Source organism: Phocoena sinus, chromosome 18 (genome assembly GCF_008692025.1).
Source record: "Phocoena sinus isolate mPhoSin1 chromosome 18, mPhoSin1.pri, whole genome shotgun sequence".
Classification (NCBI taxonomy): Eukaryota; Metazoa; Chordata; class Mammalia; order Artiodactyla; family Phocoenidae; genus Phocoena; species Phocoena sinus.
In genome coordinates, this window is record NC_045780.1 from 13161309 (window position 1) to 13449666 (window position 288358).

Here is a 288358-nt window from a genome sequence, read left to right on the forward strand (position 1 = left end):
TAAATCATAAGGCTCCAAAGGATAGTAATGGGATTCAAGACCAGATTCAGGGAAAACTGAGAAAAGAGATTCAGTCTATCATATCATTAAGAGCTCAGACTATAAAGCCATACTGTATAGATTCAAATTTGATTTCTGCTCCTTGCTAATCTGGGCAAATTATTTAAACTCTCTGTGATCCAATTTCCTCTTCTCTAAAATAGAGATAAAAATTATGCCTACCTTATAGAATTGTCAGGAGGATTCATACAAAGTTCTTAACAGGTTCTGTCATATAATAGGTGCCAAATAGGTGTTATTTATTTTTAAAATAATTCTTATTATTGTGTAACTTCTCGGTTCCACTAGAAATGTCAGATTGTCTGGGTGGTGGTTGCTTATAAGTGTGAAATGGAAAGTCATAGAAAAGCTGTTTCCCAGAGTGAGTTCATTAAGAAAAAATATATACTAAGTATAACCAAGTGACGAACAAGAAAAATGGAAACATTTATTAGAACAAAGGCACAGGATGATGACATAGAAGTGGAAGAGGCAGTAAGTATATGACCAGAGAGGCTAGAAGAATGAAACAAAGGATTTGTGCAGTGCAGATGATGTAGGGCATTTTGGGAAACCAAGTCCAAGAATTAGAGATAGGTGTTGAATTTCCCCATTTTGACGTTCATCTCTTGTGCAAGGGCATGTCTACCTTCTTTAAGGTGTGCACAGGCTCCTCGTAGAAAATACATGTCCAATTAAGGAGATGACACTTTGTTATTACTCCTAATTTTTGCTTTTTTGTAATTGTATCGTCTATGCCAGCCCTTGTGTAAGACAATGGGAGTATACGTGTGACCCAAACATAGATCACTTTCATGATAAGGAGATGTGAGTGTTTTATGTAATGCAAGCTCTGGGATGTGTAAGAGAAGTAAGAGCATGAAAATATGATGTATGGTATGTGTAGTGTAGGCAGAAGAGGTGAAGAGAAGCAAAAGAAAAGCCTTGTGTTAAAATGAAGAAATTAGTAGAGAGATATGCAAAGAGAAGACATTTTAGATCTAACAGATGGAAAAAAAGGTGGAGAGGAAAAGCAAGAATAACTGAAATCATTGCAGACTGGAATCAATGATGAATAAATGAGGCAGGGAGGAGGTCCATAGAAGTCTGAAAAAAATGTTGAGCCTCTGGTATGTGTAAGGATTTACATGTTCCTTACCATTTACATACAAATCCCATTAGCCATGTCTTTTCAATAGTACATGTGCAAATATCCATTTTAAAAAGTTTTCTGATTATAAATATCAGTGATAGAAAGTGTATACCATACAGAAAATGATGAAAGGATTATAAAATACCTGTAAAACTACCTTGTTGATATTTTGAGTATTATTCTTCCAAAATTTTTGCAGTTATTATAAATAGACTTATTCACAAATTCAGTATTGAAGCTTAGTATGTGAAAAGCCCAGTTGTAGACATTAGGGATATAGCTGTGAGCAAAACAGATAAAGATCCCTACCCTCACGGAGTTTATGTGAGGGGAGGGGAATACATAATAAACATCAAATATTATCAATAAATCAATAAAGTTTTTAGCATGCTTGAGGGTGATAAATACTATGGGATAAAAAAAATACATAGGGTAAAAGAGATTTTAAGTGCCAGGATCGGATCAGTCTGCAACTTTAGATAGGGTAGTTAGGGTAGATCTCATTGAGAAGGAGACATTTGAGCAAATTCTTGAAGATGAGCAATATTTTATATATTGTAAATTATTATACTGTATATATATTATACTGTATAAATAGGTTTATATGATACAATTTCCTTTTAAATTTTGGTATAATGTAAAGTTTCTGTCTTTAAACACATTTAAAAAGCTGTCATAATCTAATCTGAACAGGTTATTTAAAAAATGTTTTTTGTGGTTATATACGATGTTAATGTTGGGGGAAATGGGTGAAGGGTAAACAGAAACTCTCTGAATTATCTTTGCAACTTTTCCCTAAATCTAATATTATTTAAATAATAAGTTCATTAGAAATATTTTTGTTATTGTAAGAAATACGAAGACATTCACACCCAGAAATCTTCATACTTGAATACCAGTATAGTCTTAGGAATTATTAGATCAGTGTTGATATAATTTCAAGCTGTTGATATAATTTTCAAAAAGAATATGCCAGCAATTCTCCCATGTACTTCCATTTTCATCAAAATTTAGTATTATTTTTAGATTTGCCCAAATTTAGTATTACATTTTGAATATTGACTCTTTGGAGATGGTTGTATTGTGGTTTTTATTTTTGGCAGAATAGGACTGAGAAAACGCTGAGTTAGTTTCCTGCTGCCACAGAGACTTGTGAGCATGGATATAGAACCTTGTTCCCAAGGAAGGCGCATGGGCCAAATGGCCAGGATGAGGTAGGAATGTGTACACCTTGGGTATACTGATGAACAGCAGACAGATCCAACTACATCTAAATAGGAGTTGTCTCCAATTTCCATGTGTATACAGGCAGTCCAGTACCTTTCTTTATACCTTGAGATTACTGTACTGCAAATGCCAACTGGAACTAGAGACTATGCTGGATATCTAAGAAGTAAGTGGAAGAAAAGCATATGCATTCAAATCTGTATGTCTTGAGAATATTTACAGTTGACCAAAGATTAAGTTTTCTGCCAATCATAATGAATGTGACTAGAAATAGAGACTAAGTCATCAATAAGACAAATAAATTCTATTTCTTAGACACCTGAATTGAAGGCTTTAAAACCTCTTATAAACAGTAGCACCTTTAGAAATGATGTTTCAAATTGGGCTACAGTTCTACAGATGCAGGTACCTGAGGAAGACTGTTCTCTCAGCCCCCATCACTGGCATATCCAGTGTTTGATAATAGTTTCCGAAAAGAAATGAATGATCATTTCTTATGTCTTACTGATTATATGCAAATTGTGTAGAATTAATGTTACTTTAATTAATACACTGGCATTCCTTTCCTAGTGCTGAAAGCATGTGAGAATTCTAAATTACTAGAAATGGATACAAAGTTATCAACTAATAAACAAATCTCTTCAAAGCAGGGATTACATTTGTGTTAAAGGGACTAATTTCTACAAATTATTTAGTTCCAACCAGGTGGAAAATTATGAATTAAGTATGTGATTTGTGTTTAGTGTAAAATTACAGAAATATTTCCTAACTTGGAGTCTATTCCAAAGGTTGGCATTTTTCTTTCTGTAAAAGACCAGGTAGTAAGTACTTTAGGTTTGTGGTCTATCTGTCCCTGTTGCAATTCTTCAACTCAGTCCTAATAGTATGAAGGAAGCCACAGACAGTATATAAATGAATATACATGTCTGTGTTCCAATAAAACTTCATTTACAAAAACAGGTAGTGGGCTGGTTGTGTCCATAGTTCACTTATCCTTTGGCTTACACTCAAACTAGATTAAGCTATTTTGGGTTTGGTAGAACTCATAATTACTGCCAAGATTATATGACTTTTGTATTTAAGGGAATGCAGTGGGTTAAGTGTCCTATTTCTCTGACCTATGCAAAGGCATGGCTGTAAACAGGACGATAATAAAGGACTGAGGAAATTACCTAAATAATTCATGCATAAAAGTATTTCTCATCAAAGACTACTGTAACATAAACTGTGTTAATTTTTACTTCAGTCTTTTCCTACTCTTTGCATTAATTTTTCCAATACAGTTCCTATGTTTGGCAATAAAACTGCTTAGGCAAAACTGTCATAGTAAAACAAAACCTAGGGATTTTATTTTCTTTTTATGCTCATTTTCCTGAAGATGTAATTACATTGGGGCTAAGAAGATTGTGAATACCAGAGAGTAGCTTTGGGTCTGCAGAGATAACAATGTAGTAGTTAGGTATGGTTGCAGCAGGTTCTTTGCTGTCTTTGATGGTTGCGTTTGTGGACCCAGTCCATCTAAAGTGTGTGAGAGCTGATCATTTTATTGTAGTAAAAGAGAAGCAAACAGAAATTGTGGCACAAATATTTGAAACTCAGGTATTGGTGATATATAATGAACTTAAGAAAAAATTTAATTGAGCTCTTCTAGAACAGGAAAATTAATGATTTCAATTTTTTTTTAACTAAATGGTATACTGTTCTGCCATATTAAGAAAAAAATCCAGGTTGATTTTTATAATAGAGCCTTAACCTAATAAATAGTTTCTAAAGTTTAACAAAATTAAGTTGGGATTAATTTTCAGGAATAATTCATTCAGGAGGGACTTATTAAAATTCCTTCAACTGAGCTGGATCCTTAATCTACACATTGTTTACTGACCCTGTTTCTGTCCAGTTTTTTTTTTAATTCTCATGGATTATTTCTTATATTTTCAAGCTAACTGTTCTTACCAACCCCTTGAAGATTGTAATTATGGAATTTTTTGATTTATCTTTCATGAAGTTCCATAATTACCTTTTATGTTTCAGATTTTTTTCTGTATTTCCACAACTTTTTGTGAGACCTCATTAAAGTTTAAGAAATTCATTAGTTAATGACTTTATTGCTAAAAATGAAAGTCATCCAACAGCCTTATTGACATATGGTCTAAGTTTTCCAATTGTTGTTTTTAGAACCTAGGTTGGCTAGAAAATTACTAGTCTTTTCTCATCATATTGCGTAGAAGTCTCATCAATGAATATTTAATGTTTGTAAGACATTAATGTTTGTAAGATGTTTTGTAAGACGTTTCAGAGACTCTCAGAAGTGAAGACAATGAGGCTATTTTCAATTAACATAAATAAGTGCTTAAAACTTTAAGAAATGTTATTTTCAGAGTTTATAGATAAAAATAAATAACTGTTCAGATGAATATAAAAAGAAATCTCAATAAATAAAATTCAATTACCATTTTCCTTTAGACAATTTCTTTTTTTTTTTATTGTCTCTCTAGCATTTTTTTTAACATCTTTATTGGAGTATAATTGCTTTACAATGTTGTGTTAGTTGCTGCTGTATAACAAAGTGAATCAGCTGTATATATATACATATATCCCCATATCTCCTCCGTCTTGCATCTCCCTCCCACCCTCCCTATCTCACCCCTCTAGGTAGACATAGACAATTTCTTATTGGTGTATATGTGAGTGCATGTGCACGTTGAATAGCAATGTTAGTAGCTGTAAGATATTTCATCTTGAATTCTTTTTCTGTTACTTATGATAGATCTGTGTGCATCCCATCAACATGTTTCCATCTGGCTCTTCTTATGATTAACATTTTCCAGTTGGCTGCTCCTATTTAGAGTTGCAGTTTATGATTATGAAATGGAATTAATATAACTAAATTAAATTAGAGAAGATCTTGCACTTGCAGGAAAAATGGAATAACAGGAACCAGATTTACTCTCCTAACTAAAACAATTAAAAAAAAAAAAACAACAGAGAAAAATTTCCAAAGAATGTTCTAGAATGGTGCCTGGGCATCAGGCAACGAATGACAGTGATGCCTAAGAGTCAGGAAACAGGTGAAGTGAGCTCTATGATTGTCCCAGTCTTCTGTTCTGAAAGACTTGTCAGGTTGAAGTACAGGAAGGGAGAATCCAGGTGGAGCCTGGCTGACTCATGGAAGTGATGAGATAGAGCTGAGTGTAAAGGGAGACTAAGAAGGCTAGAGTTCACAGGACAGAGGACCAGAGTAAAGAGAGCTGCACAGAGAGAGAGCTTTAAAGATATGCAGAGGGTTTCCATGAGTATTCAGCAGGGTAATCATCAGCACATGATTAGAAATATTAGAAAATTATTAGAAATAATTTATTAATTATTAATCACATTAATATTAGAAAACTAATAGAGAACAGAGGGAAAAAACCTCCGAAAAGATTAGAGGAAGCAGTACCTCACATTCACACAAGGCCTAGAATAACACCTGTTCCCACCAGTCAGATTGGAAAGCCTCATAATTCATTGGGCATTGGGAAAAGTACTCAGAAGGACCATGCCTAAATAGCAGGGAATAATTAGCCTCAGACTATACACAGATTGGGCACTGCCTAACAAATCTTAGGGGCAAGACCCAAATGGACTAAACTGTCTCCAAGGAACTTAACTACATCCTAGAACAATATTCAAGAATATTTGTAGGAATGCAAAATATCTAGCATCCAACAAGAAAAAATTACAGTGTCTGGGAACCAATCAAAGTTTACTAGCATGCAAAGTTATATATGGGGAATAATGAGGACAAAATTCAATCAGTTAACTGACTCAGAGTTGGCACATTGTTAGAATAGCAGAGAACTTTGAAATAGTTACCATAATTGTATTCCATATGTTCAAAAAGTTATGGAGAGACATGCAAGATATTTAAAAAAGCCAAATTGAATTTCTAGAGATGAAAACTATAATGTCTGAAATGAAAAATTCAGGAAATGGATTCAGGGTCAAGTTACACATTGCAGAAGAAAGGACTAGTGAACATGAAGACATAAAATTAGAAACTCTCTAAAATAAAAGCGCACAGAGGAAAAAAAAATTAAAAAAAGAAAAAAGGGTAACGGTGAGCTATACGACAACTTAAAAGTAGTCTAATATATGTAGTTAGAATCCCAGAAAGGAGGGGACAGAACAAATCATTGATAACTGAAGAAAATAAAATTTGATAAAAATCCTAAAATCACAGATCTAAGAAACTGAATACATCCTAGGAACAAAAACATAAGATAAACCACCCCAATCCACATAATAATCAAAAAGCAAAAAGCACATATTAAATACAGAGCAAATAAGAATGAGACAAGCAAGAAAACAGTGAAGTAACATCTTTAAAGCATTATAAATTTAAAAAAGGCAATCTGGAATTGCATATCCTGCAAAAATATTTTTCAAAAACAGAGACAAAATAATGATTTTTTTAGACAGAAAAATTCAATTTATCGCCAGCAGATCTGCACTAAAAGAAATGTTAGGAAGGGGAAAATGATACCAGATGGAAATATAGATCTATACAAAGGAACAAAGAACATGAGAAATCATCACTACACATGTAAATAGATACTTTTCTTATTATTTCACTATCTTAAAAAGATAATGGAACTTTTAAACATATTTAGAAAGAAAATTAGAAAGTACTTTGAATTTAATTTAATTTTTAAAACATGTGAAATGTTGTGAGAGACCACTAAGCAATACTTAGTGGGGGAATTTATAATACTAAAGTATGGTATTAGAAAAGTGAAAGTTTTTAAGTCAATGACTTCAGCTTCTACCTTAAGAAATTAGAAAATCAAGATCAAATTAAAACCAGATAAAGCAGAAGAAAGAATAATAAAGATAAGAGTGGAAAATAGTTATTTGAGTAAATCAATAAAATTGATTGATGGCTAGCTAGACTGGTTAGGAGAAAAAGAGAGAAGACGCAAATTTCCAGAACTGGGCATAAATGAGGTGACATCACTAAAGATATTTAAAGGATAATAATGGAATATTTTGACCAACATTGTGCCAATAAATTTCAAAATGGTGTAAAATGGACAAGTTCCTTGAAAGACACAAACTACCAAATCTCATTCAAGAAAAAATAGATAATCTGAATAGCCTTATACTTATTAAAGAAATTGGATATTTAGTTGTTTCTTTAAAGAAAACTGCAAGCCTTGATTCTATCAATTCTATCAAACATTTAAGGAGGAAAATATTATCATTTCTATACAAAACACTTTCTAAAAACTGAACAAAATTCTTCCCAACTCATCTTGTGAGGTCTACATTACCATGATACCAAACTCAGGCAAAGAGATTACAATAAAAGAAAATTATAGACCAATATCTCTCATGAACATACATGTGAAAACTGTTAAAGCTTTCATAAATTGAATATATCATGACCAAGTAGAATTCATCCCAGAATGAAAGAGATGAATGGAATGAAGGATTTACATCCAAAACATTCAAAATTAATTCCATTCAATTCACCATATTGTCAAACTGAAAAAAGTCAAAACCAAAAACCCACATGATCATCCCAATAGATGCAGGAAAATCATTTGGTAAAATTCAACATTCATTCCTGATAAAAATTCTCAGCAAACTTGAAATAGAAGTCACTTTCTTCAACCTGATAATGGAGAACTATGAAAAAGTAGTGATGCTAACATGAAACTAAACATCATACTTAAGGCTAAAAGAATGAATGAATGTTTTCCCTCTAAGATCATGAAGCCAAAAAATGCCCACTCCTGCCATTTCTATTCTAAATTATACTACTATTCAATTTCAACCAATGAAGTAAGGCAAGAAAATATTAAAGGTATTAAGATGGCAGAGGAAAAAGTAAAATTGTCTTTATTTGAACACAACATGTTTGTCAATGTAGAAAACGTGATGGAATCTACAAAAAGTCACTAGAACTAATAAGTGAGTTTAACAAGTTTGCAAAATACAAGATCAATACACAGAAAATAAAGCCAGCAATTGAAATAAAAACAATGCCATTTATAATACCATCAAAAATATCAAGTACTTAAGGAAAATCTACAAAAAGATGTGCAAGACTTGTACACTTAAAATAATGAAACATTGGTAAGGTAATTAAGGAATACCTATACAAACAGAGAGATATATTTTGTTCATGGTTTGTGAAGAGTTTGATTATCCCCAAATTGATCCATAGATTCAATACAATTTCAAAGTCCAGCAGATATCTCTTTTTTTTGGTTGAAATTGCCAAACTGATTAAAAAATTCATCTGGAAATGTAAAAACTTAAAATAGCCAAAACAACTTTGAGAAATATGAGCAAAGTTGGAGTACGAATTCTAACAGATTGATTTGATTTATTTCAAACCAGTCATTGTGACATTTCAATTAAGATAGACAAATAGATTAATGGGAGAGAATAGAAAGAAACAGAAATATATACACAAATATATGGATTTTTGACACAGGTATAAAAGGAAATCAGTAGACAAAGGATAGTCTTTTCAGAAAATGGTGCTGGAATAATTGGCTATTTATAGAAAAAAAGAAGAACCTCGGTTCATACCTTGTACTATAAACAAAATAATTCAGAATGGATCATATACATCAATGTAAAACCTAATTCTAATAAAAACTTCTAAAAGAAAACATAGAAAATTTTTGTGATCTTTGGTTAATAAAAGATTTCTTAGATATGACACCAAAAGTACAATCCATAAAAGGGAAAAAAAGAAAATAGGCTTTGGTATCTTCAAAAACAATGCTAAGAGAATGAAAAGTTAAGTCCCATGCTATAAGAAAATATTTTCACCTTATATAGCTGATAAAGGACTTGTATCCATGACATATAAGGAACTCTCAACTCACTAATTTTTTAAAAAACAACTCAAAATTGGCAAATGATTTGAACAGACACTTCACCAAAGAAGATATACAAATGTCAAATCAGCAGATGAAAAACATACATTAGGAAAGTGCAAATTAAAAGCACAATGAGATACCACTACACACCTATTAGAAAACCTAACATTAAAAAGACTGACCATGTCAAGTGTTGGCAAGAGAAACAGGAACTCTTATGTACTTCTGGTGGGAATGCAAAACAATAGAACGCCTTTGGAGTATGATTTGGCAGTTTCCTAAAACTTTAATCCTATACCTTTCGTCTGGTCCTGCCATTCCACTCCTACATATTAATCCAAGAGAAAGGAAAGCCAGACAAAGAAGAAGCCATGCATACTATGTGATTCAGTTTATAAAAGGTCTAGAAAATGCTGTGTCTATAGTGACAGAAAGTAGATCACTGGTTGCTTGGATACTACGGTCTCAGCAGAAATCTCTGTAAAGCGATATTTCTCAAAGTTAGGATGGTGGACCTTGTGCATCAGGATTGACTAGAAGGGCTTATTTTAAAATTCAGCCTTAAATTTAATGCCACTTATGCAGAGGATGGTTAGAAGAGGAGCTGAAATAAAGTAGTGCAGAGTAAGCACAATTTCAAAAACAGATGTGTTTGCTCTGTTCAAGTTTATCCTTGCTGGGTAATGGGCATGTTGTAAGCTGATTGATAGCCTGAGTTAAGAGTACAGTGCAAAAGAAGTAAGAAAAGTTACATGAAGTCATTGAGCCTCATGTCTTTCTTATGAAACTGGAGATAATAAGACTCTTGAGAATTTTTAAAGGAATAAATATTGTGTGTAAAACACGTACTACTCTGCAGCTTTGGTTTGTAGAAAGTGTCCCAGGAAGATTGATATCTATCTACCTATCTATCTATTGATCTATCTATCTACCTACCTATTTTAAATTCTTATTTTGCAGTTTTAAATTATTGTTTATTTTCATATGTTTTAACCTTCTTTCTTTTTATTTGTGTTTGTTTATTTCTATTTTATAAATAATTTCTCTTTAAATTTTATCTTTATATTTGCATATGTCACTTGGCTGTCTTTTCCCAGAGATACATGCTAGATTTTTGTATGTATACTCTCAAATACTGATTTTTTTTTCTCCTATGGTACAAAAAAAACCCATCAGGGCCTTAAAATTAAAGGTAACAGTCTTTAAAAATATCCCTCAGTTTCATCCCTGCTGTCTCCGATGACCATGTTCAAAGTCAAACTTTGCAACACCTGGTTCATTATCAAATGCAAACCCTGAAGGGAGCTAACTGAATGAATCCATATACTCTGTTCTATTCAATCAACCTGTGATCTTCCAGAGGATTATTAACAACATGCTGTCTGTCTGGAATAGCCATCTGTGTTAATGATGATGTAGTATATTCTACCAGCACCACCTTACGTAACCACTTCCTTTGAATCATTTTGGTTAAAACACAGCCACACTCTGTCCAGTTTAGATTGCAGTCCAAAGATTCTCTACATGAGTACTGAGTTGGTAGGACATTTTGTTTCTTGGCAAGGGCTCTAAATGCTAGGCATAAATCTCACCACTGTCCAGACTAGGAAACATTCTGGAAAACCCAGGCTACCCAGACTTCCGCAGTTAGTGGCACCATTAGAACTTTATATCTCACCTCCTTACCTCAATTGCTCCTCAAAGAACCAATGCTTTTCAGCTACCTCAAATCTTTTCAGATCCTTTAGTATTACTCTAGGGCTGAGCCTCTGATCCAAGAGGTATCTTTAGTTTGGTTTTCCTCAGTTTTATAGTCTCTCAGTGACCAACTTTCAATGCATGATATAATTTATCACACTATCACAAGTCAGTTTCTGAGCAGTATGGGTTCTATTCCCTGTCTGCTCTTATCTCTAGTCCAAGATAAGGATGACATTTATTGAGATCTGAGTAGATCAAACTGATCTCTTTATCATTCTCAGCAAACCAATATTTTTCTGCCCCTCCTTTTTCATGCAGTAGACTCTTATGTTACTTCAAGTCTCTGTTAAGGGCATCTCTTTGGCTCCTTCTATGTTAGCCTAAGCCTAGGAATAATTAATTGAGGTATTTGTGCTCCTGTAGTGCTGTTTATTCTTCTATTATAGCCCATGGTACATTGTGGATTATTGATTTGTCTTTTTACCCTTTGAGGACAGTAGTTGTCTAATTCTTCTTTTGAATCCTCATAACTTAGCACAGTTCCAGGGTTATATTATGTACTCAGTTGATGTTTAATTATTGCTTCATTGTATAATGATTATTTATCATAATAGTTTTAAAAATTTGAAAAACACTAAATTCATTCAATTTCCTTTAATGAGTATTTGTTATAAAAAAAAAAAGAGGTATAAAGTCCTGTTCCCAAGTCCAAACCTCTTATTAACTTAAACCTTGAGTTTTTTGAATTACCCACTTTGAAGTAATTCTTTTTATACCTGAAAAATGGATTTATTGAAATGTTTGAGATAAAAATATGTGTTGCAAGAAGCATAAGACAAACATTTCAAGAGTACAAAATTAGTTGTAGAAATAACATAATTTTCTGGTAAACCCACATTGTATTACAAATGTGCAAACCTTTTTGATACAAAAGTTTTGGTTTTCTTATTATATTTTTTTATACTGAGCACCCATTTTTATTTATCCATTTCCCATTGAGAGGTAACTCCTTGCATGCATTTTATCTATCCATTATTCAAGGTTCAATCTTCTCAAGGGGATAACAGCTCACCACTCTGAGATTTGAACTGTAATTAATCCAGTGGCAAGGATTTTCTCTCATGGATTCCAGAGTTAGCCAGAAAGTTTAATGTCAAGATGTAAAAGCCTGTAAGGTTGTTATGTTTCCCTCAGATTCTATCCCACAGGAGGCTAAGCCCACAATTACCCTCCTGTTTCTCATTCAGAAAAAAAAAATACTATATTTGCATTCAGAATTGTTCAGTGATTGCTTTTTTGTGCTGGTGGTTCAGTTCTTCACATCAGCGTGGCTCTCATATTTTTCCTTTAAGATCAGGTTGTTGATTTAGGGCTTTGTAAACTTTGTTGTCTGGTGTCTGGATTTTCACTGAGGACGATCTTCCCTTGATCGTCTTCTAGATCCTGATTAGGAAGAAGGGAGAGCATATAGATTGTAAATGTGATGAAACTATAGTGTTTAAGAATATGATATTTTATGCATAACTATGTCTATAAAAGACCATCATTTCTTATTATGATAAATGTTAGATTATGTTTTCTTAATAATATATTCTGGTTATGATGATAAAACCAAGTCCTCTTTTGATCAAAGGTATATGAAAATAATAATTTAAAGTGATGATTTTAGTTCCTTAGAAAATTTGGATGAATTTTCACGTTTAGAAGAAATCTGTGACAAAGCCTTCAGTTAAGAATTATGTGTACAACCTAAATGTCCTGCGTTAGATGAATGGATAAACAAGATATGGTACATATGTACAATGGAATATTACTCAGCCATAAAAAGGAACAAAACTGGGTCATTTGTAGAGATGTGGATGGACCTAGAATCTGTCATACAGAGTGAACTAAGCCCGAAAGAGAAGAACAAATATCGTATATTAATGCATAGATGTGGAATCTAGAAAAATCTTACAGATGAACCTATTTCTAGGGCAGGAATAGAGATGTAGACATAGGGAATGGACATGTGGACATGGGGTGGGGGAGGGGAATGAGGGGCTAATTGGGAGATTGTTTGACATAAATACACTACCATTTGTAAAATAGCTAGTGGGAACCTGCTTTATAGCACAGGGAGCTCACCTTGGTGCTCTATGATTACCTAGTTGGGTGGATGGGGGGTGGGGGGGAGGGAGGTCCAAGAGGAAGGGGATATAGGTATACATTTAGCTGATTCACTTCATTGTACAGCAGAAACTAACACAACATTGTAAAGCAATTTTACTACAATAAAAAAAAATTATGTGTACAATTGAGTCTTTAGTTTCAAATGTCTAGATTGGACTGGGTTAAAATCAGATATGCCTATACTGCATTCATAAGCCTTCAGCTTCTTTTGACTATTAGTATATAATTATCTTAGAAATTCCAAATATGTAATTATTTTAAGTTCCACAAGGGAAATCTTTGAGTTTTGAATGCATCAGAATGTAAGGTAACCTATGTGGAAGATTAGAAAATGCACATAAATAAAGTTATAAAGAAAATTATAGTGCATGGGTGATATATACATGTATATAACCTATACATTATATCAAAATTTTGTACATACCTATATTAATCATTTTCTATATGTGTACAGTAGATACAGTTTTGAATTTATTTTCGTCTCAAACTGTAGCCTCATTTTAAATAATAGTTTCACAGAGTTCAGGTCTACCTGCTACCCATTTTTGCTCAACTCTGGTATTCAAAGGTTTCTTTTCAAATTAATTCTACTTGAGTCTACCTCAGTGGTTGAGTATGTCTAGCACTTTACATGAGTATAATTGCCTTTCTTTTAACATTTGTTTTTCTTATATTCTATTAATAGTGAAAGATTTATTTTCTGACTCATACCATCAAAATACTTTGCTCAAAATAAAATATATTAGAATACTCTCCTTTTCTTTGGTTTGTCTTAATATAACAAAAGGTTTGTCATATATGTAAATTACCATAGTCAATATATTTACCTTGAATTCTTTTGTTGGCTTGTATCTTCCTCACAGGTGTGTCTGAAATTAAATAGCTTTAGTTAAAAATACTTTGAAATTATGACTAATATGAGACAGGAAACCATAGTTGATCAGAAGAGTATAAAGTTTTAAATAAACATCATGTAAACATGTAGATTTCTTTTGGAGTAGTGAGACTTTTGCACTGGCAACAAACAGACATTTGTTTTCCATATATCATAATGAATGTTTACTATTTGCAAAACATATTGTTTTATTATGGCATGTAGCACCCCAGATGATGTTCCATTGTTGCATGGAGTGACTTACATGACTTTTTCACCCATTTTATGAAAAGCATCACTTTATGATGAAAGGATGTCTAACATTCTATAAAGTTTAGCAGAAGTATCTTCCCAGAGATATCCACTCATTTTTTCCAGTCATTCCCATTTGTGATGTATCAGACTTCTGTCTCTGTAAAATTCTCATTGTAAATTAATCTATGATCAACTTATAATACATGAGGACAACAAAATATCATAACTCTAGAAATATACCAGTAAGCAATTCAGGAAGTGTGTGCCAACATACTCCCCAATTTAATTCCAATCCTACAAGACCATTTAAAAGTTAAGTAGCTAAAAATAATAAAATCTTTCTTATTTTAGAATTTTAAGTGTCTCATAACAATGCAGTTTTTTGTTGTTATAGTTGCAAAATACTTCCCAATTCCTCATTTTTCTTTTAAATCATTGACAAGACCACTTGGTCAACCTAAATTCACATTTTCACTCTGTCGTTGGACATTTGAGATCAATGAATAAGTGTGGTCCCTATGGCGACTTTCTTTCTCTGCTTACCTTTTTTATTCCAAGTTTTGAATTCTTGATTTTTATATATCATCTATACTCAACAATGAAGTCAAAATTTTTGTTTTATATATGTATTCAATTCTCTGAAATCCCATAAAAAAATAAGACATGAGACTATCACCAACAGTATTGTGGGCTGTATAATATCAAGTTTAAAAAAAAGGGAAAGAAACATTAAGCATTTTTTGAAGAATTCTGTTTCTGTTTACATACCATATTTCCAACATGTCTTTTTCCCCCCAGAATATAAGATACATAACCATTTATCACACTATATTAATACTATAATAAAATACAGAACTAGAGAAAACCTCATTAGATTGGATTAGTGAGGGAAAGTTTATGTGAGATAGAAAAGTCTGAATTATGGAATATGCTCCAGTTGATATATTTTTCTTAACTTCAGGTTTACTTGATCACAAAAAATGGCTTATAAAATGTTGCCATGAAAAGATGGATCCAGTCTTTAAGCAGTGAACAAAAAGCATTGTTTATAATGGACTTACTAAATTCCAAAGAACACTTATTATGCAATTTAAAACAATATTTCGACATTACTTTTCAAAACAAGCACTTACACTCAGATTTTCTTTTATAAATTTGGCAGCATCCAATTAATATATATCCAATTAACTAACTTGTTAATTTATTATTATTTGGCTATGATAAAATCAAAATAAGAAGTGTTCATTGTGGCAAACAAACATCTCTGGAAGAAAAGCTTGATTAAAGTGCAGAAAACCAGATTTGCTCTCTGTGGCCCTCTGCCATCTCAAACTGAATGACACTTGTATTAGGTCGTGTTTAGAGAAGCTAAATATGGCAAGATAAATTAATCATTGAACAATCCCACAAAAATGCTCCTCTCCACCACATGTTTCCTGAAACATACAAAATGCTTCAGCTCACTTATTTGCAAGATTTTTGCATTTTTACATGGCTATGACTTTGGAAATTTAGAGTGTAAAATATTACTTTGTTGACCATGTTAACGTTAATTGACCGTAATCCTGATAGTAGCTAACATCACTGAGAGTTTATATGCGCTGAACATTATTCCAAGTGCTTTTCACATATTGATTCATTTATATGTAGGTAACATTACTATCCCCACTTTTCAGATTAAGAAAGCAGGGCAGGAAAGCATCAATTTATAATACAGGTTAGTTCAAGTTGGAACCCAGATTGGAAGCCAGACCTACAACCTGATCCTATGTTCTCTAGAGAAGCCATAAATCTTTACATGTTATACAGGCAGATTTGTCAAAACCTTCCCAGATAACTTCTTGTTGTTGTTCCTTTCTCCATAGCCTACTACTTTGCTGTTCTCCCTTAATTACTTTAGTAGTTTCAGTAAATGTAGTTCCATCTAAGACAAGAGTGAAAAACTCAACACATTTTATGAGAAGAAGTTTTAGTTAAGGGGTCTGAAGTGTTTCAATGACAGATCATATTGGTACCAAACTGACCACTTAGCCATGTTAATAAGAATGACCTAAATGATTGAGGAATACACTCAGTTCATCAAAATGTACCATATGTACCACAATATGAGTAGTTCAGATAGAAAACTCCAAGCTTTGAGATGAAGACCACATTTACCTATAGATCAATTATCAATACTCTGAAAGAAAAAAAAAGCCAATCTTGCATGACATAATCTTTATTTACACCAGCTTCTTTGTAAATTGGTGTCTCTTGGGATCTAGACAAGAGACACTTGTTATTCAGTGTTGATCCAATGGTTCTACAGGGCTGGAAGAAAGAAAACTAGCATGTCCACTTAGTGTCCAGATATTAGTAACTATACTGCTTATATTGTCTTTCTTATGAGAAAAAAAAAAAAACCCTTGGAAATGTTTTGATAAAAACTTATGTTGTGACATTGACAAAACCAGCGCATTATGAATATGTGGAGAAACCAAATACTGGGAACTAAAGGAATCAACCTTTGGGATGAACATAAACTAGAGTTAAAGAAGGATTCCATTAACAAAAATTAGAGTATCTTATTCTTGTAACAGGTATTATCTTCTCTTGGCTGAAGTTAGTCTTCAGCACTTAGTTCGTTGTTTATAATGGACTTGTTAATGGGGGCTTATTGAAGGGGAGGAAAACATACTTACCGAAGTTTAAGCCTAAATAAATTAAAGCAATATATACAAGTGCAGTTACTAATTGGTTCATTCTCTACAAAGCACTGCCATTCTACAAAGCCGCTTACTATGGCAAGGACTGAAAAAAAAAAGAATTCAACTTAATTTTCATGTCTTCACCTCTTCCCTCAAATCCCTACCTTTTTCTAGTACAGTGTTAAGCATTTAGGGGTAGATGAGTAAATTCTGTATTAGATCTCACAGGAAACTGGTTCTGTTGTGGCTTTGGGAGTGTCACATATTCCCTGGAGTCTGAAAGGAAATCTTGTATTTTTCAGACACAAATTTTTCTATTGAGGGGAAATTCAATCATTGGTTCAATAAAAATTATTTATTTTTACTATCACTGAACAGTATCAATACTATGTAAGAGATTCTACCTATATAAAAGTAAAGAATAAAACAATAATTGCCAAAAATATACATGGTCCCAAGAGAATTTACAACTTCTTGGACATGGTACTACAATTTTTTTAAATTTTAAGGATAAAACCCATTGGGACCATACTTTGGATAAACATTAAACTTCAGTTTAGTGTTTCTCAATTCACAATATATTTCAAAGAGCATATTTGACTTTTCTAAATAATTGAAATACTTGTTTCTCTAAAACAATTTCTTACCTTAAATTCTTTTATTGTTAAGAAAATGAACTGGAAATTAATTTATTCAAATACCAATTACCCAAATTATACTTTATTAACATTTACTATTTCTTTGAGTAATTACCATTGAGAGTTTGTGTAAGATTTTGAATTCTTTTTTTTCTTCTTTCCTTTTAAAAGTAGGTCCTTTTAACACCATAGGCAGAGAACATTCCATATTTTAAATATTAAAATTAATTTCATATGCAAAATAATTTACAACTCCAGGTATAGATTATGACTCAAACTGTTAGAAGAAACAGATAACCCATTCCCAAGTATGTAGTTTTGGAAAATAAAAATACTAAATGCAATTTTTTTGCTAGATCTATGCACTTAAAAAATTCATAAACATGCCTCTTATTATTGTTGTGGGCACAGTGAATACATTTTTTAAAATATAAAAAGTATTTCAATTTGGGCTTCTTTAAATAACTACCAATTTTTAAAGTATCCCCCTTTCACATACAAAAATATCTTTACAGTTGTCTGTATCAAAGCAAAAAAATATTCACTGCTCCCCAATGAACTTTTTAAAGACTGTTTAAACTAGTAATTCTTTCTTTATAAGGCTTACTATAACCACCATTAACCCAATCAGTCTGTTAAGACAGACATGATGTTGTCTTTTTTAACCTAACTAAAAAAAAAACAAAACCAAACCTGAATGCTCAGTCTTTAAAAAGTTGAAAATCTCAATTATCAGAACCTGTTAAGTGGGTTAGTTGTTTCCCTTTTACTAACCTCCCTGAAGCAGTCTTTTAATTTCTTCATCTTCAAATAAATGACCATCACCACCTTCAATGAATTTGGTGACCTTGGTGACCTCTGAGAGGATACATGTTTATAGCAGAAGTTGGTTTATGTAATAAAAAGGCAGGAGACGTGATGTGATATATAATGGCATCTGCCCAACAATGAATTCCAGACCAACACTTGGTTCTTTCTTGGTTTTTAGTGTTACTTTTTGATAAACCAATTTTCTTACAAAGTTGTTGAACACTATATAGCAAATATAGAACAAAACAATCAATATGACTGTCATTTGAGTTTCATTCCCTATCTTTGGACTTTTTTCTTGTGTTGGTATGGAACTAGAACAAAGGAATGAGATAGAGTAGAAAGTGTAAGAGGCTTCAAAGATTATTTTAGACTTTGACATAGATAGCTTAAAGAAATCCACATTCTTATTCTTCTAGACATACTGACCTTCTTGCAACAATTTCTTCAGAGTTTCATCTGCTTCTCCACCACTAGTTGAAATTCTAGTGTATTTTATTTCAGGACCTAAAGGAAAGACAAAAAAAAATAATAATAATAAGGATCTGAAACAAGGCTGGGCAAAATTCCTCTGTAAGGGTCACATAGAAAGTAATTTAGACTTTATGGGTCTTGTGGTCTGTGTTGCAGCTATTTAACTTTGTCCTTTAGAGTGCAAATAGCCATACACACTGTATAAATGAATGGTCACACTGTGTTCCAATAAAACTTTATTTACATAAGTAGGTGGGATGGGCCATATTTGCTGACTGCTTGTTTAAACATGGACTGCCAGGGAATTCCCAAAGACTTAAAAAATAGCTGAATTCAGAATTTTAGACTAATTCACTGATGGGAGACTGATACCGAGGTTTACTGAAATTATTGATCAGTTGTTCTATACAAGCTTGCATATTATTTTGGTGTGTAGATGTGTATGTGTAAACCTTAAGATTAAAGGAAAATCGAAGGAGGGAATGGTTTTTTTTTCTAGGATTTAGTAACTCATTAATAAATAGCAAAGTGAAGATAGTGTATTATATGATACACATGCATATTCATAATAAAAACACAGGCTTATAGATTTGTCCCAAAATTTCCAATTCAGAGGAAAACATAGATTACATATTTAGGATTAGTATTATTTCTACCAAAAAAGAAATAAAATAACTTCAGTAACCACTAAGAAAATGACTTAGCTTCTTTAATGATTCTTATAGAGATATTTTAGGATTAAATGGTTTGTTCTTTATAATCCAGGCATAGTTCATATACAGAGTTAAAAATTACCTGTCAGATCTGCTTAGTAGAGAACTATAATCCCAACCTAAACTTTTCTAAGAAGATTTTACAATAACTGCATTTTTCAGGTGAGTTGGATTATCTCTTCTGTCGCTCACAGGTGATCTTTATCATCAAGGGTGATGTATTGATATTTTATCAGGATAGTTTCCTTTACAGTGTTTCATGTGCACAATGCCAGTTATTTTTTTGTTATTCATTTTCATTATTTTTGATCAATATGAGATTCAGGATCACATTTGTTTAAAAAAAAAATTACCTGTAATGATTCGTTCTTCTCTTGTCTCTTTTTCAGTTATTTCCACAGGCACTCCATCAATGATTTTGGTGTATTTTTTAATAATTGGCTCTGAAATAGGGGAAGAAAATGCATTTGATTTATCCCCTTATGGCATCTAAATGGCCATAAGCTAGACATTTTAATGATTAAATGTATTTCTCACAGCAATGCCATTTAGAATTCAATCATAATAATTTGGGGGACGTATCTCAAATAAATTCATATAACAGAGGTCTAAAAGGTAGTGGTTATGTCCTGAATCTTGGGTAAGGGTGAGAGCCAACTAGCAAGCTAACACTCCATGTCATATTTGTCTCTTGACTGTGGAATGAGTGTTCAGGGAGGATCCAGGGAATTATACATCTTTAGAATGGGAATCTTATAAGTCCTAGCAATGACTTATTAGTCAGTCTTATAGAATGGCCACTCTTTCTTCTAAGTACAATATGTTCTTTTGTATTGACGTGATTGTTTTCATTATATTTCATAATCATCCTTGCATATGCAGAGTAATGACAGTTTTGTTGGAACTGGTGAGTTAATGGTTAAATCAATTCCAACTATATCCATTAAAAGGTAAACTATGTTTTAATTGATCGGCTAATAAGAATCTGTAACTGAGAAAAGTTTTCCCACAATTTATATAAAACAAAAGTCCGAGAGAAAACCTCAGATATTCAATATATTTAAACCAACACTGTTTGAAAATGTTCACAGTAGGCTACAGGAAACACAGAGAACGCACCTCCATGGATCACTTCAGTTACTATTTCACCTTCTTTAATCAGCCTGAATTCAGGTTCACCTTCAATTTTGACCTTTGTTATTGTGGGTCCTAAGGCATTGTTTTAGGAGACAAATTATCATGTTAATGTAGTCCTTTAAATTTACCAGAACAGGAAATTTTTTTCAACATTTGGTGTTGCTCAAATTTCAAAGTGGTTTCAGGCTTTATGAAATCGGTTTTAAACAGTTCCCATTGTCCTCAAATTAAACAGTATCTATGAGAACAAATAACTCAATCTATTGGTGTGCTACTAAAATAACTTCCATCTGCTTTAGCATTTAAATTGATGTTTAATCGATCCATTTATTCATAGTTGTAAAGTATGATCATGCAAAATATTATATGTGACTATACATTGTGAATCATACAGTATGTACAAATTTGAGTGGCTCTAATGATAACTAGTGTAGATCTTACTTTACCATACTGATATTGTCTATTACTTTCTTGTTAGATTTTTAATTTAATTTTTAATCAGTCAATATCTTACATTTTTTATCTAATGGGCATAAGACTGAACATCAAAAAAGCCCAACTTTATGCCTACCTTTAAAATACGAAATTCAGGTTTTATGAGAAAATAGATTTGAGTACTTACCTTCTATATGTGAATGATGCATATATTTACTAATAAATAGTTAAACAGTCCTTCAAATGCAAAAGTTAAGTGTTGCATTTGACTTGCAAAATGATTTTGCTCCCTGAGAAAATCATTTTGAATGTTAGAAAGCAGATTACTACATTAGTTAATCAAGACTGTTTCTTAGAGGAGAAGTTCAGTACATTTAACTCATACTGTGACACCCTTCAACAGTTGAATATAACTATATTTGCTTATCTTTGAGAGGGTTTGTTTGTTTGTTCAGAAATTGTCAATGTACACCATTACCCAGAATTATATAGTCTAGGACAATCTAAAATAATGAAAACAAGAGTACAGTTCATTCAAACAGTAAGTATTTCGCACCATAATATTTGATCTATGTGGTCAAGGGACACTGAGTATCAAAACGTAAGCCCAAGTTTTTAAGGTGTGGAAACTTCAAAAGGAAAGAACAGCTAAGGAGTTTAAGAACAGGAAATGAGTTAATAAAATATCCCAATAGACATTTCTTTAGAAGAGCCTCAACTGGAATTTCAGAAACATCGTCTATCCTTAAATTCTATGAAGGCAGGGATTTACTACCAAAAAAAATTTTTTTTCATATTTATTCCTGGCGGGCACCTACGAGAGTACATGGCACAGTACGTGCTCAATATGTATTCAGTTGATTTATTCTTACTTCTAAAATTTGGTTAGGTACCGTTTATAAGAAACATCTTAAAATTGTGTCTTGGGGTCTAATTTATTTAGTAAGAATTCAAGAGTTATCGATGAATCAGCAAAAGTTCAAACAGTGAGAAGGAAATGCCAATAGTAATTCTAGAACTGGACAATTGTAAATGGCTGCCAAAATAAGTATTTGTCTCCCTCATTATATTGCACAAAGTAAAACTTCCAAATTTTTTAACGGGAGAGTTGTTAATGCATAGGTGACTTGACCCCATTTTTCATCTTAGTTCCCTTCATAGGAAAAACTCAAGTAGAGCTGATGCTTCATTGTGTTCCTAGTTGAAGAAAAGTAATACAATAGAATCCTGCTCACAAAGATTGGGAAGATAAATGGGTTGAATGAAGAAGCTTGAAAGAAAAGAGAAGAATCTTTGAAAATAAAAATAGTACATGTGAATGATTTTTACTATAGAAGCTGTGTACAAGTGATTATACAAAATTTTAGGGAATCTAATTTTTAAAAAAGAGTACAAGAATCTAAACATCAAGAATCATTTTATCATTTTTCATTAAAATGATCAAGAAACATTTTCTCAACAAAAATTTCTGAGATTTAACTTCTTAAATCATCAAATTCTCTTCATCACTATATAAGAGCAATCAAATACTCAAATGACAATAGGTATAGTATGTTTTTAAAAAAAAGCACCGATTCCAAATACCTCAATTTTAAGTCTCAAGAATGTATAAAAATATAGATAACTAACTAGCTAGGAAATACACTTTTACATACATACTTCCAATGTCTAAGTTTTAAGTAATGACACACTTTTCGAGGAATCAAAAGTGTTCAAGAAGTTGCCATCTCAATTCGTAAAATGAGAATACCCAAATCAAAGATAATTACAATAATAGTTTTCTTGAGATTCAATTGAGGATATCATCTATTCCTTTTTTGGAAGACTGTTTCTATTCTTCTTACAGAATGATGACGAAAACCTGGTCTTTCTTCTGTGGCCAGTCACCACATTAAGATTCTTAGACATGGAAATAATTCTTAAGTTCCGATCCTTTGGGAGTAATTAAAATATGTGAAATGAAGGGGGCATCAGAGATGTTGGAGTTGGCTAACACACACAGTAGGGGGAGAGAGAAAAGTAACTTTATTTAATGCTCTAGTCTGAAACATCAGGAGATAAGTATATATGTAAGTATATGTGTCTATTTAATGTGTTATATATGTATACATATAAGAATATGTAATGTATATTATATATAGACACACATTCAGGGCTGGAATTAAGGATTCTAAGGTTTGACTCAACTGCACCAACTACTTATTTCCTCTGTTTCTGGTGGTTTAATTAAAAAATATATCATGTGTGGATATACATTTTAAAAGCTTTCTTCAGTATACAGCTTCTGTGCTCTCTTAGGTTGTTGAATCAAAAATGCCTGCACTTTTTGGAACACCTCGCAACAGTATAAAAGAGATTTATGTGGGGAGACTGGAAACAAAACTATAAAGAGTATACTCTCTAAAAGAGTCTAGGTGCAGGAAAAATAGCTTAGGATTTATTTGTATGGTGAGTATCTGGGTACTAGTGCTAATGCAATGGTAAATTAAGTTCAAATGAAATCAAATACAAGCAAATGTACTGAAAGTACATTTCATGCACCATCTACTCTGCTAAATAACTTACATTCCGCATTCTGCTGTTAAATGAGCATGCCATTGATATAGAAATATTTAGCATGTTAGTTTCAAAAAGAATGTAGATACATTCATAGAAATCAGTCTATTATATGGATTTTTAAGGAACCATGTATAACATTGATTTTTACCTTCTGTTTTGATAATAGGCTGAAGACTGCCTTCAATCACTTTAATTTTTGGTTCCACAACTTTGGTTATAATTTTAGTTGCTGAAAGTATAGAAAGTGGAACATAAATGATGTTTACATAAAAACAACCTGAACGAAATTCTCTCTCTTTTTTTGGTCTTTGTTGGGTACTGAGGTATCAGATGTGGTAATATGTTCAGGCAGTCAGATACAGGAAATATTCCTGGTAATTATCTAGTATCTTCTCATGTCCAGATGATGAACTCTGAAGTCCAGTGACTTGGATTTGTTCCAGTGAAATATATACTTGCTAAGTGAGGAATTCTATCTAGAAATCTATCATTTTGAACTGCACCACTAAAGCTCTTTACCTTCTTTTGTACTTCTTGAAAATATTGGCTGCATAGCAACAAAGACAAATAAACATGATTAATTTCATGCAATTCATAATATCTTAAATTGCATTGTTGGATTCTTTCTCAATTAGAAGAAGACATTGAAAGAAAAAGACTCAAAATATTTTTCATGCATTTGATAACAGTGATACAGAAAGGAAAATACAAAAATAGTTCAGAATACTTAAATGTAAAAATGGATTCCAGCCAGCCAGACATGAGCTCTATGCAACAAATATGATATGATCATGTATTTAATTATTTAAGTTACAGGCTAAATTGGCTTTAATTTTCAGCTTTATCATCATCATTTTTATACTGAAAGCTATGTATTTTGAATGTATGTCATCCATCCAACTGAAATAATAATAAAGTGCAAAATATATTTCAGATAACAGCCAACTATTTGGTTGGCTTTTGGTTGTATAGATTAACTGGGAGTGTGCCTCTGGAGCCAGATACCAGAGCTACTACTGGCTCTTTATCATTTCTAATTAGAGCCTTAAAAGATGGATTCATTAGATAAAGCACTAAAGCTATCTGTGCAATCATAACAGACTGTGTTGAAGCATTAGAGATGAGATATTAGCGCAGTCTGGATTTCTGTCACATTCTCACTTCAGGTTTCTGAGATGTTTACCTGTGTCAACTCTTTGAATTCATATGGATTCTAGAGCTTAATTGTGACTGTGTCTCGGTTATTTCAGATTTTACATATTGAGATCTCAAATTATGAAACTAAAATATGTCAGATCTTTGTGTCCAATTACTGATTCCACAGGTGGCCTGGCCACAGAGGAGCCTTTCCATGAAGGTCAAATTCACAGAGGTCTCTGCTGCTACTATCAGAATTGGTTAATTACTTTTAGCTTAAATTTTCACTTCATGTTAAGGAACTTGAAGTTTAGAATGTTTATTGGGGTCCTAGTTTTGTTTCAGTCTTGCTTTTCTGAAGACTTAAATAGTTTTGACAGATCACAGGTTGAGGATTAAATACTGATTTTCTTCCTCTCCACCTCAAATGTCATATATTTGACAACACATACTAAAGAGCATTTTCCCCCCTTACAATTTAAAATGTATGGTATTTGGGGGACAAGAATAATACATAGTAAGAAAATTAAAATTTTAGAGACAAGTCAATAAAGGAACATGAAAATGGAATCTTTGGTTTAATTAGTCTCAACCTCTGTTTGAACTATGCTTTCAAGTAACAGCATACACGGAGAAGAGCTAAAGAAATATTCCACATCAGCATGTAAATCTCAGAGCTCTTTCAAGAGCTGAGTAGGTAGGTAAGATTCATTAGACTTGCATAATTTCATAAACTGTAGCTTGTTCTCTGTGAGAACAATTTAAGTAGAGGAAAATAAAGGAATTATAATATTTTGGCTCAATGTAAGCAAAATATTGCATTGACATATAAAAGGTAGTGGACCTCTCATCGATAAAGTAGAAAAGGTAAAGAAATGTAGTGCAGATATACGTTTTTAGTGGAGGAAGATGACATAGCATTTCTGATGAATAGAGCCCATAAGCATTCTTTCATTTTTAATAAAATATATCTTTAATAAGATTGTATACTTCCATACTGGAATTTAAACCATGTTGAATTATAAGTATTCCAACTAAGTCATTGAAACAGCGCTGAGCTGGCCTGATACTAGGACTGTTTATGTTATTATTACATAATTAAGATCAGTAAGAACAGCAGACCTTTTGTTTTGCTCCTTACATCATCTTTACTCCTTTTCCATATCTAGTGTAAATATTAAGGAAAATTTTCTTAATTAAATAACAGGATGCTCATGGTATAAAATAGAATAATTCTTGCCAAGATAAATGTGGGAATTGAAGCAATGCTTTAGCTACTGATGCATTTTGAGTGTTGAATTGTAGAGTCAAAACAAAATGGAAAGAATTTCTGCTTTGAAAGCTGCAACGAAGAGAGGAAAAAAGACAAAGGAAGAAAAAGCCACATTGAATAAGAAATACTATGAGTTACATTTATGAAAATGAAATACCTTTGCTATTGTTAAGAAGTAGAGGTTTAATTTTGATAATCTGGTAGAGTCAGGGATAAAAGAACCTTGGAATCTAGAAACTCTCGGTTTATCACCTGACAATTTTTTTGTTCCTTCATTCAATTTTGAATGGGGAAGAGTTTTTGAACCACCAGCCCATAAATATTAGACTTCTCTGACAGCCTGCCCTTAGATGGCTGAGGTCTTGAGAGTGGAATGAGCTACAAATCTTTCAGCAATGTTATTTCTGTGTCCACATATTTGAATTTTCAGATAGCTCTCAAGTGCCTTTTAGCTAGCTCTCTTTGTATGTTTGTGTGTCTTTTTCCCCTGCGTCTTTGCAATGCTAGCAATTATATCTATATCAAGCTAGCAGATGAATGAGGAAGTGGTTCATTGGAGTTGAAGGGTATAGTCAAGGCTGAGAGGTCTCATCCAGACCTCAAGCCCTGTTTCAAGTGACATGAGATTTGCCATTGTTTGGAATTCTAAATACCAGATTATCAATCATCTCAGTAAACACAAAGAAAATTCTTGGGTTTTCTTTTTTTTTTTACATCTTGCCACTTATATGTGACAAATATTCATTATGTACTTACTGTAGACAGTTATGGGGATTTCTTTGAAGGTGCTACCACGAACAAACTGAAAATAAACATTATATTTAGTAACATGAAATGTAGTAGATGTATTAACAAAATCTTGGCACCATGATTTTTAATTTTCACTGAAGTAAAGACAGTGAAGCTATCATTATATTTAGTAAAAATGAAGGCTTCATATAAATCATCTTCCAGTTTCCTGCTGTTGGGCAACATGGCATAAAATGGTTGGATTTGTTACTCAGAGTTTTAAAAATTATAGAATAGCGAATCCCAAATTAAAAGTTCATTAAATAATACTCCCTATGTTGTCTGGTGCTTTAACCCTACCAATAGTCAACACAATATTTATCCTAGAATATTCCTTTACCTTTAACTATTGTGATTGGTGACAACTTCTTATAAGCAAATATTTTATCTTTCCCTTATATTCTGTAGCAAAAATATTTGATAATAGAAAAATTATAGTTTCTTATCTACATGTCTTATCTTCCCTGCTGGACTGTAAACTTTTTGAATAAAGGGCCATATCTGATTCAACTTAATATTTCTCATAATACTTAACATTCTGCTTGGCCCCAAGTAGCTTTTATTAAATCCTCCTTAAATAAAACCATGAAGAAATGATGCCAGTGTACCATTATAATCAACAAAGAGCAATGCAATCCCAGTGTACATCTACTTATTAATGTATACATTTCTAGTTTCTTATGTTAAACCTGCAATGTCTGTTCAACACATTAGAAACACATGCAATAACATCTGTACCTTAATTTGGATGTATTTGATCAGTTTATTAAGTATTTCTAGCAGCTGATCATTTCCAACAGGTGTGTCTGTGAAGAGGAATATTAAATGAATATTGTAAGAATGGATGAAATAAAAATCTAGGTTTCTATTGAAAAAGAGTTATGTTTTCATTAATCAGTTCAATAATTACCAACCTGCTGGATAGAGGAGTTTATCTACAACATGAATGACACCATTTGTTGTCATGATGTCAGATTCTTTTGATTTCAATTCATTTACCAGAAGTGTATCATTAACCTATTAAAACAGGGGATAATGTCAATGGGAAATTTAATGAAATATGAACATTAGGATAATTGAATAATAGATTAACACTCTCATAGATTCATACTAGAGAACTTACTCCTTTCAGAAAGATTTTGCTTCCTTGTGTGGTCTTTAAAATGTTAGTAACACCAGGTTCAAATCCCTTTCCAATGAAAACTCCTGGTGTCAGATGATAAAGGATGATGTTTTGAAGAGCATTTTTGTTCCCTAGGGGGAAAAATATATATTTATTTAATAACATGTTATATATTTTGACATTTTGATATTATGAGGATGAAGGAGAAAAATATTTCTTTGTCTTTATTTTTTCCACACTGTAATTTCTCATAATATCATTGTTCTCTCAATGTGATATCAATGCTATGTCAAAACATGCAGTCCCTTCAATAAGTTCAATCAAAATATTATCCAACTTACTGGGAGAAAAAAGTCAAATTATTTTTGAAATTGTGACTATTTCTTTCTTTGTCACCTAGTTGTGTGCCCTTTAATAGAGACAACATAAGTGAACATCTAGTCCAACAACATTACGGTAAGCAGTTAATTGAGAACATTTATGAGTGACCCTCTAATTATTCCAAATGGAATTAAAGGAGACGAAGGCTAGCCATGAATAGGAAAGAGGGGACACTTTGGGGGCTGATATCTGGGCAGGAACGCTTGAGGAAGAAATGAGATCCTGAAATCAAGGGGCAAATATATCTGGTGTTCACTTCTACTCACGAATAAGAATTTCCTTTTCTTCGTTAGTCATTCCCTTAAAGGCATCGTTGGTTGGCACAAACAAGGTCCAATCTCCAGGCTGTGTCAGGAGCTCTTTCAAGTCTGCAGCTTCAAGTAGGCTGAGGAAGATGCTAAGCAGGAAGGACATATGGACATATGTTTATTTTATTAGATTTAATCTAGGTAAGCCTACCCACCGTGCATGAAATAGAGTAGAATCCCTATACGTGGAAGCATGAGAAAATGGTTCATATGTTTTCATATGTTTCAAATGCAATTTACTGTTAAAGTTTTATCATGGGGAAATTATTTAAATATACATATGATTCTTAAATTTCCTAAACTCTGTTTTCCCCCTATAAATCTTGGTGAGGTCACAGTTTATTTAATATTCTGCAAAATAGTCTTTGCTAGAATATACTATCAGTTTTTAAAGACTTAATTATAAAAAAATTTGCAAGAAGTAGTTCAGTCTATTAGGTTGATTTTTGTTTGTTTGTTTTTTACTCACCAAGTCATATTATGCTGCACCAGGAAGAAAAATATTGTTAAGAACATATCTTAATTTTAAAAACATTTGTATAGACTTTCTATTCTAAATTCTGTTCTCAGCAGTACTGAGTACCAAATGGATTTTGGAATACTTACTGTGAAACAAAACTATGCCAAAAGCTCTTATTCTCTTGTGGAGGTGAAACTAGTAAGCTTACCTGAAGCGCTTATCTTGTTTCAGTTTTTCATGGAGGGATTTCTCTGCTGGTTTGATGATCTCTCGGAATATGTGAATGGCACCATTTCTTCCTTGCTTGCTTCCTCTCACCATGCATGAATTTTCAATGCAGACAGCCTAGCAAAGAAATAAAGATACAGTTGTCCATTTCCTTACTTGAAATTCCCTATGTAAAAGAAGCTACATAATTGAATTTCTGGATGGGCTCTTCTAAGAGGTCACCTGACTTCTAATGCGAGAAAAAACAGTTTCTCTCCTCTGTTTTTAAGGTCTTGTACACTCTGACCTCACTTTTCCTATTCAACTAGGTCTTCCACTACTAAGCAAGCTACCCTATGTGTGGGGCAGGTAGTTTTGTCAGTGAATTTAAAAATTCCATATAATTCCACTTCTACATTTCCTATCATTCCTCTCTAGGTTCTAATCATTCTTACAGACCCTCTTTTGTGAACTTTCACCCTTTAACTTTTTAAGACCCTCTTTAACCATAAAGTTTCGTGACTTTACTGCCTCTTCACAAATATTTAGTATATTATCTTGACTGTAAGACACTATCGATTTTAAGTCAAATTACTGATTAAGTTATAGCATTTCTGAACAATAATATTTATATATGTATCATTTAGAATGCGGCGCATTTTCTGCATCATTTAAAATGTGTGTCTTGGCCTTGTGGAACTATGGTGCACAGCACTGTGTGTCATGTTTAGTTCAAGGTAATGCTTGACCTCCTATGAGTTCTTTTTTTTTTTTTTTTCCTATGAGTTCTTTTTAACTGTAGCTGCAAGGTTGCCTGGACAGAAACTGAACAGCACCACTAAGTAGCACTGTAATTCTGATAATAAATATTTTCTAGAAATTTTCCCTCAGATAAAGCACATTAGAACCACTTACTAGAAATCCTTATGTGCCTATAAAAGGTTATCCTGAAAGCCATTCAAAAGAGATTCGGGGGTTGGATGATGGCCGTACATTAAAAGATCATCCTAAACATTGGACTCAATATAAAAATTACCTTGTAAACAGTAAAGTACGGTACTCTGTAAAGCAAAAGCTTATTTTAAATGAGTTTTGGTGATTTGTGGAATTGAAATAATGCTTTAGAAAATGTTATTTATAATGAAACAAGTGCAAGTTCTCAGAATTATTAATACACAGCACTTTTTGTATACTTTCCTCAAAGTCTTTTCAAACAAGCTATTCAGTTCCCTGATCTTCCTATAAATATTTACTATTAAGACCGCATTAATAAAATTCTAAGGAACTTTTGTTACAAGAACAGTCTTTCGCAGATGTAGAGAATGGACTTGAGGACACGGGGAGGGCGAAGGGTAAGCTGGGACAAAGTGAGAGGGTAGCATGGACATATATACACTACCAAATGTAAAATAGATAGCTAGTGGGAAGCAGCTGCAGAGCACAGGGAGATCAGCTCGGTGTTTTGTGACCACCTAGAGGGGTGGGATAGGGAGGGTGGGAGGGAGACACAAGAGGCAGGAAATATGGCGATATATGTATACGTATAGCTGATTCACTTTGTTATACAGCAGAAACTAATACAACATTGTAAAGGAATTATACTCTAATAAAGATGTTAAAGAAAAGAAAAAAGCACAGTCTTTGACAAGGGCACGTCATTTGACATTTAGGCCAGTGTGGATATTTTATCTCATTCGGATTCACTTACTGTGCGATACACGAAGACTCTGAGCTGTTTGCCGCCAATGGTCTCGAGCTTTTGTCCATTGTAAAGCTCATTAAGGCCAACTTTTACTTTCAATATGTGATTCTGCAGAATTAATTTAAGAAGACGCTGATCCATGCTCAGGGTATCATCTATAAGTAAATTCATTACAAAAGAGTGTTATTTTGTTTAGAAAGCAAAGTTTCTCCTGTAAGAGAAAATCATGAAAATGGGTAATCCCTACCACTATAGATCTTATGGATCCTACACATATATAGTATATGAAATGACTATATGCCAAAAGCTAAGAATTCTGTGCACAAATTAGAAATTCCATGAGCTATTTCATCAAATGACTACAATATGATTCCAAGCAGTCCAAACAATGGGCTTCATCTGTGTGAGGGCCACATGGTTTTATGTGGTCACTGACAAAAGTTAAACTCTAAACCTGGCCAAGATTTTCTCTGAGAATCTGATGTCCATTAGTCACATGAGAAACTACTGATGAATCATTTCCACATTTATTTTTATTTATGGAGAGAGAGTTGAAGCATGTAACCTCTTAAAGATGGGTTGATGTCAACATGTATGGATATTATTATTACGAAGAGAAAAAACAGCATTTCTAGGAATTTGAATTTTCTCATTAATAATTTTCTATGTCACAACCTAGTATTTGGAAAAACATTAAAAAGGTGATACTTATTTAGTTTTTAATTGCTAAATTTTGCCTAAGAATTTAAATATGTCTTTGTGAAGTCATTTTTTTCTAGAAAAAGTGTCAGGTTGTATTAATCTAAACACAGTCCTTGAATAGCAGCCACTAGGTCAAATACTTGTAATAACAGTTCACATCATAATATGGAAGTGTATCATTTTCTCTTGTTTGTATTTATTTATAATTTGATATCTTACATTCAAATTCTGAGTTGCAAAATGCACCTACATATTCCTAAATATTATTATGTTGGTGTTTAAATAAACAAATCAGATTTATTTTTCTTAAGATCTGTTAATACATCCATTATGTGTGCTGGAAATATGATCAGGTTCACAGAACAACTGAAGACTACTTACCACAAACTTTCACTTCCTGTAGGCTATTATCTATTATAATGAAATGTTTTCAAATGAAGAACATTTCAATAGACACTACATAGTGCTAATGCATTGTATGTGTAGCTGGTAAAGAAACTAATTAACACCTCACAAAATATCTATTATTTCTTAATGCAAACAATCATGGTGAAGAAACAATGTGTGTAGAGGAGGAAAGAGTAGGAATGACAGTGTCCAGTACATACCAGAAAATGCATTATTCACGGGTGCCAGCAAAGTGTATTCTCCATCTGGCCTCAGAGCAGATGCCAAGCCTAATTGGGCCACAAGGTCTGTGAAAGTGGTTTGCTGATTTCCAGCTAGCTCAATAACTTGTTTGGCTGTAACATAAACCATTACCATTCAAACAATGTCATCGTTGTTATTACCATAATCATGAAATTAGTAAATCAGTTCTTGGCTATTTTCCATAAGCTATTTGCTGTACTGGCAATGTGACATCCTGCCTTTCCTTAGTAAGAGAGTTCCAGCTTCCCTTTTTTGGAGTTGATGTCAGAAGGACAATATCTTTCTGACTTCTTGCTTTGCAGTTTTCTTGGATTCTTTATTACTTGCCTCTTATCTCTCTGCTCTTGTGAGTGCCATAGGTCTTTCATTTATCCAAAAGTAACCATTTGGTTATATCTTCCCTTCTGTTTTCAAGAAAAGCTCTGGCACTGTGATAATCTTTATCAATATTAGGTATTAGAAGTAAGTCAGGCAGAGAAAGACAAATATCATATGATATCGCTTACATGTGAAATCTAAAAAAATGGTACAAATGAACCTATTTACAAAACAGAAATAGAGTCATAGATGTAGAAACCAAACTTACAGTTACCAAGGGGGAGGGGAGGAAGGGATAAATTGGGAGATTGGGATTGACATATACATACTACTATATATAAAATAGATAACTAATAAGAACCTACTGTATAGCACAGGGAACTCTATTCAATACTCTGTAATGACCTATATGGGATTAGAATCTAAAAATGAGTGGATATATGTACATGTATAACTGGTTCACTTTGCTATACAGCAGAAACTAGCACAACATTTTAAATCAACTATATCCCAATAAAAATTCATTAAAAAAAAAAGAAAGAAACTCTGGAAAGCCAGAGGTCAATGCATGGAACACCCATGACTACACAAGCTGCCTATTTAGTACTCAGCTCATTGTTAATTTTGTGTTTGTGCTTCATATGGCATTCCTTATACTGCACATTTATTTTCCATCTGCCTACTCTTAAGGCATCTAATTGGTAAACGATAGTAGGTAGAACAATATGAAACTGTTGCTCACCAGAATCAGGAATCAGGACCTGATCAATCAAATGGATAACACCATTATTTGTCACAATATCTTTTTTGTTCACCATTTTGATTCCATTTACTGTTATGCTGTCACCATCACATCCTATCTCAATTGTGTTTCCTTCCAGAGTCTCAAATACTGCTCCTCCCATGATAGCCTCGGAACACTGGAGGGTGTTTAAAATGTGGTACTTCAAGAGAGCTGGAGGACAAAGTACAAAGAGTAAGCTTTCAGATCAAGGAGAATAGCATTTGACCCTTAAAAGATGTGTTTCACTGTGGAACTAAGTATTCCTAAGAAATATAATATATGTAAGACCTAAGTATTGACCTAAGGTTTTAAAATTCTGTTTATGTTCTCAAAATGTTTTTTCCATCAACTCTACAATAAAATTAGCTCAGCTCAGTAGGAAGTAAGAAGAAAAGAAGATCAGCTGCATGGAATTATTTGTGTAGTTCTAGAAAATGTGTTAGATCAAGTTCCCTCTATCATAAGAAAGGAATTTCCGATGGGAGCAAAGAATAATTTCTCCTTTCAGAAGGCCTATAAAGTTATTTGCTAGTGATACCTTTTCCAAACACCCAAGCAGTATCTTACATCAGCTACGCATGACAGAACAGCTCTACAGGCATACTTCATTTCATTGAGCTTCACTATTTTGCACTTTGCAGATACTATGTTTTTTGTTTTTTTGTTTTTTTTACAAATTGAAGGTTTGTGACAACCCTAAAGGCAACATCTAGAAAATAACCAAAATAAAGATGCTTTCTTGAAGGACTTCTGAAGGGATCTGTGCCTAAACTGTCTATATTTGCACCAAAATATCTCATCGTAAATTGGTTAAGCCAATTTGGGGTAGGCTGAGTAAGCGAAATGTGCTAGTCACAATGTAAAATCTAGTTGAAACTAAAAAGGAGACTGGAAAGAAGCCAAGTTCTGTGTATCAATAGGTAATGGCCAAAGAGAACCATGCAATTTTCTCAACTCAACTTTAGTGTAAATTTAGAATTAAAAGCATTGAACAATATGTATACAGTATTAAAGTTTGATGATCTAATATTTCTTTTCAACACTTTCTAATTCTTTTTAATGTCTGCTACTTAGTTACTTGAAAGCAGTGCAGAAGAATGTGATCTTTAGGATACCCTGATTAATTATTTTAATTATTAAATTAATTATTGAATTACTTTGCCTACTCTTTCAAGGATTTTGTTTTTTAAGATTTTTATAGTCCACCTCAGAATAAAAGTTTTTCTTTGCCTTTGCTTATCAAAGGTGATAATGCTGGCAGGACTTGATCTCTTTTTCATTTCCTTTCTTGGAATTCTGGGAGGCTTCTCCTAGAAAGAGACAGTTAAGTACCTTCTGAAGCCACTTTGTCTCCCATGATCCTTTCTAGAAACCCTCGTGGAAGTTTCTCAAAAGCTTCATTGGTGGGAGCAAAGAGTGTGAAGTGACCATCTCTTCCAAGGGACTCCAATATATCAGATGTGATGGCAGCTGCCTGAAACACAAATGTGCTTTTTAGAGGCTGGCACATTGCAAATCCAGAAGAAAATTACAATACACTCAGTCTGGGTGGACATGAGGGAGTTGATTACATAGAAAACTATAGAAGTTAGATATAACTCTTGTTAGATCTTTAAAATATTATCTTTTGACGCAAACAACCATGTCTTTTCAAACTTTCCTCAAACTGTATGTAAGATGGGGAATTCTGCCAATGCTTGTGTGACGGAACAATATACAGCAGTAAACGTAATACTTGATGAATTCATTCTAAATGCACTAAGTACACTACAGTCATGAAACGAATCATTCTTCATCTATCATGTCCACGTAAATATTATTATTTCATATAAGGAGATGATTTCTTCTGCGTAAAATGAAAACCTTTTCATTTCAAGAAATACATTGGTTACGTGTCTGCCAGATTTAATAGCTTTTTATAATTATTTTAGATTCTGACAGGGAAAGAGGAGGAATTTCAATGGTCCCAGACAATCTGCTATTACTTCTTGTACTTACTCTAAAAGATGAGAGGTCATCTTCTGCTTCAATAAAGTCCTGAATTGAGGTACCAATTTGTGTAAGGACACGGTCAATGACGTGCACAACACCATTTGTTGCAATCTGGTTCCCATGGATGATTCGAGCACAGTTAACAGTGACAACCTAATTATTTGAGAAAATCAAATTTTAGAAATCACAGCTATCTATTGACCACTGAGACTGCAAGCCCCCATTTCCTATTTTTCATGATTACTGGTAAATGTAACATGAAAGAACTGACATTCTGAATGTAAATTCTGAGGGTGAAGACTTACATATTACTATGTCCAAAAAAAAAAACAAAACCTGGGAAAAAATGCAACCAGTTGAGAACCCAAGTCCAGTTACACTTAACATACCTAGAAATGCAAGGCAAAAACATTTTTTTTTGTTTAAATTATTGCTTTTATTCCTCTATTTCTTTCATAGAGATAGTCATACACTATTTCTAATGTAGGTCAATGAGTTACATAAAGAAGTCTAATTAGTCCTAAAAAAAAGTTCTGAGACAGAAACAAACAAACAATTATTGCATAAATATAATCAGTTCTATTTCAGTGATTTCCTAAATATTGACTCCTCACTGACCCTTTATTTATTTCCTGGAACTCTGACTGTTGAAAGAGCTCTATGACCCTGGTTGGTCGTCTCCCACAAAGACTTTATTAAAACACACAAGAACCTAAATCAGTATAGTAGCCAGAGGGTGAATAAAAGAATACTCATTCTCTGAGTTTTCTCTGATAAATTCTCTGACAAATACTTATTATTTTTTCTGATTATTAGTTTTCAAACACATCAAATACTAAAATTTCCTTTTGTAGCACACCTTAGTCTACTATCAATGAACTATCGATTTAATTTCTTCCTTGCAATCACTCTTTAATAGAAATCACTCACTGAATTAGAAATTTACATGCTCTAGATGTAGGGAAAAGTCTTGATATGGCACTTACATTATATTCACTAACTTTTTATTATTTCTGTGAACCTTATATAAAAGGTATAGAAAAAAATTAAGGGCAATGTTATTGAGAAAGGTACTTTTTGTTAATGAAACTTACCCCATTAGGATAATGGTTAATGAAGAGCCCCAAATTGTTATACATCGAAGGAACAATTATGCCGTTTTTCAAGTCCTTGGTCAACATTCTCTTATTAATCATGTGGCTATGTAGAGCATTCAGTAATTCAACATTTACGTTGCTCTCCAAACCTCTACGGATATCCTAGGAAAAATTGAAATGACAGAAGTTTATTTTATTATAGTTGATTATTTAAAATCTTATAATCACTCTGTTTCTACTCTCTTGTTATTTTCTCATTGAATTACCCAGATGGTCAAACCAAATTGACATAAATAATTTAAAATTATACTATTTCAATTGATTAAGAAATTTTGTAAGTAGAGGTACTCAGTAAAGGGTTCCAGCTCTTACAGAGCACTTGGACATTTTTAGAGACAAAACAAAATTTTTAATAAATGTATTGATGAAGAGATGATCTTGCTGTAAAGGCTTAGGGAATATGAAATTATCAGATATTTAAAGTACTTTGAGTGGAAAACAAAATAAAAGTGGCATTATATTTGTGTACAACATCAGAGTTTTAATAACCGTTTTATGTTTATTCTATGACAAATTCAAGAATTCAACCATCCTGTACCTTTTAATTTATCCAATACCACACTATATCATACTGTACTTGGTGTTATGGAAAGACAATGATAAGTAAGGTGAAGTCTCGACCTTTGAGGTACTTATTCTATAGCAGCAGGCAAAAATAAACATAGTAAGATAAAGGACGGAAGGAGAAAAAAATGCTTTCCAGGTCAAATGAAGATGGCTGGCAATTCAGGTTTGGTGACAGGTCTTGCAGGGTAGGTAGACAGGGTAGGGACGGTGTGATGATCATTCTAAGTCCAGCTGCTGGCACAGGGTGAACGTTGGGAAAGCAGAAGTTGTCCAGTGTGGTTATTATATGCCTTTACGTTTCCCAGATAATATTAAGAAAGAAATTTTAGAAAGTATATGGGACCATAACATAGAAGACTTTAATGCCCAAATAAAGAGTAAATTAAACTGGCAATGGGGAGCCATTGAGGCTGTTGTGGGCTTGGAATATAATGATTAGCCTGGGCTTTAGGAAGGTTAATCTGTTGGTAATGCATAGCAGGAAAAAGACTATTATGAGGATGAAAAATGAGATATGGGTGACTAACAGTAGTTTCTAAGAACTGAAGAGAGGCAAAGTAAGGATAACTCATAATTTTCAAGTTTGAACTCTGAGATTGGTACTGCCAATTATGGAAAAAAGACAGCAGAAAAGCAGTTGTTGATGGGGAGAAAGAAAGTGGCATCTATTTTAGGTAACGTTTTGTTTAAAGATACAGATGGTGTATCCAAGGAGAAATATTAAGATAGATGTTAGAAATATTCTCCTGGGATTCAAGAAACATAGATTCCATGGCTCTATGCATTAAAGTGAAAGCTGAAGCCATCAGAAGTGCATCTAAACTTCAGAGTATAGTTCCTGGAAGAGACCTTAATAAGACCCATTCTAAAGGCATGGAAGAAGAGGAGTCTGCAAAAAGGACCAGAAAGGTGGTTAGAGATGTGGTCAAAGACAACCAGAAGAGAGAAAGTTCTATAATGCAAGCAATTAACCTCACAGTTAATGAAGCAAGATAAAATCTAGAAGAATCTGCCTAAGTTTTACTAAGTATTGTATGACTCTAGTAGTAATTATCAGTTCATCTTCATATCAAGTAGAAAGTAGGAATATATTTCTATACCAGTTTTACAGATTTGTATATTGTCATAATTTAGTGTGTTGTAAATCAGATTATGCACAAAAAAAGCCTGAAAATTAAATGTATTGCTTACAACCCTTCAATTTAAATATCCACACACGTTTATAAATCTGTCAGTCTCTGAACAGCCATATATATTTACATATAATTAAAATAATAAGTATATGTATAATATAGCTTATTAAAAATTTTAAATTCCACTAGGCTTCTTAACTTGCCTTTCTATGAGATATGTCATTTAAAATTACCTATATTTCTTCACAACCAAAAGGGAAAGAGGAAAGGAGTAAAATAGAATAATGATAAAGTGCTTGTTCAATCCACTATTAGTTTGCCTTTATTAGTCCATGAGCCTACCGGGGTGTTATTCCATTTATGGATGTATTAAAATTATTTTCTTCTTACCCTCAATTAACTCATCCTTTTATGTATCCTCATATATGTACGACAGAAAGATATACAATTTCTATTCATTTCCAAGTCAGTAAACCAATTAAAATATACCAATAGCAGTAAAAAAATTTATATTCATAAAAATAATGAATTACAGAATCCAGGTTGTCCCAAGCCTCGTTACTTGGTGCGAAGTAAGTGAATGACCCCTTTCCTTCGATCTCTTCCCTCAGTTTTGAGACATCAGAATAACGCTGCGTGGTGGTGGCTCCCACAATGCCCAGGGTACCATAAACATGGTCAATAGGCATAACTGAAATAATCAAGAGATGAATAAGTACTTAGGAAAAAATTTCAAGAATGTTATTTTATAATAATTTAACCTTTACACAAAGCCCCCCAATATATTAAATGATAATTTTAGCAATACATTTCTATAAATCATCAATTTTATGTGAAAGTTGCCTTTTGAATGTCAAATAATAAAGTACTATTGAAAAATATCATTCCATATATCCTTGGTGTTGAGGGAAAATGAATTTTCAATTATTATCCTTGTTTGATGTTTAGTCTATTTACATGTCAAATCTGCTATGTCAATATGGTTCAATTATAATTATTAGTAAGTATCTTTGATTATTTCACTGAAAACAACAAAAGTTCCTCACTTCTCACTGACAATGGCAAAGGTAATTTATTTTTTCGTGTTGGCTTAAAGCTCCTAAATAGTATAATACTGTTAGGTATAGGGGTGTAATTATACAGATTTGGGTCCCTGAAAGAAATATGTAGACCTGCTTCTTTTCATCATAATTTCAGGAAGGAGGTATAGGGGTGTAATTATACAGATTTGGGTCCCTGAAAGAAATATGTAGACCTGCTTCTTTTCATCATAATTTCAGGAGGGAAATATATAAAAATATCTAATACTTCTAGAATACATCTTCTGAACTTCAGAAGAAAGATTAATATATGAATGTCAGCCTGAAGTTTGGGTGCAGCCAACTTATTTTTTATGACTGTCTTATTTAAAATTTAGTATGATTTGGATCATATCATAGGAGAAATGGTTATTACCTTTGTGAATATAGCAAGACTAGGTACACAATTAGTAAATTAAGTCACAAAATCAGGATTTAAAAACACCCCAACAGGATGGGGAAAATGAGTCAAATGTGACAGTTAAATGTCACAGGGTTCCATTTAAGTCCCACGCCTAAGTTAAAAAAAAAAAACAAATCCCAAAGGAAGACTTGATTTGACAGGATTCATTTAAAAAAGATCTGTAATCAATTTTAATTACTTAAAAATTCAGCATGAGTTAACGATATGACATGGTTACCAATAACATTAACCAAAGTTCAGGAGCCCACCTGCCCCAAACTGAGGTATTTGTCTTAATATTTTCTCAGCTTCCTGGACACACATAGATAGTAGACACCAGTCTTGGATCACAATCAGAAGGAAAAAAATTGACTGGATTAGAGGCTTTTCATGGGTTGCTGTCAATTACAGTAAGGACTCCAAAGTCTATATCACATTCAAACTGGGGGCCATGAGCCAAGGGAAGAGAAGATTCTGTTGGGGAAGAGAGGGTAGCTGGAGGAAGGGTGTGATGATTTGTGTTAACTATCTGAATGGCTGTCATTTCAAAGAGGAAATAGGTGAACTAATTTTCCTCTAGTTGGCAAGTTACAGGAAACTAACTTTCAATCTGAGAAACGTTATAAAATCAGAGCTGTTGAAGCAGAGAAGATGATGCCTTGCCAAGTAGTCAGCCCACGTTCCTAGACAAATTCAAAGAAAGGGATTTTGTAGTGGGGATTTTTGTTCTTGAAGGAAAGTTGAACTAATTTAAATTTAGAATAAGCTTCTGTTGTCCAGCATTTAGTGTATATGATGTATATTTGAATACTTTATCAACATGATAAAGTCATGATTAACACCAAGATATGGGGGATATATCTTGGATTTATCATGGTGCTAAATACACACACACACACAATTGGCTTCGCTATAAGCTACTTCAACTCTTTTTCCTCAAACAAGACAAATTCCTCATTTAATTCAGTAATTGAAACTTTACCTGCTGGGCAGCCTTTCATTCCTTCCATCCTCATATAACCAGGGCAGCATTCATATAACACAGTCCTATACATTGGAAGAAAATTAATATTAAAATGGGAGAACTACAAAGGATATATTTTGACATAAACTTAGCAAAACATATTACTTATTGCCTTGATTTATTGAGAATTTAGAAATCCAGTTTTTCTGTTTGTTTGTTTATGACATCAAGGTATTTATATTAGCTTGATTTCTCTCTATAGCCTCATGGCATGGTGGAAAAATTCCAGGATCTTGAGCCAGAAGAATGGAGTGTGGTTCCCAGTTCCACTACTTAGTTGATGTGTGACCTTGAGCAAATCATTTAATAAATTTGAGTCTCAGTTTCCCCAACTAGTTAACATGAAGGTAGTAGCTAAAATACTTATTCATGGGTAGTTGTGAATCTCAAATAAAACAATGCTTTGGAAATAATTTTGCAAACTATAAATAGCTATAAATGTTTATTAGTATAAGGTTATTAGGAACTAAGAATGTCAGAAAAATTTATTAACTCACTTATAGGTAGTAAAACATGAAACTATAGATGAGAATAAAATTTCTGGCATGGAATATTGGCTTAAGGATAGTTAAAAGGTAAGAATATAGAGATAAGTGGGAAACTAAATTTTCAAACTGTTCTCTAATTTTAATATAATTTCAAGAATAGCTGGTATCGGAAACATATACAGACTGTAAGAGAGCCTTATGCAAATATGGTCCCTGAAATAATTTTATTTACATGGCTACCCATAAAAATAAATGTGAATATTTGGATGCCAAGGGATTGATTAAGAATTGCTTATACTTTAGCTTTAGCATATATCATAAACAATAAGAATGAGATACATAATTTTTAGTTTGGGACTAATAATACTTTATGTAAAATAGTAAATAGAAGAAGAAATTGCTAAAGTAGCAAAAATTTCTATAACATATGCTCATATTAATGCACTATATGGTATAGAATTCCAAAACAGGCAATTGCAATTTCAGATGATACTTGAACAATACGGTTGTCTGAGTTAATGCTTTGAAAGCAATGACAACAAAGAAGTATTTTTTCCAGGAAATTTATGCTACACAAAACTCAAAGTTCCCATATTGTCAGTAGGACAAATAAGAGTAAAAAAATATCATGAATGTGCATATCTCTGAAAGTGGGAAATTTATCTTCATTTTCTGAATAGTATCTAAAATCTCATGGAAATGCCAACTGAAAATGTCACTGACATTTTTTTGAAGGAGGTCTACAAAATACTATATTATTGAGCCAATATATATTGTGGGGAATACCTTAAACCTAGGAAGCTTCCTGTTTTTCATTAGACCCACCCAGTTACTTCCCCCAAATCCCCAAAGCAGCTATTCAAACAGAAGATAAACATTTCTGTCAACTGATACATAAAGTCCTAAAGATGACTTTGGAAATTTTAGCAGCTGCAAGCAGATGGCAAATCAGGCATTCTTCCTGTCAATGTTACTGATTCCTTTGGTTGTTTGAAACTAGCAACTAGCATTTACATTTATTCCAGAGCACAGATGTTAATGTGTTTGTGAAAATGAAGTTAAGGGAAATAAGCTAATATAATTAAACAAAGGACACACTGTTATATTTCTGGTAAAAAGCCAGGCTTCAAAGCAGGAATTTTTTTTTCTTTTTTAATGGAAAGCAAGAAAGAATCTTGGCATAAGCTTTGTACAAGCGTCGGCATCTCTAACATATTTAGATGGTTAAAGTAAGATTGTATCGGACTTCCTTAACTTCTGGGAAGTGTGTAATAAAAATTTTCCCTAAATATTTCAGAGAGCAGGTAGGTCCTTTCTTATGCAGTTAGTGTGCCTTCCAAATAGGCCGCATAGTAACCAAGAATACAAAGAACAAAGCGAGAAAAATCCAGAGCTTTGGAGTTCCCAACTGGGGCCTGACCTAAATCATGGCCAGGATCCTTGTAACTACTGACTTACGCTGTAGTTGTGTGAATGATCCACAAGTCTAGCAGATTTATGCAAACTAATAAGAATAATGTCCAGGTCAAAAAGTAACATCGGTTAAAACTCTGTTAAGCCAACATGTGGGAACGGGCAGCAGTGTCCTGTGGGGTCCTAGCCTTGGTTACCATGGGGAGGCACAGTCCAGATATGGTTATATGCCTTGAATACATGATTCTTAGTAAAATAAAGAGAACCCTGTGCATTTTAAATAGGCATCTGAACACGCCTCCTTTTCACACCAGCATATACCCAATTTGCTTAAAGTAGTTTAAATGTAAGTACGATTAATGTTATGAGTTAGAGTTACTTAGGAATTTCACATTAGTTCATTCATTAGTTCATTAGTTCATTCATTTTACCTTCAGAAACTCTCCAAGTATTAAATCTGCATTTCACAGGCAAAGAAACAAGACTCCAAATATTATTAAGGTAAGAATATGTTTTTTAACAATCCCCCAATCCTTCCACCTATTTAGAGTAACTGAAGTTTAATGATGATGTGCTTCAGATATTCTGGTTCTCAAGTCGTCCTTCACTGAGGTTGCTGTCCAAAGTAATAAGAAGCAGGCAGGAGCCATTTCTACTGTTTCACTGACTGAGGATGACATCTTTAATTTTTTTTTTTATCTATAATTCAGCTCCTTCATCTTAAAATGAAGAATTTGCATGACATGAGTACTTATCAACCTTTATATGTCTAGGATTATATTTCTTCTACCAATATTTATTAATTGATTAAACCAATAAGCTATCAAGTAATAAAAATGTTTTCCAACTCTAGGTTAATCAGTGAAGTATATAACTAAGTTGAAAAGTAATCATCTTTTTGGCTGTTGAAATAGTAATATAGTGGTGGGTTTCCATTATCACCTTTGGGGACCCCTGGAGATCTGGCAGTTTGGAATGGAATGACTGGATTAAATGAAGATGTGAAACCTAAGTCCCTTCCAACTTTAAGCTTTGATGAAAACTCTGGGGTAAACTGGTGTACTTTATATAATTTCTAAATGACTGTAGGCAAACAATTTTTACCTGAAAACCCTGGTATTTCAGATCAATTTGTTCTTCTGGCATTTTTAAAAATAAAATGAGGAAACTGAGGCAAAGAGGTTAATTGACTTGCCTAAGATAAAAGAGGCCAAACCAGGAGTAGAAATGACATAGTCAAACTGTCAGTGATTCTATACCAGATCACATGGCCATTGCCATAGATTCAGGAATAACATGAGTTCCACTAGTAGAGGGATAAATTCAGGGAAAATGTCTTTATTCATATGTGATCCATTTTTTTTAAGCTCACAATTTTGCAGAATATTTTCAAGAAGATCATGTGTATGTCCAAGGAAAGACATGGGCATTGTGGTGTTGTCTTTGGAACTGGCACATTAAGGAAAAAATGACACTTACGTTTTCTTTCCACAGATGGCACCTTGATACCAGTTCCTACAAGTGCTAAAGTATTTCTTTTTGGTGCCCAAAATCTGTTGAAGGGCGCAGACATTTGGGCTGGAAGATGGAAGGAAAGAAAGTTAATGTCCTAATGACAACTAGTTTTTCATATCTACATGTCAGATAGTACAAAAAGAAAACTAATATGTGGATTCGATTATCAAAGATGCAATTCTAAAAAAAGATGTGATTCTAGTCAGCACAAATCTCATTCTGATCCAATCCTCCTGAATCATTGGAAAAACTAAAGTCTATGAGAGACAGAGAGAGAGAGGAAATTATACATCTCTGAGAGTAAAATGCCATTGTTTCAAAAGTTAACCTAATAGAATTAAACAACATGTCTTATTACTTTTAATAGTAGGTATTTCACTGACACTTTTAAACCAAACATGTGCTCATTTAGGGTTTGGAGGTGGCTTAAGGCTCTGGAACAATAACAGATCAGACAGCAAAATAGACAGGTTTTACTAAGTCCAAGGACACTGTACTCTGTAATTTTCTAGGTAAGCAATCACAGAAGTAAATGAATGCTAAGATTAAATTAAATAATATGGCTGCACAAAGGAAAATTTATTGCTTTGCCTGGAAGTAATTAGATTAAGACATCCTCTGCCAGAATTTTAAGTGTTTTTCTCCCTTAAAAAGAAGGAAGTCTTATTTGCTCTGTAAGGCAAGGGAACTTTGGAGCATTATGAACATCTCTCTGAGACATTGTGGATGTAGTGCCAAGATCCATTTCAAAAATTAATAATAAATGGTTGGTTAAGTTACTAAATTATGTCTGATAACTTTAAAAATGCTAAGTTATAGTTGAGTTTATTCTAAGAAATAAAGTTTTTGCAAATTGTACAGAATGCAAAATTTAAAAGCATTCTTAAATGCCTCAAAAAATTCAGAAAACTGGTTACATTACCTATTAATTTTCATAATAAATGAAATTTTCCCTAACATAATGTGAGATATTTTAAAGCTGTTTACATAATGAGAGTCTCCAACAATAGATTCTTTCATCTTGGAAACCTCATTCTAGAAATTTGGAATCAAATAAAAGCACAAATAAACTGAATCGTGAAGAAATGCCCTGTTACATGTTGTTAATTACATTAAAATCTTACAATGTTTCATAAAAAGCAATTATACACAAGTTTTTTGGACAGTAATACTTAAAGTTTAAGACACATACATCAACCACAGAATACTCATTTTTTCCTTTTTCTTGTTACATTGTAATAAGTAGGGGGAAAAAAAAAACCCTGAGGTATAAATAAGGAGCTGTATGTAGAATTGTACATACAACAAGCTAAGGGAAAAGAAGGTTTATAAAATCAAACCACTGACTTACCCCTGATCCCGGCCCCTGATACGGCTGTGAGCCAAGATCTTGTCATAATGACCATTGGCATTTGCAGGGTTAACCACAACAAGCAAGAGCAGAGAAAATATGGATAAGAGAGGAATCATCTCTAGTCTCTCCGTTGCAGTTAGTCCACGAAGAGAACTGGCAGTGGGCTTTGGAGAGCTCAGAGCTTATATACATGGCAGAGTTCTGGGAGGGAGCTCTGTATCAACCTGGGAATCTGAACTCTCTCCAGAAGGCATCAGCAACTTCAAGTTGCCAGCTAGAATCTGCTTTTTCAGCTATGTCTACTGAGCACACTGAGCCTCTTTTTCTTCTCATTATCAAAAGGATATTTATTTTATTTTTATATTATTTATCTTTCTCTTTATTTTTACTACCTGGCTCATTTCATGTTCATATTTCTGTTTTATTCTTTTGTAATTTAGAGGGTTTTTATGGGAAATGATTTTATTTAGATTTTAAGGATCATTCTGTAATATATCCCTTTCGGGGTGCGTGTCCCTGTGCTCAGTGAGAGTATGATTTGATCTTATCACATCTTGTCATATTCAGAACTGAAAGATTATTTTTCACCAGATAACCAAGGTAGATGTAGGTTGGATAATCACAAGGCAGTAATGGCTGTTGATTAAAAACAAATGTTGAATGGACATAAACTTTCACAGAATATGGGACAAGAATTTTAACTTGCTGATGAAACATGTAGGAGGGATCACATTTTCCTTGCAATGTGTAAACTGGGGGGATGCCTCCCATTTCACTTCTCTTTTCAGCTATCAAGGAATAGATAGAGGTAACATAAATCTGGTTCTGTTAAGTTTCCCTAACTTTTGAAGCAAAGCAGGAAAGAAAAACATGTGTCAGGTTAACAGGGCATGATGTTAACCATTTGACAGTGCATCTCTTGGTAACCACAGGACAAAAGCATCCCCTGTTGGAAACAAGTATTACCAGTCTAACTGCAATAGAATAATGCAAATTCTTCTTCTTCTGTTTTATCAAGAGTAACCAAAGTCTCTTAATGTTACACAATGCAATTCCTAGCCAAGGGAATATCCACTCTCACCACTCCACACGTGATACGTCAACAATTAGCTAAATGACTACAATGAGTTTCCCTGGATAAATAAGTTACACACTATCCTAAAGTGAAAGTGTAATTCAAATATGTCTTGTTGCAAAGTGCTCCCGCTGTAGTGGCCCATCAGAGTTGTTTCCTCACTGGCAATATAGAGAAATTTTAGACTGAAACTCCATGTTGCCCAATTGGAAGGTCTTTTAGGGAAGGCTGGATTAGGCCAGAGAGGATTCCAAGTATCAGGAGAGTTATATTACGCTTGCTATAGGATTTTGTCTTGGGGCACCAAAATAATTCTGCAACTTGCTGCTAGTTTAGTAACAAAGCATACAATGTAATAATAAATTCCAAAATATGTTTAGGGCTTCTTTTCAATTTGAAAATCTTGACATTAAGGTATAGAAAATGAAAGAGCAGTTCAAAAGGAGAGCTGGAGAAAAGATGGTAAGAGGTAGATTATATTCTTTCCCTGGTCCCTTGCGGGAAGCAGAGAATTAAGCTATCACTTATATTTCTCTGAATGGAATTACTCTAACTTTGCTCGTATGTCACTGTTTTGCTTTATACAATAGGTTTCTATTACTCTTATGTTGTGCAAATAGAAGGTGGTCAGTAATTTCTTATTGAGTAGAATGAAAAGGTTTTTTGAAAATAAGTTCTATCTGATATCAGTATATTAGCTGTTAGAACATTATTGATAACAGTTATATAAAAGTCTTCAATTCTAGGCTGGTGAGACATTATAATGTAGATTGCTTATCTTCTAAGATAAAACAGTAGAATTTTGGAATTACAGGAAACAAATCAGACTCAAAATACAGAAATCCCTCCAACATCATCACTGTAAATAGTCATCCACTCTACTGAGATGCTCTCTAAGATTAATGCAACCCTTTTCATTTTAGACAGCTGTAACCGTTAGTAAGCGTTTCTGTAATGAAGCTCAAATCTGCTCAGATCCAATGGGGTTTGATTGGAGAGGAAGGAATGAGGTATAGAGAGAGATATAGACTTGGAAAATATGTATCAAGAGTGAAAAAGTTATTTAAATATGGTCCAGAATGATAACAGATGGACTTGACTTTGAAGATAGGGTTGAAGGCAGGATTAATATGTCATGTTACCTACTTTCTTAACAGCGCCTATAAATTGAAAATATATCGATTATTTTAAAGAACGATTTTGACCTGTGACCTGTGTTCCTGTGACCACAGTTTTATCCACTGGAATGAATGGCTTCCATTCACCCTGACTCCTCCTTTGGTACAAATAGACAAATAATTGCATGAGGAAAGTCGTGAAAATGGAAGTGCATTCATATTTCAAAAGATGACTTCTCCTTCCTGACAGTAGGTAGAGGTTTACTTTTTGTAAAAAGCATTGTATATGCTTATACTATAAAAAGAGTATTCTTAAATCTTTCTTTTCAGAGTTTCAAATAATTGAGTCTTAAATGTATCCATCTCGAGCATCATATTTGGAAGTCAGCAAATGCTAGCCCTCAACAAATATTTATATTCAGGGTGAGTAATGCCATCAAAGAGGATCTTGAAAATGAAGGCCAGATTGTACATATAAATTTCATGTAAATTTAGAGGTTGGAGAACATTCCAAGAGAAGGAAAATTTTAGAGTAAATATATTAAAAAAAAAAAAGGCACTGCAACTTAAAATGCTGAGCCCAGCCCAGAAGTGTGCTATTATAAGATATTACATAGTGGGGGAAGTCCAAGCAACTACTTTAGCCAGGATCCTGACTTCAGGGAAGCTAATATGGAACCCTGGTCGATAGCCAACAACTTGGGGCAGGGTGAGGGAAGGAAATAGTTCCAGAGATTGGGCATACTTTCTAAGCTGTAGAGAAAAGTTTAAACATCTTGAGAGGGACACAATTCTCTCATTTCTGAGCACTCATCAAGGGTTAATCTCTCACTCCACATAGGACGCTTATTCTTCTGCTTCATGAAAGGATCCTGACCCTGGGTTGGCTATGTAATTTTCTTAACAGTTTGGAGGAAGTTTGAAACCTTGGTAATTAAATCTGACTTTCAGGGTTGCAAAGTCTGACCCAGAACTGTAAGTCATTAATGAAAAAGAAATGGTTTATTACACAACCAAGGAAAAATAATGTGTTCGAAAGACAGTGACATTTGTTTCTAGCTATCAGGATGCTAACTTAACTGGCAGTTTGCAAATTATCCAGTGGATCTTTGTAGCAGCCTCGTAGCCTCTGGAGACTCTGGAGACTGTGATGTGATTAAAGTATCATGCTTACTATCACCAGCACGTAACCAACATTAAACTTACCTAACAATCTCTGGGATTAGACATGGCCTATGGATTCAACAAACCTGGATACTCAAGCCAATAGTGGATTTTTTTTTCTAGGAACCAGACTTTTTTTCCCCCAGCTTTATTGAGGCATACTTGACAAATCAAAAATGTATATCTTTAAGGTGTACAACGTGATGATTGGATACACGAATCATTGTGGAATGATTACATACCAAACTATTGGATTTTTAAAACAGAATTTCCTTGGTTTTGAATGATCCAGAGTGGTTATTTCCCCCAGATAATTTAAAATCCCCTGTTTTTTAAATGTGTGGTCTGTGGGATCTTGGCGTTTCTTAAGTACTACTTTTCTTTCTTATTGGCCCATTTGGAAACTACAGGTAATAGAATTTACTTCTAAAAGCCGATAAGGCTTTGAAGTTACTGCCACAGTTTCTTGGGGGCACACTTCTCAGTGTCCAAGCACCTTGGCCTGTGAAGTGCGTAGCCTTCTTTGGTACCTGGGTTTGCAGCCTTGTAAACTGAAGTCCTGGCAAAGACCCAGAGATCTTCGCTTCCTTCGAGGAAGAGAAAACCTTTTGTTAAAATGATTAGATTATGCTGAACTCAGCCAACAGTAAAAGGAATTCAGATTAAGCTAAAAATTAAATTTTGTGATTATTTTTCCCTCATTAAAACAATCATAACAGCCAAAATACAAAGTAAACATTAAATGATGTCTCTTTAACGTTAATTCATTTAGAAGCGAGAGGGCTTTCTGTGATAAACGTGGATAGTGTGCCATCTTTCCTTTATGCATTTAGACTCTCATTTTCCTTAAAAGCCTATCAGGTGACAGATTTCACTCTCATACTAAGTAACCAATGTAACTATTTGTCCTTAGTTGAGCTGGGTGTGTATTACCAGCATTTTTAATTAGCAGTATTTACTTGTATTTCTCTGGAGACATCTAGTGGAGAAAGTACAGTATATGTTTCAAGAAGCACAGATACAGTCTATTATGTTTTGATTAAAATAATAATATGAAATTGATATGAAAAAATTTAAATAATCTACATGCATTTCAAAATGCCAGACAACTGAAGATTAATGATGGTCTCTTTTTTTTTGAGTGAAGCCATCTTTATTTTATTTTTTTAACCTCTTTATTAGAGTATAATTGCTTTACAATGGTGTGTTAGTTTCTGCTTTATAACAAAGTGAATCAGTTATACATATACATATGTCCCCATATCTCTTCCCTCTTGCGTCACCCTCCCTCCCACACTCCCCATCCCGCCCCTCTAGGTGGTCACAAAGTACTGAGCTGATCTCTATGTGCTATGCGGCTGCTTCCCACTAGCTATTTATTTTACGTTTGGTAGTGTATATATGTCCATGCCACTCTCTCACTTTGTCCCAGCTTACCCTTCCCCCATCCTGTATCCTCAAGTCCATTCTCTAGTAGGTCTGTGTCTTTATTCCCGTCTTGCCCTTAGGTTCTTCTGACCTTTTTTTTTTTTTTTAGATTCCATATATATGTGTTAGCATACGGTATTTGTTTTTCTCTTTCTGACTTACTTCACTCTGTATGACAGTCACTAGGTCCATCCACCTCACTACAAATAACTCAGTTTCATTCCTTTTTATGGCTGAGTAACATTCCATTGTATATATGTGCCACATCTTCTTTATCCATTCATCTGTTGATGGACACTTAGGTTGCTTCCATGTCCTGGCTATTGTAAATAGAGCTGCAATGAAAATGGTGGTATATGACTCTTTTTGAATTATGGTTTTGCAGGGTATATGCCCAGTAGTGGGGTTGCTGGGTCGTATGGTAGTTCTATTTTTAGTTTTTTAAGGAACTTCCATACTGTTCTCCATAGTGGCTGTATCAATTTATATTCCCACCAACAGTGCAAGAGGGTTCCCTTTTATCCACACTCCCTCCAGCATTTATTGTTTGTAGATTTTTTGATGATGGCCATTCTGACTGATGTGAGGTGATACCTCATTGTAGTTTGGATTTGCATTTGTCTAATGATTAGTGATGTTGAGCATCCTTTCATGTGTTTGTTGGCGATCTGTATATCTTGTTTGGAGAAATGTCTACTTAGACCTTCTGCCTATTTCTGGATTGGGTTGTTTGTTGTTTTCATATTGAGCTGCATGAGCTGCTTGTAGATTTGGAGATTAATCCTTTGTCAGTTGCTTCATTGGCAAATATTTTCTCCCATTCTGAGGGTTGTCTTTTCATCTTGTATATGGTTTCCTTTGCTGTGCAAAAGCTTCTCAATTTCATTACGTGCCATTTGTTTTTTTTGTTTTTATTTCCATTTCTCTAGGAGGTGGGTCAAAGAGGATCTTCCTGTGATTTATGTCATAGTGTTCTTACACTTAGGTCTTTAATCCATTTTGAGTTTATTTTCGTGTATGGTGTTAGGGAGTGTTCTAATTTCATTCTTTTACATGTAGCTGTTCAGTTTTCCCAGCACCACTTATTGAAGAGGCTGTCTTGTCTCCATGGTATATTCTTGCCTCCTTTATCAAAGATAAGGTGACCATATGTGTGTGGGTTTATCTCTGGGCTTTCTATCCTGTTCCATTGATCTATATTTCTGTTTTTGTGCCAGTACCATGCTGTTTTGATTACTGGAGCTTTGTAGTATAGTCTGAAGTCTGGGAGCCTGATTCCTCCAGCTCCGTTTCTCTTTCTCAAGATTGCTTTGGCTATTCGGGGTCTTTTGTGTTTCCATACAAATTGTGAAATTTTTTGTTCTAGTTCTGTGAAAAATGTCAGTGGTAGTTTGATAGGGATTGCATTGAATCTGTAGATTGCTTTGGGTAGTAGAGTCATTTTCACAGTGTTGATTCTTCCAATCCAAGAACATGGTATTTCTCTCCATGTATTTGTATCATCTTTAATTTCTTTCAGCAGTGTCATATAATTTTCTTCATACAGTTCTTTTGTCTCCTTAGGTAGGTTTATTCCTAGATATTTTATTGTTTTTGTTGCAAGGGTAAATGGGAGTGTTTTCTTAATTTCACTTTCAGGTTTTTCATTGTTAATTTATAGGAATGCAAGAGATTTCTGTGCATTAATTTTGTATCCTGCTACTTTACCAAATTCATTAATTAGCTCTAGTAGTTTTCTAGTAGCATGTTTAGGATTCTCAATGTATAGTATCATGTCATCTGCAAACAGTGACAGCTTTACTTCTTTTCAATCTGGATTCCTTTTATTTCTTTTTCTTCTCTGATTGCTGTGGCTAAAACTTCAAAAACTATGTTGAATAATAGTGACAGTGGACAACCTTGTCTTGTTCCTGATCGTGGTGCAAATGGTTTCAGTTTTTCACCATTGAGGACAATGTTGGCTGTGGGTTTGTCATATATGGCCTTTATTATGTTGAGGAAAGTTCCCTCTATGCCTACTTTCTGAAGGGTTTTTATCATAAATGGGTGTTGAATTCTGTCAAAAGCTTTCTCTGCATCTATTGAGACAATCTTATGGTTTTTCTCCTTCAATTTGTTAATATGGTGTATCATATTAACAAATGATATACTGAAGAAATTTGCATATACTGAAGAAAGCTTGCCTTCCTGGAATAAACCCCACTTGATCATGGTGTATGACCCTTTTAATGTGCTGTTGGATTCTGTTTCCTAGTATTTTGTTGAGGATTTTTGCATCTATGTTCATCAGTGATATTGGCCTTTAGTTTTCTTTGTGACATCTTTGTCTGGTTTTGGTGTCAGCGTGACGGTGGCCTCATAGAATAAGTTTGGGAGTGTTCCTCCCTCTACTATATTTTGGAAGAGTTTGAGAAGGATAGGTGTTAGCTCTTCTCTAAATGTTTGATAGAATTTGCCTGTGAAGCCATCTGGTCCTGGGCTTTTGTTTTTTGGAATATTTTTAATCACAGTTTCAATTTTAGTGCTTGTGATTGGTCTGTTCATATTTTCTACTCCTTCCTGATTCAGTCTCGGAAGGTTGTGCATTGCTAAGAATTTGTCCATTTCTTCCAGGTTGTCCATTTTATTGGCATATAGCTGCTTGTAGTAATCTCTCATGATCCTTTGTATTTCTGCAGTGTCAGTTGTTAATTCCCCTTTTTCATTTCTAATTCTGTTGATTTGACTTTCTCCCTGTTTTCTTGATAAGTCTGGCTAATGGTTTATCAATTTTGTTTATCTTCTCAAAGAACCAGCTTTTTGTTTTATTGATCTTTGCTATCATTTCCTTCATTTCTTTTTCACTTATTTCTGAACTGATCTTTATGATTTCTTTCCTTCTGTTAACTTTCGGGGTTTTTTGTTCTTCTTTCTGTAATTGCTTTAGATGTAAGGTTAGGTTGTTTATTTGAGATGTTTCTTAAGGTAGGATTGTATTGCTATAAACTTCCCTCTTAGAACTGCTTTTGCTGCATCCCATAGGTTTTGGGTGGTCGTGTTTTCATTGTCATTTGTTTCTAGGTATTTTATGATTTCCTCTTTGATTTCATCAGTGATCTCTTGGTTATTAAGTAGTGTATTGTTTAGCCTCCATATGTTTGTATTTCTTACAGATTTTTTTCCTATAATTGATATCTGGTCTCATAATGTTGTGGTTGGAAAAGATACTTGATATGATTTCAATTTTCTTAAATTTACCAAGGCTTGATTTTTGCCCCAAGATATGATCTATCCTGGAGAATGTTCCATGAGCACTTGAGAAGAAAGTGCATTCTGTTGTTTTGGATGGAATGTCCTATAAATATCAATTCAGTCCATTTTGTTTAATGTGTCATTTAAAGCTTGTGTTTCCTAATTTATTTTCATTTTGGATGATCTGTCCATTGGTGAAAGTGGGGTGTTAAAGTCCCCTACTATTATTGTGTTCCTGTTAATTTCCCCTTTTATGGCTGTTAGTATTTGCCTTATGTATTGAGGTGCTCCTATGGTGGGTGCATAAATATTTACAATTGTTATATCTTCTTCTTGGATTGATCCCTTGATCAGTATGTAGTGTCCTTCTTTGTCTCTTGTAACAGTCATTGTTTTAAAGTACATTCTGTCTGATATGAGAATTGCTACTCCAGCTTTCTTTTGATTTCCATTTGCATGGAACATCTTTTTCCATCCCCTCACTTTCGGTCTGTATGTGTCCCTAGGTCTGAAGTGGGTCTCTTGTAGACAGCATATATATGGGTCTTGTTTTTGTATCCATTCAGCCAGTCTATGTCTTTTGGTTGGAGCATTTAATCCATTTACAGTTAAGGTAATTATCAATATGTATGTTCCTATTACCATTTTCTTAATTGTTTTGTGTTTATTATTGTAGGTCTTTTCCTTCTCTTGTGTTTCCTGCATAGAGAAGTTCCTTTAGCATTTGTTGTAACGCTGGTTTGGTGGTGCTGAATTCTCTTAGCTTTTGCTTGTCTCTAAAGCTTTTAATTTCTCTGTCAAATCTGAATGAGATCCTTGCTGGGTACAGTAATCATGGTTGTAGGTTTTTCTCCTTCATCCCTTTAAATATGTCCTTCTACTCTCTTCTGGCTTGCAGAGTTTCTGCTGAAAGATCAGCTGTTAACCTTATGGGGATTTCCTTATGTGTTTGTTGTTTTTCCCTTGCTGCTTTTAATATTTGTCTTTGTATTTAATTTTTGATAGTTTGATTAATATGTGTCTTGGCGTGTTTCTTCTTGGATTTATCCTGTATGGGACTCTCTGTTCTTCCTGGACTTGATTAACTATATTCTTTCCCATATAAGCGAAGTTTTCACCTATAGTCTCTTCAAATATTTTCTCAGTCCCTTTCTTTTTCTCTTCTTCTTCTGGGACCCGTATAATTCCAATGTTGGTGTATTTAATGTTGTCCCAGAGGTGTCTGAGACTGTCCTCAATTCTTTTCATTCTTTTTTCTTTAACCTGCTCTGCAGTAGTTATTTCCACTATTTTATCTTCCAGGTCACTTATCTGTCCTTCTGCCTCAGTTATTCTGCTATTGATCCCTTCTGGAGAATTTTTAATTTCATTTATTGTGTTGTTCATCACTGTTGGTTTGCTCTTTAGTTCTTCTAGGTCCTTGTTAAACATTTCTTGTCTTTTCTCCATTCTATTTCCAAGATTTTGGATCATCTTTACTATCATTATTCTGAATTATTTTTCAGGTAGACTGCCTATTTCCTCCTCATTTGTTAGGTCTGGTGGGATTTTATCTTGCTCCTTCATCTTCTGTGTGTTTCTCTATCTTCTTATTTTGCTTAACTTACTGTGTTTGGGGTCTCCTTTTCGCAGGCTGCAGGTTCATCATTTCTGTTGTTTTTGGTGTCTGTCCCCTGTGACTAAGGTTGGTTCAGTGGGTCGTGTAGGCTTCCTGGAGGAGGGGACTAGTGCCTGTGTTCTGGTGGATGAGGCTGAATCTTGTCTTTCTGGTGGGCAGGTCCACGTCTGGTGGTGTGTTTTGGGGTGTCTGTGGCCTTATTATGATTTTAGGCAGCCTCTGTGCTAATGGATGGGGTTGTGTTCCTGTCTTGATAGTTGTTTGGCATAGGATGTCCTGCACTGTAGCTTGCTGGTCGTTAAGTGGAGCTGGGTCTTGGCATTGAGATGGAGATCTCTGGGAGATTTTCACCGTGTGGTATTACGTGGAGCTGGGAGCTCTCTTGTGGAACAGTGTCCTGAACTTGGCTCTCCCACCTCAGTGGCACAGCCTTGACTCCTGGCTGGAGCACCAAGAGCCTGTGCTCCACATGGCTCAGAATAAAAGGGAGAAAAAAAGAAAGAAAGAAAGAAAGAAGATAACATAAAATAAGGTAAAATAGAATAAAATGAAGTTATTAAAATAAAAAATAATTATTAAGAAAAAAAATTTTTAAGTAATAAAAAAAAACAAAGCAAAACGGACAGACAGAACCCTAGGACAAATGGTAAAAGCAAAACTATACAGACAAAATCACACACAGAAGCATACACATACACACTCACAAAAAGAGAGAAAGGGGAAAAATATAAATATATCTTGCTCCCAAAGTCCACCTCCTCAATTTGGGATGATTTGTTGTTTGTTCAGGTATTCCACAGATGCAGTGTACATCAAGTTGATTGTGGAGATTTAATCCGCTGCTCCTGAGGCTGCTGGGAGAGATTTCCCTTTCTCTTCTTTGTTCTCACAGCTCCCAGGGGCTCAGCTTTGGATTTGGCCCCGTCTCTGCGTGTAGGTTGCCAGAGGGCGTCTGTTCTTTGCTCAGACAGGACGGGGTTAAAGGAGCAGCTGATTCGGGGGCTCTGGCTCACTCAGGGCGTGGGGGAGGGAGGGGTACGGATTTGGGGTGAGCCTGCAGTGGCAGAGGCCGGTGTGACGTTGCACCAGCCTGAGGCGTGCCATGCGTTCTCCCAGGGAAGTTGTCCCTGGATCCCGGGACCCTGGCAGTGGCGGGCTGCACAGGCTCCCGGGAGGGGAGGTGTGGACAGTGACCTGTGCTCGCACACAGGCTTCTTGGTCGCGGCAGCAGCAGCCTTAGCGTTTCATGCCCGTCTCTGGGGTCCACACTGTTAGCCGCGGCCTGCGCCAGTCTCTGGAGCTCCTTTAAGCAGCGCTCTTACCCCTCTCCTTGCGCACCAGGAAACAAAGAGGGAAGAAAAAGTCTTGCCTCTTCGGCAGGTCCAGACCTTTTCCCGGACTCCCTCCCGGTTAGCCGTGGCGCACTAGCCCCTTCAGACTGTGATCAGGCCCCAACCCCAGTCCCCTCCCTGGGATCTAAGCTCCGAAGCCCGAGCCTCAGCTCCCAGCCCCCGCCCGTCCCGGCGGGTGAGCAGAGAAGCCTCTCGGGCTGGTGCATGCCGGTCGGCACCGATCCTCTGTGCGGGAATCTCTCCGCTTTGCCCTCTGCACCCCTGTTGCTAAGCTCTCCTCCGTGGCTCCGAAGCTTCCCCCCTCCGCCACCTGCAGTCTCCACAGGTGAAGGGGCTCCTAGTGTGTGGAAACCTTTCCTCCTTCACAGCTCCCTCCGGAGGTGCAGGTCCCGTCCCTATTCTTTTGTCTCTGTTTTTTTTCTTTTCTTTTTTTTTTTTTTTTTGGCCTACCCAGGTACATTGGGACTTTCTTGCCTTTTCGGAAGTCTGAGGTCTTCTGCCAGCTTTCAGTAGGTGTTCTGTAGGAGTTGTTCCACATGTAGATGTATTTCTGATGTTTTTGTGGGGAGGAAGGTGATGTCCGTGGCTTACTCTTCTGCCATCTTGAAGCTCCTCCAATAATGGTCTCATATAAAATATTTTAAAGCTGATTAGATTCAAATCATTTGATTGAATTCAAATTAGATTTATTGTGGTCACCACAATAAATGTTGTCAAATCCAGACAAAAAGTGAAAAATCTGGACTCGTTTTTGTATGTATGTAGCTGAAGAATGAATTGCTTCATTTTTTTTTCTGAGTTTTTGTTGTTGTTCTATGCTGACATAGGCTAATGACAAGAATAAGGACTCGTGACTGACTTTTCTAATTCAAGTAAATGATTGGAAGTAATCACTTCCACAGTCTATTTTCACTTATTGGTTCACCCTCACATTTATACCTCCCATATTTCTCATCTCTGGCCTGCCTGATGATATTGACATGTGCTTTTCGTCTTTTCCCTCATTTAGATGTGGATGACTTTGTTTCAGAGGCAATTAAGACCCTAGTCATTGTCTGTCTCCCACTTACAGATAACTTCCAATATTCCTTCAGATCAGATTGTAAGATGAAGGGATGGTTAAATTGCTGCTATTAAAAACACTCTGTAGACATCTATCCCTTAAAATACTAGACTTTCAACATCCCACCTGGCACATTTGGTCTGCTGAAAGAATGGTCTGAATTACGGTAACACCATCATTCATAATCATCCATATATCACCTCCTTCTGTCCCTGAGAAACAGGAATATTCTCAGGTCTCATACTGAGCTCTCTATCTGCTGATATCTTCTCTGTTTATTTGTCCATGTCGACAATGTCCTCAAATCCTCATCTTCTGTTTCCAGTGTTTGTACTACATGCTCTATATTCTCTCTCTCCACACCTGAGGAGTTTCTTGTACTTCTTCCCAGGAAAATGCTAGCCAATGTTGAGTTACTTCTCATTTTTCAGCTATAATCTCTCTGCTATCCACAAAGACATTGAATATATTCTGCTCTAAAATTAACTGTTTCTCCACTTCTCCAGATATTGATCTTATATGATGAATTTCACTATTGGAGATTCTTTCTTCTTGCTCTCTCCATATATCATGAGAGCTCCCACTTTCCTTGCTCAACTTTACCCAAAGATGTCACTTCTCTAAATACATGCATCTGATGAAGGTTTTTATTCACTACAATTTTCTTATATACAAACTAATCTTGGGGGACTGTGTTAGCACTGTAGGGGAACAAAAATGGAAAGATACCTGTACTTGTGGAAAAAATGGAATTAGACAAGTCATAGGACCTAAAGTTATGTCTACATGTACAACCTACACAGGGGTTTGGGCGTAATAGCCTCCCAGGATATAATGAACAACAAAAAAAGAAGATGACCTTATTAGAAAGATTTCTAGGGAGAAAAATCATTCAAGTGGACATATAGACTAATTCTATGGCTCTTATTCAGGAAAAAAAAAAGGCTTATAGTAGTTAATGGAAGCTTTTACCTTAAATGAGAAAAGAATTTTTGATTCTTTAAGTCTGCTTTTAATTTTCATAGAAACACACAAGTTGTACATTTTTGCCTTTAGCAAATCATTTGCAGTTTAAGTAAAATAAACTCTTAAGCATGTGGACATTGGTTAAAAAGTAACAGTAACAGATATTCATTATAATGGATATATTCATGTACATCAGCAGTGTTTGGAATTCATACACAAAGTGAAATGCGGGAGGAAAACGTTATTTGGGGTGGGCATTGGTAGTGCTGGTCCAATAAGAAAATGTAATAGCCAAGCAGTGAAAAACCATAGAGGCTGTAAATTAATAATTCTTCAGTCTGAGAGACAATTTTGGGAACTTCAATTTTAAAATAGATTATGTTAATTCTTCAATTGTATTTAAGCATCTATCAGCACATGTCTTTGCCATGCAGCAGTGGCTTTTTCTCCAGCTTTTTCTCCTCCCGCACCCGACGCCCCACCAGTCTTACCAAGTTAATAGCCAAAGAGTAATTGTGAAGAACAAACAAATCATTTGCCCAGAATGACCTACATTTTGGCCATTTCTGCTTTAACAAAATCCCAGTTGAGGGTAGGAAGCTCAGTTAATTTCTCTGGGAGTTCCAGTTATCTCGCGCTGCCTAACACACCAGTCTAAATTTAGGGGCGTAAAATAGCAACCGATTTATTACATTCATGGTTTCTATGGGTCAGGGATTCTGACAGTGCACAATGGGTTTGCCCGTAATCCATGCTGCTCTGTGATGTCTGCAGCTTCATGTGGAGACATGGGGAGGGGGTAACCCCAAAGACCACCGGCTGCCACCTGGAACCCTTTGTACTGGAGAAGGCTCCACTTCCAGGTTGGTGGCTTCACGCATGTGTCCAGCACGTTAGCAAGGAGGACTGGAAAGCTGAGCTCAGCTGGCACTGTCGGCTGGAGCATCTCCCCGTGGCCTTTTCAGCATGGTGGCCTCAGAGTAGTTGGACTTCGTACATGACAGCTCAGTGATCCACCTAACAAACAGAATATACATGTTTTTTAATGAGCTGACTCAGAGCACACATAGTGATCTTCTGCCACATATGCTAATGATTGAAAATGTCACAAATTAACCCAAACATAAGAGAAGAGCTCATAGACTCCACCTGTCATTGACAGGAGGATAAAAATACTTGTGGCAATGGGAGAATGGCATGTAGGCCCTGGGACTTCTGGTAGACCCTGAAATGCCTAACTATAACTATCTAATGTGGAAGTACTATATATCTAATACTTCCATTTTCTATTTTATTTTTTAAAAAGCATCAGAAGATGATCATGCTGATAGTGCTTTAACTTTCTGTACTCCTGGATTACATTTCTCTTTAGAATTTTGAAGCTTGGATGAAATAGAGTGTAAAACACCTATCCACACAGGCAGGAAATGCTTTGAACTTTTCGAAAGGACATGGTTTTTAATAATGGAAGAAAATTTAGAAAATATTTTTGAAATCAGGGTACAGAATTCTAAACTGGATAACTTTAGTATTTGAGCATCACACTGCAGATTTAAATGTCTGACCTCTAGTGGTTGCAACTACTTTTTGCAACTGTAAGGAAGTTGCATTTCCTTCAGAGACGTGACTAACCTAATTCCTTTGAGATTTTATTGACAAAATAACAGATCCAGGATGTAGCAGATGAAAATATTTTTGGTATAGTAACTGAAGTCCTAAAACATGACTTTTAACTATATATTCGGTGCTAAACCTTTAAAAATATGAAGGTTTTATAATTACATAGGGAAAAAAATATTTTGACCATTTTGCAGCTGACTTGGGCTCTAAAGTACTATTATATGAAATGTCTAGATTAGTGCTTGTTGACCCTAACTGCACATTAGAATGCCCTGAAGAGCTTTTAAAAATACTGATAGCCAGACCACCAGCCCAGAAAATAAACAAATCGATACTTTCCCGAGAAACAATAATAAACAGCCAGGATTGAGAACCACTGGTTCAGATGTTGTGACACAAAGTAAATTAATTTTGTTTTTCCTTTTAAGTTATTTAAAGAAATGCTTTCAGCTTCTAATTAATTTAGCATGTAAAATCGCTTGAAGAGATAAACTATTTAGAACTCAATACAAAGATGGTATTTTTTGACATTAGTTCAACATAAAGCAATCAAATGAATTTCAGGATTGCTTTTGTTTGAGACAGTGTTATATCACTGCACACACAGTAGAAAGGGATGAAGGTGAGATAGATCATGTTTGGGGTTTGGCTATGGACTGGAAGTCACCCAAACCATAAAATCTAAAGCAGAGAAGAGAATAAAGGGCTGAATAGGAAGATTCACCCTGCGTATGTTCTCAGAGACCAGCAGATACACTCTTTCCTCCCCTTCTAAATTCTTCACCCTTCTAATGTCCTCCACTGTCTGATGTAGTCTGAAATTCTACTGTATGAAAGTCTTCTTTTTTTTTTTTTTTAACAGTTTTATCTGTTGAAGAACAACTTCTCTGAGAAGCAGGAGTAAAACTTCAATCGATCAGCTGCTTATTTCTTAAGGAAAAATGAGTTTATGATAGTTCTGCTTGATTTCTAAGAAAAATCAGGAAAAACTGTAAGTATACTATGACTGACACCTTATCAATCCCTTAGCAAAGATTATTTTCTTTTTATTTCTTTTCTTTTATTCCTCTCTATATTTACATTGGATCTTTCTTCTTTCACAGAAACTTATACGTTACTGTTAAAATTTAAAGGGAGTTTGGATATTAATAAAAGTAAAAAGACAGAGTAAAGAAATTAAAAACTTAAAGATGAGACAAAGAGAGACACAGTGCCATATATATATATATATATATATATATTTTTTTTTTTTTTTTTTTAAAGAGGCTGCTATTGGGAGGTTAGATGGCCTCAGTTGAACCCTTGATTATCTAGTCTTCAGTAGTGAGATCATTGGGAAAATTGCTTAACATCTCTGTGCCTCAATTCCCTTAGCTGACTAATCAACTAATAATATCTGCCATTTCAACTCCTCAGAGATGTTTCAGGAGTTATTTTTAATGTAGGAGAGAGTTTTAAAGTAAATATCCAAATAGAGTAATTCCTGTGCCTTTTCGAGGTTGACGGAAGTGAATAATACTCAAAATTGCCAATTCTGTTTTTATGTCGAGCGAGACCTTCAAAAGGCAGTGAGAGATACCTATTTTTCAGTCTTGACAGGCATGGTGATTGACCTCAAGGAACTATCCTGCAGTAGCACCAAAAATATCAGTGAAAATGTCCAGAGTTATTTTTCTTGAAGTGGAGGGTGTGTATTGTACAATTTTTATACTGTACAGCAGGTGAAGGAACATTTAGAGTTAGAGGATTAAGACACTTCTGGGGGGGAAGAAAATACACAGAAGCACCTACTCAGCCTACACAGATAATCAACTCTGGGGAGATACAGGGAGAGAGCGAGAGCCCAGCTGTGGAGGAGAAAGGGCAGGTCAAATGGACAAAAGACAAAGTACTTGCTGAATAAGTTCACTGTTGAGGTTGTATAGTTAGGTCATGATGACAGTGAAATGCTAAACTGACAAGTTTTCAAAATGCAATGTATCCAAATTAAAAAGAAAAAAATATGTATACACACACAGGAATATTATTCAATAATGTATCAGGATGATATACAATAACTTTACATATTTGTTTGTAAATAAATGTAAATTGGGTTTTAAAAATCCCTTTTTAGTGTTTTGTCTAAAAGGTTACAAGATATTTTGTTGTTGATGCATGATTTGGTTTTTGATGTTTTATTTTTGGCTGCCAGGAGACATACATAGTTGACATTAACTTAAAAGTAAAGAGTACCTGACAGAGTTTCTATTCTGCTGATGTGCCCTGAAAAAGCAACGATCCTTTGTATCCCTTTTAAACATGTAAAATGCACAGTTGAAAAAGGAGTTTCTGAATATTTTGCATGATGACTTTGAGGGTCAAGCTTTATATAACATTAGGACATTGCCTTCCATTGTAGCTGATGTGTTCCGTTTAAGGTCTTTGCAGGACTTATCTATATTCCACAGTGTCACATCAAGAGAAAGCGAATCCTAGGAGTGTGTCAAGATCACTGTTGCTATTTCTGTTGGGGATCATGTTACCATAGTAATATATTCCCTGTGGCTTATAAAAGACTTATTTTCCTTAAGTGCTATTTTTATTTTATTCAAAATGAAATAGAGATAAAATTATAAAAAATGTTTTTCGTTAGCCTTCAGCCTTAATGGTGATTTCAGATAAAAAGGATAAATGTAATCAATGCATATCTCTTTTTAGCAACTTGCTTTTACTGTGTGTTTGCTCCTCAGGCCAGCAGCATCATTAGAAGGATCGTGTGAATGGAAATTAGGGCCCGTGGATATTTTGTTTTCCTCTTTAATTTGTGGTTTCTTGAGAGGGGGCACTACTCTCGATTCCACTACTCAGATTTTGTCTAGAGGTCCAGATTGATGATTCCACACATGTACAAATAGGGTATAAAGACATTTATTACTTACATAATAGAGCTTTCTCTGGAAAGCAGGGCAGGCTCCCAAGAAGGTTCAAAAGGGATTTGAGAGAGTAGGAAGGGGAAAATGACTTTGACTTTTGTTGGAGTTAGGGTATGGGGCCAGGGTAAATGGTCTCACATTCGGCCCTGGGTTTGCTCTTGAGAGAGAGCAAACCTGTGGTCTTTCTCATTGGCTTGTCTAGATGCCAGTTAAGAGGGAAAAGGGAGGGGCAGGCTTGAAAGCTCTGTGCAATCAAACATCAAAAATAGAGTCAGACTATTTGTAGTCTTTTTATTGTATCTTTATATCTAAGAAGATAGTAAAGACATGAGATAAAATGATGCAGTGTCTGCAAATGCATATATACACAGGAACACAAATATCAGTAAAAGGCAATGACAATTTGCACTCGTTGAAGATTACGTGTATGATTGGGAATGCTTACTGTGAAAACATCACAGGATACTTTTCTGTACCAACAGCGAAGACAGGTGAAGCGTAGCCTGATTTTAAGCAGTACTCTCCACTTTCCTACTCCTATTTTCCTGCTCCTTTCTTTTTCTTCCTGGAATTGGTGGACTGAAGATAATGATATTCATGAAACATTCTCCGCATGGGGAAGGTTGAGACTCCTCCCTTGTTCTGTTTCATTATTGTTTTCTTTTTTTAAAAAACTCACCACATATGACATTCCTCTTTTTCTTATAGAAACTCAGTTAACTGCTAATATGTGTGTGTAGTAGGAAACATGTACAATGTTTTGTTTGTTTTGTTTTGTGTGTGCACATTATGAATTTACACAAGTAGTATTTTGCTATAGATATATATTTTTTTAACTCAATACCATGCTTTAAAATCGATCCATGTAGCTATATGTAGATTGAGTTTGTTACTTCTGACAGACACGTAACATTCAATCTTATGCTTATAGGACATCATAGGTATCTATTCTCTTTGTGACAGACATCTAGACATCTCTCCTCTAACCTACACACTTTTTATAATGTCCTAGGCTACCATTCTGCCCCCAAACCCACACTTGAAAGTAACCGTGTTTTCTTCTCCAGGGATCTATCAGTGTGTGTGTGTGTGTGTGTGTGTGTGTGTGCGTGTGTGTGAGACAGAGAGAGATTCTGGCATCTTTCAACCTCTCTCTTGCTTCGGTGGCCTCTGTAAGTTGAGTTCAGGCAAAAGATCCACCAGGCTATGATTGTTTACCACATTTTTCACCTCAAAGAACTTTCAAACACTTGACTTCATTTGATTCTCATAATTCAGTAAGTCAAGTGCTATGATTAACTCCACTTTATTGCTAAGGCAACTAGCTCTTGGTGAAGATAAGTTAGAATAAGACCTAAACGATGGATTCTGGAGTAATACTTAAAGTCTTCTGACTTTTCACACTGCTTTAGATTAGCCAGAATAAGCCACTACCGACCAAATTGTGATAAATGGGCCCCAGGTTGCAGTAAACTTTTTATTAGATCTCTGGTGCTTAGTAATACCCAGAACAAATTCTACAAGGAGATGAAATACTATAAATTATTACAGGATATAAATTCATCTTAAATTTCCTGAATTTGACTTGATATGAGTGTCATACAACATAGTATGATCTAAGCTTGATTTAATTATACCTATGCGGTATTAGCTTACCACAGGATCACATCAGGTTCTGAGCAACCCCAGTCAGATCTCATATGTTTATACAGGAAGCTCTAAAATATAGCTTTTAATCAGCATTAGGTGTCACTCAGTATAATTCCTGAAGGCTAGTCATGTGGATAGGACTTAAGATGCTGGCTTAGGAATCTGGAAACTTGGATTCCAGAGTTGCTTCCATCTCTAACTTGCCGTGTAACCTTGTGAATATAATTTAACTTCACAAAACCTCAGCTGAAATTAGACTGTTGGAGATGATTTGATAGATTCTCTCCACCTTGAAATTCTACAGCTACAGTACATTGTTAATTTAAGTGAGATAACAATTCTTAAATATTCTTCTGAATAAGGAACTCAAAACAATAATTTATATCTTCATACGTGTTGCTACAAGTCAGAAGTGCCAATGCTTCTCTATGTTTTTGACAAATAATTTTTATAAATGTCAGTGTCTTCATAAAAGCTGCAGGTGGAGAAGTATCATCTGCTCCTTTGTACATGTCTGAGATTCCTTTCACTTGTAGCATCCCCAGATTTAAGCCCTGGGTTCCCATCAGCTACCATGGACAAAAGACAGCAGGAATGAGAAGCTCAAAGTGTGTAGGATGTAAAAGAAAGACGGCTGAGAGTTTGTTTCTAACAGTAGAGAATGGGTGATGCCCTTCTGTAACACTCAAGCAACTATTACATGGATTCTCCTGGCTGTGTGACACTGGCAACTTTTTAACCTTTTAACCCTCAGTTTCATCATCTTTACATATTTACATATATTATTTGGATATATTTAAAGTGAGCATTTTTAAAAGATCTGCAGCATCTGAATCATATTTTGTTGCTTTTGTTATTATATTTAGTATTAATGTCTCTCATAGGGAATTTCATGGTACTGATAAACAGAGAGAGTGGAAAACTCTTTAAAGACCACTACAGTAGACTTTTGCATCACCTCAGTTTGTTGCCATTGCCAAACTTTTCCCCACTGGGAAGAATTACCTTTGATCATTTCCCCTGAGCTGGGAGCCAGGTTGTGGTTACTCCCTGCCTATGACACAGACACGCACGCGCCAGTGTACAAACTCACACTCAAATACACATTCCAAGGTCAAAATCACTTTGCCTGGACCACTCTCTTTTTGATTGGAGTTCCCAGTTTTCCCTCCCCTACTCACAAGCAAAGCATTTAGGACCTGGACACATCACATTGTGTCTCTTCTGCAAAAATTCCCTCAGAGATGTCCCCTGCTTCTTGACAGTGAGTGAACGTTTGGAAATAGATAGGTCGCTATTGTAATAACCTGTTGTAATAACCAGTATTAGAAGAGTTACAATTGTGACAATTGCCATTATTTCCTACATGAGTCAGGTTAAGAGAGACTTCTTATACAAGGAAAAAGCCATCATTTATCCTGAAAACTAGCAGCCCAAGAAAGTGAGAGGTTGCAGGATGAGAGCAGAGAGGAATAGACAAAGGGCATCTGTGCCTCTATTTGTTCTCTTCCAACCAGCCAATAACCAATTCTCTTCAATAGCTGAAATCACCCTGCACAGAGTATGACAAGAATACAACAATCATTTGATTTTAGAGTCAGGCAAAGGTTGTGTATCAAAAATTTCATAATAGAAATCTTAAAAATATGGCACTTCAAAAAATGCAAACAAAAGCAGCGTTTGTTAACTTTGCTCTCAGATCAAATTTATACAATAACACTTTGTAAGACATCATGTTATGACAATAGACTCTCCTTTGACTCTATGTTGAGACACTTATTTCTCTCTCTCTCTCTTTTATTTCTTGCACACAAAGCTAATCTTGGCTTCTGTAGGTTTTGATTTTTCATCTGCTGCTATTATATGAATCACTTACCCAATAATCAGTCTCTACAATTATTATTGTTGGTGATGACATGAATCCATGAAACAGCATGAAAGCTCAGGAAAGACAGAACAAATGTGAAAAGTTAGAGTAGGCATAGCTCATTAAAATTCCTCTGCCTTCATTAATGGAAAATGCAGTAATTCGTATGCATCCTTAATGAAATATGCACTTAACGTCACACCACATTCCATTATTTTATCACATAGATCACTCCTGGGGCTAATTTCTGGGGGCATTTCTCTGGACTCAAATGGTGACTCTACAAGTCTATGTTCTGTGGAGGCAGAAAGCGAAGGAAAAAAATCTTTCCTTTTGTTTGTGTTTATAGAGTGGTGCTCTGACAGGTTCTCCAGTGTGAGAGAAAACAACTACCATGATGGTAGATGCGTAAGGGACACTAGACATAATTTTCTCAGAGTTTTATTTCTAGTAGAGTATTAATATGTAATGCAAACAACGTCACTGCAGCTAATGGAAGCATGGGGACTTGTGAATAAGAAGGAGCACCTTGTCCTTCATTTACCGTGACTATAAGAACCAGCTCAAATCCAGTTTTCTGAAAATCAGTCTGGGTTCTTGACGAAACTAAATCTCTTCTGCCTTTCTTTTCTCTTACTGTCGAAGATGTTGATTGAATTGGAAGAGCATGGGCTTTGGGATTAAAAATAGCCCAGTTCAATCTCAGCTCCACTACCTTTTAGCTAAGAATCACATGGAAAGATCATAAAAACTGTATGATCATCAATTTTGAATAACATGGGAATGGAATTTATCACATCTAATTCTTGTGAAAATTACGAGATAAAGTGTTTATGCCAGGAAGCATTAATTTTTCTTCTATCTTCTTTCTCCTCCCCTCTCTCCCTCCTCCTCTCCCTCCTTCTCCTGCTTCTCTTCCTTCTTCCTTCTCTTGGAAGTGAGTTGCATATGTTAAAATCCACCTTATTCTCCAAACATGGCATTTGACAGAAGGCAGTGCTAATTTTTTTCAGTTTCTTCTTCCTTCACCTACCAAACTTATTTATTAACAACCTTTATGAGTTACATTAAATGAAATATGTGTGAAAGTCTCCTGGTATAAGTAAGTATTCAAAAATAGATTTCTTTTCTTTCCTTCATTTCTTTGTTAAAATTTCTGTAAAAACTGTGATTTTAGAAAAACATTGAATTTATATGTATTTTACGATTCCTACTTCTTTGACTTATTGACAGAGGAAATTGGGGTGGTTAGTAAACTTGGAAGTGTGAAGGAACATTTCAAACTTTATTATAAAATATTCGTTAGGCATATCCTAGTATCTCAAACACTGTTCCAGGCACTAGAATTAGGAGCGAACCAGCTGGATAAAGCCCCTGCCTTATGGAGTGATATTTTAGAGAGGAAGAGGCAGACAATAAACAGAGAAGGAACAAATAAACAATTTAATGGCTAGGAAAAAGTTTAGATAGTCTAGTGATTTTTGAAGACTATAATAAAAATTGGGAGCTAGAAAATAACCTCATAAAAATTGCACTGGATCGATTAACATCTTTTGAATAAGCTTGTGTCACTGTCTTAACCAATCTCTTTTTTTTTATTTCCTGGTTTTCAGCAACAATTTTTAAGGTACCAAAAAATGCTGATTTCAGTTAATGCTTTCACTCAGCAAATGAATACATCTACTATTATCTAGGACTCCTGGTTAGACTCTTTAAAAAATTTTTTAATTAAAAGAAGTTTTCAATTAAAGTATAATCTAGTTAATACAGTGTTGTGCTAGTTTCAAGTGTACAGCAAAGTAATTCAATTTTACATATAGACTCTTAATCTCTAATAAAACCTATTACATGCCTGTGCACCTGGGCTAAGCGTCTCTCAGAAACACAATTAATCAAAGATAAGGCTGATTTTTCCCAGAAGGTATAGTAATGTGAGTAATGTTTCCACTCTCTTCCCAAATCCACCAGGAACTTGGAAAATCAATTATTTGAGGAAATCGTGCAACACACCGGAGCTGCCCTATTTTCTTTTATTTTTTTAACATGTTTATTGGAGTATAATTGCTTTACATTGTTGTGTTAGTTTCTGCTGTATAACAAAGGAATCAGCTATACATGTACCTATACCCCCATATCCCCTCTCTCGTGCATCTCCCTCCCACCCTCCCTATCCTACCCCTCTAGGTGGACACAAAGCACCAAGGTGATCTCCCTGTGCTATGTGACTGCTTCCCACTAGCTATCTATTTTACATTTGGTAATGTATATATGTCTATGCCACTCTCTCACTTCGTCCCAGGTTACCCTTCCCCCTCCCTGTGTCCTCAACTCCATTCTCTACGTCTGCGACTTTATTCCTGTCCTGCCCCTAAGTTTCTCAGAAACTATTTTTTTTTATTCCATATATTTGTGTTAGCATACAGCATTTGTTTTTCTCTTTCTGACTTACTTCACTCTGTATGACAGATTCTAGGTCCATCCACCTCACTACAAATAACTCAATTTTGTTTCCTTTTATGGCTGAGTAATTTTCCATTGTATATATGTGCCACATCTTCTTTATCCATTCATCTGTCGATGAACACTTAGGTTGCTTCCATAACCTGTGTATTGTAAATAGGGCTGCAATGAACATTGTGGTACATGACTCTTTGAAATATGGTTTTCTCAGGGTATATGCCCAGTAGAGGGAATGCTGGGTCATATGGTAGTTCTATTTTTAGTTTTTTAAGGAACACCCACACTGTTCTCCACAGTAGCTGTATCAATTTACATTCCCCCCAACAGTGCAAGAGGGTTCCCTTTTCTCCACACCCTCTCCAGCATTTATTGTTTGTAGATTTTTTTGATGATGGCCATTCTGACTGGTGTGAGGTGACACCTCATTGTAGTTTGATTTGCATTTCCCTAATGATTAGTGATGTTGAGCATCCTTTCATGTGTTTGTTGGTAATCTGTATTTCTTCTTTGGAGAAATGTCTATTTAGGTCTTCTGCCCATTTTTGGATTAGGTTGTTTGTTTTTCTGATATTGAGCTGCATGAGCTGCTTGTATATTTTGTAGATTAATCCTTTGTCAGTTGCTTCACTGGCAAATATTTTCTCCCATTCTGAGGGTTGTCTGTTCATCTTGTTTATGGTTTCCTTTGCTGTGCAGAAGCTTTTAAGTTTCATTAGGTCCCATTTGTTTATTTTTGATTTTATTTCCCTTTCTCTGGAGGTGGGTCAAAAAGGATCTTGGTGTGATTTATGTCATAGAGTGTTCTGCCTACGTTTTCCTCCTAGCGTTTTATAGTGTCTGGCCTTACACTTAGGTCTTTAATCCATTTTGAGTTTATTTTTGTATATGGTGTTAGGAAGTGTACTAATTTATTGTTTTACATATAGCTGTGCAGTTTTCCCAGCACCACTTATTGAAGAGGCTGTCTTTTCTCTATTGTATACTCTTGCCTCCTTTATCAAAGATAAGGTGACCATATGTGTGTGGGTTTACCTCTGGGTTTTCTATCCTGTTCCATTGATCTATATTTCTGTTTTTGTGCCAGTACCATGCTGTCTTGATTACTGTAGCTTTGTAGTATAGTCTGAAGTCCAGGAGCCTGATTCCTCCAGCTCTGTTTCTCTTTCTCAAGATTGCTTTGGCTATTCGGGGTCTTTTGTGTTTCCATACAAATTGTGAGTTTTTTTGTTCTAGTTCAGTGAAAAATGACATTGGTAGTTTGATAGGGATTGCATTGAATCTGTAGATTGCTTTGGGTAGTATAATCATTTTCACAATGTTGATTCTTCCAATCCAAGAACATGGTATATCTCTCCATCTCTTGGTGTCATCTTTAATTTCTTTCATCAGTGTCTTATAGTTTTCTGCGTACAGGTCTTTTGTCTGCTTAGGCAGGTTTATTCCTAGGTAGTTTATTCTTTTTGTTGCAGTGGTAAATAGGGTGTTTCCTTAATTCCTCTTTCAGATTTTTCATTGTTAGTGTATAGGAATGCAAGAGATTTCTGTGCATTAATTTTGTATCCTGCTACTTTACCAAATTCATTGATTAGCTCTAGTAGTTTTCTGGGAGCATCTTTAGGATTCTCAATCTATACTATCATGTCATCTGCAAACAGTCACAGTTTCACTTCTTTTCTGATTTGGATTCCTTTTATTTCTTTTTCATCTCTGATTGCTGTGGCTAAAACTTCCAGAACTATGTTGAATAATAGTGGTGAGAGTGGGCAGCCTTGTCTTGTTCTGACCTTAATGGAAATGGTTTCAATTATTCACCATTTAGAATGATGTTGGCTGTGGGTTTGTCATACATGGCCTTTATTATGTTGAGGGAAGTTCCCTCTATGCCTACTTTCTGGAGAGTTTTTATCATAAATAGGTGTTGAATTTTGTCAAAAGCTTTTTCTGCATCTATTGAGATGACCATATGGTTTTTCTCCTACAATTTGTTAATATGGTGTATCACATTGATTGATTTGAGAATCCTTGCACTCCTGGGATAAACCCCACTTGATCATGGTGTATGATCCTTTAATGTGCTGCTGGATTCTGTTTGCTACTATTTTGTTGAGGATTTTTGCATCTATGTTCATCAGTGATATTGGCCTGTAGTTTCCTTTTTTTTTTTTTGACATCTTTTTCTGGTTTTGGTAACAGGGTGATCATGGCCTTGTAGAATGAGTTTGGGAGTGTTCCTCCCTATGCTATATTTTGGAAGAGTTTGAGAAGGATAGGTGTTAGCTCTTCTCTAAATGTTTGATAGAATTCGCCTGTGAAGCCATCTGGCCCTGGTCTTTTGTTTGTTGGAAGATTTTTAATCACAGTTTCAATTTCAGTGCTTGTGATTGGTCTGATTACATTTTCTATTTCTTCCTGGTTCAGTCTTGGAAGGTTGTGTTTTTCTAGAATTTGTCCATTTCTTCCAGGTTTTCCATTTTATTGGCATACAGTTGCTTTTAGTAATCTCTTATGATCCTTTGTATTTCTGCAGTGTCAGTTGTTACTTCTCCTTTTTCATTTCTTATTCTGTTGATTTGAGTCTTCTCTCTTCTTTTCTTGGTGAGTCTGGCTAATGGTTTATCAATTTTGTTTATCTTCTTAAAGAAACATCTTTTAGATTTATTGATCTTTGCTATCGTTGCCTTCATTTCTTTTTCATTTATTTCTGATCTGGTCTTTATGATTTCTTTCCTTCTGTTAACTTTGGGCTTTTTTTGTTCTTCTTTCTCTAATTGCTTTAGTTGCAAGGTTAGGTTGTTTATTTGAGATGTTTCTTGTTTCCTGAGTTAAGATTGTATTGCTATAAACTTCCCTCTTAGAACTTCTTTTGCTGCATCCCACAGGTTTTGGGTGGTCGTGTGTTCATTGTCATTTGTTTCTAGGTAATTTTTGATTTCCTCTTTGATTTCTTCAGTGATCTCTTGGTTATTTGGTAGTGTATTGTTTAGCCTCCATGTGTTTGTATTATTTACACTTTTTTTCCTGTAATTGATATCTAGTCTCGTAACATTGTCATGGAAGCAACCTAAGTGTCCACTGACAGATGAATGGATGAAGAAGATGTGGCACATACAGACAATGGAATATTACTCAGCCATAAAAGGAAACAAAATTGAGTTATTTGTAGTGAGGTGGATGAGCCTAGAGTCTGTCATACAAAGTGAAGTAAATCAGAAAGAGAAAAACAAATACCGTATGCTAACATGTGTATGGAATCTAAAAAAGAAAGAAAAAAAAAAGGTCATGAAGAACCTAGGGGCAAGACAGGAATAAAGATGCAGACCTACTAGAGAATGGACTTGAGGATACAGGACGGGGGAAGGGTAAGCTGGGACAAAGTGAGAGAGTGCATGGACATATATACATTACCAAATGTAAAATAGATAGCTAGTGGGAAGCAGCCACATAGCACAGGGAGATCACCTCAGTGCTTTGTGATCACCTAGAGGGGTGGGATAGGGAGGGTGGGAGGGAGGGAGATGCAACAGGGAAGAGATATGGGGACATATGTATATGTATAACTGATTCACTTTGTTATAAAGCAGAAACTAACATACACATTGTAAAGCAATTATACTCCAAAAATTGTTAATAAAGAGGGTAGATATCATGTTAAGTGTTCTTACATGAATAAATAAATTAATAAATCAATTTAAAAAAAGAAGAATCAAGTAAGAGATTTCAAAACTACTATAACATAACAATAATCAAAATGGTGTGGTAACAGTACAAGGATAAACATATATCTCAATGAAATAGAGTTGAGAGTCAAGAAATAAGTCCACACATACATGTGTGGTCAACTGATTTTTGACAAGAGTACCATGACATTTTGATGAGGAAAGAATAGTATTTTCAACAAACTATTCAGAGGTACAGAGGTAACTGGTTAACATCTTACTAACCAGAATAAAGTTGGACCCTTATCTCACCGCATATTTAAAAATTAACCCTAGATGGATCAGTGACCTAAACATGAGAGCTAAAACTATAAAAATTTTACAAGAAAACATTTGGCTAAGTATTCATGGCATTTTCACTAGATTCTTAGATATGACACCAAAAGCATAAGCCACAAAAGAAAAATAGATAAATTGGACTTCATCATAATTAAAATTTTTTGTGCTTCACAAGATACCATCAGTAAAGTGAAAATATAACCCATAGAGAGGTTGAAAATATTTGCAAGTCTTACATATGGTAAGGGATTTGTAGGTACAATATATTAAGAACTCTTAATATTCAATAATAAAAGACAAATAACCCAATTAAGAATGGGCAAAGAATCTGAATTGATATTTCTCCAAGAAGTTATATAAATGGCCAAGAAGCACATGAAGAGATGCTCAACACCATAAGTTATCAGGGAAATGCAAATCAAAACCACATAAGATACCACTTCACACCCACCAGGATGGCTAGAATAAAAAACTTTAGAGAAAGACTGTTGATGAGGAAGTGAAGAAATCAGAATTCTCATACACTGTTGGTGGGAATATGAATGGTGCAGCCATTGTTGAAAACCATCTTGGCAGTTCATCAAACAATTACATGTAAAGTTACCATATGGCCTAGGAATCCCACTCCTAGATACCTACTTAAAAGAAATGAAAACATATGTCTACACAAACCTGAAATTCAAAAGTTTATAGCAGCATTATTTATAATAGCCAAAAGGTGGAAACAACTCAATGCTCATCAGCAAACAAATGGATAAAAACAAAATGTATATATATAGAATGGAATGTTAGCCATACAAAGAAATGAAGTACTGATGCATTTTACAACATGGATGAGCCTTGGAAACATTATACCAACTGAAAGAAGTCAGTCACTAAACATAGAATATGTAATCAAATTCATATGAAATTCCAGACTAGGAAATCTATAGTGACAGAAAGGAAATTAGTGGTAGTTTAGGGTTGGAGAGGAGTGGGGTGGGAAGATAGGTCGGTGATAGATAAAGGGTACAGAGTTTCTTTTTGAGGTGATGAAAATTTTCTAAAATTGACTGTGGTGAAGATTGCACATATCTGTGAATATACTAAAAAACCATTGAATTTTACACTTTAAATGAATGAATTATATGGTACATGGATTATATCTCAATAAAACTATTAAAAGAGATAATTACTCTTCAGATGATTGAGTAACCTGAAAATTTATTATGATTGAATATAAAGCTTTTTGAAAGATAAAATGTAAAACTAATTAGAATTTCATTGACTTGTTTGGCTTCAGAAAACTTGAGGAAAAATGACCCATTTATCTCCTGCAGATTGGAGGTTAGGCTATTAAAACCATTAAGCGAAATTCTAAAAAAAAAAAAAAAAATCCTCTTTTTCAGAATTGAAAGGACTCACTTCTCTTTAATTCTGTAGTGCAAATGTGATGATTTCCGCATCTCTTTCCATCTCTACTTCAAGAGAATTTTGTCATGACAAACTCCTACATGAAATTCTTTAATGACTTTCAATTGCACCCAGGATAAAAACCAACTTCTTCATAGCTATTACTCATCTTTAGGAACTGACGTAGACAACTCTTGTTCTCTTTTCCCATGCTGGGTTGGGTGCTCCCCCAGGTGCTCCCCAGGGGCATCATCATGCTCATCAGACTGAATTGTTATTTCCAGAAGATTAACGTGTTTTTAGTTCAGTGACTCTTTGGTTTATTTTTTTATTCTCAGCATGTATTGCAATGCCTGTCACAAAACGTGTGCTTAATCAATGTTTGTGAGTGAAGGAATAATTTTTGCAAAAGGCAGTTTACTCGGTGACTGGGTAAAAATACGAAGATGCTATTTGATCAGCTTATCACCAATTAAATAATTTTTCCTAGGCATGAAATTAAAAACTGCATCTTTTCTGTATTTCTTATTACATTTCTACCACAAAGAAAACTAAAATACATACCTCATTTAACAAAATAGTGTCTTTTCACATGGCTTGCTGGATGATGAAGAGAAAGAAATCCAGTCTATAAACCCTGACTGCTAAGCACCAGCTGTCTGGAGAACAATACTGTTTCTAATGTCTTACACTGTGAAACATAAGTGAGATTTTCCAGACTTGACTTTGTGAGCTCCTCTAGAAGGTATACTTCATCTTTTTATCTCGGTTGTCTGCCACCAGGCTGAATCTCTAACTGTGTGGGGGCAATAGGAAATGATAGAAAGTAAAAGCAAAATTAAAGATCTACATCACCTTATGAATTGAGTTACAATTTCCAAATTTGTGCTTTGTAAAGTGGCAACTTTGAATTTTATGGGAAAAGAATTCCAACTGTTTCCATTGCTTAAGCAATTCAGTTACTTGCCATATTTCCCTTAGAGAATCAAAATATTGGGGTATTATATAAATCATAATCATTCAGCTAAAATTCTAGCCCCTATTTTTTATTTTAGTTATTATTTTTCTTTCTAATGCAAGCCTGAGAAATGATTTTACATTAACATGGGAATTTTATGCCACACTGTTTATCAGCTAATCATTATTTTTTTGTGTGCACTAAATTTCTTTGTTTAATGTGTCATATGTATTCTCATATAGTTTTAATTTCATTATTCTAGTTTTACTAAGTTTACATTAATGAATTACATTACATTTTTTATATCCAAATTATTCATTTGTTGTTGGTGTTCACTGTTAAAGCCAAAAAGAAGCCTTTTAAGCAAATGATTGGTTATTTTAATGGTGCATACATACTAGCTTCAAATTTAGTGATTTAATAGAGGGTTAGATCATATTTCAGTAATCCCAGGCTTTTTCAAACAGCAGTTGGATTTCATGAATGGGTGCATTTGAAAATTTTTTGTGTTTCTGGTTTTCAGTCTCATCACAGCCGTTTTTCTCATTCTATATTGCTTTTCCATCTGATTCAGGAAGTTGGGAGAAATGCAATGGAATTGAAATAGTTTGAGGTTTTTTTTCAAACTTCAGAAAAGTCTGGCTATAATTTCTGAGTAACTAAGTCAGTTGTTATGTCATAAAAATGATTTACTAAACTTTCTTTTTGTCACCCCAGTTTCACTACTACCTGCATGTTTACCTGTCCACAATCCTTTTCTTCATTACCTCTCTATGTATGTGATCTCACTCCTCAAGATGACTTTTTTCCATAAATCTGCATAAAGTACTTGGAAAAAATAGAAAAAATAATATTGTTAGATATAAAACATAATATAAAATGTAACATTATAAAGATTTTAGAAAAAAAGAACTGGAGAAGATCTTCATGATCTAGGCCTGGACAAGGGCTTCTTAGAATTGCTATAAAACATAAGGCTGAACATTTGGACTTAATCAACATTTTAAAATTTTGCTCTGCAAAAAACCCCATTAAGAAGATAAAAAGATGAGTTACAGATTGGGAGAAAATATTTGCAGAACACATATGTGACAAAAGAATGGCATCTAGAATATAAAAAGAACTCTCAAAAAACTCAGCATTAAAAAAGCACATAAATAATGTAATTAGAAAATCTACAAAAGACATATACATATATTTCACTATGATGACATACAGATGACAAATAAGCACAAGAAAAGTTGTTCAACACATTGCCATCAGGGGAATGAAAATTAAAACCACAATGAGATATCATTGCACAACTATCAGAACACATAAAATAAAAATTGGTGACAGCACCAAATGCTAGCAAAAATGCAGAGAAGCTGACTCACTCATACATTGCTGGTGAGTGCGTAAAATGGTACAGCCATGCTAGGATACTATGGCTGTTTCTTATAAAACTAAGTATGCAACTACCAAACTACCCAGCAATTACAGTTCTGGTCATGCCAAAGCCTGTTCATGAGTGTTCATTGCAGCTTTATTTGTAATAGACAAAAACTGGAAACAGCCCAGATGTCCTTCAATGGGTGAAATGCTAAACAAATTATGGTACATCCACACCATGGAATAAGACTTAGCAGTGAAAAAGGAACAAACTACTAATAGTGTAACACCTTGGATGAATATTCAGAGAATTATGTTGAGTGAAAACCACTAATCCCCAAATTGCATACCATATGATTCCACATGTATAACAATCTTGAAATGACACAATTATAAAAATGGAGAAAAAGTTAGATTGTCAGGGGTTTGGAATTGAGGCGGGGGGGCGTGGTTAAGAAATGGGTGTGGTTAAACAAAAAGCAATACCAGGTATCCTTGTAGCCATGGAAATGTTCTGTATCTTGCTTATGGCTGTGGATACACAAACCCATACATGTGATAAAATTGTACAGAACTAAATACACACACAAGCCCAGCTACATAAGTACAAGTAAAACTGCAGAAATATGAATAAGATTGGTAGATTATACCTACATCAATATTAAGCAATATTGTACTATAGATTTGAAAGATGTTTCTGTTGAGGGGAAAATGGGTAAATTGTACGTGAAATTTCTCTGTATTATTTCTTACAACTTCATATGAATCTATACAGATCTGAAAAAAATTTAAGTTTAATTAAAAATAAAACAGAAGAAATAAGCATTCACTGAATATTTTATGGTGTCTATTTTTCCCTACATTTCCACCTCCCTATTTATTTGGTACTTAGAACTTTAGAAAGATGACTTAGCATTGTTCAGTATTTTAGAGATTGATGGGACATTTTCATCCAGAAATTTCAAATATCAGCAGATGAAATCTGAATGAGTGAACTACCCAATTTGTGGTGCTCCACAGCAGCTACAAAAGCATGCCAGCTTCCTGTCTTCTTCCAGGCCACAGGGCATTTTGCATTGTGAATGCTGAAGCAAGGCGGTGAGTTATTTCCTGAGAGTAAATTAAACCTCTCTTAAGTAGTTGATGGTCTGAAAGGAAGTCAATGCAGATAAACTCTTACTCCCAGAGTGGGGAAGCCTAGATCATTATCTTCAGGCTCAGGAAAAGATAATCTTTAAGGAAAAAGACATTTGGTAAAACAATTAGACCTAAAGGCAACCATAAAAACAATAAATTAGAATTAATTAAAATCCTATATTAAGGAAAATTCTTTAAAGTTATAAATTTTTAGTCCAATTATGATCCAAGCCTGGAAGAACAGTATTTGCAAATGTTGGGGAAAGAGAAATATTGTCTTAAATAGCAAAAAGAAGTCCAGCATGGCTGAAGTTCAGCGTGAATGATGCTGAAAAATGATGCTGGTACCATCAAGTGGGGCCACTTTATGCAGTCCTGCTGTGGAATCTGCACTTAAACACAAGGGCAATAGAGAGCTCTGCAACAGAGAGAGCTGAACAGAGAGAAAAGTGAGCATATTTGCCTTTCAAAATACCTCATCGTCGTCATTTCTCAAGTACTCCTCAGAATCTCGCATTTGACCCAATAAGTAGCTCTTCCAAAGAGCTTTTAGAATAGCCTATGAATGTGTTTCGAAAGGTAAAATAGCTAGTGAAGGACTTTCTTTGAATGAATTAAAATGTCTCTGCTATATTAAATGGCTCTACAAAAGGCTTCCATGATACTCTGCTTGATGAAAAACAAGTCGCTAAGTTATACATATAGTATAATCCCATTCTTGATAAAAACAACAAAAAAACATAACCTATATGTATTCATATATTAATATATTTGCAAAGACAAGGAAAAACACATGAAAAACAGAAACGTATTAGTGGTGATTACATAAGGAAATTGGGAATCAATGAGAGACGACAAATTTTAGTTCAGCCACATCAACGTTTTCTGAGCAGTTGAATATATAAGCTTTACCCATGAAATCCAAATGAAGGAAATACATGAATTGAGTGAAACAAATAGCACCACTGTCCAAGAGAAATGTACTGCAAATTACAAATGCAAGCCACAAAGGTATTTTTAAATCTTGTGGTAGCTCCATTAAAAAGTTAAAAGAAATGTGGAACTAATTTCATTAGTATATTTTAACCCAACGCATCCAAAATGTTCTCATTTCAACATGTAACCAATATAAATATTAATATTTTACATTGTTTTCATACTAAGTCTTTGAAATCTGGTGTGTGCTTTACACTTACAACCACATTTCAAGTGCTTAGTAACCATATGCAGATAGTAGCTATGATGTTGGACAGGGCAGCTCTAATGGAAACTGATGGTTTTGCTACTGGTGAATTTCTCTGGCAATGAAGTGACAGCCACACTGTTTGTCAGCTCAGTGACGGCATGGCCATATCTAGCCCTGGTCCCATGGTCTCAATCTTGGTTCTGCTTCAGATTTTCCAGCTCTATCATGTTTCAGTTAAGAAGGTTTAATATTAGTCAGTACATTTTATTATTACCAGTGTGCACATAGAATTGTCACAAAATCAACAGCTTGAAGTGAAAGTACTGAACAGTGTATTTTTAGAAAACAGTAAGAAACCAGCTTAAAAAAAAAATCTGTGAACACAATTTTGTAGGGGAAAAATGGTAATATGATATTAACTCAAAATTTTAGCCATTGAAAATTTGAACAACTATAAATATTTTCTACTGAAGGAGAGGGCAAAGAAGAAATCATTCCACAAAAATAAGAATTCATTAGCCAAGACTTTTATGACCTGGTATCTTATCAGAATATCTAGATGAAGAGTTTTTTCTTTAAGCTCCCACTCAACCACCGAGTAGCTGGGTAAATTTGAAAATTGCCATAAATGCCCTGAGCCTTAGTTTCTCCAGTTATATATGGAGAACTAATATTTAATACGGTTTTCAAACTTTAAAAAAGTCACGTGATAACACTATATAAACAAAATGCCTTGTAATATATTGTGAAATAATTAGAATAAAATTTTTGAAGTTGAATTTATGGAGACTACCACCTATTTTAAATTTCTAAATTCTACAGTTACTGGACAGTCTGAATTTTGGAGACTATAGGACAAGAAAAAAATACAATAAGGCTAAACTAAAGAAATAATTTTCAAAATGGGGAAATATAGTCATAAACTTGGCTTTTAAAAAATTTGAGTCATTGTAAAACCATCCATGTGTCATACTTACAGAGACACATGGATGGTTTTCGCTAGGCTGATTTTTTGGGTTACTACCTAAACTGTTGAAACTGACAGATGTCTAAACTGTAGAAATTCTGCTGCAAACACAATGTGCAAAATAAATGAGAACGAACAGATTTCAGTGCTTGATGTCTGGTCTTCAACAGATAGTCATGGGACTGGACAATCATTCACTCAATCAAATCACAGAATTATGAAGGGTTATTGAACAGTAGAAGACTGAATTTTTATGCCACTGGTTATCTATATTCCTTCCACGTTGGCTGAAAAATTGACTGCTTCTTTGAGAATAATATAAGTTTACTATCCTTAACTCTTCATCAAATTTTTCTTTATACTCCAACAGTTACCCAAGAAATTTCATTGTTTGGGTTTGTGTGCTGATGACTGAAGTATGTCAAGTTGCTATCCAGGTCAAGGCAAGAAAGTGAGTATGCTTTCACAGTATTTTAATTGCCAGCCCGTAAATAAAAGATCTAATTTAAGAAATTTTGATATACGAACATCCAACTTATGAAACAGTTGCATTTTGAGGAGGATTATCACTTTGAAAAAGAATTCATCGTTTTACAAAATAATTCACCACCATTATTTCTTTTTTTTACAGAGCTAGTTCCCTGCTGAAGTTAATATAGACTTATTTACACAGATATTTTCAGGAATACATTCATCACAAACAGTGGAGTGCATCTTTGTAGCATTCTTTCTTGTAAATGGGTTTTCCAAAACATATCTATGGTTAAGTGAAGTGCTATGAACTGAACCTAATTCTACTAAAGTTATACTGAAATTTCTAGATCCTTTTCCACCCAACCCTGGCAATAAATAAGTAAATAAAGGTGAGCAACAAGAAGGTCAAAAGGGCATGAACACAAGATACATTATTTACACAAACCGAAGCATGATGTCAAATCTCTCTCTGGTGTTTAGGAATTTCTGTTGATAGAAATATGAATAGAAATCAGAAGCAGCCTCAAATTATTCACTTAAAAAACTTAAAGACACATCATCCCTTTACTTTGCAATCCTGCTGTGGTTTTATGTTTTCTTATTCTTTCCCTGCTGTTCCCCTTCATTAACGCTACCTAATATCACTACATATTTAGAATAATATCCAATTCTAGGATATCCAGTACAAGCGATATCCAATATTTTGTTTAAACTCATAAATACCTGTCAGTGACATCCGAGGATTGTTAGAAACCATCATTTCTGGAACACTGAAAAGCAGGGTGTTAACCTGCTCCGAAGAAATCCTTCTACTATCACCGTGTTTACCTGTAGAATATCGTCACCCTAACCTGATATAAATAAGCTACTGGGAAAAAAATTTTTGGTTGCTTTTATTGTTGGTGGTGTTATTAGAAGGAACAGAGGAAATTTGGAATTAAATTTCTTGTAAAGTATGTATCATGGTGATATATATGATGTTTACCGTTGGGGGAAAAACATACACACACAACAGAGGCAGCAAAAAAGGAATCACTGGAAAATACCGCACGTACTGAGAGTATGACTGCAATTCCCCTACTACTATATGTCTGACTTAGAACAACTCGAGTATTTAAATCACTGTCTCCCAGGGCTTATTCTGAGTCCTAACATATTTGAGATAAAGGTGTTCCTGAAGCAGTCAGAACATTCATTAAGCTTACTGTGTTTCTCTAAACCTCCCTGGCCCATTCCTAAATCCCTAGGACAAAATCCAGATTTAGGAATGAGCAGCATGTCAGTGCCTCTGGCTTTCCTGAAAACTAAAATCTAATATTTCAAGTTGAATTCTGATATCCCATATCAAATCCATTTAAAAAAATCTACTAACTTCTATAATGTAATTGTCTAAAGAGTCAAATACATTGCCTCTTTAATTTTGCATATTCCTTTTGCTTTACAAGAAGGGACACAAATTTATGGAGTTTACCAAACTCATTCTCTCACACTGTAGCATTTCAGAAGTGGCAACAGTAACGTCTGTTGTACACACTGTTTTGCTTGGGCTGCATTCTGAGAGGCAGTACAATAAAGCAGTCAAGGGCACGGCCTTGAAGGACTCATCATAGCTTCATCACTAGCTGGGCACCTCAGCTTAGTCAGTGCTTGCCTCGATTTCCTCATCCAAAGAAGTGGGGATAAGAATAGTAGCTACTTCAGAGGGTTGTCATGAGCAGTACACGTGTGTTAGTACACGCATAGCACATAAGACAGTGGCTGGCATTGCTATTGCTGTTAGTCCTTGTTCTTGATGTACGGCAATCAGAAACTGGGTTTTGTAATACTACGCAGTTTTTGGTCAGTGCTAAATCATATATGATTTGTCTAGTCCATGGAGGTGATTTTTGACGAAACAAACTCAGCATGTTTCTGTTGATTTGAAATAAATGCTATTGCATGTGGTGAGGAAACTTCTATTTCCATGGTGGCTTAAGTAGATACAAGTTACAGAATTTAAATTTTAAGAAGTTGCCAGCACCTTTTTTGATATTAGGTGAAAACACTTCCTTTTCCGTGAATGAGTATAATATAAGGTAAATTACCTTATAAACAATAGAAGAAACAAGCAATGAAGATTTGTCCCCATGGGGAAAACTGTATATCTATACCTACTGTTAAAATTAATAATGATTTTTGGGTGATTTTAATTCTAAAGAAATACCAGTCACTGGGGTAAAGAAGAAGAAACTACTAGGTTTTTGTACTTCTTTTGAATTACAAAAATGCACTGATTGAAAATAGGATTTAACTTTGCTTAGATTTAGATTATTAGAATGAATTCATTTTCATCTGGATGTTATGAACATGCAGTCATCTCGCTTTGTTTAAGGTGCTTAAATTGTTCCAATTTATTGTTATTCTTTTCTAGAAATTTTGCCACATTTTTGAAATTCACTTATTCACAAAGCCTCATATTTATACTGATTGGCAGGTGAATCTGAAAAAGGTCATTAAAAAAAACAACATTAAAATAAAAATTATTTTCTGACAAAATGCCATTAAAAATCATCAGTGGGCTTCTCTGGTGGCGCAGTGGTTGAGAATCTGCCTGCCAGTGCAGGGGACACGGGTTCGAGCCCTGGTCCAGGAAGATCCCACATGCCGCAGAGCAACTGGGCCCGCGAGCCGCAACTACTGAGCCTGCGCGTCTGGAGCCTGTGCTCCGCAACAAGAGAGGCCGCAATAGTGAGAGGCCCGCGCACCGCGATGAAGAGTGGCCCCCACTTGCCGCAACTAGAGAAAGCCCTTACACAGAAACGAAGACCCAACACAGCCAAAAAAAAAAAAAATGAATAAATTAATTAAAAAAAATCATCAGTCATCAACATTTATTAAGACGAACATTTCCTTTACTTACTGAAAGGAAAAACTGGATAACATAAAACTCTAGAAATTATACCGGACTTTCATTTTAAAAGTCTGAGCTTGACTCTGAGAAGGAGGCTTGTTTGCTTAAACTGTGTATGATAATGTTTTACATGTCCTTAAAAAAAAAATTGGATAATATTTGTGTTTTAAAGCCAAATTGTAGGGCTGAGTGAAAAGTCCTTGCTGAGTAACGATCTCTAGAGACCCTAAAAAACTGTGAAAAGCTCTAATATTTCAGCTACATTGTTTTTTGCATATAAAAATATCTATTATAGGAGTCAACTAGCAGATATATTGAGTCACATTTGTTTTAATTGAAAAAGAGAGCTAAAAATTTCCTGTAAGTTATTGCAACAGTACAAGAATACAAGGTGCATTTATTTATTAACAAGAATACAAGGTGCATTTATTTATTAACAGCAACAACAACAAATTGTAAAACAAATTGTGAAAGCAAAAGCGGGCTACAAAACCAGGGTGTTTGATAGCCTTTGCCTTATTTAAACATGGCATGTCAATAGGCCCCAGTTGATAAATGCTATAAAGTGTATGTTAGCATTGGCTCATTCACCTTTAAACATCCCCCACCCAGGGCACTATGGAAAATGTGTGTTACGGATGAGAAATGCTTCCTCTGTCAAGTATCACAATCTTGTGGTCACGTAATCTTCGTGGGTGACCATGTCTGTGAGGTTTGCATCATAGTCTACACTGCAGTCCTCTTCCTTTGCGTGTTTCTCCTTTGGTATGATTGGAACCGTGTCCTCCACCACCACCTTCTCCGACTTGAATGAACACACTCTCTTGCCAACCTGTAAACCCAGGGAATCCGTATTTCTTTCTCTATGATCTACTAATATACACTGTTCGCTGAGACCTGGGATGTTCAAGTCACCCCGGGAAGCTAACCCTCGAGATTCCAGTTGGATGTTTGTCTCTGGTGGTGCTTCAGCTTGTTGACGAGCCACCTCTTCCGAAACGGAGAAGATTTGGTTTGCATTTTGCTCGGCAGCGTGTTGTTTTGATCGTCTATGAAATAACCCGAAGTTTTTGATATCGGTCACAAAATTCACTTTTCTCTGCTTCTCCCTCGGTGGCTCCTGCACCACCAGGGCGGAGCCGTTGCTGATGGTGTGTCTTTCGGAGGCGATCGCTGCTGATCGTGGGTGAATCAGGGTGGTTAAGTCGAAGAGGCTAAAGTTCTTTTTCTTGTCCTTGCTACTACCTTCGTTATCACTCTTTTCATCCGAGTCTGCGGAGTTAGAAGAATCCTTCGTGCCCTGAGCAGATTGGACCGTAGAGAGTTTGCTTCCTCTTAGTAACCCCAGGACTTCAAAGCGGAAGCTAGAAATGTCTTGCTTCAGTTCCTAAGTGAAATGGAAAACGACGGAATTAGTCTGTGACCTAAACAAATAAACGTTAAGAATTATTATCTGCTCGTTTCATATATGGATCTGACATGTCTTCATTCATTTTTGAGAGCTAGGCGTCCACTCTGCCATGGTTCTGTTTAGAATTGTCAGTTCTCTCAGGGGCACTTGTATCTATTTGTTATCTCCTAATTTCCCTATCGGAGTTCTGTAGTAATAGACTTCCTACGGTTGATGTAAAAAGAAACAGGAAGAGTTTTCTTTCCCACCACTCTGGTGGAGTATGTTGGGTTTCTTTGGAACTACAGTTTCAAATTCTTTCTCTGCAAAATATTAATCTGCTTTCAAGTCATCTTACATTCTCTCAGGGACATTTTGCTGTCCAAAGGGATATCTAAAACAAAATAATTAAAGTGGAGTCTACCCTTCCAAGAGTTGGCAGTTAGTTTCAATTGTTTATTACCTTGGAGTTGATTTTATCCCAACCTCTGGGGATAAAAAGATCAGCCACTAAATCCTGGGAATTGATTCAGAGCACACAGCACTTCCTAGATTCATCCCTTTATCTTTGGGGGCAGCTGAATTCTCAGTCCTAACCTGCTGGTTGCCTTGTGGTGGCCTACTGCCACCAGTCCATCTCCCAAAGCATCAGGAATTGTTTAACTCCAAAATTCAGAGGTGTGGCAGCAAAGAACGTTTTGGATCCTAGCCAACTTTCAATCTGTGCTTTAAGTTTTGCAATTTATCTCTCTTCTTACCTAACTGGCTGCTTATATTTATTCTCTGTTAAGCCTGCTGTTTTTCTTTGTCAAAGGTCTCCTGTAGGGTTTTTATTTGATTGTTTTTGCCTATGAGATCTTATTGACTTTAGTCAGTCTTCCAAAATCTCTAGCAACTCATGCAGGCTAACAAAGACATTTTATACACATGATTTGAGCAAATATACTTCGTGTATTCTACCTTTCTTCTGTGATAGAATTGAAAAAAAACAAAAACAGCTCAGGGAGAAAAAACTACTTTTATAAGCTACAGTTAAGCTCAGACCTTAAATTTTCTTTTACCAAAGCCGTGCCGAACACAAAGAAGGTTTTTGCTGTCGTTGTTTTCAGAACGTTGGTTACTAAGTGTTTTCAGGTTTAAAAAATCAGACCGACATTTCTAAAAGTAAAGCTCACTCAGTAGAGTGTGGCTGGGATCAGCAATCAGAATGCCACAAGGCACTAGGATTTTCTCTGGCTTCAAATAAGTCCCCTCGATCTTTCAGATTGTTTGTTTGAAAGCAATGTATTTTGAAAAGAAATTTTACCACTTTTTTTTTAATATATAAATCAATAGGGCTTGAATTTAAAAATCAGAAGACAGACAGGCTTGCTCAGAACACGTGGTCCAGTTTCCAGCTCTGGTGTTAAACGTGCTGCACCTGGTTCCACGCTCTGCGGAATCTGCCTTTTGGCGACAAAGATGAAAGTGGTTACCTTAAAGTTTTCCTCAGTCAGACCTTCTTCAGTTTTGGCGTCTCTAATCATTGCAGCCACGTATCGCTTTACCAGGTTCCTCATAACTTCCTGAGGCATTTGAACACAAGAGAATTGATATTCAGTGCATAAATGTGATTTTTCTCTTGAGTCAGTTCCAAAGAGGAGATTGTGCTTTATTTTAATGTAAGTGTCAAGATATAAGAATAACTTACTTGATATTGGTGATGTCTTCTTAAATTATCAGCAGCTCGCCTCTGAAAAGGGAAGGGACATTTACTTTTTGGTTATAGTGATATTGTACCATTCTGTAAAATAATGCCTGGTTCTTTTAATCAAGAATATTATTTCCCTCATTTCTGCAAAGTGGGAATTTTACTGGACAACAGACAATAAATAGCTAAAGAGAGTGCTTCATATGAATCAAAAGAATGAAAGAACCAAAACAACAAAGGGCAAGGTTATAATTCCTATGGCATTTAACATAGAATAAGTTAATGGTGATGGCAAGATTGTTCATTTAATATAAGTGATGAAGAATTAAGTAATCATACTTAGTATGTATCCCAAATCATTTTAAATGATCCTAAGAGACGCAGATGGGACATATCAAATACAAAATAAATGTCAAATAAAAATAATGATTTGATGGGTAAAAATCTAGCATTATAACCATGTGAACATCTTCATCAATAGCAACATTAAGAATCTAACCATGATATAAAACATGTAATCAGAAACACTGTTGGACAGTGAACTCCCCAACACTTAATTTCAAGCAGATGTACATTAAGAGGAGATTGCTGTTTTAATTAGATGGTTGAATTTAACAAAATAAAATAAAAGGCTCTGATCAAAGATAGGGCTCATTAGATTAAAAAAAAATAAATGTGACTCTGAGCTATCATTTTGAAGAGATCAGAACGGTTTGGGAGCAAGCTGGTGTTAGCAGAGAGCAATGATTATGGAGTGTAAAATGGAGAAAGATGTTTAAGGACTAGAAAATGTCCATTATAAATTGAGTTAAATAATAAATGACGAATGATATATTTGCAGATTTCACTAGTATTCTAAAGATACTAGAAAAAAAGCTATCATAATCCTAATTTTATGCATGTCGAATAAATATCAGTATTGATTCTTAAGGAAGAAAACTAGCCAGAGTAATGTAAAATAAAAATACTTCTGTTACAAGGGAATGAATTCGGTAAATTGTGAGAAAGCAGAAGAGATAACATATCGGGCTTCCCTGGTGGCGCAGTGGTTGAGAGTCCGCCTGCCGATGCAGGGGACACGGGTTCGTGCCCCGGGTCCGGGAGGATCCCACATGCCGCGGAGCGGCTGGGCCCGTGAGCCATGGGCGCTGAGCCTGCGCGTCCAGAGCCTGTGCTCCACAACGGGAGAGGCCACAACAGTGAGAGGCCCGTGTACAGCAAAAAAAAAAAAAAAAAAAAAAAGAGAGATAACATATCTTGGGTTTAATTAAGTCTTTTGATCTTGTTCTTTACTAAATAATCATAGGCTGGTAAAATGGAATTTTGAAAAGGGCTGTGCATACATCACTGTGAAATGATATTAGACAAAAAATCAAACAATTCAAAAGAAACTCTTTTTTTCTCTTTAGGGCAATAGGGGAAATTGGCCTTTTCACTGGCCATGAGAATGGATTTGTGTTTCATGACTATTAGTGACTTTTAGAAACAGATGAGACCATGCTTAACTTTCTAAAGGCCACTAATGATTGGAATACCATTCAATATTACATGAATGTTAAACAAATTTTCAAATGATTATGGTATTAATTAAAAGACTGGGAAATTTGAAACTTCATACAAAACTAGAACATCTTGAAAGAAATAGAGCATGGGAATTTTATGACTGGGCCACAAGATGGAGGTATGTGACTCCTGTTTAGACACAGATCAGCTGAAACCCGAGACAAAAGCACTTCTGGAAGGAAACAAGCCTTCCAGGTCTCCTTCACTTTTTTTTAAGTGAACACAAATACAAAAGCAATCTGTACACTAACTTCTTTAGCACTCTCAGTGTAAGTATTGTACAGGAGATCGTATTCCATGGTTTAAGTAAATAGAAACTCTGAATTTAATATAGAATTTAGTCGACTCAATTTTTATTATCTTGGGGTTCTATAGCATTTTGCTAGTTTAATCTGTAAAAAGCCAATAAAAACTAGTCAGCAGAGAGCAGTTTGAAATCATGAGTTAACTTTAAATTTCCTTAATGCAAAACTAAAACTAGGGATGACAAAATCAGAAAATTATGAGTAATAAGTGAAAATTATCATGATGCATTTTAGTATTAAAATGAGCACAAACTGTTTTCCCTTCAGTAGAACCTTACTCATACATGAACTTTAAAATTGTAATGCAAATATAAAAAGATCAAAGATCACACTTTAAAAACTAATTCCAAGTTTATTTTTCTAGGAAAAAAAATTTTTTAAGCAAAATAGTCTGGCAGAAAGAAAGAACATAGAAAAAGTTTACTATGATAACAGTAAAAATTTATTCAATATCCATAGCCCAGGTTTAAGGCTAAGTTAATATAGTTAATTGTTTTTGACAACCAATTTGTTTCCACAACTAGATGGTCATACTACAAAACAGTTTTCAGTATTGCGAGATTATATCAGCCAACCGAACTTCACTATCCTAGGAAGAAAATAAGAATGGATGCAGTTAACCATCTTCTGCGTACTGAAAGCAAAAATGAATGCAATGAATTCACCAATGCTTATTGACCATTACTATCAGGGCTAACTGTGGCTATTTTCTTACTTTCAGGGAGGTAATGTGGTGTGATGTTAAGAACACCTGGGATTGAAGGTGACTAAGCCTGAATGAGGAATTTATCTCTGAGACCCTCTCCCTTCCACATTTTTTATTTTGCAAGGTAAAGATAAACTCACTGAATGATTTTGAAGATTAAATGAGATAAGAGATTTAAGGCTTCTATTACTAACTAATGTTAGTTCCTGTCCTTTCTCCATTATTTTCCCTTTGTGATTAATATTATGATTTAACATACCTAAAAAATATGTTTTAAGAAAATATTCTTGAATCACAAAACCTGTGGATAGTTTAACACATATTGGGATTGCCTCTGGAAAAGTAAAAGAATGTACTTAGGGGTAATTATCTTTGAGTGATTTGCATGGCATTTCATGCTTGAGAAGAACATTTTCTTTAGCTAGAGAGTTGGACGCTTTAGCCTAGGCAATAGAGATTTGTAAATAAGAAATTCTTATTTAAGTGATAGGGTGAAGGGATGGTCCTGGTAAATATGGATAGATATAACACAAATTCTGTAGGCAGTTATTTTTGTTTTATTAAGACTTTATTATTTTTTAGAGCAATGCAAGATTCACAGCGAATTGTAGGGGATGGTACAGAAATTTCCCTTAAACCCTGTCGCCACACACTCTTAGCTTCCCCCACTATCCACATCCCCAACCAGAGTGGTGCATTTGTTACAACTGATGAACCTACAATGACACATCACTATCACCCAAAGTCCATAGTTACATTATGTTCACTCTTTGTGTTGTACATTCTATGGGTTCTGAATGGAAAGGAGGGGACAGTAAGAGTCCCAGGGGGACAGGGAATGTTGAGGGGAAACAGAGCTGGAGGCCTGCTGCTGGGGTGGGAGCATGACTAAGATTTCTAGCCTGGCTGCTGAGATGTTGGTACTATTAGAAAAATAATAAAGAATTCAATTTGGGACATGCTGACAAAGGACATTAAGGTGGAGATGCCACTGTCTATTTTATATTTTGGGGGAAGGTTAGGACTAAAGAAAAAGATTTGAGGATTATATGCATAGGTACAAGAGTGGATACAATCACAAATCCACATTTCTTGGCATTGCTAAAGGGAAACCATCATGAACAATAAAATCTTCGATAAATTGTGAATATATCTATTAGGAATGCATAAAATATTCCTTTTATTTTAAATTAGCTTTCTTAGGCTAATACTAAAATTAATTTAATTATCTAAATTCTCAGAATCTACCAAAGGTCAAGGAACACAAGATCGGGTTTCAGATTTCAATACATGACGACTGACGTGTAGGCATTAAGAACAGACATGTTACTTATTAGAACCAAAGAGCTGGTCCAGTCTCATTGTCTCATTTATAAGCAAGGAAACCAAGGTCCACACAGTTGAGTGAGTAATGAAAATACTACAGTGTTCTAAAGGCAGTGCCAGTCCTAGAATCCCAGGCTAGAATTTACTCTTAACTCCTTGCTTTTTTGATCAAGTAGACACTAAGAGACATATAAGAACATCTGTTCTGCATCCCATGACTTTGCCTCTTTCTCCCAACACATCTTAGTTTGTGGGTCAGCATCCTTTCCAGACTGGATCCTCATTTATTTGAATAAAAATTAACCACAAAATGCATGGCATATGTTGTACTAGTTTCCTAGGGCTACCATGCAAAGTACCACAAAGTGGGTGGCTTAAAACAACAGAAATTTATTATCTCACACTTCTGGAGGCAGAAGTCTCGAATCAAGATGTTGGCAATTCCATGTTTCCTCCGAGACTCACAGTAGAATCCTGCCTTTCCTCTTCCTAGCTTCTAGTGGTATCTGTTAATCTCTGGTGCTCCTTGGCTTATGCCTGCACAATTCCAATATCTACTCCATCACCACATGACGTGCTTCCTGTGTTGCCAGGTCTTCAAATGTTCATGTCCTTATGAGGTCTCTCCTCCAATAGGAGCTCATCTTAACACATCACATCTGCAAAGACCCTGTTTCCAAATAAGGTCATATTCTGAGGTGCTGGGGATTTTGAGTTCAAATTATCTTTATGGGGGAGAAACAATTCAATCCATAATATATGCACTCTTTGCCATAAACATAATGATCATTTTTGGCAACCGGTGACATCGTTAAATATTTATAATAGAGCTGCCACTAACAATACCTCGTACGTTTGCAACCTCTTTGTTGGGTAAAGATCAGCTGCACTTCGAAAGGATTTACTCTCATAAGGGAAAGCATTACATCTTATAACTCTCACTGGAAGTGACTAAGAACAGAATGGACCAATGTGTGTTTATAAAAGTAATATAATGAAGGACAGACAGTTCATTAAAAAATACCTAAGTGGGTAAGAGGTATTTAATTTTTTCAAGCCATTCACATGTTAAACTTCAAATGATAAGTGATCTGCAATGACTAGGGGTTCTCTGTTTTTACTAAAAAGTAATGAACGAGGTAGAATTATAGCATGATAGACCTGGGTTAGGAATAAAGAATTTTCTGTGGATGAGTTCATGTTTACAGCGTTACTGAGAAATTTGTAGAATTGCATTTGGCAGCTTTTTCTAAAATAACTTGGGTTGATTTTCTGTTATGTTTAAGAAAAATGAGCCACGTAACTGATCAGGGACCTTCCTTCCCTAACTTGATGTCTAGGAAAAATATTTTGGAGGAAGATGTGCACTTTAAGATGGCAGTTTTCTCCACGAATTATATCGGAAGTCTGGCTCGGTTCTTTGGCAGGGTGGCTTTGAACGCAGGTGCCCTGGGCACACCTGCCCACCACATTAGCAGATCTCTCTCTTTGCAGGTTCCTCCTGCTTTGTTAGGACAAGACAATGGCAGTATTTGGATCACAGAACTAATGATAAAGGAAACGACCAACTAGTGAGAAGCCTTGCTGCCCAGAGGTAACCTCTCATTTCAATAGAAGTGTCAGGTTGCTTTAGAGCAGGAAGGGTTTTGCAGCTATGAAAGAAAGGGCTCTGGGGAATCCATGGTGGCATTTTGTCACTCTTTATTTCTCATTTTCCCGGGTCCAATATGTGGAATGTCAGGCTTACTCCATGTAGCTCGTTCCCTGCAGTCAATTGTCAGTGCCGTTTTCTCTCATTTCCACTCTGGTTTTGGTCTATCACTGATTTTAAGCCCATGAATTATGTCTTTTATTCTCTGCTTTGCTCAGTGAATCCCTGAAAGGGGGCAGCTTGCTGTGCTCTTCTTTTAAAAAAAACAAGTAAAAAGGCAAGGGGCCATTTCAGGATGTGATCCCTCTGTAAAGATTGTAGTTTGGCTCATTTATAGATGAATCTATACATATTGTTCTCTATAAACATACTTTCTAAGCATATAAAAATAAATGATATAAGAAGCTGAAGGTTGCCTTGTCAAAGCAAGTATTCAGGATCTCACTCTGGAAATAGCAAGAAGAAATTTGTTCCTCTAGATTCCCACTTAGGAAAGAAAATTTAATTGAAAGTTCCCATCAGCAAATCTTACAGCAATAAATTAGGGATTGAGAGGTACCCATGGATGGACACAGTCATATCTGTAAGATTTGTTGGTAGGCCTATGAAAAATCATGAAGATTAAGGGATGACACATTTTGATAATTATAAAACATGAAGTCTGAAAGGCAAGTACTATTAGCATTTTTTCTTTAGTAATGATAGGTGATGTTAATCCATTCACTGCTCCTAATTCTCTTGCAGTGACTTAACTGAATGTATTTCTGTGGCAATGGTCAGGCATGAGTATCCCATCTGTGACCCCAGGGTTGAGTGATGCTCAGGGGCCCTAATAGAGATGGTGTTTCGTGTTCCCCTCGCTGTGTGCTCCAGAGAAAACGAGAAAGCGGAAAACATAAAACTAGAGGTTAAAACCATTCTTTTATGATTTTGTTAAAAGACCTGGTAGTTTTTTGGTTCAGTATATTACCCATTAACTTTAGCATTCTATTTGGAAACCTGGTCTATGGCATTAAAAATGACTGATATTAATTAAACACTGGCAGGATCTTATTGCTTTAAATTATCTAGACCTCTTGGACGACAAGTACAAACATTGGCTCTTACTTTAAAAAGCTGAGCTAGATACCAATGCTTTTTTTTAACAGGAATTTCTAATTAAAGTTACAGGCTGGAAGTGCTTGTTAAAATGGAAATTCCTGATGATTGTAAGACACACTAAAGTTTGAGAACCACTGTTTTAATACTGAGAAGAGTATTTGCTGATAAAATGTGTTTAAATTCTACAAGTAATATAAAAAACCAGAAGGCTATAAAATGTTGCTTATTTTATGATTGTACTTTCAATATGCTGCCTCTTTGGTGGGATTTTCATGATTTCGCAGAAACAAGGCATCTCTCCATCATGGGCTTGCTCCCGCAATAAAAGTGTTGTTTCAATAAAGCATTTCTGCTTCATTTCTGCCTTCTCCCATAAAGCGTTCCAAAGGAAAACTTAATTTACCTGGAATTCCCAGTCACCCATAAAAGGAAGTCCAAAGTTTAAAAAAAAAAAAAAGTTAATGAGTTTTCAGAGCTAGTCGTATCAGTTATTATCCATAAATCACAAGATAAGATCACCAATGTTGGGCTCCCAGACTGTGGCCAATCAGTAACCCTGAGAGCACTGGCTTCAGCTTTGCAGGGAGGGATCAACAGGGTAACATTCAGGCAGGTGCTGGTGACAAGAGTATGTGAAGCACAAGTGGGAAGGTTTAGAGAAAATGCCTCCAAGAAGGTATAAACTCTACCTCCAGGTCAGCTTTAATTTTCTTCTTCACAAATGTGAAGCAAGTTGGAATGAGAGCAGAAGGTAGGCCAGCCTGTTAAACAAGGGCTTTGGGATACAGGAATCTAAGAGGCAGCGGAAAACAGTGGTGGAATCTGCAAAAGCTGTTGAGAAAAATCAACAGGTGGACACACTACATGGAGGGTATCTTTGCAAGGTCATCAGAGTTTTCAGGGAAACAAGAGAGGGCAATGAAACGCACATGGGATGGGGAAACAAAAGACCCAAGTTTTTCCCCAGCTCTGTCACCTAAAACACTGCACAAGGTAAACAAGCTCTTTTTTAAAGGAAATAGTTGAGCTAAATGATTTCTAAGGTCCCTTTGAAGTGTCATGGCGTCTTCTAAGCCGTGCCTTCGTTATACAAAGTGACTGCCAGTGGTACTTCAAAGTCACCTTTCAGTTAATGGATGTGTGTCTGTCTCCTTGTCTTCATCTGTCTACACGATGAACTATCAGGTCGATTCACCAAATTGAAATGAATTCACAGCACTCACTTTTGGAATTATTTTCTCATTTAACTCCTCCATTAATATTACAAACTTCTTCTTAATTTACTTTTTATTTATCTTACATTTTTCTTTGCAAATAATACATATTATTTATTTCCATCTAAAACCTAAATGTATAAAACTCAAGTAAGGGTATGCATACCACAATATGTCCTTCTCATTCTGGAAATGCAGTCTAGGTAAAAGGTAAATGTACAGCACTGAGTTTGATTAGGTTGGTGCTTTACCCAAGCCTCCACTTGGCAGAGAAGAGGCAGGATTGAGAGTAGGATGAGAATGGAGAAGAGAGAGGTGACTCACGATATTGATTTAGTTTGTCATAAATTCCCAAAGCATAAAAATATCCATTACCAAAAGTTAGTAAAATTTATATGGCTAGGGAAGAAGGAGTGATTTGAGGTCACAATTAATTGTGAATTACCTTTCTGTGCACCAGCTTGTATCAAAATATTCAAATTTAGAGACAGAGACATTAAAAAGAAACTTGTTTTTCTGACCAGGAATGTATAGAAAAGAAAGCTCTTTAAGTTATACCATTTACCCTTTGAATTACTGTTTTCATAGGAAAGCCCAAGTCAATGTTAAGCTCCTCTTTGCATGTAAGAAATGATGGTAATATACTCCTAAAAATATGTCAACAGTGGGAGGATTCTGGGGGACGGGAGAGAGAGTTGGAAGTCAAATTCTTAGAGTGGTCCTCCATTATTTTAGTGGCAGCACAGATGGCGCTCTTAAAATATTAGAGCAGGGCCCTATATTTTTTTTACAAGTTCCATGGCATCTTAAAACCCAAGATTCCTTCTGCTATTGCCTAAAATTAAAATATTAAAGACAAATTTCTTTTGCGTGTGGCTTTTATCTGGGTGCCCAGAAACTCTTTTTCAATTGAAATACTCCTATGAGAGAAAGCATAATAAGATAGTACTAATAATTAATATCTCTTCAAGGATTGATAAAATAAATTTCTTATGAATTTAAGAATAAGATGAGAGAAAGGACGAGTATATTGTGATATGGAAGGGAGTAAGCCAGAGTTCGGCATCTCTGCAATCTTTTCCCGTTTATCTCAAGGAAAACATGAATTAATTCTCACACCGTTCTCATGGCCTCTTGCCTATAACTATACGGTAATGTTAAATATGTCATGTAACATGTATTATAGTAAGATGTTGTCATATCTGTGTCCCCCACGTTAAAAACAATACCCTCAAGGATGGAAACCATGCCTTCGTATATCTCCTCCCACCTCTAATTCCTAGCTCAGCTCCTGGCATGTGGAAAATGTACAGTAATTGCTTATTAAACCCAAATCATTATATTTATTTTATGAACATATTTTTTTAATAAATTGAACTTATTTTTTAAGAGGAAAATAAGACACTTGGAGTACAATAATTTTGCTGTAAGGTCAGTGATAAACTCTGTAAATTAATAGGAGGATTGCAAGGTAAGGCTTCACCATAATCTGACTTCCATTTCTAAGATCAGATAGACACCCAGTTTCCAAGTTCATGGAGTGACGGTTTCTAGGAAAGAATATAACTGCCTCTCCTAACTACACTCTGTTTGCTATACTCCCTTGCCAGTCAATTTCTCTTTAGAATTCGAATTGTTACAGAGATGACGGAACAATCAATGCCACTTTCAGGAGAGAAAGCCCCATCTGATAACAGTGCCTGGTGGGCAATGAAATTAATGAAAAAGAAGAATCACTAAGGGCATAACTAACAGTCATAAACTAAGTTAAATAAAATGAAAAATGAATTAATTTTTAATTAAATAACTGATATTACTTGATTCTAATATAAAGGCATATTAGAATACTTCCAAAGCAATTTCTCTGAGAAGGTCCAAGTGACTAATGAATGTTAGGGTATTAATTTCTAAAACATGAGAACTTTGAAAATTAGGAAATTGAGTGAGAAAGAAATGAAGAATGACAGGTCAGTGGTTTGGCTGGAACAAAGCCTTAAATCCATGCCTTTTCTGTTGGAGTTGCTTGAACTCTTACTTTGCAATATGAAAGAAATGTCCCAGGGAAGTATAATCTTCCAGTATAACAGGGGCATGGCTCTGAACAGTCCTAATAGTTTTTACAAACACAACTTCTTGGCATTTAGTATAACTGGGAGTTAGAAGCAAAATGTTGAACAATTGAACATATTCTGAAATCACTGCACTTGGATATGGCACAGCATTTTCAAGTTATAATATTTGTTCAATCACTGAATTGAGAGATTTTTATCAAGCATTCTCCGCTCTGTGCAGGGGCCTAGGTTAGGCGCTAAGAATGTGAGGTATCTGAAACAGATCCTTTCCCTTACAATCCAGAGACAGAAACAGACAATGAGTCAGTCATGCCACAGGTTATAATTCTGAATAGAGCTAGAAATTAAGGTTCTAAGAGAGAATGTACTAGTTCTCCAAGCCTTGACTAGTGGGTTTGGAGAGGCCTATGTACAGTGTGGTTCCTATTAAAATAACAGTGACCGCCCTCACTGGAGGAAATGGGTTTGTGAAACCATAGTTAACCATGGTTAAGCAGGCGGTTTCTTAGACGCAGTAGCTATGCAATAAGTGTGCACCGAATGCACCCAGTGAGAACAAAAAGAATAAAATGCCAATGTATTCAATAAGGAATACAAACATACTCAAGCACACATTTTAAAAAAACCCAAACAAACAGTAATACCAACATGCTCTGTCCTTACCCCTATTGTTCCAAAACTTTCTGGCTTTCTTCTCATCTTTTTCTTGCACAGGTGTGTCCATATCCATTTGATCAGGTACCAGAGAGACTTGGGGCTTGGGATGACATTGAAGGGAGTAGGCAGGGTACCTCCTTCTTCAAAATAACTCATCCAAAGCTTTGTCCGAGCAAATTTCCATTCTATATCTGCATGGTCCTGAACAGGAAAACACGACAAGTGCTGACAGGTTTCTTAATTAATAAGGTGAGATAAACCTCACAGAGAGCCTGTAACCTGACTCTGAGTGGCTCTTGGAACGTTAATTAAATTGCCTGTAAAAACAACACTGACTCCCAGAGATGGTCATCTAAATTCAGACAGTGGCTTAGTCTGGAAAGGAGTCACAACTCTCTTGTCAGTTTTCATCCTTCCCACTTGCAGGAAACAGACATTTACAATAAATCCATGTTAAAGAGACTGCAGAGATTAGTTATGACTTGAAGATGACTCTTCATTTACTGCACTGTAGGCTTACATTAGCTCAGTTTCATTAGATTCTGGCCACAAGCAGGGCTTTAGGTCTTACCAAAGGCCTTGAAACCCTGCCTAGGTAGGTGCCCATGGCTCATACTTCTGGCGTTTCCAGTAAAAGTCTTACTTGGTATGTTTCCATTCGAATAAACCTTGTCCACCTTTAGGCAACAGGCATAAACTCAGAGAGGAGTTCCTCTAAGAAATGTACAGTAGGGTATCTGACACAGCACTGAACCCTCACATAACCTTGGCCAAATGGTACCAGGTGAGAGTATGGCTAGGGGTTGCCCACAAGCCTGAGGCATTCCCCCTAATTATTTATTAATAATTCTGTGTTGTTTGAATCTCCTGGAAAAACTAAGGAACATTTGTGGCAATTAGATATGGGGCAGCCAGTCTCTTCTTAAATTAGCCACAAATCTTATTTAAGCAGAAAATCTGGGAAGTAGGAGGTGGTAGAAACTAGGCGTACATACAAATTCAAAATACTTCATTTTAACCCATTAATATTATAAAAAAACTCGAGTTTTAGAGTAGGAGAAATCAGAGTATACTTCATTCTAATCTTCCTAAATTGCTGTGTGCTGATGAATGCATATGTTGTTTATACATTCTCCTCTGAATAATATGGATTTTAGTCTAGACGCTGGACAGCTCGTGCTTTCAACACAAGTCACTGTATCTAGAAAATGCATGGTCTTCATTTTTGCTTAGCAAACGATCGATAGATGGACGTACAGAAGCTACAGCTTCCCCTTGTCTCTCCTCTCCCATTTCTACTTCCTTCCCTATCTTTCTTCCTAAACAGGCTTATAGATTCTGCATTAATGAAGGAAAGCAGATGTTGTTTGCTGCCGCCACGGAGAATGGGACTGAGTAGAATTAGCTTCAAGTAATAAAAAGGCAGCCCCGCAGGTGAAGTGTTGGCCTGTGCGTAGCTTCTGCTCTTTCTCATTCTCAGGGAGTCACAAGTTGAGGATTATCCTGACCTCAGTATGTTCTCTTACTGCTGTCACAAAGCAGACTCTTCCTTTGGGATTCTGAAAGGGTCTGTAACATCTACAGTGGTTAGAAAAAATGAAGGTGAAAAGTTCCCGGCTGGGGCTTCCCTGGTGGCGCAGTGGTTGAGAGTCCGCCTGCCGATGCAGGGGACACGGGTTCGTGCCCCGGTCCGGGAAGATCCCACATGCCGCGGAGCGGCTGGGCCCGTGAGCCATGGCCGCTGAGCCTGCGCGTCCGGAGCCTGTGCTCCGCAACGGGAGAGGCCACAGCAGTGAGAGGCCCGCGTACTGCAAAAAAAAAAAAAGTTCCAGGCTGGTGATAACTATAATCACCTCTGCTACCCATCTTCTAACTCTTAGTTAATGTTTAAAGCTTAGCTTAGGTATTTCCTCTCTTAGGAGCCAGCCCTGACTCTCATCTATCTCAGCTGTCTCCTCTCCCCAGCCCATGTTACAGTCCTCTTTTCTGTGCTTTTATCACATTCTCCGATTCCTTTTCTCAATATTGAAATTATTTATTGAATTTTTGTCCATCCTATATTATTTTTTCTCGAGGGCAGGGACTTCGTTATTCTGGGTATCCCTAAAATCAAGCGTATGTCTGGCATATACTAGGTGCACAATAAACATTTGATCTATGAACAAAAGAGTGAGTGAGAAGGCTTTGAACATGGTCTGCATGATCGCTTTTGCCTTTCAACTGTTACATTTTCTTCTTCTTTCATGCTTTATCCTAGAGCTCTGAATGAAGGGTAGCAGGACAAAAAGAGAGAGACCTCAGGGTAAATTTTGCTATTGTGGCACAGGTGAAAATCAAATACTTGGCATGTTCATGCTCCAAGGAGGCATCACATGCAGGATGTTGGGGGTACACCTGTCTCAGGTGCTCAGTGCCTGCTCTCCTCTCAAGTAGCTTTAGAGTTTAGGCTAAACAAGAATAGAAATTTGAAGATCGTTCTCATTTCTACAAGTCACCTAGAAAGACACACCCCACACAGGAGCAAAAAGAAAATATTACACGGTTCCTGAATAACGTTCTCTTCTTGATGAAATTGATACATTTAATGTTTTATAGGATCCAAATTGTATATACAATTTCTCTGTATATAGCTTGATAATTAGAGGCTTTCTAATATTTTTGGAAGGGTGGTCTGGAAAACAGAATCCACATTTAGCAAATGTGTTGACTACAGGAACACAGGACTTCTGAAACAAATATACATATATATTTATGGACTATCTAAAAAGTTGAAGATTTGTGAGATGCTTAAGTGAAGTTCCACAAACTCAGATATTCACCCGCAACTCCTAGGACCTAAGTATATTTAGTGGGAATACTCTAGTCTTGGAATCAGTAAATAAAAATCATTTCTTCTTATGTTTCATGCAGCTTTTCATCTGTGACAGGTGTCTTGCTTCCATAAAGACAGTATAATTAAAATTAGGAGTGCCGCTTCTCAAAATAACAATAATAATACCCCAGAGGATTAGCAATAGATCCAAAGATGCAATATAATTGCAGTTATTTATGGAGTAAATGGGCAGCCTGTAATGATTCTTATAAAAAGCTACTTGGGGGCTTCCCTGGTGGCGCAGTGGTTGAGAGTCTGCCTGCCGATGCGGGGTACACGGGTTCGTGCCCCGGTCTGGGAAGATCCCACATGCCGCGGAGCGGCTGGGCCCGTGAGCCATGGCCGCTGAGCCTGCGCGTCCGGAGCCTGTGCTCAGCAACGGGAGAGGCCACAACAGTGAGAGGCCCGCGTACCCCAAAAAAAAAAAAAAAAAAAAAAAGCTACTTGTCTAAAGTATACATAAGAAAGACTTAAGAAATATATTTCATTCCAGTATGGGTTTGCTTTGTCATTATTGCTAATGGCCATAGACACAGATCACTAGTAAGCAAGTTGTAGGGGATAAAGGACTTCGCCGTTCTTGTTCATTGCCATATTTCTAGTTCTTAGGACAGTACCTGGCAACAGAGTAAGCATTTAATAAGAATTTATTGAATGAATGAATGAATAAATAAGCTAAGTTGTTTGGATTCTAGAGTCTCAAATAAACACATATGGTACTGTATATTCTGCTACAGCATTCAGGGTTACTCCTCTCTGACTTTTGTCTGGGCTTTAAGAAACTGAAAATCCTGTGCTTTTTCACTGTGACTCCTCTCTGGGCTAGCTCTTGTATCTTGCCAAGCTAGCATGAGTTTGCTTATATCAAGATTGTAGATTAGATGGTCAGAGACAATGTAAAACCCAAAGGGCACTTCATAGAGATGAGTTGCCTGTTCATAATCCATACCTCACCTACTGTTTGACACAGCCAGTGACTGCCTGGTAGGATAGATTTAGAATAATCATCTGTAATATGAAAAAACTAAAATAGTATGTAGCCAAGTAGGGTAATATGCTTAGAAATACCAAATTAACCATTTACATTATAATTCTGATTCGTCTCATCAATAGCAATCATAGATTGTATTTCCTATGGTAATAGGATGGAGTATAGCTAGGAACGACACATTCTAGGGGGGAAGTTACTCAACTTACAGCAATAAGTTGGTAAGAATTATTCATCATAGCTATTAACATGTTAAGTAGGACAACCAGAGAGATGATGTTGTACGTCCCAAACATGGTGGCACCAACAAACTCGGTGAATTCATGCTGTGCTTTGACATTGGTCACATATAAGTTGATGAGCCCAAATATTGACCAAAACAGGGACTGGAGTGTCTCAAATAACCTAGAATAAAGATAAAATGACATTAATGGCTACATTAATAGAACCATTATACAATAAGATAGAATGATAGAACATGATTACTATGAGGTTATAGTTGATTAATTTAAAAATAAACTTAATAAAAAAATTAAAGAAAATTGTTTCCTTATACTAGCACAAATGTGTACTTAATTTTCTCAAGAGCTTTGAAAACTATTTAGTTTCCTGGCCAGTGACGACAAATCGGACCCACAGCATGTTTTTGTATAGTCATTGAGTTAAGAATGGTTTTTACTTTTTCAAAGGGTCGGAAAAAATAAAAGAAGAGTGATATTTTGTGACATGTGAAAATTATATAAATTCATATTTCAACGCACATAAAGTTTTATTGAAATACAACCATGCCAGTTCACTTATACACTGTCTATGGTTTCTTTTGTGTTACAATGGCAGCAGTGAGTAGTTGCAACACAGAACATACGGCCCACAAAGCCTAAAATATTTACTACCTGTCCTTTTCATAACAAGTTTGCAAACCTGTGTCCCAGGGCACCGAGTGACAGTTAATAAATAATAAATCTGCAGGCTTAGTCTTTAAAAAATGTAAGTTCTTTTACCTGATTTTCCTTTTTGATTATAGAAGGATTAAAAATAATGTTATCATTATGGATTTCCACATTTACAATTAAAATTGCAGAGTGAATCCTGTATGATGACAAAATGTCTCAGAATGCTCAGATAATAAGATTTGCTATTTTTTATATATCAGGGAACATTTTCTTCATTACTTAACTTACTCCAAAAATGGAATAAGATGAAGAGTGTCTGAACCCAAATGAAGAATTGTTTCAGTAGGACCATTATAACACCTTAATGTAATAAAAAGACAATGGAACTCTTATATTCTTTGAGAAATGGTTTAAAAAATACTATATTTAAATTATGTTGTGAAAACAAAAGCACAAAGTATCTTATACGTGGCATGATGACTAAGGAGGTGGGATTTCAGTGGTCAAGTGCCCCAAGGAGAGCAAATTCATATGAGGCCAGTGGACAGTGGTATGACCTGATGTGAAAAGATGAGCTTAGACTATCAGATTTCCTCTCTGTGAAAGTTTACCTTAGAAATATCAAGAGAACGAGGTAGTTGTTAAAAAGTACTGAAATGACAGGAGTTATGATGTAGAATTAGGATCACTGGAATTATGAGAAGCCAAAGGTTTGAGACAGCACAAGCTAAGAAACGGAGAATTGAGAATAAATAAGCCAGATAATAAGTAAACCTTGAAGAGAATACACATGGAGTAGCTAAGTCATATTGATATCGGTTCTCAGAGGAAAAAAGTCCCATGGTCCAGCTCTACATCAACTGCTGCTCTTCTCGAAGCCAGGTCTTGCTCTAGGCTCTGTCCTTGCTAAGATCAACCCTTGCTCAGAGAATCAAAGGGCTGGATTCTTGTACCAAACTCCTGTTACTTAAAACAATCCATGAATTTCTGATCAGTATGACAAGGAGACTCTAACTAAGGATGCCTTAATTGGTGTTCAGGATTTCTTTTCTTAAATTAATTGTTTTTTTTTAAGTAAGCCATTTCATATTTTTAATTGTATAATAAAATTTTAATTATAGAATATGAAATGTAATGGTTTCTTTACTGAATTATTTTGCTAGGGCTGTTCAACTCTCAATGGGGCAAATTATCATAAAGGTTTCAATGTGATCAACCTCAATCAGACCTTGACTTGCCGGCAGGGATGTACTTTGTGAAGAGTTCACCATATATTCTTAAAGGACAACCAGATGTCAGATTCTAACAATATCAGGGAAAGTTTAATATAATTCATTGGCCTCAGACAAAGGTCACTAGAAGGTATTCTTTGAAAACTTTCTCAGAAAAAAAGTAAATTTGACCCAAGGCCATGAGTTCTTTATTTTCAGTAGCTTTAGGGAGAATTTCTAAGATTAATGACAGTGTCATCGGATTCAATGTGAAATGATTTTGTTCTTCCTTTCTAAATAGTGTATATTCTCACTGTGAATATACAAATATAATTCAACTGGTTTTTCCCTGACCTCAATAGCAGTTCAGAGAGAGAGGAGAAGTTACATGAGTGATATAATAAATTATATAAAATGTTGCCACATAAATCCCATAACAGTTACTTTTCTAAATGTTCAAATAAAAAAGTGATGTAGAGTAAATGGATTGTTATGGTTGAATAATTCTGATTTTCTTCTACCTAAATAAGAAATACCTATCATTAGGATATTAGCAGACCCTTTGGCAAAACATTTATTTGCATATTTAATTAAAATTTGAAAATAAGAAAATTCAAAACAAGATGACATTTTATGATTAACTCTGAATTTCATTCTTATTTTTATTTTCTTTTCATTTTTTCAGCTGAATGAATCAGAAGTAAGATTTTCAGAATAGTTCCACTTAACCAAAATATATTTACTTTTAGATGAATCAAGACCCTGTTATCAAGACACTGGTGTTTCTTTTCTTAGCTAATTATTCTTTTATTACATGGCTTAAAAAATCAATATGTTAATATTTCAAAGCCATTGTTTCTAAAACTGTTTTCATAATTATTGATAACAACATTGCCCACAGATTGAAGGGCTGTTAGCATTAGCTGTATCACATTTTAGATTAACGTTATGTGGCAACTATTTCCCTAATTCTATGGAAAGATAAGGACAGAGAGCTTTCCAGGATAATGGCACCCTTAATTAAATCACACTTTGCATAGAATCTTGGTTAGAGACTAAGACCTGCAACTTCTACAGCGTTGCCATCCTAAAGATGTCTCTTGTTTCTTGAGGCTATTTTTCAATTTCTACTTTTAAAAATGAGCTTATTCCCCAGTTAAATACTTACAACTACAGAAAGAGAACAGGTAAAAAGGTCATGTATTTCACAGTTGTGTTTTCCTCTATCCTTTGAGATGAAATCGATGAGGAAACATAAGTTAATACAAGAGATCTGACTGTTTTATTCTGAGTTTATAAGGAATTAAGAATAGTAAAACAAAGTACGATTTCAGCTGGCCAGTTTCAATTATCAGAAATACAGCTCCAATCAACATAAAAGGCATTTTCTTAATGAGAAAATATCTATCACAAGGTCCATGCCTCTGTATTCATAAGACAGCCCCTTACCCAGAGACTATTGGTTTAAAATTCTATGCAGAATAATTTCAGTGATTAAATATTTGGTTTCTTTTAGTAACATGTAGTTCTTCCCATGTCAAAGAGAAAACAACCTGGAAGCATTAAAGGGGCAGGAAGAAGTGTCCACTTGCTGGTGGGAAAATGCACAGAGAGCCATAGAAGACAGATCACAGTCTGTTCCCACTGGGAGCTCACAGTCAGGAAGGGATCAGGAAGGCATCTTGGAAAAGGTACATCTGAGATAAGTTTTGGGACACAAAATCGAACTTTTCCAAGTGAGAGGGCAGAACAAGAGCATTCTGGGATGAGAGAAGAATAAGACATATTTAGGGATTGATAACCTATTAGAAAATGCTGAAGAATAAAGTGTTATTGGGGAATGGAGAAAGATGAAGCTAAAAAAGCAAGCAAGGGGCAGATCATTGAAGGACCTGGTATGTCAAGCTAAGAAATTTGACTGTATCCAATAAGGAACGAGAAACCATTTAGGTATTTTAAATAGAGGAGTGTCAAGATTTTGGCTTAGAAAGATCATTCAGGCAACAGGATGGAAGACGTATCAAGGAAGGCAGGGACCAGGGGTAGAGGGCCTTAGATTTAGGCAGGGTCAGCGAGCAAGGGAGGATGGCCCCGAGACAATAAAGAGCCGTAGTAGACATTTATTGACTGACTGCACGTGGAGGGGGTGCGGGGAAAGAGGGATCTCGTATAAAACACAAGTTTTTGATTTAAGTATCTGAATGGGTTGTGGCAGCATTGACTAAGAAAGGGATTGGAGGAGGAGGAATTTAAAAAGTTGTGAAAGAGACTCTGATGAGTTTTCTCTGATTGGGTTTAAATGTTTAGGAGATTTGCATGGAGAGGCATTCAAAAGACAGTTGGACTTACAGATCTTGGGGAGAGAGGCCGATGCTAGTGATATAAATTGAATATAGGAGTCATCTCTTAGACATCTTGGATAGGGCCAAATCCATCAGATGAGTTTTCACAGAGATATTGGAACAGGGCCAGAGGATAGTTACTAAGGCAGATCTCTATTTAAAAGCAATCACTGAAATATAATTATTAGAGAACCATGAGAAAGATTAGAAAAGTAAGAGATAAAGTATTAAAACATAGTAATATTAAAAGTAAAGGAGGGCAAGATTTTAAAAATGAAGGTGTTAAACAGGGTCAAATTATACAGTTTAAATAGGATACAAAGAGATAAACGTCCATTGATAGTAGTGATATGGAGCCTCCAGCTATTTTCTAGAGCAACAACAAGGTATCTTGTTTAGGCTTCTTTTCAGGGTTGCTTGGATGAGAGGAAGGAGAGAGACAGGAGTAGCAGCCAATAAGAAACAGAGTTCAGAGTTTCAGCATACATTTGTGCCCAGACTGGAAGGAGTTATAGGGAGGAGCCATGTGAAGACAGGTAAGGAAACACTAGATACTACTACTAATAAAAAGAAGTGCAGTGGATAACATCTTTTATCACATTATATGACAAGCACTGTATTAGGTACTTTACATTAATTTTTTTTTAATTTTCATAGGGAAGACATGAGATGGGGTAATAAAAAGAAAAGGTTGAAATTTGTGGAAGTTACAGAGTTATAAAAAGAAGAAGATATAGTTATAACTGCAAGCAACAAGTCGTACTAGCAGTTACTCTTTGTGAGTAACTTTGAACAAAAACAATTTGTTGCTTGCAGGTTTACATTCCATTATCTGGAAGAGAATTCAAGTAGAACACCTGGTTTATTTGCACTGAATGATTTGGACCCATAATATTGGAGTGATATGCAGTTATCTGTTGCTTTTCATGGTAATAGAGAAAACCATTGGTAAGGATACACTAAAAGAATACATAATCCAAGCAATTCAACGTGTTTGCTTTTAGAATAAAATTTATATTAAATATTTTGCATCAGATTCTCTAGCCATATTCTTTTGAGACAGATGTTAAAATTAGCTCACAATATGTCAGCATTTACCACAAAACCAGTAACAGGACAAGGGGATTCCTGAGAATCTCACGCATCATAAATTAGGATGGGGTTAGATAGAACCTTGTTAACGACAGATGAATCATATGTCTGAGAAGGGGTTGGGGCTTGGAACCTGAGCTGTTCCCTGAATTAAAGAAGACCTGAGGAGGGAACTCACTTCTAGGGGCCCTGTGGAAGTTCTCTGGAAGACAAAGCATGATCAGAAGGGTGTGACCACAAATGTCAACAGGGCGGTCTTGGCAAGTAGTTGCACCAGGGCACATAGTACAAAGTAACGAGGGGGTTGTGAAAGATGGAGCATGCCACATGGCTGTCCATCAGAAATCCAGGAGGCCAGTCAGCAGACAGGCACCATCCAGGAACTTTGTTAGAGGCAGAATTTGAGTCTAAGAAGGGGGAGGTTGGTGGGATCTACTACTGTGCATCCCTAGTCCCCGTTGCCAGGAGCAAATTGCCAAGTCAAGGATCACGAGCGAGTGGAGAAAGGCAAGTTCTGATATCAAAACTGAGACACAATCCAAGGCTATTCCTCACCAGGCTATTGCTGCAAGGGATTTCACTGAATCCCTCCTGAACTGGGTGAGAAAAGAGCATGAGGAAGATGACAAGGCTGGGTGAACTGGTCGGGCTGGAGAACTGCTCAAGTCCAGGAGAATAAAGGGGCTGGAGCAAGGGATAAAGTGACAAGGAGAAGCTGGGATGACTTTTTGTTTTCTTTATGATTCACGGTTTGTATCAAATCGATTTCTGAATGGATTTGAGGCAGCTAAGGTTCTGATGAAAACTTACGTGCAAATAATCAGATGTTAATGAAGTTAAATGGGTTTTAAATACTGGGATCAAAGGGAAAACAGATACAGAATTGAGTTAACAAGATTATTTTAACCAAAAGTGATTTAGTTTACAGGACGTTATTGATTTCCTCCCTCTGGAGGAACTACTGTACTCTCTCAGATTTCATAAAGTTCTAGAAGGGCTGATGAACGGCCAGCCGACTTTCAGAGTCATCTACACAATCACTATGTGTTCACATGTGGTTACTGTGGAGAGGAAAATCACCTCGCTTCTTAATTCAGCTGCCAATTCACTGTTTATCATAGTGGGAAGGAAATGGACACAGGCAAGTAGAGGGGTTTTCTATCAGAACTGTGTGAGCACGAAACACCGTGGCCATGAACCTGGGCTGTCGGCATGCCCGACTGTGAGAATTACCAGAGCTTGACACCGAACAAGACCTGATACTCCTCAGCTGTAAGGGCACAGAGGGTTATATGTACATCATAATCATGGCTTAGGTTAGCCTGAGGTCTCTATTTTGGACTATTTCTCCATGCTCAGATTTTTGTGTAGGGAACCCGAGAATAAAAGAGACATGTGAGGGAACTTTAGTATCTGGAAAACACCTAAGGAAAGATTGAAAAGCATTTGGATTTTCTTCCATGATTGGTTTTCCATATATTCTATCTCTTACTGTGCTTGTAAGCTATCACTAGGCACAAGTTTCTTTCTATTCCACATTTTGAAACAGTATACATAAACTGTCTTTTATAGGAGGTCATTTAAAAAGAAAAGACCATTTTACTAAAACTTAAAATAAATGTACTGGATATTTCTGTTTTCCACACTAAGCACAACTTTTCTTTGCAACCACTTGTCACGGTTCAAATTCGAAATGTAATACCCTCTATATTCTGCCCAACGTTCCCAATAGAAAAAAAAGTCTGCGAGACTTACGTTGAAAATGCATTATTCTGCTTTTCACATCGTATGCCTTTGCAGCTTAACCCTTTCGTTTCTTCGTAATAGAAGTACAATTGATTTAGGCCATTGGCAAATGCTAGCAACACAAGGCAGTAGATGAATAGAAACTTCAAAATGTCCAGGAGCATTCTTCCCAGAGATATTTGCAGAGGCCCCAGGTGAGAATTTGCAGTAAACAGTGAGATCAGTCGCAGGGAACTGAATATATTTGCAATAGCAAATAAAGCTTCAGCCACTAGCGTGGGATGCCACATGTCCCAAGACTCTCGTGGATTGAGAGCACTGTACTGGAGAGAAGAGAGACAAAGGGGAATAAAATGTGAAGCAAACACATACATAGAAATATGTCAGTCTCGGGACAGGATGATTTTTCAGACAGCTTCGGCACCACGGCAGCCTACTGGCAGGAAGCTGATGTTCTCCATGATGGTGGCAGCAATTCTAATCTACAGAAAAATAAGAATTTCCTAAAGGAATTTATAATTGTTGAGCTTCAGTCAAAGTGACCTCCCGGATCTGTCCTTGTCATTTGTAGTATTTGCTAATCTGTGAATTACATCTGTCCTTGATCTTTCCAATGGGACTTTTAAAAAAGAAAAGGAAAATGTTACATAGGAAAAGATAGACTGTTTTATCTTGGGAAGAAATGGCAATTTCATAATTATAACAAAGAAAACTACATGTTAAAGGAAAACTGCTACATTTTGAACAAAATCAATGGCTTTGCTTACTATGTTTGACACACTTGCCTATTCTAGAGGAATGCATGCTGGATACAAATTACATATAAATGAATGGAAGTAGTGGTCTGTTGCCTTGGATATAGTAATGACTAACGTGGGTATGACGATTAATATTTTGTATCTGTTATATCTTAAATGTACATAAAACCTAAACTGGAAATCATCCTAGCAGTCAATGAATTGCTAATTTTTAATATTTCATGTGTAGAAAGTGTGATATTTGTCTGAACATTCCCTAATTAGATAAAATATGTGATTTGAGAAAAATATTTGCTACATTAAACTTTGACCAGCAATTATTTTAAAAGTATGATTTAATTAAAATGTCAGCTTTGAACTATCTTGATACTGGGCTATATAAAGAGCACAGTGAAATTTATCCCTTGTAGTCTTGAGGTAAATCTGTACCCCTACAAGAAAAAAGGTCAAATACACTCTTTGAAATATTACATTGTGAACATCTATTATTACACCTGTATAAGAACTGAACAGGTTAAATTCTCTTCTTCATATACATCACTAAAAATACATCTAGACAATTGCACTTTTTTCCTAATGATCATGTAGGGAAAAGAAATTTACTTCTGTATGAGTCTCTCAGAATATTTCCATTCTTTTTATATTGCATTTTATACCAAAGACCTTTACAAATGTTAATTAATTCTCTTGAAGCTAATAGATGGTATTTTTAAAATCTCCTTGGGGAGAAAATACATCACAAGCTCTTGATTTTGTTCAACACTCAGACTCCTGCTTGAGTGACAATTTAAAACAATCAAGTTTGAACTAGAAGGAAATTATTTTCTATTTTTGAATCCTCATAACCGTTCTTGAACATTCCCATGCATAGCTTCAGCATAAAATAGCTAATGATTGAAGATACAGAAAAAAATTTTAATTTAAGATTTTTATTCATTATAATGAGTATCGGAGTGACAGGTTGTGGTATCAAACACCACCTAAATCTCTCCACTCCCCTCCCCCGGTATATTATGCCACCTTTTCCTTCAAAGATTACGATAACATTCACCTTCCTTTTTTCACTTCTCTTGAAAGACACACATATTTTAGTAGAGAGTATTTACCCTTCTGTTGATGGCTAATTACATATTTCTCCTCTCTGTCTGTCTCTTTCTCTCTTTCTTACTTAATATGGCTTAGGACCATATCTCAAAATGTACAAAACACTAAACAGTAAGCATTCTTAAGGATGTAATCGTTTTCTTGGAATTTCTCCCCACATTTAACACAATGTCCTGCGTGTAACAGGTGCTCAAGAGACATTTTATCCCATCAAGTATTCATGCATAGGCCAGTGAGGATGACAGGGACAGCTAATTATAATAAAAATACTCTAAGAGATTAACACAAACTGCTGTGGGAATAGAGAAGAGAAAGTGATACAGTCTGTCTGGGGCTGCTGGGGCCGGCAATGCATAGAGATTACATGTTGCTCAAGCTCTAAGGGTCCCTCTATGTTATTGAATCTGGTGGAGATGCTGTTCCTTGTTCTACTTCTCACAGCCAGTTTGCGGCAGTTGGATGTAGAATCCATCGTCACGTGGTCACTGACCCCAGCTCTACTTTTGACTTACTAAACTTTAGAACCCTTCTTAGCAACTGCTTTCAGCTGGAACTTGCAAAATCATAAGAGGAACATTTCCCATTTTACAAATCAGAGATGCTAGTTTCTGCCCCAGTATAATTACCCAAGGCCGTTTCAGAGTCCAGCACTTCTGGTAATTGTTGGGAAACAATGCTATGTAAATATGTTCACATCTATGCGTGGCCGGGGCTTGCTGAGAAATATATTGTATTGGGGTTAAAGGATGTTTGAATGCCAAATGAGTCTTGGAAATTAAAGATAGAGACCTCCTGAGAGATTTAGAAATATCTCCCCTGGAGCCATCTGCTTACAGTCTAAGGATAATAATAATTCTAAGGGACCTTTGCCTCCCCAGAGAGAATTTGTTTTCTTTAGAAAGTTAAGGTCTTTCTCTTTTCTTCTCCAGGGGGAAAATGGGCAGCGGGCACAGCTGCACTATATAAGCTCTGAGATGCATCATTTCCCAGTTCCTCTCCTGTGGTACAAACTCATGGATGTGAAGGGCACATCTGGCTCTCATCGGTCGCCCTCTGGAGGCTTAGAGCACAGGGATCCAATGCCAAGATTCTCATGTAAGTAAATAATTTGTCTGTTCTCTGACCCAGAAACCTTGTTTCCTGTTAATCAATAGAGATATGAACCTTTAGAAATTATCTCTTGATTATACTCTTTTAACCTTACTTTTTAATTTTTCTTCTACCATTCACATCTATGTATATTTAGCTTAGGTTTTTAAATATAGGCATTATTTTACAAAAGGAATTCTAAAAATTCTTACATACCATACTGTTCTGTGAATTTGTAGAGAAAAATGGTAATTCTTCAGTGATTAAATGTATTTCCCACAGCTATCGTTAGAACTGAAAAGATTAACTCTAATTTTAAAGTTTTCTTTGGCTCTATTTTCTAAAAACTATTCGCAAAATCTATATTCATGTTTCATCTTTGCATGTTTGCCTCAAGCCATAGTGGTGGTTCTTCTCAGTATCCTTTGCAGGCCCTTCTGTCTCACTTTCCCCTTAAACGTTGACTTTGCTTTTCAAACTCCTCTTCTCATTCTGTCTATTCTCCCTGGATGTTGCCTGTGATTTCAACTGTCATTTACATGCTGGTGACTCCCGATTCCACATCTCCTGCCCAGAAATTGCACCTTTACAATCATAGTTTATATTCTCCTGCCTCTTGACTTCTCCTCTTAGAAATCTCACAGGTGTCTCCAACTCACAGGCCAGAATCGAAACGCATCACGTTTTCATCCTCAAGCTCCTTCTCGGTTTATGCTTTCTCGTCTCAGTGAACGGCAGCCAATCACCCAAGGCAGCATTTGATTTGATCTGATAGTCTTCCAAACTTGCAGCCTCTAAAACTGAAATCTTAGATGTGCTGCTCACTGCTCTACATTGGTATTCTCATTGTTAAAAAAGTTCCTCTATTTCCCACAGAAATTATTATAATAGCCTCCCAACTCTTCTCCCTGCCTTGAACCTTGTCCCTACTTTCCTCTAGAATCATCTTTTAAAAGGGTCAATCAGATCATCTCACATCTTGCTTAATGTTCTCCAATGACTGCAATGTCCTTGGGATGAAATTCCGATTTCCCGACCTGTCACATGAAGCCTCGGGAATCTAGGTCTTGACTTTCTCTTGAGACTGACCTGCCACTTATACCCAATTAGGTACTTACTACTCTGGCTCAAACCTTTAGTGTTGGCAATTCCCCAAATTACCCTCACATTCTCATCAAAATGCCTTTCTATGAATACTGGACCCTTTGTTTAGAATGGATTTAAATTTGAATCATTTTGATTCTTTGGCTATTATTCAGTTATGAAATATGTGTTGAGTGCCTACTCTGTGTCAGGAGCTAACTTCAGGGTTCACAGTGGTAGTCAAACAAGACATCATTCATGCCATGCAGGCTTACAATATAGTGAAGAAGACAGACATTAAATAAGTAATGCCACTCTTTCCCTTGAGAAGTACTCTCAGACCACAGATGTGTAGACACCAGGATCCTGCTGACCAAAGCTGGTAGTTCCATGTTAGACAGAGGTCAAGAGCTATGTACACACCTATAGCCCTTCGAGGACCAGCAGTTCCTGCCCTCTTATTTCTCTCAAAGATCTGCTTTCTAGTATAAACCTACCATAGTTTGGCTTTGTCCTAAGCCTTCATTTCTATTTAGATTCTTTTTAAGAGACTTGGTCCTGTGCAGACCTATGAAATAGAATATTTACCATTGAATCACTTGTCAGATTTCCATGCAGGGAGCTTTGTCTAAAGCATTTTTGGTACTGGACATCTAGTATAGTGTTTTATATATGATAGAAGCTCAAAAAGCATTCTAGGGTGAAGAATCATAGCCACATTCCAAAGCATGGTTGTTAGAAAAGATGGATGATTTGCGGAAATGTGAGTATCTTAATATAGTTGGAATACGGAGGGTTTGGGAATAGTGATAACTCTTAAAGAAAGATGAAACCAGGTCACGAACCCCTTAGCAGGAGTGTTAGGAGAGGAAAATGGATTGCAGCATAATATTGGATCATAAGCTCCTTGAACATAGGAAAAGTTCATCTTTATATTCTCTGTAGTCCAGTGCACACTTATAAAATCAAGTAATCAATCAAAATGGTAATAATTAATTTAATGCGAAATGAAAACATTTGTCATGCAGAATTAAATAGAAAATGTATGCTGGTTTTAATGTCTGATTTATAAGGTGAAAACCTTTCCCTTTCTATAAGTTGGTTAGATAATTAAGTAGTGAAAGACAATAGGAAGGCATATGATTTTCTCCTGTGGTGGATGACACTAGATTAAATAACTTGGATTTAAATATCTACAGCTGTCTGTCATAAAACTAAAGAATGTTTAGAAAAGTTAAAAAAAAAAAGAAAAGTTCATAATTTGGAGAGTTCACTACAGTTATAGCATCTGTGAAACGGAAACATTTGCCTTCTTTCTAACTGATAAGAAGAGGGGTCAGTGAGATAAATACTCAGCACTATTTAGACGAATGGTGCTATGAAAAACTCCAGCAAGACTTGAAATAAACGACCTTATTCCTAATCATTGTGATTTTTGAAAATATTATTTATATTACACAGTGGTCGAGGCATAGGAATTTAATCATTTCTGCCAAATGGCTGAAGATAAGTATGAAACAAGTTGTACGTAGGGACAGGGACTGGGTAAATTTAGGAGAAAGCCAGTCCTAATGAAGCCAGAGTAACATTTTCTAAGTGTGCCCAGGCATCAAAAAGCTCTGAATTAACTAACATTTTATACATGGTGAGAAGAGGAAATGATTGACAAACTTTCTCCTTCAAAAAAGTCAGAGCAAATTAAAAAAAAAAAAAAAAGCTACAATCTCTGAGCTGTGAAATGCTAACAAATTGAGGCATTTAAGGCAGCGCCACAAAGCCTTGCACAGAAGGAGGGCAGTACTGAAATCTCATGAACTTCTGTGCTGTCCTTGTACAATATAATGCTGTTGCATTTTAATAAAAATTAAAAACTGAGTGCTTATATTAAACTGTATTCTATGTGTTTATTAATGTAATCTTCACAAACATTCTCTGGGACTTGATTATTCCTGTCATTTTACAGGTAAGGAAGTTGAGGCATCGATTAAGTAACTTACCCCACATCACACTGGTAGGAAGTGGTATAGGCAGCAGTCATATGGATCATAGCCCAGACCATGGTTTTGGCTAGAACGACCCTTTGTATGTTAAAAAAAAAAAAAAATCTCCTCCAGGTGGATGAATTGCAAAAGGATAAACCAAATAAGGAAGAATTGCCCTTCTGCAGACCTACTCTAAGAGGTTTTCCCCCTGAAGACCAATTATACGAAGGGTTTCCCTCTTTGTGGGCTGACAGTTCTTTTGGTCTGGATCCATGGCTTGGCCAAATCACCGAGGGTTAGATTTTTGCTACCATTTATGCACCTGCAGGCAGAAGATAGAACCTGGGCAATTTCAGTCGAGATCCCAGTTATAACTCCTTGGTCATCTTGCCTGATCCATGAGAAGTGAGCTGTTTGCCAGGGAGAAGCATCGAGATGATTCCATCTACCTCATCCTTCATAATAACAAATCAACTACCTTGTGGATCTTACCTCCTAATTAAAATCTAAAGCTTCTCCTATGTCCACTGCTCTGCTTCAGACATTCATCATCATTTGACTCATCCTCTGCTTTTTAAACCTAATTAATGGTTCCTCTTTATTTCTAGGGTCCAAATTCTGTAGCACGATTTGAAAAGTCCTTCCCATGCTCTTCCCGCCCCCATTTCCCTGGATCATCCCTCTGAGATCTGACCTTCTTTACCCTCTCAGACTTTTGCACGTTTTGTCTCTTCTCCCTAGAATGCTCATGGACACGATAGGTGCCTACTCACTCTGTCCTCTGAATAGTTTCAGGACACTGCCAGCAAAATTTAGTTCCTTCCTTGATGCCAGTGTGGCCCCTGTTGTAGACTTTATCACACTGTAAGGTCTTCATGTGCATTTCTCTTTCCTTACTGAACTGCTTGGAGGCAGGGGCTATATCTCAGGCATCTCTGCATTCTCAGCAAACAGATGGAAAGCTGATTTCTTAGTGTGACCCCATAAATTCTTATTGCTTGATTCACATAATGACTGTTTGCCTTGTTTATAGCAGTCTATTTTTGTACACAAGTAAAGCACCTTTTCCTGAAATAGCAAGTTGTAAGTTATTAAAAATTAGCATAAAAATTGAATGATAAAACAAAAGAAGATGAAGACGGGTGAATCGGCAAATCAGCATATCACAGACTCCCAAAGTAGGTGCTCTTTTGACTATTATCATCATTTAACAGATGATACAGTTGAGGCCCACATTAAATAACTTGCCCCAAATCAGACAGATTGCAAGTGGTAAAGGCAGTCCTAATCCAGAGCTCAGACTCCTTTTCAACTAAAAAAAAAAGCAAATGAAAAGACACAATAAAGACATTACAAAAGGCAAGTCCAGTGGACCAATAATATATGAAGAAGGAGGAAACAGCAGTAGAAGGGAAAGGAGAAAAACTAATCATGCACGCTTACTCTGTAACCAGCACTTTAAATGTATGCACTCATTTACTTCTCATATTAACCACATAAGGCGGAAATTGTTATTCTCCTTATTTTATAGGTGAGGCCACAGAGAGTTGAAGAAACAGACCCAAGTTCACATAACTAGTAAGTAATAAAGAAAACTGAGCCCAGGAAACCCAAGTCTAAAGTGCAGCCATTCAGGACTTCCTTGGTGACTCAGTGGTTACGAATCCGCCTGCCAATGCAGGGGGACACGGGTTCAAGCCCTGGTCCGGGAAGATCCCACATGCCCAGAGCAGCTAAGCCCGTGTGCCACAACTACTGAGCCTGTGCTCTAGAGCCTGCGAGCCACAACTACTGAAGTCCATGTGCCTAGAGCCTGTGCTCTGCAACAAGAGAGGCCACCACAACTAGAGAAAGCCCACACACTGCAAGAAGACCCAACACAGCCAAAATAATAAATAAATACATAAATAAATAACTTTATGTAAAAAAAAAGTACAGCCATTCAGACACTACCCACGCAACTCAAGTTTTGGTCACACAAACTAATCGTTCAGAAAGAACATTTCATCATCTATATTTACAATCCTAACTGAACTCCTATGGCCAAAGCACATAAACAAACTATGTATTTCCCGAAGAGTCCATGGTATTTACATACTGTCATCAGAGGTAATTTCTGTCTACTTTTCTATCTCCCTTTTTCCCCCCCTCTTTCTTTCCTTCTTCATCACTTGGGGTGGGTGAGTTGAATTTTAACATAAATTTTCCCTTTGTGTAGTATAAAGAAAAATACAGGTGAAAAACTTACAACATTTTAAGAAAATTCAGTATCTAAAACCATTAGGCCAAAAATCCACAAGTATCCATTAATTCATGTAACTGTACCGAGTATATACCAGAGGTTTTTATATATATATATATATATATATATACACATATATATATAAAATATATGTTTTATAAGTAAACACCATATAAATAAGACCTGTAAAAATATTATGTTTCTTAGTATAAATATTGTATGAGAGAGGATCCTTTTGGCATCAATCCCATGCTTCTCTGAGCTGCTGAATAGAATTTTACAGTCCAGGCTATTCAAAGTCTCTTCCTTAGACAGTTACATCAATATCACCTGATGAATTTGCAAGAAATGCAAATTTAGGCCCCTCCTAATACTCCTGATTCCTGGGAATGGAGAAAAGGAATCTGTTTTAGCAAGCTTTCCAAGTGATTCTTAGCACCTGAAAGTTTGAGAAGAACTGCTATAGTCATGTAGTATTAGAATTTTTATAAGTGCACAGGACCATAAAAAACAGATGTATTACTTTTTAGTAGAGAGATGTCCAAACCAACTTTATAGATATACTTAAAGATCATTACAGAAGAAAGAAGAATTGGAAGGAATATGCATTTCAAAACATGCCCATTCTCCTACACAGATGCAAAACCTCCTTGGTTAACACAAAACCTTCTGTCATCTTCAGAAGGTCTCAAGGACATTCACCTTAATGCAGATAGGAAAAATTATCAAATCATGTTTCCATTCTTAAAACACAGCTCGCTTTCCATGAAAGTGATAGAAAATGCTTTTTCTTAATGTTTATATGAGCGCTGGAGACATTTTAGTTGAACAATTCAGGAAACAACTTTGGGCAACTTTGACCCTGTTATAGCTGAAAATTGCAGGAGTCGACTTAGGACAAGACTACATGAATAAGAATTCACTTACATGTTAGCATTTCCTAGCTCAGCTCATTAGATGGCATGAATTATTCATGTACAATTCAATTAAACACTGTTTATTTTTTACTAATTCACTCATCATTTTGACACAAATTTTTTTAAAAAGGAAGAGAAAAGGAAAGAGGGGAAAAGAAAGGCAGGAAGGAGGAGGCAATAATATAATACTTTGGTTTGAAAAACATCCCCCAAAGTACAAAATAATCCCAATTGTCATTGCAGAACAAAAACATTTTATGTAAATTATGTGGTTTGGGATAAGATTGATGTTGTAAGAAATGCGGGGGAGTATGGGTGTGTGAGATTTCAGCACTGTCATATTGAATGGGGTGAGAAGAAAAAAATTATATTCTGCTCAATTATATCAAACTATATTAGTTTAAACTGAAATAATAATTTCAATGCTTCGAAAGAGTAATATTTTGATCTGTCTATGTAATTTTATCGGTTAGTTGTAACTGATAAAAATAGATTTTGGTTGCCGAAATTTGAACAGTGTTTGAGGTGGAATTTCATTAGAAATGGAAAGGATTAGAAACGAGAGCAGCTATTGTGAATCATTTTGAGGCATCAATTCAATTTAGATGCAAGAAAATTGGGTGACAACTTCTATTTGGAAATCTATTAAAATTTCTTTTATGACTATAAACTGTGTATTATCTATGTCTTTTATTCCTATCTCTCAATAAAGTCATGAGATGATGAATTTCACATACAGATAATGCTCTAGGTAACATTATTAATAAAAATAATAGCAGTGAAAGGTATATCGATACTTATCAGAACTTATGCTTTACCAATAACATAAACAATAGTTACCTTTACAAATGCAACGATTTTCAAGGAGATTGTTGCTAGATATAACGAGTTCATCACAAAATCCATTAGATTCCACCAATCGTGGATGTAATCTTGAAGTCCACCATCCCACATTTGTTTAATTTCTCCCCATATAAAACCTGCAATTATAGAAAGATTCACATAAGTGTGATTTTTCAGTCAAATCACTAAAAACAGAGATCTATAATTAGGAATTAGAGAATCTTGGAGCTTCCAGAGACTACATAGTTACTCTAAATGCAACACCTATTTTTATAGGTAGTAATAATTGAGTCCCAGTCAGATTTTAAAACTTTCAGGACATTTAGCTAGTTTGTAGAGAATTCTCTTGGGGCAGCTTCACTTTCTTTTATCCATTTGATAAATTAATAAGGTTGTGCAGTTTTGAATCAAACTATAATTCCTCTATACCTATATATCTTTCTCTGGAAAATATCATAATGTTTATTTGTAAACAGATACTTGAAGATATTTTTCCTCCCAAATCAAAATGACTCAAAGATTTATGAAAGAACAGTGTATCTAGTGAACATAACTGGCTTAATGCCTTTAAGCAGGGTACTTTGTGGTGTTTTTGTAAGCACTTAACACCTTCAGAGATCTGATTTCAGTTCTGGACAGAAGACGATTATAACATTCATACTTCAATAAAAGACCTTATATCTAGCAGTAGCTTTAAAGCAATATCCAGAGAAAATAAAAATCACTTTCCTTTATTATGGTCATGTTTTTAATAGGAAAGATTTTATTTTCAAATATTAGAAAGCACTTAAAAATATCACTGTATATCATTATTCTATTTCCATACTCGTATTAAATTTTTATAAATCTTATTTTTACAGCCTAATGACGAGAAAGAAAGATATCAAAATATCTAGAATCAGGAAATATTAAAAGGATAAATATGATTTTAAAGCTATATTAAAGCAAGAAAACAACAAGACTTTTAAGGTAATGATAGTTTGAAACATCGAATGTGGGTAGCACAGAGTTTCATATCTGTCCTGCACTAAAAGCAAGAAAAAGTCATATAACTATAGAATTATGACTTTTCATGAATCCATCAGAGAGGTGAGAAACCAAGGAGCCTATACTTCAAAGAAAAACAGGTTCCTGTAAAGAGAGTGACGAGGTGAGCATTAGCTCCCCTGTGGCAGAGTGCAGGGTAAGAAACACTGGCATCAGGCTTCCCTGGTGGCGCAGTGGTTGAGAGTCCACCTGCCGATGCAGGGGACACTGGTTCATGCCCCAGTCTGGGAAGATCCCACATGCCGCAGAGCGGCTGGGCCCATGAGCCATGGCCGCTGAGCCTGCACGTCCAGAGCCTGTGCTCCGCAACGGGAGAGGCCACAACAGTGAGAGGCCCGCGTACTGCAAAAAAAAGAAAAAGAAACACTGGCATCATACAAGAGAGAAGGACAATTTCAGAAAACCTTCTTAAACAAACTTCTAAAGGCTAAGTGTGAGCTAGTGTGAGAGGACAGAACCCCTGGGACACAGACACAGGGGGGCGTCCACTCACTAGTAAGCTCATCTCCATAGACCTCAGCACTGCTTAAGAGGCTGGTTCTGGGGGGAAGGCACAAAGCCCTACCCAAGCTCCTCTCCCCTATGAAGCAGAACATGTTAGCCCTGTGGGAGAAGCAGAAAACAGTCCAGGGCCTAGAGTTTATACTAATATCCTTAGAGGCTTCCTACCACAGGAGGAAGGGCAGGAAACTCTCTTCGGCACATGACCTGCACAGTTTTACTGCCTTGAGAAGGAAGATTTGGATCACTGAGAAGCTCCACCCCTGATGCCCAGGTGTAGTTTTACCTAAGTCTGACCCTAGACCTGGACGACAGACAAGCTTCCTGCCTCACATCACCAGGCTGACAAACACCGAGTAAGAAGCAGAAGCTGACAACCACTGGAGGAGTGGCAAACATATGGATAGAAAGTCCCTCAGAGGCAGAGGTGCTCAAGGAAGGCCAAAAGCTGTGTGTGGAGCAGGAATTCTGATAATAATCCTCTTCCCCACTTGTTAGTCTGTTTAGGCTGCTATAACAAAGCATCATAGATGAGTTGTTTTATAAACAACAGAAATTTACTTTTCATAGATCCGGAGGCTGCAAGTCTAAGATCAGGGTATCAGGGTCAGGCTCTGGTGAGGACCCTCTTTCATGTTGCAGACTGCGGACCTCTCTGTGGATCCTCACTTGGCAGAAAGAAAGCGAGCTAGCTCTCTGGTCTGTTCTTATAAGGGCGCTAATCCCATTCTTGAGGGCTCCACACTCATGACCCAATTGCCTCCCAAAGGCTCCACCTCCAAAAACCATCACATTGTGAGTCAGGATTTCAGTGTGTGACTTTTGGTGTGGGGGAGAAAGACTTGTAGCCCATAACACCACTCTAAGCAGAAGTATATAGTAGGCTGAAACTGATTGTAGCAACAATGAAAACCCAAACCCAGCTCAGCTCCTGATTATATTGTGTCAAATTCCTGCACTAATGTTCTAGCAGAAGAGGTATGTCCATTTTCAAGCATAAATGCTATACACTTCTGTCTAGCCTTCTGCATAGGCAGAATAAATACCCTCACAAAATACACACATATGAGCACATGAACACCATGTTACATCATACTCAGACTGTTCAAAAAAAGATAAAGAAAAATTATTGAAGACATCACAGGGAGGGGGTGGGTGGAAATAAAAGACGTGTTGCATACAAAGGAAGAAATATAGGACTGATATCAAACTGATTATCTGAAACCACGCAGGACAGACTGACATCATTAAAGTGCTGAAAAGAAAAAGAAGTCAATCCAGAATTCTATACACAGCACAAATATCTCTAATAAATGAAGGGTAGTGAAAAACTTTTTTCAGACAATCAAAAATTCAGACAGAGACCCATGCTACAAGAAATGCTAAAGGGATATTTTTTAGGCAGAACATATATGATATTAAACAGAAATTTAGGTTTATAAAAAGAAATAAAAATCTCTATTCAGGAGCTGTTAAAATGAATATAAAATAGTTTTTCTTATTTCAAATTGCTCTGAAAGATCATTGACTGCATAAAGCAAAAACAGCATATAGCAAAAATGTATTGTGGTTTGTAACATGTATAACATATGTAAAGGTAAAACATATGACAACATTAGCACAGAAGATGAGGAAGAGGAATTAGAAACATACTATCATAAGGTTCTTATACTACATGTAAAGCAAAATATTATTTGAAGTTTGACTGTGATAAATTAAATTTTACGTTGTAAATCCTAGGGCTTTCTCTCAAAATATTTTTAAATGCATAAATATCCACAAATATAAATAAACATGGAGTTATAATAAATGATCCAAGAACAGGCAGAAAAAAAAGGGAAAAATACAGCAATAGATGGGGCAAATAGGAAAAACAATAGGGTAGATTTTAATTCTGTCAATATCGAAAACTACGTTGAATGAAAGGTAGGGTCTAAACACACTACTTAAAAGACAGAGATGTTCACATAGAATAAAGATGCAAAACATAACTATATGACAATTCGATAGGTTAAACATAAATGAATAACAACGTTACCATGAAATACTAATTCAAAAAAACTTAGATGGTTATATTAATGTAAGACTAGATATATTTCAGAAGAAGTGTTACTGGGTATGTACAGGGATATAACATAGGATAAAAAGGTCAAATCACTCTGAAGACAGAACAGTCCTAAATATGAATGCAGCTAACAAAATAACCTGATAATGCAAGATGCCATAGAATTTAAATACAAATAGAGAAAGGTACAATTATAGTCTTTACTTTTCCTCTCTATAAGTAAATGAATCAGTAGGCAGAAGTTTAGTAAGAATATAGAAGTTCTGAACAACACTATCAACAGTCTGAAAATAGCAGGAGATAACACATATATATGGAATCTAAGAACAAAAAAAAAGGTCATGAAGAACCTAGGGGTAAGATGGAATAAAGGTACAGACCTACTAGAGAATGGACTTGAGGATGTGGGGAGGGGGTAGGGTAAGCTGGGACGAAGTGAGAGAGTGGCATGGGCATATATACACTACCAAACGTAAAATAGATAGCTAGTGGGAAGCAGCCGCATAGCACAGGGAGATCAGCTCGGTGCTTTGTGACCACATAGAGGGGTGGGATAGGGAGGGTGGGAGGGAGGGAGACGTAAGAGGGAAGAGATATGGGAATATATGTGTGACTGATTCACTTTGTTATAAAGCAGAAACTAACACACCATTGTAAAGCAATTATACTCCAATAAAGGTGTTAAAAAAAAAAAAAAGAAAAATAGCAGAAGACATTTTTTTCAAGTGCACATGGAACATTCACTAAGATAGACTATATAACTTCAACATATTTATACATGTTGAAATGTTTACCATGACACATAGCAAACAAAAATCAATTATAAAATGTACCTCAAAATCCCCAAATATTTTGCAATTAAATAATATGCTTCTGATAACTTTTGGTTAAAGAGAAATTAACAGAATAATTAGATAATATTTTGAAATGATTACAAATGAAATACAACTGAAAGTTCTGTGATGCAGTTAACACAGTAGAGTAGAATGCTTAATTAGAAAACAATAAAGGTCTCAAATCAGTGATCTCAGCTTCAACGGTGACACTGGAAAGAAGAGCAAATTAAACCCAACACAAACAGAAGAAAGAAAATTTTAAAGCAGAAATCAATAAATTTTAAAATATAAAACTTGAGAAAAGTCAATGAAAACAGAATCTAATTCTCTGAAATGGTCACTAAAATTGATAAAACTCTAGCTAGAATGGTCAAGAAAAAAAAAAGAAGATATAAATGATCCATATCAGAAATGAAAGAAGGGACATAAATACAGATCTTACAGACTTCATAAGGATAAGTGATAAAATGAACTTGATACTCATAACTTTCACAACTTAAATGAATTGGACATTTTCCCTGAAAGACATAACCTTCCTAACTCACATAAGAGGACATAGAATAACCTGAACTGTCCTATATTCATTAAAGAAAATGAATTCATAGTTAAAAACTTTCCAGCAAAGAAAAATTCAGGTCCAGTTCCTTCATGGTGATTCTACCAAACATTTAAGGAAAATATAATGCCAGTGCTAATCAAGCACTTACAAAATTACAAGAAAAAATGTTTAAAAAGTATATTATTCTGATAAAAAGTCATACAAAATAATACAAAGAAAACTACACGCTAATAACCCTTTGAATATGCATAAAATCCTCAACAAATATTAGTAAATTAAATACAGTAATATATAAACTTAATAATAAGTCATGACCAAATGCTGTTTTTCCCAGAAATGCAAGATTGTTTGAAAGTTTAAGAATCAATCAATGTAATTTGTCACATCAACAGATATTTTGGGAAAAAAATCTTTTCATTAAATGCAATAAATCTTTTCAATAGATACAATAAATTCATTTGACCAAATTCAACATCCATTCATGACAACAACTTTCAGCAAAGTAAGACTAGAAGGAAAATGTCTTGATTTTATAAAGGACATCTATAAAAATCTAAACTACCATCATACTTATTTTGTAAAGGGCCAGAAAATAAATAATTTAGGCTTTGCTATTAATGAATGAGTGTGGCTTTGTTATAATGAAACTATTTATAAAAACTGTCAAAGGTCCAGATTTGGCCTACTGGGCCACAGTTTGTCCTATATCTTGATTGTGGTGGTGCTATATGATTGTATGTGTTTGTCAACATTTTATATACCTGTGCCCTAGAAAAAAAAATTTTAAAGTAGTGGCAGCAGAAATTTAAAATAGTAAAAAAATTAAAAATATGTAAAAGTAGTGGCAGCAAAAATTATGAGAGATTGATGCTGGACAATGGAAATACGGTTAGATTAAAAATAAAGAAATATAATAAAGTATCAATTGTGATATATTGCTGATAGATGTGTTTGAAAATTTGCACAATAAAACTTTGGAAGAAATAAAAATATATTAGTCCATAATTATTTAGTGAAAACTAGCAATAGTTATTTAATATTATTAATGAAGTTTTATTTTAAAATTTTGTCACATTTAAATTAAGAACCCAGATGAGGACTGATTTCAGTTGAATTAAATATAGAGTGCATTTTAAAGTCTGCTGTAGACCACAGCTTTATTCTAGATTTGTTGTTTATATCCAGCTTCCCCTTTGAAGTTTCTTTCATAAATAAATCTCTCTTGAGAACTCAGATAAAATTGGGCATATTTGAGGAGGTGATAATGATCACTGACTCCTTATTCAAGAAAGGAATATATAAGATCTGAATAAGATTTGATACATGCACTGATTTTATAGCTTGTGGGAAACTTACAATTTATATTATCCAATGAGGAAAAATGCTCAGTACTCATGGAAATACTCTCCTCTCGCACAGTCGTGGTGCTTTTTCCTACTGAGCCTGGGTACAGTCTCAGAATCCAGCACGCAGCTACGACCTACATAAGAAATCTAAGGCCCCAAAAGGCCGTGTGACTAAAGCCAGTTAGTGGAGAAACCAGAACAGGGTACCAGTCTCCTTAGGCAGTGCTCTTAGACAATATTTTCTTACTCCTGAGATTTCACAATGGAGCTTATTTGTTTTGTTTTGCTTGAAACTTTGCCAATTCCCAGAGATGAGGCGATGTGAGCATTGCAATCGTTGATTGAACAAATGCATTCAAGTTCACTTTCATCAGAAGGCATAGTGATAATGTCAGGTGAGTGAAGTGCCAGGCTCAGCTCAACTAGTAATCAGCTTTGTAATCTTAGCCAGTAGTCTCGTCCTTCTAGGTTTCAGTTATCTCACTTCAAAAAAAGAAAGGTTTGGATTATCACAGAATTCTATAGATAGAATCATACAAGAAGTATAATGCTACCTTAATGGTATAAATAAGCCAGACACTGATTCTTCCTGTTTGAATTATCAATATTCTATGAAAATCAGTCATCACAATAGCTGACATGAGAGATTAAAAACTTTTCTGTACCAGAGGGCACACACCAGCTTTGGTCTGCCCCAGAAAGCAGAAATTGGATCTATGATATGAAAGTTACAGAATGGAACCTTCTTGCCCAATGTAAGGGGGATTCTCTGGCAGAGTTGTCCCCAAACTAGAATGGATCACCGTTTGGGGTTACGATTCCAATGCAGAGCCTGGAATGTCTTTGATCAGTCATACTCCAGAGAAATTCTAGCAATGAGTGGAGACTTGTTCCACTGGACCTCTAAAGGTCATTCCAACTTTATGAATTTGTGATTCTGGTGTTTTCAAATTTTGTATGTATTTTTAAATGAAATATATTTTAAAATACCTACTAACCAACAAGAGGGTTTATATTTTATTTCCCTTTATAGATAAATTGTATCTCTTTTTTTGCTTCTACCCAACTGGAAAGTCAAATGGGATTATTAACAGTCACCAAAATACGGAGCTTCAAATATTTTGTGGGTAATTATGTAAAAGAGTAAAGACACCAAAACTAACTGCTTTAGAGGGGAAGGAGGTATGAAGAAGCAGTTAGGAGCTCAGTAGAAAGCAGCATTTTAACCTGGAGCCCCTTAATATCTGAGCAGACTCTGTTCCTATTAGACAGGTTCAAGGACATGACACTTCAATAGATGACCTCTAAGGTTTCTGAAGAAGAGTCAAAACAAAAACTCACAATTCGGATATATTACAGTTCCTTTGGAGTTCAAAGAATAGACATAAAATCTAACTTTCTGAATTATACAAAAATTATATTACTTCTGACTTTGGAAAGGCACAACTGTATGGAAAAAACAGAGATCCTGATGAAATTGGGGACTTAGCCCACTGTTTTTTCAACCTGAACTGTAAATGAGACTGTCAGTCAGTGCTGGTTGGCTAATGGGGTTTGGGATCTTTTGTTTTCGAAGCACCAGATTGTAGGATCACTTCCTACAGCTGTTTGGATCACTTCCTGTATCACCACATCCTTGTTTGATGACATTGATTTCTATTTGTTATGAGCACGTTAGTGAAATGCCAAGTTTCCTCTCTTCTGGCAATATTCACCGAAATTTTAGAAGAAACAAGCCTTTAGAAAAACTAGAAGGTGCTATTAACTGGCTGAAAAATGCATCCAGATAGTAAACTATTCATGGTAACTAAAAAACGACTAAAGCAAACAAAGCTTGAGGGAGCTTCTGTCAGAAAATGTTTGTGCTGGTCCCACAATGGGAACATTTCAAAGTTATTCTCTGCTGTTTATAAACAGGTGACATGATATCTCAGCGTGGTGGTGGAAGTCTAATTACAAGCATTGATGTAAGACTGCAGGGACCAGCCACGGAAAGATCGCAGTGCCAGTGAGTCAGAGAACTTCCTTTAAAAAATATTTGTGGATGCCTGGAAGTTTGGGCTGTTTTTTTCTACCTTTCCCATAACAGTTTTCACCAGGGCTATCTGAGTATTCTGTTATATCCCATCACGTGAAGCTGGCTGTGGGGAGCGGATGGAGCAGGCAGACCTCCGATGCTGCATTTAGCAGCCTCGATTTCACGTGAGAAATGTGTAGTTCTGCACACAGACCTCTTGCCTCTCCTTTCTTGCTGTCAGTGTTTACACGAAGAGTAAATAACCCCAAGCAAAGAGCAAGTCAGCTTTTCACCTGCGACACCTCTGAGGGCTTTTTACAGCAGCCCCAGAGCTAGTCGAGGGATCTGGCCTTGGAAGTCCCTGACAGAACACTGAAATCCATGCTGTGGCACCAAATCAATGAAGATAAAGGCAACAAAAAAGAATTCTTCTTCGCTGGAGGGTTTTATTCCCTCCCCAAGTCAGGAAACAAAAAGGTAGTTTCTTGTCAAAATTCTGCTTTTGTTCAAAAAGAAATCTAAATGCAGTTATTTTACTCAGTAGAGACTCACATTATGCCAGACCCATAAGAGGCACTACGTTAAGGGGCGGCTGCTGCGATCTCAGCGTTATTCTTAAAACCCAAACAAAGATAAAGAGCCTCAAGTATCCAGTTTCTGAAGAGAGCGTCCAGAAGACTGTAGCCCTTCCCGCTGGGGATTCCTAAGAGGGGTGAGGACCATATCTGCTACCAGCCTCCTGCCACACTCTAACCCATGGGTTATACAGAGAGAACGCTGGGAAGAGGGGCCCAGAGAGCTGTGAGCTCAGGGCACTACGGTTCAGGTGCTAGCAGCCTCACCAGCACCGCCACCTCCCTAGGTCAAGTGTAGGAGACTCCACGAAAATGCCTCATAATGGTGGGGGGTTTCTGCAAGGAGAAGCTGGTTCTTATCGCCTGCTGGGGCATCTTCCCAAGCACTTGGGCTGCTCTTCTCTCACTTGGCTTGCACTTCAGGGAAAACAGACAAACAGTGGGTCTTGGCAGCTGGGGAGCTGGCAGCAGCCTGGCCCCTTGCCATCTGAGGTAGTAAGGTTTTGTGATCTCTTGGGGGAGCTAGTGCGTATCACAGGAAGAAGCCGGGCTTTAGCCATCTTGTTCTCCTGCCCTTGCTAGGGTCACAGGACCCATAAAGGGGCCAACTGCTGGTTATGAGTTCCCAGACTGGAAGATGTCAGGCAGAGCTGAAACTCGGATTCAGAGAACTATGTACTGTGCAGGTACACAGGACCCTCTAAAGAACACTCATGGACCCATCAGGAGAGTCAGAGGGTCAAGACCTGTCACATAGGCCACTCAGTATAAGCCAGAGCTGCAGACAACCAACAAGGGAAGAGCTGTGACCAGGGTACCAAGGAGGTAAAGAAGACTTCTAACTTTTCCTGACATCCTTCTTGCCTGCAGAAACCAAGCAATGGGGAGAACAGAAAAAGTCTATGTCCCTCCTTCCGTTCCAGTGTTGGGGTTGAAGGATGAGGAAAAAATGAATGTTTCCGGGTCCTCTGATACATGTGTCAGGCCTTTGTGGGGAAGAGGAGAGCTTTAAACTGATGGTAAGCTTCCTGTTTTAAACTGAACTGGGACTACTTTTTAATAACTCAAAATTTCAGGAAATTGATGATATCTACTAGACAGGTAGTGAAGGGAAGGGATATTTGGTGCAGGGTGGTTGGGAAGAGTGATTGGAAAAGGTTAAACCATTTCATGTTTAGATTCTAATGAGTCTCAATTCCTCAATAAAGCTGAAATCGGAACTAAATACGAAACCTGCATAAAATTTGGTTTCTAGAGTTGTTTCTTAATCTTTAGTGTTTAAAGACCTCTGAAATTTCTGAATCAGTCAACCAAGGGGAGAATTCAAAATCTAAATTTTTCATAAAAAATTCACAGTGATTATGATTATAGTCAGCACACCACGTTTCAAGAAACACTGACTTAAAGGGACAGTGAATAGTCAAATATGCTTAGTTTGAAGACATCTAAAAACCCTTAAATTACTACAGTTTTGATAGCATCAATTTAACATTTAGAGGAAAAAAAATAGGAATATACAATTAAGGAAGTACACGTTCTGAAACTGTGCCAAGGAACGATACGATGCTAGTTTTCGATTAAGATGTAAAAAATGTAGAACTTTAGAATTCTAGCTCATCTGATTGCTTACGACATAAATGTAGTAACTTAAAAATCAAGTAAGATGTTTCTGTCAATGAAGTATTAGACTTTTTATAGGATTTCTGTTTAATTTTAAATTTTCCATGAGAACTAAGGCATTATATATTTATGTAGGTGGAAAAACAATGAATAAATATTCCTCAAGTCTTTTCTCAAGTCACCTTTTCAATGAGTGGCAGTAGTTGCTTAATAAATATTTTTGAATGAGTGATTATTAATTTTTCACTATGAAGATTACCACTTTCCACCTACTATAAGCTTCTATTTTTGAAACAATTATGCGCAAAAGAAATATAATTATCTCTTTACATCTCCTGAAGACCCGCCACACACACACATACATATACACACCAATGAAAGATTAAAAAATTAATGATATCCCTGGAAGCAAGGAAATTTAGCTTTAGGTCTTAGCAAGTGAACATGGAAACTAAAAGGGAAGCATCTCAAGGTCACGGCAAAGGACTTTATTCTTTCTTAGAATAGAAGTTGCTTCTGTCAGTATTAGGGAACCACTTATAATGCATGTGTTTTAGAACAGAGACCGGTGGTGGAGATGAAGCTGGAGGGTCCTGCTGATGTGATGCTGATGGCAACGGTAAGTTCGCTATATTAACAAGCATCACCTTCAATAGGAAATTATATCAAGTGTGTATCTCAAAGAGCGTTGCATCTTTAATAAATTAGAAATGTGGTCCACTCAAATTTGACCTTTGTAAAGACTTAAGTTGGTAAACAGAGGCAGAGAAAACAGGAAAGAAGTCTGTGGATGGAAACTTGAGTTCTTGGGCTGTTTTTGCCCCTTTAAATTCCATTTCTCACACTCCAAGGGCAGTATTTATGGAGGATAAAGGCTCTAGCTCTGGAGTTAGACTAACTGGAGTTTGAATCTAGTATCTACCATTTGTTAGCTCCTTGAACCTAGGAAAGTGATCTCACTTTTCTAAGCCTATTTCCTCTCTATTAAATGAGATACTAACATCATTTATTATAAGTAAAGTGGAGTTGACTATGAAGTTCAAATAAAAACACACGTTTGAATCACTTAGCACAGTGCCAAATTTCTTAGTTTCTATTGTTATTACCACCATCACTACTATTACCATTATTGTTATTCTGAACTAACAGAAACCACTTCCAGCTTACCTCCAATCTTTCACTCCGACCCTCCCTCATTTCCTATGTACTCCTCTTTTCCTATCTTTTCTCCTCTTCCCTTGAACCATCAGAACGACGGTCGTCAAACATTGTCCCAAGGCCTGTAGATTTCACTTGTTGGTGCACCAAATTTGTATTGCATGTATGACCTAAAAGACTTAATTTTCTCTCCACTAAAGATGTCAATACTCTGTAATGGCTTATATGGGAAAAGAATCTAAAAAAGAGTGGGTATATATGTATACGTATAACTGATTCACTTTTCTGTACACCTGAAACTAACACAACATTGTACATCAACTGTACACCAATAAAAAGTATTAAAAAATAGAAAAGGAAGTCATTTGGTCAGCAATAGTATGTGCACACTGAACAATCTACAACTATATGAATATTTTGTTGTTTGAGATTTTACTGTGTTAGTCTTGATAAATCTTGGTAAAGATGACTTTAAAATTTCTTCCTCACAAATAAACAGGAAAATGAGAATTCTATGTCATGCTGCAATGATTATCTGGTTTTCTGGAAAATTAAAATATCCCTTTAAATTAATAAACGGATGTTCTGCAGCTGTGTTTGAGTTGTCTATATGTGTCTGCAGCTAGTTTGCTGAGGTGGTTAGAATACCTAGCCAAGGGAGAGAGTGGGGAAATCTATAGACTTGTTTCTTATAATTCTTAATTTGGGGGAAGATGGATATAATTGAAGGGTGAGGCTGAAAGTACAAGTACCTGAAGCCATGTGATCTTAATGCCTTTTAGACAAAAGATGAAGAAATGGTCATAGGAAAGAAAGAATATGTATAGGATTGTTTGTCCCTGAGTCTTTATCGAGATGTGAACGTGATCACCATTTTTCATTTTCCATTTGGCAGGCCTTGTTGAAATTTTCAGATTTGCTAATATCAACCCTTTAAAAGATAAAAATATAAAATAAATTATGAAAATGAGAGGCCAATTTTGTTGCAGAAAAATTGTTAAATAAGTATGTATTATAGGCAAGACATAGAATCTGGATCTTATGAGCAATTCTTAATTTATGCCTAGAAATTCACTAGAAGCTTTTTTTTTTTTTTCTTGCGGTACGCGGGCCTCTCACTGTTGTGGCCTCTCCCATCGAGGAGCACAGGCTCCGGACGCGCAGGCTCAGCGGCCACGGCTCACGGGCCCAGCCGCTCCGGGGCACGAACCCGCGTCCCCTGCATTGGCAGGTGGATTCCCAACCACTGCGCCACCAGGGAAGCCCTAGAAGCTATTTTTAACAGATCTCATATCTCTTCCTCTGATATATCTTTTCCTCAGTTCACCATTCTCAGCATGCACAGGTTTATATGCTATATAATGATGGCATATTCTTAAGCACACATAATATCAAGTCACTTCAGCAGCCATTCGGCAGGATGCTCATTGGGAACAAGGTATTTCCTGCTTTATTAATATGATAGCTTTCATTAACATTCTACTTCTTTTGTGGAAAATGTTATCAATTTCATATTCTTTTTGCTAAGTGATAATGTAAGTCTGCATCTGGATGTTTCATATATATGCACACTTTTTTTTTTGCAGGAGAATAAGCTATGACACAAATTTAATTGTTACAGTTGAGTTATAATAGATTCTGTGGAAAAATCCAATCTAGTTTTGGGAAGGCTTTAAAAATTAGCATTCAAAAAAGTTTTTTTTTTTTCACATTTTACTCCACATTATCTCCAGAAACAAATGACATCTACTGGAGTTAAAACTTCTGCTATAATTTAGATGAATTCTCATAATACGCATTCTACATATAACATGCTATATTTAGTTTGCATTTAAATTCTATATAAAAATGAGTTTCGCATATGAATATTATATTCATTTCATATCCTTAGTATTATATTGTTAAAATCAAACCTTTAATAAATTAAGAGCATTGGGGTCATGACACAACAGAATACAGAAGTAGCCATGTCTCTGATCTGACCCCAGGCTTCTTTTAATCCATCACAGTCTTCCCGGTGATACTGTCTCTCTAAACAGCTGAAAAGCATAGCTCTGTTATCAGGCCATATGCATGCAGGATGAAACTGTTGTTTTACTTTTTACTCTAGTTCAAATGGGTAGTTTGACAATCTGAGAAATATACTGGTGTCTATCTGTCTAGAATCTACCTTTCTACTGACAGAGTTCTAACGGAATTATCTGTGATTAGTTTTCTCTGTTGCTTAAAACTGTATCTCTCAAGATGACCAGAATCATAATTTTTATCCCTTTACAGGCTTTTAAATTTCTTTGCTTATATGCTAAATTCATCCTGACAGCAAACTTAGGTAAGACGATCTCTAGAGGTTATTTGATGGGAGAAAAGAAGGGTTGATAACCTTCAATCTGAAGGAAAAATAATTCGAAAAGCTTTGCAAGAGATGAGCTACAATTTATCAATGACACCACAGCGAAAGGATATAAGGACCACTGTAGATTCTCTTCTAAAGATATCAAACTCAACAGACTTCAATTTATATAGTCAAAAAGATGTTGAACTTCAACAGGAAAGACAGTGAAAATAACACAGAAACATTATTCTCCACTGTACTAAATCACAAGGTATCTGGATCTGTAATGTTGTATAATCTTATTGCTGAAACACAGCAAAGTATATAACATGGAAATTCCCAAGCAAAAACCATACTTCTTCAGATAAAGGGATTGATTTGAGAGGATAAGCTTTAAAGTTAGAAAACTTTTCTATTCAAAAAAGTTGAAAATTTATGATATAAATATATAAAACAAGTAAAGCAAAAGTCTTTTTGCCAGGATAAACAAAATGAGAGGTATCAAAGTAATCATTTCCCTTAAACTACAGTATCATAGGTCTGGGAAAAATCTGAAAATGGAAGGAAAGGAAGTTTAGTAAAATGAAAAAATATTTCTTTACAGAACAAGCAGCTCACAGAGGTGACATGAGTTGAAAACCTAAGTCGGTTCAAGGAGACTTGAGAAAAACCCACGCGCAGAACTTCATTCAGTCACTGGGAACATTAACATGATGAGGGAAACACAAGCCACACACTTCTCCGTAAGTCGTGAAGTCTTGTTATTATAAACCTAGAGCCTTACAATGCAGGGACCATGAAATGTACAGTCACTCACTTTACCAAACAGCAGGGCTGAGTGAGGCAATATAGAAGGTTCATTGATATAGTCATCAAATGAGACCATGCTTTTTTTGCGTCTATCACACTTCTGGTAAAAGGTTAAAGGATTCCTACCCTGTTGTCTTTAGCCCTCTTCCCTCCACCCACCCCCTCTCCCCACCAACGAAAAGATCAATTTTCTCTGCGCCGATAATGATAGGTCCCCAGGACAGGATAACAGGACACAGTGGGACTGAAGAAGTTATCACTCTGAATCTTTCATCTTATTGATGAAAACACAGAAAATCCTGAGAGATTGTGTCCACCCATAATTTAATAGTCTCTCAGTGATAGAACTGGACATGTATTCACATCCATTTTTCTTCTACAGCCAAATAACATGGAGAATACCCGTTATAATCCTGACTCTAGCAAAGCACTTAGAACTTAGCCTTAGATACGAGGCACTCAGAATTCACCAGCCTTGATGAATAATCTGTTTTGACAGATCTATTTGATATAGAAACATTCTTTTTCTCATGCTCTGTTATTTAAGCAAGATGATCATTCATGGGTATTTTTTAAGTTCTAGAACATCTCTTTTCATCCTAAAAATTCCCATATAAATGAACTCCCTCTGCAGGATATCTTCAGAAAAGGTTGCCTTTAGCAGCTACTTCTTTTGGCTGGAACTATAGTTCTCATAATTAACTTTATACCTTATTTAACCATTCAGCTGAAATTTGGACATGGTTTCTTCTAGCCAATTTTCATGGAAAATTATGTTACAAGTTTTGCATGTAGGAGGCAGCCAATGACTGTTTTACTTCTATGAATTATTCAAAGTTTGGAGCTTCTAATTTTCATATTATTTACCACTTCTGATATTATATCACATATCTCATTGTTTGTTTATTATCCATTTCTTGCAGTAAAATTTAACCTTCATAAGGAGATCTTTTCTTTTCTTTTTCTTTCTTTCCTTCCTTTCTTCCTTCCTTCCTTCCTTTCTTTTCCTTTCTTTCTTTCTCTTTCTTTCTTTTTCTTTCATTTTCTTTCTTCATTCTTTCTTTCTTCTTTTCTTAATTTTTGTTTCACTATTGCCCTGTACTGCCCTTAATCCATAGAAAGTACCCTACATATTTTCACTGACTGTATAAAGAAAAGACTAGAAGTATTATATCTACTTATGCTGCATTATATCTATACCATTTTTCAAAGTGAAATGTTCTGTGTTTCACTTGGGCCACCAGGATTTTTAGACGTTCAATATAAGTTACACACAATGGGAAATTTGACTTCCAAAAGCTTCCTTATGAATTGTTCCCAAGAAATTTTCTATGAAGAAAACTCAATAAAGAACAGGTTCCTACGGGGAGATATTTAATTTAAATGGATACAGGTAGGATAATTTTATATTTAATATCAATTGCTATGTCATAATTGTTTTATTCAAAAAGACATTTACAGACTATATAAACCATCCCAAGATCACACTTTACTTCAGACTGAGAACGTATTTTATTTTAACGTTCACTTGAGAAGGGTTTTTTTTTATTATTAGAAATATTTGTAAGACATCAAATCTTGTTCCTAAGCACTTTTCGTACTGTCAGTACTTACAGTATTTGTAATCTTTAAGAAGTGTATCTATCTCAGATTCAGATACTGTTTTTTGTTTTTCCTGCCTTTTCCTCATTTTACAGTCTCTCCAGCTGTTTTGACAGTTAATCCAAACTGATCTTCTTAGATTGTGAATCATTAAATTTGTCACATATTTTTTAATTAGTAAGTGCTGAGATGGATATAATATCAGAGAGGTTTAAAATGATGAGCTAAATTGAGAAAATGTGATTTCTCAGCAAACCACAGTAGGATAGAAGGAAGAATACTTAAAATCTAAATTTTAACTATGACTTCAATAACAAGAGGAAAGGAAAACAAGGTTTTTACCAGCTACTTTGAGGTTTTCTACCTTACCATGATTTGCTGAAGATCTAAAACAAAATTTTTTTCTATGAAAAGAACAGAGAGAGATGGAGGATGTCCTACTGTTTAATTTCCTATTATTTTGCTTTACTATATAGTTTCAAAGATAAACTTAAATGAATTGATTTTTTAAAATGGTTATTTTATGTACAGAATCACTAATTCTGCAGCGTAATTTGTACTTTTAGAAGGTGTATCTGTTAAGAAAATTTAAAAGATTATTTACATATGGCTAATGAGACATGTTGAAAGGCTTCAGAAGACAAACATACTAAAAAAAAAACCCCAAAACCAGAGAATCATTCACGGGACCTGAAGTCATGAAAGTCTGGAATTCTAAAACCTAAAGTTACATTTTGTAGGCTGCATTTGGGGGCAGGTCCACCGCAGTCTGTGAAGTATTTATTTAGCTTTGAGGATTAAGACTTGGAGCTACAATGGTCAGAACCTGTTTTAAACATTCCTATGTCCCCAACTTTAATGAATATTCTTTTCTGAGCAACAAAATTCCATGGCAGCAACACGTTTGGATTATATTTTCTATAGTATCACATTTACCCAGGACCCATGGTAATATCATCCACTCGACGATGGTTGGTGGTGGACCTTGCCTGTTCAAGTCTGACCTGTCGATGTGCTGAGAGGCAAGCAGCAGCAGGAACAAAAAAGTCAAATAGGATGCTGTGTGGCAGATGAACTTGATAAATGGCTTTCGGATGAACAGTCCAAGGGGGCTTTTGGGAGCTATAAGGTAGCACACAGAGAAGACGGGAAAAAGAAGTCCTATTATGAAACACGTCACCATCTTCACGGCCCAGTGTCTTCTCCTCCAGCCGGGAAACTCATCGTACCAGCGAGATGCCAGCAGCTGTTGACAGTTGGGCTGAGCAACAAACTACAGGGAAAGGAAAGGAAAAGTGAGAGTCAGGGTTACACGCAGGGGCTCCAGCTCATCAACAGGAACACAGTGTTATCGTTCAAGTCACAAGTTCTGTTCAAACATAAAATAATTTTATGTTTACACCATCATAAAGTGCTTTAAGCCATTCTGTGAACAAAGCTCATTTGTTGAACATTTTATACCCACGGCAAAGTGCTGAGTGCTTAGCCAGACACAACAGGGGTCAAAATACTATGGCTGTACCTTAGGAAGCAAAGATAGAGCTGAGGACTAAGAATATCCATAGGATGTATTGATAACTGAACAGAGCTGTGTACAAAGATATACACATATATGTGCATATATAAGAATTGTGATATATATATAGGTATATGACATGAAGTAAAAAATGGTACTAGTGGTTATTTCTTGGTTTAGTGGTTATTTTCTGGTTAGGACATTATACTTTTTTCCCATTTTTATACTTGATGTATTTTTAATATTTTCTATAATAATCACATCAGAAAAAGTAAATATATTTTAATAGGGTTGAGGCAATAAGAAAATCATAACTGAAAGCATATTACATTACCAGGATGTAAACCATCATAGCTGAATTTGGTGGAAATAAAGCAAATACCTTACCTAAGTATAATCAATTACCACATACAAAACATTTCACAAACATGACAACATTTTTATCCTGCCAACATGTTTGAGATGTAGCATAGATCTTACTCTATTTTAAGGACGATGATGGGGGGCCTATATGAGGGCTATAAATTTATTCAAGAAGATTACATATCTAGTAAATGATGAAATGTATGGCTATCTGGTCCAAGATTCTTTTTTTTCTGTACATGATCGTTCTCATTGACACTGACAGCTCAGCATTATATAAATTCAGAGGGAGTTTTCTCTTCCAGATGGAATGGTCCAAAAATGCTTCCCAGTGGGTCTGCACTCTGAAAGTGGAGATTTGTATAAGCAGAGAAGAGAGGGGAAGGCACGGCATGCAGGTGAGAAAGTGTAGAGTGTGTTTAAGGGATGCCCTATGGACACTTTGGACTGTAGTAGAAGCTTTAGTCCCTTGTTAAGGGACTCAAGAAAGTTCTGTTGGCATCAAAAGTAGACCCACCCTAGAAGCAAACTGAACACCTGGACCTTTCATGGGACTCTCCCTGCCCCAATATTTCCTATTTTTCTTCTTCAGTCTTAGACTCTATGGATCTCCTTTAGGAGACCCTTACTTGACCCTTACTCTTTTCTGATGGGCACACAGAAAGTGGCTTGATGATCATAAACAAAAAGCTGTTTGAAAGTGAAAGGAGAGACAGGTGATTGATTAAAAGAGCAGTTCAATAGTTGAGGTGTGCAATCATATGGGCTGGATGTCAAATGAGTTCTCATGCAACTGTTTCTCTTCATTTTGTCTTAGATATTGTGTTCATCAAAAGATATAGTGGGCAAAGCCACATGTATAAATGGAATTAAATGTATAATAATAGGTTCAGCAAGTACAGCTAAAACAAGATAAAACTGCATTTCTTCAAGACTGGGATGATGGGGCTCTCCTATTTTGTAAGTAATTTATGAAAGTAAGCTTCAAGCTCCATAGTTAGTAAAGTTAAATTTTATAATCCAAAGAAGAGCTTTTCTTGACACGTTCCTTGCCTATTATTTTGGTCAGAGTCAAGTGTTTGAAAGTCACAATAGAGCTTTTGCTGATATATCTGTAGAGAACTGGGAAAGAGTGATACAGGTCATTAACAAGTTCTGTTCTCTTAGTTAGTTTCCCTCACGCCCGCCCAACACACACACATAATCCTTCACGTCAGCATTTTATACACAAAGCATAGTCTACCATCTTTTTGCTATTTTCTCATATAAAATATGTTCTACAGTTTTCTTCATTAGAATTTAGCACAAAGACCATAATAGAAGGGAATTAATGAAACCTATGAAAAATGCAAGATATAATGAACTGTTACTATAATCTCAGTAATTCTCACAGATTGAAGACACACTATAAGGAACTAAGCGTGAACAATACATCTGACACATGCAGAAAAAAGTAAAAGAAAGGTGTGTACTTTGTTCAACACGGTCTGGGTGAATTCTAGGACTAACGTACTCTGCCCTTCTTAGCCCAAATCTCATTAGAGCATGAGACGCCCCAGGGCAATTGAGCAAATAACTTTATTGGGAGCACTTAAGGTTTGCTTGGAAAAATATTTCCGTTGCCTAATACACAAATATAGACCGTGTTAAATTACCTAGAAGAAGCAAATCATTTAATCCTCATAGAACACCTGCCATTGCCAAGCACTTGGTTAGCCTTAATTTTTACTAATTTTACTTTTTCTTAAAAGATCTTTTTCTTTAATTATTGGAACGTGTATATCTGTGCTTAGTAAACGAACAGTGTGCACAATTTTTTACCAAACACAGACACAGTGAGGTTTACGTAGAGGTAAAGAATAGAGGCAGAATACTATAAGAGCAGGAGTGGGGGAGTGGGTGTGTTTAATACACAAGTTTCCCCAAATGTAGATATTATTTGGCTACAAATTTGTCCTAATCTTAGGATTGAAACAACCGCAAACGTATTCCTAAGAATCACTATAGATCTAAATATTCTCACAATGGTTTTACATCCTTCTTCTTCTACACCTGTTTGCTGCATGTCTACATCAGCATTCTCCAAATTGTAGCCCATTCATTAATAAATATTTCCATGAAAAAAACAGTTACCAAGTTAAAGATTAAAAAAATTAAAATTTTATATTACAAAAATTTTCACGGTGTTTAACTGTCAAAGTAGATTAAAACACTTCATTTCTCTCATGTGTCCCTTCCTTCCTTCCTCCTGTTCTTTGCTTCCTTCCTAGATGCTTCCTTCTTTGTACTTTGTTTTTTCTTTGTCCCTCCTCTTCCTGTCTTTCTTTCCTTCTCCCTGCCTCCTCGTCTCTTGGTTTCCTTGGATTATTTATAGAGACTACTCAGCTGTATGCCAACCTCCTTTGAAGGACCCCCTCAGAGGGGGCCACCCTATCTCTGTGACACTTGCCATTGGTCCATTCCAGCAAAGTCCTCTTCAGGTGGGCCCTCACATTGCCTGCTGGGAGCCTAGAGGTCGCGCCTCCTCTGACCCATCTTTCTACTGCACAGGGAGTCACGGGACCCACCATCTTCTATACCATCCCAGGACTGCGGGAGGTGGGGTTTCTTTGAAACACACCATGTTACAGCCCCTTCTCTCTCTGCAGTTGTTGGCCGATTCCTAAACAATTCCTGACATCACATTAAAATTCATATTAAAACATTATAAACATTCAACTTCACATTTGTGCCATGAAACTAGAAAGGACACTCTAAAAAAAGAAAGATTTCCTCTTTCAATAACCTTTAAAACATTTTTAAAAACCTAATCTCATGATTATTTATGAAACTGTTAGTCATGGAATTTTAAATACTGAAGAAACTGTGAAGATTACTGAATCTAATCTCATTTTTACAAATAAAGTGAATTCCAGTACCAATGATTTAAAAACAACTACTCAAAGTACTAAAATACCCCAAACCTAAAGAAAACAAAAAATGATGAAGAGAAAGGAGATAAAGCTGAAAAGTGAAAACAAACAAACAAAAAACAAACCCAAACAACCAAGAAACCTCACTGCTACGTGGTGAGGAATTAAAATATTAATTGGATATGGACAAAATAAGATGAAGAGAATTCAAAAATTAATGGAGCTCTGATAATTAACATAACTATGGATTAGATTTCCTATTTGATTTTTCTTCATCTTTTTAGTTTTTCAATATATTTTTCTAGCTTAAAATTTTGTATCCAAGGTTCAGACTGTGGCCATATTCTCTAAGCAAGCACAGTCTAGATTCTGGAAACAACCAACCTGGCACCTTAGTGCATCTTGACTAAGTCAGATAGTTACATGGGAGTTTCTATTGGCTGTTGGACGATGATAAAGAGAGTTGAAACTTTTGGGTTGAACGAATTAAACTGATCTAGGTAAGGGCTTAAAAAGGACTGCAGGTTCATATACATGCCAGCTTCCCCTGGCTCTTACTATTTACTCCTTAGAATTTCAAAAATAATCTATTTCCTTTGGGGTTTTATTTCCTCTGCCCAAAAATGTTTTTTGACAACTCATTTTGTAATGTGGATAACGAGGCTTAAGAATGATTTGTAGGCAGAAGAGCTTCAGGGAATTACTTTGTCCATAACTGAAAACCCTTTTTTCTTCTACTTCTACCCTTAAATCCCTCCATAGCTGCCAATGGCCTTTAACTGCCTGGGCCTTTCTCTGTTTCCTAGAGATAGCTCTAGTTGTGTTCCTAATTAAAACAATTCTCCAGTCTCCTTGAGCATGGCCATACTGCATAACTAATCACTCGCCTACTTCATTATTCAAAGCATCATTTTCATCCGGGGCTCCTTAGTTTGATTAAGACAATAGAATTGTGCACCATCTGTGAGTGGGGCATTGGCTAGATAAGCGGGGAGAGGACCGAGATCTGTAAGAACCAGATATATCCGTCTTCTAGGATCTCAAAATCTGTGGCAGACTGATAATGTGACTGGGTAAATTAAATACAGAGCATTACGTGACTTGTTAGAAAAGAGATAGAATGTGTAGGAGAAATTATGCCCAATATGAAATAATTAGGGAAGATTGAAGAAAGGAAGCAGAATTTTCTAGTTAAGCCTAAGATAACAAGTAGAATTTTGACAGGCACAGTTTGGTAGGTGGATGTGTTTTAATTCAGATTTAGAGAATATCATGTTAAAAACTTGAGGATGGAGATAAGCAAGTTCAGACGAGCAATCCCTTGTTCTAGAACGTTACATTCAATGGTGAAAATGCTAGAGATGCAGTATAAAGGGATACTGCGGCCACATATCAGGATACAGATCAAAATGTTTATTGAGGCAATTTCTCAAGTCTAAGTCCTTGCTGCTCAGTGGAGGCCGAGGCTGGCAATACCGAGAGACAACTGTACAACCACTTATCGTCTTATACACAAATATATAATATTGATTCACTTTCATTGAATTACAGAGTATTGCACTTATGCCAACTTTAATATATTTACATATTTTATAACCTAATTTTAATGAATATAATGTCACAAGATGGGAGATTAGTTTAAAAATATTTCTATAAGAAACTTACACTGAGAAGATAATAATAATTTAGGCATAGGGAATCCAATAAAATAGCTAGTTGACTAATTGAGTTTTTATCAGTGTCATTAAAAAGTTAATGAAGATTTAATCATATCTGAGATGACGTTGGCTGAGAAGCCTGAGATCAGTCAAGAAGACTGACTGATAAACTTTAGGTTCTTTCCTCCACAAGATATTGGCCTACAATTCCCCTGGCTCTGTCAAGTCAAAGAATCTCCTATCCAGTCATCAGATCACATGATTATTTTCCTTGGACAGGCATGTGCAATTCCGATTTGCAGATTGGAATTCAAGGAATAACTCAAAGCATATTACTAGGGCACCACTTCTGATGTCTACATATCCAGGAGGGAAGATGACAGCTAAACTCCATTTGACGTGCTGGTGAGGCGGGGGCAGGATTAAACTTCTTAAATCATTTCTGGGCCTAAATTCAAAATTGGTTTGGCAACTGAGCTGGGATGATGAGTGGGCAATAACGGGAAGCAGAAAATGCAGAGACAAAGGAAATATGGTGGGAGGTGAAAAACCCAACATTGAATACATTAAACTATTGAACTTGGCAAACAAACAAAATGAGATTTTGGTAGTGGGAAGGCAGAGTCAATAGATACTGTTAGTTCCTTGAAAATCACAAAGGCCAGCAGTTGGTAGAAATTCCACGTCTCTTCACCAATAACCCTCTTCAGGGTGCGCATGAAGAATTGTTTTAAACTATCATGGAAAAGAGATGAAAAACTGCCAGTCATTCTGCCAGTCATTTCTAAGTGGCTACCTAGATGCTTTCTTAAAAATGAAGAGAGATGTGGAGGCAGACAATTATACAGTGGTTTTTTTTAACATCTTTATTGGAGTATAATTGCTTTACATTGTTGTGTTAGTTTCTGCTTTATAACAAAGGGAATCAGCCATACATATACATACATCCCCATATCCCCTCCCTCTTGCATCCACCCTCCCTATCCCACCCCTCTAGGTGGTCACAAAGCACCGAGCTGATCTCCCTGTGCTATGTGGCTGCTTCCCACCAGCTATCTGTTTTACATTTGGTAGTGTATATATGTCCATGCCACTCTCTCACTTCGTCCCTGCTTACCCTTCCCCTCCCTGTGTCCTCAAGTCCATTCTCTTTTGAAGGAACCACCATTTGACTGTGGAATCATGTAGGTGAGTAATAGGTGAGAATGGGAGATGGAAAACAGAGGACAGCCTGTTCCTTGTCCTGGCCAGCCCTCAATGGGCTGGTTTTCCAGTCTCTGACGACAGTTACTGCAAGAAGAGTGGCAGTTCAGAAAGCGTGATCCCCTCTTAGTCTCCTGGAGGGAAGCCTACTGAGGACCAAACTCTGCTCTATTATCTGCCATTAGGACAAGTACCCAAGAGAAACAAGAGGCACTACAGGAATGAATACCAGCTGCTCTTTTGAGATGAAAGGATATAGTCACTCTTCTTTCCCCTTTTCTATCCCTTTTCACATAATTTTAAGACCAACTATTTCTGAGAAAATTTTAAAAATAGACTAACCATGATATGTGTGGATAAGAATTTGGAGAAAATGGAACTGTCATACATCAGCCATCAAAATGTAAATGGTTGGACTTCCCTGGTGGCGCAGTGGTTAAGAATCCGCCTGCCAATGCAGGGGACATGGGTTCGAGCCCTGGTCAGGGAAGATCCCACCTGCTGTGGAGCCACGAAGCCCGTGAGCCACAACTACTGAGCTGGCGTGCCACAACTCCTGAAGCCCGCGAGCCTAGAGCCTGCGCTCTGCAACAAGAGAAGCCACCGCAATGAGAAGCCCACGCGCCGCAAAGAAGAGTAGCTCCCGCTCACCACAACTAGAGGAAAGCCTGCGCGCAGCAACGAAGACCCAACGCAGCCAAAAATAAATAAACAACCAAGCAAATAAATAAATAATTTAAAAAATGTAAATTGTCAACAACTTTGGAAAACAGTTTGCAGGATTAAAAAAAAAAACTTACACTTACCATATGATGGGCTTATTCCAATTCCAGGCATTTCTCCAAAAGAAAAGAAGGCATATTGCCATACAAATAGTCGCATGCAAGTGTCAGAGTAGCTTTGTTTTTAATAGCTAAAAACAAGAATAATTCAAATTTCCATCCACCAGTGAATGGATAAACAGAATGTGGTATATCCAGGAGGTAACGTACAGCATGATAAATATAATTCACATGGCTGCACGTTATATGTGAACATTGTTAAGAGAGTAAATCCTAAGTTCTCATCACAAAAATCTTTCTTCTGTCTCTTTGATTTGGTATTAATAGGAGATGATGGATGCTTGCTAAACGTATTGTGATCATCGCTTCATGATGTACGTAAGTCAAATTATTATGCTGTGCACCTTAAGTGTATACAGTGCTGCATGCCAATTATATCTCAATAAAACCGGAAGATACAAACATGGTATATCCATGCTATGGAGGATTATTCAGCAATAGAAGAAAGGAGCTATTGATGTTCACACATGGTTGAATCTCAGAACAATTATGCTGAATGAAAGAAGCTGGAGGCCCAAAGAGAATATGCTGTATGATTCCAGTGACAGAGGCAGATCAGCAATTTCCTGAGAAGGGGTGAGCGGGTGGGCAGAGAAAGATCACAGCAGGGCAAAAGGAAACTTACGGGGGTGACGGACACGTTTACTATTTTAATTGCGGTGTTTTCACAGCTGTACACATAAGAAACTTGACACAGTATTCACTTTAAATACGTGCAACTTATTGTGTGTCAATGTTACCTCAATAAAGTGGTTCAAACATGGCTGCCCCTATTTTGCTGGTGCCAGAAAGCACATTCAGAATGATCTACCTCCAGTCTGTTACCAATCTTCCCAAGTTGGCTTCTTTCTCTTGGATTCGTCTCATTTTAATTTCAATTCCGCTACCGTGAGATATCATCATAACATCAGATATCATTATTTCAGGCTTAAACTAGGAAGAAAAAAAAGGTCTACTTTCTGCCAAAGCCTATTAGCCTCTGAGTTCTTTCTCTAACTAACCTATGTACCATACCGCTGAGATGAAGGGCCTTGCAAAATGCAAATTTAACTGTGTCTCTTTCTCAACTAAAAGTCTGTACTGTCATCTCGTAGTCTCCAGGAAAAAGTCCCCAGTTTATGTAAGGCATACCAGGCCCTGAGCTCCTTTACCATAAGACTCCTTTCCTCCACCCTTGCACATTTATACTACAGGCACACAAACCCTTCAGAGTGCTCTGACTGTGTCTGGACCTTTCTTACTGTTGTAGGGCTGCATGTGTGGATGCTTTTGCCTGGAATCATCTGTCTCCTATTTGCTCAGAGTAAATTCCTGAGTCTTCCAACTCAGCTTCTATTCATCTGATCACTCTTATAGTCAACTGTTCTTTTTCTCGGTACTGATATTGTCCCTTGAACGTACACCTACAATTGCACTTCTTCCTCCTATCTCCTGCATTTTAATCATGGGTTGGAGTGAGCTATTTGAGAAGGGTCTGCCATTTTTCATCACTTGATCCTTCGCACCAGTGCCTGGCCCTGAGATGTCAATGGATGTTTACTCAATTGGATTAATTGCTGAACATAGCTCAGGGCTTATGAATCTATTTAATTAGGCACTAACCACTCCTGTAAGTTCCACGGAAAAGCCTGGTTGACATTATTACCCTCAACAATAAGAAGGGCACTTTATATTCTTGTGCTTATTTCCAGAAAATACATTAGCTGCCTCTCTTTCTTCTGAATATAATGTTAATTAGTCCAGGCAGCTTCCTAGGAAATCCATGGTGTTACTTGAGTATAGGATGAGAAGGCTGCCTCAGTCTAGGTTAGAGGTCAGTTCTTAGAAAATCTATTGAAAATCAAGTTGTTCTTGGAAAGTACATCTTTACAAGGAGTCCAGAGGCAGAGTATTTCAAGAAGTTTCCAAGGAAATATATTTCAGAGAAATGTAGTTCAATTCCACGAGAATCAGTGAAAGAGGGACGAGAACTTGAAGTGGCGAACATGGTCTTCAGGACTCTGTGATCCTCTTAACAGTGTCTTAAAAAAGATAATAATGGGATTCTTTTCTCTACCCTGCTGTTTTGTGCAATCAGAGGCATGCACGTCTGATGTGTCTGATGAAAAATGTAAGAAAAAAAAGATAAACCAACCTCAAGGAACTCATTTCCTTGACTACAAAACCATTGGTGATGTCCAAACATTGGGAAGAAGTAGCAATGCTGGACTTCTATGCAAAAAAAAACACTGATGTTAAAAATGCATACAGGGGCTTCCCTGGTGGCGCAGTGGTTGAGAGTCCGCCTGCCGATGCAGGGGACACGGGTTCGTGCCCCGGTCCTGGAAGATCCCACATGCCGTGGAGCGGCTGGGCCCGTGAGCCGTGGCCGCTGAGCCTGCGCGTCTGGAGCCTGTGCTCCGCAACAGGAGAGGCCACAGCAGTGAGAGGCCCGCGTACCGAAAAAAAAAAAAATGCATAGTACAAACTACAAATTTTTAAAAATCATTTTTAGTCTCTATATGGAGGATATTAACTGTTCACTACTCACAGAGAATTGAAACACTTTAAAAGTAGATTTAAAGTTTTATTCTCCTATGTTCTGAACATATATCAGACAACATCTATGGATAGGTTAAAGCAAATTGTGTATTTTGACTTGGAATTCTCCATACCCACTATCATTCTGTTCCACAAGGTAATTATATCCCCAAACTTCGTTTCATCAAGTTGTTAAGCTTCTGTAATACAATCTGTTTGTAAATTAGGGATTGCCTCTAAAAGATTTTCAGTAGTTATCTTTAAATATGACAAGATGTGAACATTTCCTATGCCTGCACCAGTATCCATTCCAACCTTCCCCCACTGCCCCATCCCACCACCCATGCTACCACAATGCGATTCAAGTGGGCCTACGATGGTCATCCAATAACTCTTGTCCCCCTGCTAACCTGGGATGCCCAAAATTGCATACCTCCTTTCCTAGCAGCAGAACCAAGACTGTCCCTCTAGTTCTATTTTTATTTATATATTCATAGCTATACTTAACTAGAAAAGGCCTGATTATGAGATGAAAAGAATTCATACAAATTGACAGCGAATTGCATTCACCTTAATCTTTCATTTGCATTTAAGAAATAATAAAATATAGTGAATGACAGAAATTTAGGTCCCAGAACTGAAGGAACCTTGCCTTTCTGGCCTGGGCTTTTCCCACCACGTGTCTTTAGTCTGAGTCTTCTGATCTAACTGACCCTGGAGAGGAAGGGCAAGCAGTCAGCATGTCTTCAACCTTCAATGCTGGCGCCCTCTCTATCCTACAGTAGGGATTAGATTTCTTGGTTCAAACAAAGGAGAAGCTTCCAAACTTGTTAGTAAATAGAGTTACAATCTCAGCAAAAATAAAGATAATGATAATTACACAGAATGCCTCTCGTTGGTTTTTTTTTTTTTTTTTTTTTGGTACCTAGACTTTCAGTCAAAAGAAATGGAAGCTATGAGGAGGTTTACAAATGCTCAAGAATTTCTTGCTAAATTCTTCCCTAGAGGTGGAAAGTCCATTTGATGGCAAGCAGAACCTATCTGCTTCATGTCATCTAGACATATTATTGCCAACTCTGAGTAACTATTTAACCACCTCCAAACATTTATGATGCAATTTCTGGTGCATCATGCATATGAAGAAGGTAGTCAAAATGTTTACTTACATTTCTGTCAGAATAATTTTACTTTACCTAAAACATTGTTAAAAGCTGAAGACGGTTTGAATTCTTTTTCCTTTTACTAAAGACCACGATACATATTCTGGACATTTCTGTAGGCACCTCATTCCCTAATCCCAAAAGAATTCAAAATCACAACAGGAATTCAAGAAGGGAATATTTTCATACCTATTCCCAGAATTTAAGAACAGTGAGTAAGGGTCTACAAAACATAATATTTAAATAAGAAGACCTAATTTTCAGTACATCATTTGTTTAGTTAGTTGAAAGTTAAAGTCCCCAAAAGTAACAAAGAAACTTCATTTTTCTCTCTCCATATAAATAAATGGCATCCAAGTAATCTCGGCCTTCTCAGTACACTGAAGATAGGTTTCTTATTTAGCAAAGCGCTAGAAAAACTTTTACGACCTACTTTCTTGGGATCGACATAGTCTCACTCTTTCATCTTCAGCATGATAATCTTCTGTTGTGTCTGTACAATTTACGAGTCTGCCCAGAGAAGGAAATGTCCTCCTCCAACTGGAGCAAAGTCCAAGGCAAAATTTTCCACCCCAGGACACTGTGGAGGCAGAAAACGCCGGGCAGGGAATGATGGGGAGTCTCTTTTGAGACCGTTTTCCACAGTGTCACTGCAGTCTTGGCCTCAAAAGGTGGCTAGATGTTTGAAGATCGAGAATATTTTTGAGTTGGAGATCTGGAACATTCACTCATTATCTAAGAGGTGATAACATCTTCTGGTACTAAATGTCACTGTCCAGACACTGCCCAATAACCAGATTTGAAAGGAATTCAGAACATCACAAGGATCTGCCAATTATATTAGAGAGATGTCAAATACAAAAAGTAAATAAAGAAATAACCCCCCCAAAAAAACAGATAGGCTTATCCTTGTGAAGAGTATGGAATTAATATTTAACAATAATATTATTGATAATAATCACTGTAGAATTACTATATAAGTGACAAAGGCAAAACTTTGTATGTGAAGCAACTGAAGAGTGAAAAATTACATCCTCTTTCATCATTCACTTTTCCTCCTTTCACATAGATACTCAAGCTCCGGAAATCCTCTGTCCCAAACGCAACCACTTCAACCACTGCAGTCACCACCCTGTCGTCTTCTTCTCTGGCCAAGATTCATTCTGAGAAAGCGGTCCAGGATCACCCTTCACAGTGGTGGGCTTTCTATATATATTTTTATAACAGTGTCAACTATAATACGTAATATTATAGTTAACTCCTTACATCCAATAGAAATTGGTATATTTATCTCTGTATACCTCCATACCAACTTGATACTATGTATTTCTGTATCTATAATGCTTTGCAGACTTTCTGGTACCAAGATGATTCTTGGGACATAGTTTTAGAATGAATGAGTAAATATGTGAATGGCAACAGCAGAAAGATTGACTTTATCCACTGCTTTCAAAATTGTGTCTAGGTTATTTTATGGCTTTCATGCTGCTATGTAGCATGGAAGGAGAGGCTGAGTCTAAACATATGGCTGAAGGCTAAAGAAAAAAAGGCAAACAATACAACCTTCCTTCTAAAGGAAGTCAAAGGTCTATAGCACAGTATGTAACTGGCTTTTCTACTCTGTCCTAAGAATTAGGAAGAAAATTATTTTCTCAGTAAATAAACATGATCATGATATATGGAAAAGGAACTACTTACTTTAATTCTGTTACAACCTAATTACCGATTTCTAACTCTTGCTGGATTATGAGATTTCTACTCTCCTGGTTTATGTAAACATTGAGATAAGACACTGATCCCTGGCTCATGCATAAGACTTGTGCCTAAGTGTTGATTGTGACTGTATTTTAATAGGCAGTGCTTGAAGAATAAAGTTAATCAAAAAATGCACAAAACTTTTCTTTTTTGGCTACTGGTTTGAGTTTTAGAAGGAGCTTCTTATATATGTTTTTCAGATTTTGAGGAGATAAGTACTACCCCTACCACCAAGAAAAAAGTAGTTTATAAAATTTTCTCCTCTGGGCTTCCCTGGTGGCGCAGTGGTTGAGAGTCCGCCTGCCGATGCAGGGGACACGGGTTCGTGCCTCAGTCCGGGAAGATCCCACATGCCGTGGAGCGGCTGGGCCCGTGAGCCATGGCCGTTGAGCCTGCACGTCCGGAGCCTGTGCTCCTCAACAGGAGAGGCCACAACAGTGAGAGGCCCACATACTGCAAAAAAAAAAAAATTTTTTTCTCCTTATTTTTCAACTATAGTAGAATTAATTTGATAGCTTTGGTGTGAAAATTATTTGTTTTCGCATCAAAGAGAAGGATACGCTTAGAAATAGAAATACCAGATGAGTATTTCCTAGCAAAATATACCATTCGATGTATACGTGCTGCTTATCAGTCATGTTATTTGTCCCTTCTCCTGTTAGAAAAATCTTCAGCTGATGGGTAGCCTTCTTTATAGGGCTCGAAATCTGGGATGTATTTGACACTTGGATCCTACTTCAGTTTGGACAAACTACATTTCAAGTGCTTAACTGCCTCATGTAGCTAGTGGCTACGTACTGACAACAGAGGTCTAGTTTTTTCAAATTATAGACTAACAGATAGCTTTTGAAATTAAAAAAAAAAAAAACTCTAAGAGGCTCACTGAGTACTGAATGCAGAGAGCAGTAATTTTGTTGTTTCAGCAGCTCTTACTAAAAAGTCTATTCTAGAAGAGAGTGACTGTACCTATTTCCCTGGCAGACCTTCTCTCCAAAGGGCGACAAGCAGGTAGTCAACTGTATTTAATGATTTCTGCACATCTTCTCCCCCATCCCCCAGTGCTATGTGGTGCAGGGGATTTGCACTCCTCTCTCCTCTGCATAGTGTCTGCTCCTTGCAGTGCTAAAAAGAGATTGAATAATGCGGCTCAGTAAGGTTTCAGAGTAGAGCACCCAGTCACAGACCTCTGTTCTGAGGATCTACTTTGGAGGCAGACAACCCTGCCTAGGCAACGAGATGGCCTGACGGCTCCCACTCATTTCTCATGGGCACCCGATCAATAAGCAATCCACTGGTGTTAGTTGTTCCTATCTGAACACGTAAATAACACTGGGGTAGTCCAGCCTATCAGTCCGTGCCATCTTTGAAATGTCACATTTTTTATCAGGAAATCAGATTACTTTCCTCCTTGCTAAGATTATCTTTACGAGCATGGGTGGGCTGCTCAGTTTTGATTTGGGAGCACTTCCTCACTGGGTCGGCCTGGGAGAGGTCCTGCCAAAGGGACATTTGGAGACCCTAAGGGCCCTGGAGGAGGTAAGTCTAGAGATGGGTGACAGGCCAAAATGGATGAGATGGGGACAAATTAACAGACATCTCAAATGTCCGGGATCTTATAACTGTAAACGCCTGGCTTATTATTTATCTGCTTTTATTTCTCAAAGGAGAAAGAAATATGTGAGGTTTGTTTTGTAACATTTATGAGGCACAAGATTGAAAAGTTGGATAAAAAGCAAATACACCGGTTCACATGCACACACTCTGTGTCAGACATACCAAGATTTGTCTTTCTTAGAAAGTTAAGTGGAAGGTACTTCAGAAATCATCAAGCCTCACCTCTTGGCTTTACAACCAGGAAACTGAGGTCCAGGGAGGTCAGATGAATTTTCCAGAGCCACGAAACTAGTTAATGGCAGAGGCAAAGGTAGTTCCTTATCAGGTGTGGTGCTGACTGGAATGCAGGGTGAGGGGCAGTAGCTCAGGATTCAAGTCAACCCCCGAATGAAGTCAAAGTTGCAGATCTATAATCCCAGCTCAGTAGTTATAGACTTTGGATAGCGGCAGTGAGATGGTAGCGATCTACCATCACCTTCTTCCATTTTGCATTCTTTTATGTAGACAATGAAAGATATCAAGTCAATAATACTGGTTTAAGCAAGTTCTAAAAATTGAATGAAATAAAACTAAGCGTTCGGTTCCAAAGTACCGGCTTTGCAGTCAAGAGGGCTTTTCATTTCTTTTTCTTAATCTTCTGAGTCCCTGGGATTGTTGCAGATGCCGTTTCTCATGCTCTAGATAACGAATAACCTTGAAAGAAAAAGAATAATCCCTCCAAAGAGAAATGAGTATTTCCACTGCCTAGCCTCTTAAATCTTACTTGATGTTTTCTAAATGGAACTAAAAGAATTTCTCAAAGTTAAAGGATTGAGGGAGAAGAGTCATTTTATGTGGGATGAGATGTAGTAGTTTGGATGTATATAATCTGGGGGAATAAAAGAAGAGAAGCCAGACAGAAGAAAAAAAAATCCTTGGGTGCTTTGTTTTGTAGTTTAGCTTTTCTCAGACTTTCCAGACAGGGCAGAAATTCTAGAAGGTCAAGGAGAGGAATCACTTATTGATCCTGAGGGTAAAAGGGGTAATTTTCTCTGCTAAATGAGAGATGTGCTCAGGAAGATGAGAAGATGAATGCAGTAACCAAGAAGTGACCACATTTAATAAGAATCTGTGCATCCCTCACTTCAATTTCAACACTTGTATAGGAAGCGTCTGGGTTCATCCCTATGCATCCTTTTCCCTAGCTCCAAGGATTCAAGCAATCACTGAGAAGTACGATTGTTTTCCCTACGTGTCTATTTCTCACTCTCTCCTCTTACCACTTAGCCCAAGCTACCATCATGTCTTATCTGAAACACTTCAGTTATTTTCCCCACTCTATTCTAAACACGGCACCTAAAGAGATCTTTTCAAATCACACATTTAATCATGCCACTTCCCTGCTTAAAGCCTTTTAAAAACTTCTTGCCGCTTTTAAGATGAAAACATGTCCTTAACGAGGATATGGCTGTTCAGGTTGCTGCCCCACCACTCCACAGGGCTTTGCAAACCGCTCGCCCTATGGTTGTCTGTGCTCCGGTCCCTCTGGTGTCTCCATCCCCACAGAATTGTCCCAGATGATGCTTGCTTGGTCTGCAATGCTATCCATACCCCCAACCCCTGGCCACCCCACACCTGTACCTCTTTATCTCCCATTTCTCATTCAGTCTGTCTGGAACATCTAGACTAGTTCAGACTGCCTGCTGATGTGGTTATATACCCGCCAATATGCTCCTTCATTATACTTTTCAAAGACTGCCCTCATACACTTATTTGGGTAATTCTTTTTCATATTATTCTCTTCCACTAGACTACTGGGTATATAAGGGCCAGAACTATACTTGTCATACTCACCTCTGCATTTCCGATGCCTAACAATGCCTGGTCTGTGTAGGTGCACCAATAATGTTTGTTTAGTGGATGATAAATAACTACATGTATACATGCATAAATACATGAATGAAAGGAATGTGGTTCTTATCTCTCCTCCCCTAAAATAGTTCTCAGTGTCCTAATGAATTTACAGGAGTCTCACAGCCTGAACGTGGAAGCTCTTGTCTATGCTTAACTTTCAGATTTGTCCACCATCTTCCTGGGACCTACACCTGAATATGGCTGGATGGTATAGTGTGAGCCACCTGACATCAAAGCTGAGAGAGACATGCCATTTGCAGGCTAGACATGCATATCACCGGTGCCAATATACAGACCTATAAGGAAACCAACAAGGTAAATCCTTTTAGCTAGGGTTGAATAAGGAGCAAATGAATACAGAAATCTTTCGTTTCATAGATAATAATAATGTGGTACTATATTAAGTGTGTAGGCTCCAGAACCAGAAAGACCTGTCTTTAAAATGAAGATTATACAAATAGCGGCCATGTTTTTTGAAGAATAAAATGAAACAGAGTCTAAGAAGTGCTTATCATAGTACCAGGTGCAAAAATATGATTACTTCTTTCCTTTCTCTTGTCTTCCCTTACCTATGCACATGTGTGCATTGAGGTTACACAGCTCAAAGCAATTTGCAAGTATTTCTGTATTCACTTGCAACTCTGCAAAGAGAGAAGTGGGTTTACTAAATTGGATCATGTGTTACTTACTCCAGGCATTGCATTTGACCTTATAATAAATTATTATTCACTGGATCATAACATCATAGGCAGTTTTGACACAAAAAACTCCTGAGAAATCTGCTGATTGAAATGTGATCTTGGTAATTATTCAGAATTGGCAAATATGAGAAACTGTCTATCTTTCTTCTCCTATAACTGTATATGGAGGTTTGACAGTGGCCGGAATTGAATTGTTGACTAGGAACTATCCTTGCCAACCTATGAACGACACAGCAAATGACTCAGAGGAACTGTGGGAATGTGCCTCGGCGTCCCGATCCTTCTCAGGGGCCAAGGTCAAGCCCTAGGCTTCCTATTAATTTTTTACATATAGGCTTATGGCGTGTTCTTAAGAACTTCTAGACTTGATAAACCTTTGCTGGAATTAAACATATTGTTTTTATATGTTTGTGTGTATTTTTAAGATTAAGAAGAACATGAAAACATTTTTTCTCTTTTAGCTGCAAATCAAAAGCAGAGAACAAATACTATGAAAAACAAATTTTAATTTTTTTTTCCAAGAGAAAGTACCTTCTGTGTTTGCTGTGACTTCTTGTATAGTCTCCTAGATGAAGCAATTGCTTGGGCTATCACTTTACCCTAAAGGTCTACGGAGATTTTACATATTAAAAAAATATAAGAATTACAAATAGGAAGATGAACAAGTTCATTAAAGAGTGGGTACTTCCTGATATGGGAGAAAAAGAACTGGAAAGAAGTTAAATTGGTGAATGTATCTGATTATGTTAGTAGTTTTCCTAAGGAGTGTAGACATACATTTCTATGTTACTACTAAAAATTCCTAGCAAAGCCTCTAAGTCACTCAATTTAAACTAAATTTTCAATTAAACTTTGAATCCTAAAATTACAAATCCATTCTCTTCAAGCTATTCATTTAAATGTATACTTCTACTTCATACCAGCATTCTTCAAGCAAGGATCTCTTTACCATACACTTGCCAACAAGGAATGGTTCGTGAACCATGCTTACAGTTCACTGGCTTTGAGTTTCTAGCCAAGTTTTATATAAGAAAACTTCAAAACTGATTTATTCTTTTTCAAAATAAAGTTGAACCCTGAACCTATATAGCGTATTTAAAAAGTGATTGATATGAACTCTGAATCTATCCAGCATATCCAGGAAGTAGTTAATACTCTGTGTATGTGGTGGGACGTGTGTGTGGGGTTTACCCTGAGGACTTTAAAGACATTACTGGTGAAATATAAACTTTGATTCTTAAATATTTTTGACATGAAAAGTCAGATAAACAGATCTTACAAAAACACAGTCTCTCTACTTAAGAGCTATTTTTAATTGTTACACATCTCAACAAGCATGCTATTTTTAAACTAGGAAGCTGGAAAAAAATTATTTTTAAATTGTCCTCTGTGAGTTTATTTTCCTCATAGCTGTTTCTCTAGGGTACATCTAAGTTTTGTGGGGTTTTTTAAAAATTATTTTTAGGTTCATATAGAAGACTACAGTAAGAGAGAATGGTAAAATATAGACTCAATAGACAGAATATATGTTTATACACAGATGTACACTTTAACTCTGACATGGTGATGTATGGTAATGGTAAAATAATACATATAGGTGGGAAAAAATCAGAACTAGGCTGCTCAGTAGATAAAAGCTTATTTCTATGACAGTATTTCATATTCACCATGTTTTTCAGGGAGCTATAAGAGAGAGACATAGGTTCCGGAACAATTTTCAAAATTGTTAATAGAATTTCGTCCTCATCAGTGAATCACCATAATTTAAAGATTTAAGACAGTTTATACTGGAGTCTTTCACAAAAAATGAACAGCTAATAGATGAAAGTGTCAGAAAATAGTTTTAGAACAGAGTACTACTTCTGTTTTACAAAGTATTTAAATATTTATTTTAAATACTATTGGTTCATTGCTATTATGTTAAAAGATGGTAAAATAGTTCAGATTTAAGATGTTTCCCATCATAATGAAATATAAAGCAGTGTCACTAATATAAAGACTCACAAAGGCTTAAAGAAAGGGTTTCTACACATATGATCAGTTGTCTTAAAAAATATGGTTAACACCTTGTATTTTGTTGGTATTCTTTTTTTCTGAGTTATTGTTTTCCAATAACATCATTGCAATAAGAGAAAGAATAATGGGAAAGCAAATAATACATTCATTCAGATTAATTCAACAAATATGTTTAGCCATCTATCAGAATCTAGGTTGTATTCTAAAGTCTAAGATTTTGCAATGAACACAAATGAAAAACTGTCTTGGTGTAGTTTCCTTTCTGTCAGAGGAAATAGGCAACAAAACAAACAAACAAAAATGACACATAATACAGAAGTATGTGATACAGTTAATAAAATAGTAAGAACTTGGTTTTCAAACTCAGAGAGCACTGTAAAGATTTTGGCTATATTCAGAGTGCAATTTGAGAGCCACTGGAAAGTTTTAGATAGAGAACAGTGAGCAATGAAATTCCATGTCTGATGCTTCGGTTCAGAGGCAGGGACAGATCCGAGAGATATTATGAAGAAAAATTCAACAAAAGTTGGTTACTGGACATGAGGCATAATGGAGAGAAAACACTCATGTTTGTTATACTGATATTTATGAGTTAGTGTAGGTTGCATTTAGGTAGCAATAAAGACTTAATTTTAGAAATTAACATTATAGTTGACATTGTCGATGTTGTGAGTATGTTGGAACAGGGGTGGAAAATATATTTTATCTCGCATGCCAACTCAAGGTTATTAGTAATGGGGGCCTGAGCAGGAGTCTGAGACTAAATTAGAATTCAGAGGAAACACGTATCTTGCCCAGTATCCCTAATAGCCATGGGTGAGTTTAAGTTCGGTATGGCTGAAGATTTTCCTTATATACTGTCGTGAGCTAACCTGTGTTCAAGATGCTTCAGATTCGTATGTTAAAATCCTAAACTGCAGTAACTCAAAATATGACTGTTTGGAGATAGTGTTTTCAAAGAAGTAATAAAGTTAAATGAGGTAAGAGGGGAGACCATGTGAAGACAGAGAGAGAAGACAGTCATCTACAAGCCAAGGAGAGAGGTCTCAAAAACACCCCAGCTTTGTTGACAGTTTGATCTCAGACTTCTAGCCTCCAGAGTTTGTGAGAAAATTAAGTTGTTTTTACCATCTGTAGTACATTGTTATGGCAGCCCTAGCAGACTAATACATAGACCAACCCTCTTGAAAATGAACTATAACTTTTATAAAATACCATGAAAAACTAGCCTACAGTTCTGAAAAATGAAAAAAAAATACAGACAGATTCTGGAAGAGTCAAAACTTGGAAGAAAGGACCAGGAAAGTGAAGTGGGTCTATCTGTCTATCATCTATCTATCTATCATATATTTATCACCACTGTGGTATAATATGGAGTGGCAAAGACTTTGAACAAATCTGAATTATTCTAGCCTGAAGAAATAGATGACAGTGTCTAGGGCAACCAGAGCTGATGGAAATTGAAGAGCAAATTTCAGAAAGGAGAGAACCAGGGATTAGGATTCCTAAATTCTGTGTAGAACCCTGAACTATGCATGTGTAGGGCAGACTGCAGACTGCCTCACTAAAGTGGCTGGATGTAGAACTGACATAAGATTTAAGGAAATTGGTTTCTAAATTAAAAAAAAAAAACAGTTAAATGATCATAACAGAATCTAGAGTCTTCACAATACAGCTTTCACAATATCCAGGATACAGTGCAAGATTTCTCCATATAAAAAGAACCAAGGAAATGTGACCCATTCTCAAGAGAAAAGACAATCAGTGAAGGCTGACCCCTGGATAATTCACATGGCAAACTAGCAGACAAGGACTTTAGAGCACCTATTGTTAATCTGCTCCAGAAGGCAAAGAAATATATGGTCAAAATGAATAAAAACATAAATCTCAGCAGAGAAAGAGAAACCATATAAAAGCCGAGTGGAAAGCCTAGAGCTGAAAAATAAAATATCTAAAATTTAAAAGTATTACTGAATGGACATTACAGTAAAATGGAGATGACAGAGGAAAGAGTAAGTCAGTGTGATGAAAGATCAAGAGAAATTATCCCATCTGAAGAAAAAAGAAGAAAAATGAAAGGAATGAATACAACCTCAAGAATCTGTGGAGCAATATCAAAAGGTATCATTGAAGCCTCAGAAGAATAAGAGAAAGGATGAGTCAGCAAAAGGATATTTGAAGATAACAGCCTACATTTTCCCCACGTTGGTAAAGGAAATCAATTTACAGATTTAAGAAGCTCAGAAAACCTCAAACAGGATAAAAATGGAGAAAACCATGCTAGGGTACATAATATTCAAATTTCTAAAAAGTAAAAAATAATAAGGCAATCTTAAAAGTTGCCTGAAAAAAAAGGCACATTACATAGAGGGAAACAGCAATTAAAATTATTGCTGCCTTTTCATCAGAAATTATGGAGGCCAATAAAAAGCCTGAAAGAGAAAGGCAAAAACTGTCAATGCAGAAGTCTATAATCGGCAAAAACCTTCTTCAAGGATGAAGGAGAAACAAAGACATTTTCACATAAAAGAAAACCAGGAATATCAGTTGGTAAATATGCTAAAGAGAATTCTTCTGGTTGAAAGGAAATGATTCCACAGGAAAACTCAGATCATCAGGAAGGAATGAAAAACATAAAAGGCAAATAGATAAAAAAACAATTTTTTTCTGATGATTTAAACAATGTACATGCCAATATTTAAGGCAAAAATTAAAACACTGTCTTGTGAGGTTTGTAATGTATGGAATGTTTATGTAACTAGAGCATAAAGGTCAGTTGTATGGGGTAAATGAGCCTGTTCTGGGGCAAAGCTTCTACATTTTACATGAAATTATACAATATGAACTCTAAATAGATGGTGAAAAATTAAAGGCATTGTAGTAGACGTAAGAATGGCCCCCCAAAGATGCCCACATCCTAAGTCCCAGAACTTGTAAATATGTTATGTTCCACGGCAAGGACGATGGTTATTAAGATCGCTAATCAGCTAACCTTAAAACTGGGAAATTATCCGGGATTATCCAGGGGGGGCCAGTGTAGTCAGAGGGTCTTTAACAGATGAAAAATGGAGGTAGAAGAGGAGGCCAGAGTCTTGCTCATGGGGAGGACTACACCTTTTGCTATTGCTGACCTTAGAGATAGAAAAAGACGGTCATGAGCCACGGAATGTGGAAAGCCTCTGGAAGCTGGAAACGGCAAGGAAACTTGAGTCTCAACTGGAGCTTCCAGAATGAATGAGGCTTGCCAATACTCAGTATTAGCCCATGAGACCTGTGTCAGATTTGACATATAGAACTGTACGTAAGACATCTGTGGTGTTTTGAGCTACTATACAAGCAGCAAGAGAACACTAATAAAGGTATATATTGCAATTCTTAAAGCAGCCACTAAAACACAATGCAAGTATCTACCACGGATCTTAGGAGGAAAGAGGATTCCAGATACGAGCCATTTCCGATAGAAAGCTGATTCTGTTCTTGGCTTTGGGCTTGACAAGCTGAGCAATAAGGCTGTTATTTTCTTCTTCTCAAAGAAGTTGAATAATGTCACAGTATTAAGGCATTCAATCTGATGCATCATATTTATGGAGGCGTCCTCAAGCCCTGAGACGGTTATGACTATGTTTTCCAACACTTCTTTCTACCTGTAGTGGTTATTGGGTTGCTTAGTATGAAATTGATTAAAATAAATAAATATAAAAAGGCAGCTGAATCAGCACTCTCCAGAACTGATAGCTGGAAGTCTGATCCTGAGGAGAGAGACTGCAAAACTATGTAAAGGGCAGATTTCTGCTATACTTTTATATAGGCCTAAATAGCTATTCATATCAGCATTTTAAAAAATCCTAAACTTACAACTAGATCATAAGAGTACAGTAACTGAGCTTCATTCCAAAGCTCTGAATTATAAAGAAAAGTTTATGTTCTGTGAATTTTGTTTAAAAAAGAGATAATACATAACACTGTACATTTTCAGCCAATGATTCTCATATGAACTGATGATATTTTAAACAAAAAAAATGTTGCCACTTAAAATTCAACTATATGGAATGTTATTAGCATTATTTTTATATCTCTCCATTCTCCAGGATGCTTGGATAACAGACTTTCTTGCGTATTCACTCATTGCCCTTTCCGAAATGGGTTGCCAAGATTTTCAGACACCCAAGACACACAGTCACCACACAGAAGCTAGATTACTGGCCTTATCTCAAAGCCAAGGCTGCTTATGTGTCCTGGGATATTGATTATTTTTCCTTAACAGAAAAAACCTGCAAAACTCAAAACTCTGCCTCTGGAGCCAAAGACCCAGACAGAGTTGTTTTAGCAACTGGTGGTCCATGAAGAAATGATAAAACAGTAAACAAAAACAGAATGGAAAAACATGAGAAGGTACACATAAAAGACAAAAAATAAAAAGGTTCAATACAACAATATCTCAGTTATATGTTAATAGCTGTTACAGCTTCCTGGCACCTAAACTGCAATCACACGGTCAATGCTGTGTGTGTAATATTTTCAACAATGCTTGTTTGAACAGATAAAAGTCAATCTGTATAAGGAATAAAGATGGCAATTTATCGATATTATTAAAAGCATTTTATTTTATTAAAAATTCATTCTTTACTTAAAATAATTCAAAGCAAACTCATACAAAACAATTGTATTTTTGGTATGTTTGCCTAAATATTATTTAAGTAGTATCTCCCCTTCCCCACTCCCAAGGGAGGGTTTTGTCTCTCCTTGTAGAATTTACCAGTGTCATTAACATAGGGAGGCAATCAACAGAAATTACACACAAAGCTTTGTTACTTTTTTCTCACCAATGACCAAGTTATTGTGCCACACAAAATCCTTTAGAAGGACTACTAACAAGGTATTATAAAAATGCATCGACTGGCAGAAAAACACATTTGTTGAGCTCATATACCACATGCCAGTGCCATCACAGATGCTGACTATAGCAAAAAAAAAAAGCACAGTTCTTGGCTTCAGGAGCTCACAGTCTTATGAAGGGGAAAGAAATGTAAAAAGGAAATTATAAAGTGGTAAATGTGCATGCTCCAGACATAGAAGAGGGAGTGCAAACCCAGCCTGAGAGAGCAAATGTGGGACCTTTCTGAAGCCGAGGCTTAACATCTTGAACAGGGGGTAGGATCTAGCCAGAGGTAATGGTTGTATTTCAAGGTAATAAAATAACAAGAAAGTTTACAGAGGTAACGTTCACAGATCACAGCACTGGAGAGGAAATAATAGCAATCTGGAATGGCTGAGCATACAGCAAAAGTCAGGAAGGGGTGAGAGATGAGTCTGGGCAGGAAGTCAGCGCCGAGATATCATCTATCCTGTTGGGGAGACTGGGTTTTACTTTATGGGATCTACAAAGTAAAGATAGGAAACCAGGTTATAGTTTTAAAATAACATAATAGAGCAGCATTATTCACAGTAGCCAAGAGGTGGAAACTGCCCAAATGTCCATCAATAGATTAATAGATAAACAGAATGTGGTATATACATACAGTGAAATATTATTCATACAATGTATATACAGCGTATACATACAGTGAAATACATGCAGGGATGAAACTTTGATACATGCACAACATGGGTAAACTTGAAGATACCATGCAAGTGAAATAAGCCAGACACAAAAGGACAGAGAGTATATGATTCCACTTATATAAGGAATCTAGATGAGTCAAACTCATAGAGACAGAAAGCAGGATGGTTGTTGCCGGGTGCAGGGGAGAGGGGTGAATGTGGACTTACTGTTTAATGGGTAAAGTGTTTCAGTTTGGGAAGGTGAAAAAGTTTTGGAGATGGATGATGGTGATGGTTATACCACAATATGAATATACTTAAAAAATTAAAAATTTTACTGTGGGGAATGTTTACATATTAAACATTCTGAAGTGTGGTGTGATTTTGGATGGAATGAGATTGGAGCCACGGATGCAGGGAAACTGGGTGAGACACACTAGTCTAAGACTTCATTAAAGAGGGCAGGAGGAGTAAGTCTGGAAGGGAGGAAATAATTTGGGAAATAGTAGGGAATATAATGGGCAATAAGATGGGCAGGCTCTGGTGGTTTACAAGAACCTCAATGATCTATGCTCTAAAACTTACTGGTTCAAAACAACAATGTATATTCAATATTTCACAATTTTGTGCATGCCTTAGTCAGTTCAGGCTGTTCTAACAAAGTACTATAGACTGATGGCTTAAACAAGAAACATTTACTTCTCACAGTTCTGGAGGCCAGAAAGTCTAAGATCAAGATGCTACAGATTTGGTGTCTGGTGAGGGCCTGTCTTCTTGCTGTGTCCTCACATGGTAGTAAGAGGATTAGAGATGTCTCTGGGGTCTCTTGTATAAGGGCACTGATCCTTTTCATGAGGGCTCCATCCTCTTGACCTAATCACCTGCCAAACGCCCCACTTCCAAATATCATCATATTGGGGGTTAGGTGTCAACAGATGAATTTTAGGGGGACACAACATTCAGTCCATAACAGTGGAACAGGAATCTGGGCAGGACTCAGCTGGTTGATTTTTCTGTTTCACATGGCATCAATAGAAGTTACTCAGCAGTATCCAGCTAGAGGATGGCCTGGTGTGGGAGTGTAAAGAAGGTCCAAGTTCACTTCTCTTGTAAGTCTTGTCACTGGAGTGAAGGGTTGGAAGGCTGGGCTCAGGTGCGACGATCAGCAAGAGTGTGTACCCACGGCCTCTCCGGTGTGATGGCCTTTTTAGGACAGTCAGACTTCTCACACGGCACCTCAGCACTGCCAGACAGCATAAGTGGAAGCTGCAAGACTTCTTACAACCAAGCCTTGGATGTTACAGAAAGTCACTTCTCTTGCATTCTATTGGTTCAGGCAGGTAGCCAAGGCAGGCTCTGATCGAGGAGAAGGGTAATTAGATGGCATCTCTCAATTGAAGCCATCTTTAATCTACCACATCAAACTTTGGGAGGTGATGCATATAAAATAATCAAGGATGAGTCTCAGATTTCTAGCATAAGTAACTGGGAAGGCCTTATACTCGAACAGAGACGACAGAAGAAAGCCAGGCTTAAAGGGGAAGATAATGAGTTCATCTCTGGGAAACAGCAGTTTGAGAAAATAATAAAGATTATATGGATTTATGTATTTAAACCATGATTAAATTTCGCAGATTTTAGGAAAGCCATGAGCCTTAGGATTGCTGATCCCTTTACAACCTATTCTTTGTCATTTTCTCTAGTCTCAGCTCCTGCCACTCCTCTAATTTATGATCAGTTATTTAGCACTCCTATGTCCTAAGCACTATTCCAAGCACTAGACTTTCACTGATAATGAAGTCAGACAAGATAACAGATATAGGTGAAGAAAGACAGATAAAAACAATTAAACACACAAATAAACAGAATCTTTTCGGGCTGTGATAAAGGCCATTGTAACAACATTGTGATGTAAAGGGAATGCCTGGGAATAAAGGGTGAAGGAAGAGGACAGTGATTAGGTGGGTAATCTGGATGTTTGCTGGGAAGGTGATAATATGAACTGAGACCTGATACAGAAGCCACCCATGAGTGCCAGGCAGAGTGAAAGGCCAAAGCAGGGGCCACAGGGTGGGAATGAGGGCAGAAAGAATGAAGGGATTCTTTACAACTCCTAGAGGAAAACATAGGCAGAACACTCTTTGCCATAAATCACAGCAATATTTTTTTGGATGCATCTCCTAGAGTAATGGAAATAAAAGCAAAAATAAACAAATGGGATCTCATTAAACTTAAAAGCTTTTGTACAGCAAAGGAAACCATAAAAAAAACAAAAAGACAATCTACAGAATGGGAGAAAATATTTCCAAACAATGTGACCGACAAGGGCTTATTTCCAAAATATACAAACAGCTCATAACAGGTCAATATCAAAAAAAACAAACAAAAAAACAACCCAATCAAAAACGGGCAGAAGACCTAAACAGATATTTCTCCAAAGAAGACATACAGATGACCAAGAGGCACATGAAAAGAGGCTCAACATCACTAATTATTGGAGAAACGCAAATCAAAACTATAGTGAGGTATCACCTCACACCAGTCAGAATGGCCATCATTAAAAAGTTTACAAACAATAAATGCTGGAGAGGGTGTGGAAATAAGGGAACCCTCTTGCACTGTTGGTGGGAATGCAAACTGGTGCAGCCACTATGGGGAACAGTACGGAGATTCCTCAAAAAACTAAAAATAGAGCTACCATATGATTCAGCAGTCACACTCCTGGGCATATATCAGACAAAACTATAGCTTGAAAAGACACATGCACCCCAATGTGCACAGCAGCACTATTTACAATAGCCAGGACATGGAAGCAACCTAAATGTCCATCGACAGAGGAATGGATAAGAAGATGTGGTACATATATACAATGGAATACTACTCAGCCATAAAAAAGGATGAACTCATGCCATTTGCAGCAACATGGATGGACCTAGCGATGATCATACTGACTGAAGTGGGTCAGACTGAGAAAGACAAATATCACGTGATATCACTTAGTGTGGAACCAAAAAACGTGACACAAATGAACTTATTTACAAAATAGAAACAGACCCACAGACATAAAAATCAAATTTATGGTTACTAAAGGGGAAGGGGGAAGGTATAAATCAGGACTCTGGGATTAGCAGAGTCACACTACTATATATAAAATAAACAATGAGAACCTACCGTATAGCACAGGAAACTATATTTAATAACCTGTAATAACCTATAATGGAAAAGAATCTGAAAAAGCATATATAAAGAATACATATAGGGCTTCCCTGGTGGCGCAGTGGTTGGGAGTCCTCCTGCCAATGCGGGGGATGCGGGTTCGGGCCCTGGTCCGGGAGGATCCCGCATGCTGCGGAGCGACTGGGCCCGTGAGCCACAACTGCTGAGGGTGCGCTCCGGAGCCCACGAGCCACAACTACTGAGCCCGTATGCCGCAGCTACTGAGACCCATGCGCCTGGAGCCCGTGCTCCGCAGCAAGAGGGGCCACTGCAGTGGGGGGCCCGTGCACCGCAATGAAGAGTAGCCCCTGCTTACAGCAGCTAGAGAGAGCCTGCGTGCGGCGATGAAGACCCAATGCAGCCAAAAATAATAAAATAAAATTAAAAAAAAAAAGAATACATATATAAAAGAATATATATGTATAACAGAATCACTTTGCTGTACCCCTGAAACTAACACAACATTATAAATCAACTATACTCCAACTTTTAAAAATGAATCCGATGGACCTTAATTTAAAAAAATAATAATGAAGGGATTCTCCATCCTCCATCCTCTTTTTTGCCTCCCTGCGTCTGCACATGGTGTTTCTTCCCGTAATGACTTTTTGTAACTTCTCTGCCTGGATGACTCCTGGTTTTCCATGGAAACTCAATTAAGCCACTTTTTCTTCAGGAAGTCTCCCCTAAAACCTTCAGACCAAATTAGGAGGCATTTTCCTGGGCTCCAGGAAGGCAGCTCTGCCACAGCCTCTGTAACCCGCACTATGACATTTGTGTTGACTTTTCTTCCATCCCTAATAATCTGGTAGTTGTTTGAGGGTAAGGCATTTGTCTTTGATTTCAGCATCACCAGCAAGTAGCAAATAGTAAAGCCTCTTTTTTTTTTTTTTTTTTTTTTTTTTTTTTTTTGCGGTACGCGGGCCTCTCACTGCTGTGGCCTCTTCCGTTGCGGAGCACAGGCTCCGGACGCGCAGGCTCAGCGGCCATGGCTCACGGGCCCAGCCACTCCGCGGCATGTGGGATCTTCCCGGACCAGGGCACGAACCCGTGTCCCCTGCATCGGCAGGCAGACTCTCAACCACTGCGCCACCAGGGAAGCCCTAAAGGCTCTCTTAAATAAGTGAGTGAAGGGGCTAATAAGGAAGGAGGACAGGGAGGGAAGGAGGAAAGAAAATGAGGAAAATATCGTAAATGAGGAAGGTAGCATGTAAAACGTTAGTGCAATCTAGCTACAAAGGAATTTTTAGCTTATAGTCAGCATTTTCTGCTTGATTAAGTACTGCAGTACGCACACACACGAACTTCATTGTATTACCTAAGCAAGAATAAAATTCTAGACTCTAGGACACTTCTGGAAGAAATCCAAACCTGGCCTAGGGCTTGCTGATTTCTCATTTTTCTGTCCTCTGTCTCTGGCGTAGAATGGACACCCTGCAAGCACATGTGGACTTGCACTTGGAGAGACAAAGAGCAGCTCTTGCCCAGAGCTCCCTAAGCCAATCCGCTAGGTTCCTTATATGTTTACTTCATAGCAGCTGCCAACAAGATTTCCAGCCCCACCCCCATGCCCTGATATTAGAGGAGAATGTGTTAAAGGATGAAAAGTTGTTCTGGGCTGCATGTTTCAGAGCCACCTGGGGAAAATCACTGAGCCCAGAGAATGCCATGGAGAGAAACAGCAATGGTGCCCCACATTTAAAACTGAAGTCGTGTTTTGGAATGAGGAAAAGCAGGCCTTCTTACAACATGCAGGGAGCTTGCAACGGGGCAGATGAAGGTAAAAACCATAAAGGAAACAGGTCTTAGTATTTTCGTATTTTTCTGTGGCAGCAGAGGGCATGCCACTGAGTACTCCCTAAAGCTGAAGGGGAAAAGGGAACGGAGTGTGACCCAAAGAATAAAAATATGACCTTATGGGATAGCTTTCCCAGTTCTATATTACCTAGAAGCAATCTGTAAACACGCAGCTTTTGAATTCAGCTTCAGAATCACGAATCACCAAATTACAGCACAGGCATCATACATCCTAGAGGGTTTTACTGTATGTTTCTGTTTCCAAGAATTGAGACAAAAAACAACTAACCTTTATTGAGAAAAAATGTGAATATGCCTCATATGGTCGAAAAACAATGAGGGTAAGAGAAGTTTAAAAGCTCCCTCTTCTTCCCATGATTTATAAGGGATCTTGAGCAATACTTTATATTGTACCTCAAACCATTAGGTTTTGTTGAGAACAATTATGTTTCTGTTCCATAAAGTCCTAAAAGACAACCTATTGGGTTTTTGTATTTTCCAGGAAATATGTGGGTTGGGATAAGCTGTTAAATCCATAATTTCAAAAAGTGGTGACGCTTAATTTTGTTTCATGATGAGTGACAGAGAAGATATGAAACATTAAATAATGACCTAAATGAAAATAACCCTCAAATTTAAATGTTAATTTGGGGAAATCCCCTGGAGGTCCAGTGGTTAGGACTCCGCAGGGGGCACGGGTTCGATCCCTGGTCTTGGAACTAAGATCCTGCAAGATGCATGGCCCCCCAAAATGTGAATTTTTTGCAAAAGGAGCAAAAGAAATTGTTCTTCATCACTGACAAATGAAATGATCAGATCTGAATAATGAAAAAGAGCTGATATTGCTACCCTTGTTTGTCAATCATCATGGAGTCAGAAGCACCAGTTTTATACAAAAAAGTAATTCACTGGAGGACCAAGAGAAGGTTTCTAATTCACCATGAAATTTTTCAAAGATACTATCATTAACCTAATGTTTTTTAAAATTTTTATATTACATTGGACTATAGTTGGTTTACAATGTTGTGCTAGTTTCAGGTGTATAGCAAAGTGGTTCAGTTATACATATACATACATCTATTCTTTTCAAATTCTTTTCCCATTTAGGTTATTACAGAGTATTGAGCGGAGTTCCCTTTGCTATACAGTAGGTCCTTGTTGGCTATCTATTTTAAATATAGTAGTGTATACATGTCAATCCCAAACTAACCTAATGTTTTTAGTTTATGTCTGCGGCAAATGAAGGCTACATTGGAAAGAGTTGTTTATCCTGCTGATGCAACGCATTTTTATTAGGTGAACAGAAGAATATACCTCTTTAAAAATAAATTCCTGAATTGTTTCCTTTTTGTATTTATTAAAGCAGTATCAAATACAAGCTATGTTTTATATCTAACTTAAAGTTAAAAATTGCTATTTTATGTTTTGGAAGATATACATTTATCACACTCTAATCAGTGCAGTTTAAAAGGCTGAAGTTATACCATGTTGTGGACATATACAATTTCATATTTAATTGTGGAAGAAACAGAAACAATCATTTTCAGATATGAATTAGGAAAAGTGGTTGCATGTCATTAATTAGCTGTAAAGAAACTCATGGGGATTGAATTCCAAGCTCTAAAATCCTAGTGTTAAATTAAATGCCTAATGACCTGTCATAGTTCCGTCAGCCAGGCTGACAAGTCCTGAACAGGCATTTGCTTCATCCATTATCCAGTGGCAGGTGCTGAAATGTTTGGTCCCCAGGAGGGGCCTGGGCTGAGGCCTTGGGGAGCCTTGATCATCTTTTGCCTTTGCCTAGCAACAGCCGGTGTGGGCACTTGCTTGGAGGACAGAGGCAGGGCCCAGAAACTGGTCAATGAGTGTGCTCCGGAGAACAGAGGAAGAGGAAAGTAAGCTAAAGAAATGCTGTTTTTTATCCCTTTTACAAGTCTCTTAATTATTTACGTCACTCAGTGTAGCCTCATGTATCAAAACCCTACCATATGTCTGGCATTTTTGATGAGCTCTGCTATGATAACAGTTCCTGATTCTGAGGTGTAGCATGTAGCAGTCAGGTTCAAAGGGCATACATAATCAACCACCTAAAATATATTTTAAAAATGCAAGGCAGGGCTTCCCTGGTGGCGCAGTGGTTGAGAGTCCGCCTGCCAATGCAGGGGACACGGGGTTCGTGCCCCGGCCGGTCCGAGAAGATCCCACATGCCGCGGAGCGGCTGGGCCCGTGAGCCATGGGCGCTGAGCCTGCGCGTCCGGAGCCTGTGCTCCGCAACGGGAGAGGCCACAGCAGTGAGAGGCCCGCGTACCACACACACACAAAAAAAAGCAAAGCAGAAGGACAAATTAAAATCAAGTGTGTAGTATATAATCTAAGTTACTTTTTAAAGCTGATAATGGAAGAATTAGAGCATGGACAACCCTAGGGTCTGAGATAAAGTTTATGCATTTTTGATGAGAATGTCTTTTTAACAGTTTAGCATAATGATTATAACAATAGACTGTAAGAGGATAAACTTAAAAATTTTCCTATTAATTAATTAATTTATTTTTAGCAGTGTGTATGTGTCATACCAAACTACCAATTCAAAAATGCAATTCGACCCACGAGGCCTAGATAAATATTCAGTACAAATATTAAAACATTTAATAATGAAGCTGCGTTTGCTTCATGGCAAATGCACTTAGCTTTTTATACTGAGGGTCCATGAGGGGATAAGCAAAAACAATGATAATATCAGTCATTACTAAATATAATAGATAGCTCCTCTTCTGGACAAATATGCCAGGAAGTATGCCTAGATCTGGACTTGTATTGTCCTGCTTCATCTTAACTACTGACCTATGAAGTAGGCAGTATTTTCCTATTTTAAAGGTGAGAAAACAAAAACTTAAAGGATAATTGGTCTAACATCACATACCTGATTAGGAGCAGAAAAGAGGATTATATCCACTGCACAGGCTTCATGTGTTTCATAGGATATTTTATTTCAATGATACAGAGACGAGTTACTGGATACCAACAAAAAGACATCTTTCCAATAGTTCTTAGATGGCCAGAAATTTACCTGAAAGAAGGTGTGGCTACAGTATGCACACTTAGATGGAAAGTTTTTATCAGTTCTAATGCATGCAATGACTTGTAAGTTTCTTCCTTTTTTTTTTTTTCTTTGTGTATGATCCTTTTAACGTGTTGTTGGATTCTCTTTGCTAGTATTTTGTTGAGGATTTTTGCATCTATATTCATCAGTGATATTGGTCTGTAATTTTCTTTTTTTGTAGTATCTTTGTCTGGTTTTGGTATCAGGGTGATGGCGGCCTCATAGAATGAGTTTGGGAGTGTTCCTTCCTCCGCAATTTTTTGGAAGAATTTGAGAAGCATGGGTGTTAGCTCATCTCTAAATGTTTGATGGAATTCAACAAATTCCATCAAACATTTAGAAGCCATCTGGTCCTGGGCTTTTGTTTGTTGGAAGATTTTTAATCACAGTTTCAATTTCATTACCTGTGATTGGTCTGTTCATATTTTCTATTTCTTCCTGATTCAGTCTTGGCAGGTTGTGCATTTCTAAGAATTTGTCCATTTCTTCCAGGTTGTCCGTTTTATTGGCATAGAGTTGCTTGTAGTAATCTCTCATGATCCTTTGTATTTCAGCAGTGTCCGTTGTTACTTCTCCTTTTTCATTTCTAATTCTATTGATTTCTGTCTTCTCCCTTTTTTTCTTGATGAGTCTGGCTAATGGTTTATCAATTTTGTTTATCTTCTCAAAGAACCAGCTTTTAGTTTTATTGATCTTTGCTATTGTTTTCTTTGTTTTTATTTCACTTATTTCTTCTCTGATCTTTATGATTTCTTTCCTTCTGCTAACTTTGGGTTTTGTCTGTTCTTCTTTCTCTAGTTCCTTCAGGTGTAAGGTTAGATTGTTTATTTGAAATTTTTCTCGTTTCTTGAGGTAGGCTTGTATAGCTATAAACTTCCCTCTTAGAACTGCTTTTGCTGCATTCCATAGGTTTTGGATTGTCGTGTTTTCATTGTCATTTGTCTCTCGGTATTCTTTGATTTCCTCTTTGATTTCTTCAGTGATCTCTTGGTTATTTAGTAACGTATTGTTTAGCCTCCATGCGTTTGTGTTTTTTTCCCTGTAATTCATTTCTAATCTCATAGCATTGTGGTCAGAAAAGATGCTTGATATGATTTCAATTTTCTTAAATTTACTGAGGCTTGATTTGTGACCCAAGATGTGATCTATCCTGGAGAATGTTCCATGTGCACTTGAGAAGAAAGTGTAATCTGCTGTTTTTTGGATGGAATGTCCTATAAATATCAATTAAATCTATCTGATGTATTTGTAAGTTTCATATTTAGTATTTTACAATCTTTAATCATGTGAAATTTTTCATCAATTTCTTCTAGTTGCATATTAAAATTATTCTAGTCCCTTAAAAAGAAAAAGAGCCCTGAGTCTTAAACACAATACCCTAAAAAAAATGAGTTGATACTAGTACATGTGATTTTAGAATCAGTGGGAATGCACAGGAATGAAGCTGTTTCCTTTGTTGTTCAGGGAAAAGATTGTTAATTACTTTTAGGCTCCCATGACAACTGGCCAAAGAACTACAGGAAAAACTCAAAGAAGCAAATTCAGGTATCTTCAATCTTAAGTATTTAGTAAGTAGCAATAGATAAAGCAGCCAGTGCTAATGTAGAATATTTAGGGCCAAGTTAAAAAAAAAAATGAATACATTTTTTTCAGAAGTTTCTTTTTCTCTTTCTTTTTCATCTTATATTACATGCATAGTTTTTTCCAACTTTTGTTCTAGAACAATTACTATAATTCACCAATGAAAAGAAAACCAATATTTTCTGGAGGTAGAAGTAAATAGATTTTTGAGAACTTACTCAAAATCAGTGATGGAAACAACAATTACACTAGGTGATAAGTGTAATAGATCTGAATTGTCCTTATTTAATGTTCAAATCCATGGAAATCTAATGAAAAATTTATTACTCTTCTGCAATTTGCAATTGACTTCTTAACTTCTCATTCCCGACAAATCAAGAAACTAAGCCAGACATGAAGGAAGTTTTAGTATTTTCATGTGCTGTTGGACTAAAGGCTTTCCTTTATTAATAACTTCTAATAATGTATTTTATTAGGATCATACCTTATAATTTACTAAGAGCCTTCACACACATCCACTCATTTTACACTTCCTACAAATCTGTGAGTAAAATATTTTATACGTATAAAGAAATATATATATATAAAATCAAATATAAAGTCCCTTAAGCAGATGAGAAAACTGAAACTCAAAGAGATCTGTGTGACCCTCTAAAGTAGCAAAACTTATAAATGGCAGAACCAGAAATCTTAGTGCAGAGATTCTAAAATTCATTAGTTTTACCATCACACACCATTAACTGTGTACATTTTAACACAGATGTCAAAAACCATCACTAATTATTAACCTACTTACCACCCCTCTTCAATGTGTTTCATCATCCGTAATCTGGCAAACAAGAAATATCATGCACTTACAGCTAAACAGAAAATGCTTTAAACCCCCAACCTAATTTTGGAGTACCAGTTTCCCTCACTGCCATTTAAATTCTGTGGCATTTTGATGGATAAAGTCTGGCAAAACTCACCTCTTTCTGACGGTACTTAATGGCCAATTTGAGTCTCGCGAGGTCATTTCCACTTTGTTCTTCTAGGAGACTGTTGTCATCGCGGTAATTAAGAATGATTTCCAGCTCGCGGGAACTTCTTGTCTGATCCAGTAGGTCCTTAGCAAATTGTTTGCACTGTCGTGACAGCTCCTCATACTCTGACTTGAATTCATTTTCCACCTTACTCAGTTCCTGGAGCTCCCAACTTAACTGAAAGGCTGTGAGAAAAGGGTCTTCACTGGACAGGGCGATGAGAGAGGGGCTGGCCAGGGCCTTGTAGATGTTGAGTCTGGAGCGGGAGTGGCGGAGACTGTCCACATCCGAGCTGGACACGCATTCGACGCAGTTGCAGCGGACCTCGTGGGGTCTGGGCACCGAGACGCCTTTCTGAACCAAAAGTTTTATTATCTCGTAATTATTTGTATGGGCTGCCAAAATGATGGGTGTAATGTCTGGAGTGAATTCAGAGAACTGCTTATCAAGGAGTATGGGAGGCACCTAGAAAAAAGAAAGCAGAGGTCGTGAGTAGTAACGCATTTGCTCAAGCCTGTGAATTTAAACAACGCGCTATAGCAATGTTGAACAAGATTCATAAGTCTTTTGTCAGGTTTTTGGTTTCTTTGCAGGAGAGTTAGGGCTTTTTTCCCCTCAAAAGACAATAGAAAATTAAACAAAAACTAGCTCTGCAATAGAATGACACATTATTCTTTGTTCAATCCGAATCGTGATCTTAAACTCAGTGCCTATGGAAACTCTTTGATAAAAGACTTTCTTGCTCCCAACTTATTTTCTGGCTGACAATCTTTGCTTTTCTTCCCCAGTGATATGGGCTCCATAAATAATAAGAAAGACGCTACAAAATAGTTAATGATTTTTTTTAAACCCAAGATCTTCCTCTGCAATAGAAGGTTTTAAATTCTTCAGTCAGGTTTTTGCTTGTTTGTTTGTGTTTTATCTTCTGCAGTCCTAAGATCCACCCTGCGATTACAGGTGGCAGTGGAACGCAAGAGTGCTAGCCCCTCTGCTTTGTGTTTTCATCCATTCCTTTATGGTATATTTTCCAGATGACAAGAGGTGCCCCATTCTAACATCGCTGTTATTAGAAATAAATGCTTCCTGTGGAAGAACCTTAAAAACATTATGCTAAGTGAAAGAAGCCAGTCACAAAAGATCACATATTGTATGATTCCATTTTTATAAAATATGCGAAACAGGCAAATCTGTATACGGAGAAAGTAGTGATTGCCTAGGCTTGGGGGTAATGGAAGGGATGGGAGGTAACTGCTAAAGGACACAAAGTTTCTTTTGAGGGTGATAAAAACTTTCTAATATTGTAGTTATGGTTGCACAACCCTGTGAATATACTAAAAATCACCGAATAGTATACTTTAAGTGGGTGAATGTTATGGTATGTGAATTATATCGCAATAAAGCTATTAAAAAAGAAAAAAGTAAGAAAGAAATGCTTCCCAATGAATCAGGTCACCAATGCGCTTATGAACAATTTCCTTTGGGTTATACTCTAGGAATGGTAATGACAAAAGTAATTTAATAGGCACTATGTAGTAGGCCTAAAGCACATCCACCCTCACTATTCATTATTCACATTTTATAGACATGGTCTCTCGCTGAGTAAGTGGGAATCCTGCTATTTGAACCTAGGCCCGTCTGTCTGACACCCAGGCCTGTACGTACTGCACTACACCCTGCTGCTTTACAATTTTTGGTTTAGTATTTCTTCCTGCTGGTGCAAAGTCACAGAGGCCTCTATGAAAATAAATGCTACATAAGGACAAGTTAAACAGGCATGGCAGAAAAAGTGATGACACGCCACATTAAAATATGCTGCTGGTCAAATATGATTAAAACCACAGAAGGATCAAAAGAAACAACTATGTAGAGAAAAACGAAAGTCATAGGAAACTTCAGTAGCACTACTTTTAAGTAGAAGTGTTATCTTTATATGAGAATAATTAAACTCAACTGCTTTTAATTCATCTGGCCATTTTGAATATCCATTTATTTCATAAGACACACACACACTATATATATATATATATATATATATATACATATTTTTAAGATATTCAGTATTTTATTTAATTTTTTAGAAGACAATTTATGTATTTCCCCCACCCCTTCCTTTAAGTTAGTGTGACAATTTTCCATAATAAACGACTTAAAGGAAGCTTTGGTCAAGAATGGAATGAAATAGCAAAACAAAACTCAAAAAAACCCCAAATCACTACTGCTTTTTAAAAAACCCCATCACTTTCACCAGTTATATTCAAACAAAACACATAAACTATATATACTTAACAGACAGCAGTCTGCTGGGAGTCTGACAGGTCAGCCTAGCAGGCACATGTGATTGTTTATCCAGGTCCCAGAGGGTAAGTAAGCATTGCATTGAAAAATAACAATAAAACAAAAACACTTAAACAACTGCCTGTTATTGAGTGCTAATTACACACCTGAATCAAGTATTACATGGAGTCTGAAAATTGGGGGTTTTCTTGTTCTTCCATCACTTCTAAGTTTAGTAATTGGCATTCTTCTGTATGTACAACTTTGCTCTCTTCTCCTCTTAATTATTGAGTATTACTAATGAACCCATGGATTCTTCCTTTATTTTATTCAATATATTTTGATTCATTGCAATAATTATTCATTTTGAACTTGTTATTGAGGTATAGCATCCATACATACAGTAAAATGCACAGAGATCAGTGTACATCTTGAAACCTTTTTTAAAACATGAACACACCTGTGTGACAAGACACAGACAAAAATCTAGATGAGGACTTCCCTGGTAGCGCAGTGGTTAAGAATCCGCATGCCAATGCAGGGGACACGGGTTTGAGCCCTGGTCCGGGAAGATCCCACATGCCCCAGAGCAACTAAGCCCATGCACCACAACTACTGAGCCCACATGCCACAACTACTGAAGCCTGCGTGCCTAGAGCCGGTGGTCCACAACAAGAGAAGCCATCGCAAAGAGAAGAAGCCCACGCACCGCAACAAAGGGTAGCCCCCGCTTGCTGCAACTAGAGGAAGCCCACGCGCAGCAACGTAGACCCAATGCAGCCAAAAATAAAATAAATAAATTTATAAAAAATAAATCTAGAAGAGTGCCTGCACCCCAGGGACCTCCCTCTTGTCACCTCCCAGTCATTCCAATTTGTAATCACAAATCTAACTGCTGTCACCACAGATTACTTTCACATACTTTTTAACTTTATATAAACAAATTAAAGTATGTACTTTTTATGTCTAGCTCTCTCCATTCCACATTAGCTCTTTGAAATATATTCATATTGTTAGTAGCAATCGTTTTTGTTACTTCAATTCTGCATAATATTCTGGTTTATGAATATAGCACAATTTGTTTACCATTCTATTTTTGATGATATTTCTGTGGCTTCCAGTCTGTGGCTATTCAGAATATTGCTCCTATGCACATTTTTGTCCATGTCTGTTGGTCTTGTATCTAGCAATGGAATTTCCGGGTCAAACAATTTTCTGAAGCAGTGATACCAATTTTCATGCCCACCACAAATTATACTTGGTATTCCCAGTTATTTATCTATCAATCTATCTATCCATCTATTTATTTACACCACTCAACTTGTGAAGCAATCATTTTGAATTGGATTATTCATTATTTATTATCAGGGTTGGGTATTGAGTTTGTCTAAGGCCTTTTATACTTCTCTGAGGATAATCATAATTATTCTCCTTAGTCCTAAACATGTGGTACGTGTGCCCACGAGCCCACACACCTGCATACACACACACACAGTATAATACTATGCAGATGGCTTTAGCATAAAAAATTAGTAAATTCCCTAAGGAGAGTATGAATAAAGCAAAAGGGAAGTGAATTTAGAGAAGACATTATTTTTACTTTGGTAGAATTAGAAAAGGACTTTAGGAGGAATTTAAACTTAAGATTGGCTGGAACTAACAATGTAGAAAAGTTACAGGAAAAATGACAACAAGAAGAAAATAAGAAAGATGGAATCATAGCAAATACTTTCTTTAGAGTATGGGACAAATAATATAGAGATAAATAATCATAAAATGCCTCAGTGTAGATCAGGGCAAGATGAGGGAAGGTTTTGAATCGCATTATTTTGTAGACATTGGTGGAATCATACAAGAATTGAACCAGGAGAGTGATGGAGTAATTCCGAAGTATTAACATCACGCTAGCATATTTTGCTTCTTGAATTAAGAGGCAGATGGGTAGAGGCAGATAATGGAGCCTGGTAACGAGTGCAGTCTGAACTAGGGTTGTAGCAATGGAAAAGGAGAGGCTGTGCGTATGACCCATCAGGCGGTGCTGGGGGTGTGAGAGAGAACAAGCATGGGATAGAACAATTTGAAGCAAAGATATCAGAAAATAAGAGAGGTCTAGTCCAGATGCCCGGAGATACCTTCCAGTTCAGATTTCACTTTCTTTAATGTCTACTTTTCTGGGAGGGAAAGCTGGTCAACAGAACTAAACAATTCAGAGTTCCATTACAGAATGGCCACGTGCTAATGGCACATTTGCAAAATCTTGCCCTGAAAGGGGACTTTCAGAGAAGTCCTGAATCAAATAAGGGCCAATGAGCTTTCCCCTCTCTTCGGTCTGTTAGCTGGTTATGAATAGCAATTGATAGAAGGCCACTTCTTACTGACTTCATTGGAAAGATGAGAGTGCCGCCCACACGACCTCTTGCCTTGGAAGATGGTGACATTGAAGACAGGAAGAGGGCAGCAAGCTGAGAGACTGCTGTTTGCTGAGCTCCCACAGCTGAGAAATTTATCTGTTGAGTAGCCACTCTGCTATCTACTAAATACTCAGAAATTTAAAGAAGTCTAAAATATAAGGCATTTGATCTCAGAAACATTTAGAAAATGCAGAAAATGGGCTTGCTCCCTCTTTTTCATGCTTCATTCACCAGTCCGTTTTCTGTCTCCATCCTGTGCTTCGCTTTATTCAATATCTTCAACATGCAACTCTCCATCTTTCCTTCTGTGGTGCCAACGTTACAAGTGAAAAGCATATTTTTCTAGCATTAAAATAAATAAACAGGTCACTAGAAGTGCTTGGTAGCTATTACCTAAAAATGGTTTTGATAGAAATATTGTATTTTTCCAAATTTTTCGAATTTGCCATTTGGCATATTTAAGGGTAGATATAAAGATCCTGAGGATAACCCTGTAGATAAAAATCACACTATGCTTGACTTATTTTAGCTGAAGTAAACTCTACAGACATAAAAACACTACTCCCAGGCAAACATACATGCATGAAAATGTATACTCACATTACTCGTAAACAAACAACACACTCCACCGTTTAACAAATTCCAACTGATTGAATTATACAGTTGACCCAGTAATCTACAACTAAGTAGAAGAGGCAGTTAAAAGAGGATCTGGAAACCAAATTCATGTCCCTGTTTCTTATGTTGCGTAGCTGGAAGTTTGCTCTGGCTTTTCTTCTGTCTAAGATTTACGAATGAGTATTTGTTCAACGTCTTTTTCTCAGCCTTATCATAACATTACTTACATTATTAACTGAATCATTTTCATGTCACACAGCATTCACAATGACTGACCTACACATAAGCTAATTAACACCCATTAATCAGTTCAAGTGATTAACTATTAACCCATAGACTGCTAGCTTTTCTCAAATTCAACCAAATGCTTTACCTTGAAATCACTCGGCACCAGTTTGAGGTATATGTGACATCTTACCCAAATACAGAAATGTCTCTTTGTGACTAACATATACATTTTTGAACTATTAATCCTGAAGTATACATTTCTAGAAGAGAAATTCATCCTGGAGTGACATTCAACCAATTTAAAAGAATTCATTCCCTTGCATTCAGCATTTATTAAACTGGGTTGTATAAACTGAGTAAAAGAAATTTACTTATGTAATATTATTTGATGTATCCTAAATTATTAAGACTAAACAGATCCATATTCTAATCTGGCTGTTCTCAATTAGCTATATTATCTTGTGAAAGTCCCTTAATATTTCTGTTATATGAAAGAGGTTATCCCCTGTAACATGAAATTTCTATGACTCAAAAACTATTTTTTTTTTTTTTTTATGCGTTACGCGGGCCTCTCACTGTTGTGGCCTCTCCCGTTGCGGAGGACAGGCTCCGGACGCGCAGGCTCAGCGGCCATGGCTCACGGGCCCAGCCGCTCCGCGGCATGTGGGATCCTCCCAGACCGGGGCACGAACCCGTGTCCCCTGCATCGGCAGGCGGACTCTCAACCACTGCGCCACCAGGGAAGCCCAAAACTATTTTTATACTCCAGTTGATAGCACAGTAAGTGAAAATTTGTGAGAATTTTTTTTCAAGTACTTCAATAAAAATTTGTTAATATCTTCAGTTTCATCTTGCTTTTTAACTTTGTTTTTATATAATGTATTGAAACCTACATTTTTTGAAACTCAGGATTATTAATATCAAATTTACCTCTCTCAACCACCCAGACTACCTTTTAATTCAAACCAACATAAGGGAGTTTCAACTTAGAGTTATATTTAAAAATTAATTTAACATCAGTTATTTAGAACTTGAAATTTTCATAATTATGCACATACACACACATACCTATATACTCATACATGAACTTGCACAAAAATCCAAAACGTGGGGAAAATACAATATTATGTTCTGAATAGGAAGACCTAATATCTTAATTATGTCAATTGTCTCAAAATAAATATGTGCATTTTATTCAGAATCTTTTTTACTTATGTTGTTTTGTTTATAACTTGATAAAACTATTTTATTAGTTAATATGGAGGAATATATAACCAAGTGTTTCAAAAATTATGATATGAAGGCTATGATCCAAGAAAATATAGCAAGAAATATAGGATCAGTTGAATAGAATTTTGACCAGAATTACTTCTTCTTTTTTTTAAAAAAAAATTTATTTATTTATTTATTTTTGGCTGCTTTGGGTCTTCGTTGCTGCAGGTGGGCTTTCTCTAGTTACGGCGGGCGGGGACTACTCTTTGTTTTGGTGCGCGGGCTTCTCATTGCGGTGGCTTCTCTTGTTGTGGAGCACAGGCTCAGTATTTGTGGTGCACAGGTTTAGTTGCTCTGCGGCATGTGGGATCTTCCCCGATCAGGGCTCGAACCCATGTCCCCTATATTGGCAGGCAGATTCTTAACCACTGTGCCACCAGGGAAGTCCCCAGAATTACTTCTTATTTTATATGGGAACTTGATATGTGAAAAAGTAAAATTTCTATTCAATCGGAAATAGTGGTTCATTTATTGAAACAATTTTCTACCCCAAACAAACAAAATTAGTGCATATCTCATTTCATAACAATAAATTTGAGATGGAGTAAATATTTAAATGTAAAAACAAAAAGCAACACAAGTTTAGAAAAAGAATTTTAAAAAATAGTTGTATAGCCCAAGGGTTGGGGAGAACTCTTAAAGCAAGATTGGAAACACAGAATATGGAAAACTACATATTTGGTTTTACAGTTCTCAAGTAGAATGACCCAAGATTTTCACAGAAGAAAATCAAAACAAAACGAATGAACAAATATAACAAAACAGAAACAGAGTCACAGATACCAAAAGTATGAACAAGTGGCTGCCAGAGGCAAGAGGGTCAGGGGTAAGTGAAATTGGTGAGGGAAATTGAGAGGAACAAATATAATATACGTTACGAAATAAATGAATCACGGGGATGAAATGTACAGCATGGGGAATACAGTCAATAATAATGTAATAGCTTTGTATGGTGACAGATGGTAACTAGACTTATCATGGTCATCATTTTATAATGTTAGAAACATCCGTCACTATGTTGTGAACCAAGAACTAACATAAGGTTGTAGGTCAATTATACTTAAAAACAAACAAACAGAAACCAACAACAAACCTATGGAAAAAGAGATCAGATTTCTTGTTACCAGAAGTAGGGGTTAGGGGGAGGGGGAAATAGATTAAGGCAGTCAAAAGGTACAACCTTCCAGTTACAAGATAAATAAGTACTAGCGATGTAATGTACAACATGATAAATATAATTGTCACTGTTGCATGTTATATATGAAAGTTGTTAAGAGAGCAAATCCTAAGAACTGTCATCGCAAGGAAGAATATTTTCTTCTTTTATTTTGTGTCAATATGAGATGATGGATTGTGATCATCATTTCACCATTATGTAAGTCAAATAATTATGCTAAATGTTATCATAAACGTATATGGTGCTGTATGTCAATTTTATCTCAATAAAACTGGAAGGAATAAAAAGGTCAGAAACGTGAATGATCTTTCTCATTAATAGACAGGGAAAGGAAATATAAAATAATAATGAGCTACAATTATTTTGCCAAATTTAAGGAGCTGATGCATCCACATTCATCAAAAGCAAGAGGAATGCAAATTCTAACAGCCTTGCTGGAAAGTTTCTGGCACTTACATAAATTCTAAGCACCATAGTCTTAGTTAGGGAACCCTCCCTACAGAAAATCAGGCACCTTGAGACTATGTATTTATATCATCATCGTTTGTCATGATAGAAACTTGGGTATCACCTGAATGTTTTTCGAAAGAGAAAGGTTGAACAAATTGTGGAATATCTCTACGTGAAATATTATGATGCTATTGAATATTTGAACTTGAATGCATGCTGTATGTATCAATTTGGAGGGTTGCCCCTGAGGTCTCATTTTGCCCTGTTGGAGAGTTGTAGCATAGCTATTTACATAAAGGCTCCTTATTTTAGGTTCTTTAAACATTAGTTAACTTTATATCAGAGACTGTGTTTGGTATTACCTAATTATACCTTAACTACTTTATTTGATATACAAAGACCTCTATAATCATGTCCCACCCTGTGTATTCAAATCTAAATTGTACTCCACCCTGACAGGCATCCCATGGCCCAATCATTCCAGTGCCAAACTTTCCATTCATAGTTTTCTTGTTGACTTCTGCCTATTCCCTCCCACTTATCAAATTCTACCAAACCTTCAAGACCCAACTCAAACCTTATGATTTCTATGATGCCCTTTAGTAAAACTGAACTGTTATTAACCTGGCATTTTTTTCTTTAAATGGAGGCAGGTGAAAGGGAAGGTGCTGTTATTAGCTTTTTACAAGAAGAGATAAATATCAATTTTTTAAAAGAGGAGTTTGTAAAAAAACTAAACTAAAATAAAAAGACGAGTTTGTGGGAAAAGTGAAGAATGAGAGTGCAGGTTATACAATTGACGATTCTCTTATCTCCTTTAAGTGCGCTCATACAAACTGTTTATAATAACTTTACTCAAGCTTTGGTCAGTGATACATCCAGTATATAAATATAAATAATGTAACATTAGTAACTATTTCTACTTTCTTAAAGTTAATATTCATTTTAAATTGCATTGATTATATATTTTTATGGTAAGCCTATTTCAAGTCTACTTTGAATTAAAAATACCAGCAAATAGATATAGTTTGTATTGATTTAAATAGGTGTAGGACGGACATAGTGAATGTACTTCTACAATAACTTGGATAACAGATTTATCTTAGAACTATGAAGCACACTTTAACCAAATGAACAAGGATCTGGCAAAAATCATTTCAACTCAGTGATACTGTTAATACAAATATGCTTGGAGCCTGACTACAGTGACACAAGTAACAACTAAGATGTATGAAGCACTTATCACGTGCCATGCCCCGTGCTAGGAGCTTTTCATGCCACATCTTAGTTAATCTTCAAAATCATTTTTGGAAATAGGTGTTACTGTAATCCTCTTTTGACAAATAGAATAGGCCTTAGAGAAGTGCAATAGTTTGCCCATGGTCACGCAGAAATCCATGCAGCTTGACTCCTGGGTCTAAATTCTTCATCAATAAACTATATGTCTTGTAAGTAAGGCAGCTGTGAGGTCCTGGAAATAGCTCAGGCATCAAGAGTGAGCATTCCATCCTGCCTCAACCATTTTCAGTTGTGTGAGAATGACAAAGCCAGTTAACTTCTCCACATTTCCAGTTTCCCATTTTGAAATCTGGACATTCATTCAAGATATTTCTCCTTGTGGAATAAGAACTGGAGAAATATATATCAGAGGCTTCTCAAAGTTAATACACACAGGGCTGCAGTGAAGATTGCATGTTGCAGGGCAACCCGAAAGCATGTGGTATCTACAAATCATTAAATAACAGGAAGGGACTAGTGTTATGTGACAAGCCAGAGATTGTTAGGAGAAGGCATAAAACAGTCTTGTTCAGTTTTGCCAGATTGATTTGTTTCTCCTCACATAAACACAACCCCAATTATAGTGCTTGATTCATCTGAAAAGTAGGACAATTATTTCCTGGTGGGCCAGTTTCGTCAGTGTAGATGTCAAAGCTTGGAACGTGTACTTTTCGTGACTGAAAATTTAAACTGTGTATCTCCTAAAATGGCATAGACTCTGTTGTTTACTGCTATAGATATACCATAAATAATAGTTATTAAATATCATTTGCATCTTGGATAAAGAACTGGAGAAATCTATTTCGACTCCTAAGGCGACATCAAACAAATAGCAACTTTAAATCACCACCAGCTTTGGCTAGGTTTGATCACTAAAATAATGAGAGGATTGCTATCACTGACTCCCAGATTGTTTAGTTCACAGACATCACTTTTATTTTTAAAACTCTCTCTCTCTTTATAGCTGTTACATTGAAGGAAAATCTATTAAATGATATCCAAGTGAAATCTTTTATTGGTAGAGAACGTAGCTCAATGGGCCAAGTGTATACTTAATTGTATAAGAATTACACAAATTCTGATCAGAGATTCTAATCTTAGTTTCACTTGACAGTGTTTATAACGGTCCCTTGTTTTTGAAAGTCCCCAGTCCTTTGACTTCCATAACTGGGTAGTGTATTGACTCAAATCCTGGCTGTCCCACTAATGGTTTGTAGCTTTGGAAACATTATTTAACCCCCTAAACTTCAATTTTCTCATCTATAAAGTGGAGCTTATTATAGTCTTTACCTCATAGGGTTTTTTTAAGGATTCAAAAAGAAATGCAGAATAATAATGAATATGAAAGTGTTTTGTATCAGTACATAATGTTTGATAAAACAAAATCTAGTGTAATTACTATAATTATCTTCACCAGTATCATCATCATTTTCTCTGGTTGCTTTTTCTCAGTCTCACTCACTGGGGACCCTTCTCCTATTCATCCCTTGAACACTGTCTCTTTAGGGATCAAAGTTAAGCCCAGTGTTCTTCTCATTCGGCATATATGTACTCCCTGAAGGTTGGCTGTTTTCGTGTTAATGATAGTCTATATGTGTCAATATTTATTCTTCCAGCCTCCAGCTATTCAGTAATACTTTGGGGCACCCATTTTATTCCAGTCACTCTTCAAAGTTTGGGGAATACAGCAGTGAACAGAACAGACAAAATCCTCCCCTTTACTCTAATTGCATTCTAGAAAGAGAGGGGAGGGAAAGACACAACATGAATGAACAAGTGGATGCATAAATCAATGAATGAAGAAATCTCAAACAGTAAAGGCCATGGAGAAAAGTACAGTGGAGTAAGAGGAAATGAAGAGTGTCAGAGGCAAGGAGAGGCTGCTGCCCTATGTAGGGTGACAGGGAAGTCTTACCGCTATGATGACATTCGAATAGAAGGCTGAGGAAATTTAGAGAGCAAGCTAAGCTTACATGTAAGGGCAGAGCATTCCTGGAAGAGAGAGCAGCAAGTGCGAAGATCCTGAAGCATGAGTATAATTAGAGTATTTGGCCAATTCAATGGAAGGACAGTTTTCTAGATTAGCGGTTCATGCCATGACTTGCATAAACTTTCTAATTATTTATAATACTATGTAGATTACATTTTGGTTTTATGTAGACAAATTAGCTGAGTATGTTTTTTATTTCTTCTAGTCTTTATATCTTTTATTTTTACTTCTTTTTTGGTTATTCAAAATAGAACCTCCAGTAGAGTGTTGTATGGAAGATCAGTATTGAGAATCTTTATTTTGTTATTGATAGTAACATGAATGTTTTTAATATTTCACTATTCAGAATAATATAAGATGTCGGTTTTGGGTAGACTTAATCAAGTTAAGGAAGGTTTTTTGTCTATTTCATTCTTGGTTTGTATCCTAGTGTATCCTAATGGAAAAACATGCTGATCCCAAAGGCCATGAATGAGGAGATGCAAACTGAAAATATGCAACCAGCAGTTGAGGCTAAGAAGATATTAGAGGCTACAAGTTAGTAAGGCTGTGCTGGGTAGTATTCTGAATGTCTGGCTGTTATGAAGTGGGTGTGAGGTTGGATCGGTTACCTTGAAAGGAGCGGAGGAGATAAAGCTGAGTTGTCAGGTGACCTGGGCTCATCCACTGACTCTCAGTGTGGCCTCCAGCACATCATTCACCAGCTTCACTTTTAGCGGTAACAGCATTGCCTGTTTACCTGCAGAATCAAGCTACCTTAATATGATGAAAGAACTTTGACAGAGTTGGAGTGATTCATAAACGTAAGGAGGAAAAAGGACCCTTTACTTTTATATTAAAAATGAAAACAGACAATTATTACAATTGTGGCTTTTTTTCCTATTAATAATGGGAAATCAAATTTCAGAATACTGAATAAAATTTTAGATTTCATTTATGAACCCTAAAAGAATGGGCCTGTTGAATGGGTATAAGATTCCTAAATTTTATATCCCTTTCATTAATTACTATAATGGTAACAACTCTGTATTTATGCCTAACCTGCCCATATATTTAACAACTTCTTTCTCGTTCACTGCCTTTTCCTGTTGTGATGTGCAGGTGCATTTTTTTTTTTTTTTTTTTGGCGGTACGCGGGCCTCTCACTGTTGTGGCCCCTCCCGTTGCGGAGCAACAGGCTCCGGATGCGCAGGCTCAGTGGCCATGGCTCACGGGCCCAGCCGCTCCGCGGCACGTGGGATCTTCCCAGACCGGGGCACCGAACCCGTGTCCCCTGCATCGGCAGGCGGACTCTCAACCACTGCGCCACCAGGGAAGCCCCACATTACGATCTTTAAGACAAGCATTGACTTTTTCCTATTACAAAAGGTATATACCCTTATTGCCTAAAGATTTTTAAAATATCAAAAGTACAAAAGGAAAAGCAGAATTCCCCCTAAATCCCACTACCCAGAGATATACATTGTCTTTCTCTCACCCAGATATACATGCTTTCTCTTTCTCTCTCTCTCTCTCAATATCTACAAAATTGGTAGCGTGCTTTATATTTTTTGACCAGTTGCAGGCTTTTATGGAAATACTGCAGTTACTTCAAGGAAGTCTGCATGCTCCACGTGGAACTTTAACTTTTTAAGATGAGGTGAGGCTTCTCAGAACGCAATAATACTTCACTTACAATCATAACACAGCATCGTGGTGAAATAGAGGCCCAACTTCAAAAACCATATATTCCCAGAACAGTTTATAATGGAGGTATTAATAATTTTGTTTTCATTCTGAGTATGATCTAAATCAGAAGTGCTACCTTCACTAGTGCTTATAAGCTCCTTGACGTTTGATTTTATCTTTCCAGATTGTTCCTTGCCTGCTTTATTTTCATGAGTGATGATGGGGATTTTTAATCTGTCATGTTCATCCATCTATTCAGCAAACTGTTACTTAACACCTAGAATGTGTGTAGTATTATGTAGCCAGGAGAAGAAAAGAGGACTAAAATTTTATTTGGTGTGAAGAGTAAAATCTGCCTAAGGAATAGGCTGGTATTCATAAGTTTGAGAAGAAAATGAACTACAAAGACCATCACAGTATAACAGGGTGAGAAAGATTTTGTTTCTTAAAGACCCAAAATACAACAACCACGGCTAATTAAAGTTTTTACATTTATATATTAGTAATCACATGAGGGAAAAATTAAAGGTAAAAAGGCTTCATTAAGAAGAATGAAATAATGCCATTTGCAGTAGCATGGATGGACTTGGCGATTATCATATTAAGTGAAGTAAGTCAGACAGAGAAAGACAAATATCATATGATACCGCTTATATGCAGAATCTTAAAAAAATGATACAAATGAACTCATTTACAAAACAGAAACAGACTCACAGACTTAGAGAACTTACTTAATGAATACCGGGGGGTGGGGGGAAGGAGGGGGGAGGGATAGATTGGGAGTTTGGGATTGACTTGTACACACTGCTATATTTAAAATAGATAACCAACAAGGACGTACTGTGTAGCCCAGGGACCTCTACTCAATATTCTGTAATAACCTAAATGGGAAAAGAATTTGAAGAAGAATAGATTTGTATAACTGAATCACTTTGCTATACACCTGAAACTAACACAACACTGTTAATCAACTATACTCCAATATAAAATAAAAATTTTTTAAAAAAGAAGAAAAAGAAGAATTAGGAAGTTAATGCAAATGAGGATAATAGTATGATCCATCACTGTAACACAATGTGTTATGTTGGTAAGTATCAAAGAAAGGCAAGGACACAAAAACAGTCTTTCAGGATAAAAACGTAGCTCTGAAACTAAGCAGGGCTACAGAAATAACTTGTTTCACAAAACTTCTCTTCTGAGATTGCATAAAAATAACTGAACTAATGCTTGGAAAAATTCGAGGATATGACAGTGTGAAACTAACGAAAAAAGACAGGTGCTAAGTCATGTCAGCCCCATAGCTGGACTTTCTCGGCAAAAGTAAAGTGATAGGCACTTAGTCCTCTGAATGGAATGATGGCTTTCCTCCGTCCACAGATAAGGAAAATATTACCTAGATTTTTGACTGGGGGCCGAGAAATACACATGTGAAGGGAAAGAATAATGTTTTATTTTTCTTTCCTCCATTGAGTTTCTTTAGCTGTGAACTTGAATCTTGAGCTACAACAATGAAAGACTTCAGCAATTTACAAGTTCTGTAGCAACCAGCTAAGAGACTTCTCAACCTCCACTTTAGTGTGTCAAAAATATTTACCAGGATAGGTGGAGTGGCAACATGCTACTAGAAGAAGAAAACTTTGGGGATTAATTCCTTATCTCTCATGCCTCAGATAAAATATTCAGAAAAAGCTAAGTCCCAGGGAAAATCAAAACAGACTCTGACTACAGCACTAGTTATAGAATGAAAAATGACTTTCCCTGCCTCTTAACTTTTTGGATCAGATTTGTAAAGAATGGAATGTATCAGCATTATAGTGATCCCAAGATATTATTTTTGTCATTTTGCTATAGAATTAAGTAAAGAAGAAATCCAAAGAAGTATATCATGGTGGTTCATAAATTTTTGTTTACTTTTTCTTGGTAATATTTCATCTGAATTAGGTGACCTGTGAAAGATGCATTTGTACCAGGTAAAAATGGATAAATTTCATGGAAACTCGTGATGTTTATGGTGCCTTACAAAACCTCTGCTAATATGGTGGTGTGCGAAACTGTAATCTAATGAAATTAAAGGAAAATAATATAAAGTGGATGACTATTATTTCTGAGTTCATGCCAGATGTTTAAACTAATACTAATGTATTTTAAAAGGCCTCAAATATTCACCAGGTGGCAGTCTTTTCCTTAAGTGTGGTTAAAACAAATGATCTGCTTTACCTCATCTTTATTAAAAGAAATGTGACTTAGGGCAGGAGATGTTTTGCTTTCTTTCTCATAATGTTGCATTGAAATGACCTGTTTCTTCTGAACACATACTCCCTAAATTATCCTTAAGGGAACCTGTTTATTCTTCCTTGAGATCATCTCTGATCATCCTCTTTTATCATGATTTTTCTTTTTCTTTCTCTGTATTCAGAATGAAACTACATTGTATCAGATGATTAGCAACATGTTTAGATTATACGTATTTAGACTTCACTGTAGTCTTAGAAGCCTGGTCAATTTCCACTCTCCTAACTTCTCCACATGTCTGAGGTCACAGACAAGCTTCCTGGCTCCATCCAACCACTCATCGATTCACAATCCTCCTGACCATTATGCAGATATTTGGGATGCCTTGCCTTTGCGATTTCATCACCAGAATTCAGCAGGTTTGCCTCCTGTGACCTGCATCAGTGTATTTGAAATCTAATCACGACAACCTAGAATCGTGATGCAAATGTCAATCTTTAGACATTGATCAAATTAGCATAGTTGGTTCTGAAATGGATGAATGATGATAATGATAATAATAACAACACGAAATCAAATGTAAATACACTAGGCGTTCACTTTACATGAAGTATTTCAAATTTCTAATTCTCATCAGAACTGTGAGAAATAGCCATTACCGTTTTCCGTTTTGAGTTAAATAATCACCACTGGGTCATGCAGATAGTAAGGGGTGGAGCTAAGACTTGGATTCCTATCTGTCTGATTCCAAACCTAATCTTTTTCCACCAGGAAACATTTCCTGTTACCCAAAACTAAACCTTGAAACATTTATTTATATCTGTATTCTTTCCTTGTGCTACAAAATGTTTAAAGTAATGTTTATGGTAAATATTTCTATTTGATTCTAGGCAAAAAAAAGTGAATTTTAATCTTGGCTCAAGAATGAATAATCTCAGTAATCTTTGGCAAGTTTCCTGAACTTCTCTAAATTTCACTTTCTTCATATCTCTAAGGTAATGGTTCCAGGAGTCTGTGTGTGTGTGTGTGTGTGTGTGTGTGTGTGTGTGTGTGTGTGTGTGTGTGTGTTAGCGAAGCAGGAGGAGGGGGGAAGGCGGAGAGGGATGTAGGGTCAGTATGATATCAAACTGCTCTCTGATTTCACAAAGTTAAACTTGAGGTTTTGCTTTTAAGTTGAGAGAACCAGGCAGTGTAGACTTGGGTTAAGGAGAACATGGTATAGTAACGTAAAAGTCATCCAAAATAGGTGCTAGAACATATGATTTAATGAACACCACCTGCAAGTCAAACATTAAGTTTAGGCTGAAAAGCACTAAATAGAATATACTTGAAATGTCTTTCCTAAAGCTGGTGATTTAAGGCTCGACCAAAATAATCAAAGGCCCCTCAGATGTTAAAAAAGATGAATGGGCTCTGATACTCTAGGATAAAGTATGCAAGAGAAGTATGTTTAGCAACATTTAATATATATTTAATTTACCAAATAAATTTTTTTTAATTTTAAGCATTTCATTGCTAAAGCTAATAGTTATTTGTGTGCAAAGCAAATATATTTCATACTGATTCCATTTAGGGTGAAGTGTATGCTTTATATATATTATTCTGTACAAAAATTCTTCTCATAGGTCAACATATTACACTTTCCCAAATCTACTGAATACTTTTTATACACTCTATCATTTCACAGAAATATGATGGCACTGGTCTCTTTCTTTTATTGATGTTAAGTTTCTTGAATTTTTGTGTCTTGTATAATCTAATATGGGTAATTCTTAGACATTAAGCACTAGTCCCCTATTCCCACAAAAATATTAATGTAAATACAAATGGAAAATCAATATAGTATAAAAAGCAAAATGGATGAGTATACATTTTATATATTGTTACTTTTATTTATCTTGAAGTTGCAATTGATTGCTAGATTAGATTCCTTGAGGTCAAGTCTACTATGTGATCATATTTGAACACTATCTTGGTCACAGTAGGCAACCAAGGAAATGTTAAAGATAGTAGAATAAAGAGAATAAATGAGAAAACACATGATTCCTTTACTGACGATTTGTTCACCCAAACCATTCTCTAGGAGACTTCTGTCTCTTCATCTTGCGTTGTTCTCCTTGCTGCTCTGCTCCAGTGGACTTGAAGGAGCAGAAGCCAGTGATTCTATACTAAGAATAACATAGTGATTCTAAATTTGCTGTGTCTGTCAGTGTGGATGATGACATAAATAACCAGTTTCTCCAAGATAAATGCGCCTGTCCCTAAATATACATAAAGATATGTATATAGATAGAGACACGTATTCTTCTCTGATTTAAAAATAATATATGTTCATTGTAGAGATTTTAGGAAGGACAGAAAAGCACAAGAAAGAAAAGCATGCACTTTATCCCGATACCCAGATCACTAATGGTGACATTTTACCATGCATTTGTGACAGGCCTCCAATGGCGTCTAATGACCTTCACCTCCTGGTATTCATGCCCTTCCGTACTGAATCAGGCTGATGGGTGTAAGCATGAAAATCATTTGAAAGTGAAAAAAAAGAGAATAATATAGTGATTCGATATTGCCTGTGCTTGGCACAGATAGTAAACACTGTGTGTGTGTTTGTCCCAGATTACCTTTAGAATCTCTTCCAAACCTAAGAAACTACCGATGATTTTAAGAAAAGCAGTTCCATTTTCCATTATTTTTATTATGAAGGGGGGTGTGTGCTTGCACAAGCCTGTGTGCGTGCATACGTGTGTGTGTAGACATATTTGTGTGTATCTGTGTGTGTATATGCGTATGTGTGTCCCTCGGTATCTGTAGGGGATTGGTTCCAGGACCCCTGCCCTGGATTCCAAAATCCGAGGATGCTCAAGTCCGTTATATAAAATGGCATAGTATTTGCATATAACCTATGCACATCCTCCTATATACTTTAAATCATCTCTAGATGACTTTTAATACCTAATATAATGTAAATGCTATGTAAATAGTTGTAAATACAATGTAAATTCTATGTAAATAGTTGCCAGTGCAAGGCCAAATTAAGTTTTGCTTTTGGGAACTTTCTGGAATTTGTGGGGGGGAATATTTTCCATCTGCCATTGGATAAATCCAAGGATGATGCAGAACCCACAGATACGGAGGGTGTACACACACACACACACACACACACACACACACACACACTTGTTGGTATTGTGAGGTTGACAAAGTAGAGGAAAGTGATACATATTTACATACTTTCAACATAATATTCTAAGAGGTGTGAAGAGGTGTACAGGATATGATGGTCGCAAAGAGAGATGTTTAATTCGATCAGGGCTTCATAATTGATCTCACACATAAATAGGAAAAGGATTTGTGTTGTCTGCAAAATAGTCTCCTCCAGTCTGGGAGGGTGGGTCTATCTCTGCAGAGTCTCAGCCGTCAGGTCCTCTCTGAGTTCCTCAACCTCTGTGTCAGACCCAACCACAGGACAATATTGAAATGCACATGGCTTGACCTGTAATCACCTCCCTCTTCCTAGCATTTTCTCAATGTGCCACCAGCGTGTCCTTATCGCTGCCAATTGTTTCCTACAAGAATCTAGGAGAAATCGAGGGAATCAGATAACCAGTTTTGTTAAATGAGTCAGACTAGCATTGGCATATATACACTACCAAATGTAAAATAGCTAGCTAGTGGGAAGCAGCCGCATAGCACAGGGAGATCAGCTCCGTGCTTTGTGACCACCTAGAGGGGTGGGATAGAGAGGGTGGGAGAGAGGGAGACGCAAGAGGGAAGAGATATGGGAACATACGTGTATGTATAACTGATTCACTTTGTTATACAGAGAAACTAACACAACATTGTAAAGCAATTATACTCCAATAAAGATGTTAAATAAAAAAAATAAAATAAATAAAAATAAAGTTTTACATATCTGAAAAAAAAAAAAAGTACTAAAAGATTTGGTCAGTAGCCTCTGGCTGAAGGAATTTCAGGATGATCCCCAGGAGTAAAGGACCTGGAGAGATCTTTCTGTGCTGCTCTAGGACCAAGTTTTACTCCTGGGAGGCGGCATGTTCTGAAGGGCTGAGAGTGCCAGATATCTCATGGCCAAAGTAACCAGGCAGTTTGACAAAGGAAGAGTAAAGTCCATGAAAACAGAGAAGCCTACACTCAAATCTCCCTTGGGCAAGATATTCAATTTTTCTGAGCTTCAATTTTCTTACCTATAACGGTTCAGTGTAACTGGGAGGAATCCATTAAATAAATGTGAAAATACGTACCAGGCAGTCAAAAAAAACCAAGTTTGTTGTATTCCCTACTCATACACTCATGCATTACTCCTCATTTAAACCCTATTATTTAATAACGACTGCTTCAACAATTGTTGAAGATTCTAAAGCTGATTTTAAAGTCAGCAAGTATGCAGTCTGCAATTGTTTGTAGAGTCCACATTGGTTGCTGGAGGGGAGAAAACAGTTTAATTCCTTAGTTAGTGATGGTGGCTTTGGGTAAGTTAACTTTTTATTTTTTTAATGGCTATAATAAAGAACTTATTACAAAAATTATTATGAGGTTTAAATGAGATAACAATGTAGAATGGTCTTAAGAGAATGCCTGGCACACTATAATGCTCAATTATTATAAACAATTTTTATTACTATCCCTTGACCTACCACCACCATGGTAACATCTAATAGAAATTTACAATGCACCTCAACCTATTTACTTTTTCAAATTATGTATTGTTTTTGAGGAAAATTACAATATACTACTAGTTGAGGATTCTCTGATATTTTGGACAGTGGGAAATACACATAGTATAAGGTCTGAATAAATGCATAATTATTTCTAATTTATACTTTATTCATCAAGATATTATTGTACTAAAAATTCACATTTTTACCTGATGGTACCAGTAGTGCTTAAAAATTAAGCCTGTATCTCCAAATCAAACAAATCTATATACTTTTCCCTGGAAGAGTCCAGAAACTGAAAAGAAGTGTTGCAATTAGGTTACACATGTGACGGGGATGAAGGTTGTTCAGACTTAAACCCACCCTACTCATCCATCATCATCTCATTTAAGGGAAGAGAGGTTATGCATCCATTTGGTAAATTTGTAATTATGAATTTCTCTTACCCTCCCAAAACTACCCACTCTTTCTGGGTGGGTTTGAGCATTCTCTGAGAAGGCTAGATTCTATAAATCAGCTCTTACATGCTCAAAACTCACAGTTTAGAATTACTGTCAAGTGTTTCTAATACCTGATTTAAACATTAGAGACTTGGAATACTGATATATCTAGACATTACTTGAACCAGAAAATTATTGCATAAAGAATGAATTGTGGTAATAAAAATGACAATATTCTTTCTTTCTAAATGCTTGAAAATTGGTTCTTGAAAAGACCATTTAAAATTCTACATTACTTCAATCCTCACTTTCTTGTGTTTCGGATATTAAAGCAATAAAAACTTTACTCACTTTATATCTAATCAGAGCAGAAATAAATATAATAGGTTGAAAGGACATTTTAAAAACAGTTTTGAGACATTCTAATCATAATATGTATTTTTTTAATTCCTAGTTATATTAACACCTTATCTATTCAATGAATTACAATTGTTGAATGACATCATTTTTCCTCAATGATTAATTTTTAAATTATTACAATTAATGAAGTTCAATTGATATACTGCTTACTAAGACATCAAGTTATTATTTTTAGATTTAATCACAACATTTATAACGGATTGGAGGGTATTTAATAAAAATGACCCCTGAAAATCTTTTCACCAAAGCTCACATTTGAAAGGCTAGTTTCTGTCTCTCTTATTCTAACATAAACTCACTCTTCACACCAGCAGTAACACTTCACAATGCATTTGCTTTGAGGAATTTTTAGCCTCTTCAATGCACATATGTATTTTTAATTAAATTGAATTGAATGCGTGTAAAATACTCAAATGACGTCAAGGTGGAGGGATTTGCATTTACTGAGGTCTTTTGATGTCATTCACATTAGTGTGTTAACTATCCAATCTTTAAAACAACCTGGCAAGCAGGGACTCTCATCCGTCTCTTATTTATGAGAAAGTTGAGGCTCAAAAGGCTCAAATAATTTGCCTGAGATTATAAAATAGGAGTTATAGCCACATCTTTCTCTCTCGACTCTGTTCACTATATCTCACTCCTTCCCTGTCCACAAACAGAGAATAACGGCCCTGTCTTGTATTTTCTTATTGTAGCATGGAAATGCCTCAATGCGTGGAGCTCTAATGCTTGAGATTGTTTTTTGTACTTTTTTTCACTTGAGTTTCAAAAGGAGCTAAAAGCTTTTTGCTCTTGTCGGTTCCAAACATATTTAATGATGATGATGATGATTACTTTTACTTTCATAATAAGTGTGATATGCTGAGAGGAAAGAACATGGTTCAGGAGAATTACTTGTCTATAATTTGCTGGTCTTCAAGAAGAAGAAAATGTCAGTGTGTATTATTTTATGAGTCAGAATGACCTGTTATCTTAATCCACTTCATCATATTAACAGTGTAACATAGTCTGTCTTTTAAAAATTCTTCCATTTAGGGCGGAATTATTCAGATCTCTCATGATTGCCAATTGCCAATTGACTAAAGGCAATCTAGACTCTATGTTGTAATAGCATTTAAATTCCCTGCTGTGGAATACTAAGACTCAATTTAACTTTTAGACTTTCAAAGTACATTTTAATAAAAATTACTTTATACTGATTTCTACTTTACATTATAGAGATCATATTTGGGGATCATTTTCAGCTTTTTCATAGTAATGGTGGATTTAGACAATATTATAAACATCTTTCCTATTGATATTTTACATCCAGATATAAAGAAAGTATAATTGATGATTTATCTAGCTATGTCTCACAATAGGATAAGTATTTTAGGGGGAGAACATTTTTAATACTTTACTGTAATTCTCTCTTGCTCTTGCTTTTACTCTCATACTCTCTGAATTTTGATAGTAACCAAGATTATGGTTATTATACATTTATTTAGTTTCACTTACTGTCAATATCCAGGATGTAACAAAAGCAAATAGAAAGGGGTAACCTCAAGTGTTTAACTACTGAGGAAGCTGAAATGTTTTCATTCTGCAAGGGGCAGCTCCAAAGACCAGAACAGATAGGCTGTCTTAGCAGATACGACATTTAATAGGGACCATTTGAAGTTCATGGGACTGCAGAAGGTAAATTACTTGTTCTGAAGTCCAGTGAGGAAAATCAGATGAATGTAAGAGATAAAAGTAAACTTCATCTCTGCCCACTAGCCAGGGATATATTTATTAGCACCCATATCAAGTAAAAACTGCCCTTTATTTTTAGTCAGCAAGGTATATATATATGTTTTGTTTGTTTGTTTGTTTGTTTGCGGTACGTGGGCCTCTCACTGTTGTGGCCTCTCCTGTTGCGGAGCACAGGCTCCGGACGCGCAAGCTCAGCGGCCATGGCTCACGGGCCCAGCCTCTCCACGGCACGTGGGATCCTCCCGGACCGGGGCACAAACCTGTGTCCCGTGCATCGGCAGGCGGACTCTCAACCACTGCGCCACCAGGGAAGCCCAGCAGGGTATATTTTGATTTGGATATACATTTGCATTAACCTGCTAAAGCCGATCTCCTATTTCACCCTTTGATTTCCTGATCACATAATAGGTACTGTTTCTAAAGTCACAAATTGCATTAGAACATCTACAGAAATTAGTTTTTAAATCCCCTATGTGCACTGAGATGGAAAGAAAAAGGGTAAACAGTTAAATTCTACTTTGCTCTCCCTGAACAGGGTTTCTATTTCCAGTGAGTGCATTTTTCAAATGAAAATGAAGTCATACCTCAAAAGGGTAAATTGCCAGGCTGGACCTCTTTCCAGTGTTTACTGTATTATTCATATATTTGTTTGTCAATAGGAAGGCAGAGAATATGGCATAAAACAGTAATAACAGTATATTAAGTTATTACATGTCACCTTATAAAACACTTTTACAGAATTTTAACACCACCAGACATTAAGAAGCAAGTAAATTAATTAAATGATTCCAATTAATAGCCAAGAAAACCAAGGCTCAGAATGATTTTCAGAGGCTTGTCCTGTTAGCAAGTGTGGAACAGGGCTAGAAGTCAGCATTTCTGTTACTCAGCTCTGCTCTTCCCTGGCATTTCATAGCTTCTAATGACTTAGTATCTATTGAGCCACTAAACTATAAATGGCATCATACTGTTCAAGACAGAGACACAGCCTGAATATGTACCTCTAGAGGCTCTTTTAAATTTATATAACCCATATCTTAAATTAGCATTATTAACTAATCAGCTAGAGCCAGACAGTGTGGTGGTTATCTTCTGACTCTTGAGTTCCAGCACTGGTATTTCCTGGTTTTGTGATCTGGGACGTGTCACTTACACCTTTTTGTACCTTCATTTCCTCATCTATAAATGGGGAGAACAAAAGCACCAGCCTTCACAGGATAATGTGAAGATTAAATGAGATAATGCAAAAAAAAAATTCTTATCACAATTATTGGCATGGTGACAAGCTCAATGAACGTTCATCATTCAGACTGTCTCCAGGTTGGTTGCTAGCTATTAATTTATAGATTCTTTTGGTTAGGTTAAACCCTAAAGGCCGCTGGGTCCATGGTTCCTTGCCCTCTTTTGTAAAATGAAGTGACTGGATTAGAGGGTCTCCAAGATTTCCAAGATCCCTCAAAATTTTTAAATCTGGTACTCTTTTTAGCAGAATTTTCAAACCAAAAATTTCTTCAATTGAAATACTCTAGGATCTTAACTGTTGAACTGATAAGTAATGTTTAGCAAAGTATTTTTCCCAAAGAAGGGAAAATGTAATAAATATATTAGTGAAGTTGGGAAATTCTCCTACATTAAATATCACTTACTCATTCATATTTAAGCTAATTATTTGAAATCTCCTTAAAGTAAGGTTAGCATGGTAGAGTCCAGCACACCTAACACAAGGTAGACAACTATAGGTATTCTGTAACTGTCAACATCTTCTAAGTCACTGGTTCTTAAAGTGTTGTCTCTAGACCGGAAGCATTAGTATTGAATATCACCTGGGTACTTGTCAGAAACACAAGTTCCAGTGACCCATTGAAGACCCGCTGTATCAGAGACTCTTGGGGTGGGATCCAGCAAACTATGTTTTAACAAGTCCTCCCAGAAATTTTGATGATACTGAAGACTTAGTACTACGGTCTGAGTGAAGAGTGAAAAAGAAAGTTCTTTTTCTGCTAAACATTTACCGAAGCAGCTAAAACTGAAATTGAATCTGGCCTTAGAAGATATCAAAGAGAAAGGTCTGCTAGAAATAATTACAAGTCAAGTAACCAATCAACTGACTGAGAAAAGGGGCGAAGAAGCCACTGTTGGTTATTCCCTGTAGAGAAATAAGGTACTAAGAAGGTTAAAGAAAAGTTTAATAAATCATCAGAGAGTATCAGAGTAATGATTCTGGCAAGAGAGCAGCCCCAGTAAGAATACATAATGTTCCATGTTCCTGCCTAGTGTGGAGAACTACAGGTGCTCCATGCTGTCTGCTACATGAAAGAGATAAAGTATTACTCTTTCTATTTTTTACAGTAAAAATGAAAATAAAACACTAAGAACTGAAAACCCTGGTTTATGAAGAAGTACATTAAATAGGGAAGGAAATACTTAATGATCTATGCCCATCTATTTATCTGACAAAACCTAAATATTTTCATTAGATCCTGCACTGAGAAAAGTTTTTGACATACTAGCAATCATAATCATTTAAACAAGATATGATGGAAAGGATAGACAATCAATGTCCGGGTGATAGGAAGACAGGTGATTTTATGTGTTTCAATGTCTTCCCTATCATCTGTATATCAATCCCAGACCCCTTTCTTAAGTCCAAAATTTCTAATTATCTCCTAGATGTTAATGTCAATAAACCGAAAACTGAGTATATCCAAGCAGGTCTCATAAACCCTACTTATAATCTCTATCTCAGTTAATGGAATTAACTTTCCCCAGTTATAAACCTTAAAACATAATATTTTGTATTTACCAAGTCCGGTCAATTTAATTTCATAATTACCCAAGGATTTATTTCTCTTTTATCTTTTCCATTGTGACCATCTTTATTCATATTCCCATGATATTCTTCCTGTTTCTCTTCACAACTAGACTCTAGAAAACAGGAATAATGTCTTCTCCCCAGTGCCGGGGCTAGGGCCTGACACGGTAAGCATATGCAAATTGTAAATTGTTCCCTGGTGAATGTACTGGAAGAGTAAACAGATTAATCTGAACTCCCAAGCCCCCATGATTTCAGGAGGCCATCACACATTGCATCTTTCTTCAGGAGAAAGAAATCAATTTGTGACAAATTTGTAAAAGAATACTGTATTTCCTGATCCACATCGGTCACATTTTAAGTTCTAAGTAAGTGTTCTAATCCTCAGATTTGTATGTTTTTTTTTATATTAGATCCTCTTCCTTGACTCATCTTAAGACAAGTTATGTTTATCTTGTCCTCTTGGATATTAGTGTTCTCAGGTTTTAACACTCGGCTTCAGTGACCTCAACAAAATTAATGGTAATGTGTTCCAGGGTCTTTGGGAGAAGCCTTTGAGACTGGAAATTAGGCAAAAATAGTAAACACAAAATGGCTTTCAATGATCACAAGAATCATCTAAGGAATTACAATTTATGAGAGAAAAAATTCCTGTCAAGAATTTATTTGTTACCTACCAGACACTGGCTTATGGAAACTGTTATTCCAAACAAGGTTGGCCATACTTAGGAGACGCATTATCTATGTAGATCACAGATAAACAGCCAGGCTCTCATGGGGCTTGTCTGCCTTTCCTCCCCCCAACAAGCCCTGCGGACTTCTTTTATGTGCTATACTGTATACATTTCATGACGTCACGACCTCACTTTTATTGTACAAGATACCAGGCACTCTGAGGTAGACTGGAGTTGCTCTTTCCAAATTAGAAAGTTCAAACCAAAAGATGCAATATTTTGTTGATTCTCAGTGCCTTCGCTGAAGAGGAATTCTAGAATGTGCAAATAGAAAAGGAAAATTCTTGGCTTACAAACTGATACAAGAGAAATCTTCCAGAAACACATGGCCTGGGATATTTCAGACTCCTGGCAGATTGCAAACCTTTACTGCCTTTTATTAACAATCAGTGTTCAGATCAAGTGCCTCTAAGAAAACAGGACCCACTTGTCAGACTAGACTTTAGCTCAGAAGTTGAACATCTTCCAACAAACAATCTCATAATAGCAGATATCTTCTCCAGATACCATATTACTTTGGCCAGCACAAATGTCATTTACTAAAGAGACACTGAAATGTTTGGTCACTCTTCCCTAGACAATAGAATTAAGAAGGTTATACAGTAATAAACAGGGAAAACACAATTGCAATTTTGTTCTATTGACTTGTTGCAACCTCAAATGATCTAGGCCCACAGTCCAAACATCTGTCTTATGGTTGCCCTTATAGATATGAAACAACAGCGTGTACGATATAAGATCATTGTTATTAGGAAATGCAAATACTTTAGGGGTATGATTGTGGAAGGAGTTTCAAAATCACGAGGGGCCTGGGAATGTAGAGCCTGAACTTACACAGATAAAAACACACTCTTACTCATTCCTGTCTACGTGTCCTGTGTTCCTCTAGTGGTGGAAAACTGCGATATAACATAACATATGCCTTCAGATATTACCATTACCTATCCACCTCTGTCAAGGTTAGTACAAGTTTGAAAGGATACATGAAAGAAGCAAATCCTTCTATCAGGAAAGTTTTACCAATATGATGGGAAGGTATCCCAAACAACTGGATATGAGAACAAAAAGCTAGTAAAGCAACAAGCAAAGAACTATTGTCATCGTGGAGTGTTGTTTTATCAAAGTTTGGGCTCAGGTAAGGGAAAGGGGTGCATGGTGGTGAGACATAAGAATGGGCCATAGAACACAAACTTCTGGGGAGATTTTTTCAGGAGACACCCAGCCATGAAGTTCTTCTCCTAATCATGGTGGGGATTCTGATCAAAGTCCTCCAGTAAAGCAAAGATAATAGTAGCTACAGCAGAGCTTGCTTTAAAGGAATGTAACATCTCTAAGAGTCCATCATTTGCAGAAATTGTTTGCGCCTTATCAAATAGAACAGAAATTGCTAGAGCTGTAATAACACACGTTTTTATAAGATTTTACTTTAAAGGACAGATTTGAGCCAATGAAGTACATGCAATGTCTCTGCAATTAGTCAGTGAGACATGATGCAGGGAAGTGAAGAGTTCAGTGTGAAAGGATAAAGGATCAGAGAGACGATCCAGATACAGGGCAGTAACAAAGGGAAGGCTCTAGATGGACAAATGGGAAAAACAGAAAATAAGGAAAAAATTGATTCCTTATTCGTTTATGTCAACGATTTCTCCACTTCCTTAGTGGTAAAAAAAAAAATAGGGAGATAGGAATAAAACCACATTGTATTTATAATTGTGTGCCATTTTGGTTTATTTTCTACCCGTGATGTTAAGATACAGCTACATTTTGCCATTAGTAAATTTGATATAGTTAAGCCTACAGTCAGAGTTCAGTTACTTTTTAGTAATCTTTTTTTTTCCTGCTTTTAAAAAATTTAAGTCTGAATTTAAAAGAAACTACTGGAGTTTGCTAAAGAACAATATCAGAATTATATGTGCAACTCACTTCTGCAGTAACATGCAGAATTCCAGAACAGGCAAGCAGGTTAAAAAGGAAACTAGCAAAAGAATTCAGCCTGTCACTGTAGAACGTCAGAAAATGACGCACGAGAGGAGAAACACCTACATGTACACAGTAGCCCCCCCGAAAACATTATTGACCATTAGATAGAAATGTTTCCAGTGTATGGGAAGCCACCACAGGCTACTTTGTTTTGCTTTGGTTCTCACTAAAGTCTGATTAGCCAGGGTAGGGGGTGCAGGGGGCGGTGACTTTTGGAGAGTATAAAATGTGTACTTAGCAGTGGTTTTGTGTCATAATAGTTCTGATTTCAAGGCTAACATTTCTTAATATTTGGGGAGAATATGACCATCCATAGAAACCTTCTGCATGTAAAATAAACTAAAGCTAGTATTTTTGCACGTACCTGTTTTTCTCCACTGGGCTTCTTGTGGTTCAGTAACAGCTCTACAGCTCCGACAACTTCTTTCCTGATGGCGTGTAATAGAGCATCTCCAACATAGACGTTACAGCTTAAGAGTAGTTCTATGAGCTCCAAGTTCTCATTTTCGATTGCAATGAGGAGAGCAGTTCTTCCAAGTGGATCGACGCAATTAATATTGATTTTAAAATAAATTTCAGCTTCCTCTAGGGATTTCTTGACACTTGCATAATCTCCCTTCTCCACAGCGTTCAAGTAGGCTTTCTCGGAGGGTGAGAGCTCTGATTCTGCTCGGACTATCCTGAGAGGGATGCGGTCTCTGTAAGGGGCATTAACATTTCTTTTGTAATAGAACTGAGCCATGTTTCATGCCATGCTATTTCTTGGTCTCTGAAAGTGCAAACAAAAACCAACACACACAAGGATTAGTATTAGCACACTTTTGAATGATTATGCATCGCATTTAACAACTCACAATGAGGCCAATAACAACGATGAAACCGCAATTATTAAGTGAGAAGTTATGTTCCCTTTAAACAATGGAAATAGGCAATAATTATTCAGTTATCTAGAAACACAGGCTTCAAAGTTCTTACTTAAGAAGAAAGAGAGGCCAGTATTTGGCAAGTTACTTAAAAAGTGACGTCTGTCAGAGGTTGCACCTGTAATTTTTAAAAATTATTTACAAAATTTATCATAAATATATATTATTTTTAATGGAGAACCTTGAAAGTCAAAGGCTGTATCTCTGGGGTCCCCAAACGGGACCAGGGATTTTCAAGAATGTCAGTCACTGTCGGTTTCGCTCATCATGGAGATGCTGTTGAGATTACGGAGTATCAATATCTGGGCAAAATGTTTTTCACTTTCATTTCTAGTTTTAATGTTTGTAAGAACTGACGTTAAAGTTACTGTGAGTTACTGATATTAATGTCAATAAAATATCACACTGAGCCCGATGAGCATAATTTTTTTCCCTCTTGTAAGTAAATTCATTGAGGAAGAAGGAATGTGTACCAATGGTATTAATTAGCAAGATGAGTCTAGGCAATTTAATTTCCAACAGAAGCATTTAGAAAAGGATTAAATATATGGTTTATTATGAAAATGCTATTTTCTTAATTCTCTTACCTCTGTATCATGAAACAATAAACCACAAGGCAGGAATACATTTATTGTAAAATGTAATATTATTTTGAAGTTACAGTAAATATACAGTTGAAGATGAGGAAATTATTTCAAATAAATAAGAGATTATCATCTTAAAGTAGATTAATAAAAAAGTCTGATGTCGCTAAAAGTTATACTGATTTGGTAATCATCTTAGAGGTACAAACTTACTGAAAAATGTATTCTGTTTTGAATATAATTTCTTTACTGCTGTTAGGTCCTGATTCCATACTTATGGTCTGAACTGTTTTATTATTCTATGTCATTTACATTCAACCCACGTTTATTTACATACATACACTACATCAAATTAAAATGAATGGGGTATTCTAAGTACCTGAACATGCGTATTCATCTTAATTGATCTTTTTAGACCTAATCATTTTATAAGTAACTTAACCAGATTTGAATAATGCTTTAACTGTAGCTTGAACATGCATTGCATTAACAAATGTGATTATATTTAATGTCATGTTCTCAATTAGGGAAAGTATGCATTGTTTGTATGCTACCTCAACTTAACAGTAATTTCAGTGATCAAATAGTTAAGTTTTATTTTTTGATGTCCAGATTATGCATCATGATTTCTCAAATATCTAGGTTCAGGATCCAATACACAAAACTGTAATTCTATAATTTCTTCCTTTCTGGCATATTTGATTCAGCACTTTATTAAGGCCTCTTCATAGACTAAGCAAAAAGTGGTAATCCAATAATCCAGAATATTTTTCTCAAATATTTCACATTTTTTTAGTCTTGGTGTTTTAAACGTATAATGACCAACTATACAGCATGATCTAAATTTATTTTTACAATTGCAGACAAAGTGTGTTGTGAGTTCTTTAAATAGCAATATTATCTTTTCAGAGGAACATAAAAATTAATACTGGTGTTCAGATATATTAATTTTAGACATGCAAATTGCTTACTTGAAGCTTGATTATAATTTCAGTATTTAGACAATGCATTAACTGACTAGAATAACGGGAACAAAATTATATTATCAGACAACAAAGACAATTTAATAGTCCTCCAGTATAACCAAAACTTCAAAAGTCAACATCATTATTACGTTACATATCTCTTTTTAATTTTCTGATCCCAAATGCCCCATATATGCATCAGTGGTAACATTAAAATATTTGCCTTAGGAAGGCAACTGTCACCCACTTCCCCAGCACAACTTTTCTATCCATGTCAGCATCCGTGAAAGTGTGCGGGATCAAAGTGTGGTTTTCACATGGCAATTTTATCCGGACTATAGTGTAAATCTTCATAATGATAATAACCGCCATTTATATTCTATCGCAGCAGTATACATTCTCTGTTGCCTCACTTTGTCCTTACCCATGGCTCTTGGAAAAATACATTAATTTTCATTTTCTAGAGTTGAATCCAAGGTTTCCCACCAACAATATTTTTGCTTAAGACTAGTGTTCCATTGTAGCTTACCCAAAATACAGGTTAAAATGAAAGTATGAACATACATACACATCCACAGTATCAGAAATTCATGTGAATTATGGCTCAGTCAGGATTAGGAATCAGCTTAGAGGATGGAAAAACTGTATTTCATTTTATTTCATTTACTTTGTTTTATTAATGATGGTATCATATAAAATGTTAGACAGCAAACAGCATTTGACTTCTCATTTTCAGAGTACAAGATGTTGGTGACAACGAAGGGATTGGAGGACAACATAGCAGATACTGGAGAATTTGTGCGAGAGGAGGGGACAGATAATGAGAAGTTAGACTTACTAAAATCTATTTCATTTAATCCAGATAACTACCATAAATGTAAACTACGTAAGTTTCAAAAAGAGTAATATGACATTGAGAGAAAGATATATTCTATTCAACGTTGTGTTTAAGATGTGAATTGGGCATGAGACTTTCCATTAGATAACCTGTCTCTCCATCTATAAAGTGAGGAGAAACAACAACGATGAAGGAATGGGTGAGGAGAATCAAAGAGTTAGTGCTGAGAAAGACCTTTTATCTGCTGTCCTCTTTTAACATCTTGAATTTGATAAAAAAAAAAAACAAAAAAACAACAACAACACAAGAATTCATGTTTGGAAGGCTACGTGGATTTGAAATATACTTAAAATGTAAATGCATAAAGTAAATAAAATTTACTTTATGTATTTATTTACTTTATGTACTTATTTACTTTATGTAAATACATAAAGTAAATAAAATTTAAATATTTATAGTGGAATAGTAAAACATAAAGAAAGAGAGAGACGGGAAGAGAAAGAAGGTGGAGCAACTCTGATTGATGGCTAAAAACTTAAGAAAGTCAGGAAGAGTATATAATTTTTCAGTACATCCACTTGTCCTTCTGGATTACCTGGTGCAGTGATACTAACAGAAGGACAAAAATCAAGTTTAACAATTGAAAACTGTGATACACGAATGTAATTGCAAGGAGAAGCTGCCGATAAGGCCGACGGCTCCTGAGCTGACACTCTTATCAGCAACAATGGAGTTGCTACTGGACAGAACGTCTGCAAAAAAAACAGGGGTCTCACTGAAGCAAATATCTTGACCTCAAATGTGGAAATAAAAGCCTGTTTCTGACCCTGCACTTTCAGAATAAACTTTCTGGAGGAAAAAGATATTTTTTTCCCCATAAATTACAGAGGTGAACAGATCCTTTGATTTCAATGCCCCCTTTATGGCACATAAGCCAGAAGTAATATGGCTGCTTCATCAAGTTATGTTTCAAAGACTTGGAAGAGCTATGGGATGTGATGAAGAAAAACTCCAATCCCGCAACGTGAATTCTCAATTAACCCAACATTTATTTTCCCTAAATATGTTTGGGACTTAAGAAACAAAACTGCAGGAGAGCTTCACCTTGACATCAATCCCAAGAGAAATTTTTTAAAAACTGTCCCTAGATATGAAAACCACCATCATCTAAACAACATGAAGATATGCGGGAAAACAAAAGTTCCAGATATTTATAGGGTCTGAAGGCACATTCCCTAAAGGATAAATTTAGCTGTGTGGTGCAAAGAACAGTGAACTTGAATTCCGAAGAACACAAAGGAAAGAAAATAGACAGAGATCTCCACTCTTGAGTATGCATTATTAAAAGTAAAATAAAATTTCCCCAAACAACGTTGTTTTTTCTTTTTTGCTTTTTATTCCCTAACTACCAAAAGATACATTGCATACACGTGTGATCTTATGACACAGTGAGAAATAAAGACTCTTACTTTTTGTTAGGATACTATGGCACATATCTAAGTTGTGTTTGTATTTTTTTCTGAAATCTGATATAAAATAACAATTTCGCAGATAACTTATTCACACTCAATCCAATTCGGATTTTTTTCTTGCTATTGGTATAGTATGTTATCTCAATAATCTTTGATATAATGCATACTCCACCTAAAAGCATAATGCTCTCATTTTGGCTATCATTCCTAACTCCAGGCTTTTTCTTCATCGTCTTTCATGTGGCTACACCAATATCCTTCTAATAATCTCACCGATGTTATCCTTTCATCCTCCCTGTTTAGTCTCCACAATGCCACGTGCCTAATATTTCTAAAATGTAAAGCTGATTCAATCACTCTCTCACTTTTAATCCTTAAATGACTGAGAACCATTCACAGGAAAAACACTAACCTATTATGGAATACGGGACCTCCATGACCTGGCTCCTAAATGCCTTCTTAGATATATCTACCAAGGCAGTTCCTGGAAAACCTTATTTTACACTGACAAGAATCCCAAACCACTTGGCCACTACAGTTTTAAGCATTTCCTCACACTTTTCTTTACAAGAGGAAAATTGTTCCTCCCCTGAGTCTCTGGCAACTCTTGCCAAGTTTTAAAAACCTTCTGTGAAGTATCATAGCCTCTGAGGATTTTTCTTCTCTTCCTCTTAAGGCAGAGTTAATGGCCTTTTTTATGCATCTTCATAAACCCTGTGGACCTCTTAGCTTTAGAACATTTTTTTTTACTGTATAAAAGACTGTGACTTATACCATATTGCATCCCCAATGCTAAGCACTAACTACTAAGGTAGTTAGTGCCCCAAATTTGTTGATGAATCAATGAATTAATGACTATACTTTCAGAGTTATTCCTCTGTCATTTTGGTTAAAGGAATAAAGTTAATAGGGTAAAATTGCTTCAATCAGGTGCCAAAAAATGGTTTAGCGCTTGTAGGCCCGTTGAAGGCAACAATGCATAACCGGACATCCAGCCAACAGTCACGAAGCTACTGAATACCCTGGGAAAAATGCTTTCATTTTTTACCTAGTTTTCTTCTCTAACTATCTTACCCCCAAGGTTTTTTCCACCCATACAAAGAATTATAACTGTAATGTGTAAATCAACACATCTACAGCTCTCAGCTCTGGAATACACTTCCTATCACTACTACCTAAGTCATCAGAAAGGCATAAGATTTTGGTCAGTTGACTGATACTTCCAGGGAAATGCGAGCACAGAGGAAAAAAGTACAAGACAGCCAAGGCTAGCAAAATGAATGTCTTATAATGGGAGAAACAGAGTTAATATACCTGTAAACAGGAGACTAAAATACGTGTATAAATATCTACAAAATTATAAAGAGAATATGAGAAAATCTGAGGAATAAGAAATCATCAAGGATAAGTAATTGGAGATACTGGTAGAATGACCATGGAATGAATCAGTAAACTGGAAGTTCAGATCGTGAAATTCTCCCAGTTAGGAAAAAGTAAAAGTGAAGAGAAAAAGAGAATGTATGTATAAGAGCCAAAATCTATAAAATAGCAATTGAATGAAGAAAAAATAAAACAGAGGAGTGCAGGACATATTTTTAGTATTAATGACCAAGATTTTTCATAATTATAAAAGATATAAGACCTCCCATGGAAAGAATCCATAGCACCACATAAGGTATATAAGAATAACTCCTTCATAGATTAAAAAAAATTATAAAGGAGAAAAAAATATCCCCTATGAGAATATCCCCTACCACATACATCATAAGGAATAGCTGTGACAACATTAGTCTTTGTTCTAGAAAAACTTTGCCCAGGGAAGATAAGACTGTAAACCAATAAATAACTCAGGATTTCACTATTCCATCAAGAAATTCCTGCATATAAGTTTATCTGAGATAATATCCTGCTCACCTGGGCAAACAGCTTCCTTATCAAACACTTTACTTATCAAGACTCTCTCCAGAACCCTCACTTGGCCAAATCTACCAATCCTAAACTAGTATGTCACAAATATTGCCCAATATCAATCATTCTCCTATCTTGAAATATCCACCTTAAACTCCTTGTACCCAGGGCGGAAAACCCTACAGATATTCTCCCCAACTGTCCCCTTTGGTGGCACTACACAGCTATATCAATGTGGTGTTCTCCCTACTGCTGGGAGTTATAAAGAACTTATCCTTGCTTTACTGGAAAACTATGATAATGTTTTGGGAGTCTGATACATAAAAAGAATAAAGAATAAAGAATAAAGATTAACATCAGACCTCTTAACAGCAAATTTGGAGGTTAGAATGTAATGAGGTTTTGACTGAAAAGTAGAAAAGGATAACCGCCCCACAAACAGAATTTTGAAGCTAGAATTTCATATTTATTAAAACTATTTAAATACAGGGAGGAATAAAGCTAGTCTCATGCATACAGCCTCAGAAGACTGCTCACATGAAGACCATATTTGATCATAGGATGACACTACAATATACGGAAAGTATAAAGAAAAAGATTTCTATGGTTTAAATAGTTGAGTTTTTGTCTGTTTTGCTCACTGATCTATGTACGAGGCTTAGAAAAGGGTCTAGTATGTAAAAAGTACACAACAAATATTTACTGAATGAATAAAGTATCTACTGAACATCTGTATGTCAAATGTGTATATTAAGCATTGGCAATACCCTGAAGCCGGGATCCTTGCACTCACGGAGCTTAGGATCCATTGGATGGGACCCACAAAAAATTTAAAAAGCAAAGGAACCAACAACAAAATTACCGTTTTTAAGGGCTACAATGGAAACAAATGATGAGAAGGGGTGGAGAAAGATGGAGATCAACCTTAGGTAGGGGGCTCAGGGGTTACCTCTCTATGACATGAAAGATGACAAAAAGCCAGCTAAGTGAAATTAAAAAGTGCAGAGAAGACCATTATGTTAAAACGATCTGAAAGTGAGAAAACAGTGAAGCGGGAGGGGCAGGATGCATTCTAGGATGTAAAACAGGTACAGCATGTCTGGAGTGTTGTGAGCAAGGGAGAGAGTGGAAGAAATGACTTCTGTAGCCAGGAAACGCAGTGCGAGGATCTGGGAATGTATTCAAAACATAATAAGCAATTCTTGAAGGGCTTTGAGCTGAGGACATACATAATCCAATTTCTGTTTTTCTTTGTTTGTTTTTTGTTTTGGGGTTTTTTTGGGCCGCACTGCACAGCATGTGGGATCTTAGTTCCCCGACCGGGGATGGAACACAGGCCTCCTGCAGTGAAAGTGTGCAGTCTTAACCACTAGACCACCAGGAAAGTCCCTCCAATTTCTGTTTTTAATGGTCATTTAGGCTGCTGATTGATTTGGAAATGCGTAAGAGTGAAAACTAAGAACATCTGCCAATAAACCAAGTGAATGCCATCAAGAGTTTATATCACAAAGGAGGAAACATTAACCCTTAGGATTAAGAATGCAAAACCCAGACTCTGATGGTGGTATGTTTGTGGAGATTTAAATGTCTGCTCATATTTTATTGAGTTTATTAATATTTTATTAGTGCTCTGATTGAATATATTTCAAGTACTCTCATTCTAATCCTTTCCCATATCCCTATTTTTTTCATACCTTCATAGAATGTGAAGATTTTAAGGGATACATATATCATTTTATAACAAGAACGTGTGCACACATATTGCTATTACTACATCAGAAACACTTTTACTTCTTTCATTGTGTCAGAGATGTCACTACTTGTGGACAGTGAAAGCAAAAGTTGTGATAAAGGAAGCAATATTAAGAAGAAATGTGGGGGGAAAGCAATACCTTTTGCAGATAAGCAGTTTACAAGATGAGACAAAAGAAAGACAAAATAACCTAATTTCAAAAATGAAATATTCAACCGCAAAATTTATTCAAAAGTCGCCCAGAACAACCAGATCCTGCAGTCCATAGCTGACCTTTAATTTCTGACATTGTGTGTGGGCACATGTGTGTATGTATGAATGGTAACTATGGTAATGGTGAGTCTTTTGAGCAAAACAAAAAGGAACAAATCTTGTAGTGATAGCAAAAGTAATATAAAAATGCTTAAATTTGAATGCACATATGGAATATTTGATAAATATATGACGCCAAAATTTAAAAAAATACCCATTAGATTATTGCAGAGGTAAGGATACCATGTTAGATGTTATTGCTGTTGGTCATGGTGGTGGTGGTGTGTGTGTGTGTGTGTGTGTGTGTGAGAGAGAGAGAGAGAGAGAGAGAGAGAGAGAGAGACGGAGAAGTAATGGAACACATATTTCATAGTAGCATATCAACCAAGAAGCATAAAAAATCAGAGCAGGAAATGGAATAACAATAAACAATGTTGAGACAGTTGGTTAGAAGTTTTGGAAATAATTATTTAGTAACACCATAAGAGTGATTCAAAGTATATTTAAAAGTTAAATATTGAAGCAAAGTGATGGGAAAATGTCAGACCATGAGGAAGAATCATGCTATGTATATATAGAATGCAAAAAATCTTAGTATGAAAACAATGTACAAAATTAAGAGGCAAAACAACTAGGAAAATTATTCAAAATAAATATGACTGAGAAGAGGTTATTAAATAGAAAAGAAAAATCACTAAGATTCAAAGAATAAAAAGAACAGCCTCCTGGGAGAAAAGGAAATATAACTGGAAAATATCATTTGAAAATGCATTCTACTTTACTGACCTCTAAAACTGTGAAGTCTACCAATACGATAAAAGACATTGCATGTCAAATGTGATCACATTACATACAAAAGAATAACCGGTACCAGAAAAGATACAGTGAAAATACTTCTCTTGTTAATTGTTAGTGATAGTTTAAAGTGAAAAGGAATTAGAAATATGTGTATCACCCTTTTGAAAGGTTCAAGCCCTCTACCCCACGAATATCTCTCCCAGGAATCAACCCTGGAAGTGTATTTCATAAAGCAGGCAATGATGTATGCACAAAAGGAAAAATAACTCTTACATAGGAAAAATAACTCTTAACATATAGTCAGAAAAAACTGGAGAGACTTAAAAACCAATAATTGTAAGCTAGTCAATTAAGAGCTAAATATCTATTTAATTAAAACGTGCACCACTATTAAAATAATATGTATTAAAAGTTAATATTATGCAGAATAATCATATTATGATATGTGCTAATCATGGATAAAATTTTGAACACAGTAAAATTAATGTCTACAACAATGATAAAACCTGTAAGAAGGAGGTAACTATGCTTATAATTAAGAAATGTTACCTATGGGTAATTGGTGATTTCTGTTCTTGCCTAAATGTTCTAAGTTTTGATAAGGAGAACACAGTATATGTTACTAAAAACAAAAACAAAACAAAACAAAAAAACCTCTTAGGGCTTCCCTGGTGGCGCAGTGGTTGAGAGTCCGCCTGCCGATGCAGGGGGCGCGGGTTCGTGCCCCGGTCCGGGAGGATCCCACGTGCCGTGGAGCGGCTGGGCCCGTGAGCCATGGCCGCTGAGCCTGCGCGTCCGGAGCCTGTGCTCCGCAACGGGAGAGGCCACAACAGTGAGAGGCCCGCGTACCGCAAAAAAAAAAAAAAAAAAAAAAAAAAACCTCTTAATCACAAAGTAAAAGTTTACTTTATAAAAGGAACAATCAGCTGTTCTTGATAATTAGCAGGTCTCATGTTTAAAAGGTGTTTGACTTGTTTTTCATGACTGCAAATACTAGAATAAAGACTAATAGGTAGAGATTATAATGAAAAAGCTTTCTTCTCAACTAAAGAGTGATCTATCAATGGTAATATTTGTTGTCAAAGATTAAATGTGTTTCTCAGAGGTTAGTAAACTCCCTGTTGCTGACAGTATTCAAGCATGCAAGAGACAACTCAAAAGGGAAAATATACTGGAGAGAGAATTCAAGAACTAGACAGATGACAAAGTGGATAATCTTTAATGACTGTAGTGATTAGACTCTGATCCTGTTTGTCTCTGCTTTTGTCATTGTCTCTGCCAATAAGCCATGTGACTTTAGACACATTACTTTGTCATTCTTTCTATTCCTCTATTGAACTTATAATCATCTTCATGTTTTCATAAAGCTCTATAATTTTTGACAAACAAGGTTATTTGTATTCTGCTTTGATACATGACTTTTGCTCTTGCTTATAGACTGGGTATCTCCTCATTATACACAAATGAGTTTTCCAAGGAAACTGTTTCCAAACTTATTAGTTGTTTAGATAAACACAACTGTATGAAGTCATTTCAAATCTACTTATTTTAAAACCACAAAGATAAATTAGCTTTCTGAAGATAACGCAGCTTTTAGAATTTTCCATCGTAGTCTTAATTCTAAGTATTTATTATGAAGTTAATTTGATTATTTTTATTTCTAAAAAGTACTATTTTATTATTAAAACTAAAATATATTTTGTGTTTGGGTAGTGAAGATATACAGGTTTACCGTCATACTAGGGTTAGACAGAATGTTTTTATTAGGGGTATAATTTTTAAAATTCACACATGTATCTTTATTTGTTATACCTGTAAATACGACAGTCTACATTAGTTTTTTTCTTCTAAATGGTAGTTATTATATGACATTCATTTCTCATATAGCCTTTATCTGAGGCATTTGGAGGAAACATAAAAGTAGAAAACAGTGTTCCCTGTACTTATTGATTGTATAATTTGCTTTATTTAGCATTACCAAGAGAGCTCTTAGCATTTGAGGGGACAAAACGAGACTCCCCTGCAACCACTGATACATAGTTCCTAAAATTTTTTTATGTTTAGAGGTTTAATCCATGAATGTTTCCCAATCCATTGTTCTCTGTATTCCTAAAACAACCTGTCCTGATACAAAAAGGAAAAGATAGGTTGTTTTGTTTTGTTTCCCCATTTTCAGTTACTGAAGATAGCGTGGTAAGCCTATTATTAAGTTCCCAAGTTGTAAATCCTGAAGCTGATTTATTTATATTAGTCCACTGCAATTTCAGGCAAGGGATCGCTTTTGGTGAAGCAATGTCCCCTCCTCTATCTGAAGGCGTATTCTTTTTTTTTTTTTTTTTTTGATGTGGACCATTTTTAAAGTCTTTGTTGAATTTGTTACAATATTGCTTCTGTTTTATGTTTTGTTTTTTGGCCACGAGGCATGTGGGCTCTTAGCTCCCGACCAGGGATCGAACCCACACACACACACCCCGCCCCCCGCACTGGAAGGCAAAGTCTTAACCACGGGACCACCAGGGAAGTCCCTGAAGGCACAACCTTTAAAGCAAAGTATACAGAGTGCGGGTGGCAGAGGGTGACCTCATCTACCAACTTGATCCTGAAGACAAACTAGTTGGCTGGGGTACATCAGTTTCACATCTGCTCGGTGTCCACTGGAAATCCTTACTCCTTCATATGTGGGTTCCATTATTCAAAATAAGATTTATTAAGGCTAATTCTATATCACACCAGGACTATTTTGAGGGCTGAAGATAAAAAGTCAAATAAAACACAATCCCACTGGGTGAATTTTATGGCACATAATTATATCTCAATATAGCTGTTAAAACAACAGCAAGAAATCCCTGACCTCAGGGAAGACACTATCTAGTAGAGGAGTTTTGTTGATAATCAATAATAAACACCACGTGGCAAGGTCTCCAGTACAGATTTATAAACTGTTTCTTGGGGATTCCAAAGAGAAAGCAGTTAGTTGTACCTGTGGGGAAAGAAATGCTTGTTAATGGAGCTCTGTGTAAGTAAATATTTAACTATGAGTAGGTGTCTCCCCAGTGACCATTGGAAGCAAGGAATTCCAGGAGGAGGAAGCAGTTTTTTAAAGGAATGGGGATGAGAAAGAGCTCCCCCATTCTATGCTAGTTTCTCTTCCTAGAATAACTGTTATTGTTCATAAGTATCCAGACTTTTACACAATGAGTCTCCTATTATGCCTTTTAGAATTTTGGTTATCCCAGTTTTGTTCTAAATTACTTAGTGACCTTTATTATTCCCTACCAAATACTGAACTTGTTAGTGATTGTATAAATTTGGGGATTTGAAAGAACTATACAAAGTCACAGGAAAGATACATTTCTGTGGCTCAGAAAAAAATTTAAACTTCTGCAAGGACATGCAGCCACTTAGTGTTGCATCCCGAAGATGCTGCAACATGGCGAGCAAGCAAAATGCTGATGGTTTCAGTAAGTAGTCAGAGTCAGACATGGTAAACACCTTCAGGATAAATTCTATTCCACATTCCCAACCAGTTTTTGGTCTAGGCAGGTGGGAGTGAGAGTTCTATTAGGTTAGGGCTGTTGCTTAATGAGGCTGGTCCCGCCATGTCCCCAGGAATTTTGTTCTTACCTTACTGCTTAGATCGCCAAAGCCTGAGTCTACTTTAAAACTCAGTCCCTTGTAACAACAAAAACACTGTTACAACCAAAACAACACTTACAGAACACTTAATCCATGCCAGGCGCTGTCCTAAATTTTACATATATGAACTCAATCCTCAGGAAACCTGCCTGGATTAAGCACAATTGATCAGTGACCCTTGGGATGGATAGTGAGATACCTAACTTGACAAGGTCACAAGGGCTTGAGAAATGTGTTCCCTACTCTATGTCCAATTTTCTTCATCCCATATTACACATTTTGCGTTTCTCTCTGTTAATGAAATGGCCATTCAGTTTCCCAGTGACTGGGTTTTTATCATGTTCCCTAGTTTTCCAGTGATGCCTTACCTGTGTAGTTGGTCTAATTCTGAACCTCAGATTCCTCATCACTGGCTCTCAGAAAGTCCTTCTGAGTCCTTACCAGCACTGTTGGACCTCCCCTAAACATTGGTCCCTCAGACCTTAGGCTTCTTTGCAAACTGAGTCTTGGCAGCCATATTAACCTATACTCAAGATAATGGAGGCCTATTTGTCACTCCTCCGTTGTCTGTTCTCCTGTTTGGAGAATATTTCCAGGCTCATAGATGCCTGCTAAAAAGACCCCTGGCAAGTCATAGTCACCTCATCTCCCCCTTCCCATTCTCCAGTCATAGCATCTCAAATAATCTGGTTCAATTCACTATGAATGCAGCTAGAAAAAGAGAACATGATTTAGTCCTTTGCTCATGTGAGATGTAGCAATTAGTAAATAATTAAGTGTGGGTTTCACTCCCAATATTAAATTAAACCCAGAATGTTAAAGCTCAGTAGAACTGTGCTGCAAGGCGACTCTCACTTTCTTTGCTGTTTCTGGATAGTAATTCAGACTGAATAACAACCTAAAAGCACTATACAATTCACAGAGAAGTAGTAGGCATAACTATCATAAAAGGCAATCTCTTCCTTTTGTCTTGAACTTTTAAATCTTTCACTCAATCTTTTCATGTCCTTTCAATTTACCAACTGAGTTTATTTCTATGCTGAACTCAAACATCAATTATGCAAATCAAAAACAAATTAGTTTTTTTTAAAACTCAACTGCTTAGAATACTCTTCATAAAAGTTCATTATGCACAAGGAATTCAGCATTTTTTTTTTTTTTTTTTTTTTTTTTTTTTTTTTTGCGGTACGCGGGCCTCTCACTGTTGCGGCCTCTCCCGTTGCGGAGCACAGGCTCCGGACGCGCAGGCTCAGCGGCCATGGCTCACGGGCCCAGCCGCTCCGCGGCATGTGGGATCTTCCCTGACCGGGGCACGAACCCGTGTCCCCTGCATCGGCAGGCGGACTCGCAACCACTGCGCCACCAGGGAAGCCCAATAATCAGTTTTGTTTTGTCAAATAAGTGAATGAATTAAGATTGTGCGCTGGAGCTATTTACAAGAGCAGATGGAGATTAAGTACGCTTAGAATTTTTGTTAGCAACCTCTAGACAAAGAAGAGAGTGTTCCAAATCAGAACTGCGTGGAACACTGAAGTGGGTGAACAAATGATGATAAACAGGTTGTCAAAAGCAGAATCTACACCTTACCAGAAGCATTACATTTTGTCACGTTTATCAAAGGCCTCCCCTGAGTTTTTAGTTAAAGGTAATTGAATGTTAAAAACCAGGACATACTCTGTTTTTATAAGTTTTTGTGTATAAAATATGCTGGTTAGCTATATAATAAGCCCATGCATTTCTTTTCCATGTTATGAACATAATGATTCTCAACTCGCCTTAAAAAAATCTTTTAAAAAAGCAAAGGAATCTCCTTCAAGCTATATAGGGTGACCCCTATTAGAAAATTGTCACAGCCCAGTATGGACCAAATGCACAAGTAGTTTCTCTTACAAAATCATATCTAACAAAGGCCTTTGCATCTAAGGAAACTGCGTATTATAGGAGCACATAGGAGAGAGACTAATTTTTTCCTGTGTGAAGCTTAAAGAACTTCATAGAATAGGAATGAGTGCCATTTTGACAAATAAGAAATGTGGGAAAGATATTCTAGATATATGAAAATTGCTCTGCCATTTTATTTGAAGTAAATGATTCTCTTGCATTTACGCGTTCAATAAATATGTATCGTATAGTTAGTAGGTGACCACGTATAATATGCTGAGAAAACTGCAGTAAGTGAATAAGGCAGATATGGCCACAGTTCTCATGGAACTTGTATTTCACGATGGGGAGATAGAAACAAATTTAACGAATTATCATGAAGATCATCCGGAAGTGCTGACAAATAAAATTGGTGACGTGATACCGAGGGCCCACGTGGCTACTTTAGTTCCATTACTGCGTTAGGGGAAGTTTGCTGGAATCCGAATGACCAAAGGCGTGAGCTTGGGAAGACTAAAGAAAATGACAACATCAGCAGAAGGAGGAAGAGGGGGCCAAGGCTAGAAGGCTAGAAGAAAGTCGGTTGTTCACTCCGGAGCACTGGGAGAAAGAGAAGTGAAATGATTGCAGAGGTCATTACAAAGGCCATCAAGATGTACCTCTCGGTAATATTGCACTTCAGGCTCTCCTAGCTAATTGAGTATGGCTCCTAAGGACTACAATCTAGAGGCCACACAACCATGTGCACATGCAGAACTGTCTGGAAGGTGAAATCTACATAGTAAGATTCTTGATGGTCCAGATGTTTAAGAAACCCTTTTTGTATTAGGAAGTAGGAATTATAGTGGATGAGGGAATGGATTAGAAACTTCCAGAGAAAGACCACAGTAAAGAAAGGTGACACTCACTGGGTGCTTAGTATGTTCTAGGTACTCTGCCACGTGCTTTATATACACTATCTCATTTAATTCTTACAACTCCAAGAGGCAGCAACTTTATTATATGTACTTTATAGATGATAAAACTGAAACTCTGAGAGATTAAGATACTTCCCTATGATTGATACCGAGCAGGGCCCTGTGGGGCTCCTGGGCACAAAGCCCTTCTGTGTCCCCCATTTCTTTGATCACAGGAAATAGCTTTCATTCAGCCTCCATGACCTTCCCTGAGTTCCAAAGGACAGATTCAAGCAGTTGTTAATTAGGGAACAGAGCATGTCAGATCAGGGAGGAAAAAAACAGTCAAGAGAAACAATAATGCAGCCCTGGGGCAAGGTCCTGCTTCCCATTCAACCAATACACACACCCTCTTTGAGCTGTTTTGCAGATACTGAAACCCCCTCCAGGTGGGGAAGTTAACGATTAATGATGTATGCTGCCCACAAGCATGTAGACCCCAGACCAGTGGGAACCCGAAGGCTGATAATGCTGACTCCTGCTACCTCGCCAGCAACCCATCAGAAGAATTTGCTGACCGTGCCCTCTTTAAATGATTCCTATAAAACCTCTCACTAGCCCCTCCAAGTTGGGAAACAAAGTTTTTCGAGGCAGGAGCCCACTGTGGCTCCCTTTGCCTGGCAAAGTAATAAAGCTATCCTTTTCTACTTCACTCAAAACTCTGTCTCTGAGATTCAGTTTGGCACCAGTGTACAGAGAAGCTGAGCGTCCAGCATCATGATCATGCAACTAGTAAGAGGCAGAATTGAGGTATAAACCCAAGCAGTCTGGCTCCAGATCGCACACTCTTCATTCCTGCGCTGTGTCGGCATTTCAATACAAATTGAAAAGAACTCTAAAGAGTGGATATCAGTTCTCATTAAAAGAAAAAAGAAGTTATGACTGATTTATAAAGGCTCATTACTTTTATTGAGAAATAATTTTAACTAAAAAGATTTCTATTGTATTTTATAGGTTGAAAGATTTTTACATGTCTTCAAATTTCACTTTGTGAATCTATAGTAACAATAAAATGTTTGAGTATTTTAAGAAGTAAATAAAAAATTATCGAGATTACACTAGATAATTTGAAAAGAACTATAATAGGCAAAGTGGATAACCATTGCAGATAGAATTCTAGTATAAGACATAATGCTTTACTCTTTCAGAGTGTTTTCACCTATATGAATCTTCCTAACAATCCCAGGAGGAAGCGTATTTTAGAGGTGAGGAAACAGGTATGGGAGTAATGTGTCCAAGTGATTTCACACAAAGAGACACATAAAAGATAATGAAAATATTTCCACAAAGACATGTCTTAACAACTAAGAGCTGTATTAATAAACTATAGATGAGAAATTATAGACATGATTCTTTCAAAATATGCTTTGACAGTCTCAGACTGTTGGTATTTTGCTTTTACATGGCATAGGTTACTATAAATATATCATTAAAAGATCACAGAATTTCAAATCTGCAAGGTAACACACTGGTCTTCTTCTCCAACCCCCTTAGATTGTTCTGTCTGTGAAAGAATTCAGATTCCTACTACAGTTCCTACTGAAAATGGTTCATGCTGTTTTTATTATATGAGGTAATGAATCCTACTGATGAGTGCTTCTTGTTCTATAAGCAGGAAGCATTGTCTCTCGGTTGTGTATAACTTATTATTATGGATTCTTGCAATGCAAATAGGCTACAGGCAACCCATTTCCATCGATGGCAAATTACATGTCCCCTCATACAATAAAGTAAACATATCTTTACTGCTGCTACCATGTTGTATATACACTTTTTGTATATACCCTTTTTCTTTACTGAGAAGTAAAGCCTTCACTGGAGGATTCTTGAGTTAGTAACTTCTCTTCCCTCAAACATAAACCCATGATGTTCATTTCCATCTGCCGTAAGGATGCCTACATGTAGAATGCCTCCAATAGAAACAAGGTTCTAGGGCCTGGCTGGAGAGAGATTCTTCTCTCAACAGTATGTGACCCTTAGGTTTTGTTCTTTTGTAAGGTATGTTTTGCACCATTTTGGAAGATTACGCCTTTTTTTTAAAGTTGGGATTCTGGATAATAGTAAAGTAGTCTGGGTATTACCAAATACATCCCAAATTATGAAACCTATGACTTAAAATTTGCTGTCATGAGACTTGCATTTTATGTTTTACAACGAACATCGTGATAAGTCAGAAGAGCCAACCCAATGTCCACCAAAATGCCCTAAGAATGAAATCTTTCAGTAAGTCCCTGCAAGTAGCATTCTTCTTGATGTCCTTCAAAAATTCCATTCTCTAAACACTGTCTCATTGAGAAATAAAAACATTTTTTCTTGAGATCAAGGTAAATGCATCCTTAAGTAAAATTGAAAAGAATCAAGTGTCACGGAAACAAGGGTAGAATAAGAAGATGATAAACCAGAGAAAGAGTAAATTCATAGCATAACGTTGGGAAAATGGAAGGGAAGTTTGATAGAAAGAATGAGGCCTTGATTGAGCTTGACAAGTTCAGTTATAAGCCTAGAGGACATTTATCTGGACAAAAGACTTTCTAAATAGGAAAATATGGAAAGATTCTGGAGTAGGTACCAGAGAAGTCCACCATACAATGTTGCTAGTATATAAGAATGTCAAACAATTAAGAATATTGCAACTCAGAGGTGTCAAATGTCCTTTCCCTCCACCTTCATCTTTGATAACATTGCATTGTTGTCAGTAGGAATACGGGCAGTATGATCCCCATATGCTAACTTCAATTTTAATACAAATCAAAAGATGGTCTCTTGATATTACTGTACACAACAAGGTGATTACTGAGTTTAATTAAAGACAGAAGAAAAAAACAAGTCTGGGGGGTTTGTTACTGTTATTATTCCCCAGGCATCTACTAGTATCTCGTCAAACCTTTATGGATACCAGAGAAGCTCAGATACACAGCTGCAGCCATATATACTGGGCATTTAGGATACAAACAATGAATAATTCCTTGGACAACTGCAATGACATCCACGTAGCTGAAAAATTCTTCTCTCTGTTTCTATTAACTTCTCAAGCCAATACACATGACCTATGAAGACTTTTCCTGTGTGGTCTTTAGAACCAAAGTGAGAGGTCAGCAGAATGATTATAACCGTTGCTCTTCCCAGTTGTACCTGATTAACAAGGGAGATGGGGAGGAAAGAATATGTCCTCTTACCAGTATTGCGTCTAAGCACAAACCCTTGTGTCTTCCTTTCACACCAGCAGGCTCTGGACCCTCGCATTGCACCCTGGGAGCCTCTCCTGACTCTGGAGCACCAGGACTTGCCAAGGCACTATTCTTATTCTTCAAGAGTACTGGAATTGGGGCTTCCCTGGTGGCGCAGCGGTTGAGAGTCTGCCTGCCAATGCAGGGGACACGGGTTCGTGCCCCGGTCCGGGAAGATCCCACATGCCGTGGAGCGGCTGGGCCCGTGAGCCATGGCCGCTGAGCCTGCGCGTCCGGAGCCTGTGCTCCGCAACGGGAGAGGCCACAACAGTGAGAGGCCTGCGTACCGCCAAAAAAAAAAAAGAGTACTGGAATTGGAAGTCTCTATTCCCAAAGAACTGTCTAATCAAAACTCCAACCATAGTAATGTCCATGAAAGAAACTGCTTAATCAGTTTATAGAAAACATGATTTCTCGGGCACCTTATACATTCAGATGCTCTATGAAAAAACTGCAATTATTATATGTGCCAACTTCTTTCTCTGCCCTTTCTTCATACTTGATGAAGACTTCAAACTGAGTCAAACACTCCCTCTCCCTCCATCTCCCCTTTATATACAGAATTTGTCAAATTGCTACAATAATTCTTCTCACCTCAAACCCTTCCTTCCTGATTGCCATTAAAGCTCTTGTAATCTCTATATGCACAGAAGAGCTACTGATTCTTATAAAACATTCCATTTGAGCATTCAGACTGGAAACTGATCAAAAACAAAAAGTTCCCTAAAATATGGATGCTTAAAAGTGTCATACTCACTTTTCAGCCTCTGTCAGCAGAATAAGAATAATGATGATGACGATGATGGTGATGATAGTAGTATTGTTGCTTAATTAGTTGAAAATCAAGAATTCCATCTAATACACCTGAGTAATAATCATAATCTTAAATTCTAATATCTTTTTTAAGAAAAACAAATAGGCAATATAAAAAATGTGAAACATTGCAAACTAATTGAGGATACTTGGGTTCTTCCCCCTCTCTCACACCCATTCATGGAAAAGGCTCTGTTCTGGACCAACTATAAAGTACAAAGGGACTAAATTAACTTATGCTAACCCAACAGATGTCCACTGCAGTGCCACCTCCAAAGAGAAACAAACAGAAAACTCTTTTCATCCTTCCAAATCGAGTCATGAGCACTACACTATTGCTCTCATTTGTGTCAATTCTGTTTCTGAAATAAATGACAATCTGTTTTAAAGGAGAAAAAACCACCTAGCCTACGGTGACTAATGAAAGGCTTGATGAAATAATAATTTGCAACCTTTGAAATAATAATTTGAGATCTTCAATTAAATGATATAAATTTAAGTTTGCAAATTGTTGATCTGCCAATGCAATTTTTACTTATTTTCAAAAGAAAACTGACACCCCTTTGGTCATAGGAGGTGTCTGATTCTCTGATTACAGACTCCTTTCAGTCTGACAGGTGCTAAATGGTCTTGCTCCTCTCACATCTATTTCTTTTCTTCTTCTACTACTTATTTAGAAGAACATTTCTAAGATTCTGCTCTTTTAATAATACAAAGGAAGAAATGAATATAACTAGGAAGGAAAAAACATTCTATGAGTTCAAAGCTAGGCTTCCCAATTATTATCTCAGTGTTATGTTTTAGAGGTTCACTGAAACACCTAAAGTCCATGACCCTTTAAAATGTCTTCAGTGGAACTAGAATGGAAATGAAAACGTTGGCAGGCCTGTCTCAGAAAATTACTTTTTTGTGTCATTGGGAGGGGTGGAGATGGTACATAGTATAATGGCTAACAAAAAAAAAAAGAGGGATGTCCCACATTAACAGTTACATAACTCGAGGGAACTCATTATAATTGTAACTAAGAGTTTGGGGAAAACATTTTGGTGGCAGTGATGTACCACCCAGATCCCTCTTCAGTTAAGGCTTTATTGAATCAACTGTTGCCAACGTGGACAGGAGACAGCTTTCAGCTGCCAGCCCCTTCACCTCACCCAAGGTCATACCTGCTGGGGTGGCATCACAGCAAATGATTAATGGATCCAGGAGTAGAAAGTCCAGTCACCGTGTCTGGGTCAGGTAAATCTGGAGTCAGGTTAGCCTCTGAGCACCCTATGGGATCAGCTGAGGTTACCCTTGAGTTTGCACCACAACTCAACTTGATGTTTTTGCCAGTCCTGCTTCCTTTCCTTCTCTTCCACTCTGTAATAAATATCTAGTAGGCCCTAACTTCCATTTCAGAGTATGTGTAACAGAGAACTCAGCCTGCCACAGCCATCCAGGCTAGATGGGGTTCACACATCATAGCAATAAGACTCTCAAAAAGATAATGTATTCTAGAGGGTTCCTTGGTTTTGTTTCTGTGGGTTTTTTTTTTTAAAGTTTTTAAAGAGAAAGTATCTGTTGTTTTGAATACTTTAAGTCAGGTTTGCTCTTAATTGGTTTTGACTATTTTATATGTTTTTATGTAAGGAAAGCTGCTACTTAAAAAATCAAAACTTTGCCCCTTGAGTTTGCCTGTGAAGATGAAGTATGTTACTGATAGTGGGTCAAAAATTATCAAGCCATTTGAGGAAATCCTTTTCTATAAACCCTAACCCTAAACACTGTCACACTGAAATAGATTATTTTTCTCATCAGTTCCTAATTAAATTCTAGGATGGGTGAGAATGTGTTCTCATCATATTTCTTGTGTTAAGGTTTTTCCCCCTGAGCCCTCTCTTTGACATAGTTCCTATCATAGCATCTTTAGATGCGTACACGGTGACTGGGGATACACATTTGCTTCTCTACCACATCTGGATGAATCCTGGATAAACGCTACTCTCTGATTTTTTTTCTTATATGTCCTATCTATTTATTGCTGCTGGAATAAAAACAAAGCAAAACCAAAAATACATGGGAATGTCGGTCACCATGAAATCCATTTTCTAATGACTGTTACCTTCTCAAAGTTGTTAGTTAACACTTTTGTTTCAGTCAGCTGGCTTCTACTCTCTTTGGTGACTCTCGGAAGCTCTCAATTTTCCCTCATGCCTCCTATAAATTATTGCTTTTTCCTTCTCAGGAAGCAGCTGTGCCTTCTATTTCACTGTAAAATATGGTCTATGACTGTCCCATGTCCTCCATCCATAGCTATCCCTCTCCCTAGTATTAGAGGCTTGGGATGTTCCTCTCTGTTAAATGCAAAATGGTTCACCTGTGTTCTTGTCCAAAATTTCGTTACAGTATTTACCGTTGCATCTTTGTGATGGTGCGCAAACACGATGGGTTTCTTATTCTTGCAAACTCTGTTCCTCCTTTTTCCTCTACCTCTTACTAGATATTGATAACACCCAAGGTACTGGCAGGGGTTACATAACAAGGATGATGGTATGCGGTCAGTGACTGCAGCAGAATTCACTGGACAGTTTGACATGACAGTATAAGGAAGCCCAAAACAAGTGGAAGATAACTTAACTGTTTGTAGCCTACTTGCAAACTGGTTTTTTGAATCAACACACGAGACGGCTGGCATTCAGATGTGCAGCGTATTTCTGTGCGTAATTCCCAGGACATTCATTTGTACACAGGAGTGATGTTATTAGGGTAAATATAAATATCTTCCAATGTTTAATTATATCTTTCTTAAACACTGATACTTTATACTTAATAATGAATCATTTGCACCAAACTTGGTATTGATCACATAGGAATGCTACATACAACGTTGAGATGAGAACCACTGATCCAGACCAGTGGTTCTCAGTGTGTGATTAGCAGCATAGATGTCACCTGGGAACCTGTTAGAGATGCAAATTTCATGCTGGACCCCAAACACACTGAACCAGAAAGTCCGGAACATAAGGCGGCAATATGATGTATGTACCCTAAAGGTTGACAACCACTGATCTAGATGCCAGAACAATATTGTTAAAGAAAACACTGAACTGCAAAGTCATGGTGGCAGGGTTAAAGCTGGGCCTAGAATATCTTTTTCCTAACTAAGTGATCTTGGGTGGCACAGTCTAGATAAATACTGCCTTGCATGCAGTCATTAATCAAATATATGTCAGTTGAATGACATAACTCAGATGATTCATAATTTCTTTTTTTCTTGTAACTAACATTTTTGAATTTTCATCTACTTGAAAAGAGAAAGTAGCAAACATTCGGTTGTATTCAATTGACATTTTCTTTGCCCCAACACAAATCAGTATATAGACAATAGACAATGTATACTTTTCTATGTGTAGACATTTTAAGTATACCTTTATTCTTATGGAGACAGAAGCACTGAGGGGAAGTTAACAATAGACACACCAATATTCATATTCTAGACTTTCACATACTTGCTACAAGGCCCTGAGACTTAAAACCTGAATGCCCTCATCCATGTTTATAATTATAAAAACACTCTCTACAGAAGAAGAAACAGAGGCTTAAATTCAATAAATAACATATCCAAAGTGACACAGATAGTGACAGAGCTGAAATGGAAACCTGGTAAGTGTTATACCATGCTCGTAGCCACTGTCTGTTATGACCCTAATAGAACTTACCTCATAAATTAAATAAGGTAATATGCAGAAAGATTTTGATATCTTTAACTACTAGTAGTATTAGTATCATTGTTATTACTCCTAGGCCCACATGAAGAAGTCCCAAGGATTTCCACTAACTGGTTGCCTTGATACACTATAGGTCTGCATACCCCCTCCTGGAGCTATTACATACTTTCTTTTCCTCTGCTTTCCCCATTCAGAGAAGTCCTTGCCCCACTACAAAACGATGGAAAGGAATATAGCAGAAGCCATTATTTCCTGGCCTCTAAAACTATAATCACATCTCTCTCTCCATCTCTCATCTCTCTCTTTTAAACTTAGATAATATCATTAGGGTCAATGGCACTGTTTGTTTTATAATGCAGGCATATCAGGGCATCTTTAACTATTAGAGCACAATTTCAATGAAAAAGTTACTATCACTTGACTTAGAAACAACCTGTGAGCTTCAATGCAATTTTCATAATTAACTTTCAGTAATAAATTACCAGCTGTGATCCTGCCACTTAATGAAAGATTGTTATGCTCCTGGCACTGTGATATATTCATTTTATATATCTTACCAACTGCACTGTTAGCTAGGTATTTTTATCCTCAGTTTGTAGATGAGAAGCCTGAGGATTAAAAATATTAAGTAATTTCTACAAGGTTATCCAGCTAGTGAATGTGAGGGTCAGGACTTAAACTGGGGTCTATATAACATCAAATCTGAGGCTTTTAATCACTTCCTCCCAAGCAACTGGGGTGGTTTAGCAAAATTCAAACGGCACACCCTGTGAAAGTGTGTCGTCACTCTAATATTTTTCTCAAATGCTTTTAACCGTAACGTTCCATCAACTAGAAGATTCCATCTGCCTTGGGCAATTTACTGTAAAAACAATCAGATTTGAGCCTGAAATATGATCTTTTTGTTAGTCAGCTCATCAACAATCAATTTTCAGACACAAATTTTACCTAAAGCAGAAGTTTTGCAAACAGAAAGTAATATGCATTTCCTTGTGTTTCGATGTTTTTGTTTTACTCTACAACTTTATTGACAGGCTACGTCAGTGAAAGTACCAGGAAGATAAATCAAATCAAACAGAGGTTGATTCCAGAAGGAACCACATCAATTATTTAATTCTGCCTTTTCATTGTTACTGTTGTCAGGTATCTGGCACTACAGGAAAAAATATTTCCAGCCATTTCAGACAATGGGCCTTAGAAAGAGGCAATGCTGCAAACGAAGAGGATTATTAAACATGAGAAATCTCTAATGCAAACATTGTTCAAAGAAGACAAATGTTTATTTTAAAATATTTGTGTGTTTCCTCAAAAAAATGGAACTACCATACGATCCAGCATTCCCACTTGTGGGTATGTATTCCAAGGAAATGAAAAAAGGATATCAGAGAGATGTCCACATGCCCAGTTCGTTGCAGCATTATTCACAATGGCAAAGATATGGAAACAACCCAAGTATCCATCAATGCATGAATGGATAAAGAAGATACACACACACACACACACACACACACACACACACACACACACACACACTAGAATACTATTCAGCCATGAGAAAGAAGGAAATCCTGCCATTTGTGACAACATGGATGTGCCTTGAGGGGATTAGACTAAGTGAAATAAGCCAGACAGAAAAAGACAAATACTGTATGGTCTCACTTATATGTGGAATCTTAAAAAAAGTCAAAGTCATAGAAATAGAAAGAAGAAAAGTGGTTGATAAGGGCTGGGATGTGTGGGTAGGGAAAATAGTGAGAGATTGCTTAAAGGGTACAAACTTTCAGCTATGAGATGAATAAGATCTGAAGATCTAAGGTATAACATGGTGGCGATAGTTGATAAAACTGTATTGTATAGATGAAATCTGCTAAGAGAGTAGAACTTAAATGTTCTCACTAAAAAGAAAAAAAGAAGATAAATATGTGAGGTGGTGGATTGTTAACTAGATGCGGGAATCCTTCCACAACGAATACATGTATCAAGTCACCACAACGTATATTTTAAATATCTTACAGTTTTATTTGTCAGTTATACCTCAACAAAGTTGAAAACATATTTAGACGGTTGCAAGTATGAATTTGATTGCTATCTGAAAGTTAATAATTGCAAGGATTAACTTCGTAAGAAAAATATTTTAATGTGATTCTGTAGACACTTTTCTATTGGTGTCCTGCTAAGAATGATAAGGACCTCCTTCACATATACCATCCCTTCCCATCCTTCCGTATCTTCCCCCAATGTTGGTAATTATTTTAGTATTAGGTTGAATCATATGAAGTAGTCATTTTGTATAAAAAAGTCATCACATATAGGCAGTTTCATATGATTCAAACTATTTTATATTTTAGAAATAATATTTATAAATCTATATTTAATAAATAATATTAATACATTTAAGTACTGTTCGTAAATAATAATATTCATAAATTTATATTTAATGTTCTGGTTTCATTTTAACTTTCACCTCCTGACTTCAGTGAGCTATAAATTTAATTATACATTTTCAACTTTGTAACATTTCCAGTAGGTTCTGTCACCAAAGTTGGCCCTCCATCTTTTGTCAAAGTTTGATTCTATGGTTGAAAACCATTAAGATTAATTTGCCTTATAATAACTATATGAATATCATTCATTACAGAGTTGAGTATTGGCCTGGGAATCTATTTTTTTTGTTTGTTTGTTTTTTGCTACTCAAGTAATTAATTCATCTTGAATCTGGAATTCAAGACAGACTCACCTAATTCTAATCACCATAAAAGCAAAAATTTTATATCAGTGGCTCGAGATGATGCAGTGTAAATGCTTTTGGAATGATGCAAAATAAAATGAAAAATAGTTCAAATTGAGCTTAATTGTATATAAGGACAGGTGATTTACAGATGATCATAATAAGCACATGTGCATTTAATCAAAAATATACAAGAAAAATTTTATATTATGCTACACCTGTATGTCAACAGAATAAGAATGGCCTAGGAGTGAGCAGACAGATGCGGACAGTATGACTGAGATACCCACTTACACGACAGTATAACTAGAAGCAAGAAAAGAAGGCAATAAGCTGGTTTTCTTTGCTGTGAGGATTTGTGTTTTCTCTATGCTTTATTTTTTTCCTTTTTAAAAAGAAAAGTGCTATAAAAGGAAAAAAATGATACACTGGATTTCATCAAACTTAAAACTTTCACTCTGCAAATGATTTGTTTAAGAGATGAAATGACAAGCCACAGACGTGAAGAAAATACTTGCAAACCACATCAGATAAATGACTAGAACATAGATATTTAAAGTACTCTCAAATCTCAACCTTGAAAAACAAAACAAGAACAAAAACACATTAGATAAGGCACAAAAGACATAAAGAGACATTCCATGGAAGATTATATACAGATGCAAATAAGCACATATAATTATGTCTGATATTAACCATTGGAGAAATGCAAATTAATGCCACAATGAGTTATCACTACTAGAAGAATGGCTGAATTTTAGGATAAAAAAATAGTAATGGCACTGAAGTACAGATGTCACCTTATCCTACGTTCCCACATCCTTTTGCGGTTAAGGATGTGGAGAAACTGGATCATTCATACATTGCTGCAAAGCGTGCACAATGGTGCAGCCACTCAGAAAGAGAGTTTAGCAGTTTCTTAAAAAAATAAACACTCAACTAGCATATGACTCAATAATTACACTCTGGGCGTGTATCCCAGATAAATGAAGACTTATGTTCACACAAAAAACTGTACACAAATGTTTATAGCAGTGTTGTTGGTTATGGTAACAATCTGAAAATAATCCAGATGTTAAGTGGTGTGGTTTATCCACACTATGGGCTACTACTCATCAATAAAAAGGAAAAAAACTATTGATACACACAATACAATGCATCTCAAGAGCATTAATACTGAGTGAAAGAAGCCGATCTCCAAAGGTCATACAAAGGTGTATGATTTCAGTTATCTTACATTCTCAAAATGACAAAAATACAGTGATGCAAAACAAATGAATGGGTTCTAGTGGTTAGAGATGGTGTCTATCAAAAAAACACACAGACACACACAAGTTAAAATATAAATCAAGAGGCAGACCTTGGAACAGTCCTGTTTAAAATAGACTTGAAAAGGAAAAACAGATAAAGGTTTGGTGAGTCTTCCTAAAACTGAGATTGATAAATATGGACTAGAACTAAAAAGGAAGGAATAAGGACACTGTTTCCCCAGACATTGTACAATTGGATTTAAATCCAGTCCCTAAAAAATTAATACTTTAGCAAGTGTTATAAAACCTGAAAAGGCTTGGAAACGTGATGTCATACATGCCAAGACTGATAAGCAGAAAACTAGAGACTGTTCAGTAATTCATCTGGGTACACTGAGAAAATGCTTCAGATTTCAAACTTCCATTATATTATAGCACAATTGCTAAGAAACTATGTTGTGCAATTTGTCAGGTTTGGGTTTAATTCAGGGCCATACTACATAATAATTGTGTGACCTGGGAAAGCTGTTTAATCCACCTAAGCCTTTATTTTCCTCATCTGTAAAATGGGGATGATGATAGTTGTCCTGAGGCTAATAATATAAGGCAGGCAAACCAATCAGCCTAGGGCCTGCCATAGCCTACTCACTCACTAAATGTGAACTCATGTTACTTTGCTATTATTTTCAGAAAAAAAGTTGGAAAACTTCATTCTAGCCACTATCAGAGCACGTTAAACTTCCCGTACTCCCAGAATCATTAAAAGCCATCTAGTTATTTAGCATGATAATTGTGTATTTGGGGAACTGCAGTGTGACTTTAAGCTCCAATGCAATACCACAAAGCAAGAGACTAGAAGATTTCAAGAGAAATTGTATTAGGCATGTCGCTCTTCACAGAACACTTCAGAAAATTGAGCCCGTATGGTTAAAGTCTGAGCAACTTCATGGCTCAAAGAGGATTTCAGTCCTGAGGGTTTGTAATTATGCAGTTACAGAATTGTGTCTCAAAATTGATATTTATTAAAAATATATATATTCACAGTATAAATTTTTTTGGCCATCAAAAAACTTCAATAGAAAAGTCTTTAATACACAAACTGCAATCATGGCAGCATCCATGGAGTGTAATGGCAGACAGAGATAGCAGAAAAGGAGGCTGGGGGAGATAGGAATATAGGAAAGGGAGAGGTATTCAGGTTCCTGAATTCTACCTTTGTCCACACCATTCTTGTTTGTAAGCACTTGGTCTTACTACAGGGCATGTCAAATCATACAGAGATGGATGGGACTTGAGGTCTTCACCAAGAAGACCAGAAGTAGACCCCTCCAATTTTACACCCCACCTCCCATTCCATAATCTATGTAAATGCAGATCTAGTTAGGAGACAACTGATCTTGAAGTCCTTATTCAAGAAAGCCTTCAGGTCTGTGAGCAGGTGCTCTTGGTCATTAGTACTAATAAGAGAAAAGTGGCATGATGGCTTTCTGGCAAATCTACATGGTATGTAGAGAAAAAAAAAGTAGTACTCAGGTCACAAAGAATTAAGGTCTAAAGTATCTGCTTTTTTACAGGTCTGTGGAGTAGAAATAAAGTGGTCCTCTGGGTTGGGTTTGAGAGATCCCAAACATCTTCTCTTTCCTCAAGGACTGTCTTAGATAAAGGTTATAACCCCAAAGTTCTCCAGATGACACCCCACAACTTTTGGGGAAGGCTGATTACCTTCCTCCAGATATATCAAGAGACTGACTGAAGTCCCATCACAGCCCACTGCATGGGCCTGGATTCCCAAAGTCAGATGAAATCTATGGGCTTCCTGGGCAGAGGACTGGGTGTGCAGCTACGGAGGCTCAGGTACTGGATAGGAAGGTAGCCCAGTGGGCAAGCGAGCTCAGCAGTCCTCCAGCTTGTCCATTTGTTGTCCCAGCCAGTATGAAAACTGTGTTTCATCCATACCATGAAATACTACTAAGGAATGAAAAGGAACAAGCTATGGATAAACACAACTACTTGGATGAATCTAGGGTTGGTGGCCAAGAGGTTCCACTGGAAGGAAAGTCCAGCTTTAGGGTGGGTTCTCCTGAAGCTCAGAGATGGTCTACTTGTTGTTGACCATGAGATGAACTCCTTTCCATGGTGGTAGATGTGGTGTTCAGGACCATGGTCACAACCATGGCATCAGACTGTGGGCTGAGGGACAGGTTAGGAATGTCAGATCAAAAAACAAATATGCATCTCACTTCTGGGACAGGACCAACCAGGTTAAATAGAATTTAATCTAACCCCTCACTCTCTTCTGAGCAAACATAATGGTCCTTTAGCCAGACCCTCCTCTAAGACCTCATCATACTTAAAGCCATTTAATAACCTGGAAGGGGCTGTGGAGAGAACTTAAGGTTCTCCATTCCTGGAAGGTTCATACTGACAACCTAACAGTCACTTGTCAGTCTGGAACTGAGACCACGCTGTGTTTGGACTTAATGATGGATCTGTACAGTCTATATTGGGAACATGGCATCTTCCTCATCCACTTCTGAATCCCTTTTGCACAGAATAAAACTACAAGGTATATTTTTTCAAAAAAGACAATAGTGCACATCTCAGGGTAAACAAGGTCTGATTTGGATCATATGAACACAACTAGCAGATATATTAATCAAATGCTGAATGATACTGATGAAAAATTCAGAGATAATATCTCATGGGTAGGTTCGGGTGACGTCTTAAGTTATATGAACTGGTTACTATAATGTTGGGCACATCTGCAGAACACCATTAAGGAAACATTTCAGGCCTTAGGCAATTTTAGCAATAACAGTTATAACTAACACGAACAGCAGTGAGCCATGACACTTTCCCAACCTTGTATAATGGATTTCGAATGGAGAAGTGAAGATTTCTCAGAAAACCACAGGCCTGAAAAAATATCTCACCTCAGTGACAGAGGTCATATTGCTACTGCATTATATTGCCTCTACTTTTTGTTCAGTTCATAGTGTCTTTGTTATTCAATAAGAAAGAGCTATTAGTTGGAACTTAATTACAATTGATTTGAGCCACATTAATACGGTTTTATTTAGAATTTATTATCTTATACAAAATAACTTTAAAATGATTGTTTAAAATGGTTGTTCTAATGTCACAGACTTGGTCATTTTGCAAGAATAATGTTACTCCTGAGCTAATAAAAAAAAGCAGGTTAAACGTTCCCAAACTCCTTTGCAGTTGCTATATTCATCTCTCTGTGGGTATAATTATGTATCTATACTATACCATATAAGTATAATTTCTTTCTTTTAAACATTTTGACTCAATTTTTCAGCATTAAATTCAAAATATAAAAGGAGTACTTGTGTTTCTGACTATGATAGAATGGCATGTAGTGGACTAACATTCCTTCTGATAACGTTTAGAAAAGCTGGGTAAATATGAACAAACAAGCAAATAAACAAATCTCTGTCTAAAGAAAAGTTCCAATTATCATACTAAGTAAAGCAAGTCAGAGAAAGACAAATACCATATGATATCACTTATATGTGGACTCTAAAAAACTGATACAAATGAACTTATTTACAAAACAGAAACAGGGCTTCCCTGGTGGCGCAGTGGTTGAGAGTCCGCCTGCCGATGCAGGGGACACGGGTTCGTGCCCCGGTCTGGGAAGATCCCACATGCCGCGGAGCGGCTGGGCCCGTGAGCCATGGCCGCTGAGCCTGCGCGTCCGGAGCCTGTCCTCCGCAATGGGAGAGGCCACAACAGTGAGAGGCCCGCGTAACGCATAAAAAAAAAAAAAAAAAAAAAAAAAAAAAAAAAAAAACAGAAACAGACTCACATACTAAGAAAACAAATTTATGGTTACCAAAGGGGAAAGTTGGGCAGGGAGGGACAAATTAGGAGGTTGGGATTAACATATACACACTGCTGCATATAAGACAGATAATCAATAAGGACCTAGTGAATAGCACAAGGAACTCTACTCAGTACTCTGTAATAACCTATATTGGAAAAGAATCTAAAAAAGAATGGATATATGTATATGTATAACTGAATCACTTTGCTGTTTACCTGAAACTAACACAGCATTGTAAATCAACTGTGCTCCAATATAAAATAATTTTTTTTTAAAACAATCAACTTAAAAAAAAAAAAGAGTTGCAGAGCTGACTAGGACTTCAGAAGCCAATATCTCAGTTAGGGAGAAACCACAGAGAGATGACCTGACCTTCTACAAAACCACATTTCCCCTCAATGCATCTGCCAAGGCAAATACAAGTTTCTCATGTCCTGGTAAGAAGGGAGACAGATGGAAGTGAGTCTCACACTCAGCGGCAATTTTCTCAAAGCATTTGTTAAAATCTTAAGCTTTGCAGGAAAATAAGTAAGACACTTATCAGAAAGCTCCTGAAATTTAGAGTATTCATCAATCTCGCAAAAATGCAGAGGAAAAATTCATATTCAGGAACCTTCAAGGAGAAGTGATCTATTAAATAGCCAAGGTTCTCAGACCCTGGGGTCTTATAACATATCAACGGGGTCAACCAGGGGTTTATGGGCTTGCAAAGTCTGAAATTAGCCTCTCATCAGCTTAGGTTCTGGTTGGATTAAGAAGTTTACTCCCATTTTATCTGCCTTCCAGAGGATAGATAAAGCTATTAAAAATATCCAGATTACAGCACAGAGAGCAAAAATGTGTGGAAATACATTAAAAGAAGAATTAAAAGAATACTAGATATATGACACAGACTAAAAAGGAAAAAAAATGTGTAACTGGAGGTGTTAAGGGGGAAAAAAGGTAGGTGCAAAACTACCTCTGAAGAGATAATGACCAAGAATTTTCCAAAACTGATAGCAAGCCATACTTAAGAAATGTTCCAAACGCCAAGCAGCAGAAATCCAAAGAGATCACTTCGGTACATGATTGTGAAACTACTGAAAACAAAAGACTAAAAGAAAACGTAAAAGCAACCAAAAACAAAGAACACGTTGCCTTCAAAGGAGCCACAATCAAACTGATGGCTGACGTTTCAGCAGAAATGATAGAAGGCAAAAGTCAATTGAGTGGCATAAGGTACTGGAAGAAAATAATTTTTACTCTAGAATACTATAACCAACGGAAATAGCTTGAAAAGGGAGATCAAATAAAAACATTTTCAATCAAACAAAAACTGAGAAAAATTTTTGCCAACATACTGACACTAAACATGCTGAAGAGGACTCTTGGTTGCCCACAGAGGCATGGCGGTGCTACAAGGCAAGAGGGCATATAAAGACAGCAGGTGTAGCATCTGCAATTATAAAAATAGAAAAGAAAACCAAAATAAAACAAATTTATAATTGTTCCTGAAAAAAATTAAAAAATTAAATCTATCCAGCTCAGCCCACCCCTCCACCAAATGCACGTATGTCAGCGTGTATAAAATTTTATTTTTTAAAAGATCAATATACTGTCCCTCAAGTTTATTTCCACTTTCTTCTGTGATAAGAAAGAAAGACGGCTATAGCTCATCAATAGTCAGGTAAACGTTTTGCATTGGTTGGTCTTACACATATATGTGAAATAATTGGCAAACACTTTCAAAGTACTGCTGTGAATTTTAAGAAAATAAACTGAAAGTATTTGCTGCATGATTAATATTAAAGGGTTAAACTCTTTTTAAAATGAATGAGTAGTTATCATTGATAAATCAGTAGTATATCTTAAGTATTTTTTTATTTCAGACAAGACATTTAAAATATTCATATAGATCTTTATAGTGAGTTCATATAATATTTATCCTTATGATTACGGTCAGCATTTATTTTAGTGTAAAACACAAAAATGGTCAGAAATCCCAGCAGCATCATGTAATGACTTTCCCCTCATAATGGAGCAGAGCATACAACTGACCATTTTTCTTAAACACAATAGTTTAATTGTGCCCCTTGTATACCAAGAAAGAATGTAACAATGTGAAATTTCCTTTCTTAAAATCCTTTGCTTAAGCCCTTCTTGATATGAAATTTCCTTAAATATATTAGAAAGAAACTTTTATCTCTAACCTAAAGAAAAGAAACTAACAAGAGTATTTTATCAGAAGTCATGATTCATTAGAGGTTGCAATGAAATTTCACCATGAACACAGAACCTTACCACAATTTTATAAATGTTCAGAGAAATAAATGTTCATCATACTTGCCATCTACATATGGAAGTACCCTGATCTGGTAGAGGCAGCAGGGAATGTTGGTTCCTATATGGCCATTTCTCTGTCATCAGCCTCCAGTCTATGAGGGAGCAGCCTTAAACACAGGACCAATTAGACAATTGAAGATGCCCATCTGTAGATATGAGGACGGAGTGCAAGCAGTAGATATTATTGAATGCTGCACTGGAAGTGAACCAAAGGGTGTATGAAACCCTTTGAGCAGTCACTGTCTTTGTTATACCTGTACATCCATTTTATTATGATTCAAATCAAAATAAGTTCTGGCAGACTCTGAAACACTCCTAAAAGCTATTGAATACCGATGCATTCTATGAGCAGAGGTTATCTTTAATCACATTAAATAATTGACACAGGGCTTCCCTGGTGGCGCAGTGGTTGAGAGTCTGCCTGCCGATGTAGGGGACACGGGTTCGTGCCCCGGTCCGGGAAGATCCCACGTGCCGGGGAGCGGCTGGTCCCGTGAGCCATGGCCGCTGAGCCTGCGCGTCCGGAGCCTGTGCTCCGCAACGGGAGAAGCCACAACAGTGAGAGGCCCGCGTACACCAAAAAAAAAAAAAAAAAAAAAAAAAAATTGACACATTATATATTTTCATAGATGAGAAGATCTTGACTCATAAGATAGTAGTTCAGTTTTCAAATAACTCTTTAAATAAACTGAAACGAATCAAGGTTATATGGTTCAAATATACCTAAGTTATTCAACAGTGGATCATTTCAAATACTCAATTTGTTGAAAAAAAAAGTGGTAATTTTAATATTTAATTGTTCCCAATATTTCAATTATATCAATGTAATAACTAGTAAGAAAATATTTAAGAAGATTAGAAAGTTAGGTTTTACATTCTGGTTTTAGTGATTCACTAAGTACAACTGACAAAAGCAGTTTTTGTTCTTCAGGTTAGATTTTTTGATATTTTATATGTTGGGAAAAATCCTTTATCATAAGCACTATTATAATGAAATGTTTTTTCATTAAGGCTTCTTTTATTCATGAAAGGGCAAAATTACTTGCTGGTTCACTCTGTTCCATGAATGTGCTGGAGTGCTAAATGAAAATATACGGTTCAGTTCTCTAAGTAGTTTGCACGTTACAAATCAGAATGTTAAGCTGTGAGGTTAAAATGAACCAGATAAGCAAAGAAGTCTTTTCCTTCTGCCAACATTTTCTTTTTATACAGCACATACAGAGAGACATATCTTTTTTTTTAGATACAAAGCTATTTAATATCCTACAGAGCAATAATAACCCGAATATTTGAGTGTTCTTTAAAAATATTTTTTTCTCTTTAATTGCAGAGGCTATTAGAGGCTTAGAGACTGGCACTCTGATTATTTCACATGATAACTCTCGGACAAAAAAAAAATTCTGGTAGAGTGGATAGTCCTAGGGATGTACGCCCCCAAACATGATTCTAAAAACATGAATGTAGCTCAGTGTAGCTCCCTTTTTGTTCCCAATATTTAAGACCATGAGGTAGCTGGCCTATTTCGAGGCCTTCAATACATGCTCAGCTGTAGACAGAAGAGCTTCCTAGAAACACTAACAGTGGATACTGAGAACTCTTAGATGATTCTAGGATAGGTTCATCCATCTAAGAATATCTTGAGCCAAAGTTTTTCATGTGCCAAGGCAAAGGGATGGGGGGGGGTGAGGATCCAAGTCAAGATATCCCTAGCTCTAAAACTGGCTTCTTCTCTTAGGTTTGCTTCATTGGTTCAAAGGGCCATTGGGCAACATGTAGTTGTATCACCATAAATCCATCAAGGCTTTGGAAAACACTTTATCTCCTAAAATACATCACCTTTGAATGGTAATTCAGTAATATCTATATATAAAAGGAAAGCACCATCTTTAACAGTGTCAATAATACTATTTAAATTTAACATAATTTTCTGGTTGGAAACTCTAAGCCCTACCCTTACAGAAAACAATTGGAGGCAAGGAAGATGCATTTGGATTTCTTCCAACATGACCTGATGTTATTTTTTTTTTAATTCCAAATATAGACTATATTTATTTTAGCATGACTTGTTATTTTCCTATTAAGTTTTCTATTTCCATGAGAAGAGATCAGGTGACAATAAAACAGCAAAACATCTACAAGATAACAGGGGACACTAGAACATGTTAAGAGGCTTATGAGAATCCTTTTTGGAAATCTTAAACCAAAAGGTAGTATGTGCCTCTCTGTATGCTCAGCATCTAGTAGAGTGATTGCAATGCATTAAATAAGTCCTTCATGAAGCATTCTATATGTGTGTATATGTATCATATATGTATATAGTATTTTAAAAAATCATTTGGTAAGATTTGAGCATTTGCTTAAAAAAAGACTTTTGAATTAGATGAACTTCCAAGCCATTCATTACATATCTAACCTTTCTACAGGGACACTAATACATTGGCAAAAAACTTCTTTTGTCTTTTATAGGCTACTTTACCCTCTTTGCTAACAATTTTTATCTCCCTGTCTCTGATAATTACTCTGTAAGCATCATCTTAAGAACTCATCCCCAGGAGCAATCTCCCACTCTGTATCATTCTGTACTACTTATATAGCATTATATATAGCTCTATGTACAGGCTTACATATATATACATATACAGTCCATACAGATGGAGATATATATAATTTATGCTTAATTAATGAATTTAAATGCAGGTTTTAAGGGCTGGTATATGTTTAAATGCAAATATATATATATATTTCTACAGTTAAACGAATCCCAACATTGCTTGTCAAACTACAACTATCACAGAAGAGAATTCATTTAAAGTGTAGCCTTCAGTGTGATCTTCAGCGTACACAGCCTAAAGATTTTATGTAAAGAGATCTTTACATAAAACGATACCCATGCTTCACAAACAGTAAGGATGATTATATATAAAGCATGATGGATTCTCCATCCTTCACTCAATGTACACTATGCATCACGCCTGTCCTTTCATCCTTCCATCATATTTGGGGGGATTCCTACTGGTATGTGACCAGTTCCTTGAAAGAACAGCATATTAAAAGACAGAGGTTGAGCATAGCAGCTGACAACAATCACCCATGCATTCATTTATTCCATTCACCCATTCAAAAAGCACATGTTGAACACTAATTATCTTGATTCTGTGAAGATGAAAATTACGATCCAATGAGCTATGAGCTATGATCCTGGTATGCACAGGGTACTAGGTTACACAACTGTGCTGTTTCTCCACTGTCATTTAGAGGTAAAATATATTAAAAGTGTAGCAGAGTACCTGAACACTGTTCATAAACTTTCATTTGTAAGAATTTTACTCTTAATTAAGTAGAATAAAAAGACTAAAAATACACCAACCACCCTCCAAAAAATAATAGCTCATGCCACCCACAGTTGGACATCATATACTGTCAAGGTTTTGACATGAGTTTTTAGCTTAATTTACCAAATCTAATCACACCAAAGAAGTCTCTGACTTTCTTTAGTTCAGTAGGTATTCCTGAGAAATACTTGTTTTGTCCTCTTTCAACTCTAATCACACTGCTCATGGTGTAATAGAACGAAAACTCCCTCCTAAGAATTTCAGCACAGCACCACTTAAACTAAAGCACATTAATAATATAACTGGTTATATAAATCCTGTGAAAATGAGCATTATAGTTGACTGAAAGTTATGACTGAAAATTATGTCCATTGAATAATGGACATAAAAGTTGACTGAAATTTATGTCCATTGAATAATGGCGGGTTATGTTTATAACATAGGAAGTAATATGGTACTCACTATATCACATACGTGCAAAGTTATCATTCTAATGGCTTCATTAGTTAAGTAAATATGCTCACAATTATATGCTCGCAATGGAATTATAAAACTGAAATAAATTAAGTATGCTTAATTGCAAAAGCGTAATATTTTTGACAGTCAAAGTCACTTAAAAACTCACACATTGGGCTTCCCTGGTGGCGCAGTGGTTGAGAGTCCGCCTGCCAATGCAGGGGACACGGGTTCGTGCCCTGGTCCGGGAAGATCCCACATGCCGCGGAGCAGCTGGGCCCGTGAGCCATGGCCGCCGAGCCTGCGCGTCCGGAGCTTGTGCTCCACAACGGGAGAGGCCACAGCAGTGAGAGGCCCGCGAAGAGCAAAAAAAAAAAACTAACACATTTTTTGACCATTCTCTGGGTTTCTTAAAGGAGTTTACTGTCTAGTTCAGGAGATATACCTCTACCCATCTGCAAGGCAGAATATAACAAGGGTTTTGCTTGTGTTTATACGCGCGACACCTGGAGACATGAAACTTTCAAGGAGACAATGATATTGAGCTAGGTTTTGGTGCCTGGAGAACATTTTGACAGGAAGCAATAAGGGAAAAGTTATTCTGTACAGAGGGAGCTTTGCCAGCAAATGCAAAGATGAAGATCTAATTTGTGCGTTACTCATCTATTTATTCAATTATTCATTTACTAATATTCAAACAATATCGACTGAATGGATATCACTTCAGTGCTAATTTTTGTAATGGTATGACATATTCAAAAAAGTTATTTCCTCAATTTTTGACATCAGTAGGTTTTTGGATTTAAGCACATTGGTTTTAAATTCAGGTGTAGGTTTAAAGAAAAAAAAAAAACCCATGGCAAGTTTGTTAAAATGTGCCACCAGCTGACAGATATCTTCTGGGATGCATGAAAGAGCACTCCCCTCATTAAATACCAAGGGACATGCAAAATAATTAAGAACTTAAAATGAAAACAAAACGAACACTTGTCTAGAAATTTCATATAACACTAATAAGATGCAATATAAACCTGTCTTTACATGACTGTGTTTTGTACAAAGACATTTTATCAACAGCCTGCAGATGTTCTAAAGTTTTGAATGACAATTTTTTGTTTAGAAATTATAATCTCATGACTATTTAAAAATTTATTACCTTGAATACTATCCATGAAAATAAGCCTTTTTTTCTTTCCACATATGTTACATTTAGATTTGAGAGTAAGAAAGGAAATAATTTTAAGAAACTAGCTTGAGCTGAGTAGCTCATCTCCTGCTCTGCTTCAAAACCCATGGAGCCTTAGTTAAGAGTATTGTTTCAAATTCTAGCCTCATAATGGGGTCTAGCCTCATAATTATGTCCCAGTGTTATAACATTTGAAAAATTAAAGCAATAAATGGCTGCAAGAATACAATGAATTTATGGATCTTGTTAAAAGATTACTAATTTTATTTTGGAGACTATAAGAATCAAGGAAAAAGAGTATTGGCTTTAGAATCAAGTAGACATGGGTTCAAATCCTGACTCTACCATAAAGCAGCTTTGTGATTTTTTTTTTTTTTTTTTTAGTAATTTAGTCTTTTCAGATTTGTTAAAAGGTAGTAATAATACCTTAGTGTTAGGGTAGATGTGAAGATAAATGTGAGAAAAATATTTTTTTTCTAAGTTTCTAGCATAGCTCTTGGCATACCTTAAGTACCCATAAATAATGGCCCCCTCTCTTTTTCCTCCTTTCCTTTTTTCATAATAGTTCCTGTTTTCCTGTCTTAAGTAAAATTTACTCTTGATAATATTTGTTCAAGGAATGACTTATGGTAACTTTTTCAACATATTTCAAAAACATAGCAAACTACAGGCAGAGTGTAACGAATGCATATCTGATTCATTACATTTCACTTGCCATTTCTCAAAAAGAATGCAGTGTGCTAGATAAAGCCATCAAGGCATGCTTTTAAATTAACATTTTACTTAACATTTCTAATTTTATGAATAAAACTGTGCCCATGTGTCATCTGTTGCTTCTCAAGAAGCCGCTACTCAGTGACACTGCAAAACATTTTTTTAAGGATTGACAAAACATATATTAATGGGATATCAGTTAAAAGAAAATATCAAGTACTGAAACTATTGTCTCTCTTTTATAACCTGTTTAAGTGAAACTGAACTTTCAGAGGAATGACTGAGATTTTTTAAAAATTTAAGTATATCTACATTTACTGAATAGTTCATGGAACAATGTAGTTTTAAATTGATACATTTCCAATGCATGTGTCTTTAATTTTCAGTTTCACAAATGAAGAGCTTCTTCTCCTAAATGTATTTTTTCATCGTACCGTATTTTGGTAGTACTAATGTTTTCAGAGATCAGGTCTTTATTTGTACTGATTAAAAAGACACAGCTATGATATTACATCCCTGATCAAAATATTCTCAAATCTCTTAAAATATTAAGGTCTCAGTGCATCTTGGAGGATTAGAACTAGAAAACATAGGGAGAGAAAAGGTAGTTCTAAAGCAGTTTTTCATCACAACTAGACAGAAGCAAATGTCCAATTTAAGTTGGGTTGAATTAACAAGTTTTAATGTTTATTTGGTATGAGTATGTGCTGTGCGGCATGATGAAGCATAAATGAGGTGAAAAGATAAGGTTTTTGTTTTGAGCTGTCTCTTCATCTTTTTTTTTTTTCGGTACGCGGGCCTCTCACTGTCGCGGCCTCTCCCGTTGCGGAGCACAGGCTCCAGACGCGCAGGCTCAGCGGCCATGGCTCACGGGGCTCAGCCGCTCCGCAGTATGTGGGATCTTCCCAGACTGGGGCACGAACACCGTGTCCCCTGCATCGGCAGGCGGACTCTCAACCACTGCGCCAACAGGGAAGCCCCATCATTTTTAATAAGAACCAAAATGCTTATGGTAGGTTTTCCATAGATATTAAAGAGGTGAGTAACACGAGTTTCAGTTTGGCCCAGACAATACAACGTGGGAGGAAAAGATGCACATTAGAATCTGATCTCATAAAATGTTCAGCAATTATGATTTTGAAAAAAAGAAAAGTTAATAGTTTATTATATTTCCCTTCATCTAGCTTGTTTTTAAAAATAAACCAAGCACATTTTCATAAGAAAATATTCAGTCCACAGTTTTACTTTCCTAGCCAGTGTTTAGCATTTCTTCTATATCTTTATTTACAAAATCCTTTATCTCTTGGAGCACTGATATTCACAATATTAACTACTGAACAAAAGTGTGCATGTCTTTATTTTTGTTCCAGTATATGAATTAATTAGAAAAGGCAGATTGTCAGTTTTCAGTTGCTAAATATAATGTTGATAATCTGAATTGCCATAAATTATCCTGACAATTAAACACACAGGCATAAAACTATGACAATATTTTCTACAATATATTTGTGAAAGTATTTTCAATTCAGTGGGGTTAATCAGTGCATCCCTAGAGGTTATTATTATACTTCAATAGAAATTTATCACATTTATAATAGGGTTTAAGTTTAAAAGTTTAAAATATATGTACTGAACATGATATTCAAATTCCCCTAATCAGAAGAATAAAAGCAATGTCTGGTGTTTCCTACTTATATAAAGTATGCGTTAATAAAGTTTATCTTATGTGGAAAGTTATTTGCTCTCTTACCATTTCAATAATCAAAGTGGCCATAAAATTCATAGAGAACTTTAATTTTCTCAAGGTTTTCTCTTTGCATTTTGAACTTGGCTTTACAGGAATAACTGCCACAGAAAAACAAATAATGTAAAAATTACAAAATGTTAAAGCTTATAAGTAATGGAAAATTTATTCCACCTCTTATATCTGTGAGAATGACCATTAAGCAAGTAAATTGAAACTTACTTTTCAAAAACCAAGATTTTCAGAGTTAATATTTGACAGGATTTACTAAAGATACATGTTTCTTTTACCTGTTGAGCTGAGATAAATTATGCTTTGATGAACGCCCATGTTCCTTTAAGCTCTTAACTAAGTGGAAGAACTTTTCTAAATTTGCAATTACAAATCTTCTTGCTATGCCTTAAACTGTCTGCCTACCTAACTATATATTCATTCACTCAATGAATATTAAGTACATCTTATGTATCAATTTAATTAACCTGTTAGTACTTCTCTTTGTGTGTAACCTTCTTGGCACTTCACTCCACAACGGCAAGCTGAGCAGCTCAGCTTAGTAGCTGAGCTCTGATCAGCTCTACTGAAAGGGTCTCCAGCTCTGTGGTCCCATTCATGAAAAATGAAAGTGCGTGCTTTCTTTCTACCTGTACTAACCGTCCACTAATTCAAGACATTTGCATAAAATACTTTGATAAAGCCAATTTAACTTCTACCGACATACTGATTTGCATTAACTGCATTAATTTATAGATATAGTTTTTAAAGTGCTTCTTTAGCAATATCTTACTAAATTTTGATTCTAATGTTCGAACTGCTAGTTATCCCTTTATCTTATTGATTCTTTGCCTTCCATACTTAAAAGAGACGTGTTTCTTGGTCTACTGTCCGGGTGAACAGAAGTAGGTATTACAAATCTAAGTATAAATAGCCAACCATAACACAGTGATGACGATTTCAATGTTTTAACATATCCACCCACTCTTACTCTCCCTAATTCAGAATTAAAAAAAAAAAAAAACACAACAAACTCTAGCTAACCTTTTCTCTTAAAAAATTTGTAATACGTTTTGTGCAGCAATTACTGTAATAGGAAATCCAGAAAGTATATGAGAACGGAATTTTTTTTTCAGTGTTACAAGTATGTTTTAAATTTCCTTTTAACAAAACAAGTAAACCTTGCTTCTGTCTCCCCCTGCTCCTTTGGCTTGGTGCTTACTCAGAGTAAGCGACCTGCTGCATTTGTCCCCTGTGGATATTAACCACGAAGGGTCACCCTAAGAAACGATGTGAACAGGATTACAGCATAGTGGATACAGCATGGTGAATACAGACAAGACGCGGAGCTCCCTTGTCTCAATCTCTCCCAACCGTCCATCCCCTTCCAGTAGTCTCTAGTTACCTCATCACAAAAGGCAGCTGAGTTCTCAGCTAGAACAACAAGTTGTGCAGCAAATCTCAGTGATTCAGCCAAGTAGCAAACAGGGTCATTGGCTTAGTTGGAATTTCAGTTGCCAAGCAAACTAGGAATCCCTAGCCTGGGTCCAGCGACACGGATAAGTGTTTCTGTTTTTTGATAGAGAATGAAAATGACGCAGAGTATAATTGATCGACAGGATATTGGTCACTATCCTTTCTTCATTACCCCAGTTTAGGTACCAGAATCTAAGGGCTCACTTATATACGCCCAGGGGCCACCAAGATCTCCATTTTCCCTAAATGCATAAAAGGCTAAAAACAGCCTTCTTTCCCAGCTCCATATCGTGGCTGCTGCTGCTTTGAGTACCATATAAGTCACACTGGGGGTTCACTCTTTGCCCTCTCCCCTGCTTTAAAGCCGGCTGCGGTGAAAGGCTGAGAACTCCAGCTCAGCCCGGGTCCATCACAGAAAGCTTCACGGACCCAGTCCCAAGCCTTAAAGAGAAACCGTGCAGCAGGAGCCTCTTGAACTCGTAACCCCCCAGGGATGTCCGCCTCCCAAGAGAGAGCCGGCTTCCCAGGCAGCTTGAGAAACTTAACCGAGATCCCAGAAAGCAGGCGAGGTACAGCTCGGGTCAATGAGCTCTGAGGCGACACCCTCTTTACCTGCAAAGTTGCAATCTTCTGGCTGAAGAGGGATCGAGTCAAGGTCGGCGGCGCGGGTGCTTTGCCGGGTGAGAGCACGCCCGGCAAATTCCAACGGGATTTCCTTAGTCTCCGCCGAGTTTTGGAGCATTCCAAGGAAAACGCACGAAGCTGGAGCCCACGCAGCTGGCACCGAACTGGGCGGAGTGAGGATGCTCTGAGAGTGATGCCATGGGAGGCGGGGGAGGGGAGGCCCTGGAGGGGGAGGTGAGCTCCGGGGGAGGAGAACCTCGCCCACCCTCGCCCTTACGGACCCCTCCGGATAAAGTTAGCGTTCCCACGGCTGTCAGCCGATGAACCCAGAGGAAGGCACCCCTCCCTCCATCTCCGGCGGCTGCCTGACTCGGGGTCCGCACAGACCGGGCTCGGAGGGGACCACTCGTGAAGATGCGCGTCCCACGCACCGCTCTGCCTGGCGGTGGATGGGACCCGCGCGAGGGCAGGACCCCGGCTCGGCTGCCCAGGAATACCCTCCGCCTCCCAGGGCCAAATGTTTGGGGTGAACCAAGTGTTTGGGGGCAGGCGAGCTCACCACAAACCAGCGGTCATCCAGCCCTGTCAGTGGCCAGAACCCACCCAGTGATCCTGGAGGCGAGCCAGACACACCTCCAGGCTCCGGGCGAGCTCTGCAGGCTGCCCGACTCCAGTTCGCGTCAGGACCCGGCTTCTGAGCACCCTGCTCCCACCCTAGTAAACAAGCACCCGGCGGCAGGTCGCCTGACTTGAAAAAGTAACCGCCACCCTCACCCCGTAACTCTCAAAGCTTCTCCCACTCTGGCTCTTCTGGGGTCCCGGCACCCGCTCTCCCGTCCTCAAGGTGTCAGACTTCCCCTGCAAGAGCAGGCGTCTGCGGCTTGCTACTAGTGTCAACAATGGAGACAGTCGCAATGAATAAATAACGAGGCAGCGTTCCACCCACCCTCAACCAGCTCTGTCTTTGCAACAGGCATAGGAAATCAGTAAGTTTCCAAATATTAACTAAAACCCCAAACGCGCACCAGCCTAGGAGCGCGAAGTTCGGTGGCTTCAGGTGGGATGTATTGAGAGACAGACAGAGAGAGAGAGAGGGAGGGAGGGAGGGAGGGAGAGAGAGGGAGAGAGAGAGAGAGAGAGAGAGATGGATGCTCCCATCAGCGTACTGAGATTTCAGGATAAAAGTTATCTTTTGGCAATCACTTTCATGGTCACACCTGAGAATAAGATCCAAGTGTTTAGAGGAAAAACATATATATCGGCAAAGTTGGCAATAACTTACTTGCTTGCCACTGCGACGCGGTGATTCCCAGCTTGTCACTCACGGAGGCTTGGTTGGTCACGACCCAGGGACTGGAGAGTCCATTTGTAAAATAGAGAGTGGCGTCCACGCGGAATCTTAGCTAGCGATTAGCGATTACCCGACTTGACACCCTCGGGTTCTACTTGATTCGTTTTATCTTCCAAAAGCCCTGGGGTGAGCTGCTGGTCGCCCGTTGCGTCCCAGCAGATGCCTGCTCCAGCTTCGCGCTTGTGCAACAGATGAGTGGCAACCCTTTCTCCCTGTCCCAGCCACACACGTCGTTACACCTTCTGGGAATCAGTGCTCTGGCGACTGCTGGGAGGACCAGTTTCTTCCCAAGAAATGTTCCCCCAAGGGAGTCAAGAATAGGCGGCAAGCGGGACCCCTACGCAGACTCCAAAGTGCAACATTGAGAATTTCCTTCTTGGCTGTCTTTTATATTTTCCTCCTAAGTTCACAAGAGTTGAGGGGGTTTTTGCTTGTTTGTTTTCTTTTTCTTTTTGAGGATTTACATGAGTAAAGAGGATATTGCTAGAGATCACCCCCTGGGGTGATGTGCATGCTGGTTTTTTATAAAAAATCACTTTTCTTATTTCTAAACTTTTCTTTCTCTCTAGCTTACGGCTGTTTCTCATGGGTTTCTCTCAAGCCCAGGCTTGACCCCTGTTGTAAATTTCTAGGTCATCTCCTACAAATACTGAGGTACACAGAAGCAAACGTCATTCCTATAATATCTCTCCAGAAAATAATTAAAGGCACAAACAACAAAGGGATTCCTTTCTTTCCTCAAATCTCTCTCTTTTCACTTCTTTACCACAAAAGTACTTTAACATTTTTAAACAGTTTGTAAAATGTTTTATGTTAAACAATGGCATTTATGAAATATGCAGGAACACATGTATCTGTAGACATGGTAATCAACTTTATAATAAATACAAATCTACTTTCTGCCTAACAAGGGAGGGGGAGGACAGTATATATGAAAATCTATTTTATGCAATGGAGCAGTAAATATTTTTGTATTTTTTCATGAAACAACTTATATTCCCATTAATTATCAGTAATTAAAATGTTTTAATGCCTAAGAAACAAAAGTGAAGCTGACGTTTATTAAGGTAATGTTTTGTCTCAGCCTGATAAACAAAAGCCTACATATTTAAGTGTGTGTCTTTTAAAATAAACCCGTAACAGAATTCCACATACTAAGATGAGTGTATGCCTTTGTAATACATTTAAAAATACATGCAAAAGAAAGTGGACCACCGACGACACATACCCATTAAAGCCTGAGAACTTTACTTTGCAAACTTAGCTTCTGTAATGCCTGCTCCTGCCTCTCTCAGGATATGTTCTTTATAACAAATGCCATCTCTGTCATGATGTTGGTGAGACACATTTTGTCAATTTCCCTAATTTGGCAGTTTTTCCATAAAAAATGTGCCTGTGAATGTACCATAAATACAAAACAGAAAGGAACAGGGAGGGCAGCCATCTGAGTAGGCTGTGTTTCCATGGGAAGAGGAATGTTCTATTGACCCCTGAGCCTCATTTGCAACACTTTTGTGTGCTAATTGATGGCTGACCTCATGCCACCTACTAAAATGATTAACGATTACAAGAAAGTTATTTGAAATCGATTTAAACAACACTGAACTGCTATACTACAGTCATTAACAATAGAAGGACAATTCGCTTTTGTTTAAATTTTAAAATACAAACATGACATCATTCCACAAACTGGCATTCCACTTAAAATGCAATTCACTGAACTCACAGAAATTTACAATAAAAGGTTATATGGTTACTTGAAATTTCTTTTGAGTACCTTAGAAAAACAAGAATGTGCTCATTTTGAAATTAGCAAGAGACAAGTGAGTGACCTCAGAAATGATAGCAGTGAAACTATTCTCTACAATGCCTATTTATTCATAGCTAAAGTGTATCATGGAACTGGAATTACAATTGTTTCAGGAACTTTCAACTTCTTTCTAAAAATTATTCTTCCACTCTGGAGTTGATTAGTAACGTGTGAAGAACTTTCTTCCAAAGCTGCTGTATCTTGGACTTAAAGGCAATCACAAAGAGAGGTTATTGGAAAAGGTATTTGGAAAATTTATTTTTTTACATGTGTCACTATCAGGATTTTATGTGATAGACATATATATGTGATTTTATATATATATAATACTCTCTATATAATGATGCCATCATCATCATCATTACATGATAATCGCCTTTACTTACTTACCTTAGGCAAATCTGGGAAATAAGTTAGCATTGTCTTTGAAGCCCAAGTGACCTTTCTGCCTATGTGACCAGGAGTCTCAATGATTTGGCACTAGGCTCACCCAAGGCCCTTCACTGAAGGGTCTGATCAGTTTGCCTAGTAGACTGTAACCCCTGCTCCAGGTTTTTGCATCCTCCAGTTGTAACTAGGCTTTGATCCAACCGGTATAGACCATGCTATCATCATAACTGTTTACCCGCCTTTAAAAAAAAGTTATTTTCTATGTTTCCTTCAAAAACATTCATTTTAATGGATTACTATACATTTGGTGAAATACTTAAGTATTTCTCAAGTCTGGAAAGTATGGTTTGTTTTTATAGTATTATTCCTTATTCTGAGACTTTGATGAAAGCCTTTGTACACATACTTTTGTCTACACATCCGCTTACGTCCTCAGAGTAGATTTTTAGAAATAGAGCCACTGTATCAAAATGCAGGAATACCTAGCTCATGATAGATGTTATACATGATTTATTGAGCCCTCATCAACGCGGGGTTTAGGTAGTCTTTTTTTTTCCTCTTTTCTTTCTGTATTTTTGCTGACTTCCTGGTTTTTAAAAATGACACCTCAATGTAATGAGTTGTATTATTAGACAATGTGAATTTCTATATATTATGCTTTTCTATTTGTTTCTTTTCTTGTGAGTTTATATATCTTTTTAATACTTGTAGGGAGGATTTTTCCCCATTTGATTTGTAACAGTTTACCACATGTATAGTAGATATTTCTCGGTTTTACTTACCACTAACATCTTGGATAACGTTATATTTTAAAAACGGTTTAATTCTTATATACTTTCTTTATACATCTTTATTGGAGTATAATTGCTTTACAATGGTGTGTTAGTTTCTGCTTTATAAAAAAGTGAATCAGTTATACATATACATACGTTCCCATATCTCTTCCCTTTTGCATCTCCCTCACTCCCACCGTCCCTATCCCACCCCTCTAGGTGGTCACAAAACACCCAGCTGATCTCCCTGTGCTATGCGGCTGCTTCCCACTAGCTATCTATTTTACATTTGGCAGTGTATATATGTCCAAGACACTCTCTAACTTTGTCACAGCTTACACTTCCCCCTCCCCATATCCTCAAGTTCATTCTCTAGTAGGTCTGTGTCTTTATTCCTGTCTTACCCCTAGGTTCTTCATGACATATTTTTTTTCTTAAATTCCATATATATGTGTTAGCATACGGTATTTGTCTTTCTCTTTCTGACTTACTTCACTCTGTATGACAGACTCTAGGTCCATCCAACTCACTACAAATAACTCAATTTCGTTTCTTTTTATGGCTAATATTCCATTGTATATACGTGCCACATCTTCTTTATCCATTCATCCGATGATGGACACTTAGGTTGTTTCCACCTCCTGGCTATTGTAAACAGAGCTGCAATGAACATTTTGGTACATGACTCTTTTTGAATTATGGTTTTCTCAGGGTATATGCCCAGTAGTGGGATTGCTGGATCATATGGTAGTTCTATTTGTAGTTTTTTAAGGAACCTCCATACTGTTCTCCATAGTCGCTGTACCAATTCACATCCCCACCAGCAGTGCAGGAGGGTTCCCTTTTCTCCACACCCTCTCCAGCATTTATTGTTTCTAGATTTTTTGATGATGGCCATTCTGACTGGTGTGAGATGATATCTCATTGCAGTTTTGATTTGCATTTCTCTAATGATTAATGATGTTGAGCATTCTTTCATGTGTTTGCTGGCAGTCTGCATATCTTCTTTGGAGAAATGTCTATTTAGGTCTTCTGCCCATTTTTGGATTGGGTTGTTTGTTTTTTTGTTATTGAACTGCATGAGCTGCTTGTAAATTTTGGAGATTAATCCTTTGTCAGTTGCTTCATTGGCAAATATTTTCTCCCATTCTGAGGGTTGTCTTTTGGTCTTGTTTATGGTTTCCTTTGCTGTGCAAAGGCTTTGAAGTTTCATTAGGTCCCATTTTTTTATTTTTGTTTTTATTTCCATTTCTCTAGGAGGTGGGTCAAAAAGGATCTTGCTGTGATTTATGTCATAGAGTGTTGTGCCTATGTTTTCCTCTAAGAGTTTGATAGTGTTTGGCTTTACATTTAGGTCTTTAATCCATTTTGAGCTTATTTTTGTGTATGGTGTTAGGGAGTGATCTAATCTCATACTTTTACATGTAGCTGTCCAGTTTTCCCAGCACCACTTATTGAAGAGGCTGTCCTTTCTCCACTGTACATTCCTGCCTCCTTCATCAAAGATAAGGTGACCATATGTGCATGGGTTTATCTCTGGGCTTTCTATCCTGTTCCATTGATCTATATTTCTGTTTTTATGCCAGTCCCATACTGTCTTGATTACTGTAGCTTTGTAGTATAGTCTGAAGTCAGGGAGCCTGATTCCTCCAGCTCCGTTTTTCGTTCTCAAGATTGCTTTGGCTATTCGGGTCTTTTGTGTTTCCTAATTCTTATATAATTTTAACTGTCACATTTTTTCCTGAATAATTTCTTTTAGTACTTTAATATTCCTAAAGCCTTTTCCCTTCCCATGTTCACCGATTTTTTGAACATTTTTAAAAATAATTTTATTGTTTATGGAGCTGCTTAGTCATTAATTTTATGGACTCTAGACTCATGCTGCCTATGTTTGAAATCCTAGTCCCAACATTCATTCAACAAATATTTATGGAGTCTGTATTAAGGGTGAAGCACTGTGCTAGGTGCTTAGCATACATCTGTGAATGAAACAGATAAGATCATGCCCACGCAGAACTTATACTTTAGGGAAGACAAACAAAAAACAATAAGTATATTAAATAAATTATATGTGATATTAGAGATGGATTAAAAGAGTGAAATATGGAGATTACAAGTGCTGGTGCGGGCAGTGGTGATGGTGGGTCACAATTTTAGACATGTTGTCAGGATAGCCTTCATTATTATGGAGACATTTGAGCAAAGACTTGAAGGTTGGAGAGCTGGCTATGGGGATTCACTGGGGAGCAGTCTTCAGGTAGAGGAGTAACCTGATCTGATTTACATTGTAAGGGATTATTCTGGCTGCTTCAGTGAGAATAGACTGTAGAAAAACAAGGGTGGGAGCAGGGAGGCCACTTAGGAGACGAAATAAACTAGGAAATAGGGTGTGGACCATCTTAGATCCACTCGCATTTTCCAAAATGCTTGTGTGCAGGATGTAAGAAGAGTTAAGGATGGCTATGAGATTTTTGACTTGAGTAACTAGATGACTCTAAGTAAATAATGTTCTGAGATGGAGATGATAGAGGATGGTATGTCTTATTTTTTTATAAAGACGATTAGGAATTTGCTTGTGGACATGTTAAGTCTGAGATGGCTATTGGAACAGATAAGCTGTGTGACCTTGGACAGTGTTACTTAACCTCTCTCCATGCTGGTTTTCTTACCTGTGGAAGAGTGAAATCCTACCTCATAGGAACTTGTTATGAGGACCAAAACATTTTTGTATGTAAAGCACTTATGGCAATTATCAACACAGTGTATACAATATGTAGATTTTGTCTATTCATTTTATTACATTGAATTCTAACATATATGGGAATTATTTTAGTATGCATTATTTAGTGAAGATCTAATGTTTCTCTTTGACAAAGTAGGGAACCAGAACTATTTACTATAACTGGCAATGCATGAACGACTTCTTTCTTTCCACACTGATTGATAATGTCACCTTTATTATAAACCAGATTCTTTTGCCAATGCCTCTTTCTGAGCTATCTACTCTTCTACTGATACCTCCACTTTTATGAATTAGCCCCAAATTTCCTTTTTTCTCATTCTCTATCCTTTTTGGAGTTGGTCAGTTACTAAATACCACAGGATGGTGTTGGTTAGCTCCTCCATCAGTTCCCAATGTCTAGATGGGTACGGCCAGTGAAAGCCATAATTGTCCGGATGACATGAACTAATACTAATACCTGTAAAATGATAGTAAGAGGGATGAGCACATATACAGGCTCAATAATTGTTAACTGATGTCAGCATTATCAGTACCCATCAATGAACGAGGCTCTGCTGCCCCTAAGATGGAATAATTGTTTACCCTCCTACCCTCAGCCTAGCACTCCATCACATATGGTACGTAGCAGACTCCCATCCCAAGTGTACTACTTATCCCAGAACTTCTGTGTTCTCCACCCTAACCTGGAAACATTTTCACAGCGTACAGTTCACCTTCATTAACTACTCTTGTAACAGAGAAGAACAAACCTGACTCCATATTGGATCTATTCCTTTAGCTCTAACCCTTGTGCTCTGTTGCCTGTCTCAGTCATGCTGGCTCAGCACGTTTTTGAAAGAATGTTGCCCATAGCCTGAAATATACATGATAGCCCATTCTCAAGGTTCTGCCTCCCAGTCTTGATCTTTAAAGTTATAACACCTTCCCATTCATACAGAGATGAAAATTACATAACAGAAAACAATCTGTGTCTTGTTAGAGGTTTACAGGAACATTGTGACAGCTGCAGGAACAAAGGACTCCAGCACCAGGAAGTTTGCAGCAGCCAGCCACATTCCCTCCTTTTTAGTATAAAAGAAGCTTGAATTCTAACTCGAGTAAGATGGTTCTTTGGGACACCAGTACACCATATCCTCAGTCTGCTGGCTTTTTGAATAAAGTCACTAGTTATTTCTTGCCCCAAAACATCATCTCTTGATTTATTGACCTGTTGAGCTTTGAGCAGTAAGTGCTTGGACTCGGTAACCTCTCTTCCACAAATTCTTGCTTAGTTATGTTCTGGAGGTTGAAGTCCTTTCCTAGATCTAGAACAGAAGTATGCACCATTGGGGAACCTGAGAGAGATATTTTGGCTGCCTCAAGAAACAGAAGGAGTAGACTTGCAGAATCCCACTTTCCTAATGGTTACTAAAGTACAGCAATACACATAACACATACTAATTTTCAAAAAGGAAGGAGATAATGAGACCTGGCTAAAGGACCTTCCTCCTGATTTCAGCAGGATAGCTTTGCACAATTCCTAAAGCAAAGCACTGCTGCATCATCAATTTTGTTGTACAATTCATGTTCTGTTCCACGATTTTTCAATTTAGTGGAAATCTTTCTACACTCTGGTGACAGAGCAACAATTAGTCCTACATAAGATCAACATTGTTATGAAATCTCTTCTCTGAGACATGAATTTTGGGAAAGTTAACAGAAGTTGTAAAAGAGCTGCTAGCAGATGCTATTTCAAGCCTGAACATTTAACCTGGTCTTTTATTTTATGTTTTAACATCTTTATTGGAGTATAATTGCTTCACAGTGGTATGTTAGTTTCTGCTTTATAACAAAGTGAATCAGCTATACATATACATATATCCCCATATCTCCTCCCTCTTGCGGCTCCCTCCCACCCTCCCTATCCCACCCCTCTAGGCAGTCACAAAGCACAGAGCTGATCTCCCTGTGCTATGCAGCTGCTTCCCACTAGCTATCTACCTTACATTTGGAGGTGTATATATGTCCATGCCACTCTCTCACTTCGTCCCAGCTTACCCTTTCCCCTCCCAGTGTCCTCAAGGCCATTCTCTGCATCTGAATCTTTATTCCTGTCCTGCCCCTGGGTTCTTCAAAACCAATTTTATTTTCAGAATCTATATATATGCATTAGCCTACGGTATTTGTTTTTCTCTTTCTGACTTACTTCACTCTGTAGGACAGACTCTAGTTCCATCCTCCTCGCTACAAATAATTCAATTTTGTTTCTTTTTATGGCTGAGTAATACTCCATTGTATATATGTGCCACATCTTCTTTATCCATTCATCTGTCTATGGACACTTAGGCTGCTTCCATGTCCTGGTTATTGTAAACAGAGCTGCAATGAACATTGTGGTACATGACTCTTTTTGAATTATGGTTTTCTCAGGGTGTATGCCCAGTAGTGGGATTGCTGGGTTGTATGGTAGTTCTATTTTTAGCTTTTTAAGGAACTTCCATACTGTTCTCCATAGTGGCTGTATCAATTTACATTCCCACCAACAGTGCAAGAGGGTTCCCTTTTCACCACACCCTCTCCAGCATTTATTGTTTGTAGCATTTTTTTTTTTTTTTTTTTTTTTTTTTTGCGGTACGCGGGCCATTCACCGTTCTGGCCTCTTGTGTTGCGGAGCACGGGCTCCAGACGCGCAGGCTCAGCGGCCATGGCTCACGGGCCCAGCCGCTCCACGGCATGCGGGATCCTCCCAGACCAGGGCACGAACCCATGTCCCCTGCATCGGCAGGCAGACTCTCAACCACTGCGCCACCAGGGAAGCCCTGTTTGTAGTATTTTTATGATGACCATTATGACTGGTATGAGGTGGTACCTCATTGTAGTTTTGATTTCCATGATTAGTGATGCTGAACATCCTTTCATGAGTTTGTTGGCGATCTGTATGTCTTCTTTGGAGAAATGTCTATTTAGGTCTTCTGCCCATTTTTGGATTGGGTTGTTTGTTTTTTTGATATTGAGCTGCATGAGCTGCTTGTAAATTTTGGAGATTAATGCTTTGTCAGTTGCTTCATTTGCAAATATTTTCTCCCATTCCGAGGGCTGTCTTTTCATCTTGTTTATGGTTTCCTTTGCTGTGCAAAAGCTTTTAAGTTTCATTAGGTCCCATTTGTTTATTTTTGTTTTTATTTCCATTTCTCTAGGAGGTGGGTCAAAAAGGATCTTGCTGTGATTTATGTCATGGAGTGTTCTGCCTATGATTTCCCCTAAGACTTTGATAGTGTCTGGCCTTACATTTAGGTCTTTAATCCATTTTGAGTTTATTTTTGTGTATGGTGTTAGGGAGTGTTCTAAGTTCATTCTTTTACATGTTGCTGTCCAGTTTTCCCAGCACCACTTATTGAAGAGGCTGTCTTTTCTCCACTGTATATTCTTGCTTCCTTTATCAAAGATAAGGTGACCATATGTGCTTGGCTTTATCTATGGGCTTTCCTGTTCCATTGGTCTATATTTCTGTTTTTGTGCGAGTACCATACTGTCTTGATTACTGCAGGTTTGTAGTATAGTCTGAAGTCTGGGAGCCTGATTCTTCCAGCTCCATTTTTCTTTCTCAAGATTTCTTTGTCTATTTGGGGTCTTTTGTGTTTCCATACAAATTGTGAAATTTTTTGTTCTAGTTCTGTGACAAATACCATTGGTTGTTTGATAGCGATTGCATTGAATCTGTAGATTGCTTTGGGTAGTATAGTCATTTTCACAATGTTGATACTTCTAATCCAAGAACATGGTATATCTCTCCATCAGTTTGTATCATCTTTAATTTCTTTCTTCAGTGTCTTATAATTTTCTGCTTACAGGTCTTTTGTTCCTTAGTTAGGTTTATTCCTAGTTATTTTATTCTTTTTGTTGCAGTGGTAAATGGGAGTGTTTCCTTAATTTCTCTTTCAGATTTTTCATCATTAGTGTATAGGAATGCAAGAGATTTCTATGCATTAATTTTGTATCCTGCTACTTTACCAAATTCATTGATTAGCTCTAGTAGTTTTCTGGTAGCAACTTTAGGATTTTCTATGTATAGTATCATGTCATCTGCAAACAGTTGCAGGTTTAGTTCTTGTTTTCCAATTTGGATTCCTTTTATTTCTTCTTCTTCTCTGATTGCTGTGGTGAAAACTTCCAAAACTATGTTGAATAAGAGTGGTGAGAGTGGACAACCTTGTGTTGTTCCTGATCTTAGAGGAAATGGTTTCCGTTTTTCAACATGGAGAATGATGTTGGCTGTGGGTTTGTCATATATGGTCTTTATTTTGTTGAGGTAAGTTCCCTCTATACCTACATTCTTGAGAGTTTTTATCAAAATGGGTGTTGAATTTTGTCAAAAGCTTTTTCTGCATCTATTGAGATGATCATATGGTTTTTCTCCTTCAATTTGTTAATATGTTTTATCACATTGATTGATTTGTGTATATGGAAAAATCCTTGCATTCCTGGGATAAACTCCACTTGATCATGGTGTATGATCTTTTTAATTGTTGTTGGATAGTGTTTGCTAGTATTTTGTTGAGGATGTTTGCATCTATGTTCATCAGTGATTTGGCCTGTAGTTTTCTTTCTTTGTGACATCATTGTCTGGTTTTGGTATCAGGATGATCGGTAGCCTCATAGAATGAGTTTAGGAGTGTTCCTCCCTCTGCTATATTTTGGAAGAGTTTGAGAAGGATAGGTGTTAGCTCTTCTCTAAATGTTTGATAGAATTCACCTGTTAAGCCATCTGGTCCTGGGTTTTTGTTTGTTGGAAGATTTTTAATCACAGTGTCAATTTCAGTGCTTGTGATTGGTCTGTTTACATTTTCTATTTTTTCCTGGTTCAGTCTTGGAAGCTTGTGCTTTTCTAAGAATTTGTCCATTTCTTCCAGGTTGTCCATTTTATTGGCATATAGTTGCTTATAGTAATCTCTCACGATCCTTTGTATTTCTGCAGTGTCAGTTGTTACTTCTCCTTTTTCATTTCTAATTCTATTCGAGTCTTGTCCCTTTTTTTCTTGATGAGTCTGGCTAATGGTTTATCAATTTTGTTTATCTTCTCAAAGAACCAGCTTTTAGTTTTATTGATCTTTGCTATCGTTTCCTTCATTTCTTTTTCATTTATTTCTGATCTGCTCTTTATGATTTCTTTCCTTCTGCTAACTTTCGGGCGTTTTTGTTCTTCTTTCTCTAATTGCTTCAGGTGTAAGGTTAGGTTGTTTATTTGAAATGTTTCTCGTTTCTTGAGGTAGGATTGTATTGCTGTAAACTTCCCTCTTAGAACTGCTTTTGCTGCATCCCATAGGTTTTGGGTCATCGTGTTCTTTGGCATTTGTTTCTAGGTATTTTTTGATTTCCTCTTTGATTTCTTTAGTGATCTCTTGGTTACTTAGTAGTGTATTGTTTAGCCTCCATGTAATTGTATTTTTTACCGATATTTTCCTGTAATTGATATCTAGTCTCATAGCGTTGTGGCCTGAAAAGATACTTGATGCCATTTCAATTTTCTTAAATTTACCAAGGCTTGATTTGTGACCCAAGATATGTTCTCTCCGGGAGAATGTTCCATGAGCACTTGAGAAGAAAGTGCATTCTGTTGTTTTTGGATGGAATGTCCTATAATTATCAATTAGTCCATCTTGTTTTATGTATCATTTAAAGCTTCTGTTTCCTTATTTATTTTCATTTTGGATGATCTGTTCCCTGGTGAAATTAGGTTGTTAAAGTCCCCTACTATGATTGTGTTACTGTCGATTTCCCCTTTTATGGCTGTTAGCATTTGCCTTATGTATTGAGATGCCGCTATGTTGGGTGCATAAATATTTACAATTGTTATTTCTTCTTCTTGGATTGACCCCTTGATCATTATGTAGTGTCCTTCTTTGTCTCTTGTAATAGTCTCCATTTTAAAGTCTATTTTAATAGACTATATGAGAGTTGCTACTCCAGCTTTCTTTTGATTTCCATTTGCATGGAATATATTTTTCCATCCCCTCACTTTCAGTCTGTATGTGTCCCTAGTTCCTAAGTGGGTCTCTTGTAGACAGCATATATGCGGGTCTTGTTTTTGTATCCATTTAGCCAGTCTATGTCTTTTGGTTGGAGCATTTAATCCATTTACATTTAAGGTAGTTACCGATATGTAAGTTCCTATTGCCATTTTCTTAATTGTTTTGGGTTTGTTATTGTAGACCTTTTCCTTCTCTTGTGTTTCCTGCCTAGAGAAGTTCCTTAAGCATTTGTTGTAAAGCTTGTTTGGTGGTGCTGAATTCTCTTAGCTTTGCTTGTCTGTAAATGTTTTAATTTCTCCATCTATCCTGAATCAGATCCTTGCTGGGTAGAGTAATCTTGGTTGTAGGTTTTCCTCCTTCATCACTTGAAATATGTCCTGCCACTCCCTTCTGGATTGCAGAGTTTCTGCTGAAAGATCAGCTGTTAACCTTATGGGGATTCCCTTGTAAGTTATTTGTTGTTTTTCCCTTGCTGCTTTTAATATTTTTTCTTTGTGTTTAATTTTTGATAGTTTGATTAATATGTGTCTTGGTGTGTTTCTCCTTGGATTTATCCTGTATGGGACTCTCTGTGTTTCCTGGACTTGGTTGACTATTTTCTTTTCCATATTAAGGAAGTTTTCAACTATAATCTCTTCAAATATTTTCTCAGTCCCTTGCTTTTGCTCTTCTTCTTCCGGGACCCCTATAATTCGAATGTTGGTGCATTTAATTTTGTCCCAGAGGTCTCTGAGACTGTCCTCAATTCTTTTCATTCTTTTTTCTTTATTCTGCTCTGTGGTAGTTATTTCCACTATTTTATCTTCCAGGTCACGTATCCATTCTTCTGCCTCATTTATTCTGCTATTGATTCCTTCTAGAGAATTTTTAATTTCATTTACTGTGCTGTTCATCATTGTTTGTTTGCTCTGCAGTTCTTCTAGGTCTTTGTTAAATGTTTCTTGTATTTCTCCATTCTATTTTCAAGATTTTGGATCATCTTTACTATCATTACTCTGAATTCTTTTTTAGGTAGACTGCCTATTTCTTCTTCATTTGTTTGGTCTGATGAGTTTTTACTTTGCTCCTTCATCTGCTGTGTTTCTCTGTCTTCTCATTTTGCGTAACTTACTGTGTTTGGGGTCTCCTTTTTGCAGGCTGCATGTTCATACTTCCCATTGTTTTTGGTGTCTGCCCCTAGGGGCTAAGGTTGGTTTGGTGTGTTGTGTAGGCCCTCTGGTGGAGGCGACTGGTGACTGTGTTCTGGTGGATGAGGCTGGATCTTATTTTTCTGGTGGGCAGGACCATGTCTGGTGGTGTGTTTTGGGGTGTCTGTGACCTTATTATGACTTTAGGCAGCCTCTCTGCTAATGCGTTGGGTTGTGTTCCTGTCTTGCTAGTTGTTTGGCATAGGGTGTCCAGCACTGTAGCTTGCTGGTTGTTAGGTGCAGTTGGATCTTAACATTGAGATGGAGATCTCTGGGAGAGCTTTCACTGTTTGATATTACGTGGAGCCCGGAGGTCTCTGGTGGACCAATATCCTGAACTTGGCTCTCCCACCTCAGAGATACAGGCCTGACACCCGGCCAGAGCACAAAGACCCTGTCAGCCACACGGCTCAGAAGAAAAGGGAGAAAAAAAGGAAGAAAGGAGAAAAATAAATAAATTAAATAATTAAAATTTAAAGTTATTAATATAAATTTTTTTAAAAAATTATTAAAAATAAAAAAATTGAAAAGTAATTTAAAAAAAGAAAAAGAAAGAAAGAAAGAAGAGAGCAAACAGTCCAAAAAACAAATCTACCAATGATAACAAGCACTAAAAACTATATAAAAAAAAAAGATGGACTGACAGAGCCCTAGGACAAATGGTAAAAGCAAAGCTTTACAGACAAAAATCACACAAAGAAGCATACACATACACACTCATAAAAAGAGAAAAAGGAAAAAAATATATATCTATATATAAAAAAAAAAAAAGAAAGGAAGAGAGCAACCAAGTCAATAAACAAACCTACCAGCGATAATAAACTCTAAATACTAAACTAAGATAAACATAAGACCAGAAACAACTTAGATGCAGAGAGCAGATCCCAAGTCTACAATTGCTCCCGAAGTCCACCTCCTCAATTTGGGATGACTCGTTGTCTATTCAGGTATTCCACCGATGCAGGTTGCATCAAGTTGATTGTGGAGATTTAATCCGCTGCTCCTGAGGCTGCTGGGAGAGATTTCCCTTTCTCTTCGTTGTTCGAACAGCTCCCGGGGTTCAGCTTTGGATCTGGACCTGCCTCTGCGTGTAGGTCGTCTGAGGGTGTCTGTTCCCCACCCAGACAGGACGGGGTTAAAGGAGCAGCTGATTCGGTGGCTCTGGCTCACTCAGGCCAGAGAGATGGAGGGGTACGGATGTGGGGTGAGCCTGTGGCGGCAGAGGCCGGCGTGACTTTGCAAGAGCCTGAGGTGCACCGTGCGTTCTCCCGGGGAAGTTGTCCCTGGATCAGGGGACCCTGGCAGTGGCGGGCTGCACAGGCTCCCAGGAGGGGAGGTATGGATAGTGACCTGTGCTCACACACAGGCTTCTTGGTGGCAGCAGCAGCAGCCTTAGCGTCTCATGCCTGTCTCTGGGGTCCGTGCTGATAGCCGTGGCTCACGCCCATCTCTCGAGCTCATTTAGGCGGTGCTCTTAATCCCCTTTTCTCGTGCCCCCAAAACAATGGTCTCTTGCCTCTTAGGCAGTTCCAGACTTTTTCCTGGACTCCCTCCCAGCTAGCTGTGGTGCACTAACCCCTTCACGCTGTGTTCACGCAGCCAGCCCCAGTCCTCTCCCTGGGATCTGACCTCCAAAGCCCGAGCCTCAGCTCCCAGCCCCTGCCCACCCCGGCGGGTGAGCAGACAAGCCTCTCGGGCTGGTGAGGGCCGGTCAGCACCGATCCTCTGTGTGGGAATCTCTCCGCTTTGCCCTCTGCACCCCTGTGGCTGCGCTCTCCTCGATGGCTCCGAAGCTTCCCCCCACGGCACTCCCAGTGAACGGCCTTCCTAGTGTGTGGAAACCTTTCCTCCTTCACAGCTCCCCCCCAGAGGTGCAGGTCCCGTCCCTATTCTTTTGTCTCTGTTTATTCTTTTTTCTTTTGCCCTACCCAGGTACGTGGGGAGCTTCTTGCCTTTCGGGAGGTCTGAGGTCTTCTGCCAGCGTTCAGTAGGTGTTCTGTAGGAGATGTTCCACATGTAGATGTATTTCTGATGTATTTGTGGGGAGGAAGGTGATCTCCACGTCTTACTCCTCTGCCATCTTGAAGGTCTTCCCTTACCTAGTCTTTTAAATCAGACCATTTATGAAAAGAAAAGATAGCATCCTGTTTTTGTTTAGAGACCCTTCTCCTTACCATTGTGTGTCTTGGTTTATTTGAGTCTTTACTGTTTTTTATAAGGATCATAAGTTTCTGAGAAAATACTGAATGTTAAATGGAATGGCTCTTATCTTTCTTACAGTATCAAATGAAATAATATGTCAGGACACAATACTTAAGTTATGGGTTATCTCTAACTCATAGCAGGAACCCAGTTACTGCTGTGTCAGCCTTTAGTTTCTATATAATTGATTAAAAATACATAAACTGGGGACTTTCCTGGTGGTGCAGTGGTTAAGAATCTGCCTGCCAATGCAGGGGACATGGATTTGATCCCTTGTCCTGGAAGACCCCACATGCCACGGAGCAACTAAACCTTGTGTCACAACTACTGAGCCCATGAGCCACAACTACTGAAGCCCGCATGCCTAGAGCCTGTGCTCCACAACAAGAGAAGCCACTGCAGTGAGAAGCCCACACACTGCAACGAAGAGTAACCCCTGCTCGCCGCAACTAGAGAAAGCCCGCAAGCAGCAACGAAGACCCAATGCAGCCAAAAATAAATAAATTTAAGAAAAAAAGAATACATGAACTGATCAAATTACTTTTAAAAGTAGGTGAAATGGCCAATTAAGTGGACAAGAACACGTATTCTACAGCCAGACTGCCTAGGTTTGAATTTGAGCTTTGCCACGTACTGTTTGTATGGCTTTGGGCATACCACCTACCCTCTCAGCCTCAGGGTTTTGTTCCTAAAGTGGGAAATATAATATTACCTCTGCTGTAGGACTGGTATAGAAATCTGTGTAAACAAATGTAAAATAATGAATGTAAATTGCTTCCAGTACCTACCATCGTAAGTGTTGTATGTTGCTTTATTTTTTACTTTACGTAGAAGTATGTTTGTATTCTGACTTTTCACAGATGGTGAAGCTATTTCCTAAAATGTTAATAAAAATGTGATCTATTCAAGAAAGTTAAGACTTATTTTGATGGAATTCTTGCAATATATCAGTGCAGAGCAAAGTAGCGTAGAGGTTTGCAATTCATCAGTGAATTCAAGCAGAGAAAAGAGCAAATTCAAGGACCTCCGAGCTGCAAGAGCAATTCAGTTCTGGACTGTCTAGATCGTCTATCCTTCCAGCGATGCTGCAAAAGCTGGGTCCTGCTTTGTAGGAAATAGGACCAAACCAGGGGAAATTATGTCATAGAATAAATTCTGACTTCCTAACTCAAAAAATAGCTTTGAGGTTTCAGCACACAGATATACATTTGTCCTCAAAAGAAACTTGGGTATCTTATCTTTTATGAGTTCTTTATGATGCAAAGTTTTAAATTACTTCATGTTCTTTTCATGTATTGGATATTGTATGGTGTCTGAGTACATGGGCTTTAGAGTCAGAATATCTGAGTTCAAATCCTGCCTTTACCCCTTTCTAACAAAGTGACCTTAGGCAAGAATAACTTAACCATTCTGCGACTCCAGTTCCTTATTTGGCAAAAGAACATGAGGATTTGCTTTCTGTGGTTGTTATGATCATTAAATGTGGGGGCATTTATAAAGCACAAAGTAAGACTTCAATAAATGTAGTAAATTTTATTCCTTCTTTTCAATTCCTGAAACTTGTTTTAAGAGCTTCTAAGAAGAGCAATACACAGAACACAATATGTAAGCACTAAAACTATAGTTTTTATGTGAGCACAAATTATTTTTAACTGAAGAAAACCTGTGAAAGTGTAATCAGCTCTACTTATGAAATGGACACAAAGATTTCCCTGTAGCATAAGATAAAGATATGGAATTTAATTGTTCACAGTGCTCAAAAGCAGTGACCAGAGATTTGTCATTAAAGCCAACGTCGGTATCTTGTTGGTAATTTATGTATCAACCCTGCTTCCCTAATGGAATCTGGGTATTCCAATTTGTTTTATTCTTTCTGATCCCAAAGCAAAGGCATTCCTTGTTAACAATTATGTATGCCATCAAAAAAGTACATCCTTTTCTTAACATACCAATCATGGCACAAATTTCTCTGTTTTTTCATTCTTGAAGGAGCTCAAATTTCTTTTGTTGAGTTACTCATGACCCTGTATGATTTCACCCGTTTGTAGAGTGATCAGCTCATCCTGGTTTTCACAAGACATTCTTGAGTTTAGCACTGAAAGTCGTGCCCCCACGGAAACTCCTCAGCCCTAGGCCAGTCAGGATAGTTGGGCAACTTACTTCTTTGATGACAATCCCAACCTAGAATTACTTCTTTTGCTTCTAAATCTTTATGTAATATGTTTAGCATGTTACATTCATTTGGTACTTCCAGAGTTTACATTTTGTCATATGTAAAGGGTTTTACTACCTCAGTAAATTTTAATTTCTTGAGGAGGCAACACCATATATATGAATCATACATGTGCATTGAAGCCAGTATACCTGAATTCAAATACTGCTGGCTGTATCAGGTTGAGAGTCTTAATTAATTGTTCTTTAAATATGAAGTTTTCTTATCAACATCTATTGTACCAGGTATGATTCTCAGTCTACAAACTCAACTGAGGAAAATAAAGTTTTTAAAATTATTGGAAGACCAAAATAATATAGAGAATCAAATATATGGGAAATCTAAATACAAAGTAAACCCCTATTTTTCTCTATAACAAGTTTGAAAAAATTGATTTGGTCCAGTAGAATATAAAACATGCAGATAATGTTGAAAAATATCTACTTATATTTAATTTATTAATTTATCTGTCAATACATTGAAAATTATGTTGTAGGAAATAAAGATATTTAGAAATATTGCTTTTCTCTGTTCTCATATTTGGTGAAACAACTTAATTGAGATTCTTCACCTGCCACTTCAAAATAAATTTCCTAGTCACCATTAGAACCATTATTCAAGATATCTAACAGTTTTATAGAAAACCTTATTTTCATTTCCATTTAAATACTTGGAGATATGCTGCCCTTTTTAAATGCATCATGCACTCTGTGTGTGATGTTGTCACTGGAAGCTTTATCTTATGCCTCAAGAATCCATTCACATAACATTAGAAAATTTTTTTTCATCTCTTATACGTATACTGCTGATCGCCACAAAACAGACAAAAAAAACATGTAATGCTTTTAATAACCTAAGACTAATTTACAATACTATTGAACACAAATTATGAGCACATATTCCTAGAAATAATTACCACATGTGTATTGTATTTTTTTGACTTCTTTTTTTAATGATGACTCTTTCACGAGTGAGCTCTAAGCATCCATGACTGGCATTGACTGAGGTTCTTTAAGATTAGCTTGCATCTCCTAGATATTACTTTTTATTTCATTCATCAGAATGAAATTATGACTCCCAATCTCACCACTGCATAACATGAAAAGCTACTTAAGGACTCTGAGAAGGTTATTGTTCCTTTTCTGGGTTATTAATCGAAGTATACAAACGGAAATAAAACAAAGATTCAATTGGACTACATGATACACGTAGTTGTGCTGACAGCTGTGTTAAATGCTAAGGTAGCTGTTTTCTGGTGGTAGTCTTGGTGATTCTTATTGCACCCACCTTCATATTTCATTTGGGAGAAGATAAAGTAGTTATTAGTTGCTGCTAAGGACAAAATACATAAAGATGGAGAGAGGGAGAGAAGACAAAGGGGGGGTGGCAGAGGGAGAGTGCAAGGGAGGAAAAGACCTGGTCTTTAGATATCCTAGAAATAGTTCACTTATCCCTAGTGTGTCAAGCTCTCTGATGTTCTTTAAGAACGTAATAAATAAAAAAATATATATACTCCCATTTTCACGGAATGGATGCATTTTATTATTCTATGACCACGCAGTGATGGTTTCAGATCAGTGGTGTCATTTTTCTGCCAGACGTCCTTTGAGTTAAATTCAAATTAGCTGCTGTAAGCATGGCCTCTGCCATGTCTCGTGTCACAGCCTGAAGCCAGCAGTGAAGTGCTTGTGGTCGTGATATAAGTGTTTGATATAGTGGAATATAACAAAGCACCTCAGCTTCTCTAGAAAAGGAAATGTTATGTTGATGTTTTTTTTGCTTGTTTCTTTTGGAGTATCTTTTCCATTTATGAGAGTTTTGCTGGTTCTGTTTGGAAGCGGGTGGAGTGTGTGTTTGAATAGCCAAAAGGGTTGTTCTTCAAAAGGAGAGGCTGGGTCCTTCTCAAGATGGACTTAACCCTCTCCACTAGTTATGCATTAGCCTGTAATGATTATTTTTATTGTTGAAATATTTTAAATTTCAGGAAAATTGTTGACCTTCTAAACAATATAAGTACTTATTAGAGAACTACAAAAATATATTTGTAAAGATAATATGACCTTATTTCTATAAAGTCAGTTGGCATGGACAAAGTTTGGTTTATGCCACATATGGTAAACCTGTGTGGCCTCGACCATGTTTGCTAAATTTGACAAACCTCAGGTTTCTCATCTGCAACTTGGAAGTAATAGTATCTTGCATAATAATCTCACCAAATTTTGATTACGTAAGTGAAACATTCTTACAAAATATGTAGAACGATATCACAATTATCCATCGACCCTACACTGAAGTAATTTTATAACTCATTTAGGCACATGAATTTTTTTACTTACTGTTCCAAATGTTATTTCAAGATTATTAACCATATGTAGTAGAACTAGTTTCAGAGGCTTTTATAATAAAGTTCTATGTATAGGAAAAAGCTAGTTTTTTAGATGGAGTACCTTTTACTTTTACAGTGTTACTATTTAAATCTTATTCATGAAAGAAAGAGGAAGCAGCTGATTTGTATTCAAGGATCTATGGTAAATAAAGATTTAGAAAGAACAATTTAATGAATTCTGTGATGGAAGGGAGTGGATGATTAAAATAATAATAGTTTATGTAGAGCTCAATGCAACAGAGCTGTGAAATAAAAAGATAATAAGCACCTATTACCTGGAGCCTTCCTGTTTCTCATGTGGAAATCATATGTGCTTCCTTGGGCCACAGACTGCGGTAGGAAAAGATGAGGCTAAATTGGTAGTCTGGAAGACTAAAAGCAACACACCTACCTGAGCAGCTCCAACTAGCACAACCATATGTAAATGCGACATTAGTGTCAAGCATACCAGCTGTGCTGTGTGATCTCTGGGTTATTAATGACTGTGCATGGGGCATGTAACTCGTACTCTGAACCAAATTCAAGAATTCCTTTCTTCTGTTTTGATGACTTTCAGTGCCTCTTCCCAGTGTGATCTAAAACGTCTTCTTTTCTCAACTCTGAGCTGCCTTTTTGCAAATAAAATTAAAATAAAGAAATAAATACTATCAAAATGCATTTGATATTTAGAAGTTGTTAAGATGTCATACATAATGCTTTCAATTGTCTTTCTCCCACTAGAATTGCAAGTTTTAAGGAGTCCTTTGGAAATATATGTATATGTATGATATCAGTCAAGCAAAATGTTCAAATGTTCTTGCAAGTAGAAACTGGTAAAGAACAACCTTATAAATTGAAAGTAATACCAGGAAAAGAGAGAGAACTGTTTAATCATTTAGCACAAGTTATACTCCAAAAGACAAAAAACTGGTCAAGAGAAAGTGAATTCAGTTTTAAGAAATAAAGTCATTTTGATTCAAGCAATACATAATTTTATTTTAAAATTCTTTGACATGGTTTATAAAGGGACACTATTTGGAATACACACATTTTGCTTCTCCCACTACCATCAAATCACTGTTACAAATGCTTTAACAGAGACATATTGACTTTCTAGAGTAATGCATGCAAGCAGCAAACAATTCAACGATATGAATTTGCTTATTTGCAAAATTACATTTTCTCTGATTAATTTGCTGATTCCCGTGTATGCTAAATATGATCTGCCTGACTTTTGTATCGGCCTGGTGATTCATAGTAAGTGTATGAGCTTATCCTGAAGCAGGAACTGCTGTTCTATTCACTTTAAGAAAATAGTAGCCTTGCTTTCCTTATACAATCTGTACACTTTTATTGTTTTCCAAAAACACTTTGTTCCATGTCTTTTTCCTTCTTTTAAATGAGCCCTTTTTAGCATGAAAGGTATCAAATGATAAAACATAGCAAAACAGTGTTCTCTCTAGCTTCTTTAACATAAAGTTTTGTTCCCTCTAAGAATTCAGATAATTATAAAGATTTCTCTTGGAATCTGCACTTACCTTTTGAGAGATGTCTGTCATATCATCCATAATGGCGCAGACTATGTGTTAATTATTTCTTAGCCAGAATAAATCACGAAATCTTAAAGTACTTCAGATGTCACAGTAGGAAGAAAAGGGTAGATTGACACTTGGCAAGCAGAAAACAATGTATCCAGAGAGAGGAAAAAGGACAGAGGGTACAACGGGACTGGTGACATAAATGGCGAAGAGAAATGGCTAGTACAGTCATTATGAAAACATTTTAAATGGAAAGACATAGGTTTTTCCCATTCACCCACTCCTACTCTTGCACATACTGCAATTAACCAAATGCTCTCTTTTTAAAGGTAGAATTTCTACCTGTGGCAAATAACTTTTACATTCTGGACATAGGTTTTAGAATGTAAAGGAAAAGCTAGACCCAGTGCTGAAAAGATTTTCTCATTTAGTGTCAGCAAAATAGTTTTTTTTCCTAGAGTAGGATACTATTCAATATATTTCTTTTACTGTATTTTCTAGATAATTGTTATAAATTTGGTTCAGTGAAAACCAAGAACAGTGTTTGTTGGGCTTAGGAAGCCATAACTAATAATCATTTTTAAAGAACAGAAATTCTGTCTTCAGCTCTGGTGATTGAATTAAAATGAAGGGCTAAAGGCAGCTGTCCGTCTCTGCTTTCTAAACTTGTTTTCTCTTTTTACAGTGCAAGGTACTCTTCCCTCTCCCAAGCTTTATAAACTCACACGAAACCCACCACTATAGACACAGAGAAGGGCATGTATGTATCCCCTGGCCTTAATGGTTGAACAAAGGGATGGGCTCTTGACCCAGGATGGGCAAATTATTTCCTGGAATTTACATGTAATGAAAAGTGAAACTCTTCCTGTCTTCTGAAGCTTCTGGGATAAGATCGTTTAAGTTTAGAGGTGCCGAGAGCCATACCTCTCACTTTGTGGAGAAAACAATGACTCTTCAGCCTGGTCTCCATAATCTCAGTAGAAGAGATTGAGGACAGCATTACAGAGAAGAGATAGAGAAAGAGGAGGATGTATAACGACAGAGAGAAAGATGAATACAGAGAAAAAGAGATCTAGAGGCAGCAAATGAGTTTCTGGATCCAGTTTAGCCTGAGAGGAGCTCTATATGTCCCCATCCTTTTTAGGTGATTCAGTGCATTTCCCTTTTATTGGTTGATTTATCTGAGTTTTGTTTTCTGTTAAACCAGTTTGAGTTGGGTTCCTGTCACTTAAAAAAGTAAAGTCCTGATTAACCAAAGGACAAAGGTGTAGCGATAGAAAGAGTGTAAGGACTTGAAAACCCATTAGAATATCAGTTCCACCACTTTTTCACTGTGATTTGTGGGAAAATCTGTCTCTCTTAATGTCATCCATTTATTAATAAAATGGAGATACTAAACTTTGTCTCATAGACTTTCTGGGAAAATCAAAAGTGATTTGAAAGAGGAAAGGACTATCTAATCATTCTAAACTGAACTGAAAAGTCTACCCAGATCTTTATGTCAGAAAACTGAGCTGGAAAAGGAGGTGCAGTAGAGAGCAAAGGAAGAGTGGATCGATTGTGAAGTGCTGTTGGCTATCTCAGTGAAGATGCTTCATGGCATGGCGTCACTGGCACTTTTGGGAATGGATATGCTTTGTAACAGGAAGCCCTCTTGCCCAGGGTAACTATTTCTGCAAGTTTCCTACAGAAATGGAGCCTGTTTCCTCTCGAATTATCCTATACTCTTCTTTTTTCCCTTAATCCTTTCCAGCCTTTTAAATCAACAAAATGGGGGTGTCCTCTTTTCAATAACTTTATTGTTTTTTTGCAGGTTTTGTAGCTCTTTATGTTCTTTAAGAAAATGAGCACTTGAAATCCATTTTAAGGCTCTTAAGAAAGGGTGACTTTTCCTTTCATTTTGCTTTGTATTTTGATCCATACCATTTGGTGACATTTAACGTAGAATATAAAAAATTTCTTCTATTTTATTTAGAAAGGGCTTTTATTTGGTTACTGTTACTAATGTTTCTAGAAGGTTCAATACCCAAAGTAAATGAAGGGGGTGGATGTTTGCCATGTGTTTCTGGATATAAGCATTAAACCAATTACTCTATTTTATGAGCCTAGAGAAAGTGACGCCAGTGACACATACGAATGGCATTTCACCTGTCGTATTATCTCATCGTTAATGGTTTAATGATGGCAATAAAGCAGGATGCTGGGTGATCACACTGTTTCCTCCAAGTTGCCTGTGCCTCAGCTTGGCTATCTTTCCTGTTCATCTGCTCTCACACTTTGGAGAAGAGGTGACGGTTTTGCTTTTTCAGTCCGATTGTGTGGGAAGAGCAAGAGGAGTAGAAGCAGGGGGGTGGAACAAGGTTGCTAATGGCTATACCTCCATCAGATTTGATTGTTTTTCCTCTTTTCAGCATTTCCTTTTTAGCACCCTCTGTAAGTCCTGAGGTACAATATCAATAGGTACAATGTAAAACAAAATGTGATTAATAAGGAGGCATGCTAAGATGATCCTCAGATTGCATTTCTAAAATAAAACATTCTAGATGGGATTATTTCACATCGCATCACTTTCTCAACTGCTACTTGTTTGTGAAGCCTTTACAGAAGGAGAACTTAATCAGAAAAGCAAGAAACCTCTAAAAGCTAGAAAGGCAGAATTTTGGTGAATCAGAAAATGTCTGCATTTGGGTAATAGCAAATGAATTTTCTATACTCCAAAGTGAGTTACTTGTTGAATAAAATACTGGCTAAGGAAAGATTTCCATAGGCAAAAAATGTGCCCCGAAAGTCACAATAAAATGTTGAAATGTGTGTTTGTAGCACATATTCAATAGCTAAAACTGGAAATCTATCAATAGCAAGTGAGTATGGATTTGTTTTCCGTGTGCTTTAAATACAATCTTTTTTTTTTTTGTGGTACGCGGAGCTCTCACTGCTGTGGCCTCTCCCATTGTGGAGCACAGGCTCTGGACGCGCAGGCTCAGCGGTCATGGCTCATGGGCCCAGCCGCTCCGTGGCACGTGGGATCTTCCCGGACTGGGGCACGAACCCGTGTCCCCTGCATCGGCAGGCGGACTCTCAACCACTGCGCCACCAGGGAAGTCCTAAATACAATCTTTATGTTGCTAATTCTTCTATAGTATATTTCAGTGATGATGATGATGATTTACCTAATAGTATAACTAGTTAAATTATCTTAATTTTAAGTTTCTTGTTTTAGAGAGTATTATTTCCTATTTTTCTCCCTTAATATCAAGCACTGAATACATAGAAAAACTTAAATAGAGCTCAAGGAGAACAAAAAAATATGAATAATTTTGATGAGGAAACTAAAACATAGAGAAAAGTTAAGTGTCTCAAAATCACATAACTTGTTTGTGATAAAATATGGGCTCTTAATATCTAATCATGGGCTTATAATCGAAAATTTTTGATAAACAGTGCTAATTTCCATGGTTTTTATAGCTGGAGGAAAAAAATACCTCCCTTTCCTGTGACCTGTTGAATAATCTAGGTAGTCGGATTTATGCAAACACATTCCAGTTCTAGGATATTAAGAAAAGTCATTTTTATAAAAATGATATTTATTTCAGATGAGAAACATGTGAGTTACACTTCTGGGAAAGCTTTCTCAACTCCACAGCTTCAGCACTTCCCAGTATAAGGCCCTGCTCTTATATAGAAGGCTCAGTGCGATTTATCAATGTTTACTATTTTGCACATATTGTATACATATTATCTACCAATATTTTAAACCAAGACTAGCCCTGCAGGATTAATATTTCCATTCCCACTTTTCAGACAGGACAACAGAGGCTCAGAGGACCCAGGGGACAGTTTGGTGTCACAGAGCAGCCCAGTGGAACCACTCAGCGCCTAATGCAGATTTTCTGATCCCAAAGCTCCGTTCCTCTGAGCTGCTTCCATAGAGAAGAGTGAATCTCAACTCTGCCCACTTCTTACGCACTTGAGGTGCATAAAAAAAAGGACTCCTGAGAAGACCCCACCTACAACTGATTAAACTGGAATCTCTGTTGGTGAAACCTGGGCACGAAACCTCGACAGGTGATGCTAGTGTACACCCAGGTGTGCGAACCTTTGTTCTAGAAGATAAACAGGAGGAGCATTTGTTCATGAAGGGGAAAGAGCCATAAGAGCAATTTCTCATTGCCATAGAGTTCTTAGGGTGGCCTATGATTTATCCTCCAAATCAGGGTGCATTAGAGAGTGCAATGAGAGGGCTATTAATAAAAAGCAGGGACAACAAAAATAAACCAGGTCTGTCCTGGGATAATGGACCAGTATTTCACTCTCTCTGAGTCCCAGCATGTTGCCATCCAATGGCAAGGATTGCTTTATTGAACTCTGCCTATTATGGTATGTCGCACGAAGGATACCCATAGTATTTGAAAGACAAATACGTTCGGGTCATTTTTGCCTCTCTATTTAATAGAATACCACTCATTTTCTCACTTAAAATAATTGGTAACATTCTATGAGGTGGAGGAAAAAAATAGTCATTATTTTCCAAAGCCAAGAGCTTAAATAACATTTCCATTGTGAAAAAGCTTTCTAGACAGGTGCTATCTAAATGCCCTAATGAACTGCCCTATTTAGTAGCCTATGCCATTTATTCTGAGAATTTTCAGAATTATCTTCCCATCTAGTTTTTAGATCTGGGTTTTTAGCTGAATTAAATGGACATAAGGATACTTCATGTATTTTATATAGCAAAATAATTACATTTACACTAAAAAATATATAGAGGTGGTTTTGTGTAAATAACAATCCTAGGCAAAGTCCATAGGAAATAAGGTGACATATTTTTGATGGATAACGAACTCATCCTTGTCATCCAAAGCAGTGGGCCATAGCTGATCTCCATGTCTCTAAATAGCAATTCCAAAGGAACATGCACTACCAATTATATTGGTAGTGTCACCAATATAATTGTCTTGAGATTATCTAAATCACCATAAGTAAGCTTCATAACTGGAAATATATGGCAAACTATTTGTTTTGAATAAAAACATTAGAAGATTCAAATAGCAAGGATTTATTGTGCACTAATGTACACTTAAAAGAAGCCCTGGGGTAGTCACTCATCTGAGCCTTTTTGAATCTTCCAGCTTATAATTTATACTGCTAAATTAACGTAGGAGCCAATGAGCTTTTCCTATACGTTACAGAGAACAATAGATCATAGAGGCCTTCCAGAGTATATAGCTCTATAAAAAGCTCTGAAAAATACATTTAACTCAAATCTCTTTCCAATCATAAAAGTTGATTAATTCTTAATTGAAAACATAACTCTATACAAAGTAATGCTAACTAAATTGTATTTTGTTCAGCACATTCCATGAGAGTTCTACCCAGGTTTATTAAACAGTAAAAAACACCAACCTTTTTCTAGGTAGTTATTTCATATAATTATATTGTACTAGATTATTCAAGGTACTGATGGGTATATATTAGAGAAAGATCATATGATAAATGATAAAAATACTTATTTAAGAAGAGAAATATAAATTATCCATGCACATTCTATGTTTAGAGTAGAAACTAAGAAATAATTTAAACACATATAGTTCTGGTCCCTCACTGATTTCTGCTTTTGTCTTTACTTTGCCTTTTCAATGGCCCCTGCGGTTTCTGAATGGTTAGTGCTCTCTTACTCTTGGGAGAATAATATGCTTCATTTATCTCCACCAAGCAGATGTCTCCCAAATCTGTACTTCAACACCTCTTTCTCGCCACTGTCCCTCCTTTGAGCTATAATTTCATATTCCCAAGTGAAACTCTCACTGAAATTTCCCTTGCTAATATCAAACAGTGAACCTACAAATGAATCCATCATAAAAGTTAGAGATAAACACAGTCTTTGATGCTCTTGTCCAGTAGTTTACATGATGCTCGATTTCCTTTTGTAGAATCCTCACTATTTTGCATGGACTTCTTAACCTCACAGCCTCATATTTTTAGCTCCCCCTCCCCCCGCCCCTGGGCCATGTTTTCTTCCCTACAGACACATCCTAGAAACATGCTCCTAGAGCATGCATGGGCGGGGGTGGGGTCATTCTAGTTTATTCCCTGTGATGGCACCCTTGACTTCACTGATCATGGTAATTATGTCTCCACTGTAGTTGTCCTCTTCTGTTCCTCTGCTGGAAAAATTGCTATCTCCTTAACAACAGCAGCAAGGACATGCTTTTCTCTGCCTCAGTTCCAAAATTTAATTTCCCATGAATCACTGAAAGAGAAGTAAGACATTGCTTAGGTTTAGAAACTTGCAGTTGGACTGCGGAAATGATGATCAACCTACTTTCTTTGCCCTACTTCTATATGGTGTGTGAAAAGCTGTCAGATGTTTTTTCCCTTAAGAAATAAGGGCTACCATATTCCAATTGATCAAAATATTATTTTAAACCAGTTTTTATTTTATTCTTTTGAGTAATTTAATGAAAAGAAAGAAATCTAGCCATGTCCTAGTGGGGTTAAAAACTAAAGTGGAAAAGCAGAATAATGCAACCACCCACTGTGGGCAGGGGGAGAGAGTTTTATAAGATTATTCAATCTTAAGTTTTTTAGAGAGCCTAGTGTGCCATTATCAAGTCACATAAAGGAGTCCATTAAGACAAAAATCCAAGTTGTACCACTGAATACTCCATGTGCTAATAACACATGACACCGCGTGAACATTATATAGTTAGATAATAAAACCCCATTCTGCTACACCTCAAGGGGTAGCAAGCAAAGTAACCATTTCTGCAGAGGCAGAAAGACTTTCATATATGACTTAACTTGGAAGTTATACTTCTCCAGAACAAAGGGCTGTTTATGTAACTTCGCCTCCACTGCACAGAAATTAGGGGGGTATACCTGGGTAGTAAACCATGGCAGCAAGAAGTGTGTACTTAAAAGAGACAGAAATCCCTAGATTTCCAGAAATACTTCAATTTGTCCAGTATCCAGTTAAGAACGTGGGTAGCCAAAGCTGTATACATAGTTGATGAAGATGTTAATACAATAATTAACTGCATACCTCTCTGCAACCTTTGACAGAGTGCACACTTCATTCAGGCCATTCTTGTTCACCACAACATATATACCAAGAATTTATCATAGTAACTAATACACACTAGGGACTAAATAAATAATTTTAAGGAGATACTGAGAATTTTCTACAAATAAAGTCCTGATTGAAAAAAGGGCAACACTTGGTATGGATGGTACAGAAGATGACTAGCTGACAACATAGAAGTGACACGGAAAAAATGACAGCATTCTCTTATATAGTGCCTGTATGCCAGTTGAGAATATGTATGTAAATGTATTCCATTCTATAATAGGTATTATTATATGTGAGAGAAAATTAAAGGTATACAAAGTAAAAATGAGAAGGGAACATGTTTTAGCTTGCATAGGATGTGAATGTTGTACAAGGGACAATCAGAAGTTAATAAAATAACTTTAAAAAAGAGAGAATTCAGTGAATCAGTAAGGTACACAATTGATATGCAATAATTAATAGCTTTCATGTATGAAATAACATCTGTGTAGAACATACAGTGAAAGATAAGACCCCGTTTGGAATACTAACAACAAGGATGAAATATCTAGGGATAAAATTAAAAGTGAATTAGAAAAGCCTTTCAGAAGAAAATAAAGATATTAAAGAGGGAAAAATGAGAAGCTACGTAAGTACTTTTTGAAATATGCATAAAGAAACGCTGAAAGACTGCATGATAAACTCTCCGAGAACACATAAGAATTAAGGGCAGTTTTTACATGTATATGAGTTGTGGGCAGTGTGGGAACTTGAATCATGGGGTCAAAGATGGGAGGAAGAGTTTATTTCTCCTTATATACTTTTTGGTCTTTGAATCTATGAGTGGATCACCCATTCTCAACCTAAGGAATAAGTTTAATGAAATCATGAGCATCTGTTTTATCTTAATAGAACAAAATTCTCAATATACATATTAGCTAGCAAGTGTCCAAAATTCACTGCCAATCAATCTTATGCTCTTTTACATGCATATACTATAACGAATATTTTAGGTGATGGCAATAATTTTCTATAATGAGTAGACAACAGATAGATCACTCGCTAAATTTTGTAGGAATGTGGACTGGCAAATAATTCTCAGTGCAGTGAATCTAGTGCAAATTCACTTCTTATCATGAGATGAAGCAAAATGAGGAATTTCAAAAAACAGTGAAATTATCTGATGATCAATTTTAGGGTCTTGCTTTAGAAAGATTATTTTTTTAAAGCCTTTCAGAGGATTTCAGCAGGAATCTGTAAATATGTCTCTGTATCTTTCCTGACATCAACTGGGCAATACTGAGTATACTAACTTCTTTAGGAGTGGCCATTTCATGCTCAGAAACAGAGAAATGCACTAACTGCTAAACATGTTTTTGACTAGAGTTTGCACAGAAATGATGAAATAGCTCCCACCAGGAAACAACCCAGGGGGATAAGGCTCACGATGCAAATCCTCTGGTACCCAGGGAGGAAGTGGGTGTTTGGGGATCTTCAGGGCACTTAGTGAGAGTTACAATCTGGTCACACTCTTCTTAAAGAGGAGCAGGGTGGATGGTAGCATCCTGGAGAGAGAGCCATCTCTCCTCGACCCATTTTAAGGAGGCGGACCATGGTGTTTCCACGTGAATGAGTTTTCATCTAATTAGGTGACTTTCACACAATGAGGTTACTCTTTATTAGGTCTAGAGAACACATTTATTGCTTTAAAAATTCACCTTCTAGATGAAATTAGCATTGAATGTAAGAACAAACATTTTGGATAGAATTAAGGCAGCAATGGAATTGTTACATAATTTTTCTCCAATTAACTGAAGGCCTTCATCAATTTTGTACAAAACTGAAACAAAATCTATGACATGTGGAGGAATATAATAAATTCTAAGAGCTATAAAGCACAGAATTTCAAAAATTCAGAATGTTGAACTCTTTTGAGATTACCATGTTCAAATGATTCCTTATATTTATTTGTTAGAAAATTGTTATAACATCTAATCAGCTGAAGAACAACACATACTTTGGTGACACAGAAGGTTAATGTAAGAGTTGGGAGCATGAACCCTGGAGTTAGATAGCCTGGGTTTCGATGCCTGCTCTGTTACCTCCTCACCCGTTGAACCTCTCTGTGCCTAGCCTTCCTCATCTGCAAAATGGGGATTATGACTGGGTCTTTCTCATAGGGTTGTTGTGAGTATTCAATGAGTCTTTTTATGATTAAGAAATAATTTTTGTCTGAAGTGATCATATGGTTACCTGGCAAATTTGAGACATAATAACAGAGAAGATATTAGAGAGATGTAATTTAACATAGAAAATTCGAGAGGCAGCCAAGCACAGGGCTGTCATTGAGATGTGCTTGTGTTTGAATCCGAGTTGCTATGCTTGCTAGATAAGTGCTTTTTAGCAATTTACTTAACCTTGGTGTGACTAGGTTTCCTCGTTTGCAATTCATTTGTAAAATGCATCTGCAGGAGCTACCTCATCACGTTCTTGAGAGAATTTAATGTACTGATAAATGAACGAGTGCTTGAAATCATCTCTGGTACATAGACTAGCTTAAATAAATATTAATAACACTTATTACAGTCCATCTCTTATACTGATACAATTGATCATTCAATTCAGTTAGTCATTTTTTCTATCTTAAAAATCAATGTAGATCACCATTTAGTAGTGATCAAGGTGAATGAAATAAAAAGGGTATGATTATAACATAAAGCTCTGTTCCAAACTGTGGTGTACGTGGCACAGAGGTGTGCAAGTTGATCCACTGAGCTACGGGAAGAAGCCATTAGAATAGGAATTCTATTGAATAAGAAAATAAAGTTTCAATAATATTTAATATATATCTTGAATATAGTGGATGTAAAAGGATGTCGGGCCTCGAGAAGATTTTATAGACTGGTGTGGAAGTTTAGGAAGTTTAGAAATAACAGACATAAAAGAATAACGCGGGCTTCCCTGGTGGTGCAGTGGTTGAGAGTCCGCCTGCCGATGCAGGGGACACGGGTTCGTGCCCCGGTCCCGGAAGATCCCACATGCCGCGGAGGGGCTGGGCCTGTGAGCCATGGCCGCTGAGCCTGTGCTCCGCAGCGGAAGAGGCCACAACAGTGAGAGGCCCGCGTACGCAAAAAAAAAAAAAAAAAAGAATAACGCAATCTACTAGAATGGACTGAATAGTCAGCAGGTTTGAGCAGTTCTGCCATTTCTTTACTCTGTAATTCTAGGGCAGTGGGACTAAAGGTTGTCCCAGGATTAACAGCAGTAGCATCACCTGGTAACTTGTTAGAAATGCAGGTTCTGGAGCCCATCCCAGACCTACTAGAGCAGAAGTTCTGAAAGTTAAGCATGCTAGTTTAACAAGCCTTCTAGGTGATCCTGATGCATGCTAAAGTTTAAATCTTGGCCCCAAATTGTTTCCATCACTATTTTAGTTTCATTACGTGTTGATAAAATGTCTTAATCAGAAACTGTCATCTTAAAGAATAGCTCCAGCAATTCATATTTAGCATTTCTACTCTGTCTAAAGCACCTTATGGAATGGAAGGCGTGTTAATTGATTTCTAGCCAACAGTCACAGGTTTTTGTCATCTAAATAATTGTTTCTGAGTAAAAGATTGCTTGCAAGCCTCTTTGAGAGAAAATGTAGGAAATTTGAGAAATAAGATTTCAACATTATAAGGGATTATTTAAAAAATCATACCAGAATCATATAATTTGTCTTTTGCATTGCTTAGCTCAAGGATGGATAATTTTCTCCAAAAGCATTTTAAAATTTATATTACTGTGCAAATGAAAAGCATGTAAGAAGCTAACATGGATGCAAATCATTCGATTGATTGATTTCAGACAAATTATGTCTAAGCAAATATACACAGGCAGTTCTCACTCTGCATCTGCTTATGTGGGACCAGAAAATTACTCCGGATGCTGACACCCTGCATGAGAAAATAGAAAGACTAGTCAAAGAAAAAGAAGATATAAAATAGGGACAAATGGAAATTTTAGAACCGAAAAATGCAGTAGCTGCAACTTAAAAGGTTGACTTCACCAGCAGAAAGTAAGGGCCAGAGGGAAGAATCGGCAAACTTGCTCTCAGTAGAAAAATAGAAATTACCCCATCTGAACAACAGAGAAAATATAGAGCAAAAGTGAACAGTATCAGGGACCTGTGAGATACATAAAGATCTAACATTTGTGTTGTCTGAGTCCCAGAAGGAAAAAAGGAAGAGGGTGGGGTTTTGAGTTCACTTGAAAATATAACAGCTAAAAATTTCCCAAATTTGGCCAAAGAAATAAACTAAAAATTCAAGAAGTTGAGCAAATCCCAAGCAGGATAAACCCTAAGTAATTCCATTAATATCTATAAGTATACCTGCCAAATCCTCCTTACGGTATAAAGGCTGTGAAGATGGAGAAAGTGAGGACACTGCCCTACAGTGATAGTTTCCAGTCTTCTTAGGTGTATAGAAATGTAAGTATATCACTTTAATCAATCTGATAATTGTTATGGTGAATGTCTGTGCAGTTTGCCACGGGACACCAGAAGGAGGAAACTTGGGTGAGAGGACTTTTAAGCTGATTCTCGAAGTATGAGCGCACCCAAAAGAAAGGGCCTCAGGAAGGGAGTGTAAGAGGGATTTACTGACAAAATAAGAAGCATTGAACAAAGACATAAAGCCCTGAAACAATGTGGTGTAAGTATATTTTTGATATTACAAACTGCAACTTATAAAGTGTATAGTGGGAGATAAGACTAGAGAGATAGTGTGCTAGACCCAATGTCGGCATTGGAAGATTTTAAATTAAGTAATGATAGTTGTTCTCTCTGAGGAACTTAGTAAGATGCTGGTAATCTCACCACTGTGTAACGTGAAGAGTAGGAAAGGACTGTCATTCTTCTCCAAAGCATCTTCATGACCAGTCTTATATGGCCACAGTAATCAATGTTTTGGATCAAGACATTAAATGTCCTTGACAAAATGTAAACTTTTATGGAAATGGTAACATAATAATTCACTATCTATCATTAATATTAGGGTCCTACTTTACCTTCTTGATTTTCACCTGTACTATATAAACATCCTATGGAAGCATCCTGTAAGCAAGCTTTGCTGTAGGAAAAAACAGGGTATTGGGATAATATTGGGGCATCTGAGTAGAAATTAATATCGAAGAAGAAGTTCTGGGAGAATAGGATGCCTAAATCCAAATATATACCTTTATAAAAATTAAGATATAATTGGCATATAACATTATATTAGTTCCAGGGGTACAACATAATGATTTTTGACATTTGTATGTGTTATTAAATGATCAGCACAGTAAGTCCAGTTAACATCCATCACCACACATAGTTACAAATTTTTTTTCTTGTGATGCAAATATTTAAGATCTACTCTCTTATCAACTTTAAAATATTCAATACAGTATTATTAGCTATAGTCACCGTGCTGTACATCACATCACCGTAACTTATTTATTATATAACTGGAAATTTGTACCTTTTGGCCCCCTTCACCCACTTGGCCCACCCCCTGTCCCTTGCCTCTGGCAACCACCAATCCATTCTCTCTATCTTAAGAGTTTGGTTTTGTGTTTTGTTGTTTGTTTCTTAAACTCCACATATAAGTGAGATCATAGGGTATTTGTCTTTCTCTGTCTGACTTATCTCACCTAGCATAATGCCCATCCATGTTGTTGTAAATGACAAGATTTCTCTCTTTTTATGGCTGAATAAGATTCCATTATATAATGTACACTGAAATTTCTTCATCCATTCATCTAATGATGGACACTTATGTTGCTTCCATGTCTTGGCTACTGTAAATAATGCTGCAGTGAACATGGGAGTGCAGATGTCTTTTCTGATTAGAGTTTTCGTTTCCTTCAGATAAATGTCCACAAGTAGAATTGCTCATCATATGGTAGTTCGATTTTTAATTTTTTGAGGAACGTCCATGCTGTTTTCCATAGTGGCCGCACCAATTTATATTCCCAGCAACAGTGCATAACTGTTCCTTTTCCTGTACATCCTCTCCAATATTTGCTGTTTCTTATCTTTTTGATAATATTTGATAATAGCCATTCTGAGAGGTGTGATGTCTCCTTGTAGTTTTGATTTGCATTTTCTTGGTAACAGATGATGTTGAGCACGTTTTTACTGTTGCCCATCTGTATGTCTTCTTTGGAAAAATGTCTATTAAGCTCCTCTGCCCATTTTTTTAGTTGTTTTTTTTTTTTTTTTTTTTTGCTATTGAGTTGTATGAGTTCTTTATATATTTTGGATATTAACACCTTATCAGATATATGATATATTTTCTCCCATTTGGTACCTTTACATGGTTTAGTTTAAATATGAGTTCAATAGGTCAGAACGAGTAAATAAATTAGCACTGATTTTAATTTATGAAGTCTGGAAAATAAAACCCTTTTGGGAGAAGGAATAATGAGTAGTTTGCTCCTTTTTTCTCAATGATTCCATTCTATTCCAAGCCACCAGTTCTGGTCTTTGTTACTGAACCTAGGAAATCTTCATGTGTCTGAACTCTGCTCTTTCCCAGACTCCAGAAGAACAGGTTAATAACGTAGCTGAGACCAAATCATCAATTAGCAATTCATTGCAGGACATCTAGTTCACAGGACCTTAGAATCCCACCTCTTAGTTCAGGAGACACTAGCAGTTACATCTGCAGGCATAGTATCTCAGCACATAGCCCCGAAATTCAATTAAATCAACATTTTGAGCTCTAGCTGTAACATTTAAGTTACTGCCGTATATCTGGTATCCATCCAGGAGCTCAAACAAAAAGGAAGTCACAGCTGACATTACTGATATTGGATCTAACAAATAGTCTATTGTTTTAGGGGGAAAAAAACCCTAAATTAAACAGTGAGCCCTTGAAATATCACAGATTAAGCATGGACAGCAGCATCAAAAGAAATTTGCTCATTTCTGGGAAGAAACAGTGATAAAAAGTAAACCAAAATGAAAAAGATACACAGGCAATACACACAGAAATCTGTACTTTTTCATAAAAGAAATTATAAAGAACATTTGCTTGATTTATACTTCAATAAGAAAGAAAATTAATAGCATTTTAAAAAGTTATATGGAAGACCTCATACCTATTCACGGTCCTGTGTGTGCAGGTGGCTATAAATTCCTTCTACGAATATTTATTGAGTATTTTTTAATAGGTTGATTTTTGGCTGTGTTGGGTCTTCGTTGCTGCGCGCGGGCTTTCTCTAGTTGCGGCGAGTGGGGGCTACTCTTCCTTGCTGTGCGCAGGCTTCTCACTGCAGTAGCTTCTCTTGTTGCGGAGCACAGGCTCTAGGTGAGCGGGCTTCAGTAGTTGTGTCACACAGGCTCAGCAATTGTGGCTCACGGGCTCTAGAGCACAGGCTTCAGTAGTTGTGGTGCACAGGCTTAGCTGCTCTGCAGCATGTGGGATCTTCCCGGACCAGGGCTCGAACACATGTTTCCTGCTTTGGCAGGTGGACTCTTAACCACTGTGCCACCAGGGAAGCCCTTATTGAGTATTTAACTTCATATCAGGCACTATTCTAGCACCAGCATCGCATGTTGAACACGTCAGGTAAGATCCTTGCCTTCATTGAACTTACTTTCTTATTGGGATGGACAGAAATATGAAGATGAACATAGGCTTTAAATTATTTTTGAAATTATGAGTGCTATGGAGAAAATCACCATAGGAAGTGAAACTGGGGGTTAGTGAGGTGGGTAGAAAACTACTTTGGTTGGTGGTCTGAAAAGACCTCTTTGAGGCGGTGAATTTCAGCCTGTATAATGAGTAGGGAATAGGCACTGCACTCCAGGAAGAGGAAGAATGAGAATAAACGCTGTGAGCCAGGACAAATATTGGAACATTTGAGGGAAAGAAAGGAAAGCAGGGCATCTTGAGTACAATGCATGAGGAAAAGAGAGGTAAGAGACATCAAAGTCAAAGACAGGTCAGGGGGCAGTCCCCCTCAGGCTAGGCATCTGTTATGACTTACAGTTCAGTTTAAAATTGTGCAATAATAGCTTATCCCACTGCTACTTAAAAAAGAGGGAGATGGCTAGGTCAGCTCTTGGCTGGACCTCATATTACAAGACATTTCTGGAGCTGACAGCTGCTTTCTGCAGTGTGGCTGGCATCATAAAGCAGGTGTCAGAAGCAAGGTGTTGGGATGAACAAGAGAGGATGATTTTTGTGGGTTAATCCACTCTTTTTTATCTTTTTCTGAGACATGTTTACAATATCTCTTTGGACCGAGAAGCAGGGAAATTTCTCTGATTGTGGAAGCATAAGATTTTGTGCTTTAGCGTAAGAGTTTACTATGATTTTGTGTAACGAGAACGTTTCCTTCTAAACATTGGATATAATTCCCATGGGCTACTGCAGTTGCATTATGGGATTCCTGATTCCTATGAACTCTCATAGTTTACGATCATTTGAAACGTGGTTCTGGAAGTAGCAGGACTGAGACAAGGAATGGTGACAATCTGAATGTATCTAGAATCAGTTAAGACTTCAGATTTGGGGAATAACAAAAGTTCTCAACAGCTTGGTAGAACAATGCAACAAGATAATGGATGATAAGCAGATGGAAGGTCTAGAGAGGCACCGAGCTTCCAAAAATCCTGCGTTTGAGGAAAAAATACCTATTCATGGAATCTCGGATTCCATGTCAGAATTCCAACATCTAGAAGAACTGAAAGAGGAAGGACTCATTGGCAAAGGGATTTGGAGATACATGATGCAAGTGTGCTTTGGACTCTTGACCAAATGGAAACTTTGAATGAAGCATCCTGGTTCAGACTATAATTGACTCAGAGAACAAGCATAGCAGCCTTCTTCGGGTCTTTCAAAAATTTGGACATCAGCTGGAAAGATCACTCCACTGAAAGGAGAGATTTGATTAATTGTGAACTCGCCTTAATGATAAGTGAGGAGAAATAAACACCGAGAATTTTTTTTCAGGTTTATGATAGCCAAGTGGAGTGACTGTGACATATTGTTGTTAGACATAGAAAAACAGGAAAATGTTATATATATGGGCTTAACCTCATTTTTAAAATACAGCTTTAAAAATTTGGTATTGTCAAATATAATGGCTAGGCTCTCGATAATATTGCTCAACAAGAATGAAAGCAAACATGAAAATTCTCAATCATAAAGCTCAAGAGAAGCATATGGTATGCTCTGGGTTGCCTCTTCTGGTGTAGAACCACACAAGCTGGGGCAACGGTAATCCGGGGCTCTGTGTTCTCAGTGTACTGCACCCAAGGCAGAGCCTCCATTTCACAAAGTGGAAGAAAAGATCCCCCAGTTCTTAACTGCACTGGCCAGGACTACAGGCAGCTGGGGGCAGGATGAGAATCGCTGAAACCCCTTTCTTCCCCAGAAGATAACCCTCTGACCGGGAGCTGGGCGAGGGGCAGGACAGCAAGGCTGTGTTCTTGGGGGCAGGAATTTCCAGTGGACTGTCCCTCTTGCTGAGCTGGGAGGGGGGAGGGAGGGTCTTGGTTCAAATACCACAGACTTGCCTTTCTTACACAACTCTTCACAGGATGCCTTGAATAGACGTTTCTTCATTTCCTGTTTGTCCTTAGGACAATTTCCAGAGCCTTTAAATATTGTTTTAAAAATGACCTTTATCAGCTTTTCCAGAGAACAAGTCATTGGAGTTCTTCACACTTTCATCACCCTCCGCTTTGCTGTCAATCCATCATCAATGCATTATTCTTTTCCAACTGTATGAGAATCCACATAGTTTATTTTTTTAAAACATCATCGAATAACAGCACAAGTATTTATGTAGGATAATTATTCAGTCCATTTCTCTGTTTCTAAGAAAGCTTTCAGTAGACCAGTAAGTGAATTTTCTTCTTCTGAAATCTCAGCAGAGAAAGTTCTCTTTCCACTCCTGCAATCTGTGAGTATACTGCCAACAGCAGGTTACTCCTGGTGGTGTGAAGAGAGTTAGCATGATGAAGTTTGTTGATGACAGGTCAAAGGAGAAGATTAAGGTATATATACTGAACACCCAGCACTTAGTATTGCCGTCAACTGTGTAAGTGAATTACTGAACGTCTGACTCAAGGAATCGGCTCAGGCAGGTCAATGTCGAGGGTGTTGCCTTCTTGGGATCTCTTCACTACCACATCCTACTCTTCCTAATTCCCTACCTCCATTCAACACCTCCATTCAACATTTACAACTCTTTTAGAATGTCCTGAGCAGGGCATTGGGCCAAGGTCACTCAGAGACATTTAATAGGGACACTGCTTGAAAAGTGGTCATGGCCCGTTGGATGAACTTGCCCTATGAAATGAGAATGGTAGGAGGGCTATTGTGTCGATTTTCATCCAATGCCTCTGTGTGCCCATGACAATCTGTTTTTCAGAGAAACTTATTTCATGGCTTTTTTTTTTTTTCTGTCTTCTGGTGAGAGAGATTAGGGTCCAAAAGGTGAAGAAAATTGTGAAGAAGCCGATCAGACACTGAGTGCAGCCTGACAAGCCAGTGGAGCAAAGTGGGGCAGCCTAGAGATTATAAACATAGGAAAGTCTGGGACTTGCTAACTGTTACCTAATCAGAATGCCAAAGCCTCTGCCATGCCTCTGGTCCTTTTGTTTTTTTTAACTTTCTGGCCAAGCCTAATTTGCCTTTTGGAATAACACATTAGCAGGCTTAGAACATTACACCACACAGCACATGTGGATGGTATGGGGAGAAAACAAACAGAATCAAAAAAGGACTAAATCATTTCTAACTCAGAAAAGAAAGAATGCAGACCACCAACACTGAATAATTGCATCTCACTATAAATAGCACATTCACTGAGAAGGCAAATCAGCCGGGCAATGGCTGAAGGATGTCTTCAGAGTGTTTGCTTGGTTTCTTTTTGGGAAATAGATTCTTTGACTGCAGTAGCTGGTGAATTAAATGAAGTTCTGACTGCACAGACATCTAACACAAACCAAAGAGATTTCTTGGTTTACCTTATTCATTTGGTGCAGAAAATCAAGTTCAACTAGAACAGTAACACTTTTATCCAGAAGGGTTTTATTAAATACATTGCCCATTATAAAATTGGCCACATAGTGGAAAGCAAGAAAAAAAAGGAATATTTTAATTTACGCGTGGAGAAGCCCTCAGGTTTACATTCTCAGTCTACCAAACTGTAGATTTAATACAAAAAATTTAGAACAGTGTTTTCCCTCTTACAGCTGCTTAGGAATAATTAGATATTAGAAGAGGGAAACTGGAGAACTTTTGGGGAGAGATACTGAGAGTGATAGCCAACAGGCCAGGTTCTAATCTCCTGTAATATTTGACTTCAAATTCGGTTAAATCTGTGTCCTCCCTACCAGGTTCCAAGCTTGCAAGGCAGAGATTCACTCTTTTTTGTTGTTGCTGTTAGAGATTCACTCTTATTCAGTGCTGAATCCACAGTTTTAACAACACTGCCTAAAACATATTAGCTGTAATAAATAAATGAATAATATTCTAAGATATTTCCAGTGAAGAAAATAATGTTTGGGGGGTAAAGCTACACGTTGTCACCTTTCCTTGGTTTTCTAGAGTCAACATCATCAGGAAAAGACATGTCTGAGTTCAAATGGGGCAGAACGCCAGCTTCTTAGCTTGGGGGCCGGGTTAGAAACCTGGCATTATAGTCATTAGAGTGACACAAATATTCTGCTTCTTCTCCAGCCAGGAGTACGACAGACTTGCACTTTCTCACTTCCTTTTAAGGTATGATTGTTTTCACCAATGAAATGTGAACAGAAATGCCATGCTACATTTCTGAGGACCTGTGCACAATTGTTCACGTTTCCTGCCGTGGTCATTTTGGAAGCATGGATCAAGTTGGAACCTCCATCAGCCAAGGTCCCTTAGTGACCAGGGAGATGAGAGCCTTCCAATCCCTGTAAACAAGTACTTTCAAAAGTTATTGCCTGCTTTCAATTCTACTTATTTTTTCCAAAATTATAAATGAATGGGAAATCAGTTAAAACAGTATAGAAAAGCCAACAAATGGCATACTAATCGTATAAGACTAGGTCCACCTCCACAATCTCTCTGGAAAACAGCTAGAGTGCTTATTTAGCAGTTTGGATGGTTGGTTAGACTACCAAAAGTAACTCTGACTTTCTGTACTTAGATCCATTTTATGTCCAGTTTCACAACTTGTCTCACACTTTCTTATAATTACTGTCACAAACCTTAAACCACAGTGTATTGGTGAAGTTCCTAGGGAATATTCTATAGCTAATAAATATAAAAATACTTTACATATAAAACATTATGAGAATAAAAATGCTTGTAATATACCAACATCAGATATTCTTGTAAAATGAGACAAGCTATAGGATTTAATAATCTTATACTTTATCCTTAGGATATTCTGCAAAACAGACAGGCATAAAGGAGTATAAATATAATTACAAATTAAAACATCTATTTAAAATATCTATAGTAATAAAACAATAATTTAAGGACTTGTTCTTCAACATGAATAATCCAGTTCTAAATAATCGATATAATTGTGTGTTTCAGATAGCCATGGGAAAGTGATGAGGTTCAGGATTTTGACTTCATGTGCAGCTGATTTGGAAGAAATGCATCCAGATACCTCTTTTCTACTTTTTCTCTTTTTCCTAAACTAAATTCCCAGGAACTCTAATACTAATATTCCTAGTAACAAAAATCATAGTAACAACAACACATGTACACCTTCTAACACACAATGTCAACAACAGTAAAATTCCTTTTTATTTTGAACTTCATATGACACAGCTCAACTCATTTATGTCCCACGACAACCTGATGAGGTAGGAGCTACTATTATTTTTATTTTTATTTTTGCGGTACGCGGGCCTCTCACTGCTGTGGCCTCTCCCGTTGCGGAGCACAGGTTCCGGACGCGCAGGCTCAGCGACCATGGCTCACGGGCCCAGCAGCTCCGCGGCACGTGGGATCTTCCCGGACCGGGGCACGAACCCGCGTCCCCTGCATTGGCAGGCGGACGCTCAACCACTGCGCCACCAGGGAAGCCCCTATTATTTGTATTTTTAATGATAAGAAACTGGGTGAAAAAGAGTGTCTGTGTGATGCCCTTGGAGCGTCATACATTTGCTCTGTCTTTTTGACTTTCCCTACACCTGCTACGCCAGCTCCAGGTGACCTGCCACCACACACTGGAACAGAGAAATGCAGGGCCTACAATTTGGGCCAAGACACCTACGTTGTAATTCATGCTCTACAGGTACCAGCTATCCTTATTCTAAAATGGGGAGAAATCAATACAATAGGGTCTTTATGAGAATTGAATGAGATAATATATGTTAGCCACTTAGCTTAGTGCCTGCCACATAGCAAATTCTCAATAAATTGTATCAACTATTATAAATTCTTGCTTCTCAGCCACTAAAAATATTTAGGCTATGAAAAACTCTGCCAATTGACCCACCAGAAATGACTGCTATGTAATTACAATGTACTTTGAGTTCATCTTCTGTGTACTCTTTAAGCTTTTGCCAAAGCAATATTTCAAATGTTATTTATCCTGAAGCCTGTGCTAGACACACTCAGAGTCTGCCACAAAAGTGCAAAGTCATACAGCATGGATTTCTTCATCCATAACACAGATATTAATTGAGTTTATGAGAAGTCAGTATGGGGTAGATGTTAAGAGCTCAGGTTTTGAAGCCAGATTCCCCAGTTCTAACTCCAGCTCTGCCACTCTTTGTATCTTAGTTTTCTCATTTCTAAAGTAATGCTCATAATTTCTACTTAATACGTTTGTTTTGAGGCTTGAATGCATTAATACCTGGAAAGTGTTTTGAACAGTGCCTGACATACAGTAAGCGTTATATAAGTTTTTTTTTTAAATTGAAGTATAGTTAATGTACAAAATTATATTAGTTTCAGTTGTATAACAAGTTTTGCTAAATGAGTTAATCAAAGCTATTAGATATCAACGATGAGTTTGTTAGCTACAGCTCAGGATTCAGAGAAAAAATGTTGTGATCCATATATAACATCTTCTCTCAAAGAATTTTAGAGTCTTTGGGGAGTTACAGATGCAAACACAACTAGAAAACCAGGTGGTAAGTAAAATAGAAGATGTACAAAATAGTGCAAGCAGAGAGTCTAGTGTACTTCAGTGATAGAGCAGTTAGGGTAGAGATGAATATGATTTCCATTTTATGGGAGAGAAATCAAAAAGAAAGATGAACTGGTCATGTAGCTACTGAATGTTAGCAGAAACACGAACCTAAACTTCTAACTTTGGACCCCAAGGTTTCCACTACATCATTCTGTTTCTATTTTCCCTACATTATTCCTTTTCTCACTCACACATTTTTCTACCTAACAAGCCAGGGGAAAATAATGGAAGAGAATCTTCTTATCTTTCCACCAAAGGAACCAACCTATTTATATTTGCAGCCATATGTTGCAGTCACAATTCACACTCCTGCGTAAGGTCAGCACCTCAATTTGGGGAGTTGACCCCCTTTTCTCTCAACTACTCAATTATTTCACTCCTGAAATTCTTCCCTTTCTCCCCTGCACTATTGTTTTCTCATTTTTAAATTGTTTCTGCTGTCATACTAACATGAGGTAAAATCCCATCCCCTCCAGCTTCTGTCCTATTTTTCTGCCTCATTTTATAGCCAAATTTCTGGGAGTAATTTATAGTCACTGCCCCACTTCATCACCTCCTCTTCTCTCTTGAGCCCATTACAATTAGACCACTTTCCCACCACTTCAACGAAACTGCTTGTTAAGGTCATTTCTGAGCTCTAGATGACCAAATCCAAGAGTTATTTCCCAGTTTTTTATCTCATGCAACACAGTTGGAGAAATGGATGAATATTAATAAATGAAGAATTGAAAGCCCTAGAGGCTCCCAGAGAAATCTGTTGATCATAGAAGCCTGAGTTTATGAAACTTTATGACCAAGAAGAACACCCACTTGATGAAGTCTTACTGCATCTCAAAAGGAGAATTCAGAAAAGGGTACTCCTAAGATTTGAGACTGGGTTTTAGTCATAGGGTCTTTGTAGAGTGGAAATTGGTTAAGTGTGGCATAGGTATGGAAGGTCAGAATTTGTAAACTGAGTTCCGAGGGGGGCAGGAGGGTGGGGAAAGAAAGTGGTCTTATCTTTGGAATATAGGAGCCATTCAGAATTTATCTCTGGTCTTGTCTTGGAAAACATGAATCTCAAAGAGCTGCTTTTCAAATTTCTGAGCTTAGACAGTTTTGTTGCGTGCTATGTCAATACTTTGGTACAGGTTATCCGTGTTGAGAATCATAGTATAGTTTTTTTGCAAGAAGGGGCTTTTATTCCATCTCAAAAGGATTCTTAGCCCTTTCATATCTAAGGGACCTGGAACATTTGGTCTGGCTACTCAGTTACTTCGACAGCCCTTTAAGAATGTTTTGATTCTCATCCTGACCCTTAAACTCACTTATAAGCATGCCTGTCTATATATTTCCGCTTCTAAGAATCAATATTTTCAGTTGGATTTTCAAGCATATGTCTTTATTTCCCTGTACAGTGCCTCTTCCATGATATAAATAGCCTCCCATCTGAAGTGGAA

The 288358-nt window shown here is 36.7% G+C and overlaps 2 protein-coding genes across 11 annotated transcripts; both read right to left on the minus strand.

Moving 5' to 3' along the window:
• Positions 1-11637: 11637 nt before the first annotated feature.
• Positions 11638-45938, minus strand: POSTN (periostin). Of its 5 annotated transcripts, none has more exons than XM_032611117.1 (22): positions 45710-45836; positions 44323-44421; positions 40901-40965; positions 38970-39127; positions 36674-36838; positions 35586-35732; positions 34920-35061; positions 33546-33758; positions 32443-32577; positions 31139-31287; positions 29432-29568; positions 28722-28852; positions 28075-28205; positions 27866-27968; positions 27690-27757; positions 26919-26964; positions 20741-20830; positions 19975-20064; positions 18864-18941; positions 18399-18482; positions 13998-14039; positions 11700-12441 (listed from the first exon to the last, which is right to left on the minus strand). In XM_032611117.1, exons 1-22 carry the CDS (start codon positions 45826-45828, stop codon positions 12404-12406), a joined length of 2430 nt encoding a protein of 809 aa, XP_032467008.1. In that variant the 5' UTR covers positions 45829-45836; the 3' UTR covers positions 11700-12403. The 5 variants fall into 5 exon arrangements, with proteins under 5 accessions (XP_032467005.1, XP_032467006.1, XP_032467008.1 ...); XM_032611116.1 differs by lacking the exon at positions 20741-20830 and adding an exon at positions 23901-23981; XM_032611114.1 differs by lacking the exon at positions 20741-20830 and having other exon boundaries at positions 11638-12441; positions 45710-45938.
• A 38084-nt stretch (positions 45939-84022) lies between these two features.
• Positions 84023-200491, minus strand: TRPC4 (transient receptor potential cation channel subfamily C member 4). 6 transcript variants are annotated; one of them, XM_032611311.1, is made up of 11 exons: positions 200084-200461; positions 171269-171787; positions 135848-136184; positions 118441-118580; positions 108435-108748; positions 101351-101546; positions 97288-97482; positions 86687-86728; positions 86472-86561; positions 84849-84993; positions 84193-84596 (listed from the first exon to the last, which is right to left on the minus strand). In XM_032611311.1, exons 1-11 carry the CDS (start codon positions 200459-200461, stop codon positions 84271-84273), a joined length of 2682 nt encoding a protein of 893 aa, XP_032467202.1. In that variant the 3' UTR covers positions 84193-84270. The 6 variants fall into 6 exon arrangements, with proteins under 6 accessions (XP_032467200.1, XP_032467202.1, XP_032467204.1 ...); XM_032611309.1 differs by having other exon boundaries at positions 84023-84993; positions 200084-200491; XM_032611313.1 differs by lacking the exon at positions 97288-97482.
• Between the last annotated feature and the right edge of the window lie 87867 nt (positions 200492-288358).

Excerpts from the sequence above, each read along its gene's own strand:
- TRPC4 (XM_032611310.1), bottom strand. The coding sequence starts at position 200,461 with ATGGCTCAGTTCTATTACAAAAGAAATGTTAATGCCCCTTACAGAGAC. Across the intron at positions 108,749-118,440 it reads AAATCGTTGCATTTGTAAAG|TACAGTGCTCTCAATCCACG; the intron begins GTAACTATTGTT and ends TCTTCTCTCCAG. Across the intron at positions 101,547-108,434 it reads CAGAATAATGCATTTTCAAC|GTTATTTGAGACACTCCAGT; the intron begins GTAAGTCTCGCA and ends TCTTTATTCTAG.
- POSTN (XM_032611117.1), bottom strand. The coding sequence starts at position 45,828 with ATGATTCCTCTCTTATCCATATTTTCTCTGCTCTTGCTTGTTGTGGTT. Across the intron at positions 18,483-18,863 it reads GAAGAAATTGTTGCAAGAAG|AGGTCACCAAGGTCACCAAA; the intron begins GTCAGTATGTCT and ends GTATCCTCTCAG. Across the intron at positions 12,442-13,997 it reads AGCCAACAAAAGAATTCAAG|GATCTAGAAGACGATCAAGG; the intron begins GTAAATATATTG and ends CTTCCTAATCAG.